The sequence below is a fragment of the Rattus rattus genome, chromosome 2, assembly GCF_011064425.1.
Source record: "Rattus rattus isolate New Zealand chromosome 2, Rrattus_CSIRO_v1, whole genome shotgun sequence".
Taxonomy (NCBI): Eukaryota; Metazoa; Chordata; class Mammalia; order Rodentia; family Muridae; genus Rattus; species Rattus rattus.
Window position 1 is genome coordinate 143171560 of NC_046155.1, and position 288358 is coordinate 143459917.

Sequence of the window (288358 nt, forward strand, 5' to 3'; positions counted from 1 at the left end):
CAGTAGTAGCTGAGAGCTTACATCCCAATTCCAGGCAAGAGGCAGCACTTGAGACCGGGCCTGGCATGAGCTTTCTGAAACCTTAAGTTCCATCCCCAGTGACACACCTTCAATAAGGGTACAATTCCTAATCCTTCCTAAACAGTCCACCACTTGGAAACAAACATTCAACTATGTGAAAGCCTATGGGGGCCATTCTTACTCAAACTACCATTCCGTTATTAATTTAAAAAAAGTATAATGACACGAAAGATTGAAAGATAAATGGGAGAACTCTGTAAAAGAACAGTGTAGATGATGAATATATATTAAATAAAAACAACTATTAATACATAGTCTTTCTAAATGCTATATACCTTAGTAAATGGGAGAAAATGAATACTCCAAAAAGGTAGGGCGCTGGTTAGTTTAGCACCCAAGATAGAGTTATTTTAAAAGAGAGAACCTCAACAGAGAAAAATTCCTCCCATGGGACTGCTTGTGGCAAATTTTAGCCTTGGCTGATGATTGCTGTGGGAGTGCCTAGCTTATTATGGGCAATTCTATCCCACTGCCCCATGTCCACTTCCCTCCTTGGAATAGCCAGGATCATTTCACAGGGAGGTGCACTGGAGGGAGTGAAGTTTTACCAGGAGCAGATGGGTGCAGTGGGAGATCTCGGTTGTCATGAGTGTGCAGGCAAAGAACACACCCAGGAATGGCTTTGGAGATCTGGTCTGTTTATTGGGGATGAGGGATATTTATGTCCCTGGGTAGGTGGTCAGAGTCCCTGGGGTAAGGTTTGTGTGACTGTGTACCACTGGCCAGAGCAGGAGTGTTAGATGGTACGTCATCTACATACTCAGGGGCTGTAGGATGCACAGTGGGGATGGCAGGTAGGGAGTTTATAAGGTCAAACAAAGAACGAACCCTGATAAGTGTCAGGGTAATAAATTCCTGCTAGGGTTGATGGTGAGGGAGGCAGCTTCATGGTGCTAGGTTGTGGGGTTGTGGGGTTGTGGGGGGAAGTAGCCAGCTCCTGCCATCCTCATGTCTGAGATATAAAGGGATGAAGCTCCCTTGACCCTTTCTCCTTATCCCTGGGCCAATATGGTTCTACATTATCCTTGGGTGAGTGGTCATGGGTGCTATACGAAAGCAGATTGAGCAAAACATGGAGAGAAAGCACCACTCCTCCATGGTCTCTGTTTCCATTCTTGCCTCCAGATTCCTGCCCTGCTTGAGTTCCTGCCCTAAGTTCCTTCATTGATGGACTGCGATGCGGAACTATAAGCTGAGTTAAACCCTTCCCTTCCCAAGTTGCTTTAGGTAGTAGTGTTTAATCACAGCAATAAAACCTTATTGAGAAATGGGTACTAGGAGTGGGGCATTGCTCTCAGACCGAAATTGTGTTTCGGGGAGGATTTCAGAGGCACTTGAAACTTGAAGCCAGGAAAGTCGTGGAGTGCTCGGAGCTCAGTGTGCCATTCTGTGGGAGACCTGACGATACGTGCAGATGAGGAAGTCTTGGCTTTTCGAAGTTTCATAATGAAGCAAGAAGTCTATCAGTGGGTTTGAAATAAGAACCATTAAAGTAAGAGCTTTGCTTTTCTGAGACAATCGGTGCTAGACGGCTGGAGCTGAGAAATTAGCAGTGATTAAGAAGGGGCCAGCATCATTGAGAGTGTTTCTGAAGAATCAACACACAGAAGGGGCGGGGAGTACAGCCTCATCTCACACTGACAGCCAAGCTGGGTAACGTAAGAGTCACTCGGGTGATACTGACCTTAAAGGTATGCTGGGGTCCTAGAGAACAGCTGAGGCTTGACATTCTGTGCCAAGCCTGAGGTCCCTGAAGAGAAGCCAAGAGGGAATTGGTGAAGGCAAAGCCTCAGACGCAGTAGAAGGTCCAGGATTGGTCATGAAAAGAAGATGAGGTTTGGCACCATGTGGCAGGATCAGAGGCGTTGAAGAGAGTCAGGAGAAGGAAGCCATTGGTGAAAGTAAAGCCCAGATGCTGCAGGAGACCCCAACATTTCAGAGATGCCAGTACCACGGATGACTGCCACAGACGACAGCTGCTCTGAGTGGAGCTGGCCTGAGCTTGGAGGTGAGCGGTTATGTGCTGAGGATAGCTAGCTAAGCCCTTTGGAGACAGTCGAAAACCCACGAGTCCCTGACGGAGGACTCTGAGCTTTACACTATGGGCTTCAGTTTGGCTTTGACTGGGCGACTGTGCTCTGTCTCTTCCCTCCTGGAATTAGAAAGCAGGAAGCTTATTTCTATTATACAGGGGCCTACAGCTGAGAGACCTGGGAGTTTTGCAGAGATGTCGTAGTTTCAGAGAGACTATGGATATTTTAGAGACCCAGGATATTTTAGAAAGGTGTGAATTTTGATACTTCAGATGTTTTAAAGTGGCAGAACCTATGAAGTGTTTGGATTTTTAAATATCTCAAACGTTTAGGTGTTGGAATATATTATACTACGGTATTAATAGTAACATGCCATCTTGGGTACAAATGAGGAAAGGAAGTTTCTAGTTGAAGAGTGATGTGTTTGTGTGTCAAGTTAACAAGGAACCCATTTTAGAAGAGGGAACCTCAATTGATAAAATCCACCCCAACCCAGACTAACCAAGGGCAGTACTTTGGTACATTTTCTTGATGGGTGGTTGCTGTGGGAGGGTCCAGTTCATTGTGAGTGACACAAACCATGGTCTGTGGTCCTGGGAGCTATAAGAAAGCAGGCGAAGCAAGCCATAGATAGGAAGTCAGTACGCAGCCTTCTTCTATAGCCCCTGCCTCCAGGTTCTTGTTGAGTTCCTGCTTTGAATTCTCTGAATGATTGTCTTAGCTGGAGTTTTGTATTGGTGAAGACCAAGGTAACTCTTATAAAGGCAAACATTTAATTTGGAGCTAATTTACAGTTTCAGAGGTTCTCTTCATTATCATCACGGTAGAAAACATGGTAGGAAGTAGGCAGATATGGTGCCAGAGGAGATCTGAAGTCAACAAGGAGGAGACTGTCTTCTGGAGGCAGCCAAGAGGAGGCTCTGGATCATATATACATATATATATATATATATATATATATATATATATAATCCTCAAAGTCCCACCTCTGCAGTGGCACACTTCCTCTAACAAGATTATACCTCTTCCATAAGGCCACACCTCCTAACAATGCCACTTCCTACGAGCCAAGCATATTTAAACCACCACAATGATGAACTAGAAACTATAAACTGAAATAAGCCCTTTCTTTCCCCAAGTTGTTCTTGGTATGATTATTTTATCACAGCAATAGAAACCAAGGACAGGCAGTGTCTTAGGGTTTTCATTGCTGTGAAGAGAGGCCATGACCATGGCAACTCATAAAAAAAATGACATTTAATTGGGGCTGGCTTACAGTTTTAGAGGTTGAGTTCATTATCATCATTACCAACATGGCAATGTAGAGGCAGACATGGTGCAGGAGAAGCTGAAAGTTCTACATCTTGATCCGAAGGTAGCACAGGAGACTGTGTATCACACTGGGTATAGCTTGAGCATAGGAGACCTCAAAGCCTGCCCCCACGGTGACACACTTCCTTTATCAAGGCACATCTGCTCCAACAAGGCCACTCTCCATGGGCCAAACATCCAAATACACGAGTCTATGGGGGCAGTACCTATTCAAACCACCACAGGCAGTACACTACGAAGTGACTATTTTTTCTCATCCCAAGGAGTCGAATGACGTCATCTAACATTGAAACAGAGTTAAGAGACACAGAACTCCAAACAATATGATTTTACTAACTTTAATTTTAGACATATGATTTAAAAAACATCACCCTACAAGGCAAGTTGAAGCATATTGAATGTGAGAACAGTTTGTTCAAGCCAAAACGATGACGGCCATCCAGTGGAAAAATAATTCTACATGCCCAGTAAAAACAAATAACTTCAATGTTGCATTAAAGGAACACACAAACCAAACTAAAGTAGCTTGACAAGAAAATTCTTTTTGCAAAAAAGCATGCACCAGTACCTGAACCTCTTGGTCAAGAGGTTTCTGCATTTTGTCCCTGATAAAGATGGTAAATTTGTCTCATTCTACTTGTTGGAGCAAGAGTTCACAATCTGGTAGTCTTGGTTAGGGTTTTATTACTGTGAAGAGACACCATGACCATGGCAGCCATTATAAAAGGAAACATTTAATGGCTTATGATGTTAGAGGTTTAGTCCTTTATTGTCATGGCAGGAAACATGGCAGCCTGCAGACAGACATGGTGCTACTGAAAGAGCTATGAGTTCTACATGTTGACCCACGGGCAGCAGCAGGAAACTGTCAGATACACTGAGTGTTGGTTGAGCATAGGAGACCTTAAGGCCTGCCCCCATGGTGACACACTTCCTTTATCAAGGCCACACCTACTCCAACAAGGGTACACCTCCTAATAGTGTCTCTCCTGATTCAAACCACCACAGTGAGATAATTGGTTAATCATGCAGAAAGGTTAGAGAATGATTAAAGAATGTGAGTTCTTGTGGGGCTAACTACCTTTCATAAACAAAATTAAAAATAAAAAGAAAAAAGAAACAATAACAAAACCTGTTAGATTTCCAAGGCAGCATAAAGAAATGGCAGAAAGAGACCAAAAATCTGACTTCACCAGACAGAATTGTATTCATTAGTGCACATAGCAAGGGGCAGCTTCTCTCCTGTGGGCAATGGAGGAATCTGCCAAGGGAAAAAAGCTAATTACAACCTGTTTTAGGGGCAGGCTGACAGGCTTTGTGAAGGAGCAAACTGTTGAAACCACAGCCCACATTTCTCTCCTGTAATGTCTCTTTCCTGAAACTGTTTGCCTAAGGTGAGACGATGAGAGGTGGCTGCTCCTACAGATATTCCTTTCTCTGTTGATGGAATAACAGCTGGTCAAGGTCATCTGTAATCTCTTGGTTTCTTGTTTTTACAACCAAGGCACTGTATCAGTAACCACCATTGAGAGAGAAAAAGTACCTACCTTTCATGCATTATACAGCAAAAGTTTCCAAAATGACCTCAAAGTCTGGTTTATAGATGAAAAACAAGCACTATGAAGCAAGAAAACCCCAAGGAGATTATTGGAAATGGGTTATTCCAATTACATCGATTAACAGGAATTGCACAGGATGTTGATTGGTTGTCACGAACACATTTTAAGACAATAAATAGGGCAAGGTGCTAGAGCAATAAAGGACTTCAAAGGTTCAAGAACATTTTTTTTAAAAAAAATATGTCTTAGTTATCCTTCTACTGCTGTGACAAAACTCAATGATGACCAAGACAACCTAAGTGTTTAGTTGGGCTTACAGCTTCAGAGGGTTAGAGTCCATGATTTCAGCACAAACATCTTGATCCACAAGTAGGAGGCAGAGAGAATGACAAGAGCTAACTGGGAATGGCCAGTGCCTTCTGAGACCTCAGAGCCCACCACCAATGACACACCTCCTCCAACAAGGCCACACCTCCAAATCCTGAACATTTCTACCAACTGGGACCAGCATGTGAGCCTATAGGGGCCACTCTCATTCAGATCACCACCTTTCACTTCCTGCTGTTCCGGTACCTTCCTTTGCTCAAATTACCCAAGGGAGTTATTGCTTATCTCAAAACTGTTTTCTTTTCTGTGCTGTGCTAGGAATAAAACCTAGAGCCCAGTCAAGTACTTTGATATTAAGCTACATCCCCAGATCCTTTTTGAGACAGTCTCAATGTCCTAAAACTTTAAATCTTCTCTTTGTCCCCTGAGTCCTGGAATTATACTACTACCCTTGTCTTAAAATAATTTTAAAAAACAATAAGCTTAAATAGTGGTACCTTTTGACCATTGTGAATGAAGCTACAATGAATGCTGGTGTGAACGTTTTTTATGGTTATCTGTTTTTTTAAAAAATATTATTTTCACTTTTGACTACACATCTACACGTCTGTCTGTGTGGATCATATGCACTTGAGTGGCCAAAAATAAGCCTCAAGATATTACAAATAACAACAGGCTGAAGAGATCCCTTATCAGTTAAGAGTCTGCATTGGTCTTGCAGAAGACCTGAGTTTAGTTCCCAGCATCTATGGTAGCTCACAATAGCCTGTAACTCCAGGTCCAGGAGATCCAAACAGCCTCTGCAGGTGTCTGCATTCAAGGACATATGATCCACACATGTACACATGCACATATATATAATTGCTAGGAAAAATAAACATTTTTTTAAAAAAGCAAACACTTCATATAAACATTCACACCAGTCTTCATTGAATCTTAAATCACAGTGGTTAAAAGCTACAAGCAGGAGCTGAGAGACGGCTCAGCTGTAAAGAGTACTTGCTGCTCCTGCAGAGGACCTGGGTTTAGTTTTCAGCACTCAAGTGGCAGTTCACAGCCATCTTTAACTCCAGTTCCTGGGGAACCAAGGCCCTCTTTTGGCTTCTACAAGTATCAGGAACACAACTGGTACACACGCATACATGCAGGCAAACATACAGGTAAAAAAAAAAATTTAAAAAGAGATGAAAACAACCCAGGTCTTTTAGCAAATAAATTAACAAAATGCTGCACATGAATATGACTGAATGCTACTCAGGCATAAAAAGGAATGATATTCTTAAACGTAGTACAGTGTGTGTCAACGTTGAGTGTATTCTCCCAAGAAATAAGCTAGTCCCAAGGGACATTCATTATATGATCCCGCTTATGAGAAATAGCCAGAATAGGCAAATTCACAGGCACAATTAGCTAATTAGAGTCCATCTTGGCTTGGGGTGAGGGAGAAATGAAATTGATGGAAAAGTTTTCAAAGAGCACTGTGGCCATACCTACTGCCACTGCAGTGCACATCTAAAAATGGTTAAAATTGTTAGGTCACAAAGCAAGCCTATGTCATTGCTGCTGGCAATATCCTAAGTCAACAGCTTAAACCAGGCCAGATTCTTACTCTGTAAACGGAAAGGTTATTATTGAGTACACAGGAACCTAGACTCAGCATTCCTTAATTTCTCGTCAGAAATTTCCTTTCTCTTTCCTAACTGGTCAAGTACCTCAGGGAAAGATCATCTGGTTTCTGATCATCTCAGTCTGCAACAGATCCCTACACTAACTCCCAGGCGGTCTGGCCAGCAGGTCTCCTCCCCATAAAACCGACAAGGCTCATTGAGCAGGATGCCATTCTCCAGTCTCTGAGTCAGCCTGGCAATTTGTCCCAAAAATTTCTGACTACCCTAGTTCAGTGGTTTCATTTGCCTCGCTTACAAAAATAGTGATTTTTACGAGTAAACTATCGGTAGAAATTAACGGTAAAAATCGGAAGAAAATAACGGTAGACCCTGAAGAAAATAACGGTAGACGCATTTAGTAGGGTGGTGGTGGTGGTGGTGGTTTTTGAAGACGGGGTTTCTCTCTGTATCTTTAGTTGTCTTGGGACTCGCTCTGAAGAGCAGCCTGGACTAGAACTCACAGAGATCTGTCTGCCTTTGCCTCCTGGGTGCTGGGATTGAAAGCATGCACCACCACTACCCCGCTAATCATTCAGTAGTTTCGATGCATAAATAGTCCAATTCTATATTGCTTCAGAAATAATGCTGCTTTATAGAGTTTCAGAAAGACAGGTATACTTCCTAAACAAAGAATTTTTTAAATTACATTTTCATTATAGCATGATTATAGAATAGAAAAAGACAAACACTCGAAGCAGCCTAACAACCAACAAACTGATGGATGGTTTGATACATTATATTTTCATAGACACTACACAGTTATTAAAACAATAATTGTGTGATAACATGGAAAGAGATTGCAACTTAACACTCAATAAAAGAAAAAAAAATGTGCATTGCTTTTGAAAACGTGGGAATTGCCCACAATACTTAGGTGAGAGTTGGCGGAGTCAAAATAACTTTCTCCTATAATCTTGATAAACTTTATTAAGAATTAAAATGAAACGCTACAGTATGATCACAAGGTCAATGATCCAGAGTGAAGGCAGCGGACCTCCCAGGGAGCAGAGCTGCGAGAGGAAAGCATCTCTTAGGTAGAACAGATCAGAGTTCCTAGAGGACCTTAGCTCTTCTGGGGACAGCTTGACCATCTCCACCAGACACCCTAGAGCTCTTAGTACTGCAGAGCTTTCTGCCCCAGGCGCTGCACCAGCACGCTCTATCGAATTATCTCTCAGCTTCCACACCGACCTTTCGGCCCCTCCTCTGTCCCCACCGCATGCTTCCCATCCACCCTCTAACCCGACTCTCACCCCACTGTCTTACTTCGCAGTCCGACCTCGAACTCCAGCTCCCTCTCCGCCCCGCCCCGCGCCGCTCTTCTCCTAGCCGGTGGGGCGCGGTGCGCGCACGCGCAGCGGAGGGCGGCGCGGGCGGCATGGGGACTGCGGCGGCGGCTGCGGCGGCCGGGGAGGGGGCGCGCGGCCCGAGCCCCGCCGCCGTGTCGCTCGGCCTGGGCGTGGCTGTGGTGTCGAGCCTAGTGAACGGGTCCACGTTCGTGCTGCAGAAGAAGGGCATTGTGCGCGCTAAAAGGCGAGGTAGGCCGGGCGGGGGTCCGCGCCACGCTGCTGCGGGAGCCTGTGCGCAGAGCACGGGCGGGCTCCCCCCGCTGCCCCGCAAGCATCAGCTCCGCATCCTACGCGGTCTCTCCCTGCCTTTTCTCAGAGACCGGGGAGGCCTTATTCACTCTTTCAGGAGCCCTTCACCGGACTTCTTGCCCCGTTCCTATACCTGTCCTGTCCTCCAACCCCTACCCCGCAGCAGAGCATCGAGACAGGTGCTTAGCTTGGAGCCCTGTTGCCCAGAGGCCCTCACTCACCTTCTGTCAGGCAGAGCTTCCTATTCTTAGGATCCAGAGGTGGGTGGAGCCAGGCCTGCCTTTCACTTGGACTGGGCCTGGGGTGCTCTTGGGAGAGCACTTGGTGTTGTGGAGAAATAAGGGTGTGTGGTGGGTCCGAAGAATTTAGTCTCCACTGAGGTGCCCACTCTCACCTTCAGTGCAAGGTCTGTACTTCCCAGCGGCTTCTGCCCTAGGGTCCTTAGATGAGTTACCTGTGTTTGTCATTTCAACCGTCTCAAGTGTCTGAAGCGGGAAGAAAACATAAAACAGGCGTGCAAACGGGCCCGCAGAGGATGCCCTGGGTCAACCGGTCAGCAGATACCACTCCTTAGTGATACAGAAGTGGGATGAGGCACAGAGACCTTCTTTGTCTGTGCCATGTCATTGTGTTGAGAGGCCTGTGACAGGCACTGCATGTAAGAGGCAGAATACTTTGAAGGGGAAAGTAAACACTGCTTTCAGAGAAACCAAGAAAGGCTTGTGGTTGCAGCCACAACCTCAAGAGCTCTAGGGGTAACGACCTGGCTGCCAGTGTATAAGAAGTAAATACACTTAATAGTTTCAATTTCAGAACACATTTGAAAGTTGGACTAAGCCGTCTGAGGAGCCAGGAACCTTTGGAAAAGAAAGAACTGACAATATCGAGTGAAAGTACAAAACCGGTAATGTTTATTTAAATAAATTAATTTCAAAATGAAAGCGTTGCAATCCTAATATAAAACCCAAGTCAAACCGGATAGGATCTCCCAAGCCTGTAGATAATGTCTGTAATGTACAAGCACATCTGGTACACATCTGGCAACTACAGTTAGGGACCATTTGCAATTTGTACAGGTACCAATATTGGGCAAAAGTGTTCGTTTTGACTAAAAAATAAAAAATACATGTGCCTTTTATATCATTGAGTGAGATGGGTACTTGTGAAGTATTCTTGCAAATCCCACAATTCCAGAATAACCTTGAGAGAAACATGACACAAAACACACAGACAGCTGAGGGACATCATACAAAATACTTGACTGGTCTTAGAACCAAGGCCATGAAATCTGAGGAATTCTCATAGCCAGAAGGAATCAGAGGACACATACCATCAAATATAAGACATTAGAGGGAAACAATAGGAGTTGAGTACAGAATTTAGTTAGGAAAAAATACATTAGTAGGATAAACCACTTGACTAGCAAGAGAAAGTGTGTATTTTAGCTCAGTTTTTGTGTTCCGGGGGACTGTTCAATTAGAAAACAAAGACTAACTTAGAATCGTCTTTGAGGTCCTGGGTTCAGTCTTAAGTACCATAAACCAAAAACCAATTGTGGATGCTTTTTATTTATACCTACATACTGTGTATTATATTGTATGTATGTGTGTATGTATGTGTGTATGAATGTGTGTATGTACTTGAGGAAATAGTCTCTCACTGTGTAGCTCGGTCTCAAATTCTCCATCTTCCTGCTTCAACATCCTGAGTAGCTAGGATTACAGGTATGTGCTACCACACATGGCTCCATACTATGCCTTTAAATTAGTAAAGGGAAAATGTAATCTTCATTATTTTTTTTTTATTTCTTCACCTTCCACCTAAAAGGTGGTGGTGGAAGGCACCTCTTGCTTTTGTTGAACAGATAATTTTGAAACTCTTATGCTGTATACTATTACAGATAACTGAAGCCACAGCGGTTTTAAAATCTATTCTCAGGCCAGATAGATGGAGTGTGCCTATAATCCCAGCCTGAGCTTCTAAGCTCCCATACAATAAAGTAAAACCAGCTTCCCATAATCTTTTGTCAGATCTACTTAATGACCAACAGAATTGATAACCATCACATAACAGAAATGGAAGAGGAGAGAAAAAGGTGATTTGTAAGAACTGGAAGGTTAAGTTCTTAGATTAAAGGAGACTAAACCTTACCGTTTCTTCTACTGTAACTAACTATGCTTCCTTAGAAGACTATACCTTTATAATCGACAGGTGGTAGCATTTCTAGAAAGTCCAAGCTTCAGGGAAGCCAAATTCTAGTTGTAGATCTTTGACGGAGCAGTTTGGGGACCAGCTGGCTTTGAGTTTCCCCTTTAAAGGACCTTCTCAATAAATGGGCCCACTAGAACCCTTAAGGGCTGGGGAGTGTCCTCTGAGAACACAGGCTCAGGATTCAACTACCTGGCTTCTTTATTGTACCTTTGAATGAGGTAAACAGGACCTGGGTCGCACTCTGTTTCACAGGACATTTGTTCAGCACCCCAGAAGAGACCACAACTTAATATGCTCAACTCCCTTGCTTTATTCTTTATATGGTATGGTATTTGCACATAACTTATGACATCATGTTTGTATTTTTTTTAACTTATATTTATACTTCCAATGATCTGTTAGTAACTTGTAAAACTTTAAATGTCATGTAAATAGTTGTTACACTTTATTGTTTAAGGGACTAATGTCAAGAAGAAGTTCAAATACGTTCAGTGCGGGCTTTCTGTTCGTTTTTTGAGACAGATTACCATGTGTGCCAGGCTGTCTGCCTTGCACTTCTGCGCCTCCTGCCTCCACTTCCCACGTGCTAACGTTACAATTCTGCGCTCCAGTGCCCGGTTTAAGCAGTGTTGGGGGCTCAAATTGAGGTTTTATGCATGCTCGACAGCCCTCTACCAGCTGAGCTATATCCCTGTCTCCTCAGATGTATTCTTCAAAAGCCTTGTTTGAGTCCTTCCCTTTATGGGAAGTGGGGTTGCCTGCAGAAGAACAGGTAACCTGCGGGTGGGAAGGTATGTGTGTTACCAGCGTTTGTTAGCTTGTTGCTGCTGTGGAAATAGCAGAGAGAAACAAAGTTTATTTTAACTCACAGTTTCAGAAGTTTCTGTTTGTTGCTTTTGGCCTGTGGCAAATAGCATACTATGGGTATTGGGACATGTAGTGACTGAAGCCTTAGGTGATTGTTGACTCAGGCAGCCAGGAAACAGAGGAAGAAGAGTGAGTGCCACGGCCTCTCTAAAGGCGTGTACCAAGTAATCCAACTTCCTTTCACTAAGTCCCTTCTCCTAAAGGTTGTATTTTCTTCCAGTTGCAGGATGAGCTCGTAACCAAACTTTCGCATATGATCCTTTTGTGGACATTTAAGAGCTAAAAAGTATCTAAAAGCATAAAAGTATCTAAATAGTAACCAGATATTCCCCCAAAATAAGGTTTTTTATTTCTGGCTGTTAAAGAACATTGGGACTGGACATGCCATAGTAAACCCCCAAAATATTCAAGGAGATGTGAGGCAAGGGGTGGGCGGTTTAAGGCAGAAAGGGAAAATTTACATATAGTACAGACTTCATTGGTCTTGGAAACTTGGGCAAGTGTCTATGTCATCTCATTGGTAGAGGGGCTCTTGCTGGCAGTGCCCTGCCTGGAGAATCTTCTCTGAATTGAGGTGGTCTTAAAGAATGTTGAAAATAAACTATACTGACTGTGTGTGGTGGCACATGCTTGTAATCCTATCACATAGGAGGCTGGGCCAGAGGGATTATTTGAAGCCAGCCAGGGCTACATAGTTCATGGGTTTAGACTGGGCTGTGTAGCATGACCTATATCAAAAGGCCAAATACATAAGTGATTAAGAAAAGAAGTATTATCACCCAAGTTTGTGAGGAAGAATCTCTGGTGGGACTTTGGAAAGTCTTTGAGAAAGCACTTACCTCAAGCAGGTAGGCATGAGCCAGCTCCAGCTTTCTTTCTGAATCTGATAAGAACAAATTCTTTTTGGTATCCATAGCTTTCGTAGTGATAGCCACTTAGAGGAGGGGCCGAGACTGGTTGTTGCTGAGAGGCTGTTCATGGATGGTAATAGGGAGGGACCAGGGCTGCCTGGAGACCAGGCTCAGAAAAGTTGGTTATTCAGAACTGGTTGAGGGTGTTTCCTAATTAGTTACTGAACTCTATGCTTGATGCTGTCGACCAGGAAGAATTGGCTAACATTTCAAATTTCCTTTTCAGAAATAAGCCCAAGATAAGATTCTACCTTACATTCACAGGGATAACTGTCAATGAGGAAACATAAAGCAAGCACTGGCGGAGAGTTAGGGAACTTAAAACCCTTCTGTAGTGCTAGAGGGGATGTAAAACGATACAGCTGTTTTGGAAAGTAGCATGTTTGTTCCTCAAAGTGTTAAATATAGAATTACCAGCTGACCCAGAAGTTCGACTTCTTGGATTATGCAAAGGCCTGAAATATTGCAGCCATACCTAAATGATGTGGGAGCAGGGGGATCGAGGGATTATGCATTTTTAGTTTTAAAAGCATTGTCCACAGAGCCAACAGATGGGAGTGACTCGATCCATTAACTGATGATGGTGTGCTAGTGAGTTTTCTGCTTCTGTAACAAATACCTGTGATGATTTCATAAGAAAATGTTTACCTTGACTCATACTTTTAGAAGTTTCATTTCAAGTACCTTAAGCAGTAGCTTGGAAGAGAAAGATGGAGGAAAGAAGGACTCAGAATTCCAAGGTCTCTTTTAAGTACATGACTGAATGATTTAAGATCGTCTGTTAGCCCTGGGTGTTACAGGTTCTGCTACCTCCCAGCTGTGACGAGCTGGGGACTAAGCCTTGAGCATGTGGCTCTTTGAAAAATATTCTAGATCCGAACTTTAGCAGATGGCAAAACATGCCTTTTTAAGGCTGAGTAGCATTCAGTCCCTAATAGGAAGGAAATTTTGATATGTTAAAACATAGATGAAGGGGTTGGAGATTTAGCTCAGAGATAGAGCGCTTACCTAGCAAGCACAAGGCCCTGGGTTCGGTCCCCAGCTCCGAAAAAAAGAAAAAAAAAAACAAAAACAAAAACAAAAAAACATAGATGAATCTGAGAACATGCTGCTAAGTGAAATAAGCCTGTCCTGAAAGGCCACTACCACGCGATGCCCTTTATTCGAGGTCCTCAGAGCAGCTCAAATGGGTGGGCAGATGGAGAGTGTGTTAATGGTTACCTGCTAGAGCAGAGTAAGAGAGGAATGGAGAATAGTGTTTTACAGGCGCAGAGCTGAACCTTTCCGGGACAGCAGCATTTTAGTGACGAGTTATTATCATTGCCTTTCTTATTACTGTGAGCATCTGTCTGGCAGGAAGCACCATGAGGGAGGATGGCTTCATCTGGGCCCACGGTTTAAGGAGATGTAGTCTGTTGTCCCAGGGAGGGCAGAGACAGAGGGAGGTGGCTGTTTAACTTTGGGAGTGTGTATCAGCTGTGTTGTAGTTTATGTGAGATGTCCCCCTGTGGTCACATGTGTTCATTTGGTTGCCTGATGGTGGTAGCACAGGGAAGGTTTCAGACCCTTTAGAAGGTGGAGTCTCTCTGGAGGAAGTAAGCCACTGGAGGGCAAGCCGTGAGATTTTATAGTAGAGCCTACTTTCTGTTTCTTCTCTGCTTGCGATCTTGGATGAGATGTGACCAGCTGGCCTTCTGCTCTTCGTAGTGTTCCCTGTTGGAGGGACAGCGTCCCATTGAACTATAACCGCAGGCCAAGATAAACTTTTCCTCCCTTAAGTTGCTTCTTGTCAGGTGTGTATTCACGGTAATGAGACAGGAAACCAAGCTCCTTGCTGCTGCGATTCCCACTGTGATGAGCTGTACCCACAAACTGAGCTAAAATAAGCCCTTTCTCCCTTAAGTTGCATTTATTAGGGTATTTTATCACAGTAATTAGAAAAGGAACCCAAAAAACCGGTACTGAAGTGGAGCTGTTTGCAGTGTGCAGAGTGCATCGCAACTATAAGCAGTCCTGTAGTCTTTTTTTTTTTTTTTTAATGGCTTTTGAGACAGCCAAGGTCTCCAGGCTTGCCTACAGACCAATCTGGGAGGGCATTTTCTTTTTTGAGGTTCCATCTTCCTCAGTTGCTCTAGCTTGCGTGGAGTTGACATAAAACAAGCTTGCACAATGACCGCTTCTCAACCTGATGCTCCAAACACATCATCAATAAGCCATAACCTTTTCTTTCAGGTTCCCAAGATATTATAGTGATATCCGTATAACAATATAGAACATATTTCAAACTTTAAAAGTTCCACAGTCTTTAAAGTACAGTCTCTTTACAACATTCAGAGTCAGCTGGGGTTGGGGGTGGTGGCACGTGGCAGGTGGCACGAGTACACCTTTAATCTCAGCCTTCCTTTGGTAGGCAGAGACAGGTGGATTTCTTGGGTTTGAGGCCAGTCTGCTCTACAGAACAAGTTCTAGGACAGCCAGGGCTGCACAGAGAAACTCTGTTTTGAAAAACAAAATAAACAAACACCAAAACATTTAGAGTCACTTTCAACATTCAAAGCTACTCCAAAATATTTGTAGTTTCTCTGGAATATCCAAAGTCCCTCTAAGACACCCAGAGTCTCTTAATCGTGGACTCACAAAAACAAACAAAATTAAATACATTCTACTCTAGGAGCAAATAACCATGGCACAGCCACATTCAAACCAAGCAAAACCAAACTCCAACAATGTAAATAGTTCATTGTTCAATATCTGGGCTTCATTCGGGACCTTCTGGGCTCCTCCAAAAGGCTTGGGCCACTTCTCTCTCTCCATCCTCTGCAGCAAGGGCAGCTTGTCCCCTAAGCTCATGCCAGCTCCACTCACAGCTGCTGCTGTCCTTGGCCGTCATACAATGGACGTTCTCTTTTTAAAAAGCTTATTTTATTTATTTTTATGTACATCGATGTTTTTGCTTGGCCGTATCTCTGTGTAAGGGTGTCAGATTCTTTGGAACAGCAGTTATAGACATCCGTGAGCTGCCATGTGGGTCTGGGAATTGTACCCAGATCCTCTGGAAAAAACAACAATGCTCTTAACCACTGAGCCATCTCTCCAGCCCTGGTACTGTCATTTTCGAAATGCTGGGGTCTCCTGCTGCAGATAGGCCACACTTCTTCCCACAGCTCCTCCTGGGAGTCTCCTTCAGAGACTCTGCCTCTGCCTCCTGGTGCCAAGTCTCAGCCACTGTCCATAACCCTTTCATGCCTTCAAAACCACTTGGATGACTCTTATATGTTACCAGGCTTGACTGTCAGCATGAAATGCAGTCTTGGCTCCCTCTGGACCACAGCTTCTGTGTGCTGGCCCGTAGGAAACATTCCTAGACTTAATTATCCTCAGTGGCGCTGGTGTCTTCTTAACCACAGCTGGTTCTTCAGTCCCAACTGAATAGAACTCCAGATTCTTAATTCAGAATATCACATGAATGGCCTGGAGAGAGAGTCTTTGCTTCCTTCTGAAACTTCAAAAGCCAGGCATCAATCATGTGCATCTCTTTCAACATTTCTATCTTTCAAGCTCCCACCCATTAAGGGCTGAATGGCCCTCTCAGCCCGAAGTTACAAATTCTATCCACTATCCTTCCAAAACCAACATGGTCATAGGACTGGCACAGCAGAAAAGCTGGAGACAGGAACGGAGGCAGACGCCACTGAAGAAGGCTCAGCTTTTGTTCTTAGACAGCGTGGGACCACCTCTGCCCAGAAGTGGCACCATCCACAACGGACTGGGCTTTCCCCTTTCAGTCATCCATCAAGAACGTGCCCTACAGACTTGCCTTCAAGCAATGGGATGGAGGTATTTGTCTCATTTGAGATGCCTCTTCCCAGATGATGCCATCTTGTGTCCAGTTGACAAACAAACAAACAAACAGCACCTAGGACAACTGCTACTGGAACAAACAGAAAATTCCAAAATTTCTGTGTCTTCCTATCCTTGTCCTGGTCAGAGAATCTGTACAGTGATAGAGGATAAGACTCACCTCGGAAGAGGAATGTGGGTAAGGCTTGAAGAAGTAATTCTGAGGGTGTGACTCTTATTGTGACCAGGAGCTTTAGGAACAGTTACATTTGAGGGTGAAACTGAAGGAATCTGGTAGTTTTAGAACAAGACAGGGAGTGCAGGCCCCCTGTGGCCTTCAATGAAGGAGGAGGAAGGAATTTGGGTAGTGACTTAGAAGGGAACCAAGCACAGATGGGTGGATGTACAAAACTGTGCATACATTTCACTCTTCTCTGGGATATGGGCTTTACCAGCCGTGAGAATGGGACGTGTGGGATGCAGAGGAGTTCATACTCAGGGAAAGTTTGTCATCAGGCTCATGTGAAGAAAAGGCATGTAAATATGATATTGGCTTAAAAGGTGAGAATGACCTAAATTCCAGTTTAAGCTCCAACTGAGACAAATAAGCAGAAAGGCTTGGAATGCTGGCAATTTAGTAGAACCCTTTGTTACAGGCAGCAAAAGCCTGTTACTGACTTATTTCTAGGTACTTGGCATCCCAGTTTTCTCCCTACTTCGGTAATAGCACCATTTTTGAATCATCGTTAACAGCATTTACTCTCTGAAGGTCACTGATGTTGAGAATACCATTGTAGAGAAAAGGGAGAGCCCAGGGAACCATTGCCCTGGCCACTGACAACACTGGACCAGTTCTCATTATAGAAAGATCTTATGGTTTGAGTGTTAAGTGTCCCTCCCCCATCAGCTCATATGTTTGGATACCCGGTCACCAGCTTTTGATGCTGTTTTGGGATATTCTGAAACCTTTAGGAAGTGGGCCCTTGCTGGCAGGGGCTACTGGGGGTAGGTCTTGTGTTTTGTAGCCTGGTCCCACTTCTGCCCACTCCCTGCTTTCTGTGCAGGCACAATGTGACCAGCTAGCTTAAACTACAGCTGCTATGCTTTCCTACTTATGTGAACTGTGTTCCTCCCTAAACGGAGAGTCAGATTAAAGCTTTCCTCAGTTTGTGTCTGTTTCAGTGATAAACAGGACCATTCGGTTCTTAGTCTTGCAGAACTGATTTGCGTGTGGAATGTCAAGGACCTTGAGTCTGCAGACCAGTGACTCTCTAGAATGCAATAGATCAAACTCAACAGGTCATTTTTGTTAGACCTATCAGATAGGTTAGAAGCCCAGGATACTCAAAGAAAAATATACATAGACACCTAGCTCCTCAACTTTCAGAGGGGACTATATTCTCCTGGGAACTGAGCTAGAAATAATTTGTGTTACATTCAGGCAAAGAAACTGGAAACATTCTACCCATGTCCTAAGAATTTGAGTGTGGCTGAATTAAAAAATAATGGCATAACTTGTTTGGCCGAGGAAATTAAAGCTATTTAGGCTGTAATGGTTACCGATGAGTGTTCTTTTCCAGGTCTAGAGCGAGCAAATAGAGCAGAAGATTATGTGTAGTGAATGGGTATGTGCTAGGTTTATGTGCTAGGAAAGGAGTAAGAGTTTAAAGTCAAGGTGAATTTAAAAGCATCTGTGGTTGAGTTAACTACATTGGAGTTTAGCATCATTAAAGAGGAACTGGCTACTACACACCAGGATAATAAGAAGAGGCTCTCAGAGGGCAAACTCTACTTATAGAAGACTGATTTGGCTCTTTTTAGGAGGAGACCTGGGAGCCTCAAAAGCTCAGAGAGTTTAGGATTTAAATAGTATTTTGGTCTGAGCTTTCCCTAAGGACTATATGTTAAAACATTATCCACACACTGTACAGTGACTCCTTGTAGCCAAATTGCATCCCAGTGATCTTTTTCTAGTCCTATAGTGGAGATATGGTGGCTGTCCCTGAGTTTTTGAGGGATGGCAGGGTAATTCAGCTACTTCTACCCTTCTGTTAATGATTGCTTACTGAGTATATTCGTATATTCAGTATATATAGAATATATACTTACTCTTTGCCAGTTGGTAGGCTTCTAAAGGGCAATTGTTTCTAGTGGGACAAAATCAGAAATCAGAGGAGCTGATGAGGCTGGCACCTTATTTAAAGTGCAAACTAGTAGGTGGCTTATTTCTCTAGAAAGGAGAGCAAGAGCATACAAGCTCTTAAGCGTTGGTTTGGGGTCATGATTCTTATAGACAGAGAATAGGGGCGTGTCAGAAAGTCTGAGTGAATAGTCATCAAGGTGTTACTTATCTTTGTTCTTTGAAGAAAGTTTGAGATATTTGATCGGCTCCAGGTCTTCATATGGGACTTCTTGGTTGAGGTTACTTATTTTTTCCTGGAGACACTGATCCTAGCTGTTGATTTCTAGAAATTTGACAGCCACAAGAGTACTTAAGACCACTTGGCAAGGTCCCTTCTATTAAAGACCCAATAATTTCATTAGTTCTTTTTCCCAGGTTCTATGGAGGATCTGGTCCTCTTGGGTTACAGTTTTTGTGGCTGGGTTCTTAGAGCTGGCAATAATTTTGTTTCCACTTTCCTGTAGGCCCTTTTAGCCCTAGGCTTATTTTTGAGTATCTGATTGACCTCAGAATATAAGACAAGGTCTAATTATGAGGAAGTCCTTCCCTGTCACTCATAGGAACTGAGCCTCATGTTAAGAGTTTGGAGCTGTTCTGAGTCTCATGAGGGCAGTGAACAATCGCTTTAGTAATATTTTAGAGGTATCTTGGTAAAGCTTTATTAGGATCAATTTAATATTAGGACCTTTTAAATTTGCCAGAGAACTGTAGCCTTTAAGATAGTTTTCTGTTCTCAGGGAATTCAATATAGATTGGGTCTTCACTGATGTGAAAGACAGTCCATTGTGCTCTGTAATTAGTATGAAGGCAAAATTTTTGGTAATTGCTTTGAGGAGGGTGTCTTAGTTAGGGCTCTATTACTGTGAAGAGACAACATGACTATGGTAACTCTTATAAAGGAAAACATTTGATTAGAGCTGGCTTACTGTTTCAGAGGTTGAGTCCACTATCATAATGGGTGGGAAGCATGGCAGTGGGCAGGCAGATATGGTACTGGAGAAGGAGCTAAGAGTACTACATCTTGATCAGAAGACAGCAGGAGACTGTGTGTCACACTGGGTGTAGCTTGATCATATATGGCCTCCCACCTGGCTCCACAGTGACACACTTCCTCTAACAAGGACACGCCTCCTAATAGTGCCACTCTCTATGTTCAACCATTCAAACATATGAGTGTGTGGGGGCCATACCTCTTCAAACCACCACAGAGACCTTTTGCCAATTAAGTAGCCTTTTCAGTCCTAGTCGGGGACCTGGGTCCTTGACAGGTGATGGTGTCTGTAATCACCAATATTCTAAAAGCTGGGGCAAGAAGGCACATCTGGTTTTTAGTCCTTAACCTGTGTAAGTGCTTCACATGTAGATTGGCTCAAGGAGTCCAGAGGACACAGATAGCTAAAATTGTTCTGTATGCAGACAGTGTGGGCTTCACACACAATGATGGCCAGTCCTTGTCTTTGGAACAGTTAAGTTACCATGTCTAAAGTGACATCTCTCCCTGAATCATGTAGTCCCTAAATTAGTTTCCACTGTAGGTAGGGCCTGGGGTCTTAGTATCTTATTCCCCAGAGAGTCATGATTCCTTTTGGCGGTTCCCTTTTAGAGGCCATTCCAACTCCTGCACATCAGTGTTTGGAAGGAACAGTGTTAATTCTTGGGGGATCTGTAAGGTTACCTTTGCATCTCTTTTCCTTGGGCATCATTAAACATGTTCTTCCGATGGCTCTTGTCCATAAATGCCATTTGTTTAATAGGAGTTGGATGGTGTCCAATAGATTTAACATCTATGGTTCAGTCTGGACAGAACCAGTGGAGCTGTTAACAGTCTCCACGCTCTCCAAACACAGCATTGACATATAAGGTTATGAAGGTATACTTTGAATCGCTGTAGATATCATTTCTCTTTTCCTTTCCTTTTCTCTTTCCCCAGAGAACACTGAGGTCTCTGTGTTAGGGCTATTATTTCTGTCTTTGGGGCTTGAGTGGAAGGTGGTTACAGGAAGGCATCAATTACTCCTCTCTAGCTGACCACTGCATATCCTGTCTTTTTTTTTTTTAAGATTTATTTATTTATTATATATGAGTACACTGTAGCTGTTTTCGGACACACCAGAAGAGGGCATCAGATCTCATTATAGATGGTTGTGAGCCACCATGTGGTTGCTGGGATTGAACTCAGGACCTCTGGAAGAGCAGTCAGTGCTCTTAACCACTGAGCCATCTCTCCAGTCTGCATATCCTGTCTTAAACTCTCCACTGAAACATAACATATCTATATCTCTTCTGGACTGTCCAGCAGCTGGTCATTCAGTTGAATCTAGTTGGCCCAGGTGAGGTCGTTTCAATACGTAGGTGTGCCAAATCAGAAGGGGTTTTAGGCTGCCTTCATTTCAGTAGTTACCTCTGGGTTGCCAAGGACAGTTGCCTGAAATTAAGTTTACTTCTGGCCCCTTTAGTTCTAAGACATTCTTTTCCTGTTGGGTCATGAGAACGTCTAGTGATTGCCACAAAGACCGTGTAGACGATCTCCAACCAATAGTGCTGCAGTTACCATAGCTTTCAGATGGGGTTCTAATGCTCAGATGTCTAGTTTCTTCAAAAATTAGGCCACATGTCTCAGTTCTGTCCTATACACTTAATCAATACCACAAGATTGCTTTTCTGCCACAAATATCAGAGAGGGCTTATGGAGATCAAGCATGCCTAGTGAGAGCCTACTTTATCTGATTAAAAAATTGCTTTGATTGAACATCTTGTTTGAAGGGCTCAGAGTCTAGACCCTTGCATAGAGAGGTTTTGTCATTAATCCAAAGTTGGAAATCCTAATCTGACAAAATCGAGCCATGTTCAAGAAACTATCTTGTTCTTGGTTGAAGTAGTTCAATTATCCCTAACTTGATGTGATGTAGCATGGTGTTCTCTCTCTCTCTCTCTTCTCTTTCTCTTTCAGAAAGTTTATGACTTTGATGGTATTTTGGTCTGAGCTTTCTCTAGTAGACATTGAAACATCGCCTACATGTTGGAGAATGGCTCCTTGTGTCAAAACTAGGTCCTAAGATCTGTTTCTAATGATGCAGCAAAATATGGTGCCTTTTCCTGAACCCTTGTGGGAAGGTTGTCCACATACACTGTTGGAAAGCTCCAGTGATTGGGTCTTTTCATCCAAAACCAAACCATACCAAACCAAACCAAACCAAACCAAACCATACCAAACCAAAACCAAACTATGGTTCAAGGTATAAAGGAATACAAAGAAGAAAGGTGTCTTTTGGCTCTACCACTCCTCTATTAATTGCCTTCTTACTCTGAAAAAAATAAGTCTCGGGCTAGTCATCTTTCTTCAGTTGCCTTATGTACGAGGTGAATTAGGGTTTTACAGGGAAAATGACAGAGGACCAGAAAGATATATTGTAGAAAAGTTTTCATAATACATTGTATTTCTAATTCAACTTCCCTCTTTAATGGGCCTGTCTTCATTAGATAACTTATCCCAGGTTTTGAATAGATTTTTACTGGAGCAAGATGTTTTAGCTTATCCAGGGGTTCTTGTACCCCAAACAGTCAGATTCATTTTTGTGGGTTACTTTCTTGGGGGTCTTTTGGAGGCTGGGGTCTAGAGCCCCTAGAGTATTACAAGATTGCTCTAGGTAGCACAAGTCTCTTTCCAAAATGGGAGGTTATTGAGCGACTGTCAGGAATACATAATTAAAAGCCTGGTCTTCAACTTGATAGATGCCTGAGGTAGTAAAGTAGTATCTTGTAGGGGATTCCTTCTACCCACCACTGTGTCTGTAGACCAGGAAGATAGGTTTCCAGGGAAAGGTAAGGACCAGGTAAGTGGCTTCACTATCTATAACAGATTAGTTTTCTTACCCGATACTTCAAGGATAATTCAAGGTACTTCAGCAAGGAACAGGAGGTTAGCCTATTTCCTGGGCACCCTCACCTATAAGGTAGCCATGATGCTGAGGTAGGGGTTATGTTCTTTTTTTCCTCTGAGACAGCATCCATCCACATTTCAGTGTTAGATTTCCAGGTCCTTTCATGTTGAATTTTCCAGGATGGGGAAGTAGTGGTTGGTGCTCTCACGTGCCTAATGTTGCGACCCACCCCCCTCTTTCTTTTAAATCTCTGGGGCTTATGTGGATCTTTTGGATAGGTCTAGCCAATGCCTTCAAGGGCAAATGTAATCATCTCTGTTCCTTTTGGTCTTCCTCTAGATCTTGGCTGTTAAACACAAAGAGAAGGGTGTGCAACAGCTAAGTGTGTGGGTTCTGGGGTCGACTCTTTAGTTCCCGATGTGTTCTTTCATCTCTAATGCTGACTGGATAATAAAATGTTGACCCAGAAGAGCTTATACTTTGGCGAATGTAGGATCCATATCAGTGAATTAATGAAAGCCTCAATTAGCCTGTTGGGAAATAGGGCGGAGTTTTCTTCCTTTTTGCAAGTATCTTCTCCAGTGTTGTCATAGTTACTTAAGTATAGTTTTTTATTCTTGCAATAAGGCTTTCTATCATCTGCTTATACCTATGAGTCCCTGACAAGGATTTAGAATCCTATTAGTGGTTTCCTGATCTGAGAGATTGTCATTACAGCTTTACCAAATAAATTGTTTGTTTGGATTCTTAAAGTATCCTCCAAGATTCTCTCTTTTCTTCCAGGGATGTAGCAAGTAAACAGGCAGGAATGTAGGTCTTTCCTTGTGAGGTCATAAGCCAAAGTTAAGGTTCAGAAATAACTGGTAAATGTGATGTTCCTCAGAAATGTTCCTAGTGTCTTGTATTATTGAAGATTTGTGATTGAAAAGGACTCAATTGTCACCACCAGTCTAGGCACTTCTCTTAAGGGGAGTGCCATAGACAGAGAAGACAATGGAAGCTCCCCTCTTTGTGTGGCCTGCAGGGCTGGGTTCCATTTTGCTGTTATCTTGGGGTAAGTAGGAGAATATGGAGGCAGGGTGGGCCTCAATTGAATGGAAGAAGATATTAACCTGCGGCCTGTTGCCCACTGTTTTTGTTTTTGAGACAAGATCTCTATGTATTCCATGATGTTCTTCTTTTAAAAGCAGGGTTTGGACACAAGCAGGGATCCTCTCTTGCTTTTGCATTACATAGTCTCCTTTCTAGAGAATTTTGAAAGCCTGAATTTATGATATTTCAGACCATTTCCCTTGATTCTTAAAACATAGATTTTGCAGAATGTTGTTGTAGTTACAACATCCTTTGGCTGAATTTCCCCATCACTGGAGCTTGTTTTGAGGCTTATGATGCACAATAAAATATTAGCTTCTTTTTCTTTCGGTTCTCCAGATCAAACTTATTTCACTTATTGAAGGTGTGTTGTAATGTCCAAGGGAAATGAAAACAGGTTTCCCGTAAAGATCCTGGGGAGGGAGAGACAAGTACCAATGCCCCTGGAATGGATAAATAATGTCCATTTTGTCTACTTAGTCCTCAAGGAGATCTGGTGGGTTAGAGTGTCCTCTTTCCCATCATTTGGACCCAGACATCTCTGGATCAGAGTGACCATAGTTTCAGTGCAGTTAGAAACATCAGTTTTAACATCCAGTTCTTCTGGCTTTACTCTTTCCTCTGGCACAGGGTTGAACCACTTGGTTAAATTGTTTCTCCGTCTTGGGATTAAGTCTTGCAATGTCTCTGCCTAGATGGATTACTCCCTGCCTCTTGAGTTACTAGGTGACTAGTTTTAGAGAAAAAGCTTGCTTGAATGCATGACTATGGCTTTTGCTTTTAGACTGCCATTTAATGCAATGGTGTTAATGTTTTCCTTAGACCTCATCCTTAAGGTGATGTCTTATTATCTCCTAAAATGGGGAGCAGAGTCAGTTAGGAGTTACAGATGGTGTCTGCATGTGAAGCACGCAGGTAGGTGTTGAGAACCCAGGTGCAGGGTTGGAAGTGGATCCTGGAGAATTATCTCAAGAGGAGGGTGCAGGTGAGAGCTGCTGTGGTCTGGCTAAGAGTCCAGTATGAGTCTGCCATACCATGTCATTCCCAGTAGGCCTCCAGGAAGCTGGAAGGAATAGTAGGTATGAACTGAATGCCAGTGGTGGAAGAGAAAGTCTGTGGCTACAACATTATGCCTCACCCATAAGTGTTGCCACCTTGGCTGGCATGTGACATCACCATCTTTGTTGGCCATGTGACCAGCTAGTTGCCTATGGATGATAGGCAGCTTCATGTGTTCATGTCTTTGGGAGGGTATCTTTTTTTTTTTTTTTGGTTCTTTTTTTCGGAGCTGGGGACCGAACCCAGGGCCTTGTGCTTCCAAGGCAAGCGCTCTACCACTGAGCTAAATCCCCAACCCCTTGGGAGGGTATCTTATAGGTTGGCTGGGGCTCATGTGGATTCCTGTGAACTTCCAAGTTTAAAGATGGATTCTCCCAGATAAACATTTATCAGTTTAGTCTTAGAAAGTGCTTCTATCTGATTGACCTGTAAGCACATCTGTGGAACATTTTCTTGATTGATGCTTGGTGTGGGATGGCCCAGTCCACCATGGAGGTGCCATCTCTGGGCAAGTGGTCCTGAGCTGTATAAGAAAGCAGGCTGATAAGCAATGAAGAGTAAACCAGTAAGCAGTGTTCCTCCTTCTGCTGCAGTTCCTACCTTCAGGTTCCTGCTTTGACTCTTTTCAGTGATAAACTGTGTATGATTGGAAATGTAAGCCCAAACAGCTTTCCTTTCATGTTGGTTTTGGTCATGGTCTTTATTATATCATTAGGAACCAATCCTGGGCATCCGGAAAAGAAGGATTAAAAAAGAGTGTTTGAGTATGGATTTCCCAGGCTTTGGTCAGCATTCCATGGGAACTTGCTATCATGTTGTGGTAGGTATCCTTGTTAGGATGAGAGCACTTGAAAGCCTTTCCTGCTTCCTTCTCATAGCTGCCTGATTGACAGTGGTTATAGGTACACATCTGAGTTCAGAGCACAGCTGCTAAAATTGGCAGGTTCCAGTGTCTGCAAACAGTGATTTGGACAAAGACACATGGGATGGGGAAAGATAGTTCATTAGATGAGAGAAACAAACGAACTTAGAAATACAGCAGGGCTTTCTGAGGTCTAGGTCCCAGAAGAGATCAAGATTGGGCCCCTGTTACCATTAATTTACATATTGTGCATCTTTTCTGATGATGTGGTTTTCATTACATATGTACCCAGTGTTCAGGAAAGTTTCCAGTTTTCCCTTAATATCGGCTGCTTTCACGTGTTTGTCCTGGTGCCTTTGGAATCTGATCCCACCCTCTGTCATACATCTTGTTAATTCACAGGATTCCTGCTGTGGGGCAACCATTGCACTGTGGGTGATCCTTGCTATTAGTTCCTTTGCTACTGATGTCACCAAATTTCTTTCAAGAAACAACTTAATGGAGAGTTTATTTCATAAGCCTTAGAGATTTAGAGGGAATCCAGTCCCTTATGTTACAAAAGACAAGGCTGCAGGTGCATGAGGCAGCTGCTCACACTGTCTGCAGACCTGGGTTTAATCTGGAATTTATGATGAGAGGAGATAACTGACTTCTAGAAGTTGTCTACTGACATTTTTTACAGGTACATAAGCAAGCGCGCGCGCGCGCGCACACACACACACACACACACACACACACACACACACAGACACACACACACACACACACACACAGACACATTTCCTTCTTGCTCAGGGATCTGTAGTTTCCCGACATCTGCCGGCTGACACAGCCAGGCGACCCTTAACTAAACTGACTCCCACCTCTGAGCCTGTAGACTTTATTTACCTTTGTTGTGTTGTACATTACCTTTCTCAAATTTCCCCGACCACTTACTGTAGATAGCACATGAACCTAAGGATATGGAGATAATTTCCGAGCTGATAAGGCATCGCTATATAAACTGGCAACATGACCACTCACTGGTACGATTAGAGGCAGAGTTTTTATCGTAGACAGAACAGCTGGAGGCATCTGGAAGAATCCAGAGAAGGGAAAGAGAGCAGAAGATTGAACATGGCCGGCAGACGGGGCCTGGTCCGAGACAAGCGAGCAAAGGCAGAGCAGAGAGGCAGAGTAGGAGTGAGGAGTCTGAGAGAGGAGGCCTAGCACAGACAAAAGTAGGAGCACAGCCAAAAAAGCCTGGCAATGAGGAGAATGAATACCTGGGAGGTGGGGGTGGGGAGCAGGCATGAGCTGGGGAAGAGTAGGATGGGGAAGGGGAGAGAAGATCTTTCCTAGTGGACTCTGAAATGCATATTAGGCACTTGTGATACCGAGTGAGCCTGGAGGTCAGCATGCATTTGTTATGCTGATAAACACCACGGAGAGCTATTTGTCCTCCTGCTACTGATGAGGGAAATGGTTCTTTTTGGTAGCTTGGGAGCAGTCTTCAAAGTTCCTGAGGAATGTTGGCTTTTGCCTAATCACTAGAATTTGAGGGAATAGAGTTTCCTCTGGACTCGATTGTCACCTTAAAGTTGGGGTCTAAGGAAAAAAATAACCCTGCATTCACATAGCAATACTAAAAAGAATTTAAAAATTAAAAGTCCCCATGAGGCAGAATAGGATGGAAAGTCCCAAGAATATGTTTTAGGTCGTGACTTATTTAGCCAACGAACCAATCTATGAGCAAGTTGTTTGTCTTCTGGGTCAGCATGGGTTGGTTGAAAAAGAGCAAAACAACCCACCCAAACCCAAGTTTACTGCGTTTAGTGGCTTCTCCCCCACGGATAGACTAAAGATTACTTAGGAGCTGAATAAGCGAGATAACACTTTCTTTTTTGTTTAGTTTTTATATGAAGGGTTCTCTTATAAGTGTCATTGTGAATCTCCTTCTTGGTAATGTATATAACTTTTTTTTAGAGGTTGAAAAGTTTTAATTACACACTGTAAGGCTCCATAATTTGCCGGAGAATGATACCCAGGACTCAAATAGTATGTAAACGCAGAGTGTTTTATCCTGCAGAAGTCCAGCATGCTGACTTCCCATTACCAAGATAGAGAGACATCGAAGTGTGCTCAGAGGCCTGATTTAAAGCACATTAGGGCATTCCAGGGTAGGCGACCCTTATCTTACTCACTGGGGAGTGGGGGCTGGAAACTTTCTGAGGAAGTGGCTGAGGAAGTCTGGAAACTGCTGCTGACCCATTGTCCCTGCCTTCTTAGGCCAGGTGGCCCGGCAGCTTCTGAGGCCTGTGCTTACCTAGAGTTGCCCAATTCTTGGGAACAGAGGTTTAGGCCTAGTCTTCTTACCGGCCAATTTGAAGCCGGGCATGGAATCGGCCTAGCCTTCTCATGTGTGTGGGTGGTGGTGATATGTCATGTACATGTGTCTGCAGAGGCCGGACTGGAGTTACAGTTGTGAACTTCCTGGTGTGGGCGTTAGCGATTGAACTTGGGTCTTCTGCACCAGTAGTAAGCACTCTTAATTTCTGGGCCGTCTCTCCAGTACCTATATATGGTTTATATACCTTCTTCCTGTGGCTGGGGACATTCCTCAGTTGGTAGGAATTCTTGCTGTACGATTGCTGAGACTCTGAATTCATATCTTAGCACCCATGTAGAAAAGCAGAAATGCATCTGAGTATCTGTAACTCCAGAGCACAGATAAACCAGCCCAACAAGTCCCTATGGACATGTGTGCATACATCATACAGGCACACGCAGGTACACACACACACACACACACACACACACACACACACACACCCCACTAATAAGCCTGCTTTTCTGATATTCTTCTCACTTTTTTTATAGGTACTTCCTACTTAACAGACATCGTGTGGTGGGCTGGCACCATTGCAAGTAAGTGGTTTGTGTAGTAGATTACCATCTTCTTACTTTTTTCTGAAGTCATCACATGGGTAAGGATGGAGAGGGCAGATGAGCGTGGCTTTGAAGGTCCTCCCATACTTCTACTCTCTGCACTTCAGATTCACTCTCTTTTCCTGTTGGCCTTCCCTTTGCTGAAAGAGAGTAGATGGGAAAGTGTGGTGTGCTGACCTGGGACAAGGAGGCAGGGGCTCCGGCTGCAGATCAGAGATCACGTGCTCTAACTTAAATAAAATAAACTATGACTTTTAAAAAAATCATGTAGTTTGTCCTATATTGCCTTTAAAGCAAAATGCTACCTTGCTGAGGCTGATGACACTCATTGGGGAACCCCCTTTTGAGCTCTGTTTGAGTACACACCTCGGCGTCCTGTACCACCCAGCTCTGGACGTCTTCTCACACTGGAGCAGGCCCGGGTCGTTTGAAGGCTGTTGTGAAGCTCTGCCCAACCTGTTGAGAAAAGATTGGTCATTGGGTACCAAGTGGCAGTCAAAAGCAGTATGGTACCTTGGTGTACTACTATAGCAGGCATGGCATGATATGAACTACCGTGTATATCATAAAAATAGTTTAAAGTATTTTGAGTGTTGGTACTGTAAAACAATGAAAAATGTTTGAGCACATGCATATGCGCAAGCATTACTTGGTACCCATGCACTACTTTTATGTGATATCTTGACCATTAAATAAATAAATAAATAAATAAGTTTAAAATGTAAAAGTTAAAATATTTTAAGATAGAATTCAAAGAGTGAGGATATATTCAGTGTTGTACTTGTTACTGTGGTAATGCTGGCCATTTCCAGAGAGTTGAGACTACTTCCCAGACCAGTGATGTTCTGCCATGGGGATCTGTGAGCACGCAGATTTGAGTCCTCAGAAGTGGTGCAAAAGAAGCCCTTTCAGAACAGAATCTTGCAAAACCTCGATTGGTGATAAAAAGGGAACTTTGTAAAGGCAAGCAGTATCCTTGTGATTCTCTTGACAGTGGCTGTTGGCCAGATTGGAAACTTCCTAGCTTACACTGCGGTCCCTACGGTCCTGGTGACTCCTTTAGGTGCCCTTGGAGTGCCGTTTGGGTGAGAACTGACATTCTGTTTTGATATTTAATAATCGGTTTGCATAGGAAAAAACCCTTTCATTATAAATGTTTCTGTTTAAAGAGTAAAGTTGATGAAAATAGATTTGTTTTGTACTTAGAATTCATATTATCACTTTAACCCTATCAATGCATTTCTGTGTGTTACTGATACTTCTCTCAGAACTCACTTTATTGTGTTTCTGGTTCGAGTTTATTCATAGTTATCAGTGTATCCACTGCTGTTCACCCTTCTGGGCTTTGCTCCGGAAAACTTCTGAGAACCTAGAGTCTTCATCTTGCCACTGTATGTTACTCTCAGAACTCTTTCTGTAAAATGTCAGTTTGTGTTGTTGTGTTTGTGTGTTTCGTGAGGATGGTTAGCATCCTCTGCTAGACAGGCGGTCTCCCATCTCATTCCAGTAAGCTACTGAAGCTGGGTGCACGGCAGGTGGGCGTCAGTGCATGTGGACGAGGGTATGTCATCACGGTCCTGCAAACGGACACTGAGTGATGAGAGCTCTGGGCTTTACTCTGTCAGGCTGATCCAATCCAAACAGGAACTGGCATACTCAAGTTGGAGTTTCATGGATTGAAATATCTGCCTGTCACAAGGGATCAGGGCTCCAGGGACCAGGCATATAAGCAAGGTTACTCTCCCATTACCTAGAATAGGAGAGGAGTAAAGATTTAGAGTGACAACTGTCAAAAGTCGCCCTCTTTATTCTTTATTAGCTTGGTCACCTAGGTCATTTTCTTTTGCTGCAACAACATGGTTAGGAGTGGATAATATTTTTTTTTAAGGAACAAGGTTTTAATTTTGGTTCATAATTCTAGAAGCTACAAAGTAAAAGACTGGGCAGCCCCCTCCTCTTTTTCTTTCTTTTTTTCTTTTGAGATGTAGCCCTAGCTGGCCTGGAGCTCGTTATATAGACTACACTGTTCTTGAGGTGGTCTGTTTCTACCTCGCGGATGCTAAGATTAAAGTTATATAGCAGCACATCTGAATAAAGATTTATTTTATTTTATTCGGTTTTTTAAATAATTATTTTTATTTTTAATTATGTATAGATAGATAGATAGATAGATAGATAGATAGATAGATAGATAGATAGATAGATAGATAGATAGATAGATATGTGTATGGGTATGTGTACACGTAAGTGCAGGTACCCTGGAACTCAGAAGAGGACATTGGATCTCCTGGAGTTATAGGCTGTTGTGAACTGCCTGATGTCAGTCAGTGCTGATGTCAGAACACAGAAGTGAACTTGTGTTCTCTGGACAAACTGCATGGGCTCTTACCAACTGAGCTGTGTCTCTCCAGCCCCAGACAACCCCATTTGTGGGCTCACAAACTATGCCAAACACCCCGAAGAGAACTCCCACATTATAACAGTTGATTTAGTGGCAACAAATGCAGTCCTACGAGAGCTGCATTATCTCAAGCTTTCCCTTCTTGTTTCCCTCCCTCCCTCCTCCCTTGCCCCCTTTTTCTCTGTGCAGCTCTGGCTGTCCAAGAACTTGCCCTGTAGACCAAGTTCACCTTAAACTCACAGAGACCCTCCTGCCTTTGCCTCCCAAATGCTGGGAGTAAAGGCTTGTGCCACGCCAACCTGGTTCAGTAATTGCTTTTAATGATGTGATCACCTTTTAAAACTGCAAATCAAATTTCAAAATTAGTATTTGTAGGGATAAACCACATCCAAACACTTGGCTTACTGGAAAATGTTTTTTATGAGAGCTCCACTGACTCTATCAACATAGCCTGCTACAAGGATATTGGTGCTCTGTTGTACCTTTGAAGATGCTAAAATAGACAGACAAGGATAGAAGAGAAGAACTCTTTCATCTCATGCGTATGTTGGCTGCAGCCTTATTCCAGACAGACCTTACAGAGAAGAGTGTGATAAATGTATTTCTTTACCTTAAATTCACTTTAAAATTCTGTGGTCTAGGGCTGGAGAGGTGGCTCAGCAGTTAAGAGCACTACTCACCATTTCAGAGTATTCGAATTCAGTTCTGAGCAACACAACGACATTACGGCTCAGAGCCACCGGTAACCCCAGTTTCACGGTACCTTTAGCCCTGTTGTGCTGTCTGATGACACGGCACTCACACGGTGTATAGGCATGCATTCAGGCAAACATTCATACACATAAAATAAAAATAAAGTCTCAAAAAAAAAGATTATGTAGTCTAAAAACCTCAACTCTTTTTTTCATATCTAACTTTGAAATTAGGTTTTTTACCCCACTGCTCTTACCCAAACGTATGCTTGGTATTAATATTGCTTGAGGTCACTTTGTATTTTGGGTGCTCCTGAAAGTCTGATGGGGGCAGGAATGGGGCTTATGCTTGGAATCACTCAGCTTTCCCAGTGGTTCCCATGCAACATAAGCTGATTTCGTGATCTTCAGACATGGCACATGTAATACGTAAGTCAATCCTCATGCCTTTATAGTTAAGTAACCCACCGATCCAATTTTGCAAGAGCTGCTATTCACCTAGTGATGTATAGGATTTTTTTTCTTGCTGTGGTTTTAAGGATCAAACAGAGAACTATGTGCATGCTTCAAGCAACACACTTTGAGCTTTAAAAAAAATAGGTAAATCAAGGTAAATTAGAGAAAAGCAGAGATGGCAAAGTATGTATATGTATGGTTTCTAAGAAGTTCTGTTGATAATGAGCAAATTGCTGAATTCATAAAGAATAGGAAAGAATATGGCACTGGAAAGAATATCAGTCTATATTTCTGACAGAGAGCCCCGTCAAATAGGCCCATTTTGATACAAAACAGTCTAATATATTCAAAGTAATCATCGCAATATACTTTAATAGAGGTTTTAAAAAGTTATTTGGAAATAATTTCCAAATTATGGAAAGGGTATAAGATTAATTATCATATTAATTAGTGCCCAAGGACCTCACCCAGACATACTCTTTGAACTTTTTAGCTTACTTTCTCTTTCCTTGACTTTCTTGAATCAGGCTCTCTTAATCTTGGCAAGATTGCCATTTGAGGTCAGATATTTCTTTGTTGGATGAATTGAAGAAAGCTGTTGTGTATACTGTGGTTGTTTAGCAGTGTCCCTGGCCTCTGCTGACTCCATGCCATTAACATTGATCCCCTTCCTAAGTATCTCTAGACATACACAAAGCAATTCATATGTTCAACAGAAAAAACAGGTGGATGTAGGAGGACACAGGTCCTGTTGAAAGAACTCGCCACAAAGCCAAATGACATGTATGCCCTCTCCATAAAATATTTTTAAATAAAAATTAAGACATAATATGTTATGAAATAATAGCTATGAGTATGTTAGAAAAGCAATCTACCAGACAAAGCAGATTGTACGACAACAACAACAAAATGTTACCGAAGGACATTTTATGCTAAAATGGTCACTTCTTCTGGAAAATATAAACAGTTAAATGCGCACAAAACAACTTCAGAATACATGTGTCCAAATTTAATAGGGGAAAAGGCGAGAGATAATAGAGATGGCTCCATGGTTGAGGGCACTGGCTGCTCTTCCAGAAGACTCTGTTTGGTTCCCAGCAACCACATGGAAACCCATAGCTGTCCACATTCTGCTTTCAGGGCCTCACAGCCACTGGGCATGCACGTGATACACAGACATACATGCAGGCATAAACCCATGTACACAAAAACAAACAGGTAAAAAATACTTCATGTCTGTGACGGTGACCGAGGGTGTGAATGTGATGAAAGCACGTGACGTAGATGAGGTCAGGAGGGTGGTTTGGATGACTGCATCAGTAGCTTTTTAAGAAGGAAAGACCTGAGCTCACGCTTTTGCTTCACCCTGCCCCATGATCGCCACTCGGCCATGTGAGTCAGGTGCTAAGCAGATCCAGTGCTAAGCCCTTACATCCTCAGCCTGTAGAACTGATCTAAATAAGCCCCTGTTCTCTGTAAATTACCCAGTTTGGGATACTTACTTATAGCAGAAATTGACTGAGACAATACTGTAATCACTAAAACCAGAAATAAAGTAGGGACATTTCTACAACTATATAGAAGTGAAAATAATTATATGGCATCAGATTAGGTAATTTAGGAGAAACGGACACATTCCTAGAGAAGCTACTAATACTGTTTCAGGAAAAAATACAAATTTCTAATTCTTAATTAAAAAAATTAGCTCCAAAAAAGAAAAGGCAAGGAACAAAAATATTTACTGATTATTTCTATTGTTTGGGAATTTTATGTATGCATATAATGCATCTGATCAGATCTCTCCTTCCCTTCCCCCCTCTCTAGTTTCTCTCCTATCCCTCCCAATATTTTCCTTCAATCTATATGCATATACTTTAGAAAGGCCCACCAAGTCCACATAATGCTGCCTGTCTGTTCCCAGATGTAGTACCATCTCCTGGAACACGCCTCCCTGGAGCATCATCCCTGAAGAAAACTGACTCCTGTTTCTGGATGAGACTTTATGAGCCCCTCCTCCATCCATGTTGGGATTTTGTGTGGCTTGATTTTGTGCAGTCACAACCACTGGAGTTCATACATGCTATTAACATAACTCTTAAGGCAGGTAAAACCAGTTTCCGTACAGACACCCAACCCCTCTGGCTCTTAGAACCTTTTTGCTTATCCCCTCATCTGCAATGATCTCTGAAGGAAGGGGTATGATACATGTGTAATGTTCCACTTAGAACTGAGCATTCCACAGTCTTGTGATCTCCGCACATTGATCAGTTGTGGGCCTCTGTATTAATCACCGTCCACTGTAAAAAGAAGCTTCCCTTACTCATTTATGGTTAGAAAGCCAAGAACTTCGGAGGTAGTTTATTAATATGTCCATTTAGCGGAACGATAGTACTAGGTTTTAGCCACACACAGGGTTTTGGTTGGTTGGTTTGGGGTTAATTCTTCTAGGTGTGGGTTCCATCTTGTGGTACATAAAGTGGTTGGTTAGTCCCATACCATCTTTTCCACTCTTATTCCAGCAGGCTTATCCTGCCAAGGTCAACCATTCTTGGAGCTCAAGGGTTCACATCTGGGTAAAACTATTATTTCTCTTTCCCTATAGAATTCATAGCATGTTCCGATACTGATGGATACTGGGAAGAGTGGAATCACTTTTCTTCAGAGATACTGGCCCTGAGAGACTGTTCCATGCAGACAGTCTCATACTGTGGTCATATAGACAGTGTTAAATGTATTCAGTTGGTATTAAATTAAAGGGAGGGGAGGAAAGGAGGAGGTGTGTAAAAGGAAAAATGAAAACGTGACAATGGGAGAGAAAAGTAGGGGGAATGGGAAGGAATTAGAGAAAAGGGAATAGAATCCAGTTTATGGAGTCCAAAAACACATGTGTGGGCTAAATAAAAAAAATATTTAATAAAAGTTAAAGTTTCATATCTAGTAGAACCAAAGTAAATGAAATAGGAATAAATTTCACAAAAAAAGGGCAGTCATACTTTGAAAACTATGAAAGTCTTTCACAGTCTGAAAGCAGGTGCTAATGCCAAGAGATATTCCTGAGTGTATTTAAAAGAGATGTAGTAATGGCCCATATTTACAGACCAGAAAAAAATATTACCATGGTAGTGCTCTCATTAATCTGTAGGTTGGGCAAAATTCTATCAAAATCCCATCTGAATTCTTCATAGAATTGGCACACTGTTCCTAAAATTTATATGCAGATGGAGAAAACTTTAAATAGATGAACAATCTTGAAAATATAGAGGAAGCTGGAGGAATGATACTTTCTAATTTCAAGGCTTCTTTCAAAACATAGTAATCAAGCTGGGTGCTGTGGTGTATGCCTGTAAGCCCAGCATTTGAAAGGCCGATGCAAGGGGACTTCATGATTGAGATGAGACTGGGATTCATACTGAGCCCTCATCTCAAATAAACACTACAGTAATCAAAACCTAATAACTGGCTTAGGTCAGGCATACAAATCTATGAAAATACGATTGGGATTTCAGAGATACACTTACAGTCTTACACGTATTTCTTACTAGAAATACTGAACTAACTCTATAAGAAAGACTAGGCTTTCAAAACATAGAGCTGAAGGGCTGGGGCTGGAGCTCACCTGTATTTACCTTTGCCATGTCTACTCAGCATTGTTCTGAGCACATGCAAGGTCCTAAGCTTAATCCCAGCAGTGCCAGAATGAAGAAACAACCCGTATGGTGCCAACAAACAGGACACTGGCATGCAGATATTCAAAGGTATTGCCTCCCTTCCCACACAAAAAGGAACTCAAATCCGTCTGAGAACTAAAACTAGCAGACTCCTAGAAGAAAACAGTTTAAGTCACTATAATTTTTAAATCAGGCAATGGGTTATTTAAGTATGATACCAAAATCACATGAAGAAAGAAATAAACCAGATACCAAAATTAAAACCTCTATTCTGCAGAAAAATGATGCTTGGAGGGAGACTTGTTTGAGATGTCCACAGTGAGTGTAAGCATGGAGTTGAGGTAGACACAATCAAGATGCATTGTATCATGTATGAAATTGGTAAAAAGAATAAATTTAAAATAAGTAGTGATCTAGTGAGAAGACTTAGCAGGTAAAAACAAACTTGATCTTTACCAAGCTTACTGTCAAATCTGATGGATGGATGACCTCAGTTCAGTCCTGTAGGCCACATTAAGTAAATAGACTCTTATAAATTGTCTTCTGACCACCAAATACATACTATAGAATGTTTGTGCACACACACACACACACACACACACACACACACACACACATTTTAAAACCATGTTCCAGAAATTGCCATCGAGAAAGAAAATTCACAATTTCTCAAATTACGTATACGATAAGGAACTTGTACTTCCATATATAAAACTCTTATAAGTCATCAATACCAACCTTCACATGTGGCCATTGCATTCTGGTCCTTTGCACTGGGGTGGGAGGTGATGTGGCCTTGTGGTGCAGGCTCATTGTCTTGCTGCATTTGTTCATGGCGGGCCCTTCCAACCATGGCACAGTCCGACAGCTGTCCCAGGTGAACCCAGTTCTGCTTTTTGTTCTATGACCCTCCCCCTTCTGCCCCTGATTCTTTATTACTTTATTACTTTTCTATTGCTGCGACATACAGCTTCAGAGAGTGAGAGTCCAGAATGGCAGAGCAGAGGGACAGCTGAGGGCTCATCTGTTGATCCATAAGCGGGAGGCAGACACAGCACTGGGGATGGTTCCACCTTTTGAAACCTCAAAGCCTTCCTCCAGCAAGGTCACACCCCCTAATCCCTTTGCAAACAGTTCCACCAACTAGGGATCATGTAGATAAAAATATGAGCCTCTGGGTGCCATTTAAACCATCCCAGCCCTAATTTAAAATACAGGCATGTTTTGGCATGGTTTTCTTATTATGTCAGCAATGCAGTTTATTTTCCAAACTGGACTACTAGGCCTCCTTTAGGACAAAACTGTAGGTACAGTATAGTATTTATGCTGTTTGCATTACAGAAAGTAGCATTATAAGGCAGGAGGTGGACACTTCAGAAAGTGATAGTCCCAAGTGTGGTGTGTTGACCGTGTGAGCCTTTTCCAACTCAGGTCTCTTACCCATGCTTTCTTGCCCCTGGTCTGTCCAGTCATCTTTAATTCTTTTTATTTAACAAAGTACAAGTTAAGGATTTCTCAGTTCACTTATATGGCCGAATACATTTCTTCCCAAATAAATCTAGTTTTAACTGGATGCCCTGCTCTCCGCCCCAGTATCTGAATAACTAGGAAAGGAGAGCCGCTGAGCGCGAGAGTCTAAAGAGTCGAAGCTCACCATCGCCTTACCGGACCCCTGTCCGTCTGCTTTTCTAAGGGCATCTGAACAGATGAACTGGTTCTCTGCAAAAGACAGGTTTTTTTTTGTCCCTCACTTACTGTGACGCGAGGCTACCTCCTCCCAGAGCTGAGAGGAGCCCTGTCCAGTCACTTCTTCAGGTCTTCGCCTGCAGCCACATACCACTCTCTCTCACTCCTCGGAGAAGGCAACGTTTACTTTCTAACCATTTGGCCTTAATTTTACTTTAATTTTTTTCTGGGTTTTGTTCACAGGTATTTTTAATTCATTTTGTAATTGAGACCCCCAAGTGATGGGTTTCATTATAACCCTTCTTCATGCACGGATTTTGATCTTTCTCCAGGCCACATTCTGCTTGCTGGTCGCTCGCTCACACCAAGGCAGCCCTCCCTTCTGCCCTTTTGTCATATTCTATTCTATTCCATCTCCATTTCCTTCTTCCCTCACTTGAGACCTCTGCCTTCCCTTTCCGATGACTTAATTTCCCAGTAGCACTGCGGGCTGGAAACTGCTTTCATGCCTAGCCATTGACGGACATTTATGATGTGAACTGCCTAAGTGTAGAGGTTCATGGGAGACTAAAGCACTGCCATGGGTTCCAGGCCAGCTGGGGCTACACAGTGACGTTCTGTCTCATTGTCTTCGTGTCCCTAAAATATACAAATGGTAATACACACTAAATGATTTTGGGTACTTTTTTCCCTGTCAACTGTCTATCGTCAGTTAATATCAGCAAGACTAAGGGACATTTCTCCTGCTTCTTCATTAGCTTATAGCCTTACCTTCTATGTGGATCCTGTCTGGGGACTGTTTCCCAAAGAAAGTAGTCCAGGATAACCATGAACCCGTTGCACCCTGTTCCTGGATGGTCATGTCCTCTGAGTATCTTCGGTATTAATAACAGCAAAACAGGAATGACCTGGAAGAAGCCCATTTTTTCCCATTCAGGTTGTATCCTGATGTTATAAAGGGAAATAGGAGATGAACACATCGATATTTTATGAATTTATACTTGTATATGAAATTTACTTGTATATGAAAAAAAAGTAGTGCTATGTGTTTTTTAAAGTTTGGAATGTTATATAAAGTAACTACTCACATTCCGTCTTCTGTACTTTAGTTGCTGTTCGCATCTCTGTATTTATTTGTTTTGTTTTTTTATTTTGTGTTTGTCTCTGTTATTTGCTTTTTGTAAGTTAAGGAAGGAATATTTCTATTTTTGGTCAATCATAAAACTTCTCATATATTTTATATCTGTAAGGTAACTTAAGATATTAATACAGTGATATGATTTAAGATGTTATAAACTACATATTGGTTATGCATGAAAATGATACAAAAACCCAATTGTGCTGAAAAACAAATGTCAGTGAATATCTAATGGGAAAGTTAGTTTTTCTGTTTGTAAAAAATAAATGATGGGCTGGGTGTACGTGTAGCTCAGTGTTTAAGCAGATGCGGGGCCATGGATTTGATTCCCAGTGCCAAAATACTGATAAAAAACATTTTTTAAAAAGTCAACAAAGATAAGATACGCCTATAAAGAAAGTATGAATCTTTTAGGTAAAGTGTCTTCAACCTGTGGAAACAAGTTTGACTTAAATTGTGATGATTTCTTTCATTTAATTGAAGGTCCATTTTAGCTTCTTACCTTCTGAAGGAGAAGCTCAACATCTTGGGCAAGTTGGGGTGTCTGCTAAGCTGCGCAGGGTCTGTCGTGCTGATCATTCATTCCCCCAAGTCCGAGAGCGTGACCACTCAGGCTGAGCTGGAGGAGAAGCTGACCAATCCAGGTAACTCCTTTTTAGCAGGGTGGCCAAGTGCGTTTCCCGAGGAAGCCAGACATCTGGTACTACCACTCTGTCCGGACGCTTTACGACAGGGCAGGCATACAATGTCTGCTCTGATTTTTCACCACAGACCTTGATTGGCTGTCCATTTTCTGTGTGTACATCAGGCTGTGAGTACAAGCCTAACCCAGTTTTCAGAGGTCCTCTAAGTTTGGTTTGATTGCCTGGAGAACTCATTGACGTTAGCTAAGACTTTATTTCCCTTCGGTATTTTAGGCCTGTTGCCTTTCTGTTGCTGCAGCAAAACACCATGGACATGACAGCTTTTGAAACAAAGCATTTAATTGAGCTTATGGTTTCAGAGGGTTAAGAGTCCATGATGATGGAGCAAAGGACTGTTGACCGCTGAGAGCTCACGCCTTGACCCACAGGCAGGAGGCAGAGAGACAGCGCTGGGACCACCATGGGTTTTTTGACTCCTCAAAGCATGCCCCCAGTGACACAGCTCCTCCAACAAGGCCGCACCTCCTCACACTTCCCAGATAATCCCACCAATTGGTGATCAAGTATTGAAGTATGCAAACCTGTGGGGGCATTTTCATTCAAACCACCATCTCTGCAAACACTTCACATTCTACTATTTCCTCATTCTCATAAAATGCAAAGTATTTTCTGAGCATGAGTATAAAGACAGAGGCATTAAAAAGTTGACAACTCTATGCACTAGGAAGGGTGCCCTGAAGGGTTCATACGATTTCCAGAGGAGCATATCCGTAGGTTACTTTTCCCCAAGCCAGAAATGGAACTTCGGCCTATGCAGGCTAAATAAGCATTGTGCCTCTAAGCCGTATTTCTGTTTCCCTTACTTTTGATGAGTCTGCCATGTTCATATTCCCACTTACTTACACATTTGTAACTTATATATATATATAAATATGTTATATTATTTTATTTTTAAATGGCTCTGTACACAGGAGTACAGGTGCCCTTGGAGGCCAGTGGTGTCACACTGTCCTAGAACTGCAGCTTCACTCAGTTGTGAGCTGCTCCAATTTTGTACTGGGACAAACTTGGGTCCTCTGCAAAGGCAGGATGAGCTTTTAACTACTGGTCTATCTCTCCAGCCTTATGTATAATTAAATCATGAAAATATTAAGAAAATGTAAAAAATAAAATCACACGATTCTGACGACATTCTTAAGTAAAATAATAATAATAATAATAATAATAATAATAATAATAATAATAATAATAACTCCTTTTTCCTCCTTCCACCTCCTCCTGTTCTTCTTTCTTAGCCAAAGTCACAATGTGTAGCTTGGCTGGCCTGGTGCTTGCTATATAGCATAGGTTAGCCCCAAACTTGTTGCAGCCCTCCTCCCTCAGCCTTTTAATTGTTCGGATTACAGGCATGGGACACCATATCCAGCTTTGTTTTGTTGTTGTTGATTTGAAGATGTCTTTAAATATACTGATTGGTTGAGAATGTCATAATATATATACAGTGTAATTTGATGGGCTGGAGAGATGGCTCAGAGGCTAAGAGCATTTGTTGCTCTTTCAGAGGAGTGAGTTTTGATTCCTGGCATCCATGTGGTAGTTCACAATCATCTGTAACTCCAGTCATAGAGGGTCTGTTGCCCTCTTCTGACCTCCTCAGGCATCAGGCATGCAAGTAGTACATAGATATACACGCAGGTAAAATATCCATATATATATATTTTAAAAACTCTAAAAAAGAAACAATGTACTTTGATAAAATCCTGTCCACATTCCTTTCCTCCAGCTGCTCCCATACTCTACCCTCTCAGCTATATGTATTTTTCTTTAACCTATAGATTCCACTCAGCACTGCTAGTACATGCATGGCACAGCTCTCATGCTCTCTGTGTGTCTCTCTGCCTCTGTGTGTGTCTCTGTCTCTGTCTTTCTCTGTCTCTCTCTGTGTCTCTGTTCTCTCTCTCTCTCTCTCTCTCTCTCTCACACACACACACACACACACACACACACACACACACACACACACACACACACATCTAAAGGTACAAACAGCACAATTAACTTTTGCCCTAGAGGAAATTTAAACCACCACTTAATTATATTTCCAACCTCCCTAATATATGATGCCTAACACCCAAAGACAGAAAATGTTTGTAAAGGTATTTAGAGAGCGCATGGTGGGACTGGGGCGTATATGACAGTGTTAGAATGTTGAGACCCTGGCTAAGATGCACAGCTCCGCAGAAAGAGAAGGCGATACTCAGTGCTGTGATGTGCACATTTCTCAGTGCTTGTAGCCTCACCTCAGAAAGCAAAAGCCTATGTTTGAGGGGAAACATACACACTGTTTTAATGTATGAAGGACAGATTTAGAGGCCATATCTGAATAGACAGACAGTACACCCACGATGTAAGTTTCATGAGGTTAGGTGACTGAAGAGAAAGGGTGTAAACTAGTTCCTTTAAAGAACACCCTGATGAGAAACGTGCTTGACAGACAGATTGAAAAGTCACGCATCTGGGGGCATCTGAGAAATGAGAAACTCAGGCCGAGCACAGGAAAATAGAGAGGATTTTCTGCTTGTGAATTCTTCATTCTCACACATAGCTACTGAGGCTGCTGTCCTTGTCCCTTTATCGGGTTAACCAGGAAGCCTTCACCTGCTTCACCTCTACTGCCCTCATTGATGAGACCTGATTTATCAGTCTCCTCTACCCTTTACTTCCAGTTCCTACCACACCAGCCTTTTTGATTTTATAGGCCCTTATGAAATGTCATCTGATGTTGTCCCTTCCAGCTTTAAGATCCTTTGTACCCACCTTTCCATGAGCACAAGCCCAGCCAGATCCACATTCACTCCCTGCTGCTGATCCTATGTCTGTGCTCGGGCTGCTTCTGGTTTTATACCCATATCCTCCAAACCTGGCCCACACTGGGGTAGCCTTTTGCGTTTGCACGCACCACTCTCTCTGCCTTCCACTGCCAGTCTGCCGGTTTGTAGGTGAAGCTCTCAGACAGCTTTTAACAGTCCTTCCATTGACTCTTTTCCCGAGGCTGCCTCCGATACAGGGTTAGATAGTATTTTCTCAGTCCCGAGGGCTGGAGCTCCCACTGCCTGCCTGCTTGCTTGCATGTGCACACTTGATGCTGTGCATGTCTACATGACTGATGTGCATAGCCACTGATTTCTAGATCTGTGAAGTCCAGCGTGTGAAATCAACCTGGCACATGGAACGTCAGGGCTTTTAATATAAGCTGTATAAAGAAGCCATAGCAGGATTCTACCTTCTGATGTAAATGCTCAAATACAACTACAGGAGAAGTTGGCAAAATGTGTGAGTGCTGAAAAAATTTGGTTGATGTAGATGTAAACCGACATGAGATACCATGTTCATGACTTAGTCTGAGCATATGCCATCAGCATGAGCAGTTACATCAGCAGTATGACTCTGAAATGGAGGATGATCTTGAAGTTTCAGTCAGAGAAAGAATAACCACCCTTTAGCCTACATGGAAGATGTATTTGTAAAAATTTTAATGTTTATGAAATATACATACAGACTACTCATATAATCTTTAGCTCTGATAATTTATAATTAAATAATGAGCTATTTCAACTAGACGTCCAAGGAGACACTCAGAAGTTGTGACAAATTTAGGATAATTTAGGGTTATGTATGCTCTTTATACCCCAACCACACTTGTCCTATGCATCCCCTAGAGCAGTGCTCAACCTTCCTAAGGCTGCACCCCTTTAATACAGTTCCTCATGTTGTGGTGACCCCAGTCTTAAAATTATCTTCATTGCTACCTCATAACTGTAATTATGTTATTGTTATGAACCATAATGTCAGTATCTGTGTTTTCTGATAATCCAAGCGACTCCCGTGAGAGGGTCATTTGACCTTTCAAAGAGATTGAGACCCACAGGTTGAGAACCACTGAAGTAAAGGTTGAATTAGGCCTAAACACCGCCGCAGTTTAAAAGTATCTTTACTTTAGCTTACACCCCGTTACGCCCTTAGTATCATTCATTTGTGGGAGGGATTCCGTAAACATTTGTTGAAATTAACTCAGAAGGAAGAAAATTTATCTTGTGGTGGGATGCAGTAGTGCCTTGTACCTACAGTCTCAGCTTCTAAAAAGGCTGAGTTGGGAGGATCCTTTGCACTTAGGTGTCCCAGACCAGTCAGTAAGAAAAAAATAAAGTCCACCTTGTGACTAACTTTGGGTTGCTTTTTTAAAAAAAACAACAAATATTTATTTTATGTATATGAATACAGTGTACCTATCATCAGACCCACCAGAAGAGGGCATTGGATTGATCCCATTACAGATGGTTGTGAGCCACCATGTGGTTGCTGGGAATTGAGCTCAGAACCTCTGGAAGAGCAGCCAGTGCTCTTAGCCACTGAGCCATCTCTCCAGTTGCCACTTTGTATTTTTTTTTGTGGTTGGTGGTTTTTGTTTGTTTGATCTCAGGTTTTTAAACCTGTTTTTGTTGTTTTTAATGGTACTGATGGAGTAGATCATATAAACATTAGCAGTTATGACACTTTAGGGCAGAATCTCACATCTCTGTTGGGAGCCATGAGGGGCTTCCTGTAAATGAAGGTGGTTACAGTTTCTTTAGCTACTCCAGACTTGGCCCTGGGAGTCCTGGGAATGGCTTTCTTTTTTCCTTAGAGCATGTTCCATCCATTTAGAGGAGCAGTTGGTAGTTGTGGCCTGGTTAAATAGGGTTGTATCCAACCAGAGGCAGAATTATAATGAGGCCTTTGATGGTAAAGGACACAAGGCAAAGACTCCTAGGCATGGGCATTCCGGACAAGGCAACAACTGTGACCTAACATTATCCTTGTGGGTACAGTAGCTTGGGGCTACACATTTTTGTTTTACCATGCTTGGTTTCAAACCCAGGGCCTTGAGTATGTTGGGCAAGTGCTCTACCACTGAGCTACATAACTGTATGATCGTTTTTGTTTGTTTGTGGAATGGACTTAGGTGTAATAGATTCAAGTTAGAGCTGTTGAGTCCTCTCTTAGATCTCCCTTCCCCAGGTTAAAGGTGTGGCTGGAAAGGGATCAGGCACTGGTTCAGCTCTGCCCTCTGGGTGGTCTTTGGTGGGACGGCTTCCTTGGTCACTATGTGCCTCCTGTCTTGCAGTGTTTGTGGGCTACCTGTGCATTGTGCTGCTCATGCTGCTGCTGTTGATCTTCTGGATTGCACCAGCCCACGGGCCCACCAACATCATGGTCTACATCAGCATCTGCTCCTTGCTGGGGAGTTTCACTGTGCCTTCCACCAAGGGCATTGGGTTGGCAGCCCAAGACATCTTGCACAACAATCCGTCCAGTCAGAGAGCCCTCTGCCTGTGCCTGGTGCTCCTGGCTGTCCTGGGCTGCAGCATCATTGTCCAATTCAGGTACATCAACAAGGCCCTGGAGTGCTTCGACTCCTCTGTGTTTGGGGCCATCTACTACGTTGTGTTTACCACGCTGGTCCTGCTGGCTTCAGCCATCCTCTTCCGGGAGTGGAGCAATGTGGGCCTGGTGGACTTCTTGGGCATGGCCTGTGGATTTACAACTGTCTCCGTGGGAATTGTCCTTATACAAGTGTTCAAAGAATTCAACTTCAACCTTGGGGAGATGAACAAATCCAATATGAAAACAGACTAAGATGCACCAACAGGTGGGGGCTTGAGGAACAGGCATTGCAGGGCTCTGTGGTTCTTACTATGTATGTCAAGTAGAAGAGACTCTCGGCGAGAGTTGCCTATATACTAATAGTGGACAATAGGCTTTGCAACAGGGTGAGGTCCAGACCTCTGCAGCACAGAGCTCCCAATGGTTGTTTGGGTGTAAACTCTCTCTGATGAGACAAATTCTGTTTTCATTTCCATTAACCTAGAAGCTTTTATTAATTACTTGTTTAAAACATTTTAACATGATTTACCAGAAAATAAGGATGAGGTCTTTCTAGTTAGTCTTTGTAGAGGAGATGTTCTTAGAGTACCTTGGAAAAGGAAGTGAAATCTGGCTCTGTAAAGTAAACGTGAGTGACCTTCGTACTTGTGTTAAGCATGTGTAGCATTCAGGTATTTTACTCAAATAAGTGGTATGTGAATCAAATTGTTTGTAGTCCTTTAACAACCTGACTCTCCTACACGTACCCCAAAGCCGAGGGAAGCAGAGAGAGAAGAGTTCATGACAGTGATGCAGAGTTCTATAGACAGGGTGACTTTCCGATAGCTCAAATCAATTTTAGTGCCTTTATGATTTGAATTATTCACTTAATTTAACTATTACTGTGTATATGTTAACTGTTCTAAAAAATACTATGTTCAGTGGAAGATAGTGAAAAGTAAAGATACAGAAAACTTTGAAAAGTGACCCATTTGTATATTGTCCAATTAAGGACAACTAATTAAGAAAGAAGAGATATTTAATTTCCATTTAACCTCTGTTACTTGGATCCATTATGAAAAACATCTGCTTTCTGTTTCAGGCAGTATTGTGTCCATTCAAAAGAAATAAACTATTTAACTTGACACTAAAATTGTTACATTAGAGAATGTCTCTTTAGTGCACACTACAGGAGTTTAGTAAAAGCACCTCAATATGAGAACACAACTTAGGACTGTTTCTAAGAAGTGTGATGTGTACTTTCTAAGACAGTCTCTAGCAAAGATGAAAACAATTTAGCTTTCTCATTTAAAATGATAGAACTTTCTAAACTTTCTTACTGAGCCTCTTACTAAACCATTTGACTGTATGCAAGGCCCTGAACTTGATAACCAGCATCAAAAAGAAACAACAAAACAAAACAATCTACTTATATGGAAAACAGTTGTTAATCATGCACTATTTTAGATCAGAAATGATCCTTCTATCCATAGTAACCCTCCTGTGCATTAAAATTGGAGCAAGATACAAGGTGACACAATATAGTTTCATATTATGATATACCATATTTTGATGTTATATGTTTTAACCTGCTTTGTTTTATCTGAATAGAATAGGTCAAGTTAAAAAAAATGGGGTTGGATAAATAAGTTATGTGAGGTAGAACATGAATTTTAATAATACCCAATTAAACTTCTCACTAGGACAAAATTGTGCTTTTCCAGATAGAAAGGTCATTTTTAAAGTAAAGACCCAAAGAATAGCCGGATGTTGGTGGCATATGCTTTTAATCTCCAGAGGCATACAAGCCTCTGAGTTTGAGACCAGCATGGTTTACAGAACAAGTTCTAGGACAGCCAGGACTACACAGAGAAACCCTGTCTCAAACCTGCCCTCTGCCCCCAAAGACCCAAATATAGTTCACTGAACTTTAGAAAAAAACAGTAAGTAAAATACTAGTTTAGCATAAAGGAATCTAGTTTTCTGGCCATTTGTCAGACTCAATAAATTAAAAGTATGAATGATAATCTTGGTGTATGGGTCAGTAATTTATGAAGAACAGAAACAAGGTGACTTAAACAACTGAAAACCTTGCATAAAGCAGTAGTTAGTAAATGTTCAAGTTCATTCTTCTTTGTATCAGCTCTTGAATTTTTTTAATCATTAGTATCTTTATGACTATAAAACTTAATTTATTGACTAGAACGTAAGTGGAAAGTGTTATGCAACCAGATCAGTATCATTTTAATGCAAAGGTCTCTGAGTTAAGGATATAGCTATACTAGTACAGTGAAGAAATTTATAATGTGCAAATTACCTCGTTCATTTTTGCTACTTACCATGGAGCTTAGTTTAAATGCACAATTACACCATGAGTATCCAAAGGCTAATATTTTGTGTATCAAACAAAATTTTATAGTATTAATACTTCTCCTAACATTCTGGAACAGCCAGATCACCCAGATTTACATATGGTCAGCAGATTGCTTCAGTAGGTTTCATGCTTTTGTTCTGGAAGAACAAGTTATCACTCACTGTTAACTTCCAAATAACAATCGTGAATAGGGCCTAATTTTCAATGTAGTGCACGTGGATGTATTCTTACTTTTACTAATTCAGTTTTCACAATTCACATGGAAATGCAAAAGAAATTAAAAATTCCCAAGTCAGAGCTCTGGGGGAAAACCTAGAATGCAAAAGAATCTCTTAGTGTTCTCTCTAAAAGTGAGTGCATAAAGAAACACTTTCATTATGATATAGTTTGGGTTTCCCTTCTGATAAAACTTAAGAAAACGTGCCTATTATGTACTTCTCCCCAAGTCTTTAAAATCATCAAAATAAAAAATTTTGGAACAACTTAGGAAACTACACTTGGAAGACATTTAGAACATTTCTCTCCTTTTCTTCTTGGACGGAAAATATCTTACTCAGTAAATATCTTTATATTTGAAAAGGCTGTTTCCTGTTGTTAAGTATTGATTAAGTATAAGATCAGTTAGGGATTCCTGCTGGAACCCAGATCCAGGATACCATGTGGAACACTATTCTGGTCTGCATAAAGGGTGTGTGTGTGTGTGGGGTGGTTCTAGAGGAGGAAGAGAGGAGGAAGACATAACTGCCCACACTGGGACCTTTGGAGAGGAACTGCTTTTCCAGCGTCCCTGCCGATCACTGAGACCATCAGTATAGTCTTTTATATTAGGATATCAATAAAATATACTTTGCTGCTCTTTGTTCAACTATTAGATTCTATTTCTACTGTTTAAGCCATTTTGTTCTGCTTAATTTTATTTAGTAAATAATCACAGAAATAATATATTGATATTTTCTTTCATTGAGTTTCACATATGTTTTCTTATTTCTTTTCGTGGTTCTAAGGAATTCAAATGTGGCCATTATACACGATAGGCAAGAGTGTCTACTTTTGATAGAACCATGCGCAACCCTGCAGTCATAGATCCTCTTTCTTTGTTCCTGACAGTCCAGTTCTTGGTCAGTGCTGTGCTGAACTTCTAGAAACTGGTCTCTAGGTGTCTATAAAGTACTCAGAAGTAGTGACTTTTAGATGTAGGAAAACAGATGGTCTGTTGAAACAAGTGTTACTGGGCATAGACTACTGCTGCCCACTGTGTAATTTTTTCCCTTTATCCCCTTAAAAGGGTCTTATTGTGTGTCCTAGAGTGGTCTTGGACTCGTATTTCCTCAACCTCTCCAGTGCTGAGATTACAGGCATATGTCATTACACTGGACTTCCTGCATATTCAAATTTTTTGTTAGCTGCGAAACTTTTATTCCAGACTTATCTAGGAGAGCAGTACTCCTCTCTGATACCTACTAGGTCTTGGTCAGTATTTCTGTGATCTTTAAAAGACCTCATGTCTATATGGATTAGATCTAAAGAAGTATTCTCAGTGTGACACAAAGGACTAAGCCTTCTCAGGGACCAAAACTGTATTATCAGATCCTTAGCACAGACTTTCTAAGGACATAGCCACATTTTTCCTGTGTTTTATGTGTATTCACTGCTAGATTCTGTAGTTGTTAAAAGGCTCCTTGACACACCAGTCACATCATAAGCCAGTTTACCACATAGAAGGCCTAAATTGTTTGTATTTCTCATTTACACATGACAGTTGTCACTGTTGAATTTTAAGGGTCTGTTATTTAGCTCATAAGTGATTTGTCACATCTGGCAAGATTCGTAAACTGTTTTATCGATTGAAGAAGATTAAGAGTTATAAGAATAGTAATGAGCATTTGACCCAATATCACTACTCATTTTTTATCATACACATTTCTCATATACAATTAAATGCAGCAAAAGAATATTTTTAAAAGTAACAGCTGTTGTATCAAAAGATAGCTATTTAAAAATTGATATTATGTAGAAAAATGATCATGTAAATAAACATCTGTTTCAAATGTACCCAAAAATAATTTAAGAGCATAGTCATAGGCCCATGCAGTCAGGAAGGATTTATTTATTTGTTTGTATTTAAAGGTTTATATTTATTTCATGTCATACGGGCGTTTTTCTGCATATATGTATGTGTACCACCCGCATGCAGTGCCCACCAAGGCTGGAAGAGGTGGAAAGATCCCTTGGAGCTGGAGCTTCTGCCGTTGTGCTCCACCAAGAGGGCCCTGGGAACCCAACCTGAGCCCTCGGCGAAGCAGCACGTGCTTTTAAGCACTGAGCCACCTCTCCAGTCCCAGAGGACTTTCATTTTTCCCAATTTTCTCCTGATTTGTGAAAATGTATGTGAGTTTTTTTTAACCTTTCTGTGCCTCGGTTTTTCTACCTCGAAAGTTGTAGGAAGGTTCTCCAAAATGGATTCTAAACCGAGGATACATTCAGTAACACTCTGGGAACTGAAGGGAGGAGCACCATGCTCAGAACTGCTCTGGAAGGTTGCAGACATTGGAGTCTGATCAAGACTGTGCTGTAGAGCATGTAACCTTGAACACCAAACAAGTAAGGGGAATGCTGGGCATAAAGTTTGCATGATTCCGTAAGATGTTAACTTTGTTTTAAGGGTTTACATATTTTGTTGGAGAAGGAGGAAATAAAACATGGACTTCAAAAAAAATAATGGAAAGACCGGATGGCATGACGAGTTCCTGTGTTGGGCTGCGTTGGGCTGTGTGCTGTATATGTAACCTGTGTGTCCCATCAACTCTGTTTCCTTGAATTTCTCATGAGACATGCTGAGCTTCCTGCTCACCGGGCACCTTAGCCCTCAGACTCAACTATCTGATGCCAGGCAAATGTCAGGAACTCCCGAAACACTAATGCCAAAGAGTCACCTTGACAAATTCAGAATGCTTCTTTTGTCATAATACCATGCATTTCACCTCATCAGTGTTTTTGCACTTTACAAAAGTTTAAAGGTGTGGCATTTCGGTTGTAATCCTGGTTTTGCTTTTTAAAAGGATAATTATTACTTCGTCATGAAATGAACATAATGAGAGAAACAGATTAAAAAGAATGCCAAATGTTGGTTGCGTGAAAGCTATTTTCACATAAATGTAGTAGGGGAAAATGTTTCCAGTTAGTACACACACATATTTATCAGTGTCTAGGACTTGCTTATATTTTGCTTCATAGAAGTAGTCATAGCATGTTATAAATGCCTTATGTAGATAAAAAGGCTCTTAAGTTTTACAATAATATTTATTATTCTGTATATGTTTTAAAATAAAGTAACATTTCTAGCTGAGTATGTGTTGAATTTTTCCCAATGCTTGGAGTTCTTATGTACTCTTGGGTTCTAAATCATTCCAACACTTTTGTTGTTTTATTTATGTGCAAGCTGGGTATGGTGGTGCATGCCTTTAATTCTAGCACTCAAGGAGGCAGAGAGAGATTTCTGAGTTCAAGACCAGCCTGGTCTCCACAGTGAGTTCCAGGACAGTCAGAACTATATAAAAAGAACTTGTCTCCAAAAAATTATGTACGTGTGCGTGTGCTTAAGTATACTTACATGTGACATATGCATTCAGTGCCCACGGAGACTAGAAGGTGGCATTGGATCTCTTGGAGCTGCAGCTTTAGGCAGGGATGAACTGTCCATTGTAGGTGCTGAGATTCAAACCTTGGCTCCCTGCAAGAGCAGCAGCCCGTAATACAGCAGATTGTAGTGTATAAACTGACAACATGGCTGCTCCATGGTATAACCACAGCAGAAGGTTCTTGTTGTGCATGTGAGAGAGAACAGCCAGAGAGATGTGGAAGGTCCAGAGCAGAGAGAGAAAGTAATAGACTGAACATGGCCGGCGGACTAGCCTTGGGGAGGGGTGCAAGTGAAGAAAAGAAGAAGACGACAAGACCCAGAGAGAGAGAGAGAGGAACTAAAGAGAGCACCTAGCTGTAATAGCAGGGTTACAGGGAGAAATGAGTAGCTGGAGGAGGGAAACTCCTGGGCTGGAGAAGGTTTATGATAGGAGAGGAGGTGAGAAGAGATGGGTACTTGTGAAACGGAGGGAGCTTGGAGCCAGCACGCTCTCTGCGATGCTAACAGACACCACAGGTTTCCATATATCCCTTCTGCCCGAGGTAAGGGCAATGGCTCTTTTATAGAGGGGAAGCAGCTTCACAAGTTCCCTGGGAATGCTGGCTTTTGTCTTGCCACCTTAATTTGGGGAAAAGGAATTTCCTTTGGACTTGACATTTGTTAGTTTACTTGTGTATCTGGCTTAGGGGATGTATTTGTTACTTTTATAAAATACATTTACCTTAAGGACCAGTAAGTTTAATTAATTTTGGTATAGAGTCCCAGAGAGATAAGAGAGCCTAGGGAGCTGGTTGATCACATTTTAAAATCTGTATGTAGGAAGCAGGGAGAACATGCAGGAAGTAAGGCAAGGCTATAAACTCTCAAAGCCTGCCCCCTGTGACATACTTCCTTTTCAGCAAGGTTCTATCTCTGAAAAGTTCCATACCTTACCCAAACAGTATCCCCATGTGTGGAACAAAGTTCAACTACATGAGCCTACAGGGGACACTTCTTATTCATACCTCCACAGTTGGCCTCTGGACCACATACATTCATGGCCATCTCATGATGCAAAACTGTAGTCCAACTTCAAAAGTCCCCATAGCCTTTTAACAGTTTAACACATCAAAAGTCCAAAGTCTCTTCTGAGACTCAAAGCAACCTCTTACCTGTGACTCCAATAAAATAAAGAAATAAAATAAAATAAAAATGAATTACATAGTTTAAATATTAAAAGGCACAAAATATACATTCCCATTACAAAAGGAAGGAATGGGGACATAGTGGGGAAAGATTAGATCAAAGCTAGTCTGAAAGCCCACAGGGCAAACACCAAATCCTGTAGCTGTGTGTCAAGTATCTGGGTCTTTAGTTCCAAAAAGCTTAGATGCTCTACTCTCCAGCTTTGTTTTCCAAAACACAATTTTTTCTCTTAGGCTGGTTGTATCCTTGTATGTAGCTGCTCCTCCTCCTCCTCCTCCTCCTCCTCCTCCTCCTCCTCCTCCTCCTCCTCCTCCTCCTCCTCCTCCTCTTGTTCTTGTTCTTCTTGTTCTTCTTGTTCTTCTTGTTCTTGTTCTTCTTGTTCTTCTTGTTCTTGTTCTTCTTCTTCTTCTTCTTCTTCTTCTTCTTCTTCTTCTTCTTCTTCTTCTTCTTCTTCTTCTTCTTCTTCTTCTTCTTCTTCTTAGTCTTAGTCTTCGTCTTCGTCTTAGTCTTCCTTCATCTTCGCCCTCCTCCCCCCTTCTCCTCCTTCTCCTCCTCCTCCTTCTCCTCCTCCTCCTCCTCCTCCTCCTCCTCCTCCTCCTCCTTCTTCTTTTCTTTTTTTTACTTTTCATGTCTCCGGACCAGTCAGTACCATGTGGACAACACTACTAGATTTGATTACTGGTAAACCTTTGAGTCATGAGGAGAAAGGACCAAATCCATGACTGTCCAATAAAGTAAGCTATATTTTGGTAAGCACCTGTGATTAGCCAGCCAGCTGTCTTACCCTAAACTAGGCTTTAAGAGAGCAGTGCCTGTTGGCCACTTGAAGTCCCTTTTATAGAAGAGATAAGATGTTCACAGGGGTAAGAAAGTTGGCTGTTGTACAGCCCAAGAAAGATGAGAGACTTGAGAGATGGCTCAGTGGTTTAGAGCATTGGCTGTTCTTCCAGAGGATCCAGGTTCAATCCTCAGCCCCTACATGACAAACTCACAACTGTCTGTAATCCAGCTCCAAGTGATTTGACACCTTCATACAGTCTTATGTGCAAGCAATATACCAATGCATATGACATAAAATAAATCATTAAAAAATATATAAAAAGGAAGGAACAAGGGAAAGGATGTACTCCATTTGATGGGGTTGCAAAGCTGTTTATATCAGGTCTAAGAAAGAGGAACTTATTTCTAATTACAAATAGAAACCTTAAATTGTAAGGACTTAACACAAGCATAAACAGGAACTTATTTTTAAACTGCAAACAGAAACCTTAACCTGCACAGGACAAGCAGGAACAACTCTTCCTCTTCTTCCTCCTCCTCTTCCTCCTCCTCCTCGGTCTCCTCTTCCTTCTCTTCTTTTCTAGAGACAGGGATTCTCTATGTAGTCCTGTATTTAATTACAGATAGAAACCCTTACTTACAAAGACTTAGCATAGGGCAAACAGGAACTTAGTCTTAACTGTCCTAACCATAAACCTAACCCTTAACCTACAAGGTTTATTCCTGTTTCGGTGGCAAGTTACCAGTTTAGGATGCAACCTTCCCTGCCTTGTTCCAGGGTAACAGAAGTTGTGTATGCTGTTGCTTTTTAGGAGAAACCCATTAGGCCTTCTTCCACAATTGGAAGCTTAGCTGGGTGAGGTCTTGCACTTCTTATTCTAATGGTGAGTAGCAGGCTTCTCTCTAAAGGCACCGCTCTCTGTGATAGACACCTTTTCACCACAGGGCTTGGTTGTAGCTTTAAGCTTCCCAGCTCTCTTTTCCTCTCCAAGCTACACATGTTTCACCTCATTCTACTCTGCTAGTCGCTCCTTTTCAAAGTAGATGTGCATAAGAGTGTTAGGAATTAGGTTGGAGTTGTCAAAGGACTGCAACTGAAGCGCCCCCATACAGGAGAGCTTTATTCTTGATTAAGTAAGAGTACACTGGGAAGAGGAAGCATACCGTGGCAGGAAGCGCACTTGGGTTTTATTCTAAAGCAAGAGGTCACTGTCTTTTCCCCTCATCAGGAGGGCCAACCACACTCTCTTGAGATTGGTTAGCTCAGAAAGAATTTGCACAAAAGAAATGAAGGAAATGGAGATGAGCCTGAGGCTTTTGCACAGCCGATGGTTTGTCCCAGGGGATTAAAACAATTGAGTAAAAGCCTTACAAGGTGGGAGAGAGACAAAAGTCTGAATCTTAAATACAAATGTTAGTGTTTGACAGGAAAGAGTTTTCTTTCCAAGAAGTTAGCAATAAACCATATCCCAGACACAATGTTATATTGTCTGGAAATACAATTTCTTAATTTATCCTCATCACGAAAATCCTCCGGAAACAGGCAGAACATAGTCAATCAGACTCTATCACAAAAATGGCCTCAGGCCAATTGCTACAGTCCTTGATCTTCTCACACACCTGGTGAGCTCTCCCTCCATTTTCTGCATTACTCTTAGAATTGCTGTATTGCAGAATTCAAGGACAGTGGTTGAACTCCATTAGGTTCTGCTTTCATGAGAAAGTTCTGTTTTCTAGTCCAATGTTCCAAAGTCTTCCACACTCCCCTCAAAATTAACACAGGTTCTTCACAGCAATAACCCCTGCCTTCCTCACCCAAACTTCTGTGTCCGTTACTTTTCTGTTGCTATGATAGATAAAATACCCTGACCAAAAACAATTTAAAGGAGAAAGAGTACTTTGGCTTTCGGTTTCAGAGCAATAGAGACTCCATCACGGTGGGGAAGACAGGGCACAGCAGTAGGAGAAAGATGCTGGCTGATGACATTTTATAATCTATGCACATAAAGCAGAGTGGAAGCAGGTCACCAGTTAATGCATTTTCAGCAGGCTCTGTCTCCTAAAGCTTCCATAGCTTATCCAACCACACTGCCACCAACTCCAGCTAAGTGTTCAAACCTGAGTTGGTAGAGGACACTTCTCATTCAAACCACAGCAGGAGGCACATTTTCATTTTCTTATTTTCACATTTTCATATTTTGAGTTGTATATTTTATATTTTAAGCTCAGAAAAATTACAGTACCTTAGCATGTTTTTAGTACTTTAAGCATCTAAGTACTAGGAATCTTGCCATTAAAACCTTTCTTACTGTCTCCTATATGAATTTTGCTTTTTTGTTGTTGTCTCTGCAGATAGAATCAATCCTTTTACACACAAAGCAATTCTTTTTACTAGTGTTCTTCCCTCCAACCTGTTAGTTTAGTTAAGGAGGAAAAGAAACATCTATTCCTTTCTATGAGGAGGATGCAGACAGACCAAGCAAAGATTCCAGCAAGTTTGGTAAAGTAAACATGGATGACTGCATGGCATGGAGCATTTCCGTCACCCAACAGTTACAATCTCACGCACACGAAGCTGTGTTATGTGGCTGTAAGTTTACAGCTGAGTAAATATAAACCTGCATTCAGAGCACTATCCAGTGTCAAAGGCGGTAAAGACACACTACAATAACTTAAAGGATAAGCAAAACCAGACTTTGTGCCGATCAGGAATTCCGTTGGTCTTGGAAAACACTGTCCAACTTTGGGAAGAACAGCTTGTGTTGATGCAGGGTGGTACATACAGAGCTTTAAGATGGAGTAACTGTGGCCAGGATTTGAAGAGTCCCTCTAGAGAACACAAGGCCTTGCACGTGAGACCATCCTTCTACCATGGAACTGTACACTGAGCCTAGTGTTTTTTGAACCTTGGATGTTAAGTTTCAGGAGGGGCTTTTTAGTTGGAAAAGTGGAGAGAAGAGTCAAGAAACAGTTTGAAACTGGATGCATTCCTGTTGAATGTCTTTGGGTCTATTCATTCCATTAGGTCTCCACTCAGAAACTAGGCCATGGTCCTGCGCACCAGGAGCAGACCATGAAACTAGGCCATAAGTCATCTGCTCCCGCAGCAGACCCCCAAAGGCCAGGAACAAGACAATAAAATCCCCCACCTGAGGAACAGCCTGAAGATAGCCACGTGAATGGGAGATCCTTATCTCAGGATAGGCCATCTGTGCTGCGGAGCCCATCCTGTGATTAAGCATTCATGATGCAGGAAAGCAGTCCATCTGGGGCATCCTGGCACCCACTAAAGAGGTTTTAGATTATCTAACCCTAATATAGTGGCCAATCAAATTGTACTAATATCAGGGTTTTGGCTCCCACCAATCACATTAGAGTTTATCTGATCCTTCTGGAAAATTCCCCCAATTCCCTATAAAAGAGGCCGAATGTCATTGTCTGGGTCTCCGTTTTGATGCGGTGGTGACATCTGCATGCTGGTTGTTTCTACAGAATAAACACTCTTTGTTCTTGCACACTATTTGAGTCCGGGGTCTTCTTCAGTGATTCCTGAACCCTACACTGTCATCAGAGCACTCAGAAGGCACAAACAGAAGGATCAGTTTAGAGTTACTTTCAGCAGGCTGAGTTCGAGGCCAGCCTAGGGTAGAGATTCTGTCTACACCATTAAAAAAAAACCCAATCTTTCTTTGTATTTCCAAGAGAGAGATTTTCAGTCAAGGAAATAAATGGGGTTCAGAGTGGAAGTGGACTATGTTAGTAGATGGTGAGGCAACTAAGTAACAAAATACCACCACTCCAGGTAAATAGATGAAATGGTGAACCAGAGGGAGAGAAAGGATCCAACTAACTTACCTGTATATAATATCACAGCCCTGATATTAGTATATACCTTTTTTACAGTTACTTAAGATCTCTGGGGCTCTTGGTATCTTCTCTTCCTCCAAATTTTGACATAGTTTGACTATTTTCAATTATCACAGATTTTAGGGGTTATAGTGACATAGATTGGTCCATGCTCTGGAACTGAAAGTCCAATTCGGTCCTTTCAAAGCCCCCTCTTATGTTTTAGAGTATGCATGCATTGTTATTCCTGCTTCTTTCCTAATTTTTTAAAAGTTTCATTTAATGTGTTTGAGTGCTCTGTCTGCATGTATACCTACATGTCAGAAGAGGGCATCAGATCATATTATAGATGGTTATGAGCCACCATGTAGTTGCTGGGAATTGAACTCAGGACCTTTGGAAGAACAGCAAGTTCTCTTAACCACTGAACCATCTCTCCAGGCCCTACTGCTTTCCTTTATCTGTGACCATCCTCCCACTGTCATAGAATATTACCTAACTTTTGGGATTCTTACCCTACTCTTAGACATTCAAGGTCATCTATTGCTTTAAGTAAACTAATATTAACTGAAAAGCACTTATATAGTAGTTCAATATATAATATTTAATATAAATAATTTTAAATACTGATGAGGCCCAGAGTTCACCTCTCCCAAGCTCTCAATGTCCCCCCAAAAAACAAGTTAGAGAAAGGGCAACTCTAGTGCTAGGTGTTGCTTGTGGAAAATAGGATTTGTTCTGAAGTTCTGTGCTTTTGTAATAACATAACCAAAACTTACACAAAAAACTATGTATTAGCCACAGTTTTAAAAACTATAAAAAATATAAAGGCCAGATGTTGTGGTGCAGGCTTTTAATCATTCATGAGGCAGAGGCAAGTGGATCTCTGTGAGTTCAAGGCCAGCCTGGTCTACAGAGCAAGTTCTAAGACAGGGCTACACAGAGAAACCCTGTCTTGAAAAACAAAACAAAAAATACTATTTGCCAGGTATGGTGGTGCATGCCTTTAATTCCAGAGCTGGGGAAGCAGCCGCAGGTAGATTTCTGTGAGTTCAAGGCCTGGTGAGCTCTAGGATAGCTAGAGTTACCTAGTGAGAATCGGTCTCAAAAAACAAACAAAGAAACAACTATAGTAAATCTTGACTGTTTTTAGAGCAGTAACAAATAGGATTTAATTGCTTTGAGGTATAATTGGCACATAATAGGTTATAATTATATAGTGTGCTGTCTTAGGATTTCATTGCTATGAAGAGGCACCATGAATAAAGCAACTCATAAAGGACAACTTTAATTGGTGCTGGCTTACAGTTTCAGAGGTTCAGTCCATTATCATCATGGCAGGAAACACGGCATTGTCTAGGCAGACATGGTGCTAGAGAAGGAGCTGAGAGACAGGAAGGAGACTCTGTGCACTGGGTGGAGCTTGTATACCTGACCTCAAACCCCACCACCACAGTGACACCTACCTTCTCCATCAAGGCCACACCTCCCACTTCCCCTGGGCCAAGCACATTCAAACCACCACAAGCATATATGGTGTATATGATGAAAGTAACATCATGAGCAAAACTGAACACAGTCATCATCTCAGTTTCCTTTTGGTACTTGAAACCTTCTGCTTTTCTTGCCTCTCCACACCCAAATAATCACTTTATGCTACTATGTGCTACTCCCCGTTCCCTAGACTTTTTCTTAAGATTTATTTCTATGTGCATTGATATTTTTGCCTGCATGTTTGTCTGTGTAAGGATGCCAGATCCTCCGGAACTAGAGTTACAGACAGTTGTGAGCTGCCATGTGGGTTCTGGGAATTGAATCCTGCTCTTCTGGAAGAGCAGCCAGTGCTCTTACCTGCTGAGCCATCTCTCTAAACCTCCATTTCCTTTTATTTATTTGCCAGATATTTTATGTACAAGGAAAGGCTGGCTTTCACTTCTCAGAGACTCAGTCATTTTAAAGCATCTATCAGTAGTTAGTTCCATTTTATTAATTACTGGTTAGTTTTCCATCATATCGATATAATGCTGTTTATTGACTTATTCACATTAGGCCATTTGAGATGTGTCCCAGTGTGTTTGTTGTAATTGCAAATATAACTGCCATAGAATGTCTATTTACAATATCTCTCATGTTTATATGTATGCTTTCATGTCTTTTTGATAGACACCTTAAACTATTGGGTCATATGGTTGGAGTATGTTTAACTTTTTTATTTTTTTTTTTTGAGACATGGTCTTTCTGTGTAGCCCTAACTGTCCTGGAACTTCCTCTGTAGACCACACTGGGTTGAACTCTCCCTTCTGAGTCCTGGTATTAAAAGTATCTAATACCACGCCTAACTATATTTAACTTCTGTAGAAACTGTCAGCCAATTTTCCAAGGTCGTGCTATTTTAAACTCCATCAAGAACACACAATTTTATTTAATTTTTCTTTTGCTTTGTTTTCCTTTAGAGACAAGGTCTCACACTGTAGCCAAGCTCCCCTGAAAATGTGTATGTAGCTCAGGATAATCTTGAATTTGTGGCAATCCTGCTGTTTCTGTCTCCTAAGGGCCTAGAAAAATTAGATTTTAAAACTTTAAAGAAACCCATGATCACTGCCTGAACCAGTCACAAAATATTAGATATGGAATGTTATGCATTAGAAAAATTATTTGGGCATTTAAAGAGCCTGCCTTCGTACTAAATAGGCACAGCACACATGTGCTGATCCCACATACACCTGTTCTAATAAACAGTGCTTTTATGATCAACAGGTCTTTGGAGGTGCCTGTTGTCATCTTTATCAGTTATTCCTGCCTATCAATTCAAACCAAAATGAGATGGCAATCACTTATTCTTTCTCATATGTCTATGGGTCAGTGGGGCAGTTTTGCTGATGTGCACCAACCTGACCCTTGCCAGCAATTACGAGTTAGCCAGGAAGTCAGGAGGGTGGCTTTGTTCCTTGTCTACATTGTTCTACATTGTTCCCTCCTGCCCACCAGTCCAGGCTTCTTATCAAGTTTCATTTAGATAACTGGCAGTTTTCTTTGCTTAACACCATTCCCGGGTCAATGCAGATTCAGGGAGAGTGGAAATGCAGGTACTGTAAAATGTGTAGACACAAGGAAAGGCGGAGAAAACAGAGTCATTCTTCATTTATCTACCAGACCATCAAAGTCCCACTTGTCAGTCATTATTCTCCACCTTATATGTCATCTAGGAGTTCGCTGAACCTAAGTATTGAGCAAAATAAGTCCCCAGAGCCAGTTTTAAGACACTTGGGTTATCTGGTTGTCAAGTTCACAGCAGAGTGGCTTTTAAATTAGATACTTAGCCACTCCTGTAATATTTTAGGCCATCACTTCAAAAGCATTAGAATAGGGAATAGGAAAACTACACTGCTGTTTTTATGTTTCGATAAATATATAGTTCATTTTACAAGGATTCCCCCACTCCCCCCTTCCATCACCACCACAATGTTCTCGAGATTAGTCACATCCCGGAGTAACATATTCAAAGACCTTTACGCCTGTAACCAAGGATTTTCAGTAGCCCTCGATGGATTATCCAAACTAGAAGCTGCTGAGGAAATGCTGGACTGTGTTTCCTGTGCATCTCTTGGAAAAGAACGCTTGCCCAAGGCCGGATTCTTACCAAATCACAAGGTCTTCCCCAAGCTTTACCGCCTCTTTCCTGGAAACCTGTCTTCTTGCCCTGCCCACTTCCGCCCTTTGCGGTCAAACCCACGCCTTCATTCCCAAAGGTCTCACAGGAAGACTCCCAGAAATTCGGATTTTAAATAAGGAGCTCACAGGGCTTGATTTTTTAAAATCAGGACTTGATTTTTTTTTTATCAGTTGGTGAGCAAAGACCATCTTAGAAGACACCACTCCTAGCCCTCAGGGGCGAACGAAGAGCCTTGAGGGGGCAGGGCCTGAGCTGAGCCCGCCCAGTGCGTACGCGGTTTTACGTCACTACTCTGCGTCCAGGTTTCCCGGCAGGTTCGCGGCGGCCCCGCTGGTGCTGGCCGCGGTGCGGCCGAAGGCTGTCCGAGGTAGGCTCCTCTCGGCTCTCCTATGGAGAAGGCGGCGCTCACTGCAGTCCCGGATGCACGAACTTCCCGCGGGACGTCGCCGGAGACGGTGGCTGTGTGCGCGCAGGAGCGAGCTGCCTGCGTGGGGGTCTGAGCGGGCACTCGGGTCGCGTCCCGGAGGGAGCCGCGTCGCCCGCCGGCCTGCGACGGCCCTAAGGTAGCTACTTCCTGTAAGCAAGCACCAGGGCTGGGCTGCGGGCTGTCTCGGCCGCCTGAGGTCTGAGAAGGGTTCCAGGGGCGACTTTCTTTTTCGCATGTTCTGAGGTGGACGCAGCTTCCCTTGTGATCCGCAGTGAGGAAGTCCGTGGTGAGTCGGATGATTGCCATTCAGTCTGGCGGAAGTCTGGCTGGTTGGCCCTGTCCGATCGCGTACTTGATAAGTTCTGTATATCAGTTTTATTTGCCTTCACGAGTTTTCAGAAGATGGTTTCAGCTCGCTGTAAGGTTTTGAGCATGCTTGCCTCAATTCCCTAGCACTTAATAGGGTCGACGAATCTTCCTTTTCATGCAGTTACACAAAACGCAGTGTTTTGGGTTCATGCTTCTTTGATTTTACTACTATAATGTCAAGGCATTTAGTTTAGCAGTGAGTCTTGAGTTCTGTTTCTTGGGATTCTGTAGCAAGTGCCCATTTGATACAATATTATTTATTTTTAAATTAAAAGAGGAAGTCCGGGAGCAGAGACCTTTCATTCCAGTAAGCTGTATGTAGAAGCTCACTTGACTGGTTCTTACAGTACTTACTAAGTGAAAGAACATGGAAGCCAGTAACTATATTTCTAAAAGTATCTATTAATTTTCTGTCCTTTCACCTACTTCCATATTTTCTTCTTTCCAGGGTGGAACTACTCTGCCATGGTTAAATACTTTAAATGGGAATAAAGGATAGCATTTCCAAGAAAATGAGAATGAATAAATCATCTCTGTTTTTTAAAAGAAAGACCATATTAAACTTACATGTAAGTTAAAACTTTAATTTCTAACAGTTTTGCTGAGGTAGGTCAGAGATTAGTTTCAGTAGTATTTCAAGTGTGGGTTTAAAATTATTAGCCAAGAAACTGGGGAGATGGCTCAGTTGGTAAAATGCTTATCTCTTAATCACCCTCATGAACATCTAGGCATGTAGCAGCCCACCTCTGTCTAACTAGTCTTGTTGAGTCAGTAAGCTTCAAACTGATTGAGAGACCCTATCTGGAAAAATAAGGTGGAGAGTGTCCGATACTGCTGTTTTCTTTAGTTTTCTGCAGATGTGATCTCACATGAGGAAACCCCACTATTTCTACTTGCTGGTTGGTGTGCACACACAAGAAAAATTAGCTAAACATGAAGTTGAGCATGCTAAAAGCTTTAGATAGCAGTAAAAACTATGTAGAAGTAAACTTGAGAACTGAACTTTTAGTTCACCATACTTCATAGGTATGGTGGTACAAGCCTGTAATTCCAGCACTCAGGAGACCGGGACGGAATGATTTCAAGATCAAGGCCAGCCTGGACTACATAAGGAGAGCCTTCAGCTCTAACATTTTAAGATGGTATGGCAGTCAGGATTAGTAGAGCCAATCTATTTTCTGAGTGACCCCCTCATGAGTGCCTACATTGTGAGATGGGTTTTCTGTAGCTGTAAAGGAGAACTATTTTCTGACATTGTGTGAGGCAGTAGCCTTTTGTTATTAGATGTAAGAGAAGCAAGTCTACTTGTTTTGAAGCTCTGTGAAGATATAAAATGATTCACACATGACTACATAGTACCCATTTTTTTCTATAGAAAAAGTAAAAAGCTTCACCTAAACTCTGATTTATTTATCGATGTTTGTTGTGGTGTACACAGGAACTCCATAGAGTGGCATGGTGATGGTGGAGTAAAAGAGAGACGTGCTTGCATCAAAGGATGCAAAGTAACAAGTATGTAGAGTAAGTTGTGAGAGTTAATGTATAACATGAAGTTTAAAGTTAGTAAAAATTGTATTAGAGACTTTAAAACTCCTTACTTGATAAACTAAACAGAGTTCTACATACTTCTGTATTGAAGAACTAAGCACATATCTCAGATTAAAAAGTTCCCAGGTATAACACTTTGTATATATCTAATTGTATTAATTTTGTGTAGATAAATTTGAAATTAACACTTGTCTAAAGTTTTTCGATGACTATAGGTAAAAATAAATGGATTGCAAGTGTGTTTATGTCTTTTGGCTTTGTGTCTTGCTTATAGGGGCTCCTGTGTGGTCTGACATGTGATGTTATTTGACTGTGGTATCTCACATATCTTTACTCACTTAGGATCAACCATAGTAATCTTTCCTTTTCCAGAAAACAGCATACCTGCTCTTAAGTAGAACCTGAATTTATATTGCTGCTTTGTTCTTTTTCCATCCCTTTCAAGTGTGCTCAATGTTACCTCATCAAGGCCTCCTCCCTTAGCGCCTTAATGTGCATTAGTTTTCATCGCAGCATTTACCACATTGCAGTGTCCTTTTATTTATTGCTTTACTCTGCCTCCAACTGGGAGGTAACTTTCATGAAGACCAGAGTTTTGATCTGTTTTTTTTTTTCTTCATGGCTCTATCCCCTGTTCATAAATACATTATGTACTCAGAACATCTTTGTTAGTTTAAGTAAATGTGATTGATAGACAAGCCAGTTCTTCACTGAGTGCCACAGTGAAGGAGGTTATGATCTATTTAAGTAGCCTTAATACAGATTAGAAAATTCAGAATGGAACAAGCAGAAGACTAGGGAGTCCATGAATCATGGTAATTACTTTGGCTCCTGGAATTCAAGCAGGACTTGGTTACAGGAGTGCTTTTTGATTGCGTCCTTTACAATGAAGACAGTAAACAATTAGGAGTAGGTTAAAGTGGCAGCCATGGGAAGAACACAAGGTATGTGAAATACGGTATTAGGAAATACGATTTAAAAGTTAGGTGTGGAATAAAGGAAGGGTCTCAGTTATTGGTCTTAATTAAAATATTAAGACTTTGGTAAATAGTGGGTAATCATTCTAAGGTTTTTTGTTTGTTTGTTTTTGCTTTTTAATTTTTGCTCATGTTAACTATACTACATCCTAACTCCTAAGTTTTTAAGCAGGGGAATAAGATCGGCAGAGATGTTCTCTACCCCAGTTGACATTATATGGTTTAAATTGGCTTAGGGCCGGGAGGCATGGAGACACCGATCTGATTAGGTAGAGCAGATGCAAGGTCATGTTCTAAAGGTAGAATACGTATGACACTGTTGGCTCTTTTGTACACTTCTGAGGAATACTACTGGGGCGGAGAAGGTGACTACATTGGGACCCTGCTTTAGTTGCAGGTTACCTGCTGTGATTAGGAGACATCCTTTGAGAAAAGGAGAGAACAAAGGATGGAACCTGGGTTGAGTCCTGGTTCTGCTTCCTGCTGGTGCATAACAAGTTGTTTAATGTCTCTGCCCGTTTTCTCATTCCTAGCTTCTTCCACTTAAAGATGTTAAATGTCCTGCTTTGTTGATCTCTATCTTACTACCTTGATACAGGGTCTCTCACTGAACCTGTGGCTGAGCTGGCGAGAAGCAAGCCTGAGCAGTCCTATTCTCTGCTTTCTCCCCTGTTCCTAGTGCTGCCATTAGAGGTACTGCTGAGACCATACCCAGCTTTTTTAAACTTAGGGTGCAGGATTTTGAACTTGGGTCTTCATATCTGCTTAGCTATCTTCCATGTCCTCTATGTTTTTCTCATTCAGCTGTCTTTAAGCTTGCCTGTCTTATAGAAAATATCCGTGCAGCATATGCTCAGCTGTGTTTGACCTTCCCAGGTCACCTTCACCTTCACAGAGAGTAAGAACTGGGTATGACCAGATCAGAGACTATCAAATCAACTCATTTCTTTCAGGACATTCCCACATTTAGCCTATTAGTAAACTATAAGTCCAAATGAGGTAATTAATTTTCATAGTTTAATGGCTTATAGCTGCCTTAGAATTTGAAGACAAGCCTACACTCCTCCCCACCTGGTATTATTTCCAGAAGTAAACAGACTGAAAAGTCAACCTTAATTCTAGAAAAGCATTCATATAAAATTTGCTGCCACAAATGAGTGCTTTTGTAGGAAACCACCATAGATAGCCAAAGTAATTTTCTTTAAGGAACTTAGAGAGTTCGAAGATGAAGAGTTTTTCTTCAGGGAGCTGAAGACTTGGCTCTTGTTGCTCTTGGAGATAACCAGCACTCACAGCCATCTGTAACTCTGTTCCTGGAGACTGGCCTTCATGAGCACCAGTGGCACACATCAGTACATGCACATATGGAAATCACTTCTACATACAATACTTATTTAAAGTTTTTTTCCCATCTTTATTAACTTGAGTATTTCTTATTTACATTTTGATTGTTATTCCCCTTCCTGGTTTCCGGGCCAACATCCCGTAACCCCTCCTCCTCCCCTTCTCTATGGGTGTTCCCCTCCCCATCCTTCCCCCATTACTGCCCTCCCCCCAACAATCCCATTCACTGGGGGTTCAGTCTTGGCAGGACCAAGGGCTTCCCCTTCCACTGGTGCTCTTACTAGGATATTCATTGCTACCTATGACGTTGGAGCCCAGGGTCAGTCCATGTATAGTCTTTGGGTAGTGGCTTAGTCCCTGGAAGCTCTGGTTGCTTGGCATTGTTGTTCATAAGGGGTCTCGAGCCCCTTCAAGCTCTTCCAGTCCTTTCTCTGATTCCTTCAACGGGGGTCCCATTCTCAGTTCACTGGTTTAATGATGGCATTTGCCTATGTATTTGCCACATTCTGGCTGTGTCTCTCAGGAGAGATCTACATCCGGTTCCTGTCGGCCTGCACTTCTTTGCTTCATCCATCTTGTCTAATTGGGTGGCTGTATATGTATGGGCCACATGTGGGGCAGGCTCTGAATGGGTGTTCTTTCTGCCTCTGTTCTAAACTTTGCCTCCCTATTCCCTCCGTTATTTAAAGTTTTTTAAAGTTTCTCTTCAAAGACAGAACAGTAATTGATAATTTCTAAAACCACATGTACATGATTGAGGTGACTTGCTCCCAAAGCCCTTTCAACTTTATATGTTTGGATAGTATGTTAAGTAAAAAGAAAAAGAAAAAAAGAGATTTTAAACAGTGTCATGGAACTTTAAATTGTGAAGGAAATTCTTAAATAAGGCATAATAAAAGTAGGAGCAATTAACTTTCATTGACCTTAGAATAAAATGAATGGCTTTCTAGGATTAAGGTTGCTTTTTCAGTCTGTTTACTTCTGGAAATATACCAGTTGGGGAGGAGTTCAGGCTTGTCTTCAAATTCAAAGGCAACCACCAAACTATGAAATTGAACGCCTTTATGTGAACTTAAGTACATAAAATAAATGCACTATTTTAATCACCCCTTTACCTTATTGATAGGGGAGAGGGTGATCAGTTCTCACTTCACGACCCTGGTGTGTAAGGTAGACAGCAGTTTCTTAGTTTCCTGTACTTAAACCAGAGAACCAAACACTGAACACACCATGCAGAGCCTCCTGGGTGTGGTATTCAGATTAGATTAATGAACTGTAGGAAGCAGGCTTTTTAATCAGAGGAGTAGCTTGTAGCTCCTGAGGGAGATGTGATTTCTTGACTTGATAATTTCTTAGTCTGGGAGAATACCAACACCCAAAACATGGTATTAACAAAACAGTGCCTGGTTTCTGTGATAATGTTAGTTTGACTTTAGATTTTTTTTCTTTTTAAATCAACAGAAGTATGGAGGGGAATTTGTAGTGAAGCAGTTCATGGTTTTCCTAGATGTATTAGATGTCATGGCAGCAAATAATATTGATGTTTTTGTTGTTAGCTTTAATTTTTTTGTCATACCATGCTGGCTAATTTTATGTCAACTTCTCACAAACTAGTGTCACTTTGGACTCAGGAACCTCAGTTGAGAAAATGCCCATACTAGACTGGCCAGTGGGCAAGCTAGTGATGCGCTTTCTTGAGTGATGATAGATACGGGAGTGCCCAGCTCTCTGTGGGCCATTCATCCGTGGGGCTGGTGGTCCTATAAAAAAGCAGGCTGAGCAAGCTAGTTGTTAGAGCACAGCACTCCTCCCAGCCTCTGCATCAGTTTCTCCTCAAAGTTCCTGCCCTGAGTTTGATGATGGACTGTGATGTGGAACTGCTAACAAAATAAACCCTTTCCTTCCCAAGATCTTGGCTATGGTGTTTTATCACAGCCTGAGAAACTCTAAGATAAATGTAATATATTTTGATCATATTCTTTCCCCTCCTATTATGTCTCTTAGACAACACCCCTCCCAATTTCATGTTCCCATTCTCTCTTAAAACAGATAGATAGATAGATAGATAGATAGATAGATAGATAGATAGATAGATAGATAGATAGATAGATAGATGGATAGATGGATGGATGGTAGGAAGGAAAGAAAGAGAAGAAAAGAAAAGAAAAGGAAGAAAAGCAGTAAGACAAAAAAAAATAACAAAGCAAAAACATGGAGTCCCTTTTGTGTTGGCTAACTGGAGTGTGGGTGATATATCCAGTATCACTCCATTGGAGAAAACTGACTTTTCCTTTTCCAGTAGGGATTGATTGGTTATAAATTGCTTTTGGGGTAGGAATGAGACTTTGTGTCTACTTCCCCTTCTCCGTGCTGGGATTTTTGTGGTGTCACAGACTCCATGAGCTCATATTCCAGTTTGTACCAACCTTGTTAGTCTAAAATGCTGTTTCTTTGGGGTCAGCCAACACTTGTGGCTCTTAGAAGTCTTTGTGCCAAGCAGGGCAGTAGTGGCGTCCACCTTTAGTCCCAGCACTTGGGTGGCAGAGTCAGGTGGCTCTCTTGAGTTCTAGGATAGCTAATGCTGTATGACACATTTTTTTCTCTCCATTGATTTGTTGGTAGGCATCAGCCATTGGTATTTTGTACTGTGAACAGAGCTATAGTACACATGTATATGAAGATGATTTTTGTGGCATGCCAGCAGTTTTTTCAGGTACAGGGCCATAAATGGTATAGTTATATCATATCTTCTGTTTTTAGTTTTTGGAAGTGTTTTCATACAAATAAATAGGCTGTACTCATTTACACCTCCGTTCATGTTTCCTTATTCCACCCCCCTCTATTGTTTTCTTGATAGTCATTCTGACTGAGTTGAGATGGAATCGAAGTTCAATTTTGATTTACATTTTCCTGATAGCTAAGGATGTTGGTTATTTATTGGTCAAAATAAATGTTATTAACATTTTTTGGTTATTTATTGGTCACTTGTAGAGGAAAACATTTGTGTGTGAGAGTGTATTTGGGGTGTGTGATTGTGTTCTTTGATGCATATATGAAGATTAAAGGACAATCTCAGTTGTGAGTCTTCACCTTCTACTTTGTTATGAGACAGGAGTATTTGTGTACTTAGTTTTTGTTTTGGTTTCTGGTTTGGTTTTGGTTTTTTTGAGGCAGGATTTTTCTGTGTAGCCCTGGCTCTCATGGAACTCATTTTGGAGACCATGCTGGTCTAGAACTCAAGAGATTGACCTGCCTCTGTTTCCCAAGTGTTGGAATTAAAGGTGCACGCCACCACCGGCTGGCTGCTAGTTAGGTTTTTTATTTATCCTTTTCCCAGGCTGTGAGCATTGTCATTGCATTTTACTTAATGTCTAGTGTTATTACTTCCTATTGTACTTTGATAGTTTTCAGTTCTGGCTCTGGCAGTTTGGTTGTATATTACAATGCTGATCTAGATGATGAAGCTATTTATTACATATTAATGACCACTCCAGAATAGGCAGCTTTATTTTTTAGGGTCAATTAACATTCATTCTCTTCATCTGTATTGATTTAGAAAACATGAAGCATACTTTGGAGCTGCCACAAAGCTGTGATCTTACAAGGCCAATAATTTGCTTAGCGCTTAGGTGATGACTTGCCTATAAACAAGTAACCAGGCGTGTAGAGTGTGATAGGAACAGTGTAGGCAGAATTCTTTCTTATGAGTGTTATACTGATGCTGCTGTTTGACCTGTTTCTCCTTCACACGATGAACATTAGCTTAGACTGTTGGGGCAACTTTGCTTTTGGAACTTGGTTGTGATTTCTGCCCTGAGATTCCTGCAGCTTTTCAGCATTTTGAAGGTGTGTTTAAAACCTTTCATGTGGAATCGCTAAGTCAAACACAAAAGTTTTTTTTTTTTTTTTTTTTTTTTTTCTTTTTTTTTTTTGGAGCTGGGGACCAACCCAGGCCTTGCGCTTCCTAGGTAAGCCTACCACTGAGCTAAATCCCCAGCCCCCACAAAAGTTTTTACATACAAATCCTTAGTTTTCAGAAGTCAGATGAAAACTGGGCATGATGGCTTACTCATACCTTGCTATCCCAATATTTGAATACTTGTTTATAAACAAGTAACCTGAGCTCTAAGCAAATTATTGGCCTTGTAAGACCACAGCTTTCTGGCAGCTCTGAAGAATGCAGAAAACATAGGTCTTTACAACTAAGACATATGTTTGACTCCCATGTTGGAAATTTTATACTTACTGTACAGTCTGTTGAACTGTTTAACTTAGTCATCTAAGGGATATATATATCATCATATGGATAAACATCATTATGTTCATAGTTTTGAGTCAGCCAGTCAGCTGTGATAATTCTGTATGTTTCCTTGTGTTGCGATCAATGGGTTCTGTAGAATATGCTCTTCACTAGATGTATTAGTCAGTATTATCTAAAAGAACAGAGCTGATTGAAAGATCATATATATTAAAAGAGGCTTAACTTTTTTATGGGTTTGAGTGTTTCACCTGTATATATATGCACTGCATTTTCCTCTGGTGCCCATGGAAGTCAGAAGAGGATGTATGAGTTACAGATGGTTGTAAGCGACGATATCTGTGCTTAGAATCAAACCTGAGTTCTCTGCAAGAGGACCTCATTTTGAGAGGGAGTATGATATGGAAGGACCTGGAGGGAAGAAAGGGAAGTTTAGAGAAGTGATATCCTTAGATTTTAGTTTAAAAATAAATTAAGAGAGGGAAAAGGCCAGTTGAGGTGGTGCATGCCTTTAATCCCACACTTGGGAGGGAGAGGCAGGTAGATCTCTTGAGTTCGAGGCCAGCCTGTTCTATAGAGCTAGATTCAGGACAGCCAGGGGTACACAAAGAAACTCTGTCTCAAAGCAAACAAACAAAAATCTACACACAGAGAGAAACAAAATCAGCTGGTTCGAATATCAGTGAGGGCATACCAGCACCCAAATATATGAACTTGCCAGAAGGAGTGAAGAAGGCAGGCTGATAAAAAGCAGTTTCCTTCTTCCATGTTCATTTACCTAGGCTGCCATTATATGATGCCTCATTTAGGGTGGGCCTTCCTGCTTCAGGTAGTCTGATCGAAGAAACCCCTTACAGGAGAGCCTGGAAGCTTGCATTTACTTGATTCTAGATGTAGTAAAGTTGGCAACCAAGATTAACCATTACATGTGGTGATGGCAGGGTATAAAGGAATAACCAAAGTGTGGGTGACTTTTGATCCAGATGCTAAACTGGCAATCTGCCACATTCAGTTTCTTTGCCATTTATCAGAGCAGACCTGATAGCCAAGTCCCAAATCTGTAGGATGAGAACGATCTCATTGAAGTGTATGGGAGTCATAATGAAACTACTGGTTTTCCCTGTTTGAAGTGCTACTAACTCAGTGTGGTAGTGTTTATTGCTGCTATAGTACTATCTTTCTTGTCTGCCTCCCTATTAAAGACTAAAAGTTACCATGTTTGTTTTGTATGTACATCTGCATGGATGGGTGTGTCTGCTCCTGGGAAATCAAATCTAAGGCTTTGTGCGTGTTAGGCATGTACTTGGCCACTGAGTTACTTAGCCAAAAAACAAAAAAACAAAAAAAAATAAAAACTATATCATTTTATTTAAAGGATTAAAATAATATTTAGTGCTTGTAGCATGCATCTAATAAATACTATTTGATCAGAGACATTATGGGCCAAGTATGGTGTCAGTGATCTGTAACCTTGTATTCAGGAGGCTGAGGAAGAGTATTTTTACTTCAGGCCTAATCGGGGATGCTGAAAGCTGGAAAAAAGTATGTTTATTTTTTTCCCCTCTGCTTTGTACACCTTAGTTTTAACACCAGTGAGGTTCATGAGTTGGTTCGTTTGGAAATGGACCATCTTGTCAGCTGTGGATTGAACTTTCTGGTCCTTAGTTCTCTAAAGACCAACAATATTACAGTCTGTATACCAATAGATATGTTTGTTAAAATTGTCATCCTTTGCTAACAAAATAGTGCTAAAACTGCCCCTTTCAGCATGTTTCCCGATAGGATAAATAGATTATCATATACTTTTATGTCCTTATAGTTTCCTTTCCCTTGGCCATCTAGGGGCTCCCTATGTTGCTTAAGCTGGCCTTAAACTCCAATTCCCTGTGCATCTGCCTACTGAGTGCGAGGATTGCAGGTGTGTATTACCACACCTAGCCCCATTCATATTTCTAAAAGAATAATATATGCGTAACAAAAACATTTTCTCTATGTGGAGATAAATATATCGCATGTAGATAAATATATTGATAACCTAGATTCATGTATTGTTATGTTTTACTTTTCTTTTAGTGCTAAGTTTAGATAGTGTATGTATTTCTAATCTATTATTAGTCAGATACTAGTTTTGTAATGAGAAAAATAAGTTATCAAAAGCATTTAACTACTTCTTTCTAGAGTTACTGACAAAATACGAATAAGACCAGTACCAAAGTAGTTTCTTTTTTCCTTTATGAGGAGAGAAATGAAGTAAATGTTTGAATTGGATATGAGCTGTCCTGATCGTTTCGTAAAAACTCACCTTATTTCATATCATTTAGGTTTGAAGACTGCATCATCCTGCCTCCAGTACAAGCAGTTTCTCTGTTCGGTGATCAATGTCACTCACAGGAACTTAAGTAACTAACGAAATGAGCCTGGGGCGTGGAAAATATGACTTTTATATTGGTCTCGGATTGGCTATGACCTCCAGCATTTTCATTGGAGGGAGTTTCATTTTGAAAAAAAAAGGCCTTCTGCGACTTGCCAGAAAAGGCTCCATGAGAGCAGGTAAGCTATGCCCTTTAGGTATTAAAAAGTACACATATACTCATACACTCAGGTTCCTGAGTCTAGAGCACTGTCTTCATCCTTTGTGATTATATTTAAATATTTGAACTGTTCAAGGGATTTCTAAATATTTAATAGATAGTCAGATACCACTTTTGTAATGAGAAAAATAAGTTGCCAGAAGTAGTAAACTGTTTCCTTCTATAGTTACTGTCAAAATAGGAATGGGACTGGTGCCAAAGTAGTTTCCAAGGTTTAAATTTCACTATGTCTGTGCGGGAAGAAATGTGATCCACGAATAGAACCAGGTTTTTATTGTAGACTGGGATATTTTGTACGTGATAGAACTTGTGACTTCTACCTTAGATGTTTTTCTTGATGTAAAATTTCACAAAGGAAAGAATGGTCTTGCCTGGTTTGCATTTTCTACTAATTGACCTGAATGGTGTGTGTTGTTTTCCCCCAATTTACAGATATGTTACAGTACGCTGGAGGATACACAGTATAATTGAACTTTAGTTCAATCCATGGACATCCATTATAGTTCCCTTCATTATGAGATATTAATGCTTATGTTCCATCTTCCTGGTTGTACTTCATTTTAGACCTTATTGGACCTTATGAATAGACCATCTTTGTGGCCAGATCTAATTCAGCAATGTTAAAACATAAAACAGAGGCTCTTAGGATTTAATGGACAAAGGAGGAAATACTAGCATCTCAGCTATTTTCTATAGCCGTCTAACCTTGGTCTTAAGGCATCCCTGTTATTATTCCTAAATTATATATAGGCTTGTAAAATTCACTTTTTTTTCCTCATGGACAATGGCTGAAGTACCAATTGCTTTTCAACTTAATATGGTTAAGGAAAAAGTAGATCGTCTCCTGGCAACCTAGTTTGTGAGCATTTCTCAGTCTTTGTAGGACCATAGTGTCTTCTAAGTGGGGCTACATATGTCTCAATAGCTTTCCTCTTTGCTGACTAACTCATTTGAAGTTTATCTATTTCTGCAACCCTCCTCCCTCCAGAAAGGATCTCATTCTAGTTCAGGCTGTCCTGGAACTTAGGCTGTATTCCAGGCTGCCTTCTGACTTGTAGGACTCATCTAGCTTGAGACTTCCAAGTGCTGGGATAGCAGGTGTGCACCACTTGCCCAGCTTTGTTACTTTTTGTTGGTTCATCTTTCTTACTCATTAAAGGTGCCTTTTAAAAGGGCACTAAGTACAAGGCTTAAGTTACTTCTTTAACTCCAGAGTATAGTACAAAGATGAATATTTTTAAGAATCACGATCCTCATATCTCTTTTCTAAAGCAATCTTGAAATATCCAAGAAATCTCATATCAGACATTTTAAAATTTGTGATTAATCCTTTTTACACATTTTACAAGAGAATGATAATCTTCCAACAAAATAAAATATTTCTTTATTCACAGGTCAAGGAGGCCATGCATATCTTAAGGAATGGTTATGGTGGGCTGGACTGCTGTCAAGTATGTATAGAGAACATTTCAAGAAAGCAATATATGTTAAATACTTTACATCTTGTTATAGCTCATATTAGCAAAATTTTAAAACATTTTGTTTGTATAAGTTATATTTAAAAATAGATTGAAGCCTATAAAAGTAGCTTAGTTAATTGCTTATTTATTTCAAATAATAAGATCTTTATAAAAACTAACCTGATTAAAGCATTTTTGATATGTCTTTGCCTTTAAAAACGTTTACTGGATAAGTAGGTTAAAAGGTGTATGTGTGCTGGGGCAGGGAGGAATAGAGCACATGCCTAACATGTAAAACACCCAGGATTTGATTCCCTAGCACTTTACAAAAGAAAAGAAAAAAATTGGCAAATGAAAGTTAGTAGAAAAAAAATGTGATTTTTTTTATTTTATTTTTTCTTCTATTATTTCTCTAGACTGTTCATTTTTATTTTGGTTACTATCTTTATGATGGTAAATGAAGGGGGCTGGAAAGATGGCTCAGTAGTTAAAAGCACATGTTGCTCTTATAGGTGACCTGGGTTCTATTCCCAAAACCCATACAGTTGTTCACAACCGTCTTTAACTCCAGTTCTGCAATATCCAACACCCTTTTCTAACCTCCGTGGGCACCAAGAATGCTCATACTGCACATACATGCATTCAGATAAAACTCTGAGACACAAAATTAATCTTTAGATATTTATTTATTTTGTATATAAGTACACTGTAGCTGTCTTCAGACACACCAGAAGAGGGCATCGGATCCCATTACAGATGGTTGTGAGCCACCATGTGGTTGCTGGGATTTGAACTCAGGACCTCTGGAAGAGCAGTCGGTGCTCCTAACCACTGAGCCATCTCTCCAGCCCCCCACAAAATTAATCTTAATGGGAGCTGGAGATAGCTTAGTGGTTAAGAACACTGGCTGCTTTTCCAAAGGACCCAGGTTCAAATCCTAGCATCTACATGGCAGTTCACAATTTGAGTTCCAGTTCCAGGCTGTCTGACACCCTCACACAGACATACACAGGCAGAATACCAATGTAAATAAGACTTATAATGTAAATAAAACTTACTTAAAATGTTTTTAAATGTGAAATAAATTGTCCTTAAGACACTTGAGACATGAGCTGTACAGTGGTGGCACACACCTTTCTTTAATCCCAGCACTTGGGGGACAGGCAAATCTCTGTGAATTTGAGGCCAGTCTGGTCTACAGAATGTGTTTCAGGATAGCCAGGACTACACAGAGAAAACCTGTCTCAAAAAAAAGAAAAGAAAAGATACCCAAGACTTGACATTTAATAGATGCTTATCTGTTGATCATCTCTTATATCCCGCCTGACACATTGTTATTGGTGCTGAAGACATAGTAGAAAAAGGAAAAAAAGTATCTCCTCCCCCCCAAAAAATGCCCACTTGCAAAAAAGCTTACATTTTAAGTAGGGCAGACAGTAAGAATGATAATGATAGGTTAAAGGGTGTGTGTGTGTGTGTATGTGTGTGTGTGTGTGTGTGTGTAGAGGGAAGAAACAGAGCTAGAAGGAGGATATGAACTGGAGAGTAAGTAGACTTTTAGATAGAAGACTAGGAAGGTTAAACCTTACTGAAAAGGTAATATTTGAGTAATAGACAATTGAGGATTTGAGGGATCTGGCCATATAAGGAAAAAACATTTGAAATGAAGGAAATAGTAACTAAAGACTTTGGCTAAGGAATGGGACTAGCCTGTGAATGGGATAGCCTTTTCTTTGATGCCCCCAGTTGTTCTTGCCTCCTGATATTCATACCTTTAAGTAGTCCTCTCTTGCATAGAATTAGTGCTGGCCCGCTGTGGTCACAGAATCCAGGCAGTTTGATGTATGACTTCTAAGGCTACATCATAAATGGAAGATCAGCTTTTCCCTTTTTTCTTGGATTGTTCGTTTTTAGAGAAGCCAGTTGCTGTGCCGTGAAGACTTTCAAACGGTCTTTACAGGGATCCCCAAACAGCAGCCAGTCATACCAGTGCCTGGAATATGGTTCTGACCTACAGATACTACAGCCTTGGTTTACATCTGACTGGGGCTCTTAAAAGATACTGACCATTTCCTAAAGTCTCGGTCAGCAAACCATGTCAGTAAAGTGCTAGTTTTAGACTGACATACTTTAGAGTGATTTGCTCCATAGCTAGTGCTAGAGTATTAAAACTTCAGGAAGCATTAAAGAAAGTTCAGTAGTAAGGGAGCAAGGGAAATAAGGACAGTAGGAAATAGGGGCAGAGAAACGAGGGCATTTATTAAGCAATGTTGGACTTTTTAGGTCACAGAAAGGATTTTGAATTTGTTAGATTGACAGCCATTGGAGAGCTTCAATAAAATGTGTGGTATAATTTCTTTGGCTGCTTTGTTTTAAGGCATAGACTGAATATATAAAGAAGAGGTGACAGCATGAACCAGGGAGTATAGTTAAACAAATTCTGAATGTTTTCAATGTAGAACTGACAAAATGTGTGTATTCTCTTACTGACCAAAATGTATGGTATGAAAGGACATTAAAGACTTGGCCACAGGGGCTGGAGAGATGGCTCAGGGGTTAAGAGCACTGACTGCTCTTTCAGAGGTCCTGAGTTCAATTCCCAGCAACCACATGGTGGCCCACAACCATCTTTAATGGGATCTGATGCCCTCTTCTGGTGTGTCTGAAAACAGCTACAGTGTACTTATAAATAAATGTTAAAAAAAAAAAAAAAAAAAAAAAAGACTTGGCCACAGTCAATAGAAACGACTATTTTGATGCTAAAGATATAGAAAGGACCTGAGCAGATCAGGTAGGAAGAGATCAGGAGTTTGTTCTGAGTGCATTAATGTTAAAAGTTTATATTAAATAAAGCAGATAAAGAGATTGGCAGTTAGACAGCTCTGGACTTTTACAAGGTCATTCAGGCTAGTGACAAAACATTGGGAGTTGCTATCTCTTTAAAGCCAAAAGATTGCAGGATATCATTAGGAAATGAGAATATATAGAAGTCCGAGTATCAGATACTCAAAATACAGAGTAGGTAGATTTAGAGTTCAGAGTAGAGACTGGAACTAAGCTTCAAAATAATAAGGAGAGACCAAGTAAGCCTTCTGTCTTTAGAGCCAAGTGATAGGGTTTGGGGAAAGAGTTTTGGTTGGTATCAGATGATGTTGATACAATGTAAGTACAGTGAGGATTGATCATTGACTACTGGATTCAGCAATATGTAAATCCTTAGTGACCATAAGCAGCAGTTTTAATATTAAAAACTTTTGAGTAAAACTTTCTTTTTTGAAAGATAGGAACTCACAAGAGTATGATTGCTCACACCTTTAATGCCAGTAGAAGCAGACAGGTCTCTGAGTTTGAAACCAGCCTGGTCTACATAGCTACTAGTTCAAAGTCAGCCTGAGCTACATAGTGAGAACATTTCTCACTAATTAGCTAGTTTGTTAATTAAAGGACATGGTTTTTACATAGCCGAGGCTAGACTTAAACTGCTAAGGTAGTAGCAAATGATCTTGAACTTTTGACCCTGCTGCTTCTACGTTCCAAGTGTTGGGTTACATACATGTCCTCTCACTTAGTTTTACAGAGAACTTTTTTGAATATTAAAAAGAAGATGGATATAATGGTATAGTGCTTGAGCTAGACACAGTGATACTTAAAAAAACAGTCACTTTAAAAACCTTTTTTCCTCGCGTTTCCCTGTGTAGCATCTAGAGACTAGGCTCGCCTCAAACTCGAGATATACATGGCTCTGCCTCTGAAGTGCTGGGATTAAAGGCATGAGCCACCGTGCCCAGCACCCTAGTTATTCTTTAGGTAAGGCAGGAAATATCAGGACAATACAAGAAGACTTAAAATACAAATACCACACCCCTACAGTCCCCTTTGACAGTGTTATGTAAGCAGAGAACAGACTGTGGTCAGTGACGCGTTGATTAGTTTTGGTCCATTTCACACAATCTAGAGACACCTGGGAAGAGGAAACTTGAGTGAAGGAATTGCCTCCATCACACTGCCCTGAGGGCTTATCTGTGGAGCATTTTCTTAATGATTGATAGGAGAGGGCCAAGCTCACTGTGGGCAATATCAACCTGGGCGGGTGATACTGAGTTATATTAAAAAGCAGACCTGGGGGGCGGGGGGGCTGGCTAGACATGGCTCAGCAGTAAAGAGCACTTGTTGTTCCTGAGAAAACCCACATCCATCTGTAACTTCAGTTCCAGGGGAGCTCAAGTCCTCCTTTGATTTACTTGGATACCATGCACACATGTAGTATACATGTATACAGGCAAACAAAAACATTCAGATACATAAAAATACATATAAAAATTAAAAAAAGAAAGCCAGTAAACAGCAGAATGATGGATAACACTAGCCTATCTATGATCCTAGTACTTAAGAGGCTAATAATGAAGAACGATCAAGAGTTTTAGGCCAGGAGCTGGAGCAATGGCTTAGTAATTAAGAGCACTGGATGCTCACAACTGTCTCTAACTAGTTCCAAAATATGTACTATCCTCTCTGGCCTCATGCAAAGGGTACACAGATATATATGTAGACAAAACACTCATGGACACAAAATAAAAAAAATTAAAAAGTGTGAGGCCAATCCAGGTTACATAATGAGAACTGATTTCAAAAACAAAACAACCTAAAGAAGGGAAAAAGTACCTTCTCACCACTACTAGAAAAAACCAGTCAAATAGAAAGCATGAGTCCGCGTTAGGGTCGGCCTGGGTAACATAATGAGACTCTGTCTCTAAGAAAGAGAGAAGCAAAGGAGAGAAAAGGACAAAGGAGTAGGGAAGAAGGAAACAAGATGACTGAGTGTGCAGTTGAACTGGCAAGACACAATCTCAAAAGGTAAAAATAAAAAAAGTTGGCTTTTCTTTTCTTTTTTTTTTTTTCCGGAACTGGGGACCGAACCCAGGGCCTTGCGCTTGCTAGGCAAGCGCTCTACCGCTGAGCTAAATCCCCAGCCAAAAGTTGGCTTTTCAATGTCAGCTTCTTTTAATTAGATTTGTTGTCCTAGTTTTACAAATATATTAATACCCTTATACATAAATTATATGTTTTAAATTAAAATTATTGATTTTAATTAAATTTACTGACTTGGATTGTTGGTGCCAGATGTTGGTAATTTACAGCACTCATACCTAGATGAGAGAAGATATGGAAGTTATGAACAACAATATAGTTGAAATAATAGGTATGTGTTGCATAAAATACAGACATCTTCATATTGAGTCCATTCCTGTCTGAGATGGGTTTTTATTGTTCCTCTCTTCAGTGGGAGCTGGTGAAGTGGCCAATTTTGCTGCATATGCATTTGCTCCGGCCACACTGGTGACTCCACTAGGTGCACTCAGCGTCCTTGTAAGGTAAGAATGTATTTCACATGAGAGATGGTATTTCAGTCCGTAAAATACTGAGGTGCTGATTATGTCAATATATTTGAACACCCTTGAGGATTTTTAAATAATCCCTAGTAGTGTTTTTTCAGTTACCTTCTTTGCATAGTTAACTATTGATTTGTGGGACAAAACCACTTTATCTTTGCACTTCTATCTAGGACCAGCATGTTAGTGATTTCAACTTTAGAAAAGTTGCTACTTGTCTAACATTTACCATTCAAGTAAACATACACTGTTGTAGGTAAAATTTATTAACTATTATAGAACATCAAGTCTCGGGTGAGGCGTTGGGGAGGTTGTATACTGCTAAAGACTGGCGTGAGGTACTTGCTTTGCAAGACCAACTTAAAACCTGTCCTGCTTTGTTACTGTAATGATTAATTCAAATAGCTAAGCTTATTTGAAGTCTGGGTTTTTATTACTATTTTGAAAATTGATAACTATTGTTGCTGTTTCTAATAAGTTATATATAAAATATGATTATTTTACGTTTTTATCCTTAACTTTCCTTTATTATACTGTGATCTTATTTGCTTATTCTGTACTTTCTTTTTAGGTTTGAATAAAACTAATATGTTATAAAAACTTTGCAGTTTATAGGCAAATTAAAAATGAAATGTTCTCAGGTTATAGTTTATTGACTCTGTATTTCTGAGTAATTTAGGATGATTGTAGGCAAATCATACACAAATCAATATATAAGGGCCGGCAAGATGGTTTAGCAGGTAAAAGCACTTACTGCCAAGTTTGGTGGAAGGGAGACAGCCTACTTATGCAAGTCATCTTCTCATCTTCACACAGATAGAGAGAGCCAGAAAAGAGACAGAGATGGGGGTGAGGGGAAATAATAAATGTAATTTTAAAAAAGAAGGTAAATGTTAGTACATTGAAGTTTTGTAAACTTGAAGCATTGTTGGATACAGATTTTTTTATTAAGAACTCGGCTGTGTAAAGTACAGCCTTGATTATTTATACGGAGTATTACAGTAAGAAGATGATAAATGCACAGTTTCAGTGTATGTGAAGGGGTGGTTCATTTTGTCCCAGGTGTTTTAGGGCAATAGTTCTGGTGGTCCTAGACTAGACTCTGTGGCTCACACAGAAATGCCAGTCTAAGAGAGAAGCAGTAGAGAAGACAAGGGAGGAAGCATAATAAGTATGCTGCTAAGACAAGGGGGCAGCACTCTATTACAGCATCTTCTGGAGTACTGACATGAGCTCCCAGTAGATACAGAGAGAGGGAGCCACAGTATTCACAGCCAAGCAGTCTCAGTCAGTCTGGTCAGGCTAATTGATTAGGAGGAGGGTGATTGCAGAATAAGCAAAGGAGACAGGTGCAGAATGGAAGCAGAGGCCACGTTTTTCTCCTGCTAGTTGATGCTCACAAATTCAGGTAAAGAGACAGTGCTTTCTAGCTAAACAAACTTTAAGACTTTGTTAAAGTTTTATGATCGATTGTACATTTTCTTTGTCAAAAAACTAGAAATATTTTTGTGTGACTTTGGTAATCTTACTAATTTTAAAAGTTTGAAAAAAGCTAATTTAAGTGTTCAATCTTTATTCTTCCTTTTAGTGCCATTCTGTCTTCATACTTCCTAAATGAAAGACTTAATCTTCATGGGAAAATTGGGTGTTTACTAAGTATTCTAGGATCTACAGTTATGGTCATTCATGCTCCAAAGGAAGAGGAGATTGAGACCTTAAATGAAATGTCACATAAGTTAGGTGACCCAGGTAAGAAAAGCTTAATTAGTACTACTGTACTTAAATTTTATTTTTATTTTAATCTAGATTTTTGTATGTACATAGATGAGTTGTTTTGCACAGGTTATAAGAAATGGTTTTCATGTGTCCCTAGCCTCTTGTCTTTTTTGTTTAATTATGTTTTAATTTCCAAATATATGCTTATATCACTATTTCCTTGATCATAGTCATTATCTGGTACCTATTACATTTACATAGGCTTACTATATTTCTTTATATTCCTCTTACAATAAAACTTTTATTCTTAAGCATTGTGATTACTCCCTTCTTTCTCTCTTCTTTTACTTTCAGTCTCTCACTTTATAGCCCAGGCTGGCCACCAGCACATGGTGCGCGCCTCAGTGTCTCAGGTGCTAAAATTTTAGGTGCATCACTCTACCAGCTTCTTGGAGTTTTCCTGTAGATCTTGAAATTTACCTCAGGATCATTATCTTACTTGGTTAGGCATTCCTAATTATCCCAAAGAAATCCCCACTTCCTCTCAGAACTCTTCTCCATTGTCCGGTTCTATCTAAAGCACATCAGGCAGCCTGGGTGGACTTCGCACCAGTTATCTGGTTCCCTCACCTTTATACTGCTCCACAGTGGATGTGAGTGTTCTGTGCTACTGAGGCACATTCTGAACTGACAGGTAGAATGAACTTGCTTTTCAGACATAGTCTCACCATGTAACTTTGGCTTGTTTGGAACTCTTGTATACACTAAGGTGGCTTCAAACTAACAGAGATCCACTTGCCTCTGCCTTTCAAGTGTGTGCCACCATGCCCAGTTCAGGATTCAGTTTTCTCAGATTTACTGTAGTAGTTGAGTTACCCAGTACTTTTGATACACTCAGAAATATATCTATTACTGTCTTTCTTTCCTTGTTTCTGTCTGCTTTAAATAGCTCGTTGTTTGTGGTGTTTGAAGGAGTAAAGTGGCTTTTCTCGGTCTTGGTTTGTTTCCTGATTGTTTTTATATTTTTCTTCTTTCTGACAAAGTCTCATTATGTAGTCTAGGCCAGTTTTCAACTTTTGATATAGCCAGAGATAATCATGAGTTCCACATGCTTCTACCTCTACTTCCAGAGTGCTAGGGTTACTGGCATGTGCTCCCCATCCCTCCCCTCCCCCCCTTTTCATCTTCAGATGCAGAAGGTCATTTATGTACTATCTGCAGTAGAGAACTTCTGAGAATCACAGAGAACTGTGGCTGGCCCACATAATTGTCACATAATTGTCAGCTATGATGCATACTGCTATTCTCCATACTCAACCAGGACCCCAACAGTTTTTAGGTTCACTTGCTGCTTATCCTGATATTTGATCTATTTCCAGATGTGTCCCTTTTAGGAAAACAACTCATAACTACTGATTTTTATATTTCTTTTTTCTTTCTTTCTTCTTTTTTTGTTTTGTTTTGTTTTGTTTTGTTTTGTTTTTTGAGACAGGTTTCCACTGTGTGGCCCGAGCTGTGCTAGAACTCACTCTGTAGACCAAGCTGGCTTTGAACTCAGAGAGCTGACTGCCTGTTCCTCCCGAGTGCTGGGATTTAAGGTGTACATCACCACCACCTGGCTATAACTTCTGATTTCTGCAGATGGAGATGAACATTCAAGGGCACTTCCTGAACTTAGTCTGCACTAGCATCTCCTTCCCCTGCTCTGATTATCATTTCCCCTGCCGTGTGATTTAGAATACTTTAAAAGTGTTAGTGGTGTAGCCACACTCTCTTATTCCTACTCAAGTGGCAGAGAACAACCTGGTCCACATACAGATCGAGTTCCAGGACAAACTGGGTATGCAGAGAAGTCCTGTCTTGAAAAACCAATAAAAATAAAAATGTTAGTGGTCTAATTTTTTTATGCTATTTTAAAAAGCTATTTTAAATTAAAAGCTTATTTTAATTTTAGACTGTACATTCAAAGTGGTACTGAGGATTGAATTCAGGGCTTTGTATATTCCAGGTGAGTGCTCTGCCAGCTGCACTGTCTCCAGCCCTCCAGTGTGTACTTCTGATGTATTTGTGTGTGATTTTGCTAGAGGAGTAAGGGAAAACTAATTTTTGTTCTAGGTGACAAGTCACCACCTGAGAATTATTTTCTTACAGTCACGTGTCCCTTCGTGTGAATAGGAGTTACCTTCAGTTAGTAACTTACAAATTCTTTAAGATTTCAAAATGAATCCATCAAGTAGTTTTATAGGCAAGACAAATCTGAGGATGCAGTACTGGGAGATACATAAACCTTTCCTGTTGCGTTTGTGTATACATTGTTTCAATATAGCTTTTCTTTGCTTCCTCTAGGTTTTGTGGTCTTTGCAACATTTGTGGTCATTGTGGCCTTGATATTCATCTTTGTGGTGGGACCTCGACATGGACAGACAAACATTCTTGTGTACATAACAATCTGCTCTGTGATTGGAGCATTTTCAGTCTCCTGCGTGAAGGGTTTGGGTATCACTATAAAAGAGTTGTTGGCTGGAAAGCCTGTTCTGCAGCACCCCCTCGCCTGGATTCTGCTGCTTAGCCTTGTGGTCTGTGTGAGCACACAAATTAATTACCTAAACCGGGCTCTGGACATTTTCAACACTTCCATTGTGACTCCAATATATTATGTGTTCTTTACAACTTCAGTTTTGACGTGTTCAGCTATTCTTTTTAAAGAATGGCAAGATATGCCTGTTGATGATGTCATTGGGACTTTGAGTGGCTTCTTCACAATCATTGTGGGGATATTTTTGTTGCATGCCTTTAAAGATGTCAGTTTTAGTCTAGCAAGTCTGCCTGTAACTTTTCGAAAAGATGAAAAGGCAGTGAATGGCAATCTTTCTAATATGTATGAAGTTCTTAATAATAATGAAGAAGACTTACCATGTGGGATTGAACACACTGGTGAAAATATCTCCCGTAGAAATGGAAATCTGACATCTTTTTAAGGATATGTTTGAAAAGTTAACCTATAATTCTGTTATAAAAGTGATTTTTGAGTGTCAGAATGTTATCTGAAAAAAATTGTCCTCAAATAATGTCCTCTAAAGACAATCTTTTTTTTTAAGTTTTCACTAATTTGGATCAAGAAATTACTTTTCTTATATTTAAACAATGGTAGCTCACTAAAATGACCTCAGTACATGGCTAATTTCTAATAACATTGTATTATTGTAAAGGTATTTTACATTTTTATTCATACTCCAGAAATCTAAATGCACTAATGATAAATTTTAAGCCTATAAAAATGTTTTATTTTTTCCATCGGTGATGAACATTAAAATGTACATTTGTGATCCCCATTTCATCAATACCTCATCACACCAAGGCTTCTTGATTATAAAGATATGTGTGTGATTCCAAGAAAATAAGTCTCAGGTGGTGATTTGTCACCCAAACACCTGGTTTCTCACACACATCTGCTGGCCTCCTTTTGGAAAAACCCACTGTGCTATCAGTCAGTACTTGCTGCTTCCATAGTGACTGGATCTGTGTCATCTTATGTGAGCTCTTGGACCTTTTAGTGTGTGTGTTCAGAATGGATTACATTGTCATTCAGCCCTTAACAACTCTGGGATGTCAACAGAGACTTGTGGTTTCTTAAATTTAGAAACTCATGCTTGCATAAAATGACAAGTTGGAACAAAGTTCTTTCTGAATATTCTGATTCCAAATGCTTAGATTTAAAATATTTGTAGAATACATCTCTTTGAACCAAGTGGTTTATTTTGCTTCAGAGTTTGAACCTTTTTTTTTTTTTTTTTTAGAAACTGTGAAAAAAATGTTTATAGAAAAATGCAAATAGGTACAAAAAGGTTAGGCCAATGTAAGGAACACTCTCCAGCTTCAGACCTGCCCACTTCAAAGTCATGTATTAGCCTAAAAAAATTCACCCTCCTCCATGCTACCCCCATTAACAGGAAGAACTGAGGTTTGGGCCTGTGCCTGTTTCCTGTTTCCTCCCCATAGTTGTATAGTGACTTAGATTTTGTGAAGAATTTTTTTTGGAGTGGGGGTTAGCTTTGTTCTACTATTGGCACTCGTAAGGATACATACCTTGTGGGCCATACTGGGTGTAGTCACAGTCCACAAATGTTGTAAAACTGAGCTACATTTCCAGAATTCCTATGTAACTTAAATACCAGAGAGAACAGGTTTCCCCTGCACCCTCACCGATATACTTTGTCTGTTTTATGTACTGTATCTATGTCTTATTTTGCACATAAAAAATAGCCAATGTTCATTCCTTTGGGGGTGAAAAGTTTCCTCATTGAGAATGTGCGTGTTGTATATACAACACTTTATATATATGTAATCTTGTACACAAGCATTTTAATTGGCCTATCACTTGGTAATATGGTTGTTAACTTTTAAAATCTATACTTCATAGGGTCAGTACAGATGCCGTTACAGCTATTCATATCAACAAAAAATATTTTAGGTAACTTTTTGATAAATAGGCTTGTTTAAAATGTAACTCAGGTTTACAGTACAACCGAATAGTACCTGTGTTTTATTTTCTGTGTAAAATAAAGCTCAAAGCTTTTGGATTTTGGTGTTTCCCAGCCCAATGATGTTTCTCTATTTATGTTTGTTTTTAAGACAGGGATCTTACTATGTTCCTTAAGCTGTCCTTGAACTCCCAGCCTCCAGTGATCTTTATTCCTCAGCTTCCCAAGTAGCTGGGACTTGAGTGGCATATCACAGTACCAGATTCTCAATTTCTCTCCTCTTTCTCTACTTTTAGAGCAAAGTTGGGTTCTTGTTTTTCACTGGGCAAGCCCCATAGTGAGATAATTACCCTAGCAATGGAGAAGGTATGTATGCTGAGAGCTGTTAGGGTCAGGTTCCCTCTTCCCTGCCTCCCTGTCCCTTTTTTGCAGTGTCCACTGTCCCATGTCATGCTGTCCTCCCTCCCCCAACTGTTGGCCTTAAAGAGTAGATGCACATACCATAGAAGTTCTCATGTTCCTTTCATGGACAATGCAATTGTTGTATTACATCTCATGTTTCATTTCATCCCTACCCAGACCTTAATGTTAAGTTCTACTTGTGTTTGAAAGATGCCATGATCTGAACACATCCTGTGAAATGTGGGTATGTACAGGGACAGACTATCTTGCTCATGCCAATGAACAAACACAAATAGATTCCATTGATTTTTATTTCTCTAATTGTTAAGTCATATCTCACGAATCAGACTCACTGTTTGATTTACTTGAACAGGGGAAACAATTTCACTATCTTGGCATAAAAGGGAACAATGACTTAGAAAAGATTTCCTAAAAGGCCATCAGAAAAATCCCTAAACAAAGCTACTCATTAAATTTAAAGTAATTGGCAGGGTTTTTTTTTTTTTTAAATACAATTAGTTGGTATTATGCTCTTATAGGATAATGAGTGAATTTCGCATTTTATAACTAGCTACTGGAATATTTAGCATGAAAATATTTGTTAAGACCATAATGGCAACAACTAGTAACCATATTCTCAGACTTCCCAATTCCAAAAGCATATACAATTTTAGTATAGAAAAATATGTAAGTTTTATAAAGTTAAGCTTTCAGATCAAAAAGTATCCCCTTAATTAGGTTTAGACATAATGGAAAATAGCCCCTAAAAATTTCAGTATAGTTTACATAAAGACAAACATGCCATCAGTTACTGGGATGCGATGAGCTTAGCCCTCAGCTGCTGGCTAGGGACTGGTGGATGGGTGGCTGGAAGCAGCGTACGTGTTCCACAGGTGTGCTCTCCCCATCTCCAGATTTCAAGTACTTGTCCAGGATAGTGATGATCTCATCATTGAGAATCTGGAACTTGCGAATCCTCTCCACCATCTTCTTTAATGGCTAAAATTAGATCAGACTGTTAGATTTATTGTACTTTAAAATTCAACAACTCTACTTCAGAAAAATTATAGAAAATTAAATTGACCCCTACCATGTTTCTAACACCATAGTTGGAGTAATGAATACATTTACAATTTAAATTCACCTTGTAATTTTGGTATTGCTAAGTATAGACCTATAAAACTTGAAAACACATTCATTCGATTATCAGTTATCTATTGGCCAGGAGAGGTGGCCTATGTCAATATTATACTACTCAAGATGAAACAGGTTTACTTTGAGTTCAAGGACAGCCTGGACACATGGTAAGTTCCAGGTCACGCTGGATGACCCTTTCTTCCAAAACCCAAAAGCAAACAAAGAAAAAGAACCTATGAGCCAAAATCTGGAATAATAATATATATTATATAATAAAGTGTTCAGTATGCAAATAGTGTAAATTAATTAATTAATAAGATGTAAGTTGTATATATTTCCAGTGTAACAGTTCTGTGGAGAAGATACACTGAGTCTCCTAAGTCTGGATAAAGAGCAGAAACAGAACTTGGAAACATTGCTGGTTTTGCCCACATAGGAGGTGAATGTGAGAAGAGAGGACTGGAATGAAGAGACAGCCTGTATTATACCTGTAAACTCCATGCGAAGCTCTAATAACCCAGGGTGCTAACAATTGACAGTGAACTAAAGCAAATCATCAATGGAGACATTTAAATCGGGTTAAACAAAACAGAAGCTTGTCATGTAACACAAGCATGCCGGTCTTAAATGTCTGACTCCAAGGCCTTCAATTATCAGAATATAAAAGATATATTTTATATATAATATGTTATATACATTAATAAGACATTACAATTTGAATATACCTGCCAAGATTTGAAGAACCAAATTAAAACAAAGAATTTTGAAAGTAAAAATTCTGGTTAATTTAACCTGAAATGAATAGGTTACCTCAAAGGCACAGCAGAAGAAAATATGCTGGTTATATTCCAGAGAGCCAATAAAGGAGGAATGGAAACTAGACTAACCATTCACACAAGCCCACACTAAATTTCTTTGCACCTTTTGAGCGACTTCAAGAGAACTCATGGATTGTCTGGACAGACCCAGACCCAGTCTAATAATCTAAGCAGAAAAGTTTCCTAAGTTATTCACAGGAAAGATATGGCAAAAGTGGTGGTCCCCTGTCATTTGGAGGGGGAGGAGCTGAGCTGGCAGCAGGAAATGGACCTTTTTTTCTACAGTTAGAAGAAACAGGATTCAGCTGGTGACTAAAAGGAGACTGAAAACACATTCATTCTTCAAGGCCTCCAGGGAAAACACCCCTTTCAGCTTTGTGAAACTAAACAGGGGAATCAGCTGAACTACGTAGATGTTTAAAAGTGATATAATCAATGGTGGTATTCTGTCATTAAGCCTCTTAGTTCTGGGAGCAACTGAAGAGTAAGTTATATGGAAAGCAGAAGAAAGTTTAACAATAGTGTTCTAAAAGGGGACAGTTGTGGGAAACTAAATAGACAACAAAAGTAATAAAAGCAAAAGTTTAAAAACCACATGGTTTGGAAGCTAGAAGACTAGAATAGTGTGTCAACAATCTGAAAATGCAGGTAAGATAAGTAGATCTTACCTGAAAAAGGAAATAGAAAATATTAAACTTTCTGGAGTTTGCATAATAGAGTGCATTATGTTTACGCTTCAATTTTATGTTAGGATAATAAGCATTCTTCACCTAGACAGATGTGTAAAAGATGTCTACATACCACATTTTTGATGATCTCATCCTTGCCATCATGTTTCTGAACTTTGAGAAGATGATAGCAGAAATCCAACACAGCAAAGCGCCGCTGCTGTCCCAGAAGTACAATGATCATGCAGCCAGCCCAGTGGAGCCCATCGCCAAAACACTGCCTAGAAGTACCAAACAGTAAGGAGAATGAACCAATCGGTGGACTCATGAGGGTCTCCAAAGGTCACATCAGGTTGTATTAGTTCCTTTGTCCACAGTTTCTCAGATAAAAGAAAGATAAGCACAAGAAATTTTCTAATTTTTAATAATGCCAATTTTGGGCTCCTCTAGCATTTGATAGGTCACAGACCTGCAGAGAATAACTTTATGGATCTACCACCCAGAGATAGGAATGTTTTAATTTACTTTCAGTTGCTTTAGATTCAAATGATTCCCAGATACTCCTGCTAAGTTCTTTCTTTGGCATCAAAGAAGGAACCACACACCTCAATGGTATTAAACCAGTAATGTTGTGTACTTTCTAAAAGAATTTTGTCATCTGCACTGACTTCACACTCCTTTCAGCAACCTCCTCCCTTGCCAGTTCACCCACTCTTCTAAAGAGTCACAGAACACACACACACACACACACACACTTACTCCACTGTAAACTCGTGTGTCCCTACAGGAATGCAGTAAACAAACTGCATGGCACTCCATAGTCTGTGAAACTCCACACACTCATCCACATGCATGACCCCATTGCTGGGCAGGGGCCCACGCCAGATGGGATCATCCAGAAAGGTCCGGATCCGTGTGAGGATGACTTCAAACATGGACAGACCACAACAGAGCCGCTCCTTGGTCAGCAAGTCCCCCTCTCTTGCGATTGCAATTTGCTGCAAAAAGTACATGTAGTATTACAAGCCATGGTAGAATACTAAAGGGCTAAAACCAAACTACCACCAGTCCGCTTATTCCTTAGTAGATAGAAAATGCTAAGTTGGCAGAACAGAGTTTTGCAGCATCAAGAAGTTATGTCAGCAATTACCTATATTCTAAAAATTAAAATACTAAAGTCTAGAAGAGTGAAATATAGCCATTTGTAACTGCAAGCAACTTTGCCTCTAGGTCACATGGCAATTTCCAAAGATATTTCAACTAGCATCTTGTGTGTAGAAGCCAGCAATGCCACTGCACACAGTTCACAAAACAACCTCAAACAAACAAACAAAAACAAAACAAAACAAAAAACCCGGGTTCAAAATGGCAGTGGTCTAAACAGTTATGTTTGCCAGATCTAGGGTAAACTTCATTCTGATACCTTGCCTTTTGTCACAATTTCTTGTAACAAGAAACCCTATTTAAAAAGCTTTGGGGTGGTGCACACTATATTAATCCCAGCTCTTGGGAGGCAGAGGCAGATGGATCACTATGAGTTTAAGGCCAGCCTAGTCTACAGAGCAAGTTCCAGGACATAAGGCTACACAGAAACCCTATCTCAAAAAGGAAAGGGTGGAGTGTGACAACAGGCAACATCCAAGCATGTCTTTGTTCCTCAGATGGAAGTTAAACTCTCTCTACTTACCATCCCTAATCCCAACTCCTGCAACAGTCTTTTGACCTCACAATAACTTCTGGCTGCTTCCAACCCCTCTACTGGCCTGACAGGAATTTCTACCCAGTGTACAATCCCTAACAACCACAGCATCCCTTACCTGTGGGGTCCCCAGCCTTTCAATCAGCGGAACAAGATGCAGTGGAGCATACTTGGATTCTAGTCTTTTCATTTTGGCATCAACTCTCTCCCCCTCTGTATTGGGAAATATATTATTATGCTCTGTCCTTATTTAAGATTTAAAAATTGCCCAAGTTTAATTTTTAGCAGAAATTTAAAGATTCATTTAACTCCATGGATGCAGGTTCTCTTTGTATTTAATATACTGTATATAATATATAGTATATTAAAACAGCTTTATAATTTTAATTCAAGCTAACAGATTTACTTATGCAATGTAACTATTTAAAGTTTGCTTTCAGCTTGGACTAGTGTAACTTTTTCATGCAGTTATCAACAGAATGGGGGAACATGGAAGAGTTTATATTTAATGAGTAGTTTTGAAAATTCTAAACATGATCTAAAGCAAAATAGTACAATGACCCTCTTAACACATGAACCACTGTGATAACTATCAACTTGGTGGCCATTTTTTTTTATTATATCCACTTACCTGTTTCTGTGTTATTTTGAAACATCCTAGATACCATTATAGTTAGAAATACTTGAGTTAATGAATTCTAACCAGGTTAGACACTCCCCACAGAGACTCCCTAGGTACCAACATAACTGAATGTTGGTCTTTTCTCTGGCTGCACAGTGTAATGTGCAATGTGCAATGTGAACTCTGGTTTATGATGCAGACTCACCTTTTACGTGGACTCGAGGCAGGATATTCTGGAAAGGAGCTGCATGCAACAGGTCACAGACTTCTTCTAAAGACTAAAACAGAGTAGAAAAAGTCATACCAGGAAGGGCATCTCATAGTGAAAAGATTATAAATGTCTGGTGCAGAAAGACATTCAAATTTCCAAGTTAGAATGAAATAAACACCAAATTGTCCACAGCATTTCCTGGAATAGTGTTAATGTTCTATTGGGTTACTTTTCTGGTCCACTGGGAAAACACTCTTTAAGCAAACATTATATTCTTGTTTCCTAAATGTAGGGAACCAATAAACAGCTGAGAAAAAGATGATGATCCTTTACTACATTGGCCACCTCACACCTTTACTAAAGAGGGGTGCGGAGAGCATAAAAGAAAAAGGAAAAAAAAAAAAAAAAAAAGGGAAGAAAACTTATTTGTCACCAGCAGTGAAAACTTTGGCCCAGCTAGGGTGGGCTGAACTGAGAACTCACCAGGCTTTGCTCAATGAGCAGGCAGAAGAGAACAGCATTTCCCACCTCCCGCAGGTTCTGGAAGCATACTGTTTTCAGCTCTGCATACTCCACAATGTCCTTCAGCTGGTGGTGGAAGAACTCTAGGATGCCTATGGCAGCAGAAGTTAGTGTCAGGGTTTCAGGATAGCACTAGCACCTGCCATTCTGACACTGCCTGATTATGGAGATTGCCACATGCTTCCAACAACAATGGTTTATATCACCTGGCACATCCTTAACAGACCATAGGGCCTAGCCTCTGACGCCCTGCTCGGTCAACTCCATTTGTTCAGAGAAGGCGGTTATGACAGAGAACACCAGTGTACCAGAAGAATAAAGGAGAGTCCAGAGCATCATTTCTAGTGGATTCAGATAAAGCATTTGATAAACTCAGTGGAACTCTAACAGGCATAGAAAGTATCTAATTTGATAGAGTATAAAAACCCTGCAGCTTATTTCATGTTGGTGGGAAAACCTGGCATACTTTTCCTGTGAGTTCCCACAGTATTTAAGTCATCTTTGCCAATGCCTGGACACCATAGGATGGCCCAAGAACACAGAAACCAACATGGCTAACTTGAGTCATACATACAATGCCAACCTGGGCAAGAATGGACAGGTAACTAAGACAAACCTAGTAAAAGCCCAAACTGCCCGAAGAACAAAGTTGGATTTAATACACTTCAATTTAACCACATAAGATGGAGGTTGGCCTAAATGTCTTCCTAAGGATTCACCCTCCTGCTCACCTCAGAGAGCCCAAGCCTTCTGTTCCTGCTATCTCCCACTTGTCAGTACAACTACGTAGCTACCCAGTGTAGTGGAGACCCATTCACCGGGGTTATCCCTCAACAAGCATGAAGAAAGATAGTGCTATGGTTTGTGCTCTACCAAGACTCACCTGACCTAATGGCTTTCTCTTCAGCATCTTATTACCTTAAAATTACTTATCTGCTTTCTTTCAATGAACTGAAATATGATTCTTCTAAGCCAGGTCTGTGCTGATGGTTATTTTCTTTTATGATGGCACAGTAGCTCCCTCAAATGCCAACTGTATCTGGGGAGCTCAGCCACAAGAGCAGGCTAGTCATGAGGATGGCAACATGAGTTACTCATGTGTAGCCTCAATACATTCACAAGGCTAGAGGAGCACATGGGGAATGGTAGTGAAGCACACCTCTATGGGTATGTGGTGTTTTCAGATGACTAGATTATGTTGTAATGAACAAATCCATCTCTTCATAATGGCATTACTAGGAGGTAAGGTAAGACAGAAGCCAGTCACTGGGAACATAGGTGCTATCCATTTTGCCCTGGACTCTTCTATAAGCCCTTTCTCCACTTGTTTGTCAGAAGCAAGCAGCCTCTTTAATGTGCTGTCATGATGATGTGCCTTGAAACACAGAGCCAAGTGTTCATGAACAGAACCCTCTGAAACTGCAAATCACTCTTTCTTGCCCTAAGTTGCTTTTCAGAGGCATTTGGTCAGAGTGATACAGAATGAACGAACAGATGATATCTTTGGAGAGAATACTATCAGGTAAGAGTTTATAAAAGGCATTCTCCCCCAGCCTCCCCCAACCCCTCTCCCTTGACAGGGTTTCTCTGGGTAGCACTGCTTGTCCTGGAACTTGTTATTTAGGCAAGACTGGCGTGGAACTCTGAGATCCAGCTGCCTCTGCCTCCCAAGTGCTGGGTTTAAAGGTGTGTACCATCACTGCCCAGGTATAAAAGGCACTTTTAAATGACAAAGGTTTATAGAGCTGAGATTAATTCTAAAGCAACACTGAGATCATTATGGATATTGATTTGGATGACTAGCCTGCAGCAAGTCATCGAGGTTGATCTAGAAGTACACATCCACAGACTTGGGGTGAAGTTCTTATAGCCTGTGAGCCAAGTAAGGCAGAATGTTTTACAGACCAACAAGACTATCTAAAGAGTAAGAGGCCAGAGGGAGGGTACAGGAAGTAGAGCCTTGTGGCTGCTTTGAATGCTTTTCCCCAATAAGAGGGCAATAGGATCTGGTAGTTAAGCTCCCTCTGCTTTTCTTGATAGGTGATTATTTTCAGGATCTGTGATAACAATATGTTCAATACCCCGTTATCAAAATCCTTGCTAGATGGCAAGCTGGGTCCCTTGGTTCTTTAACAACAAATAATGACCCCAAAGTCCTACCTACTGGCCTGATACCCAGTTGTAAGGTGTGTTTGTTTGTTCTACTCTAAACAGGCAAATTCTGGTTTGGGCTTCTTTCAAATTTGATTCTTCTCAATAGCTTCCAACTTGATTCCCTCCTCATGAGGGATGTACTCATGAAGGGTACTCCAGACACCTTTGCTCACCAGGAGAGCCGTACTCATGTCGGGGAAGGCGGCAGATCTTAGGCATCACTTCCATCAGAGTTTTCACATACTGCAGGATTGTGCCTTGAAGCTGCAAGAGACAAAGGCTGTTAGCTCTCACCCTCCATTCTCATGGAAGGCCCTGGTAAGTGTGTGCTCTGAAAACTGGTCCATGAGCAAAAAACAGTTATGATTAAGACTGTAGAATCAGTTTGTCTAGGGAATGAAATCCCACCTGTGAAAAGAGAGCAACATCTATTGGGTGTCTATAGAGATAACTAATATTCACCCTCTAAAATATAGCCCCCTTTCTAAGACATGAAATAGTCAGGAAATAGAGCAGAAGAGATCACATTCCCCTGTAGCTTCCATGCTGACCCACGGTCAACACCAAGAGTGCCAGCAGCTCCAGGAGCAATAGCCCTTATAAGATAGTTTCTATTTCTTCTGACAGGCTTAGGATGTCACCTTTGTCACCTTTGTGTCTAGCCATATGAAGTCTGCATTCCTGATTTTCTTCCCTAACTTTCAAGTATTTCAGGGCAGATCAGTCCATAAAGCTTGAGTGGTTCCCAAGATCATAGATGTGTAAATGACCAAACTCTTCTACATTCTAGTTAAGTGTGTTGGTTTGGATGAAAATTGTTCCTATAGACTCATCTATTTGAATAGTCACCAGGGAATTGGAAAATCTGAAAAAGATTAGAAAGATTAGGAGGTGTGGCCTTGTTGGAGGAAGTGTGTTGCTGGGCATTAGGCTTTGGGTGTCAAAAGTCCATGCCAAGCCCAGTGTTCCCGTTTCTGCCTGCTGCCTGACTATCGAGTTCTCAGGTAGTTTTCTAGCACCATGCCTGGCCATTGGGCTGCTTCCTTCCCCGCTGTGATAATAGTGAACTAACCCTGTGAAGCTGTAAGCAATTAAATGCTTTATTTTATGAGTTGCCTTAGTCATTCATGGTGTATCTTCACAATAGAACAGTAACTAAATCGTTGCATTATTACTATGTTGTAACTCTACAACTTCTCAGAGTTGTTAATCTTTGCTATGTCTTAAGTTCATGTCATGTCTTTGATGGACTGAGGTTGTACTCAGGTGGCCACAAATTCAGATTCAAACAATATTTTCACTTAGTAGGCTGTATAGCATAGTTTGATGTCAACTTAAAACAAGCTAGAGTCATTTAGGAAGCTGGACTCAATTGACAATGCTTCCATTAAGACTGGCCTGTAGGCAAGTCTATACAGTATTTTCTTGATTGATGATTGATGTGGGAGGACCCAGCTCACTGTTGACAGTGCCACCCTCTGGCACTCTGTATCACTTCCTTGCAACAGATTCCTGCCTTGAGTTCTTGCCCCAACTCCCTTCAATGATGGACTGTGACTGAATCATGAAAGTTGAAATAAACCATTTCTTCCTAGTTGCTTCTGGTCATAGTGTTTAATCGCAGAAATAGAAACCCTAACTAGAGCAGGAGCCCTGCCTGAGACACTGCCGGAACCTGAAGGAAACAGACCGGGTAAACAGTTCTCTGCACCCAAATCCCGTGGGAGGGAGAGCTAAACCTTCAGAGAAGCAGACACGCCTGCGAAACCAGAAGAGACTGCTCTCTACACACATTGCTGATTCCAGAGGAAAACACCGGAGGCCATCTGGAACCCTGGTGCACGGAGGCTCCCGGAAGAGGCGGGCGAGATCTTCCTGGTCGCTGCCACCGCTGAGAGCCTGGGCAGAACCCCATGAGCGAACTCGAGCCTCGGGGCCACAGGTAAGACTAACTTATCTGCTGCAAGTGACTTGCCTGGTGGAATCGGGACAACAGAGGCAGAATCCCTCTAGGACCAGGCACGTCCTGTGTTTACCGGAAGTCCCACACCCGCGGATCCCGGCCCGCAGCAGCTCTCTGCTCCCAGAACCCGTGGGAGAGATACCTTACTGCCTGGTCGGGTGGGCACTCCTGAGGCTGCAGAGCGGAAGAGACCACCAACACTGCCCACCCCTGCCCACATCCCTGGCCCAAGAGGAAACTGTACAAGGCCTCTGGGTTCCTGTGGGGGAGGGCCCAGGAGCAGCAGGAGCCCTGCCTGAGACACCGCCGGAACCTGAAGGAAACAGACCGGGTAAACAGTTCTCTGCATCCAAATCCCGTGGGAGGGAGAGCTAAACCTTCAGAGAGGCAGACACGCCTGCGAAACCAGAAGAGACTGCTCTCTGCACACATTACTGATTCCAGAGGAAAACACCGGAGGCCATCTGGAACCCTGGTGCACGGAGGCTCCCGGAAGAGGCGGCGCAGATCTTCCTGGTCGCTGCCACCGCGGAGAGCCCGTGGGCAGAACCCCGCGAGCGAACTTGAGCCTCGGGGCCACAGGTAAGACCAACTTTTCTGCTGCAAGTGACCTGCCTGGTGAACTCAAGGCACAGGTCCACAGGAACAGCTGAAGACCTGTAGAAAGGAAAAACTACACGCCCGAAAGCAGAACACTCTGTCCCCATAACTGACTGAAAGAGAGGAAAACAGGTCTACAGCACTCCTGACACACAGGCCTATAGGACAGTTTAGCCACTGTCAGAAATAGCAGAACAAAGAAACCCTAACTAAAACATGGACAGATCACAGAAAACATGAAAATCTGTACCTAAAGAAATACTTTCCCAAAAAGATAAATTAGAGAATAGGTTACAACTCAATGATGGAACACATGTGTCAGACTCTTAACTTCAACTCTCATCACCACACATAAAAAACAAACAAGCAAACAAATGTAAAGGGAAACCACTGAAGATTTAAAAAGTGTCTTCAGTGAATGATAAATTATGAGGGATGAGAGGATAACTCAATCCATAACATGTTTGTCATGCAAGAATAAAGACCTAGGGGTTGGGGATTTAGCTCAGTGGTAGAGCGCTTGCCTAGGAAGCGCAAGGCCCTGGGTTCGGTCCCCAGCTCCGAAAAAAAGAACCAGAAAAAAAAATAAAATAAAAAAAAATAAAGACCTAAGTTCAAGCCCCAAAACATACATTAAAAAATAAAAATAACAATAAAAAGGGAACACTGCAGCACATTTGTAATCTTAGCACTGGTAAGACAGGGAGAGGTGGTTCCCTGGGGTTTGTTGGTCATCCAGTCTAGCCTTCTTGATTAGTTCCAATTCAGTGCAACACTCTGCCTCATAAAACAAAGTGGGAACAAAGGAGATGGCTTGTGGGTAAGAGTGCTTGCTTTAAAAGTATAAAAATCTGAGATCATATAGCCTCTACATGGAGACGTGGGGGGAGGGGGAGTGGTGTTGAGATTGATTGATTATGAATAAAACCAAAAGCCCACCATGGCCTACTTTTCCCTTTTCACAGACATGTACTATAAGGAGGGTTGGTACTGACCAATTTTATGTTTACTTGATACAAGCTGGAGAATAGGAAGCCTCAACTGAGAAAATGCCTCAATGGGGTGGGGCTATAGGCATACAGGCAAGCCCGCAGAGTATTTTCTGGATCAGTGATTGATGTAGGAGGGCCCATCCTACTGTGGGTGGGGCTACCCCTGAGCAAGAGTTCTGAGTTCTATGGGAGAGCAGGCTGAGTAAGCCATGAGGAACAAGCCAGTAAACAGCACCCCTCCATGGCTCCTACATCAGCTTTTGCCTCCAGTTTCCTGTCATGCTTCAGTTTCTGACTTCTTTGATGATGAACAGTGCTGTGGAAGTACAAGCTTTGGGTTATGGTGTTTATCATAGCAATAGTAACATAAGACAAGCTTCTGTGCAGATGGCGATGTGTACAACTCTGACCTCACTCTGAGGTTACACGTATGCATCCATTCTAAGCCCTTTACTCACCTGCAAGTTAAGCCTCACTAACTATGCAGCTCGCTTTCATCTGTCAGGAGCCTTCTCACTGGAGCACTTGTGAAGAATGACCCCACAGCTGAAGTATCCCTAGAGTGGCTGTCCCTGCCTATCATGAATGCCTGAGCGTCTGTAGACTTAAAGCTCCCATGACCAGTATGATCTCCATTTACCTCCATACCATGTTTCCTAGAGATCTGTGTTTTATGAAAACCCATACTTTACAAATAAAAACAAAGAATATCTACAGAATTATGGGCTGGAGAGATGGCTCAGTGATTAAGAACACTTGCTCATTTGGGTCAGAGGAACATTATTTGGCTCTCATCATCCATATATCTACCATAGACAATAACCAACAGAAACAAACTGGAGAAAGCAGACTGTGGCAAGCATCTTTTGACTGGGATTTTGTCTTCTACTTTTTCAACCCCCTCAAGTCTTGGGTAACAGTAATGGTCTTTGGTAAGACAGGAATCACTTCTGCATAGAAGAAGCAACAGTCTCTTATAATAAACAGTATTTTGATTATTAAATGTTCCTGAAGCCTGGTGTAGTAGTACAAATCTATAATACTAGCAATCTAGAGGCCAAGGTAGGATGACTGATGAATGAGGTCAGCTTACACTAAATATAGTGAGACTATATCTCGGACAGGCAGAAACAACAAAAAATTATAAATCAGTCCTATAACTTCAGTCTTTCCTTTTGGGAGACTGGGGGTGTTATTTGTAAGAGACGGATTGGATCCTGTTAAGTTCTCTAGGCTGTCCTGCCTCAGTCTCCTGAGAACCAGGCAGTACAGTGACATTCTTTTATATCCAGAGCCATTCTCTTTAGTTAGGAGAAACGTCTAAAGCTAACTTGAAGCATTTTTCTGTTTGAGCCGCACATCCCAGACAGAAAGAGAAAGACCCCATGGCTGACCTTGTCTACCCCAGTGAATCCATGCTACAGGGAAAACATTGCAGGAAAACTCACCAGGCTCTTGACAACCTTCAGCAGTTCTTCCATGACGACTGCAATGCCCTGGTAGCCAAGCAGCCGGCAGATGACCTGGAAGTGAGGAGGCCCCACAAAGTTCCGGTAGCTGCCATAAATGCTTGAGTAGGCTAGGTTCAAAGCCTGGGGGAAAGAGGAGAGTGTTCAACATGGTTCTCACACATTCATGCAGATGGCATTTGGAGGTGTGTTCAACTTTTAGCACATCTTAAGAGAAGGAGCGACTTCCCTTGTAACTTAGACTGACTGCCCTTACTGATGCAGAGGCTTTCACCTTTTAAAAGAGCAAACTGTAAACAAAGAAACTAATGGGACAGTGAAAGCTGTCCTGAGGGAGGCAGAAGGTATTCAGGAGCTGACAGGAGCAGTTCCCAGGGGTAGGTGATGGAAGATTTTCATGCAGGAAGGGTCTCTAACCTTGTGGAAGGATCAGGTATGGAGACAGGGAGATGCCGAATTAAAGGATTTCATTTCCTTTGATGTGTCTTCTAAATTTCCCTTACCACTTCTCTGATGTGATGGCTTCTGCCCTCACCCTGCACTGTGGTGATGGCCCCTCTAATCCCATGTTATAACAGGGGTTCTGGGGACTTGAACTCAGGTCCTCATGTTTGCACAGGAAGCTCTCTTCACCCACAGAGGCACTTCCACAGCCTGTCTTAACTTTAAAAATCAGTTTCTAGTTTGAGTTTGCTGTGTCTATGATTTCAGCTCCAGAATTTTCTTTAGTTTATTTTGCTGCCCAGAATATGGTGTAGCCTGGTAAATGTCCATGGCCATTCACGGCGCATCCTGATGGTATGTTTGCTGAGGCTCAGTTCTTCATCACAGCTTGTTCTGTTTCAACACATCCACCAGTTACTGAGAGGAGAGTTGAAGTCCTCGTGTATACCCTGTGGAGTGTCTCATTTCTTCTCTTAGAAATGAGTCTTAGTTTCTGTGTAGAAGCTCTCATTGGCATATAAACGTGCAGAACTGCCATACCCTAAGTATTCCCCCTAGTAATGTCCTTTGCTCTGACGCCTAGCGTAACTTGTATTAATATAGCCACATCTGCTTGGTTCTGACTAATACTTTTATCACACAGCTTTTCCTATACTCACCTTTACCTTTCATAAACTGAAACCAAGCCAAGCTGAGCACATACTTGAGCTACGATTTGTGTTTGTTTTCATCCCGAGAATCAAACTCAAGACCTCTTACACACCAAGCACATATCTACCACAGGATACACACTGGTCCCAGTCGTCTTTTAATGCATTCTGCCAATCTCTTGTCTTCTGAATGTACTTAGGCTGTTTATAGGTAACACCTTTCCACACTGGTATTGTGAGGTGTAAGCCTATTGTTCTCATTTTCTGCTTGTCCTTTATTTCTTATTTTTCTGTTTCAGTCTTCCTACATTCTGTCTCAGTTTCTTATCAACTTGACACAGCCTAGAGTTATCTGGGAAGGGGAACCTCAACTAAGAAGCCAAGTCTGTGGGGTGTTTTTGTGATTAAAGGTTAATATGGGAAGGCCCAGCTCATTGAGGCCAGTACCCTGAGCAGGGAGACCTGGATGCTAGTTATAAGGAAGCAGGCTGAGCAAGCCAGTAAGCGCGTGTCTCTGTGTCCTTTCCTTCAGTTCCTGCCTCCAGTTTCTTGCTCTGACTTCCCTTTGGGATGGACTACAACTGTAAGCTGAAATAGACACTTTCCCTCAGGGTTTTGGACAGCAATAGAAATCTATCATTACATAAGCAGAAACAACCCACCTTGGAGCCGTGCAAATATTGGGGCTGTGCATTAGGTTGTTTGTCTCGTTGAAATTCCTGAGAAAATGGTAATACTGTCCGAACAAACCTAAACGAGAAAGATACAAGGGGAAAGAAAGAACACCAAATTTAATAGCGGTTCTTTAGTGTCAAACGTTTTATTATGTATCTTAACTCTTTCTCATAGGTAACTGGTAACGTCAAATAGGAAAATTCTAGTAAATCAACACCCACAAAGTTAAAGATCTACAAATAATAGTAAGTCCAAGCCAGAGTAGGAACCTCTGTTGTCCTCCTACCTATAAACAGGTCTTCTAGTTCACAAAGGTTCTGGCCTACTAGCACTGAGACTATCTCGACGCTGATGCAATACTTGATATCTGTAATGAACACATTCTTGGCTTTGCTGCGTCAGAAATGGGAAGACAGGACTCTACAACATTAGCAGTGACATCCTGGGTACTTAGAGCCCTAGTTCTGGACTACTAGTTAAGGAGCCAAATAAAATATGTTTAACGCAACTCAGTCAAGACTCTGCATCTAGGTAGTGTATCCAGCCCATTTAAAACGAGAATAAATTTCAAGCAAAAACTTTCAAAATTGCTGCTGAAACAGAGCTGGAGAGATGGCTCAGCAGTTAAGAGCACTGGCTGCTCTTACAGAAGGCTGGGTTCGGTTCTCTGCACTCATATATGGTGGCTCACAATCGTCTGTAACTTTGGTTTCATGGGACCAATGTCCTCTTCTGATTCTACATGAACTAGGCACACATGTGACACCAACCCAAACATACAGGCAAATGTTTGCACATAGAAAACACACAAAGTTTTCCGATTATATACATCTGTGAACTTGGTGAACTCATGTTGTAGTAAAGGAAATTAAATGGAAGTTCCTTTCAATAGTTAGCAGAGAAAGCATGTGCACCTGAGAGTCCAGGAACCTGCAAGGCCAAGTGTTTCACAGACAGAATGCAGTTAAGGGGCCAGATTCTCGCCTACTGAAGGGCAGGTGTCAGACCCTAGTAATTATGGGCTGCAAATCGTCCCAATTTGTACTCAGGAAAACAAACAAAACGAAACACTTTTTTATGTAATCTTTCAAAAGGACAATGTGTTGTACTGAGGTGTGTTGATATCAGAAAAGTCCCACATACCCTCAGGCACTTGAACATTAGGTCCCCAGTCGATGGCACTATTAGGGCAGGTACTAAGGTCGGGACTTCGGTGTTTCACAGTCTGGTTCACGTCTCAGTATGTAAGTCCTCATTTTGCTGCTCCAGCTGCCTGCCTGCCTGCTGGCATCCATTCCCACCATGGGGTGATGGGCTCTTAATCCTCTGGAAGTCTAAGCCCTTTTGTTAAGTTGCCTTGGCCATGATGTCTTATCACAGCAGTATAAGAGTAGTATATGTACCCGACATACACAGTACTGATGGCCTCTTGGATCACACCTGAGTCTACACCAAAGAGAAACCCTTAGAATGGGACTGGCATGATAGAATGACCAACCATGTGACACGTGACCAGAGAGTGAGGATGTAGGCTGGGTGACAGCAGACAACAATTCATGAGGGCAGTTGCTGGAGTTTAGTTAGCATGGTCACATGGTAATCTTCCAGTCCATCTCACATGCTTCAGTACTAGGAGGGTAACACATCTCCAGGGCGGAAACCAGCCCAGTCATTTCCACCAGGAATCTCATGAAGATCTACTACCTGGGCAGAGATTTTCTGAATCTAGCCAGCTGGTCAGAAGTGAAGAGTAGATCATAGGACCCAAATCACTAGTACTGAAATGAAAGCAGCCTTGTGAAATGCTATGCCTTCAGATACTAGAGTTCAGCAGAATTGTCAAAATCCCTGAATAGGGAAATTGTTCAGTACCAACCCCCACAGCTGTAACTCCACACTAACTTGAAAGTCAAGTCTCAGCACTTAATTATCCCATTTTGAGCTGAGGCAGCAGTTCCCTCCCTATGTCTGACTTGATAAGCTCTGTGAGCTTCCTCAGTTACATCTGCACAGTTACAGTATTTACTACACTTGCAAATTTGGGAGTATTAACTTAAATATTCTTTCCACTCCAATGCTAAGCTCTTACTAGAGTTACAACTATAAGGACGTGTAACATCATGCCAGTTTGCAGAAGCTATTCAAATTCACTGGCTTTCTGCAAAACAGAATCTAACATTTAGCTAAGCAAATGGAATTTTCACTTCCGGTACTGTGTTTACAGTATTAATTCAATCCATTCTCTTCTGTAAACCATTATCTCTCTGTCTTAGTTAGGGTTTTACTGCTGTGAACAGACACCATGACCAAGGCAATTCTTATAAGGACATTATTTAATTTGGACTGCCTTACAGGTTCAGAGGTTCAGTCCATTATCATCAAGGCTGGAGCATGGCAACATCCAGGCAGGTATGGTGCAGGAGGAGCTGAGAGTTCTACATCTTCATCCGTAAGAAGCCAAGAACAGACTGAACATCCTCAGGCAGCTAGGAGGAGGTCTCCGAGCCCACCCCACAGTGACACACTTCCTTCAGCAAGGCCACACCTTCTAATAGTGCACTCCCAGGGTCAAGCAAATGTAAACCATCACGTTCTCTTACGTTCGACTTTCTTAAATCTTTACTAATACTTAAAATGGCTAACACTCTTGCCTTCTGACCACATTGGCACTGTCATCCCTGTTGCTTGTGTTTTATGAACTGATTTTTCTCCTCATTATATGTCACCTTTTTCAGATACTGAGCATACCTAATTCCAGACTGGATGCTGGACACTGAGATATCTTATTAAGTCTTGTTTTCTGTTAGTGTTGATTTTTGAGGCAGCAGGGAGCTAAGTTTATCTGCATATCAAGCAGATAATGGTATGTTTATGGTATTTCTATGGAAAGGCAAGTAGTTTAGAATTAAGACCTACTACGAAGGCAATAGACTTCTACCGAATCTATGAAGTATCTGGGTGCTGAGTAAGTTTCTAAATTTGTGCTGACAAGGAGAGCAAATGGTCAATACTGCTGCGAGCTCTGTGAATTACTGACTATAGCTCCCCAACACCGTGGAGCCCATGCTGGTTTCAGGAGCTGTTTTTTGTTTTTTTGGTTTTTTGGTTTTTTTTTCTGAGAGTTCCACCTCTTCCATATTTAACTTTATAAATTCCAGCTGTGTGAGCTTCCCCACGTTCTACTGTGTTTCTTCCTGCAAGCAGGATTCCCAAGCTCTACACCAACTGCCCTCTGTTCTTTGTTCAGAATGTGTTTCTAGACAGAATGGTAGGACAGTCAAAAGACACTTCTCATGTTTCCTTTAAGCAGAAGACTAGTATTAGAAAATAGGGATGTATGTGTTTTGTCCAGTTGTCCTCTTATTTAAAGAAAGATAGACTGTTCCTCCATCACGCACAAAACTTTAACACAGTATTGCCTGCATACTTTCATCTACAGCCAAAATAACAAAAACAAATGCTGAACTATAGTGGGAATGTTTGTTTCACAGCAATCAGAACCAGCAATTCTTAAAGTAGTTTGCTTTTTGTCTAATTGAACAAGCCAATATCATAATGAGCAAAGGCATCTTTTCCATTTTTGAGGAAGTCCAAAAACACTGAGTGATGAGTCAAATGAATATTGTGGCACTGAAATGAAACTGGAGATATCAGAATGTTTTAATTTATAGATAACTGTATAAGAAAAAAAACACAAGTATTCATAAATACTACGAGTTAAAATGTGACCATCCAAAAGATATCTGAGTACTCCTTCTCTGTAGCACAGGAGATAGAAACAGGGTCATTACACATGTTCTCGGTGATAAGATCAGGAGCTGAGAGTAAGGCCCCGATCTATATGGCTGTTGTCCTTACAAGGAGGGTGGGTGGAGAGAGATTCAGAAGAATACTGTTTCCTGGTAAATGCAAAGCCTGGAATGATACTGCTACAAGCCACGGAGTGTCAGAAACAGACAGCTGCTCCACAAGCTAGCGAGAGGCAAGCAGAGAGTCCACCCAGAGTCTAAAGGGGAAGTGTGGTTTGCTGACACCTCATTTTGGACTGTAAGAGAACACTTCTCTTTTAACAGCAGCCATAGAAACCTAAAATAGCAAGCCTGTGAGTACTCCCTACTGTTGTCACGAAATGGCTCTAGAACACTGACATCCTAGTACAGGTGAGCACACCAATTACCCAGACGCTCCATCTTGTGGTAGAAGATAAAGTGGTACTTATAAAACAGTGGGAATACACACATACCACTGTAATAGGTGTTCACAGTGCTGATTACAGAAATCAACTGAAGATACAAACGCTAAGACAGAGTCCCTGATTATACTTATAATCATTACCAAAGAGAAGAATGTTCACTTGTAGAATGCTGATTAACATTTTCAGAGGAATGAAGAGATTAGAAACTCACTCTTCAACCGCGCCAAACCCCCTAACCTCCCCTATATAAACCCCCGAGTTTGGAGGCTCGGGGTCGATTCCTCTGTCTCCTATGTGAGATACGTGTCGACCCGGGATCCCGCTAAGACCTGGGATCTCGTTAATAAAGGTACCCCATGCTTTTAAAAAAAAAAAAAAAAAAAAAAAAAGAAACTCACTCTTCAACCATCCAGGGACAAATAAGAGCAAGCTAAGCATTTGTCACAGATGCTGACACCAGTGGGTTAGATGCCAACAAAGTATGGCTATTACGTAGTCTCAGTTGAGTTACTTACTCAGTTACACATTACTTACAAAAGTTAAACAGAAAAGTAGTGACTAGACAGTGGAGAAACTTGGGAGCAACAACCTTAATCAGACACAGAAGTCAACTTGACCAGTGGTGGAACCTATCATCTTAAGAGAATACCCTGTTCCTGGTAATCTTTTCACAAAGAGACCACACTGGTCCTGAGGAGATTCTACTCTGATGACCGGTGTAAGAGTTACCATTCAACCATTCTACCACCAAACTTTACTCTCATTAACACAACAGCAAGATGGTAAGTGGGAAGAAAGACATTACCACACTCTCACTTTGACCCTCAACACTTCAGAAGAAACCTGAAAAGTAGAATCGCCTGCCACATTCTGCCATAAGGGAGACTTAAAGTAGGCAGTACAGTTCCAGCAGCCATTCCATGGCACAGGAGAGTCTGTCTATAGTGACAACTAAGTGTGTTGGCAGAACCTTGGCTCTCCTGCCTCAAGTGCTGGCCTTCTGCCAGTATTCTATTTCTACAGGTAAAGTGATGACCATCTGCCCAAGTGCTGGCCCAGGGCTAGCCTTGTAAACGGAAGGAACAAGGAAGGCCTGAGAGAGACCAGAACATGAGAATCATGAGGGCAGAAGGAGGGCAGAGTTAAAGGGGGAAGTATGCAGATGGTCAGGGCTGAAGATCACTGGCTGTAGATGCATCTGAACTGGGATATCCAAACATGTCTGTGACGCTAATGGCATGCTTACCGGTTGGTGGAGCCATTATAGCAGTAGTTGGGCAAGAAGTCATAGTTTAGCTCCCAGAAGACATGGAGGGTGATTCTTCCATAAGGTGCAGACACGTTGTGGTTGGCTTCCCGGAACATGGCATCAAAGCTGTCTAGTGTGAGGTACCTGCTCAGCAGCTTGTGCGTCATACGGTTGATTTCTAAGAGCCCATCTAGCTCCTACAAGATCATAGAGACAAGGATATGAGAGGGGAGATGGGCCATCCAGGAAGGAGGTATTTACCTGCAGACTGCAATCCCCACCTAGGCTATGTGGTCCCTAGGAGGACTAGCACATGGGGAGATACAAACAGGAGAAGGCTGCAATGAGGTGGCCAACAAGATGTGGGCCAGAACCATATGAAATTGGGACTTTTATAGGTAACCAGAGTTTGGTACTCAATTTAAGTTCCTTACTCTACAGTCACATCCACTGGGCCTTAGTCTTTTTTCCTCTACTATGGTCACTTTCACATATCCACTACTGCCCTCAAGTCACCGCCTACCTTGGGCAAAGGCAATTTGGACAAATCACTACTTAATATTACTACCTGTCAATGTACCATCTAAGTCCTAAGTCTTATCCACTACCACTTGTATATAATCCAACTGGTGATGGCCACTTTGGGTCAGTTTTCCCAAGCAATAAATTCCATATAGACAAACCTAAGTAACACACTCCCTGACTTACAATGGAAATATTTCATGATAAAGCAATTGTAAGCAGATATATCAGTAGGTGGTGGGTGAATTTACTATACTTTAATCTTTGCAATATTATCATTACTTAGGCCAGTGTTACCTTCAACATGCTCAGAACAACTACATTAGCCTATAGTTGGGACAAAATCATCTCCCACAAACTTTTATAAAAAAATAAATAACCACTTCTTTTCAATCCTTTCTATTTCATCTTTCTCTGTAATGGAGTTTATAGATTTTTATCTTTGTCCTCAGTAGGTGTAACTTATTTAAGATCAGGATTACTTTCTCTTTTAAGTTAATATAAATTACAAATATTAAGAGTAGGTAGTAACATGGTACTTGACATAGTCGAAGATCCATTAGTTACCATCTCTTATCATCTATTCAAGAACTGACCTACTATTAGTTCAACTTATCAATAGAAAGGGAAAAAAACAGTTCTAGTACTTACGACTACTGATGTTAAATCTTCACTTTCAAATCGTCCAATTGCCAGTTCTAGAGATTTGTACATGGCTGCTGAAACACGCTGTGTAATCAGACGATTGAGATCGATGGATCTCCCGAGCAGCTAGAGGAAGAGAAAGGCCAAGGGATAGCAAGGTAAAGAATCAACATAAGACCTGGTGAATGCATCAGTAGGGACAGGCACTTATGGCCAAGTCTGACGTCCTCAGTTCAATCCTTGGGACCCAAATAAGACAATAAAATAAAAGACACATGAAAGTTGTCCTCTGATCTATGCACACACTCCACAAAGACCTCACTAAATACAAACAAATATTTTAAGTAAACAAAGATCTTAAAAAACAACAAAAACAAACAAGCGGCAACACCCAAGACACCTATATCAAAAGAAAATACTTGTGTGCATGTACGTGAGAATATATGTGCGTATTCACTCACATGCATACACATAAGCGATGCTGAAGCTGGTACCCAAGTCTACATAGATGCTAGGCAAAGACTCTACCATTGAGCTGGATCCTCAAGCCAAGTAATGTCAAGAGTACTACTGTATTTGAAGTTTGAAGTGAAACAAAACGTTAGTACATTACTATTATGACCTGTTTTCATTACTATTTTCTTTAGGACCTGGGCCTGTTCTAGAAGCCAATCAGGGTTCAGAGACCTGCAATTTCACCCCTGCAGTTAAGGTTGTCTAATATAAAATATAACCTTCTTCTACGGGGTACAAGTATAAGCCTATAATTTCAGGCTAAGGTGAGAAGCCCAGTAGGGTAAGCTGAGCCTGGGCACATACGAAGCTGTTTGTCAGGATTGTCCAAGTGACTCCCAAAACATCCCAAGCAATTACTATTGCCCTTGTGACCTGAAGTGGTGGAAGCTAAGTCCCTATTGCTGAAGACACCATGCACTTCAAACACAAGGCCCAGAAGACCTGAGATGGATCTGATCCAAAGCCTTCCTCCCTAAGAACTAACTTCCATAGTACCAGAAGATACCTTGGAAGTTTCCCAAAGAGGGAAACACCCAAAAGTCCTACCTAACATTCACTTATAAACCACACCATGGCATAATAACCCTCAGGATACAATAGTGGCACACATACCTTGGTGGTAAACAATAGATAACTAATTGTACTTAAGACCCACCCAATGAGAGGTAAATTATGCTGGGTACTGGAAACCTAGGCAACTACCCAGAGCTAGTGAAGTCATGGATCTTAAAGGAGAACCTACAACTGCCAGTTTAATAAGCCAATATATTCCCTAACTAAATTCTAAATATGACCACAGATAAGTGGCGTTCTTACACCTTACCAAGAAAACTTCTCAGGGCTGGAGAGATAGCTCAGTGGTTAAGAGCACTGTCTTTCTTCCAGAGGTCCTGAGTTCAATTCCTAGCAACCACATGCTAGCTCAAAACCATGTGTAATGGGATCTGATGCCCTCTTCTGGTGTGTAAATGTACGTGCAGAGAGGGCACTCATATTCATAAAATAAATAAATGAATCTTTAAAAAAAGAGAGAAAACTTCTCTTTGCAACAGACAAGAAACCATCACAGAAAAACAGAACCAATGAGAACACAGAGTTATGAAGCCTAGTCCCAACTGATAACTATAACACAATCCCTGAACATGAGGGTCAAGAATCATCGTGGAAGAGTAATCAGAATGATTGTTAAGAGCCAGGACAGGGAGTTTGCTGTGAGGCTGTGTCTCCTATAAATGTCAGAGAACATACCCACAAACATCTCACCAACATGGCTGCCTGAATGTGACCTGAACAGGGATGACACAAATAGACACGCTAACATGGATAAGGACAAAGGTCATGAGGCCTGACCCCTACAAACTAAGGAATGCTGAGAATGGAAGAAATAGTTTTCCCAGGGAAGAGCACACGAATTGGTTATCTAGTATCAAATGGTCAGCCCTGAAAAATACAAAATTTAAAGAAAAAGGAAATGAATTTGAATTTGAAAGAGCAAAGGGAGGGCTATCAGGGAGGCTTTGGAGAGAGGACTTGGAAGAGGGAATTGACGAAAGTATATTATAATCTGTGGTAGTTTGAATGATAATGCCCCCCATAGGTTCACATGCTTGAATACTTGGTTCCCAGTTGGTGGAACTGTTTGGGAAGGACTGGGTATGGCTTTGTTAGAAGAAGTGTATCAGTGGGGGAAAGCTCTGAGGTGAGGTTTCTTCTCTATGTAGCAATAGAAAAGTCTTTAAGATATAATCTCAAAAAAAAAAAAAAAAAAAAAAAAAAAAAAGACTAGCCTGGGCAACCCCGAGATCTCAGATAGGAAGTGGGTACGGAAGGAAAACCACAAAACACATTAACACTTTGTTACGACAGTCACATGCCACAATACCTGTAAGAGTGGTCAGCTCTAAGGCAAGCCCGTCATTTCCAAGACACTTTAGTAGAGTCACTTAGCTCACCTGCACGTGCCTTTGCTTCAGCAACGTCTCATAGCGGTTAGACGGTGGGAGGTGGATCGTGGCTCCCTGATTTTTGCACTCTGATCGTAACCGTTTGTCAAGAAGCAAACTGGTGCAGAAGAGAGGCAGGATATTTGTTATACGTTGTTAATTTTAATAGAAATATCAGACCAAATCGCCCAAGATTCTGCATGGGAATCACAAATCATACACTTACCTTCCTGCCATAACCTTGTAATATGCAAATATCTGGTCTGCCAGTTTATAAACAAATTGGTCAAAACACAGATTCACCTGGCAAAAAGCAAACCACATTAGATCTTAACTCCTGAAACCAACATCAAATAACAACTCAAGAACAAATGTTTCTGCTTTTTCCTCGCCTGCTTATTTTGTTGTTGCTTTAAGCAAGCATTGATTCATTATGTGGTGCAAGCATTGATTCATTATGTGGTGCACGCTAACTCTGAACTCAAGTCCTCTAGGCTCAGCTTTTTGCATCCTGGGATTACAGGCATTATGCGCCACTATTCCTAGCTTCAAACTCTTGAGTCAACACAAGCTGAGGTTCTTGGTTTGGTTTCGTTTTTTGAGACAGGATTTCTCTGTGTAGCCCTGGCTGTCTTGGAACTTGCTCTGTAGACCGGGCTGGCCTCAAACTCAGAGATCCAGTTGTTTCTGCCTCTCAGATACTGGGATTAAAGGTATGTACTGCCACTATTTGGCTGAGGCTCTTATTAGAAAACAAAGTAGAGATGATCTTACTGTCAGCAGAGCATATAAAGTGCGCTGTGACCCGGGATGACCACCATGCCAGCATAGAAAATTAGATTGGAACACTACTGAAAAAAGTCCAGGTAGGGTGGCACATTTCTGTCATCATAGCACCTATAAAGCTGAAGAGGATCAGAAGTTCAAAGCTGAAGTTGATGTTCAAAGTACATGATATACTTGAGAAAATTATCCTTGTAAAGTCCAGCATAACCTGCACTATCTCAATAAAACCGATCAGACACTGAAGATGGCGGCTGCTGCAGGAAGGTTGCTCTTTCCTTGGTTGCTCAGGATATGAGTGCTATTTCCAGGGGTATTTCTGCTTTCCAATTCTTAGGCCTGTTGCTTCTAGAAGAACCTGCTTGACAGATATACAGTGGGTCTGCCTCTGCCCAAGCAAAGTCTGACTTTAGCATCAGTTGCTGATTCCACACCCCAGCTGTCACACAGCATGTGCCCTGTTTTAAGGGTACCATGGTTGTCAATGGAGAGCTCAAAGAGCTGAATCTTGAAGATTTTAATGGGAAATATTTGATGTCTTTTTTCCAGCCTTTGGATTTCACATTTGTGTGTCCTACTGAAATCCTTGCTTTCAGCGGCAAAGCCAGTGACTTTCATGACTGTCAAGTAGTTTCAGTTGATTTCCACTTTAGCCATCTTGCCCAAAGAAGGATAGTGGATCAATACCCAAAGGAAGAATGGTGGTCTGGGCCAAATGAATATCACGCTGTTGCCAAATCTAACTAAGCGAACAGCCTGAGCGGCAGGGTACTGCTGAAGATGTTGGTACTGCATTTAGAGGCCTCTTCATTATTGACCCTGATGGGGTCATCAAGCACTTGAGTATCAACCATCTCCTGGTAGGAGCATCATGGAAGAAACCCTCAGTTGGTGAAGGCATTCCAGTTTGTGGAAATCCATGGAGAAGTCTGTCCGCACAGGGATACCAGAATCCCATACGATCAAGCCAAGTCCAACAGCTTCCAAAGAATCCATCAGTAGGTCATCCCATGTTTGGTGTTCAATAGTAGCTTCTCATGCCTGAAAAGTGCCACACCTTGAATCCTTTCAATACCCTGAGGGTTATTTAGGGATGGTGAAACTGCATCATGTCTATGACTATAAGTACTGCTCCATAGGCTCTTGTTTTATAAGGCAGGCTCAGGCTCTCTACAGGTAGCTAGCTGTTTCCACTGCTGTCCTTACTAAGGCCTTCTTCATGGCTAACCAGTTCCCACAGAATGCTTGGTGTCCCATTTCTTAGATTGTAACTTCAAAGGATAAATAGTTTTCTCCTTAGCCTACCTTGAACCTTGGTCTACAATGAAGTAGCATATAAGCCCCAGCACAGAAAGAATCTGACTAAGGTCCTAAAGTTTCCTCTTAAATTTCTGTGATCAAACTGAATTTTCCCATCATTTTTTTATTGTATTCATTATCTCATGGTGTCCCTGTGTATTCTGAGGTATTTACAAGGTATAATCAATCATGAAAGGCTTTGTCTAATCCAGTGGTTGCATTCTTAAAACACCATAATCATTTTTCCTTCAAGTGGGAATGCAAAGTATAGTATAAAAATAAACAATAAAATATTTGCATTTCTAACATAAAAAACAAAACAACAAAACCAAAAACTGATTATATTAGAGAGACAGAGAGAGAGGGAGGGAGGGAGAGAGAGAGAGAAGAAGGAGGAAGGAGAGGAGGAAGAAGAGGAAGAAGAGGAGGAGGAGGAGGAGGCGGCGGAGGAGGCAGCCGCAGCGGCGGCAGCAGCCAATCAAATGGTGATGCATGCCTTTAATGCCAGAACCTGGGAGGCAGACAGATCTTCAAGTTCAAGGCCAGCCTGGTCTACATAGGGAGTTCCAGGACTTCCAAGATTACATAGAGAAACCATCTCTCAAAAAACAGATACAAAGACAAACAAAAAAAAAGGAAGAATAAAAAAGTCTACAGCTAGCCCAGGCTACATAGTGATCTAAGAACAGTTGGTGTTCTACAAGATCCTGCCTCAAAACAACAGCAAATAACAAGATAAAAAGAATCTTACAGAGGGATCATAAAACGCTTGTCTTCTTAAATTCAAAGGAGTAAGAAAAAGTCCCTCCATCTGCTCAGTGGACAGTAATGAACATCATGACTAAACTCAAAATAACGTTTTAGTAGCCATTGTCTGAGAGGGCATCCCATGTCCTTCCTGAAGCTAAGATAGGTCACTTGGCGTGAGGTTGTCAAAAAACCACCCTGGAAGCAATAACCTCAGATGCAGAGAGGGTTAGCACCATTGCTCAGATTCACAAGTAGAATGCATATCTTCAGAGGCAGAGAGACCCAGAACTGCAGACAGAACCAGGAGGGCAAGCCTTGCCTGAAAATCATGACGTCGTCCCTGAAGAAAGACTGAAATGTCTGTGAGGAGGTGGGGCTGCCCAGACACAGAAAATGATCTCTTGAGGTTGAGCTCTCTTACACCTTATGCTAAAGAGCAAGAGATATTCCCTCAGTGGTGCGCGTGTGCTAACCTGACACTGTTACTTATGAGAATGTGTACTGGCTGGTTTTGTGTGTCAACTTGACACAATCTGGAATTATTATCATGGAGAAAAGAGCCTCAGTTGAGGAAATGCCTCCATGAGATCCAGCTCTAAGGCATTTTCTCAATTAGTGATCAAGTAGGGAGGCCCCCTGTGGGCAGTACCATCCCTGGGCTGGTGGTCTTGGGTTCTGTAAGAAAGCAAGCTGAGCAAGCCAGGGGAAGCAAGCCAGTAAGTAACATCCCTCCATGGCCTCTGCATCAGCTCCTGCTTCCTGACCTGCTTGAGTTCCAGTCCTGACTTCCTTTGGCGATGAACAGCAACGTGAATGTGTAAGCTGAATAAACCCTTTCCTCCCTAACTTGCTTCTTGGTCATGACGTTTGTACAGGAATAGAAACCCTGACTAAGACAGAATGTGTCCTTAAGAAGTCACAGTCAGGTATGATGGCTACTCCCAGTACTCAGAAAGTTGAAGCAGGAAGTCTATGGATTGCCTGGGCTCCAGGCAATGAAAATGGGTGGGGTGGGGGTTTGGGGGGACTACACACAAGAGTGCACCCGACAATTAGAAAAAAAAGTGTGTGTACCAAGAAGTTCAGCAAAGGACTGTTTTATTACCTCTAAATTTTAAAAACCCAATGACATTTTCTTTTAAAAAGGGTTGGTTCAGTGAATCAAGCACCCACCTAACAAAAACAGAAAGTGATACAGAAACTGTTTACTGTTTAGTGGAAAAGCAGAGCCTACCATTTTCCAATGTATAAACAGAAGAAGTCAGAAGGACTTAGACCAAAAAGTATATTTTACCACAAAAGTACATGTCACCATTTAAACCATTCTGCATTTAAAGAAGTTTAATTCTTTGAATACTCAGAAAAAAAGTTTAAAAGGTATTTAATAAAAGAAACTAAACATGGTCCCTTACCTCTGCTTCAATTTCATCATAGAGAAACTGCTTATTGAACTTGGTGAGCGCATAGTGAGCACTGTCATTGTACAGGTCCAAGGAGTAGAGGACGTACCTGCAGAGGGGGGGATACCAGTCACTTCCCAGCCAGCTAAGCCAATGACTTGTGGGCCTCACAGCTGCCTACTTTGGAGAAATTTAACTGTCAAATAAAGAAAACCAATTTCTTACTTCCCATGGTAAATGGTGTTCTTGTACAAAGCTGAATGATATTATAAGTCTACTACATATCATGAGAGTAGGGAAAACCAGGTGACTTATCCTGTATGAAGGACACACAAAAACTTCCCAAAGGCTTCTGTGACTTGATCATCTCCACATTGTAGTTTAAAGTGTGCTAGCAATATCAGTACTCAGTATTTCTTTTTCTATTTTAATCCTGAATGAATGTGTGAGGGTACATGCATGTGAGTGCCAAGGCCTCAGAGGTAGACCCGTAGGACACTCACTCCATCATTGATGCCTCCTTGGTCTCTAGGATGTGGTCAGTCAGAATCCAGGGCATAGACATCTCGATGGGGAACTGGATCCTCCTGCCCATGGTCAGCTCCAGGAAGAACTCTCGGAACCACAGCTGGGAAAGGTCACAGCACTGCTGCAGTGTTTCTTGAAGGGTTCAAATGACACCAGGTTATTGTTCACGAACAGGAAGTGATTCAATACAGGGGAAACAAGAGGTGTTGCACACAGGATGTGACTCCTCGATGCTTAGCTCCCAGCCATGCAGCATGGATGCAAGCAGGAAGGGGTCACTAGACATTTCACATGAGGGACAAGACAAACATGGGTGTGCTATAAGTACAGGTGAGGACCCTACACCTTCCAAGCAGCTAGTGCTGTCCTGCCCTCAGGGACCTTAGGAGCCCTTGTTGGCAGGAACAAGGGCTGGCAACCTTTTGAAAAGGAGATGTGAAACTAGGACCACAGGTTTAACATCCCTAATCTGAAAACCAGAAATCTGAAATGCTCTGAAATCTCGAACTGCTGACGTACGATGTGACGTCCTGAGTGAAACATTGCATAGCCCGTCTCACGTAATGGGCTGAAATCCAAATGCACACACAGAGTATGATACGGTAATGCAGTGTCTTAGTGATGGGGTCACACTCTGAGGCAGTGTGGCAACAGTGTGCTCGGGTGCGGACACAAATGGAGATGAGTGTAATGGCACTAGGCAGCATCTACACGTCACAGAAACGCGGTTATTCAATATGACTCGTCAATCCTCAGACTGTGTGTGAGGTGTATAGACATCAGTGTATTAGACTTGCATCCCATCCCCCAAATTTGTCATTATACATAGTGAACCACACCCCTCCCCCAAGACTCATAATCTGAAGCATTTCTGGTCCCAACTATTTCAGATGAGGGATACTCAACCTGGATTTCCCGTTATGTAGGAAAAGGTTATGTGCACATTCGGGAATGGTTTATCCAATACAAAACTAGAAATGGAATTAAACAATCAAGATTTGTTTTATGTTCTCAGAGCTAACAACAGCAGTGCTACTATTTACTTCATGACCTGTAATACCCCAGGCAAGGCATGACCTCCTGCTCTAAGCAGAAGACATGAATAGCTGGATGAGGCCACGGGCAGACACAGAGGGTAGAAAGCATCCACCAGTGCCAGGTCAAAGTGGCTGGGTATTACCGAAATGGTGGCTAGCCTGTCTCAGAGCACTGTTGCTACCTGGGCAGTGGGACCAGCGGGGCCATGTCTTCTATGTCTCAACGCCTGGATTGTGATCCAGGTAAGAGGTTCCATTTCCATGTTTTGTGATTCTGATTTTGTGTTCACATAGCAGGGGCAACCAAAGCCCTACTGTCCTTGTCCTGTTAAGGGCTATGTCCTACAGAGGCCATGACAGAGGCCAGGGATGTCAAGGGACTTGGGGGGTGGATCTCCAGGATGTCTGGCCACCACCACAAAGGTTAGGACGTGGCACCATGTGGGTGCGTGAAGAGATGGGCAGGAGAATGGTGAGGTAGGCAGAAGCGTCCCAGGTGGTGTTAGCAGGGTTAGAGCATGCCAGGCCGGATATTCTGGTCAGCACTGTCTCTTACCACTGAAATTTATCAAGTGAGTGTAGAAGAATGATTCTCGATGAAATTTTTCTATGTCCAATATGGTGGGCCCCTCAAGGCTACTTCTCAAGGTTTTCTTGGAACCACTTTTGTCTGCAATGAGGGACTCTAGCATAGTTCTCACCATGTAAAGCTGTATTATCCAAGGAGATATTTGTAGGGAAAAAAATATAAATGGTACATTAGTTACATCAAATGGGAAGATCTATAGAAGAAGAACTGCTCCACTACACGCTGACTAAGTCCCACGCCCACAATCAGCCTGACACAGACAGGCTGTCCAGAGGGCCTGGGTATCCACATAGCCAAGACGCTGCCTCTTAGGATGAGCTATGTGTAGAGGAGCAGCTCACCTCCGTGCCATAAGCATCAACAAGAAAAACAAACGATGTCTTACCACCAAAGGTTAAAAGAGGTGGATAGTTGTACGACTGCCTCAGAAACGCGTTTACCACATGCAAGAGCCTTTCCATGCCCAGAGACTTGAGCTGCCTCAGCAGCTCGGCAGAGCTCAAGGACTCAGCCATAGTGCGCACCAGGTAGAGCTAGACACAGACAGACAGGGAAGGAGAAGCGGGAGAGAGCCGTTAGTCACACGATGCACAGGTCTGAGTGGGGGGACACAGGGACAGGCAAATGGAATGGAAGAACGGAGGGCAGTGATATGCCTCACACAGACCCCAAGAATGGCCAAGAGCCTTCCTCCTGATCTTCAAGAGGTTCTACATAGACCCAGCCATGTGCTTTGCTGGCACCTTCCTACAGGAGTGATAGAGATTATGAGGCCTCTGAGAGAGACGTGTAAGAAGGACAGGTCCCAAAGCAGAGGGGCACATAAACCAAGTGTGAGTCAGTGAGAAGCACCTCAAGGGAGGCCTCCGTACGTCAGAAGAGAAAGCAGCAACGCTGGCTTCAGACCACGACACGTGAAAGCAACCGTTCCTTTTTAGGGAACACTCGATTTATAGAGTCGACGTGAAAATTACAGTCATACATTTAAACACTGAGAGGGAAACACAGACGTGCTGGCACATGCCCGCAATGCTAGGAGGCCGAAACAGAGGACTGCTGAGTTTGAAGCTAACCCTGAGCTATGTAGAGTGAGTACCAGGCCAGCCGAGGCTGTAAGACCCTGTCTTTAAAAATACAAAAATGGTGCTGAGCGTGGGAGGAGCCTCCAATAACCCAGCACTCAGGAGGTGGAGGCAGAGCTGGAGGCTAGCCTAGGATACATGAGACCCTGTCTCCACAAAGCAAAAAAGGAAACAGCATAAATAGAAAAAAAAAATGTAGGCATCTATTTCACAGACAGAGGTAGAAATGGCATTAGATGACTTCTGCAGTTAAATGAACCAACCAGATACTCACAGGACTGTCTCAGGCAAGGTTTCAAATTGAGTTGGACAGGGCATAGGAGAAGAGAAGAGAAGCCTCAGGCAGAAGAGGAGGGCCCCGAGCAGATCCAGCAACCACTATTTCAACCCTGTCCCATCCTCCCCCACCCTTAGCCCAGTTCCAGGATAAAGATGATGAGAACCTGTGTGCTGGAGGGTCCCACAGCACGGCGTGGCACCTTGATGTCAAAGCCGCTCTTAGGGTCCTTCTCTCCCCGCAGAGCTGGGTCGTTAAAGGGTTCATGCCCAGTCTCCCAGTCACACACAGTCTTCCTGATGGCCTGTAGGACACTGAACAACGCCACTGAGTCATCAGACACAGATTTCTACCATCACAGCGTCTCCTCACCCAATGAACACCCACTGCACAAAAGTAAAAAGGAATAATCCCTCCCTCTGGTTGAGGCAGCAAGCTAAGAGTCTCGTTCATGTCAAAGCTCACAAGAGCAGAGAGCATCCTTTAGAGCTACTACTGTCCCTGGAAGACTTAGCTGTCATTTGCACCAATTGGCCAGGTTTAACTTCCTGAACACAAGCCAGGTGGCCAAGTCAGGGCAGGGAAAACAACTCTCACCCAGACAGCAGAGCTCCCCCTGGCTGTGGCCAATCGTTCTGTGTGAGGAACGGGAAGTCATCACACAACTCAGGGGACATGGGCCTTAACTCACTGGAGATGTAACCTCACGGCTAATGGACTATAGTAATGAAGCACTACCCAAGGACTGGAGACATCTCATGTTGACTCTGGCCACCTCTTGCGGGAAGTTCTCGATAAAACCCAGAGTATGGTGTGCATTCTATAGACTGTCTGGCTAGTGGAACAGGTCTGCTTTCATCAAGGGCAAGTACTTCTCTATCTAATATGCCTCCAACAAAAGTGTCTTAACTGAAAGGTTGGAACAAGGAGGATTTCGAACTTCACATCTGTTTGGGGCTGGGAATATTTGAATATAAGTAAATTTTCTCAGGGGACAAGACACAAGTCTAAATAGGGAAATAATTTTTATATATAAATTATACATATATCTAGATGGCCATTTTATATACATTTAAATAATTTTGCGTATAAAATTATCTAATAGGATGCAATTTTCTACTGTGTCATCACAGTGTCATTACAAAGTTTCGGGTTTATAAGATCCAGTAGTAGAATATGTCTAGTATATGCAAAGATTTAAGCTGATCCTTAATACTACATACATGTAAATGTACATACATGTAAGAGCGCTCTCTCTCTCTCTCTCTCTCTCTCTCTCTCTCTCTCAGACTTTTGGAGCATTACAATGTACACACAGTATAGGATTTTGTTTACACTGCAAGCCAATATCAACACTATACATTCCTAAACTCTAGTAGGTTTCATTCACACATTTCTTTAGAAGTCAACGTATATAAAAATTCACATTTAAAACTCTCAAGGTCTCTTAAGTTTTACCATATCTAGGTCATTTTTGCCAGACTTGTAGGAAAGTCTAAAAGAAACCTGCCAGAGATGATATGTCTGGGTGAGAGAGAAGAATGTGGGGCCTCATATCCCTGAATACCTGGTGCCTGGAATCATCTCTTGATCCTAGGTTGCCAAACTCCTTAATTTCAGTAGTAAACTAATTACTGTTGTTCAGGATATTAATTGGACTCACTACATTTTATATAGATGTAATCATCAAAAAATATGACTAGGAGTTAAGGATAAATGTACTGAGCCTACTTATGAAAATGTGACACTCCATCTGTCTGAACTTAGGCTCCATCCATTGCTTTGGGGCTGGGAGGGAGGGCTGTGGAAGGCTGACCTCTGGATGACATTCTTTTTCTTCTTGATGGCCTGTCGCAGTGGTTCCCTGAGGGTCACCTGGGAGAAGTCCTGAAGTGCAGCATAAACTGTGTGTCTGATGGCGTGATTGAACACACTCTCCATCCTGCCCATCAGCACCTGCAGGCCTTTGATCATGGCAATCACCTGTAAGGACACAGCTTTCAGTGGCTGCACAGGGACAGGGGTCAGCCCTTGCCTGGGAAGTCTCTTTCTCACTCACAGATCTTTCCTTGATTTCCCTCCTTTCTACTACAAAGCTACCTTGTCCCACTGTCATCTTCCGCAGAGCAGAAGACCCGGTGTGCTCGGTGCCTGCCTGGAACTGAACTCACCTCATCTCCCCATGAGTACCCTGAGGGCACCTGTACATCTGACTCAAGGACACCCTGCCCATCTCGTCCATCCTTGACGGACTTCAAATGCAGAAATAAACATTCAAAACGAAAATATGGAAGTACTCAGAAAAGAAAAAAATGTTGCAAGAGTTTGCATATTAAATCACACTTGTTAAACAACAGTGGGACATTGACTTAAACATGTGGAAAAGACCTAGGAAGAAAATGAAGCCAACTTCTTGAATTCTGACTTTGTGGTAGGTGTCACTACACAGCTCCCCTAAGTCACATGTAGGGTTTCCATGTGTTCATGATGGAGAACTATTATTTTTAAGATTTATTTATTTAGGTATATGAGTGCTCTATTTGCATGTATGCCTGCATGACAGAAGAAGGCATCAGATTCCATTATAGATGGTTGTGATCCACCATGGGAATTGAACTCAGGACCTCTGGAAGAGCAAGAAAGTCAGTGCTCTTAAACCCCGAGCCATCTCTCCAACCCCCACTAGAAAACTATTTGATGAATTTATATTGTTTTTCTGTTTAAAACAGAAGAAACGTTTACTTTTAAAAAGTGCACAGGATAGAGGTTAGAGACATGGCTCAAGAGTTAAGAGCACTGAATGCTTTTCCAGAGAACCTGTGTTCAATTCCCAGCACTCATATAGTGACTCGGAATCATCTATAACTCCAGTTCTAAGTCCAATGCTCTCTTCTGGCCTCCCTGGGCAACAGACACACAAGTGGTGCACAGATATGCATGTAGGCAAAGCACCCATACACATAAAATAAGTAAAATAAATCAAAGGGCACATGGGAACTATATCTGAATAAAAATGAAAGCACTATGTACTTGAACTCGAAGAAGCAGAAGAAGGCTGAAAGGTGAAGCCAAGCTCTGAATATGAACATTAGAAGTGCACAGATTGAAGGTGATAGTCATGCAACGGTTATCATGATTTTACAGAAAGGATAGCAAAGTATACCACTAAACGTATATGGGGAGGAATATTTACTTGTGTGCTTGTGTTTCAATCTTTATGAACAACACAGAAAAAAAGATAATAAAGCAGCAGAGAAATCCAAACAGTGATCAACAGAGACAAAAGTTGCTTAGTAAACAATAAATACTGGCCAGCCGGACTGGCAAAGGAAAAAGAAATAAGATATAGATGATCAGATTGAGAATAAAAAGGTAGATATTACTATAGGCGATATCAGAAAACTTGAGTGAGCACAGAAGCCAAGACAATAAAAGGTAGCAAGAGGCAGAGGGAGGAGCCCCAGAAAGTGGAAATGTGAAGAAGAGGAGGTGGGGGTGGGGCCAGATGGAAGATACTTTAACTTGGGAGGAGGAGAGCCTTGCAGAGGGATAGATTAAAACCAGGGATTAATAACGGTAAGGATGCCTGCAAGAAGTCAAATCACTTTATGTCACTTTATGTTTCCATGAAATGTAATGGGAAACCATATGGTATATACATCTGTATGCTTCTAACACACACTCACACACACACACACACACACACACACACACACACACACACACACACACACACACACACACACACACACAAATAACAACAAAATTACAGGAATTAATAATCACTGGTCACTGATATCTTTCAATATCAGTGGTCTCAACTCCTTGATAAAAACAAATAGAATGGATGTAAAAACAGAATCTAGCCTTCTGCATTCAAGAAACACACCCCAAAATCAAGGACAGACATTATTTCAGGGGAAAGGGTTGGAAAAAGATGTTCCAAGCAAATGGGCCTAAGAAGCAAGCTAGTATGGTCATTTTAGTAAGTAACGAAACAGACTTCAAACCAGAACTCATCAAAAGAGAGAGGGGAGGACACTACATCCATCAAAGGAGAAATCCACGAAGATGAAGTGTTAATTCTTAGCATCTATGCTCCAAACACAGGGGCACCCAAGTTTCTAAAAGTAACAGTACTCCAGCTTAAATCACACACTGACCCTCACACACTTGGTAAGTGGGAGACTTCAACACAAAACAATATACCTTCTATTCTGCACCTCTCTTAATGGAATACATAAACTAAATTCTTACATGGACAAGCTATTGATTTTCAATGATCACAAGGTGACAAAACAGTTCAGTGGGGAACGATTACCTTTCCATTAAACACTGGGACAACTGGACATTCACATGCCAAATAATAAAGTCGGGCTCCTTTAGAGTAAGAGGTTAGTGTAACAAGCTTGGGATGATCATACCCTTGTGTATTAAGAAAGGACTGTGGCTAGCGAGATGGCTCAGTAGTTAAGAGCACATGGAGATCCTTTAGAGGACCTGCATTTCCAGTTGTCATGTCAAATGCTCACGACCACCTGTAACTGTGGCTACAAGGGAATCAATCCGAAGACCTCTTCTGAGCACACAGAGAACCCCTGTACACACACATTTGACATTCACTCATACAGATATACACACAGAAATAAAAATGTAATGATGATAAATCTTCAAAAAAGGAAGGTCTACCTATTGGTCACTAAGCTAATGAGGTATCTTATAATTTATGAGCAAATATCCTAAGCCGATCATTAGGTAACGTAATCTAGGAATAACGATAAAGAGAACACAGAATAAGTGAGATGAGTAGGTGAAAGAAATGTAATGGTAGTTTAACAGGAATACCTAGAAAAGGAACTAAAGAACTCTTATGATTCAATAATAAATCAATTTACAAAACAGTAAAAGATTCTGAACTTCTCCAAAGAATATATACAAATAGCCAGTGAGGACAAAAAGAAAGAAAAGACAAAAAAAAAAAAATCAAGCTAACACACAATTTATGGGTTTTGTGATTCTATGAGTAGAAAACTACCCCATGCAACAAACAAACAAACAAAAACAAAACAAACAAAAAAAATCTATGAATTCTATAACTAATGAGCTTACACATATTGGTAGGTAGAAAGTATATTTAAAATTTACATTTTAAGTAGTTTATTTGGAAACACTAAAATTACATCACCTTAAAGTTAATACCTGGAAGTAAAACAAACAATTCTAGAATTTTCAGAGATATATGATAGTCATTAAAGAAAAGCCAAACAAATGAAGAGATATATGACATACTAAAAAAAGAAAGAAAGGAAGGAAGGAAGGAAGGAAGGAAGGAAGGAAGGAAGGAAGGAAGGAAGGAAGGAAGGAAGGAGACAGAGATGTACTATTAGAAGTTCATCAATTATCTCTAAAATGATCTAGTAAGTTAGATATATTCTGATGGGGAACTCCAACATATCTCACTGAGATATAAAGGGCTTATTCTAAAATGATTGTGATGGGCCAGTGAGATGACTAAGTGGATGAAAGTGCTTTTTGTGCAGATCTAATGAACCTAAGTTCAATCCCAAAACATGGCAAAAATGAGAACCTCCATGTACATGTGGTGGTACGCACACACACACACACACACACACACACACACACACACACACACATAATAAATAAATAAAACTAGAATTAAGAAACTGTTCTCCACTCACAAGAGGGGCTGGCTACCTACATCTGACAGGCTGCCAACACATACCTGAGCAACGAATAGCCACTCCCTAACAGACACAGTGGGTGCCCACTGTGCAAGCAACAGCATCAAATGTCAAGATGTCTGCTCATGCTTTCCCTTTGCCTTTGAAAGGCAACGCTATCAGTCACACAGGGGACAGGAAGCAGAGATTCTCACCTCCACCAGGGCAAACTTCTCCTCAGTGGTGTAGTTGTAACGCGTGGCACGTTCATACTCCTCAGCGTTGTCTGGGCAGTCCTTGTTGGAGTACTTGTCTGTTGGATGTACAAGTTTCCAGGAATACTGATGCAGTCAAAAGAAAGAAAGAAAGATATTCCACACCGAAAGCAAAACACTTGATTTTGAACAGACAACAAGAGTATGGCTGAGTCCACCAAGAAGTGAGCCTTTAAAACATGTACTGCTTTCTGAATCAATCTCTGTCTCTCTGTCTCTCTGTCTCTCTGTCTCTGTCTCTGTCTCTGTCTCTCTCTCTCTCTCTCTCTCTCTCTCTCTCTCACACACACACACACACACACACACACAGCTCAAAAAATAGCAACCACTCAGTCATAATAAGTCAAGCTTAAGAACTAACCCAGGCAAAATGTCCAAACTATTGTATGCTGAACAAGCCAAACTTTACCAACTTGTTGGCATTTAAAACAAAACTTTGCCTTTTAAACCGCTATGTACTCTGCCAATTACATAATGTTTATCAAAATGTATACAATTTATAGTTAAGTGTTTATTCTACTTAACCTTAAAGATGCTAATGGTTGCAAGTGCAAAGACTGAAACGCTGGTCAAAAGAGAAGACTGAGACCTGGCGAGATGGACACTTGCCACCGAGCCTGATGACCAGAGTTGGATTACTGGTAAATGATCTTGCCATTGCAAGTTGTCCGCCAACCCCCATAGCTTTATTTATACCTGAAAATGTAAAACCCTTAATATGACATTGCCAAGGTCTGGAGTAAAAGCACTTCTAAGCAACTAGGAGTGACTGCATGGTCACTCCAACGTCCACACACGTGACGAATGCTGTGCCTACCACTTCCATCACATGTGCGCTCCACTGCGACAGAAGCTGCAGGCCCTGCAGTGCCAGGTCAAAGAGCTTCCGGTACTCAGCATCTGTCTTCTGGGCCTCCTGCCGGCCAGACCCTGTGACTACCTAGGACACAGAGGCAAAGGCATTAAGAGAAGCCACCCATTCCCTCAAGACTCATTGCTATGGCTCGCCCTCCAGAAGAACTCTTGAATTCTCTCAGGAGACCTATCAACATTCATGAGTGTGGAAAGCTCACTGGAGGACCTGCTCCTCTCCTCCAGTGTGTAAGCAGTTAATGGCTGTTGGGTTCAGTCCTATGTAACTATCTGTAAACTGTCCATGTTACTGCAATAGCCTAGTTAACCTCATTAGTTCATGAGACTAGACTTGGATAAAACTGGCTCTACTACAAAACTATGGTTTGCCATCAGTGCACTACCTGGAATCCGTTCATCTCCCCCAGGAAAGTTCACGTAGCATCCAGAAATCCTACTCTAGAAATCGATTTCGAAGTTGCATAAACCAAACAAAACAAAACCAAAAAAGAGCAGAGTCTGAACATACTCCCCTTTCTGCTCCATAGCTAAAACTGAAGTGAACTCACTGCTGATCGATCTACATCTGCTTTCTCAGTGCTGGGGTTACAAGTAGGTACCACTTTCAGTTTTGGTCAATGTTTTGTTTTAACTATGGTGCTAGAGATGGACCTCACACATGCTGGATGCTCTATTGTGTTGATCTATGAGTTCAGTCCCATGAACAGACCTTTGTACAAAAGAGATGTACAACTGCTCAGTGAGTACATGAAAAGATGCTCAACAATACTAGTCAGGGGATAGCTTAACTCCAAACCTGCTGAGAGTTGGCTGTGGTCTGGTCTAAGTCACATCACAATGTTAGAAACTGTTTTGTCAGGATGTGCCTTGCCCTAAGAAACTTCATTTTGCAAGCAGCATTTGCCTCTGGACTCAGATAGTTGGTGGACACATAAGTCTGTAGAGCCATGCTCATATAGATACGTAACTACGCCATGGGGTAGCCTGCTCAGACCTGTCACCTGACCATCCAGTATGTGTGTCAAGAGATGGACAGAAAGCCCAAGTATCCCAGGGCTTCACTCAGTTCCGTCCCCATGGTTACCACAGCCTACTCATCTGTCCCTCCACATATCTGTCCATCTGCTGCCTCTTTATCAATCTGGACTTTCCTGTCCTCTGCTTCTGCATCCTCCATGGTCCTGAATCTTGCTTCTACAGCTTCACCCAACCCTCAGGCTCAGTGCAAACCTGCGGCCCACCAGGACAAACTGTAGAACTGCCTCTAGGTCATTGTCCAAGCCCACAGTGAGCCCTTTGCATTTCTATCGGCCATAGGCTTGCCTCCAGTCAAGCTTCCTTTCTTGAAACTACTTGAACTTGGCTTCAGCCTCCTTTATCCTCCGTGGTTACCACTATAACCTACATTGATACATACATGTCTATTGACATACAATGACTATGTGATTTTTGTAATGTGTGACCTGGGAGTTAATGTTAGCAAACTAAGATCCAAATAAAAGGACCTCTTTTTGCCTCAGCTCTCAAGGGCTTTAGAACTTCAAAGCAAAATGCTTTTAATGAATGACAGCACTTGGGAGGCAAAGGCAGGTGGATCTCTGTGGGTTTGAGGCCAGCCTGGTCTACAGGGCGATCAGAGTTAAGTTCTTGGACAGCCAATGCTACACTGAGAAGCTCTTGCCTCGAAAAACAAAAACAAGAACAAACAAAAAACTTTCAAAGAAACCAGCAATTTGAGAATGTATCATTATTCAGTAAGTTCTAACACTGAATAAAGACGCATGCATGTTCTTGTAAGCTCCGGACGTAACACACTCACAGCTAAACCACAACCAGAAACCACTTCAGACTCACCACAAGTCAGGGTCAAAAATAGAAAGACGAGTGTGGTGGTGCATGCAGGAATCACAACACTCACTGGGCTGAGGGTTCATGGTTACCCACAAACAAAACCCTTACCATCTTCTTGTAAAGAGACTAAGGTGGCAGTGCAAGCCACCTGGGAGCAGCTTTAGTCCCAGCACTAAGGAGGCAAAGACAGGTGGAGCTCTGTGAGCCTGAGGCCAGCCTGGTCTAGGACAGCCAGGGCTACACAGAGAAGCCCTGTCTCAAAAGACCAAAGGGAGGCAGGGCAAATACCTATCACAGACTCTAGGGACAAGACAGGTAACGAATGCTGCTGCAAAATGCATTTAACTGGAGATCTCGACTCTTCCAGATGTTCATACTGTTTAAGAGTTTCCTATTAACTCATTCTACAAGCACAGCCTGAAGTCCCATGGAGCTGGGATCCACTATTATTTCTACACCACAGGCTGGACTAGCCGCAGGAATAGTGGTCTGGGGGTACTCTTCACTGGGGAACTACCCCACTTAGATAGGTATATCCTGGGAACAGCAGACAACCTGAGACATTTGGAGAAGCAAAATGTTTCAAATCTTGCAATATGTATGGCCAGAAAGCAGAGGTGTTCTCCACTTGTGTTAACTGTCTTCCTATAAATCTGGAGAACCAACTCGTTCTCAAAACCAGACTAAGACCGACATTCCTCCTAGTTGATCTCACATAAATACAAGGTATGACTGCACTGTGACCTTCACATCACTGCCTGCTCACTGCCATCACTGCCTGCTCACTGCCATCACTGCCTGCTCACTGCCATCACTGCCTGCTCACTGCCATCACTGCCTGCTCACTGACATCACTGCCCGCTCACCGACATCACCGCCTGCTCACCGCCATCACCGCCTGCACTGCCATCACTGCCTGCTCACCGCCATCACTGCCTGCATTGCCATCACTGCCTGCTCACTGCCATCACTGCCTGCTCACTGCCATCACTGCCTGCTCACCGACATCACCGCCTGCTCACCGGACATCACCGCCTGCTCACCGACATCACCGCCTGCTCACCGCCATCACCGCCTGCACCGACATCACCGCCTGCTCGCTGCCATCACTGCCTGCTCGCTGCCATCACTGCCTGCTCGCTGCCATCACTGCCTGCACCGCCATCACCGCCTGCTCGCTCGCCATCACTGCCTGCTCGCTGCCATCACTGCCTGCTCACTGCCTGCTCGCTGCCATCACTGCCTGCTCGCTGCCATCACTGCCTGGTCACTGCCATCACTGCCTGCTCGCTGCCATCACTGCCTGCTCACTGACATCACTGCCTGCACTGACATCACTGCCTGCTCGCTGCCATCACTGCCTGCACTGACATCACTGCCTGCTCGCTGCCATCACTGCCTGCACTGCCATCACTGCCTGCTCACTGCCATCACTGCCTGCTCACTGACATCACTGCCTGCTCGCTGCCATCACTGCCTGCACTGCCATCACTGCCTGCTCACTGCCATCACTGCCATCACTGCCTGCTCACTGACATCAGAAGTAGCTTCCATGCTCCTCCTGGCTAGATCCTCCCAAAGGCTATAACTACCCTCTTGCTTATGCCACAAGCCTGGTAGCCATGCTGGATAGGTAAAATAAAGTGAGTGTCAAAAAAAGAAAAAGAAAAGTAATGGCAACCTGACTACAGAATGGTAAGAAATTAATTATAAAGACCCCATTTCTGTGGGACCTCTCTTCCTAACTCAACTCTAGGTCCAAACTTCCCAGACAGCACCTACTAAGGAACGAGGAGTTAAACATCCCTGAGAGCCTAATAAAGGTACCACAGATGGATAATAAAGGTCATAACCGTCCCCCTTGGTGCTCAGCTTCCTAAGGATGCTGAAGATGAAGACCTGGCAGGGAGACAAAGGCCCGACAGGCGTTTTATCCACCAGTAGAGCCCCTACAGGCAGACCAGTCCAACAAGTTCGAGGCTAGAGCAGACACATTTAGCCAAAGTTATGGCTGTATCACCTTCCCTTTATGTAAAATGACCAACCCAAAATAGGGGAAGAAGATTGCTCCCATTCCAGGATCCCGAGACCCCTTCTGAGTCCACCCTCTGCCTTTCAGGGAATCTTTCTGTGGGCCTTGCTGGTGTGTATGCTCATTTATAATGGAAGTGTTTTGCACTGGTTGACTATGTCTGAGATTTCCCCTGATGCTACCTACCTATTGGGCTTGATTTTTCCTGACTTTTAATTCTTTAACTGGCAGAGAAAATGAACCCAATCCAGATCCACAGAGGCTATCCCTGTACCGACCTAGAGGCTTCGGTTACTTGGGACTGATATCCTTTCTACACATGACAAGGCCCATAGACCAGAAGACAACTTCTTTCCCCTGATAGTCTCCCTCTCCATCCAGTTCCTATGGCTCCATCCTGTCCTTAGTTTTCTTTTAGTTTCTCCTTCTTTGTCTTTTTTTTCCCCCGTCTCCTGCCCCTGCCCCTTCCCCCCTTCCTCCCTCTCATTCACAACCCCCTATGCACTGGGGCTTACACTTAACAGTCTTATATGCGCTAGGCAAGTGTTCTACCCGTTCCAGTCCTCCCAGTGCAAACCTGTGTTTTATACATCCGAGCAGATACAGACAAGGCTAACTGCATTGATCCATCAATTCTGAGGGGTCTGTTTTTAAGTATTTAGGTTTGGGCTTGGGGGGCCTTCCCTTATTTAGTTTTGGTCAATTTTTAAAAAATTAATTTTTTTAAACTGAGATTTTTCAAAACAGTTAATGAAAATATTCGCCCACAAAAGAATAGAATCAACCCTTGAGTGTCTCTGTGGCTCTGCAGGCCGAACGGAGCCGTGGGTGTGTACCTCGCTATTGCTGTAGCGTGCGAGCTCAGAGATGAAACGCATGTGGTCCTCACGGATCTGGATCATCTGCTCACAGATGTTGTACTGTGGGCTGCTGCTCGAGGACGTGCAGGTCCACCTGTGCATGGAGAGAAAGCCCTGTATGACCGGAGGCACCAGCACAGTGCCTAGATACAGCATTAGCAGCAGCAGGGGATGGCATTGTGGTGCTAGGAGCATTCGACAAGTTTTACGTTTACAATACAGTTGTTAGAGGAATATCTGACAAAAACCATCTGGGGCCTATAAAACCTGAAGTATGTTACTACATAGCTTTCACTAGGAGAGGTTGGCTGGCTCCCTGAAGGAGAAATACAATGCTTAAATCACAGCTAAGTGGTGAATACAGGCTGGTTACTGGTATGAGCGTCCAACAAATCAGTAGAAACACCTGAGAAACTCAATGGGCTATCGCAACATGCAGTTAGATCGTACGCATACAGTAAGCTGTAACGGTAAGCTACAGAACCTTGACAGCTCAGACTACTCTCTGCATAGAGACAGAGTCTGTGCTTCAGGACCTGGGGACCACAGTGTCTGCCACATCTGTTACAGTCATCACACACACACACACACACACACACACACACACACACACACACACACAAGCCTTTTTTTTTTTTTTTTAAACCATTTCCATTAAAAAAACATTTAAGATCAGGCTCAGTTCAAGGGACCTTACAAACACAGGCCTGAACTGGTTTAGCTCTCAGGTGACAATTTTGTAAACTCTGTTAATATGCATGGATAGCCCCTGCTCCTCTCCAGGGTTGACTGACAAGCGTCTCTGGGTCCAGAAAAGTATTTTTATATTCTCAATTAGCACTGTATAATAGAAATCTTTACAATAATAAAAATATTTTAAGTCATTGCCACCCACATGCTTATCACTGGCCACTGAACATTCAAACTGTGGTTTGCTTTACTAAAGAAATTAAAATATTTAGCGCTTTTATCAATGAATTTAAACATAAACAGCCACATTTGGCAATGGCTACCATATGGGACATTTGCTCCCACACTTGTGAGAGTGTCAAAGTAACTACTTTAGATAATAAATGCATGTATGGAGGTGCCCAGGGAGTCCTGCAAGCTCTAGGGAGCGGCTCTTCCTACCGGGACTTATTCTCCTCGTAGTGTGCGCTGGTCTTGATGTATCTTGCCAGTTCTATCTGCATATCTCCAAAGAGTGGAACCACCTGCAGCTGCTGTATTCACAAAGGAAAAGGAAGAATGTCACAAAGTACATCCGGTCACCAAATGAACAATCATGAGGAACAAAGCTAATGCTATTAGAGTTGAGCACAGTTGTAAATCATTCAATATACAGATATCAACTTTGAAGAGAACAAAATACAATTTAAGAAACAGCACATGAATATGTTTAAAGACTTAACTTACCGTGGTACTATAGCCACAGCTGCATTTCTGTACATTTGTAACAAACACTTGGGAGATAAAAATTTATAGACAAACAGTATACAATATAGCTACACACTCATGAACGAAAGTTGTGTTAGATGTCAAAGCAAAAATTCTACCCTTAAAAAATCCTAGAGAAAACTCTCAATGAATGGAATATGATGTTCATGTATTAGAAGGCCCAATATTTATTTACGTATTTATTTATTGTTGTATAAATGGATTATATGATTGTTCCATGGTATGGTTAAGGGGAAGGTTTTTGTTGTAGATATGAGAGAGAGAGAGAGAGAGAGAGAGAGAGAGAGAGAGAGAGAGAGAGAGACAGAGAGACAGAGAGAGACAGAGAGAGACAGAGAGAGACAGAGACAGAGACAGAGAGAGACAGAGACAGAGACAGAGACAGAGAGAGGGACTAGGCAGCGGCACCGGGAAGAATCCAGAGCAGAAAGAGAAAGAAGTAGACTGAACATGGCCAGCAGACTGTACATGGCCGGACTATCTGCAAAAGAGGGGTGAATAGCAGTGGATAGGGAACAAAGAAAAGAGTGAGAAGTAGCAGCAGAGAGGACACAGAGAAGGGGACAGCAAAGCAGGAGCTCACACATATCAAAACCAGTGGGGTTATAAGGAGTGTGAGTAGCTCGGGGGAGGGAAACCCCGGAGCTGGAGGGGAGGAAGTGAGAAGAGTCCGGAGGCCAGCATGTAACAGCATGTAACATGTTTGAATTGTAACAGGTACGTGTAATAGGGAAAGACCCTGCAGGCCAGCATGGGCTTTAGCATGCTGACAGGAACCACAGCTCGACACGTTTCCCTTCTGCCTTTTGGAATTTGGGAAATGGAGTTTCCTTTGGACCTGATAGTTTTCGTTAAGTTTCTTCTTTGTTGTTATTGCTGGGAATCAAATTCCAGGATCATGTACAAATCAAGTGTAAGCACTTCTACTCCAGGCTATACTCCCAGGCCCCACCAATATTTATGGAATCCCAATCAATATTTCAGTAGGAAAATGCTTTTGTTTGTAAACCAGCAAACCAATTCTAAAATGTATGTTGAAAAACATGCACACATACACACCCATAACCTTTAAAAGGTCTCTCTCAACATCTGAACATCAAGGATCTCTCCCACTCCCCTCCCCCCCTTCCTGTCTCTCTCATGTCCCCACTCCAAGATAGCCTCTCATTCTTGTTCCTCCCCCAATAAACCTCTTGCATTAGACCTGTCACGCGGCATGATCTTTACAGCATACCTTGGCCTGGACCCACCAAGGTACCCTTTGCTGCCTAATCCTAATAGTATCTAAGATTATCGTAAAGAATAAAACTGGAAGAGATAAATTCACGTGGAAGAATTAACTGTGTCCCCACATCAAGAAAGGACGCCAGGATTCAAGACAGAGACCCAGGTCAGACTCACAGACTAATTTATGAGCTGGAGAGACTGGGGAGTGATGGAGACATAAATGTCTCAGTAACAAATAAGCAGGGTAAACTGAATAACCATCGTAGGAAAAAAAATCCCAAGAATGTCAGCTCTCACCCCCGCCCCAACACACACACACACACAAATAAATATGGAGCCATTTCCAGAGAGGGCTTATAGATCTAGATGCAAAAGGAAACAGTGCTTCTTCACAAAGGTAACTTAGAAGACGATTTTTGGGATGCCTTAAAGTGTATATGAAAGGAAAGACCGGCTATCAAGGACATAATTAAATCAAGAACTTCTGTTGATTGAATGATGCCACAAAGCGAGTAGGGGGCTGAGAACAAAGCTCTCGCAGATCAATGACAGAGCCAAATGCTTAGCCTGGATGGGACCTTGGGTTCAGTCCCCCAGCAGCAAAAGGAAACAAAGGACCTGGATAAATGCAAGGGAAAGGGGAGATGAAGCCTAAGGGCATAAAGTTTCGGCACTGGAGCAGGATCTAAGGCTGACAACACTAACAATCTTACATGGCTTGAATTCACTCCCAGAATACATTTAAAGGCTCTCTGCATGAAAAGTAAGTATGAACTCAGTTGGTTCACAGTGGATACATGTATTAAGACATCACATTATACACCATAAATATAAACTGGATTTACTGGTCAACTGGCTTTTTAAAGCTGAGGGGGAGAGTTGAGACACAAAACGGGGGTGCACTATTGCAGGGCCGGGTGGGGTGGGAGGCATCCCTGCAGATTTCACCCCAAGCAGGGCAACTGCAAAGAAGTGAGTGAATGAAAACTCGGTTACAGCCAGACTTGGTCAGCCAGACTGGATCAAAACTTCAGGGTCTGATCCTCTGGTTTAATTTCTTTTACACATTTAAACATAGTCAAACCTTAGGGAAAGTCTCCATGTGCAATTCCCATAACAAAGTTTCAGAGACAGCTGCACTGAGAGTCCTTTGTAAAGTAGCAAAGTAACCTGTGACCTTTACGGGAAGAATAAGTTCTAGTGGCTGATAAACAGAGCTCAGGGTAAGGCTTAAGGATGAATGATTTATAATAAGCAAAAGCATAGATTCTATTGGTGGGGCATTTTTCATAAGGGTGGGTTCTAGGCACTGAGAGACAAGGCTCAGGATTAGGGCCTCAACAACGCCCAGGATTGTAGGATTCAGGAGGCTGGCTCCACAGAAAAGCAAAAGATCACCAGACTGTCGGACAACATCACTCTACCCTCTTCCAGGTAAAAAAGCATCATTTCCTTCCTTCCATTGAAGAAATAAAAAGTCATCATGTTTAACAATTCTACTTCTTCTAATACTTCCTACACTGCAAGTATTCTTAAAACATATATCCAATAAAAGACTACAACATACAGACAACTACAAATCAATAGAAAAAGAGCAGAAAGGAAACACACAAAGGCTAATGATATAAAAAGCACCAGGGATGCATCAGGAAATAGCAGCCAATAAGAACACGGTGCGGTTGACGTCAGTGAGCATACGCTTGTCATGCTAGCTTTAGTCCCTGAGCTCATTTCCCCAGAACCCATGGAGGGCATGCGTGGATCTCTAAAGCTCAATGGCTGGCCAATCCGGGGAAATCAATGAGCTCTTGGTTCAGGGAGAGGCCCTATCTCAAAATGTAAGTTAAAGAGACAGAAGGAAACATCTGACATCACCCATGTACATCCACATGCACACACCTACTTCAACACGTACATATCCCACACATGTATACACACAAATAAAAGAAACACATGCTACACAGACATACATGCAGGCAAATTATCCATACACATAACATAATGGTAAATCATAAAGAGGACAAATTAATGACTTCACGATGCAAGCCAAAATTTTGGAAAACCAAGAAATAAAAAAAACAAAACAAACAAAAAAACCCTATCTCAAACCACCTAAACAGCAAGAATTAGTAAAAATCAGAGAAGTTAATGAAATAGAAACAAGGGAAACAATACAAAGAATCAACAAACCTCTGTGCTGGTTCTGTAAGATAAACAAGATCACCAGTCCTTTATCCAACTAATCAGAAGAAAGAATGAATGCAAATTAACAGAACCACCAGTGAATAGAAAGCATTACGACGACAAACATCAAAGAAATTCAGAATTTTAAGGGAATTCTTTAGACACCTGTGCTCCACTACAATAACGTAAAAGTCATGGATGAATTATCAAGTTAAGCGAAACTGTCAAAATTAAAGCTGGAATTCTGTGACCTGCATGGCTTAGCGAGGGACTGACCTAGCAAGTACAGAAAAGAGAATTGGGAGGCCTTGCACTCTGTTCCAGGATACTGCACAAATTCAGCATATTTATTTTAAACTTCTGAATCAAGGGAGAGGGTTTATTGCAGACAGCTGAATGAGGTGAGCCTACAAACCATTGACACAAAATTTGCCCTGCCTACAAGACATGCGGAGATAAAGATGAGATAGACTGGGGTAATGGCCAACGAATGACTGGACAACTTGAGACCCATCCCACAGGAGCCAACCCCTGACGTTGCTGATGATACTTTGCTGTGCTTGCAGACAGGAGCCTAGCATAACTGTCATCTGAGAGATTTCATCCAGTAGCTGATGGAAACAGGCAGAGGCCCACAGCAAACAACAGGCAGAGCTCGAGGAATCTTGTGGAAAAGTTGGGAAAAGTGCTGAGGGAGCCAAAGGGGTCAAGGTTACCACAGGACCTACAGAGTCAGCTAACCTGGGCCCATGGGGGCTCTCAGAGACTGAACCACCAACCAAAGAGCATGCAGGGGCTGGACCTAGGCCCCCTACACTAATGGAGCAGATGTGCAGCTTGGTCTTCATGTGGGTCCCCTAACAATTGGAGCAGGGGCTGTCTCAGACTCAGACTCTTGCCTTCCTTTGGATCCCTTCCCCCCAGCTGGGTTGCCGGGTCTGCCTCAGTGAGAGACTGCACTTAGTCCTGATGTGCCCAGGCAGGTTGGTACCCATGGGTACCTCAGAGAAGGGGAGGGAGAAAACAAGGGGAGAGGGGTATGAACTGGGAAGAGAGGAGGGCTCAGGATGGTAGCTGAATAAATTAATGAAAAAATCAGGAATAAGGTTATTATATACAGCTGAACAGAAGGCAAAAATATTATATACAGCTAGACAAGGAAGCAGGCTGTCCAAACCCAAGTGGTAGATATTTGTGCAAAATGGACACAATAGGTTGTATATGTGAGCATGCGTGTGTGTGTGTGTGTGTGTGTGTGTGTGTGTGTGTGTGTGTTATAATAAAGACATCATGAATTCGCAAGGGAGGCGAGAGAAAAGTTAGAGGAGGTAGAAGTGACACAGTGCTCATATATAAAGTTCTCAAACACTGTAATTAAAAAAAAAAAAATCAAAAAGCTAAATGTCACCACCAACAGCAGCATTAAGCTGCAAGGAAAAGTGAGACCCTGTCTAAAAAAGACATCATGTGAGTGGAAGGTGAGTTCCCCTGTGTCCTTCTGGAGCACAACTCCCACCTCTACGCTGCCACATCCCTTGTCTCCTCCAATACACAAAGGTCTTACCCTTTACCTCTATTTAAGCCTCATGCCAGTCATATGTCTGGCTCAATTTCCTGTTTGAGGGCCATGAACTGTATCACCATCGTCATGATCACCGTGCATTATGTAATTGCTACACAGCAACCACGTAGAAGCCAGAGGAAAACCCTCAGGGGTCAGTCACAGTTGGGTCTCTGTTTCTTCTTGTCACAGTTACTTCTCGGTTGCTATGATAAAACACCAGGACTTATGAAGGAAGGAGTTTTATTTTAGATTACATTATAGTTCCAGAGAGAGATTCATGATGGCCCGGGAGGCCCTGCAGCAGATGGCTGAAGCAGAATGCTGAGAGAGCACATCTTCACGCAGATGAAGAAAGTAAAAAAGGCTGAGCTGGAAGTGGGGTGAAGATATAAACTCTCAAAGCCCACCCTGGGATTCCTTCCAGAGAGGCAGCACCATCTCCCTCAACAGCACCAACCACCAACTGGGGACCAAGTGTTCAAAGGGGCTCAAGGGGACACTTCTCATTCAAACCACCACAGAGCTGTTCCACCTTAACTGGCTTCTGGGCCTTCGGATAATTCTCTTGTCTCCGCTTTCCCATCTTGCTATAGGAGTGGTGGGATTATAGATGCTCAGCACCACGTCTGGCTTCTTATGTGGGTTCTGGGGACCAAACCCTGGTCACAAAGCTTGCAAGAAGATGCCTTTAACCTTGCTAAGCCATCTCCCAGCCCTGGAGGGAGGATCTTATATGAACCCTCTGCTTCAGCACCTTCCTGGACCAGGGGTCCAACAGTTACTAACCTGCCCAGTCAGCCCCCAGCTTCTCTTTCCACCCAGGCAAACTTGGGTCTTAATGGATGCTGCTTGCTTTATAAGGACCAAACTGCCTCCTGGAAGCTTACCTGCAATACCAACTGCTTGGGTTATAAAGATCGGACATTCTTGTGGGGAATTCAGGTTTATGAAGCCCTGTAGGATCTTTTTGTGGATATTCTTTAAATCCTCTGGGCAAGACATCTAGGTTTAGTCAGATATTGGCTAAAAAAAGATGCGGTAACTATCAGATTCCTCCCGTCAGAGCTCCACAAAAGGAGGAAATGGGAAGGGTCTTAGAGGTGGCCTTAACAACCACCACCAAAAAAAATGGTTAGAGCAACCTACTTCCGATGCCGTTGTTTTAGATAATCAACGATCCACTGTCTTAACCAATCCTCCGCCAACTCTTCAGAATGGACAGTGCTTCAAGCACATTCAAGCTGCATGATCTACTGGCTGCTGGCACTGAAAAACCATTCAGAGCCAAGTGAATTGTGTACCTGTCCTACGAGCGCTACTTTATTTAAAAATTAATATTCATGGAAAGAAAAAGGAGGACAGGAAATATACAAGGTATATCTGTATAAAAACTTAAAAGAAATATAAAAATGTTAGTTAGTGGTTAATGTGTGGTTTAAAGGAAAAGTTATGTGAGTCTAATCTAAATTACATATCTACAGGTTTTTATTAGAGTTAGACTAATCATGATCTCCTGGTTCTGCGTGCAACCCTGACGTCCATCCTGACAGGGGCTCTTCTGTAACTAAACGCATCATGATTCTATGGAAGATTTAGAGCAAACGATTACTGAGAAGCATTGCGATTTCCTAGTCAAACGTTTCTAGAGCAGAAGAACACGAGGAGAAGCAAAGGAACACTAATTTATCAGTAATTTAGTTATTATGCCAGGCAGTAAAGAATCACACTGGCCAAATACACAGGAGAACTTTGAAACTGAGCTAGATCATTGCTCTCTGTGCTTATAGGTCTTACCGGAAGACATACAGGCATAAACCTTTTGCTTCCTGGATCTTGCAGGTATATTTCATTCTACTAGCATGGTTCTAGCACAAAATAGAATAAAAATAAGCAAACCTACAAGCTCTCCCCACAGGCTCCCATGGGGATTCTTTTTGCAAACTGAAGCTTGGGCACACACAGCCAGAGGCAAGAGAAAAAATTGGATGATTCCATTTCTACACTATTCAACGCAGGAAAAACCAAGGCAAGGAGCAGGAAGGGGGGACAGCAATCACCTTTTCAGAAGAGAGATTAAGTCATGTCATGTGTGTCACAATCACTCACAGATTCACGTGGCAAAAATTTAATGCATGTATATCCATAAAGACATTCATCATCAATGCTCAGAACTAAGCAAAAGCCTTTGTCAGATTTTCATGTATGTATAGATGACATAGATCAGATATATATATATATATGTGTGTGTGTGTGTGTGTGTGTGTGTGTGTGTGTGTGTATATGTATGCTTTTATACACATACACATATAACACACGTATATGTACATTTGAAACTCACCTTGAAATACTTGTCTATTTTGGATAAATTTATTCTTTTCTTGGCATCTAGTTTGTAGATGTTACTCACACTCCCATCCATCAAATACAGACCAAATCCCATGACCTGCGAAGCCACAAAATGGTACAAGATTAGACACAGACCTGTGAACTGACCCACACAGATGCACACTGCCAGAGCTGGTAACTCTGAAATCACGAATCACCCTTCCTCCAATGGTGCTATGAAATACAGAGCTTCCCTCTCAGATGAATCCTTCTCCCTCGCACATGTCATCTCCTGTGGCTACTTCAGCTTCCTCCCTAGACACGCGGGAGCCAATGCCTGCTGAGCAGAGGACAGTGCCTCAGTAGTACATGCAGGCAACTGCACAGGAATCATGAGACGGTTCCTCAAGAACGCCACACATTTCATTCTAGCCCACTAAACCCAAGTGCTAGAATTAAAATAGTCCCTGGAGCATCAGGAACAAGGGTGGGTAACCACACGATCAAGAATACTTGCTCGTTTTCCTCTCTCTCTCATTCCTCTCCCTTACAACCTCTCCATGTGGAAGGGGAAAAAGAATACTTAACGTCTGACATAACTCAGTCAGACTTGGTAGTTACCCAGCTCACAGCGACTGTGACGGTGTGTGTTAAGCTGTGTATTTTTTTATTGTGATTTAAGACCTTCTATTCCCAGTCTGTATGCATCTCTTTTTTCCACTGAAATTGGGTTACAAAGGGTAATTTTGTTTCCAGGCTACTTGCTAAAAACCAAGCAGCACTGACTAGCCTAACCTGACTAACAAGGCTCCGTAGACCTGCACTATCTCTGACACAGCCACGCATTACTACTAAACTTTCAGTGCCTGTATGCACTAATAAATTTAATCTGGCAATGGTCAGCTGCACAATCCCAATGTGTCCTGGGAACATGATGAGAGCTTCTGCGTTAGCTGGCACAGTCACAGTCATGATGTGTCTATCATAGACCCCCATCAGATGCTCTCCTGAGAAGGATGTGTCACAAGTTGGAGCAGCAGGCATTTTCAGCAGACAGTGCCCCAGACCAATTGTGTGCCGAGCAAAGGGAATGTGTGTATACTCAAGAGATGCCATCTACATACATGACAACATGAGAACGAAAAAAAGGTTGGAAAAGATTCTAGATTAAGCACAGCCTTTTGTACAGCCGTGCTTTATCCCTGAGAGAGGCTGTACCCTCTCCTCTACACACGTACTTTGAGAAGCATGTGTTTTTCGCTGGGCGTCAAGTACATTCTGTTCTCATAGTAATCCACACACAGATTCACGATGTCTGCCAGGAGTTCTTCATAGCCAGAAATGACCTCAAGCTGTTGCTGCAGAGACTGAGGCACAAGGAAAGATATTAGCTACCGCCCATTCCAGCCTTGCCGGCAACATGTCAACGGTGCGCAGGGACATGGGCCTTACTTGTGTAATCTTGTTGTGGTTGGCCAGGAACATGGACAAATTCTGTGACTCCTGGATGGATTGTGGATCTGCCATTTTACGTAAAAACTGAGCAGCCCTAAAAAGAAAAGAATTGATTCCAAAACATATCTACAAATTGATTGGGGGGAGGGAGGTGAGGAGGCCCCACAGGGAACTTGGGGGAAAAAAAAATCACTATTCTTCTCCTCTCCCTGAAGATATTTGCAGAAATGTGTGTTGCAGGAGCTGTTTATGGTTTGAGCCTCTTGCAGCATCTCTGACCTTGACTTTAGGGGAAGCTTTGGCCAATTCAGATGTATGTCACACAGTTTCAGAAAGCTTTTGTGCTCTAATGTCCATGGCCAATGGATGTCATCAACAGACATCTATAGGTCTGGACATAGGTGAATGTCTACCTTTATCTGTGGATCGAAGCATCAGAGATCTTGTTTACGCATATTCTGACTCCAAAAAGCCCTGAAATGCTTTGTTAGGGATCTTTCCAAAAACCTCTCTGGGTCACCACTATTTCCAACAAGAAGTAAGTGCCCCTCCCCAGTTATGCTGTTTTAGTCCATTAGTACCAGAACTTCCCAGAGTCCTAGATTTGCCAACTATTCAGCTGCACAATGTGAGGCAAACAAAAGGGCTTGCACACTAAAATTCTCGATGGCACATGTTGAGTCTGTGTGGAGAAACTGTAAGAAATCTTTACATGTAACAGAAATTGCCCATAAGGCTCTATCCGTGCCACTCTGAATCTTAAACTTTTACAGTTCCGCAAGGAAGGATCATATCCACAATGAACTTACTTCCTTTCTTCCTCATGATCAGCCTGAACTTAAGAAAGGACAACGTGTCTGTCTCCCTTGCAGTGGCTGTGGCCAGGTAACCAAGGGGTGGGCCATGAAATATGATGCAAAAGACTGTCAGGAACTTGAATGTTTGCTTCTAAGAAAGAGTATGGCTTTATGTTCTCTTTCCTCTCTGTTCACAAGATGCAAATTGAGGGTAGAACTCAAGCAGCCGTACTGGACAATGAGCAACATATGATAACCGTGGGACAATAACTCCCTAATTAAAATAATTAAATCAAAATTTAAAAAATTAGTACTTTAAAAACTTGTATATAGTTCAATCATATCACTGATACAGTAACACTCTATCTTTTAATGTATTCATGTTATTGATTCCAGTAGAAGCTAGGGTAGAAGACACGGCAACCAAGGAAGGAATAAATTGAGGACACTGTTTTGTTTTGTTTTTGTTTTTTAGTCAAGGCTTAGCATAACTGTGTGGGTTATTTTTACATTTTACTCAGAATATGTACTGAAAGTTATCACTTGGGCACCAATAAATGATTTTGAATGAGGGGGGGGGTGAATATGAGGCTATAAAGGTAGTGTGATTGCTAATCTGACTGTAAACTTGACTACATCTAGAATCAAGTAAAACCCAAGTAGCTTGGTATTCCTATGAAGGATTTTCTTGATCCTAAACCTTGATCATTTAAGGTCAGAAGACTTACCCTAAATCTGTACCTTGGATATTTCATCACAGCAACATCAAAATCTGATTAATACACCCCTGCTGGCCTCTTTCCAGAGTTCTCTGCCTCAAAAGAAGGAAGCTGAAGTTGCCATAGAAAAGAGCTAGCTGTCCGGAGGCCCTGGAATGCTCAGTGTGATTCTAAGACACCTGCCAACTGTGCCTAGGGCAAGATCGTACAACCTCATGTCTGCAATGAAGTGCCAGGGTCCCTCAGCACACAAGGGACAAACAAGGGAGATGACAACTTCTCGGAGGACTGCACCTTAGTATCCTTGGATGAGAAGCCCACGTTCCCCACAATAAGAAGTTCCCTAGGGCAAGCACCTCTGCACAGTGAACAGAGATAGAAGTATACGTTTATTATCTCAAGGGAACTAAGCACCCAGATTCCCCCGAAACCATCTGAAGCTCTTCTGAAAGCTCCAGGCTGCTCAAGATGTGTAAAACTACCAGACACCCTTAAACTGTCAGCTACTCCTGCACCTTATTCTTGGCATCATGTAGTCAGTCCCAAAACTGATAAACAGCTGCTATCAATAAAGATGATGGGCTGGAGAGATGGCTCAGTGATTAAGAACACTGACTGCTTTTCCAGAAGTCCTGAGTTCAATTCCCAGCAAGCACATGGTGGCTCACAACCATCTGTGATGGGATCCGATGTCCTCTTCTGGTGTGTCTGAAGACAGCTACAGTGTACTCATATAAAATAAACAAGTAAATAAATTTTTGTAAAAAAAAAAAATGATGATTTTAGCATATAGGAGATATGCACCTGCTAACTGTGGGTGAAGACAGGCCCTCTCTGGGTAGACCCACCACACGCTGGAAGTCTGAGCTCACCTCTTATACGCCGAGTGGTCATTCTTCACACTGCACTTCATGTTCTTCAGCTCATCCAACACAGCAAACATGTTGATAAACTTGCCCAAGGTGATCAAGTAGGCTTCAGACACGAAGTCCTTTCTCCTCTCAGCATGACACAGGCGTCTCACCTCCCCACAGAAACGCTCGATGGCATTTCTCTGAGCACACAAAGGGGAAGGCAGAAGAGCCCCAGTGAGCAGCTTATCAAATCCACGTCCAAGCTTCAAGGACGGTCCCTCATTCACTGTTTCTCTCTGAGGCTCTAGGATCACCTTCCATCTCACATAGAGACCCTGGTCTGAGCAATTTCCATGCCTTTGCTCTGTGAAAGCCATTGCTTATTTTGCAGTTTATTTTGCTGATTAATCCAGGGAAACTACTATGACGGTAACCATTACTGCTGATTGTCAAGTGACAGGATCTAGAATCTCCTGGGAGATGGGTTTCCGAGCCTGCCTACTGGGGATCACCTTGATTACACTAATTGCAGTAGAAAGACTCGCGTGATATAGTTGATGGCATTCTCTGGCTGGGATCCTGGGCTGTAGAAGTAGAGAAAGGCGCTGGGACACAGGTATGCGTTCTTATCTCTGTGTCATGATTCTGGCAGTGAGGTGACCAGTTGGTTAAAGTTCCTACTGCCTTGAGTCCCCTACTATGATAGACTCTACTCTTGAACTGTGAGCAAAACAAACCCTTTCTCCTGTAAGCGGCTTCACTGGGGTATTTTGTTATAGTAACAGCAAACAAAGAGAGTTAATGAGCAAAGTGCTCCAATACGACATCCATAATACTGATGCAGACTGTAGAGGGGATTCTTCTTGGTAACTTTTAAAATCAAACAGCAACAAAATTCAAGGAAAGCTACAGTTAAAACCAGTTTAGATATCCCCACTGCTTTAAAGGGCCAGCAAGTCTCTTCCATGTGGCCTTTCCCACCACAAATGAAGAGTCAAAGGAGGTCAAGCATAGGGTAGCAAGTACCAGGAAGACAAGGAAATAGCTGAAGAACTAGACATATACTGCACTTGGAAGCGATGAACTCGAGCTTTTGTGCAGGATAAAAATCTACGCTGAAAGAGAGGTGAAATACAAAGAACTCTGAAGACTGTTGAGGCCTTAGTCCTTTCCCTGATGGCAGTCATTTTGCCGTAGACCACACTGTCCTTACTCTCTATCTAATTATTTTAATGTTTTACCTGGAAGTACATAAAATTCATCAGTTTTGTGACCTCGGGTTCAAGGACTTCCACAGTTTTCTCATAAATTTCAACCCTATTAGGCTGCTCGTTGCACTTCACCTGAGCATAAAGAAAGAAACTCAAGGTCAGGTTTTTATCAGGCTGAATGAAGCAGGCATTCCACAACCGCACAAGGGGTGAGAGACGATGCGGCCGGGCAGGACTTGGGACAGGTGTGGCAGATAAGGCACCTGAGGGATGGCACGGGAGCAGCTCCTCCAGGTATACAGCATGACAGCATACTCTTGGCCTTCCTCTAGCATCTCGTTCTGCAAAATACACGGGACAAATCACACACAAGCAGAGGAACAAGCACAAAGGGAGATCAAACTGCTGGTAGTCCTACAAAGCACCCTTCCTGCCCGTTTGAGGGTTGGTAGCCTGACAAGAGGCCCACTGTGCATGACAGACCACCATAATTACTGTAAACATCCCCTTTAGCCTCAGTAGGCTGCAAAGGATTCTGGGTGACAATGCAGTCATTTCTGAGGGGAGCGGCCACAGAGGTGGCCCCACTCAACCCTAAGTAACTACCTGTAATGCAGACTGGAAATGAAGGGTGTGAAAGCCTGGGCAAGACAGCACCCTCAAAGCTTCTCTTCCAGTCACACGAAGCTTCCTGGTTCAGACAGGATCCAGTAGCAGGGCTGCTAGCCCAGGATATACAGGAGCAAAAGGCAGAATACTTCCTACAGCACTAGAAGTTCAAGGATGGTGTCCACAGGAAGAGGGCTACCATCATTTTTAAAATCTGCTGTTTGATGTTCTGTCCCATTACTTCCATATCATTTGCTTTGGTAAAAATGGTGAAAGCCAGGGGTGTTCTTTAAGATGTGACTAGAAATCTGGCAATGAAAAGTACTGCTGCTTTTCTTGTTATAACTTCCTCCATTTTTACAAATATTTAGGGATATATTCATCACTGTATTCTTTATTACACAAAAGGGGAAATAGAGTAGATGCAGAAAAATAGTCAACCGTGGACACTGCAAAATGGGTTATGCAGACATTAAAGGTATTTTCTCTGGTAAGTGCCATGCTTTCAAAATGTTCACAAAACCATTAAAATACATAATTACAATAGCAGAATTCATTTAGAAAACCCAAGTCCCATGTGAGTTTACATGTAACATATGTAAGTACAGACACGGAGAAAGACAGATCTCTAGCCGAAAGAGGCACCCTTGCGGTGCTGGCAAAGAGTTTCTCTGGGCCAGAGAAATTTTTGTTTGGGTGGTTTTTGTTGTTGTTTTTCAAGACAGAGTTTCTCTGTGTAACCCTAGGTGTCCTGGAACTCACTCTATAGGTCAGGGCTGGCCTCAAACTCAAGAGATCTGCCTGCCTCTGCCTGTGTATCACTGGGATTAGACATGTGTGCCACCAACACCCAGCTTGAGATTACATTTTTTAAGAGTATGCACTGTTTTTATAATAAAAAGCAAAGACTTCCCTAAAACTATAAGACTTTTTTTATTTTTTTCTCTACCTAGTCTATCAGGAAATATATAGTTTGCTTGCTGCTCAAATATGACTCTTGCAAGACAGAACCAAAGAAACAGACAGCATTACCATGCTAGAGTGGACAGTTGCTTGTTCAATGTATCTTGCAATGCCAGTGACAAACGCATTTCGGTCTTCAAAGTTGGTGTTGAAATTTGGCTGAAGGGAAATAGAAAAACAAACAAACAAACCATTATGGTGAGGTCAGAGCAGCCAGCCGTATCACCTCTGCCCCAATACCAACCTGATAGAGCAGCGAGGAAGGTGGGGGCTCAATGCAGGGCTGCTGGTCAGGAAGAGGCAGCTCTTCCAGGAGGTCCACATTGGACAGTGCGTCCTCTAGTGTCACTTGGGCAGCCATCCTGCAACCGAACAAAGCACAGAGACACCAGTGAGGAAAGATGTGGTCTGGAATACACAACAAGCTATCTCTTCCCTTTCTTTCAAGGGCAGTGGAGATGACCAGAGCACAAGGGCCTAGGACTGTCCTTGGGAGCCTTTGCTTCCTCCAGGCTTATTTGGAAGGCTCTCTTGACCTTCAGAGTTACCCTGGGGTGGTGGTTTGAATAGAAATGCCTCCCACAGACTCTTGTGTTTGAATGCTTGGCCTATGAGGAGTGGCACGATTAGGAGGTACTGCCTTGGTGAAATAGGTGTGGCTTGCAGGAGAAAGTGTGCCACTGTGCTGGTGTACTTTGAAGGTCTCCCATGCTCAAGATACACCCACGATGGCACACATTTGCTTCTGCCGACTATGGATCAAGATGTAGAACTCTCAGCTCCTCCAACACCATGTTTTCCTCCATATTACCTTACCTTCAAAACTGTAAGCCAGTCCCAGTTAAACGTTTTCTTTTATATGAGTTTCATGGTGTCTCATCACAGCAATAGAGACCCTAAGTGAGATACCTGGTTACTATATTCTGGTTACTATGTTTACCATCACTTCCCACACCCTTTCTACACTGGCGCTAGCTCCAGTCCTAGTTGCTGGTGCTTAGGGTCCTCCAGAGTGCCCTCTATGCTAACCCTTCATATGGCTGGAAGAGGGCAACATCTCCTGCATGGTTATTCCAAATCCATAAGGGACAGATGTAGGTCACAGAGCACTGCCCTTGGCCACCAGCAGTATAGCTACACAGGCAGGCTGGAATCCCAAAGACGCTACTAGAGAAGTGTGTCCGAGGTGAACTACGGAGATGGCTGTTAGAAAATCATAAACATCATGGCTAGTACGGATATGCAGAGAAGTGCAGGTATAGAAGCCATCTATGCCAGATACAAAATGCAGAAGAAGCACACGTACCCTCCCTCCCACTGAAAGTGTGCTGACCCTAGCAGGATGGGTGGTGGGGTACAAAGATAGTCCATTCTCCTAGAGGGGACATTTGAAGACCTGGGCTCTCTCCACAGAGGGAGCCACAGGACAGGTTGTGTTCTAAGAAGTAGCACAAATGAGCCAAAAGGAACACTAAATAGAGGCCTCCGTAAAAGAGACCCGCAGGCCCTGGCATGCTGCCCTCGTGTCCTCTCGAGGAGAAGAGAGTCCTCAGAACTGCTCTTCAAACCCCAGCCTGACCTCAAACAGCACAAGCATTGATCTAAGACTCTGCATACTTATGAGGCAAAGTAAGGTCTACATAGCCATTGAACCACACAGAGGAAGGTCTAAGTGGCATAGCAGAAGCTGAGACGTAGGACTGGTGTGGAACCACAGCCCAGAGAACACAGGCTGTTCACCTAATAAAAGTAAAAAGCAGCAACTCCTTCCAGGGGTTTTGGTAAGACCAAAGTCTCATATCACAATATCCACAATGTCCAGTCTCCATTCAAGTTATCCGGCACATAAAGAACTCCTAGCCAACTTCCTGGGGCTACGGAGGCCATGGCTCTTAGAAGAAAATTCACTACTGACACTTTGCCAGTCCAGCATAATCCGTAACTGCATTGCAAATCTTATCGTTATACCCCAAAGCAAACGTAGTATCGCCCTTCATTAAAGAACCTTCTTTTTAGAGCAAACAGAGACCATTACATGAAAGTACAAATGGACACAATGCAGAGATCAATGGATCTTGGAGACCTGAAGGCTATACATTTACATCACAGAGCCTGCATCTACATTTTGGATTCTAAGAGCCCAAACACCAGGGTATCTGCTGGGAAAGAGTCTCTTTTAGAAAAGGTTGCATAAATAAGACTTGAACAATGGCAGTATCAAACATGCTAAGGCAGGAGGGGGTTGTCTTAGGGTTTTATTGCTGTGAAGAGACCCCGTGAGCACAGCAACTCTTACAAGGAAAGCATTTAATTGGGGCTGGCTTACAGTTCCAGAGGTTTAGCCCATTACCATCATGGTGGGAAGCACTGTAGGGCACAGTAGACATGGAGAAGGGGCTGAGAGTTCTACATCCAGATTAGCAGGCAGCAGGAGAACACTTGAACCATTAAGCCTGGCTTGAGTTCCTTAAACCTCAAAGTTCATGACTAATAACACACTTCCTCCGACAAAGCCACACCTCCTAATAACAACACTCCCTATGGACCCATGGGGGCCATTTTTATTCACCATTTACCACAGGGGTAAAATCTCAAAGGGCCTTTGAGGGGGTCCCTGCAAATGCTATCTATGGCTGACAGTGGTGAACCTTGAGTGGTTTATTTTTGACATATTTAAGCACAATCCAACTTTGAAGAAAAGTTTCAAAGTTGTGATAATTATTACAGCAAAGCTTAAGGCGTGACCACACTGAAACTCCTTTGTAAAGTACATTGTTTGCAGGTTCTATGGACCGAGAAGTGCTGTCTCGGTATGAAGGGTGAGTAACATGAATAGCTGTCTAGATAGGAAAGGTGTGTAACAAGAATAGTAAACTCTTTGCCAAGTACACGGGACCTTTCCTAAGAATTGGTTCTAATGACTGGGAAATAATGCTCAGGAATCTGGGGGATTCAGGTGAGGCCCAGCTCTACAGAACGGCAAAGATCACCAGACCACTAACAATATCCACTCCCAGCCGTCTGGGTGGAAAGCAGGTGTAAATCCCTTTAAGTCTTTGCGAGTAGAGCATTCCTGGTTTCTCCAGTGCTACCTGTGAGGATGAGGATCCTGGGCTCTTTTACAGGTCCCACCCCTAGACAACTGCTAAGAGAGGGAGAATCAGTCTCTCCTAGGGATAAGCCTTCTCATGGGTTATCTCAAGCCATCAGCCCATAGACAGACTCATCAGGTTGTATTGATATATTTAGGAGAACATATATCTACACGTAACAGTGATAATCAAGAGTTAGAGGGGTTAGCTGAGGCGGGCTGGAGGATCAAAAGGGGGAAATCAATGTAATTGTATTTTCATTCATATACACGATATGAATATATAATCGGCAACAAAAAGTCACAGCTCCTACCTCTGGCTTCAAAGCATCAACTGTGAGAAATCCCGACAGTCCTAACAGTCTCCAGTCAAATGAAAAAGCTAAGGATGAACAAGAAGCAATCAAGCAAGCCAAAGTAAAGAGAACATGATGCAGATTTTTTAGAACTGAAAGATGAAAGGCTGAAAACTTGACACAGGCAGCCAGAGGGAACAGGACAGGGACTTTTCTATTTGCTGCTGGGCTCCATTCCCAGGAACTCACATATGCTGAGTGTCTCCAGCCTACACTATCCCCCTCAGCCCAGCAACAGGACTTTTAAAGTCTGAAATCGGTATCTGTCAGAATCCTCAATCAAAGTCCGAACGATCATTCTCAAAGGAGAATGGAGAACTAAAGAATACAAGGATGCTACAGGAAGTTCCTCAAACTGAAAAGAAATGATACAGGAGACAAGCTGAGACACGAAAAATGGAATCAATGCAAAGAAATGTAAAGAAAGAGTGTTATTTCCTCTCCAACTCTTAAATATGTCTAGCTGAAGAGATAGATGGCTTCACAGTTAAACAGACTGGCTGTTCCTCCAAAGGAGCAGAGTTCGACTCCTAACAAGTCGCAAGTGTTTACAATTTCAGTTCTAGGGGACCATATGCCTTCTTCTGGCCTCCACAGCACCACATATGCATGAGTGTATAAACATATATGTAGGCAAAAACACCCATACCATAAATTACAAAATTACCTGACATTTGTAGAGGGAAAGCCAAAACGGAGCTAGTCTTCTCTTAAGAGTATTCTCACAGGCGAAGCCCAGAGATCCAAATCGCTAGCCTTAGAATGCTAGCACATTTCAGTTTCAGCCCCATTTTCTGCGGCCCAGGTCATAGATCATGAACTTAACTTTAACCAACCAGGACTGCTCTAATGTACACAGCCATGATTACTGTATGTCAGAAAGTGCGTAACTGTGCCCAATTGTCAAGCCTGACCCCTCAAGACTGCACACAATCTATTTTCTTTCATCCTGTACAAATCACACGACAGGAAATAGCACACAAAGCTCAGCGCACCTATATTCAGTATCACCCCCCAAGCGAAGAGCACCCTAACCCTAACCCTTCACCATGGGCAACATTCCAGCTCCTAGGCAGCCCGCTGCCCTCTTCCAGTGCACTCAGTATCCTATGATTCCTACTTCTGTCTGAAAAATAATTCACTCACAGCCTGCCATTCTAGTGTGACAGAAACTGATATCCACCCAATCTACTACAACATTCAGTAATATTATTCCTGGGAAGGAGCTCTGCCTACAAAGGCCGACTGCCTGACTGAGTCCTCAATGGTGTGGGCAGGTTGAGCTGCTGTAGCTCTAGAGCTCAATTACAATTTATCTCGGGCGATCGTAGCCGACTGAATACCCTTTCCAGGCCCCACTACTGCATCAGACCTTCCCTTAAGAGTGATGACTGCAGACTCATAACTGAGAAAGAGACATCGAAGGCTTCTATGACCTTGCCCTCCCCATCCCACCCCACCCCAACCCCTCAAAAACAGTCCAGGCAGAAAGCTACTGAAGAGAGCCCTTAACATTTGTGATAAAGATGCTGAAGTGTCCGTCTTCACAGCTGATGGCTTGTGGAGCATGGCGGGGGAGTGAGGGGGAGGGGGAGGGAAGACATGACACAACTGACGTGGGACAGACAGGACACCTCAGCTTTCTTTAAATGCCTGGCCACTGGGAGTTTGACCCGTGAGTGTATGGGACTTGGTGGGGGTTTTATGGGGGAGGGGGGTTAACAGGGTGGGAAAGTGAACCTGGGAGGAATGGGAAGCTAGTGTGATGGGGTGCACTGTATGAAAATCCTAAATAACTATTACGTTGTAGAAAAGAATTTTTAAAAGTTACTCCAACTGCTGGGCATGGTAGCACACAGCTTTAAGCCCAGCACTCAGGAGACACAGGCCGGCAGATTTCTGTAGTTCAAGACCAGTAGAGAGAGAAAAAAGCCTTGCCTGCCCTCAGTTAAGAGGTTGTGCCTAGCCTTGCAGTGACTTGATGTGCCCTGAGGGGGCAAGGAGTGCATTCCACCCTCTCACAGGAAAAGGGGAGGGGGAAGGGAGGGACTGTGTGAAGGGGGAGACTGGGAACGGGCATTGATCAGATAGATAGATAGATAGATAGATAGATAGATAGATAGATAGATAGATAGATAGATAGATAGATAATCCAACTAGACTTGTCAATTACCTGGCCAGATTACCTGATTAGCTAACTCACCATGCTGAGGACATGAGAAACATGATCATTCCCTCAATGAATTAAAGTACTTATATAACCCAGAAGCTCCCCTTCAGGGTAGTTGCTTGCAGATCTTCTGTGCTAAGGGTGCCCATCTTTTGAGTTGTAACTTCCTTTTCTCCCGTCTATTTCTTCTTTGAACACCAGCCAAAACCCTACACTGGCTTTCTTTCACAGCTGTTACAAACATTCATTGCTGGTCCTAACTCAAAGAGCATTTTTCCATCTCCCTTCTCTCCGACAACTGCCAAGATTTCCAGCTTGCCCACCCTGTTGTTCTTTCCAAAAACTCTAATAAAATAGTTCTCAAGCAGCCTTCTAATTCTGTTTTTTTTTTTTAATTACTTTACCGAGATTACAAAAGCACAAAATGGAACTCCAAAAAGCAAACCTACGTGGTAGTAAGATTTCCACATTCTCTAATCCTAAAAGATTAGGAAAAGTTAACAGGCAAGTACTAGGTAATCTTTACAGCACCCACTTAAACAACAACAACAACAACAAAAAAAAAAACAGTGTTAAAAAAAGTAACCATTGGGGTTGGGGATTTAGCTCAGTGGTAGAGCGCTTGCCTAGCTGAGTAGCAGACTGTTTTTCTCAAATGCACAAGGCCCTAGGTTTAACCTACCATCACCACTCCCAAAGAGATAATGGGGGTAGAGAAGAGTGAAAAATGACTATTAAATAGAATAGTAATATAGGATAAATTAAAATAGAATACTTCAAAATGCTCAGATTCTAGAAGAAGGTAGAAAAAGGGCTGACAGTGTAGCTCAGTGGCAAAGACTGCTTAGCATGCTTAAAGTCCTGCACTCAATTCTAGGCACCAAAACAAACAAACGGATACAAAGCAAGAAAAAAAGAATAAAGATAAAAAGAATTAATAACAACACACATAACGACAACAATAATAAAGAATATCCAAACATATCAATAATTACATTAACTATAAATAATCTAAAGAGATTAAAGATGAGTAGATGGATCTGTCAGTGAATGCAGAAGAGAAATAAGCAAACAGGTAAGAGCTAGTCAAATGGAAGGTGGTGGGTCTGGGCACTAACCTTCAGAGAAAGAAGGTTGCTGTAGCTAAACAATGGCCTTACATTGTAACAGAAGCAATGGCCCAAACTTTAGCTCTGTCTGCATCTAGCCCCAAAAACCTTCAAACGTCTCCAAACTGGAGACTGACAGCAGGTCAGCTACTAGAAGGCTGGGAGGCAGCTTGTTTCCCTGGTAACACACTAGATTCAAGGAAGGAGGAAATATCAAAACTACTCCTCCTCAGAATTTGAAATGGCATGTAAAAGTACCACAGCTGTCCCTCAAAACTGAAAATGCCATTTGAAAAGGTAGAGTCCCATCAAGGAAAAGCTGTCTCCTCCTGGCAAAGCAAAATGTTTTTCCCCCTATCAATGGCACATGTACTTACCTAGTGACAGAAGCCCAGTCTTTAATGGTTACAGTCCCTCACTGCTAAGCCTGCCTGAAGCAGAACTCTCTGTTCCCTCTACCTCCCTTCTACGAACACTGGCCAAAATTAAGCCAGTCTGCAGGACTACCCAGAGCACTCACTCCCACGCTCTCTGAATGAGCCATCTTCCCATCATACCCCTGCCATGTACGAAATCCCAGGTCTCCAGCAGAGCTTGTCTGCTTTCTTGAACTTTAGAAAGCATGGGTTTCTCTCCTCTTCTCATCAGTCTAGAAGCTGCTGAGATCTCCATTTTGCTCGTCCTGTTTATTTTCCTCTAACTCTAATAAAATGTCTCTCATTTCCTTCTGAAAGAGAGCAGCTTCCTTCTACGCCCTTTACATAGGTAGACAGTAGAAGGTGGGGCCCAGATTAAGGGTGAGTCTTCCAACCTCAAACCAAAGATTAGAAGTAGGTCTTCCCACTTTAAACAATTTAATTAATAAAAAAATCCCTCTGGCTCAGCACTTAAGAGCACTGGCTGTTCCTCTAGAGGACAAGGACTCAATTCCCAGGACCCCTATGGCTGCTCATGCCTGCCTGTATTTCTAGTTCCCCAGAGATCCACTGCAGCAGGCATGCATGTAGTGCACACAACTGTGCATGCAGTCAAAATGCCCATACACATAAAATAAAATAAATAAATCTTTAAGAAAAAAGTGCCCAGCCGCTTGGGCCAAGTTGACAACCAAGAACAGTTCACCCCTGTAAACTTGACACACAATCTTATCTCATGTTATGTTTAATCTCTAAATGAAAACAATACCCAAGTCATAATTACTGTAAACACGATATAACAGGGGTTTGGGGATTTAGCTCAGCGGTAGAGCACTTGCCTAGCAAGCGCAAGGCCCTGGGTTTGGTCCCCAGCTCCGAAAAAAAGAAAAAAAAGAAAAAAAAAAAAACACGATATAACTATCTCTCGTACAATGGCAAACACTTTAGAAATTTTGTAGGAGTGGCAATGTCTCTTGAGGAACATTTTTTAGTATCTCAAACTTAAATGTGATAACCACTGATAGTCTCTTAACTGTTGTTACATTACATGATAAAGAAATCGAGGAAAGAAAGAACAAAAACTGTACAAACACATTCTTTGTTTCCATTTTTTATTAGATATATTTCTTTGCTTACATTTTAAATGTTCTCCTTCCAGGTTTCCTGTCCATAAGTTCCCCTCCCCTCCCCTCCATTCCCCCCACACATCCCCCTTACTACCCTGCCATATTCCCCTGCATTGAGGGTCCAACCTTGGCAGGGCCAAGGGCTTCCCCTTCCCCTGGTGCCCCAACAAGTCTATTCTCTGCTACATATGCAGTTGGAGCCCTGGGTCAGTCCATGGATAGTCTTTTGGTAGTGGTTTAGTCCCTAGACGCTCTGGTTGTTTGGCATTGTTGTTCTTATGGGGTTGCAAGCTCCTTCAACTCTTTCAATCCTTCCTCTAATTTCCCCCAAGGGGGTCCTGTTCTCAGTTCAGTGGTTTGCTGTTAGCATTGACCTCTGTATTGGACATGCCCTGGATGTGTCTCTCAGGAGAGATCTATATCCAGTCCCTGTCAGCATGCATTTTTTAGTTTCATCAATCTTATCTAGTTTTGGTGGCTGTGTATGTATATGTGTGTGTGTGTGTGTGTGTGTGTGTGTGTGTGTGTGTGTGTGTGTGTGTGTATGGGTCACATGTGGGGCAGGCTCTGAATAGCCGTTTCTTGAGTCACTGCTCTAAATTTTGCTTCCATATCCCCTCCTATGGATACTCCCCCCCCCTTTTTTTTTTTTGTTCTTTTGTTATTTTTTCCCCTTTTTAAGGAGTGGGAGCATCTACATTTTGGTCATGCTTCTTCTTGAGCTTCCTGTGGTCTGTGGATTGCATCTTGTGTAATTTGAGCTTTTGGGCTAATATCCACTTATCAATGAGTACATACCAAGTGTGTTTTTCTGTGATTGAGTTACCTCACTCAGAATGATATTTTCTAGTTCATTCCATTTGCCTATGAATTTCATGAAGTCATTGTTTTTGATAGCTGAGTAGTACTCCATTGTGTAGATATACCACATTTTTTTAATCCATTCCTCTGTTGAAGGGCATCTGGGTTTTTTCCAGCTTCTGGCTATTATAAATAAGGAAGCTATGAACATAGTGGAGCATGTGTCTTTGTTGTATGTTGGAGCATCTTTTAGGTATATGCCCAGGAGAGGTATAGCTGGGTCCTCAGGTAGTGGAATGTTCAGTTTTCTGAGGAGCCTCCAGACTGATTTCCAGAGTGGTTGTACCAGTTTGCAATCCCACCAACAATGGAGGAGTGTTCCTCTTTCTCCACATCCTTGCCAGCATCTGCTGTCACCTGAGTTTTTGATGCCATTCTGAGTGGTGTGAGGTGGAATCTCAGGGTTGTTTTGATTTGCATTTCCCTGATGACTAAGGATGTTGAACATTTCTTTAGGTGCTTTTTGGTCATTCAATAATCCTCAGTTGAGAATGTTTTGTTTAGCTCTGTACCCCATTTTTAGATAGGGTTATTTGGCTCTCTGGAGTCTAACTTCTTGAGTTCTTCGTATATTTTGGATATTAGCCCTCTATCAGATGTAGGATTGGTAAAAATCTTTTCCCAATGTGTTGTTGCTGTTTTGTCCTAATGACAGTGTCCTTTGCTTTACAGTTTTATGAGGTCCCATTTGTTGATTCTTGATCTTAGAGCATAAGCCATTGGTGTTTTGTTCAGGAAATTTTCCCCAGTGCCCAACTTTCCAATCACGCTCTTTTCAAGTCTCTGACCATCTAGAAATACATACAGCCCATGAACCAGTAAACACTCATACATCTGGCCATTTTTCCTTCCAAACAAAATGTACAACCATGTGCACTGCCTGAAGTGGTACCCACTGTAAAGATTTCTCTTCACTGTTATATTTCAGGGCATCCTGAAATACATATACCAGCATCCTTTCATGCTCTTATGCGTTGAGGCAGAAAAGGGGTTTTAATGCTACTTTGGGGTGGATCATGTATATACCACTTTCCGTAAACCATACCCTGGTCTTCTCTTCCTCATACAACCAGTCATAGAGTACACCTCATGAAGCTACGGGTACATCCTTGGTAGAAGACTGCATGATAGTAATGGCAGTAGAGGGGTTGGGGATTGAGCTTAGTGGTAGAGCGCTTGCCTAACAACCACAAGGCCCTGGGTTCGGTCCCCAGCTCCGAAAAAAAAAAAGAACCCAAAAAAAAAAAAAAAGTAATGGCAGTAGAAACCATAGGCATTTGGGAAGCTTCTTCACATAAATTGCTTGTGCCTTCAGGACCAATCATTCATATATATAATATATATACCACTTCTGTCTGATAATGGATTGCTGCTCTGCAATAACTTCGTGGATCAGATAACGCCCAGCTCATGATGGGCAGCTCAGGTTGCATAGTAACTTGGTGGTTCAGTTTCCACTAAGGCCCAATAGCAGAGCAAGAGATATGGGAGAATAACTGTCTGCAGATGGTGATGGAGCCTTGTTCCAAAATCCCAAATGTCTTCTCTGTGAATCACCTATAGGAGTCTGCCAAAGGCTCTAAAAAGCATTCCCTATCTGCCACTGACACCCCAAGGACCATCAGGTCTGCTGGATCACACGATCTAAGTGGTAGAGCAGCCTGCACAGCAGCCTGGACCTGTTGAGGAGTCTTTTCCTGTTCTAGGCTCCACTCGAAGCTAGCAGCTTTTTAAGTCATGTAGTATATGGGCCAGAGTAACAGCCCAAGTTAAGAAATGTTCGCTCTCCAGGATCCAAATAGGCCAACTAAATATTGTGCTTCTTGGTGGTAGGAGGGGCCGGGTACGATGACTTATCCTTCATCTTAAAGGGAATGTCTCTGCATGACTCACCCCACCAAACTCCTAAAAATTTCACTGACATAGAAGGCCTCTGAATTTTGGTTGGATTTATTTCCCATCCTTTGATGTACACAGGTGTTACCAACAAGTCCAAAGTGGTTGCTACCTCCTGCTCACGTGGTCCAATCAGAAAATGTCAACAATATGGTGCACCAATGTAATATTTTGTGGCACAGACTGATGATCAAGATCCCTTCTAACTTACTCATGACACAGGGCTGGGGCATTAATATATCCTTAAGTTAGAACTGTAAAGTTATACTGCTGGCCTTGCCAACTGAAAGCAAATTGCTTCTCATGATCCTTGTGGCCAAGTGCTGAGAAAAAGGCATTTGCTAGATCGATAGCTGGATATCATGTACCAGATGTGTTAGTCTGTTCAATAAGGACACCATATCTGGTACAACAGTTGCAATCAGAGGCAGACCTTGATTGAGTTTTCAATATTCAACTGTAATTCTCCATGATCCATCTGTCTTCTGCACTGGCAGTAGAACAGTTAAAGGGAGATGGGATGGGAACCCCTCTACACACCCTGCGTACATCTTTCAGGTCCTTGATGGTGGCACTAATTTCTGCAGTTCCTCCAGGGATGCGATACTGGTTTTGATTCACTATTTTCCTTGGCGGAGGCAGCTCTAAAGGTTCCCATTTGGTCTTTCCAACCATAATAGCTCTCACTCCACAGGCCAGGGAACCAATGTGGGAATTCTTTCAATTTCTAAATATATCTATTACAATTATACATTCTAGGACTAGAAATAACCACTGGATGAGTTTAGAAACCCCCCTGGACTAACTGTGGGTCAGACTTCAGCCAAAACTCCACTAGTCACCCGGCCCCCATCACCCCCTATTTCAACAGGAGGGCCACAATGTTTCTTAGGAGTTCCTGGACTCAGTATCAATTCAGAACCAGGATCTAATAGACCCGGAAAAGTCTGATTGTTTCCTTTCCATAATATAATTACTCTTTTAAAAGAAGCCATAGGTCCCTCTGGGGAAGAAATGGAGAAAGGCTAATAAACTTTGAAGGTATTTTATCAAATTCCTTCCTCAGAGGAGCCTGGCCACTCCTTAATTCAAGGGGGTCTATAAACTGGCTCAAGTCTGGAAACTGTTCACAGGTTGAGATTCCGATCCAACAGGCCAGTGAGAACATGTTCCACTGGCTTGCTTATTATAGCTTCATCTTACAGAGGCAATTTCTCTGTCGAAGTTTTCTCCTTTCAGATGACATAAAACTAGCCAGCACAGATACCACAATATGAACGTCTCACAGTAAAATTTAAATCACATATTTGAATTAATTCTTACTCCTGTTGGTGTTACCAATAAGCAATTGACAGTTTTTTGACATAAGAATACACACAGATGTCCACCCCTTGCATCTGGTCAGAATAGCACATCATGTGTGAGCAGAGAGACTAAGAGAGGTCATGTTAGGACAGTGCAAGACAAAACCAGTCCTCCTACTACCTTGACCTTGGACTTCTAGCCTCCAGAACTGTGAGCACATAAGTTCCCATTGATCTGTGGTATTGTGTGTATCAGGCCTCACACACAGAGAGAGAGAATCAGTCAGGCAGGGTCCAGATGCCCTTGAGCTGTCAGATTAAAAAAAAAAAAAAAGTGTGCACTGGCATTTTGATAGCTAGGAAAACAATACATGCATAATGTATACTCAAAGGTATCCTCCTGTAGCAAACAACTGCCTGCTCAAGCATGTCCTGTAAAGCCTGGTATTCTACATGTCCAAGCTATAGATGCTGTACCCTCCTCGGGCCTGGCACTGACCCACAAATAACAGGTTTGTGGTTTAGATGATTAAGCAGTATAAAGGATGCAGCAGCTCAATGTTCACATTTGTTTCTAGATCATACACTTCCTCGGTTACAAAAATTAACCGAAATCTAGTATCGGACCTGGTATTTTAACACGCCATCAACTCATTTTTGTTATAGAGTGCTCTAAAATATCTTTTCAAGTGATTTCCCAAGTCAATCACCAAGTATCTTTCTTTATGGCTCAGGAGTCTTGCTCTGGGAGGCTAGATCATAAGTTGCATAGAACAAGTGTTCAGTATACAGTGAGAGACCCAGTCTGAGCTTGGAGCTGCACATCACATGTTTACTTCACTGCTTGATAAAGGGACCACAGGTGAGTACCACAAGGCACCAGAGTACCATAGATAGAGGAGGCTGAGCGTCTCTGTGCCCACAGAAAAGGAAGTGTTTATCAGCTTGGAAGTGGCAGGGCTTCTGAACCCTCCACATGTCACTCACTGACTACTCACCCCTTCTATTCTTGATCCTCAGTAAGTCCTTCTCATAGCCACTCTCATGGTGGGGTCATCCCAGTATACTAATATGATAAGCAGAATGATGCTCAAAGGCCCTCGGCTCAACTGAGAACGCTAGGCATAAAGCAACACATACACACACACACACACACACACTAAAACACACACACACACACACTAAAACACACACACACACACACTAAAACACACACACACACACACACACACACACACACACACACCTAGTCCTGAATAATGTATGTCCATTATCCAGTGATGAACAACTAGATTGGTGGGGTCAAGGCCAGGGCTAGCAGACAAAACTGGCTCAGATCTGAGAAAAACTTGCTCAGGAAAGAGACAGTGTAAGGCTGGCCTAAACAGATCCATAGGAGTTGCCAGCAGCAGAAGAGTAATTGCCCCACCTTTCTTCTGCATTCTGGCCCCAATGAGTCCTACAGATGCTATCAGGCTGTGAGTGAAGCAGGCCTGGTGGATAAACACAGCCATGTGCTAAACATGATGTCTCATGAGAGAACTCGTGCCAACCTACAAAATGCAGCTTGAGACAGTTCCATCCAGTCCTCATGCTACACACTGTGCTCCAAGGCCAGCATTTGCCATATTCCTGTTTTCAAACTCACCAGTTCTGGGAACCCCAGCGGGGGTCCATAACGTCAGCACCCAAGGAAAAAATGAAATGACTATTGCAAAACTATGGTTAGACAAGCTGACAGTCAACAAGTTTGAAACAAAGAACAGCAAATAATTAAACTATTGTTTCTCTACAAAACTGATGGTAACTCGATAATTTTCCCCATCGCTGGGCAACTTCAGGCAGATAGCTGAGAACAGCTGCTCTCAGGCTTAGACAAGCCATCCTTGGAAAATTCGGGCTCACAGAAGCTCACGGCACAAGTCCGTAAGCCAAACTCCTGGACTAAGGCAGGTAGGTAACAAGTTCAAGCCCTGCATGGGCTACAGAAAATTTCAGAGCCAGCCAGGTGATTTGTTAATCCTAAGGTTCACTGAAGAGAAACCAGTTCCACATTCTGGGCCAAATTTAAAGGAAGCTTTATTAAATACTGACCAAGATGGACTCTGGTCAGGGCCACTACCTGGAATTCCCAGCTGTAGGGAACTCCTAGGTTGTAGAGGCTTTTACAGACAAAACCATAGGACACCATACTTTCCCGTGAGGCTCTGTTATTTTCCAAGAACTACAACTGCCAGCATCCCAGGAGCTTATAGGTTAATTTTGGGTATTACAAACTTAGCAAGACACTGTCTCAAAAATTAAAGTAAGAAAGAAAGAAAGAAAGAAAGAAAGAAAGAAAGAAAGAAAGAAAGAAAGAAAGAAAGAAAGAAAGAAAGAAAGAAAAAGAGAAAGAAAGAAAGGGAAAGCAAAGGAAAAAATAAAGAAAAGTATGAGTTCCTGGGCTGTAAGCTGCACAAGAGTGAAAATCAGAACCCAGGACTGAGCTTCAATCTGTTTGCAGGCACAAAACGCTAGGAGACTAAGAAGGACAAAAGAGAACAGTGACTCTGATATATCCTCAGTTGGACAGCAACCTCAGGGGACACAGGCTCCCATCAAGAGAACCAGCCAGAGACTATATTTTAAGGGTGACCAGACAGGCATTAGTTCAGGTCTTCTGGCCTTCAGGGGCACGGTACTTACCGTGATGTATTTACATATATGCAGGCAAAACAGTCATGCACATAAAACAAAAGGTTCATTTTTTTAAAAAAAGGCCATGCACATATATGGGTCTAAGTATGAGGACAGGCTATGAAACTAGGAGACCACAGGAAGGGAAAAGAGGTGTTTCTAAGGAAGCAGGGAGGCCAATAAGACACAGGGGACAGAAGCTGAAAAGAGACTATGAGGATGCTACAAAGAGAGAGTAGGACAGAAGGAATGGGAAGATCAACAAAATCAAACTGTGTTTGAATGCCATGATGAAACCTAGTACTTCATTTAGTAATTTATAAAACAAAAAGGAAGAAGTGAGTTTGCCTAACTACAGAACTCACAGAAAGATAAACGATGATGTGTTCCTGTCAACATATGCAAAGTGTCCGCTTCTCTTCCTCTTCTATATGCAAATGAAAGCCCTCCTCAGAAAGGCGGAAATATCCAGTTTCAAACTGTTCCAACTCATAAGAAATCACTTCTAAAGCCTGTCTAATTAAATTGTTCCTTTTTCTCCCATGTGTTAAAATGGCTAAACACGGAACTAAGTCAGATTAAGCAAGTCTTAATCTGTCGCCATTTTTATCATAGATGTAACTGCTATGACAGAGTGGGTAAGATGCTTATAACTAAAAACCATCAGGCCAAGTGTGGCGGTGCACTCAGGAGGCAGGCAGATCTAAATTCTAGGTCAGCCAGGGCTACTAGATGGAGACTCTGTCCCAAAATAACCCACTAATAAGCAAGCAAGCAAGCAAGAAAACAAAGGAACTGGAGAAATGGCTCCACGGTTAACAGCACTTGCTGCTCTTACAGAGGACTCAGGTTCAGTTCACATGAGAACTCGCAATGGTTATAACTTCAGCCCCAGGGCATCTGATAACCTCCTCTGGCTTCAGCAAACACTGCACACATATACATGCAGACAATACTCATATACATAGAATAAAAGTAAATAAAATTTTAAGAACCAAACAGCAGACCCTCACCTAGTGCTACTAAAGAAGAAATTCACTTTTAATACCCAAAAGTACAATTTTCAAGTTTCAATTTCAAAAGCAGCAACTCAAAAGTTCAAAAGAACAGCTCCGACAACGAATAAATCAATCTGGCTTGCAATACTACAAGGATGAGGCAATGAAATTGGAAATGCAGGATGCACAGCAATTTTCAGTCTTCTAGAGTGCGTGCCCACATACACACGCACTGGCCCTCTTCCTCAGTTGGCAGCCACTCCAGCCACTCCCATGACCCAGTGGTCTCTGCCCCGCCCCACCCCATACTGTACACTAGGCTTCATGACAATGCCCCAAGCAGCCTGGGCACTAAGAAGTCTGGGTCACTCCAAACTGCCATTGTTCCTTTTTATCTTAACTGAGTAAAGCAGACTTCTGATCATGTCCCTCTCCAGTTGTCCCTCCAACAGCTTTCTCTGTCCATACTTGTGTTGTCTAATCCCTGTTCTATGGAATTCTGGTATGTCTTCCATTGCAACAAGTACAAATCTCCATTTGTCTATTTCATTCATCCACCCATCCATCCATCCATCCATCCATCCATCCATCCATCCATCCATCCAGTGTGAGTGCACACGTGTCCATGTGCATGTGTGAGACAAATGTAGAAATCAGAAAACAACTTCCCGAGTCCATGTTCACCTTCCACTTTGCTGATGCTGTCTCTCTTGTTTCTGTCGCTGCACTGCTAACGCCACAGTGGCTGGCTCACCAGTTTCCAGCTGAGTCTCTTGGATCCACCTCCATCTTGCCTCCCATCTCCAAGTAGGAAGGATGGGATTCCGTAAGCCACCCGTACCCTACCTACCCCATATCTGGCTTTTGACACCCAGGGATCTTAGGAGGCTTAGAAAACAAATACTTTTACCCACTGAGCCACTCCTGAGCCGCTGCTCAGTATATTTTATATACCAGGACTGATGCCAAGATTTATATGAAAAAGTACTTTTTAAAAGAGAGAAAAGGCCAGGTGGTGGTGGTGGTGGTGGTGGTGGTGAATGCCTTTAATTCCAGCACTTGGAAGGCAGAGAGCAACCTGGTCTATAGAGCAAGTTAAAGACAGACAGACAGACAGACACACACACACATACACACAGAGAGACAAATAGAAACACACACACACACACACACACACACACACACACACGGGTCGGGGTGGTTGGGGGGGAGACTACCCAATATTCCACAGGATAGTTAAATCTTTCACGTAACAAACAATCCAGGGTCGTCTTTGGCTACCTCCAGTGGCCTTCCTTTTGTTCCTCCATGACAGACACAGCAGTAAGGGAATTTCTAAGCTATGTCTCAGAAAGAAAACACTAGCAAAACTCCAGTGGCTGACCGATTTGACGATGCTTGGATGACTGGCATGGGTCTCCCTTGTGGGGACAGGGGTGGGCTTCTTATCATTAGAGCGGTTCCTCCGTTGGTGTCTCTTATACTTAGGAGAACAGTCACACCCCAGATGTGGGGGTTGCCAGTGTCCAGGATAGACTGCTGGGGAGTCTTCACTTACAAAAAGCAGAAGCTGAGCCTTGAGGTGTCAAGTAGATTGCTACAGCCACCCACTGAGCAGCTCCGAGGCCAGCACGGGTTTCTAGAGTTCCCTTTCACCCACGGACCACCTCCACAACCCTGACTCAGGCCTGTGTCGGCCTGAATGCTCAGACAGAACTGTAGTGTACCTGCTCCACTTAGAAGAGCAGGTCTACAGAGAGCATAACCTGCAGTGCTCATCGCTGCGGCCAGAAGTTATGTTTTCTCCAGAAAGGAACTGCCTGTTGCCTATCACTAACAGGCTATGTATCTATCTGCAAGCTCCTACACTTACGAGTGTACAGCTAAGGATGCCATCCTGCACACCACCAATACTCCCCAGTCCCCACGTCTCCCTTGCTACCCCCTCTGCTCCCCCAGAGCAGCAAACTACAGGTTTTGGTACATAGCAACCACTTGATTCATGTTCTAGTTAGCTTCTTGCCAACTTGGCACAGCTAGGGTCATCGATGAAGAGGAACCTCAGCTGAGATGTCTCCATCAGACTGCCTGTAGGCAAGCCTGCGGGGCATTTTCTTGATTACTGATTGATGTAGAAGGGTCCAACCCTCCGACTGTGGTATCCCTCCTGGGCAGGTGGTCTTGAGTGGTATTAGAAAGCAGTGGATCTCTGTGAGTTCAAGGCCAGTCTACTCTACTTAGTTATTTCCCAGTACAGCCAGAACTATAACTGCCTCAAAAAGAAAAGAAAAGAAAAGAAAGGAAAAGGAAAGAAAAGAAAAAGTAGTCTATACAAGCCACGGGAAGCAAGCTGTAAGTAGCATTTCTCCCTGGCTTTTGCTTCAGTTTTTGCCCCTCCATATTCCTGCCTTGAGTTTCCTGCCCTGACTGCCCTCAATGATAGACTGTAGCAGGAAATGTAAGCCAAATAAACCCCTCCTCCCAGACTGTTTTTAGTTATGGTGTTTTATCACAGGCCTAGAAAGCAAGACAGTAAAGTCGTCTGGCCCTGGCAATCACACTGCCGATACATTCCCTTTTTGTCTCCTTCTTCCTCTTACCCAGAAAGGGCATGGCTCTATTGCACAGTCCAGCCTTTTACCATCCACAGCCAGTCTCTTCTCTCTAAGCACAGCTGCAAGGAGCATCAGCCCTCCATGGTCCTGGGCCAGCTTCCGCCCAGATTTCCTAAGCTCGTCAGTAACCTGTATGTGATCCAATAAAAGGTCCCAGAAACCCCGTCTACTCCACACTCAACTCCCAAATACTTACCAAGGTTCCTGCCCTCGGCTATTCGGGTTGAAAATGCCCATTAGCCTTAACATCTCCCTCTTCCAGACACCAAGAGATTCCACGGTCCTCACAGGGCAGAGAGGCGTATATCCTCTCTCACAAGAGACTGTCCCAGAGATGCCAAAGCTACAACTACCATAGTACACCTCCCCCAACAATGACCCAAAAGGAGGGGACCTAGAAGGTTTTGTTGATATTTCTGCAGTTGTTTGGGTTGTAGGTGAATCATGATTCTAATCACCCAGCTGGCTCCCTACTGGCTTTCACAAGGACTGTTCCCAGGTATTTCACCATCTATAAGCAAGATAAAAGAAGAGAACACTTCGTTCACAAAGTTCATGGGAATCATCACCATTAAAATACCTGCACAGAGCAACACCTAAGAAAGAGCCGCCTCACGGGAAAGTCTCAGCTGCGTCCTGCATTTTCAGGCCATTTTTGACACCCACCGCATAGGAAGGATGCATAGGTCACATGACTACCTTTAAAGCGAAGTTGAATCCGGGGCAGGTGTACTCTCACTGGGACCAGGAGGCAAGGAAGACACAGATCACTGTCATGCTTATGATTCAAGAAGCGGAGTAGCATCTAACGAAAGAAAGCACTGTAAGCTATGTACCTGACGAGCGGTTAATAAAGACTATAAGGGACTCGGGCAATGTAACAACAGAAAAGCAAAGCATTCCATTTTGAGATGCACAAAGGACATTTACACAAAGGGCACACAGGCATTTCTCAAAAGAAGTTATAGGAACAGCGTCACTAATCACCAAGGAAATATGAATCAAAACCACAATGAGGGATCCCTACTTCCCAAGGGAATGACCATTATTAAAAGGAAAAACGCTGGTGAGGATATAGAGACATGAGAATCCTTAGACGACAGTGAGCTAGTACAGCTGCCATGAAAAAGTAAAAGGTTCCTCAAAAAGTTAAAAATAGGTCTACCATAATGTCCAACAATTCCACTACTATTTATCCAAGCAATTAAAATACTTTGTCAAAAAGGCAAATAGAATACTATCTATTTTCATCACTGCCTGTAATAACTGTACTTCAATTTGCATTTCTCTTACTGGCTCTGACTGGCACATCCCCAGACGTTCCTATACAGTAGCCAATGTGTGCCCTGCAGCCCCGCCCCTTTTTAATGCCTCGCTGGTGAGAGCTGGCTGCTGCTTTGCTTTGAATCCTCTTCTTCACCCACTGATGAAGTCATTCCCTACATTTCTGACAGCTCTGGCAAAACTGAGGCAAACTTGTCTCCAGGTCAAGCTACTTGCTTTTCCATTTTGCTTGCTTTTTTTCAGAAACTTGACTTCTGTTTTCTTGTGGGGCTGGAGAGTGAACTAAGGAGACATACTGCAAGATCTAATGTTTTCACCGTGCCAAATGCTTCAGTCTTCCACTCTGGAATTTCCTCTTTCATTTCTAAATTTACCAAACAGTGCCAGCGCTGGGCCAGGGGAGGAAGTGGTTTCGGATAGTCCGCAACTCAGCAAACTGTTGATGTCACTCCCAGAAGCCAAAAGAACCTCTCATGTCAGACACGGCTAAGACGATGAGTAATACCAGAGAATTAATTTAAAAGTAACATTTGGACCTACTAACTTCAATAAATTGATGATGAGTTTTTTTTTTTTTTTAAGGCTGCTTTTCAATAAACGATACTGGCAAAACTGGATAGCCACCTGCAGTAGAACGATATTAGGCCCCTATTGTCCCTTTGTACAAAAAGCAGTTCAAACTGGATCAAAGACCTTAATTTAAAATCAGAACTATAAGCCAGGTGTGGGGGCGCACGCCTTTAATCCCAGCAATTGGGAGGAAGAGGCAGGTGGATCTCGAGTTCGAGGCCAGCCTGGTCTACAAATTGAATTTCAGGAGAGTCAGGGCAAACAAACAAAGTCTTGGGGGAAGAGTAGACAGTGAGAAGGGACACAGAACTATGGAAATCAGAGAAAATGGTCAAGATAAAAGTATAGCTCCAAGAATTAACAAGTTAAAAGTTTTCTGCACAAAAGTAATGATGAGAGTGAATAGTCAACCTACAGAATGGGAGAAAAATCTTTGTTAGCTACATCTCATTATTACCTACAATATTATACATACATATATGTGTGTGTGTGTGTGTGTATATATATATATATTTAGATATTCTAGAATATATGTGTTGTCCTAGTATGATTTCTACTGCTGTGGTAAACACCATAACTAAATTAACCTAGGAGGAAAGGGTTTACATAAGTTCCAGGTTCCAGTCACTAGCAGAGGTCAAGGCAGGACTCAAGCAGGGTGGGACTCTGGAGACAGGAACTAATGCGGAGACTGTGGGGGAATTCCACTTACTGGTTTGTTCCCTGCCAATTACTCAGCCTGATATCTTACGTAGCCCTGAAAGCCCAGGGATGGCCCCTCAGTGGACCAATTAGTCATTAGTCAATGCTCAAGAAAACGTCCCGTAGACATATCCACAGGCCAATACAATGGAGGCAACTCCTCGACAAAGACTCCCTCTCCACGGATATGTTCAAGCTTGACAGTCAAGCTAAAAGAAGCCAGGGCGCACAACTGTAAAAAGTTAAACGCACACAAAAACTCTACCTATTAAACGGACAAATAAAACGGAGGCAGTTCTCCAAGGAAGTACAAATGGTCAATAAATATGTTTAAAACAATTGAATGTCTTCACCCATCAGAAAAATGCCGTATTAAAGCTACTTTGAAATTCCATCTCAGTCCGGTCAGGTTGACTACCATCAAGGAAAAAAAGATGAGGGGCTCCAGAGATGACTCAGTGGATAAACACACACACACACACACACACACACACACACACACACACACGCTGCTCCTACAGAAGAGCCAAGTTCCATCCCAAACACCCATGCCGGGCAACGACAGCCACCAACTACAGCTCTAGGGGATCCAACACCTTCTTCTGGCCTCTCTAGGCACCTCTAGTCGGGTGTATATAGCATAATTAAAAATCAGTGAAACTTGAAAAAGGACAACAAATGCCATTGAGGATGGAGGGAAAGAACCCGTCTCTACAGCCGATGGTAGTACCCAACTGTTAGAGCCACTACCCGATTCTGTATCCTACGAGAGACGCTTGCACATCCATCTTTACTGCGACTCTTTTCACAACAGCAAGGGGATAGAATTAGCCCAGATAGCATCCATTTACAGAGTAAAAGATAATAAAAAAAGGGCTGGAGAGATGGCTCAGCGGTTAAGAGCACCCGACTGCTCTTCCAGAGGTCATGAGTTCAATTCCCAGCAACCACATGGTGGCTCACAACCATCTGTAAAAAGATCTGATGCCCTCTTCTGGTGTATCTGAAGACAGCTACAGTGTACTTATATATAATAAAAATAAAATAAATCTTAAAAAAAAAAAAAAAAAAGATAATAAAAAAAAAATGTGGACATATCAGGAGTCACACACCCCCTTTTTTTAATTAATTTATTTTCTGTATACGAGTACACTGTAGCTGTCTTAGTCACACCAGATCCCATTACAGATGGTTGTGAGCCACCATGTGGTTGCTGGGAATTGAACTCAGGACCTCTGGAAGAGCAGTCAGTGCTCTAAACCACTGAGCCATCTCTCCAGCCTCCAGGAGTAACACCCTTAAAGCAAAATGGTTTTCCCGCAGAATCCACCAACCAGCCCTAATTCCTCAGTGATGAGTAGAGGCTTGTGAACCCGTCACTCTGTACTAGAATGTTGACTGGCTTGATCTTGTCCAGGCCTTGTGCAGGCAACCACAGTTACTATGAACAAGCATAAGGCCTTAGATTACGTTAGGTAACCCAGGCTCAGAAACACAAATACCACGTGATCTCTCGAATATCCTAGCTTCTAAAGGCTGTATGTGTGGGCAGGCTACGGTGGCACAAGCACATCTTTAATGCCAGCACTTGGGAGGAAGAGACAGGTGGATCTTTGAGGCGTTCAAGGCCAGCCTGGTCTACAAAGCGAGTTCCAGGAATGCCAAGGCTACACAGAGAAACCTTGGGGGGGTGGGGGTGTAGGAGAGAATAAGTGTAAGGAGAACTCAAGTACACAAGTAACTAGAAAGGGGCTCACAAGACAATACTAAAGAAGTGACCAGGGTGCTGAGAGCAACAGAACACATGAGCTATGGAAGGGGAAGAGGGGATGACTGGGGAAGACGGGTACAGCAGGAAAAGTGGGACAGGAAGTGGGGGTTTACAGCTTCTCATAGCTTGTGCATGCATGAGTACTACAGTTTCTTCTCAGCTAGATTCCAGAAGACAAGCAACTCGGTGTACCCCCACAAGAGGAACACTGGCCCGATCTCTGTAGGAGATGTCCGTTCTTTAAGACACAAGTTATTAAAATACCAAGAATCATCCCTGTGACAACTATCTAGGAAGTGTATGGTCAAAGTCTAGTCTAGACATAGTCGCGATGCTAATCTCTAAATGAGATAAATATTAAAGTCAGTCAGCTTTAAGCAAGGCAGACTACCCCAGTTTAGATGGATCTCATCCAATGAGCTAAAAGTCTTAGGAGAAAAGAACACCGACAGCCCCCAAGAAAGAGGGAATTTTGCTTTTGCGTGACCTTTGGTCTCAGAATGCACGCGGCACTTTAAAGTATTCCGTGAGGTTCCAGCCTAGTCTGCTCTGCAAAATCTGAACTTGCCTGTCTCCACAGCTGCGCGAAGCAACTCCTTAAAGTGGATCTCGCGGATTCTGCCTGCCTCCCCCGCCCCACGTGCATACCCTATTTATTCTGTTTTACCGGAGAACCCTAGCTATGGCGCTGATTACCACCCCCGACTCCTGCAATCAAAGCAAACAAAAAACACAAACTGGTCTGAATAAAATCCTTCGGAGTCTGGTGTGTGGGACAGAAACGAAGCTGAATTTGGACAGCCTCTGAGATTCGAGTACAGTGTGCTTACAGTCAATGATCTCTGAAGGGAGCAGACCCCAGGGAGCCAAGAGGAGAAGTGGCTTTCCAGCTCCCTGCTTCTGTACAGGCTGCTGCATGGCCTGTGGGTGGTAAACAAAAGACCAGGCTTTAAAACAGAGGAGCTCTAGGCTGGAGCGCAGCTTAGTGCAGCAACGGCAGCGCCAAGTAAAGCTCCGGGTTTGTGGTTCCGAGGCAGGGCAGAAAGGCAGGTTAAATAACGGGTGCACAAAAAACGGAGACCCTCACTCCAGAGTTACCAGCTGAAACTCGAGAATTCTAGCACAGTGCACATTTGCTGTGAAGGTTATGGAAATAGAGATAAGGCTTCTTTTATATAGAGAGAATAGTAAAATAGCCACAAACCAGGCTTAATGGGCATGACCTTCAACAGATGCTCTAAATTCATTTATCTTGCTAGGACAAATGCACTGACCAAAAGCAACTTAGGGAAGAAGTTTATCTGGCTTACAATTCCAGATTACAGTCTATTGTTTCTGGGAAATCAAGTCAAGAACTGAAAGCATCACATCTATAGTCAGGAACAGAGACAATACCAGAATTACCCAAGATGCAATCCACAGACCACATGAAACTCAAGAAGAAGGATGACCAAAAGGCGGATGCTTCACTCCTTCTTAAAAAGGGGAACAAAAGTATCCATAAGAGGGGATAGGGACGCAATGTTTAGAGCAGAAACTGAAGGAACGGCCATTCAGAGCCTGCCCCACATGTGGCCCATACATATACAGCCACCAAAACTAGATAAGATGGATGAAGCTAAGAAGTGCAGGCCGACAGGAACTGGATATAGATCTCTCCTGAGAGACACAACCAGAGCATGTCAAATACAGAGGCAAATGCTAGCAGCAAACCACTGAACTGAGAATGGGACCCCCGTGGGAGGATTTAGAGAAAGGATTGAAAGAGCTGAAGGGGCTTGAGACCCCATATGAACAACAATGCCAACCAACTAGAGCTTCCAGGGACTAAACCACTAACCAAAGACTATACATGGACTGACCCATGGCTCCAACTGCATTTTTAGCAGAGGATGGCCTTGCTGGGCACCAATGGAAGGAAAAGCCCTTGGTCCTGCCAAGGTTGGACCCCAGTGTAGGGGATTGTTGGGGGTGGGGTGGTAAAGGAGGGTGGATGGGGAAGGGAACACCCTTATAGAAGGGGAGGGGGAAGGATTAGGGGGCTTATGGATAGGAAACTGGGAAAGAGAATAGCATTTGAAAAGTAAATAAGAAATACCCAATTTTATATATATATATATATATATAATAAACAGAGACAATAAATGACCCTTGCTTCCTCTCTCGGTTAGCTTTCTCTATTTTCCTGTGTAGGAATGGTGCCACCCATAACAGCATAACAGGCTAGGTCTTCCAGCATCAATTGACAATTAATACAGTCCTCTGCAGACCTGCCCACAGCTTGAACCTCTTTCACTGGGACTCCCTTTCTCAGGTGACTCCAGGTTAGTCAGGTTGACAAACCAACCAGCACAGAAGGGCCTCACTCCTATCCTGGGTACTGTCTGGGAATCACACTAAAAAAAAAAAAAAAAAAAAAAAAAGACTATTAATTTTGATCACAGTACAGATATTCTAACCCTCCACATCTCACGTGGCTATTGTAAGGGCAATTAAGCACACCTCTCTTTACTCTTGAGCTAAATATCTATTTAAATTTTTTTCTTTTAATAAATTGTAACCTCTGCTTCATACTGGCCAGTCTTGATATTTTGGCAAGGATCTGGCTTTACTTGAGTCAAGAGCCCCAAAATATTAAGGGGATTCAGTGTGGAGCTGTGCCTTAACTTGCGTTCCCACTGACAATTCTTCAGACCAAAGTCTTCCTTCCCTGAGTGGCTTTAAGAAGAAATCTGATATCCATACCAACTGTCCTAGCCCCTGAACAAGGACTGAGAAGCAATCACATTCAGGAATGGAAACCAGTGCTTTCTGACTATCGGGTTTTCTTCTCTGTGGAACAAAATCCCTGCATGAGCCTGGGGAATGCAAAGTAAAGAGCTTGATGAGTTTGGCCGGGAGAACAGCTGTGACGTGAATACGAATCACAAGCATCCTGGATTCAGGGTTGTTATAGCTACCACTGTCCATCCGTTTCATTCATAACTAAAAACCTTAGAAGCTGAACTTCATCGTCCACCAGTTCTGCCTCCACTGACAGGCATGAAGAAGCAATCATATTAAAGTTGGCTGGGGAGCAAGAACTTGGGAAGAACTATCTAAGAGTTTGTGCTAGGCTCACCCATTCCTTCCCCTTGCCACCTTCCCAGAAGCTGAAGGACAACATGGTTTCTTTGGGACCATCTACTCAGAAGCTGTTAATGAAAATCTTGATAAATCTTACAAATAAAAATGTGTTTAAAAATATTCTGGAAGCCTTATAGATTAGATAGTTTACAACCGGGCCAACACCTGTGTTACAAAGGCTACTGGTGACCATCAGTCCAGTTCTCTGGATACACAGGACAAAGAGTAAAATAGCTAAAATAAATCATAGTATTAACTAATTTGCATTACATGTAAATAGACAAGATGTTCACATTTAAAGACAGAGATATACAAAATGGTTTAAAACATCCAAAGGAGCCAACTACTTACTGTCCAGGAAAGAAACACATTCTCAAGACACAAAGGAAGAGAAACAAAAGAATGGAAAAGGATACACGAAGCAAGCATGGTGCAGTAAGCCTTTAACCTTGGACTGAGGAAGCAGAAGCAAGTGGATCTCCGTGAGTTCAAAGCCGGACTGATCTACAAAGCAAGTGCCAAAGCAGCCAAAGTTACACAGTAAGATCCTGTCAAGAGAATAGCAAAGATACAAAATGAAAAGCAAGACCAAAAAATAATGACTTGAAAATAAAAAAAATAATAAATTATTACTGAAATGTAGCCATGCACAGGGACACTTGCTGGGCACCTCATCATTCAGAAGGCTGAAGCAAGAGGATGACTGTATGTCCGAGACTATCCTGGACTACATAATGATACCAGACTAGCCAGAGGTAGGGACGAGGAGGCATGATAAAAGTCAATCACAACCCAGCCTTGAGATATAATAATTACAAGCATACAGGTACCTTACAACCCAGTCAATACATGCAGCTACAGACGACAAGGAGAAGAGCCTTGGTTACATAAAACAGTTATAAAAAGAATTCTCAACGGAGTTGCTCAATGTAAAACATTATAAAAAATTAGCATGCAAACAGTTACTACTGAACTATATGGTTCCTAAATCACAAGCCAATCTAATAAATCTGTATATACTGTAGAAGACCAGAACCCTAATTTATCCCTAGCAGTTGCTACTAAGTGAAGCAGATCAAAAGCCATGATTGAGACACTAAGGGCATGATGGACTGAGATGCTAGCTACCGTCAGGAAGGCACCCTGTTGTAATACTGATTCAACAGATGCCGGGGGCCTAACATTTGGAGGACAGTGTTTTGTACCTTTTTTTCTAATTTGTAAACTTGGAAACTTAAAAGATCTGATGACTGAACTCAACACCTGGCTTTTTGTAGAATCTTGGACTCCTACTTCATGTATCAATTTTTCATCCAGCTGCATCTATTTCGAGGATGTGCAAGTAATATGTGAACTGAGAAGTCAGCAAACTACAGGATATTGTCTTTTTACGTAAATAATTTTACTGGCAGACAGCCATACCCACTCATTTTCCATGGGGCTCTAATGCATAAACAACAAGGCCCACAGAACCAAGACTGTTCATGATCTGCACCTTTACAGGAAAAGGAACACTGGCTGACACTGATGCCCCAAACACAGAATGTAATAAAAAAGTGAGCACAGCTTCCCTTCCATGGTGGTTTGAATAAGAATGGTCGCCAGAGGCTTATCCATTTGAATGCTCAGTCATTAGGGGGTGGTGCTATTTGAGAAGGATTAGAACAGTGGTTCTCAACCTTCCTAATGCTGTGACCCTTTAATAAGGTTCCCCATGTTGTAGTGACTGACCTCCAACCTGAAAATTATTTTTTGTCATACTTCCTAACTGCAATTTTTGCTACTGTTAAGAATCCTAATGTAAATATTTCTACTGGTCTTAGGTAACCCCTGTGAAAGGGTCATTCAATCCCCAAAGGGATCTCAATGTACAGGCTGAGAACTGCTGTATTTGAAGGACTATGAAGTGTTGCCATGCTGGAGGAAATGTGTCACTGGGGCTGGGCTGGGAGATTTTAAAAGCCCATGCCAGACCCAATCAATCAAATCTCTCTCTCTCTCTCTCTCTCTCTCTCTCTCTCTCTCTCTCTCTCTCTCTCTCTGTGTGTGTGTGTGTGTGTGTGTGTGTGTGTGTGTGTGTCCACCATCAGGATGTAGCTCTCAGCTAATGCTCCAGTGCCACGCCTACCACAGTGTTCCCGCCATCATCATGGACTAAACCTCTCTGACACTTGTAAGCAAGCCCACAATTAAATGTTTTCCTTTGTAAGAGTTGCCTTTGCCATGCCGTCTCTGCATACCAATACAACAGTGAGACGTCTTCAGAACAATGAACCTGAGCACATACTCAAGGATATAGATCAACTGGAACAAGATCAACCGGAGTAGAGATAAGTGTTAAAACACAATGTCGGGTGCTGAAGAGATGGCTCAACAATTAAGAGCACTGACTCCAGAGGACCCAGGTTCAATTCCGAGCACCCACATGGCAGCTCATAATCCTCTACGATTCCTGTCCAGGGAATCCAATGTCATTTTCTGGCACCAGGTGCACATGTGGTGCACAGACACTCGTGTCAGAAAAATACCCAGAAGACTTATCAAATACATTATAACACACCCACACTAAAGACTACAGTTGTACACTGCCTACCAATGTTTTAGTTGGTGACCACAGCACTCCTAGAACTGTACGATGTAATTAATATCTGGACCTATTTTGATTTGTCTAAACTCTGATGCAGTGATAGAATTGTGTATATATACATTAGAGTTATCACTATAGTTTGGGCAACACATGACTGTATTATACAGCAATAGAATTTTTGTACTCTCTGTATATAGAAACGTTTAAGAAACTCCAGGATTGTTACCCAGATGAGCACCAGTAAGTGAAAATGTGTAACACATGGAATTCGGTCAGTGTTACAGAAACTCCTATTCAAACAAAAGAGGCTAGAGTCAGAGCAGAATCACTTTCAGTACATACAGTTGTATAAGTTCTGAACTATTAAAAAATTGAGATGGAGGTTGTAAATTTTCTCACCTTTAAAAATACTACTTCAGGCTAGGTTGTATCTTATTTCTATAATGTCAGCACTCACAGAGCTGAGAATAGAGAGGACGGGTGATGTTCACACCTCCAATCTCAGCACTCAGAAGGTGGAGGCAGGAGAATCAGGAGTTCAAGCCCCACCGGGACCTTCATGAGACCCAGTCTCAAGCCCTTCCGCTCCCTATACACAAAAAGACTAATGTAGAAGGGCCATGAATTCAAGGCTGTCTGGACCACATAATGAAACCGTGCTGGATGGAGATGGTTCTTCAATTACAAGCTTTTCAAGAGGACCTAGGTTCAGTTCCCAGCACCCACACGGAAGCTCACAACAGCCTTTAACTCCTGTTCCAAGAGATCCAATACTGTCTTCTGGTCTCCACAGAATCCTGCATGGATGTGGTGCACACAACCTCATGCAGGCCACAACAAATACAAGTCAAGTAGATATTTAAAGTGCTTTTTTGGAAATGGTAAGAAAAAGGGAAAGAGAAAAGAAACTGCATTTTAGTCTTTCTTCCAGGTTATATCCAGAATGACATGTTTTCCTTTTAAAGAGTACTTATTTATTATTTGTGTATGGTGTGTGTTCATGGGGGAAAGCGGGGTATGTATTTGGGCACAAATTACCATGTCCTTGTGGACATCAGAGGGTAATTTTCAGGAGTTAGTCTTCTCCCACTGTGGGTTATAATTCAGGTTGTCAGACCTGTCTGCCACCTATACCCACTGTGTGTCACCTATACCCACTGTGTGCCACCTATACCCACTGTCTGCCACCTATACCCACTTGTGCCACCTATACCCACTGTGTGCCACCTATACCCACTAAGCTACTCCACCTTCCCAAGGCTCTACTTTCCAAAGTATTGGCCTTACTTCTTACAGACATTTGAGTAACGTTTTTGTAACACAAATAATATTACATATATTATCATACATTTCTCACTTAACGATGTTTGGCTGTTAAAATATCTTGGATGGCCTTAAATGTAGCAACCCCCTCCCCAACGCCCCCAAATGTTTCACTGAGGGCATAGAACCATCTTAAAATGAGGACTCCAAGATTACCACAGAACTTTCTGGAGGAAGCAAAATACCACTGAGAATATCAATGGTTGCCAAGAGTTGAAGGTAGGAACCAGCTAACTCCAAGGGACAAAGGAAAGAAAATCTCGGGGTGATAGGAACCGGTTTTACACCTTAATTACAGTGGCAGTCAACACCCCAAAGCATGAATTTGACTATATGTAAAGGTAAAAATCCGCTCCCGTGACAGGGAGATGGCTCAGTGGCTAGCCATCTGCCGCACAAACATGAGTACAGTTCAGTTCAGATCTCCAGAACCCACAGAAATGTCAATGGGCATGGCAACCTCCCTGAAGTCCCAGTGCTCCCAAGGTGGAGACAGGACATCTCCGGAGCAAACTGGCTAGCAAGACTACTCCAATCAGTGAACTCTGGGTTCAGCTGAGAGACCCTGTATCAAAGAATAAGGTGGAAAACTCCAAATCAGTCTTGGGCCTCTGCACACACATGCAAACACATTCACACCTGAGCACCCACATAGAAGAACACACAAACCACATACACACATATACAGTGTTTATTTTTAAAAAAGCCTTAATGCACACTTCCTCAAATACACAAACACTTAGTCTAATGGCTGTATTTCTTAGAGGAACCTTTCAACTGAAGCAATTTATCAATGTGCTTCAACTTCCAACCAATGAACTTGGCGAGGGTCTAGGAACAATACCCCCACCTTGGCAAGCACAGACCTCAGTAACAGTACCTGCAGGAGTACCCTGGTATCAGTGGTGCTTCAAACACGACTCAACGAAGCGATCGGTTAGCAGACAACCAAGAGAAATCTCGAGGATCACCCTTGTACTGTCCCGTGTAAACACACAGATTGCCCGATGCTTCCCTCTGCCTAGCCCCCTCACCAATCCCCAGCTGCAAATCTCTTCCTTCTTTCCTCACACTCACGAAATGTTGCAAATTACGCAGATGCTTTAGGCTTAAAGTACAAAATTCGGTATGAATGTGCGGCGGCGCACTACTGCTCCGGAACAATCCCGTTTCCTTAACAAAGCCCAAAATGCCTCTCTCCAAGAATCTTGAGAACCGACTTCCCTAGACTACACTCTCCTTCCTTTCCTCTGAAGGCAGAACCATGGTGGACTCGGGTTTGTTTTGCCACTTTAGTGCAACATTAACTATCCGTCGATCCTTACTTTTCAACAGTAAAATACTAAGCATTAACGTTGTCTCTTCCTCTTTGGAGCTAAACCTCGTGCCGGAAGCTCGAGATCTGGGATCCTCTGGGATCCAAGGATCCAGGATGAGTCGGGGCAGGGGTTTGGGGGTTCGGGACGCGGGGGCCGGGCCACCGGAGTGCAGGTTGCGCACCGCTGAGGGAACAGGGATTTAGCACTGGGGAGCCCACGGCCCGGGGATTCTGGAATGGGATTCCCGGGAGGGAGCCGTGGAGCCGCCGAGCTGGGCCGGGAGTCCCGGGCTCGGGAGCTGCCATGCAGACACCCGGAGACTCCAGAGCCCAGAAGGCAATCCCGGGAGGCCGTGCGGTCCCGGAGGCTGTGCAGAGACCGTCTGCAGGCTCGCCCCACCAGACTACGAGTAGAGCAAGGACCCCGAGGCCAGGCGACCGCCCTTACCTGGTCTGAGCCGCCTTCGGTTGTCCAGGGCGGCCCGGGAGCTTTCCTACCCCAGTGAGTCACTCGGGCGGGTCGGGAATGCACCAGGAAACACCCGGCCTCCTCCCCTTCCTCCGGGGCGGCGCTCCGCGGCTCGGCCTCTTCCTCCCGGCGCTCCTCCCTCCTCCCGCTGGCCGCCTTGGGACCGGCTCCTCCAGGCAGGCCCGGTCGGCCCCCAAGTCTCTCCGAGTCTCCCGTACCGTAGCCCCGCCTGCCGCCTGCCGCCTGCTGCTCAGATCACCGCAGCAAAGCAAGCCGGGATTTGCTTGGTGGACTCCACCCGTCAAGCCAGCTGGGAGAGGATGGAGACTCAGCTCCACACCGCCTGGCTCACCAGCCTCCCGAGTTTTCCGTGATTTGGGGGACCTCTGCTGAGACTAAGGCCCATCATCCTGGAAAGAATTTCAGGACTAGCCAGTATAGAGCTGGAAATTTCACTAAGGATACTTTTTTTTCAAAGTTCATTTTATTTTGAGTATGAACGTTTGTTTGGCTTACTTGTGTGTATGTGCACCACGAGAGTCCCTGGAGCCCGCAAAGGTCCGAAAAGGGCGCTGGATCCCCCAGCAAGTGAGCCGATTACATGGGTTATGGGAATCCAACCTCGATTTTTCTGCAAGAACAACGTGGTGGTTCATTTTACTATAACTTGTCATCAGTGCTGGTAAGAAGCCTCAGTAAATCCATAAGTGATGAGTTTATCTTCCTCCCCAAGTTTTCACTGCCCTTCTGTCCTGCCTCTGGTTAAACTTAGAAAGAGACACAGAAGGTACAACCGTGACAGAGAAGGGGGCGCCTATATGTGTTAAACGGTGGGAGCAAGGCTGGAGGAGCATGTATATACTCCAGACCCAAGTAAGTATCCCCTGAAATAACAGTGCTACCTACCATCTCATCTGCCTTCTGAGCACCGGCAAACACAAGTTCACACTCCCAGGAATGGCTGACAAATGAAAACATGACTTGAATTTGCCCTCCCTTGACCCCAGGAAAAAGAGGGAAAGGTTAAGTAATATATATGGTATTGCTGAACTTAGGGAGACAACTAACTCCAAACGACCTACCCTTCTCCACTCCTGACGACCCTCCTTACTGCCAAGAATTTTAACATTTTGTCTGTTGTTGGGGTCTGACAGTAACTAATGTAACCCAGGCTAGTGATGAAATTACAGGCATTCACCATCATACCCGTCTTCCCCAACTAAACAAAAATAAATCTTTTTTAAGTAACTTATGTAATTTTATTTACAGCAGATACATATCAGTGTTTTAACCACGTTAGGTTTATTACAAAATATGAGATGTTAAACTTATTTAAATGTATAATCCTTATAGCCTCTCTACATATTCGTAACAAGAGGATAAAAATCAACAAAAACTAAACCATAATAATAATACAAATGTAACATGTTGATTCCATGGTACAGCAAAATACAAAACACAGGCTTCCACTTCCTCCACTTCTATAAGACCATAGCCTAGGGATTAAGTTTCAATACTGGCCTTTAACTATCCTGCAAGCAATCTGAATTATATGATTGATTATATGCTGTAGAAAGAATCTAAGTATCACCTGTCACTAAAAATGCCTATGGCCATTGAGCTGAGGCAGGAAATAGGAGGTGGGACACTGGCAAGAAGAGAGAGGATTCTGGGAAACAGTGAGAGTATAAAAGGAGCCCGTAGGGAGAGTCTGCGAAGAAAAGATTCAAGTAAGTTTCTGAGGGAGAGAAGCTGAGGAGACACTAAAGAAGAAGCGGGCTGGGACTGAAGGAGAGGTAGTTAACCATGTGTGAGAGGCATAGACTAGTTTAAATGGGTTAAATATTATTTCTGATCCACCTTTGATTGAATTCTCCAAGAGACGAAGGTCAATGTAGCAGACTTTTCTCATTATAACCAGTGATCTAGTAAATGCATATGAACCTAATTACCCAAAAGTAATCAGACTGTCTTAAAAGTTACTTGCAGGGCTGGGGATTTAGCTCAGTGGTAGAGCGCTTACCTAGGAAGCTAAGGCCCTGGGTTCGGTCCCCAGCTCCAAAAAAAAAAAAAAAAAAAAAAAAAAAAAAAAAGTTACTTGCAATCCTGCAGACCTGGGCATAAATTGTACTATAGAAACCAAACGAACCTGCTTTGTCAAACCCAGCAGTGTAAAGAAGACAGCTTTGGAAGTGTTAGTAATCAGCAATGTCAGGTATCAACTGTATCAACTCTTAAGTTACCCTGTATCAACCCATTGTCTGTAATCCCAGACTATACGTTTGGCTTAGAGGGCTTTGTCCTGGTTATTTATTCTTTGATCAACCTGACACAAGCTAGGGTCATCTGAAAAGAGGGAACCTTAATGAGGAAATGCCTCTATCAAATTGCCTGTAAGCAAGTCCGAGGGGACATTTTCTTAATTAATGATTGATGGGGGAGGCCCAGCCATTCTGATGGTTCCATCCCTAGGCAGGTGGTCCTGGGCACTGTGAGAAAGCAAACTGAGCAAGCCAGGAGGAGCAAGTCAATCAGTAGAGTTATTTCACAGTCTCTGGTTCAGTTCCTGACACCCAGTTCCTCCTTCACTTCCCTCAATGGACTATGACATGAAAGCCAAGTAAACCCTTTCCTCTCAGAACAGTAGAAAACAAATGAAGACATTCCCAGAGCCTTTCATCACCTAGCCAAACAGAACCCCAGCTCCAGCAATTCTTACAGAAGCTATGTAGGAGTCTACAGGATGGTATTAATAATTCAAATCGAATTAATAGACAGGAGGCTACTTAGGTGAAAGAGCAGAGGAAGTCCTGAGTAAAGTAAAGATGGACCAGTAAATACCAAAACTAGCAATGGCAGTTTATTCCTTCAGAATCTTTACCGTCTGATGCTAATGACCAACAGAAATCTGAGGAAGACTAGCCAAATGTTATGTGATGGACTTTTCCTGGGAAGATGCAACACACATCAACTCCTCCCAGACAGGGAGTCTACACAGGTCAAAGGACCAATACCACCAAAGTCCAACTTGGTGAGCCAATGAGGTTTATTGAGATTACTTCCAGGAATACAGGTGATGGATTTCTACTAGAGCAGAAATGACTCAAGGACAGCTGCATCAACATGAGTGACAGCTCACAAAAGCTGGAACCTGTAGTGCACTACGCAGCCAGCAGGCATGTCGACAGGCTGGAGAATGTCATTTGTAAGTGACACTGTTGATCCAAACCTCTTCAAAGTTGCTGGGCTGGTTTCTGCTTCTTCCAGATAGCTGGTCAGCTCTCAGAGTTTTCTTTGCAGCTGGGCTTGTCTGAGAGTGACTCTCCATAACCTTTATTGCATTTGTTTGGGAGGAAGGGCTTAGTGAATCCTGTCAGTTTCAGGGGCTTCCTGGAGCTATCTTGAGTGGATTACCTTCTGCCTTAAGAAAATTCCCTATAGGATAGAATGTTCTTTTTTTTTTTTTTCTAAATTACTTATCTTAATTTTATGTGTGTTGGTGTTTTGCCTGCATGTATGTCTGTGTGTGGGTGTTAGATCCCCTGGAACTGTCTTTGAGTCTCAGACAGTTCTGAGCTGCCATGTGAATATTGAGCATTGAAGCTGGGTCCTCTGGACAAGCAGCCAGTGCTCTTAACCGCTGAACCAGCAGAGAATGTGTCAAACTTGGAACTACACTGCCACACAACACCAACTCCACCCCTTGTGCTGTACATAATGAACTTGCTGAGGTTCCCAGGTACAGCAGCAGTAGGTATGGCTGTCAGAGTGAGAGCACAACCCTACTGAGCCCAGCCTGTCAGTACATATATCTGGGTATCTTTCCTTTCTTCATTCCCTTGCTACCCCTAGCCAAGCCTCCAGACCCCATCCGCACTCAGATTTAGCATTACTGTCTTAGTTACCTTCTATTGCTGTGAAGATACACCATGACCAAGGCAACTTACAGATAGAAGAGTTTATCAGGGCTTGATGGCAGTTTCAGTGGGTTAGTCCATGCCTGTCATGTTGGAAAGCATGGCAGGAGGCAGCCAGGTATGGCACTGGTGCAGCAGCTTATATGTCATCCACAAGCATGGGGCAGAGAGAAAGAGAGATGAGACCTGGCTTGGGCTTTTGAACCCCGAAAGAAAGCTTACCTATCCCCAGACTTGTCTCTGACCTGCAAACCACCCAATAATGATACAGAGACAATTATTATTTATTAGAGCTCAGGCCTTAGTTTAGGCTGTTTCCCAGCTACCTCATATAACTTAAGTAACTCATCTATTCTAATGTAAGTTCTGCCACATGGCCCGTTAGCTACTTTTTTCTCGGTATGGGCACCCGTTTCTTCTTCTGCACCTGGCTGGTGAACACCTTTCTCTTTCCCAGAGTTCCTATCTCTGGCAGGAAGTCCGCCTATCCTCTCCTGCTCTGCTATAGGCAGTTCAGCTCTCTATTAAACAATTAAAAGGTAGTGGAGAAGATGTTTACAAAACACTGAACAGGGGATGCTTCACAAAAAAACAAATGTACTCAAATCTCTGCTGGTACTGAAATCATCATTTCAATAATACAAAGACAGTCTTTACACGGTGCAGAGATTCTCCCAACATCTCCTTTCAGTCCAATAAAAGGCTCCTTCTCTGGCTCGAGACCCCATATGTACAACAATGCCAAGCAACCAGAGCTTCCAGGGACTAAGCCACTACCTAAAGACTATACATGGACTGACCCTGGACTCTGACCTCATAGATAGCAATGAATATCCTAGTAAGAGCACCAGTGGAAGGGGAAGCCCTGGGTCCTGCTAAGACTGAACCCCCAGTGAACTAGACTGTTGGGGGAGGGCGGCAATGGGGGGAGGTGGGGGAGGGAACACCCATAAGGAAGGGAGGGGGGAGGGATGTTTGCCGGAAACCGGGAAAGGAATAACACTCAAATGTATATAAGAAATACTCAAGTTAATAAAAACAAAAAAAAACAAAAAACAAAGAAAAAAAAAGATTAAGTTCAGGGGCTGGGGAGATGGCTCAGAGGTTAAGAGCACTGACTGCTCTTCCACAAGTTCTGAGTTCAATTCCCAGCAACCACATGGTGACTCACAACCATTTGTAATGGGGTCTGATGCCCTCCTCCGATGTATCTGAGGACAGTGACAGTGTATGCATATACATAAAATAAATAAATCTTTTTTTAAAAAAAAAGGCTCCTTCTCTAACTTCGGTAAACTATATATAATAAGAACAATTATAAGAACTATCAGGTAAGAATTGCATTCACAACATCCAGTCCACTGGGTATTTGACAACCTTGGAGAAAACCCTCTACTATCTATCCTACCCTGGTGAGTTCAATGCTCTGTACCTAAATCACCTTCTATCATAACTTGCACTTATCAACCTAAAATCATCTTCTTTTTTTTTTTTTTTTTTTTTTTTTTTGCTTCTGCTCATTTCTCTTCCTTCCTTCCTTTCTTTCTTTCTTTTTATTAACTTGAGTATTTCTTATTTACTTTTCGAGTGTTATTCCCTTTCCCGGTTTACGGGCCAACATCCCCTAGCCCCTCCCCTCCCCTTCTTTATGGGTGTTCCTCCCCATCCTTCCCCATTGCCGCCCCCAACAATCACGTTCACTGGGGTTCAGTCTTAGCAGGACCCAGGGCTTCCCTTACACTGGTGATCTTACTAGGATATTCTTTTTTTTTTTTCAGAGCTGGGGACCGAACCCAGGGCCTTGCGCTTCCTAGGCAAGCGCTCTACCACTGAGCTAAATCCCCAACCCCTTACTAGGATATTCAATGCTACCTATGAGGTCAGAGTCCAGGGTCAGTCCATGTATAGTCTTTAGGTAGTGACTTAATCCCTGGAAGCTCTGGTTGCTTGGCATTGTTGTTCATATGGGGTCTCGAGCCCCTTCAAGCTCTTCCAGTTCTTTCTCTGATTCCTTCAACGGGGGTCCTGTTCTCAGTTCAGTGGTTTGCTGCTGGCATTCGCCTCTGTATTTGCTGTATTCTGGCTGTGTCTCTCAGGAGAGATCTACATCCGGCTCCTGTCTGTCTGCACTTCTTTGCTTCATCCATCTTGTCTAATTGGGTGGCTGTATATGTATGGGCCACATGTGGGGCAGGCTCTGAATAGGTGTTCCTTCTTTGTCTGTTTTAATCTTTGCCTCTCTCTTCCCTGCCAAGGGTATTCTTGTTCCCCTTTTAAAGAAGGAGTGAAGCATTCACATTTTGATCATCTGTCTTGAGTTTCATTTGTTCTAGGCATCTAGGGTAATTCAAGCATTTGGGCTAATAGCCACTTATCAATGAGTGCATACCATGTGTGTTTTTCTGTGATTGGGTTACCTCACTCAGGATGATATTTTCCAGTTCCAACCATTTGTCTATGAATTTCATAAAGGCATTGTTTTTGATAGCTGAGTAATATTCCATTGTGTAGATGTACCACATTTTCTGTATCCATTCCTCTGTTGAAGGGCATCTGGGTTCTTTCCAGCTTCTGGCTATTATAAATAAGGCTGCTATGAACATAGTGGAGCACGTTTCTTTTTTATATGTTGGGGCATCTTTTGGATATATGCCCAAGAGAGGTATAGCTGGATCCTCAGGCAGTTCAATGTCCAATTTTCTGAGGAACCTCCAGACTGATTTCCAGAATGGTTGTACCAGTCTGCAATCCCACCAACAATGGAGGAGTGTTCCTCTTTCTCCACATCCTCGCCAGCATTTGCTGTCACCTGAGTTTTTGATCTTAGCCATTCTCACTGGTATGAGGTGAAATCTCAGGGTTGTTTTGATTTGCATTTCCCTTATGACTAAAGATGTTGAATATTTCTTTAGGTGTTTCTCAGCCATTTGGCATTCCTAAGCTGTGAATTCTTTGTTTAGCTCTGAACCCCATTTTTTAATAGGGTTATTTGTCTCCCTGTGGTCTAACTTCTTGAGTTCTTTGTATATTTTGGATATAAGACCTCTATCTGTTGTAGGATTGGTAAAGATCTTTTCCCAATCTGTTGGTTGCCGTTTTGTCCTAACCACAGTGTCTTTTGCCTTACAGAAGCTTTGCAGTTTTATGAGATCCCATTTGTCGATTCTTGATCTTATAAAAACATCTTCTTAGACCTTAAAACATTTTCCTAAATCAGACAACTTAAGCTTATATGTGAGACTGTAACTAACTCGTCTTTAATCTCATCAGAGACCTAAGATGGATAAATATTAGCTGAGTAAACATGAAGTACACAGCAAGCAGCTTACAAAACTACAGTAATGACAGAGACTGATGGCAGACTGGACAGTCCCCCAAGGTTCCTCTGCAATGTTGGAACATCCATTTTCAGCCTTCTGACTTAGAATATCTGACAGACTTACTTGTGAGGCAGGAATTATGAAGGACTGGCCTACCTTGACTCTATAAAGTTGGTCAAGTGACTTCCTCTGTGTACTGCCTGTCCATATTCGAACTATGCATAGTGTCAGCAGTTGAAGCAAGGCCAGTCCTTTGCCTGGTGGCAGCTTTACCACACAGGAGCAAACTTCACATGGAGGTTCTTTGATGCCCATCAACTTCTTACAAATAGAGTGGGGGTGCTGCCAGGGGCAGACATGTCTCACGGTCATAAAAAGCCGTATGTTAATAAAATATCTTAAATGTTATTGTCTGTAGATCTCTGAAGTATTTGAAGACCTTCTATCTACCTAAAGTACATCTGAATAGGTAACTGTTGCTTGTTTCTAGCTCTTTACTATTTGTGTAACTTGGAAAACATTTACAGACAAATAAAGCTTATTTCTGTAGTTAACTAAACTAATGTCTGTCAGGACCACAAGTTTGATTGACTGACTACGAGCTTGCATTTCTTAATTGTCCTGAAAACAGTTGCAATAGTAGCTTTCAAGGACTAGAACTTTACATTTTTAAATGAGGTGCATAGGTACAATATCTTAAACAAGAGTTTGAAGCATATATACAGAATGGTGTAACAAAAATAATGTTGATTTTCTATTACTATACAAGCATCCATACTAATGTGAAAATATTTGTCTCGTTGCTGCTTTCTAAGCTAAAAGTAGACTCAATGATCTACCCTTTTATTCTATCATTTCTATATCTTCCCTTTTTTCTTTCATCCCCTTTCTTTACTCTTCTTCCCCCAAACACTGGATAGGAGAGAAAGAAGGATACAGGAAAGAGAAAGAGAAAGAGATCCCAAGTCTCCTTTACTCTTTTCTCCTTTCCTCCTAATCTCCTTTATTTTGTTTCCTCCCTGACCAAGACCATTAACAACCTGTAACCAATTCTTCTTAAACAATGACAAGTGTCTATCATCCATTGAAAAACCAAAACCTACCAACCCACCTCTCAAGAATAGGGGCATTGTTCTCTTAAAATTTTGTCCTGCTGTCTGGGGGTGAAGGCATCCTTGGAGGCCGTAAGAAAATTGGGATATCAAATTCCAGGAGAGCTATCAGCATTTGCTGTTCAGTCTCTGTCTAATGGGAAAGTTTGGGCCTTAGCTGAAGTTCTGGCTGGAACAGTTTTTGACGCTGGACCGACTGAGCTAGCACTTTGAAGTTGTCCTGGATCCAGAGTTTTGAGGAAACAGCTCCTGAAGCAGTCTGTGAGGCTGGATCTCCTAGGCTACTTGTCTTGTCTTCACTGGTATTTGGTCCTGTTGTGTCTGAAAACACATAAAACTTTTAAGGTAACATACACATATGCATTAACACATGTATGGAATGTGCAGTGTGCAGAAATCAGCCAAAGATGATTCTCTGCTCTTCATTTGAGCAGGTGAAAGGCATCAAACTTACGTAAGTCCATTTGGACTATACAGCAAAACTGTGCTGTATCTCCATCCATGTCATAAGAAAGGTGGCATGTAATAATAATAAGTTTCGAAGACTCTGCAGCCAACTAGATATATTGGCTATAGAGAGACATGTCTCAGCCAGTCTCAGAGCTGCTCCCTTGTAGAAGGATTAGCATTCATGTTACCTGTTTTGTTGTTCTGCTTGGCTTCTTACTTCACGTCCACAGTCAAGATTTTCAGGAGGTCTCTCCGAGTCAAATTTGATCTTTATTAATTTTGAACAATCCACAGCTTTATTTCCCATTGAAACAAAGACATAATCTCTCCCCAAATGCAACACATTTTCTGACTTGCATTCTGAAGTTAACATATCCTTAAAAATAGTTTAATTTATATGTTAATTATATACAAATATATTTAAATATATGCTAAATATAGATATATAATATATAGTATATAATTATATATGAAAATATATTAATTACATATAAATATAGTTCAATAACCTAATAAAATATATAGGTTTAGTTCAGCAGTTCTTTTAAAAATACAGTTTTCCAGCAGCTGTGCTACCTGTCTCGTTGACATTTAAAACATTATAAAAAAATAAAGCATTATTCAATCTATCTCTGGGAGACCTTATACCCCTCTTTAATTTAATGAGCATTTCCTTTAAAGTCCTGTTAGATCTCTCCACAATTGTGGTCCTGTAGGATTTTATGGTATGCTAATAATATACTTTGATCTAATATGTAAATGATTATTTCATTTTACAGGAAATATATACACACCCAAACATTATCAGTTTTAATTCATTTTCAAAATCTCAATTTGATTTTTTAATTATTTCTATAACCTTATTAAGTTTCTCTCTCTCTGGTTTTTAATTTTTTGGTTTGTTTGCTTTTGAGACAGGGTTTCATTGTGTAGCCCTGGCTCTTCTAGAACTTATTCTGTAGACCAGGCTGGCATATAACTTACAGAGATCTGCTTGTCTCTGCCTCCTGAGTGCTGGGATCGAAGTCGCGTGACACTACTGCCTGGCCCATATTGTCTTTCTTATTTCATTCAGTTTTATTATTTTTTAAATTCATTTCAAAGTTAATTTGTATTGTCTTTAATTTCATTAAGCATTCTTATAATTATACTTTTGAATTTTCCATCTGGAATTTCATGTAACTCAAACTTAGTGAGTTCTTTTTTTTCTAGACAGGTCATACTGCCTTATTTTTTCTTGATCACTATATTTGTGTATTAGGACTTGTTCATCTGAGAGTTTTTTAATTACATATTTTTTTGTTTCTGTGTTTGTTTTTTGTTGTTGTATGTTTTTTGTTTTGTGTTGTTTTTTTTTTTTTTAAGGCAGAGGTTCTCTGTGTAATAGGCCTGGCTGTCTTGAGAGACACTCTGTAGACCCGGCTGGCCTCAAAATCAGAGATTTGCCTGCCTTTGCTTTCCAAGCACTGGGAGTAAAGGTGTGTGCCACCACTGCCCAGCTATTACCAGGTTCTTTTTTTAAAACTAGTTATTTATTCTTTCAGTTCAAGTATATGCAATGTTCAAGTGTGACCGGCTTGTAGGAGAGTTGTAGGGCATGGTTCTGTATCTAAAACTTGATTGTACATGCTCTGGCAGTGACTGTAATTCCCTACACTACTCAAGAGCAGTCAGACTGCAGAAGAAACTGTCTGATAGGCTCACTATGCAAATATTTGGATGCTTGATAAAAAGTTATAGCTTTAACTTCAATAACCATTAGGGGTGTGTATTGCCTACGTCACTAATGCTGAGAGTAGAAGGTAAGTAGGCTGAGGAACCCTGAGGCTATTAACAGAGTGGATGAAAAAATTAAGGAGAAAAAGTGATTGGAGAGAGAATTGGGATATCTTTAAATACGATTAAAGCTATGAAAGGTTATAGTAAAGAAGCAAAAGAAAAAGGTATGGGAAAGGCAGAGAAATGAGGCAGGGATGACGCCAAGAGTGTGAGCTACGTAGAAGAAAATTACCGTATACATAGTATATAACAATATAGAACAGAAATGTTAAGAAGGATCACAAAAGGTAATGAAGCAATTGGAAAATATGAAGGGATGACTGTTGGAACAGGTCCAGGAATGGAGAAGTCATGAGAAGAGAATTCTGAACGCGTATGAGAACACTACACACACACACACACACACACACACACACACACACACACACACACACACACACACGAGCTTAGTGATCTCAGTTTCTTCAAAACACAGAATTGTTGGAATGTGTTTCTATGCTCCACCCAGCTGTACAGATTGGAGTCAGTTTACTTCAGATTATTCATGATTGCTTGATGTTGTTATTCAATTATGCCTCTATTGAAAAACATGTTTTCGACGTGTTCAGCTTGTCCTTGTGATCATGTGACCTTTCTTAACCCTCAAAAGAAAAATTGTCTGGGGCTCTGAATAAAGTTGACTTTCTTTAGTCCACCTCATTTATCTGCTCCATTCTCTCAGGTCTCACCACTTCTGGAGTGGTGACACGTGACCATTAAGAGATTTTAAAAAGTTATTTGCTGTCTTAGTTAGGGTTTCTATTGCTTTGACAAAACACCATGACAAAAAAGCAAGTTGGGAAGAAAAGGGTTTATTTGGCTTATACGTCCATATTGCTGTTCATTATTGAAGGAAGTCAGGACAGGAATGCAAACAGGACAGGATCCTGGAGGCAGGAACTAATATGGAAACCATAGAGAGGTACTGTTTACTGATTTGCTTCCCCTGGCTTGTTCAGCCTGCTTTTTAATAGAATCTAGCACCACCAACCTGAGATGGCACCACACACAATGTTCTGGGTCCTGCCAAAATTGATCACTAATTGAGAAAATACCTTACAGCTGGATCTCGTGTCGGTATTTCCTCAGCTGAGATTCCTTCCTCTCTGATGACTCTAGCTTGTGTCAAATTGACATGTACAGTCAGTCAATGGTAACCAGTTAGTACATATGGTAACCTAGCCTTCTACAATACACACCTACACATTTATAAAAGTTAAATGGAGTTATCCTATTATGGGGATACAATGTTCCTACTAGATATTACACAGACCAACAAAAAAATGTAGAGGCAGTGAGGTCCAGCAGATGTCTCAATTACAGGTTATTGCCAATGTTCTTGATTATCCTCTACAACTTCAAGGCAAACCTGTCTTGCTCAAGACACCACATACTTGAGGCATAGAACACAGAGAAGTTAGGCTGGTACTTCCATAGGCACCTCATCCCTGCTGACTAGCTCTCATGGGGCTGGAAGGTTCTATCTACAGTGCTGAAAGAGAAAACTAATCACCAATTTTGCCCATTTGTGAACCCTGTGAGGTACAACAATGGGCCTTATAAAACATGGCCACTGGTGTGATTGTGGTATAAATATCATAGGAGTAAACAGCCACTTCCTGATTGTGTTTGAGGCCTGTTTAATAAGTTGAAACCCATATCTGGAACCAATATTGAGGCAAAGAGCCCATGCCTAGACATGTCATAGGCCCTGTGGGAGAACCTACTAATAGTACTCTCACAAATGGGCCTAGTATTAAGCCAAAGCCTAATGATTTATTACCATACCCATAGATGAGTGCATCTCCCAACGCTCATCAGAGAAGCGTTTTATTTGTTTGTTATTTTGTTTTTCCTCATCAGCAAAACATCAAGGCCCACAACTGGTCAAGATGTAGAGAATGAGACTGGAATGCACAGCTTTAGATGGGTTATCCTTCTCTCAAGACTCAGGGATCATTTTGGAAGAAAGAGTAGAAAGACATAAGAGACAAAGGTGATGGATGACTATAGCAATGTGTTGTCAGACACAGTTGGGCAGTTGCACATATTAATTTATAGCACATTGAAAGAGCACACTCAAGACTTGCCTGAGCTCAAGCCAGACAAAAATTCCATTATAGAGAGAGGAAGTAGGTCTCCCTAGAGAAGAACATATTGCCAATTGATAGCTACTGGGAAAAAAAGAATCAGTTTTCTTTAAGGTTGTGGTCCCTAATGGGTTGAACCATGTTCCAGGGGAAAGTTACATATTCAAGACAGCACCAACTATACTTGATTTTCTTAAAGGACAGAGTTGAATGGGTAGAGGCTGGGGTGGTGGTGCTATGTTGCTCTAAAAGGCACCAGGGAAGGGATGAATATGATTAAAATATATCATATGAAATCTCAAAGAAATAAGAATAAGAAAAATGTTCTTGAATAAAGGCACTTATTTAATTATCTCTCTACAGATACATGCGCACCTGAACCCATACACACACACACCCCATACACACACACACACACCCCATATACATACACACACACTCCATACACACACACACAAACACACACACACACAAACCCCATACACACACACATACCCCATACACAGACACCCCATACACACACACACACACACACACACACACACACACACACACACACACACACACACACACACACACTACAGAAAAGGATATATTTGCACAGGAGTGGAAATAAAGAGTAAACACAGTCTTTGGTCTTGGTTACAAAAGCATGATGATGAAGGACACATAACTATTTGGAAAGTGTGACAATACGACACTCATGTAGGCCACTGCTGTGACCCCAAATATCAGCAGTTGCCAGTTCAGTGTGAGAATTCCAATAAGTAGTCATATAGTAAATGTTCTGGTTTTGACAGCTGAATAAATAAAAAGTTTTTTTTTAAAGGCAACAAAATAAAGAATCCTCACCAAGCCCAAACAACAAAAAGATAAAGTGAAGTAAAATCTAGAATAAAAAAAGTCACATCTGTGTTGTGGTAGAAATTAATTGTGGGTTTCTACCCCACCTTTGATCACTTAGTTCCCAGATAAAAGACACAATATATTTATAATAATTTTTTATTTATATTTGTCTTTATAATAAGCCATAATAACACTAGAGCTGGCCTGATGCTAACTCTCTATTTTGTCTACTTCCCAGTCAAATAACTCCGAGATATGACTTGCCGTGTTTTCTCCCGGCTGCTCTTACTCTGGCCAGCCCACGTGGCCTGTTCTCAGGATCCCTTATCCCATGGCGTCTTCCTTTCTCTTCCCTCTCTGGTCTTCTCATGGTCTCTGTCTCTGACCTCAGGCCCAGCATACCTCTCCCCTACTTAGTTACAGGCTGTAGGCATCTTTATTAACCAATCAGGGATAACTTGGGGAATAAGTTTACATAGCATCATTTGGCAACCAAACCCTGGGTGGGGGGTGGGATGGGGTGGGGGTGGGGTGCAGTATTTAGCAGTACAAATATATAGCAAAAGACCAAACCTCAACACACCTTTATTTTTTTCTTTGGTGTGTTGGATTTTGAATATCTTCCTTTTCTGTGGTGTTTCCTGTACCACACTGCCACTGTGGTTTGAAATAGAAGACAGGCTTCTGTGTTTGCACAGTAGGGCCTCTTGATACTGCTTCGGAAGCACACGCACAAGAGTCTACTGTAGACTCTGCAGAATCGTTGAGGCAGAGCCTTGTCAGAAGAAACGTTTCTGGGTGGGTTCTGTGGTTACACCTGAGCTCACTTCATGCTTTCTCTGCTGTCTGACTCCAAGAGCTCCATGGCTTTTGCTAGCATGCTGCCACAATGATGGACCATTTCCCCTCTCCAACTAAGTTGCTTTTGGTCATAGCATTTTATCACAGCAAAAGAAAGTAACAAATACAGAAATCAACAGAGGTATGGCTGGCAATTAAGGTTGAAATCTTATATAACCAGATTTGGGGTATACTTTGCCACCATGGAGTTTAAACAAATAATCTTTCAGATTTCACTTCTGGTGTTGTTATGCCCACATTGCAGGGACTCCAAAGACTACTGATGAGCCAATTCTGATGCAAACACATAAGGGTTTTTATGAGCTGTCTAGCAAGGACTCTCACTATCACTGTCATAGCTGGTCAGAGGTGAGAGCCCCAAGCCTAGGGGTGCAGGGTAGTTATTGTAGTTAGAGCGAGCTCTGGACATTTCTGGCCAGTAAATTAATATTTTAAAATTTGCATTTATGGTGTAATCTGAAGAAACCAAATATGGGGGCAAAAACAACCTGACAAACAGGATGGCTAGGTTATTTTCTCTAGGATGTCTTAGGCTATCTATACGTACCTTGACCCTGCTGTTGTAGTCTGTCTGTTGCTAAGGGGAGTTGACATATGTCAAGTGAACTCTGTGCACGCTCAAAAGCAGAGTTGGTAGGACTTTACAGTGCAGCCGCGCTGCCATCAAGAGTGTAGTTCTGCTTCCACGTTGTTGCCTTCCAAGGCAGTCATGGGATCTGCAGTGTGTCCTGAGGTGACAATTCTCCCATACCCATGGCTACCATATCATCAGTATATGCCGTCCTGGTCCTGTCTCCCTAGCTTCTGCCTGAGGGTTTTATTGATTTGAACAGACACCATGACCAAGGCAAATCCTATAAAGGACAGAGTTTAACTGGGTTCAGAAGTTCAGTTCAGTATCATCAAGGCAGGAACATGGCAGCATCCAGGCAGGCAGAGCGGAGAGTTCCACATATTCATTTGAAGGCTGCTAGCTGAATATTGACTTCTAGGCAGCTAGGAATAGGGTCTTAAAGCCCACGCCCACAGTGACACACTTACTCCAACAAGACCTTCTAATAGTGCCACTCCCTGGGTCAAGCATATACAAACCATCACAGCTTCTCTCTCTCTCCCTGGTTGTTAGTGCATACTGACGAAGGAAGTGGAGGGTAGGAGTCCTTGCAGGTGTTTTGTGTTGAATTCAGTGGGGCCACTAGGAAACTCTGCCTTAGGCCGGCAGTGTCACACAAGGCTTCTGAGCTTGAACTGACCTTGGTTCTCTGCACGACCCCTCCCCCATTTTCCATTGTACAAGCCTCACCCATTGCATTTGGTGTGTGCGTAGACAGGAAAGTTCTTGTTTAGCAGTTCTAATTGCTCTCAGCTGGTGTTCTGTACACACTCCATTTTAAGTTATTCAGCTGTTGGCTTCACCACCGTTCCAATGACGTGTGCAGTCCTTCCTTGGTCTAGCTAACTGCTTCTACAGCTTCAGGGTGTGTATACAGGTAGCATTCCAACCCCTCCCCCCACACAGGTCATTACAATTTATCTTAGCCTGGGCAGGAGCCATGTGGTGTAGCTGCTTCAGTCTGCTTCAGCATGGAGGTCTTTTCTTTTTGGTTTTTCTAGTTCAGGTTTCTCTGTGAAGCCTTGGCTGTACTGGGAACTCACTCTGTAGACACCAGTATGGGTTTGACCTCAGAGATCCTCCTGCCTCTGACTCTTGAGTGCTGAGATTAAAGATGTGCTTGCGGGCTGGAGAGATGGCTCAGTGGTTAAAAGCACCCGACTGCTCTTCCAGAGGTCATGAGTTCAATTCCCAGCAACCACATGCCAGAGATGGTTGATGGGCAGTGAGACACACACGTACACACACCTGCTCACTCCAGAAAGGGAACCCAGTCAGCAAAGTAATAAATACACCAGAGTCAAACCTGGTGAGCCCATGAGCACACACTGGGGTTATTGATAAGAGTGCGGATGGTCGGTCACTTAGAAGACCAAGAATAGGGCTGGAGAGAGCTCAGTGGTTAAGACTATTGATTGCTCTTCTAGAAGTCCTGAGTTCAAATCCCAGCAACCACATGGTGGCTCACAACCATCTGTAAAGAGATCCGATGCCCTCTTCTGGTGTATCTGAAGACAGCTACAGTGTACATATATAATAAATAAATAAATCTTAAAAAAAATTATTTAAAAAAAAAAAAGATGTGCTTGCACACTAGCACACATGTGCACACATACTGCCAGGGTGGAGATCTCAGCTGTCTAAAGAAATTAGTTTTCAGTAAGCAGAGTCTAATGATTATGGTTTTCTTTCACCAGGTCGTACCTGGTTGCTTATCAAGGAGTCTCATTGTACCTATTTTTAAATGGTCATTTTTGGTATTTTTTTTTTTTTTTTGGCCTCCTGAATGTTTGACTCATTTAAAAAAAGGTTGTTTACTGATTTTAAGAGTGTTCATATGAATCTGAATACATATCTCAAACGTGGATGTTATAGATTGCATTCCTGCAAAATTGGAATTTTCCAATGTAATATTTAATTATTTATTTCAATTTGCTGAAGTACAATAATGGCCCAATTAACATAGGTCACCGGCAGTGCTTGGAAAGCATGCCTGAAGTCTTAGCTGCCTGCTAGTTTCCAGCCAAAGAAAGGCTAAAATAACTTTGTAGTGAACCAGGCATACCTATTCACTAGGCTCTATAAACCAGGTATGACTTCCTGTGTATGCCAAGTTCTTCTGAATTGCAACACTTCCTCCAGTTGGAAACACTTACCAGGGAAGGAGAGGATGATGGCTCATAAGCCTCAGGTGGAAAACTGGGATAGAAGCTTGGAGGATTCTTGAGGGCCCCCCAAAACAGAATAAAATGGATCTAAACAGGTGTAGTCTCTGGTCAGCCGAGCTGTGAAGAGATGCTGGGGCTGTGCAAGCTGTCTGTCAGCTGGGTAGAGCTTCAGGGTCCCAGTTTTGGGGTATGGCCACCCGTGTTGGGGTGAGCTTTCTGGTGATGCGGTTGCTTTGAGTTACCTCTGTTTCTTACTTAGTAAAACTGTTCACCTAGACTTGTTTGTAACTTCAATTTAAGAAACTCACTGGGGGTCTGGGCATGGTGCCACATGCCTTTAATCCTAGCATTTTTGAGGCAGAAGTTCATGCATATCTGTGAGTTCCAGGCCAGCCAGGCTGTCTTAGTTAAGGTTCTATTGCTGTGAAGAGACACCATGACCAAGGCAACTCTTTTTTTTTAAACATCTCTAACAGATTTATTTTAAAGGAATGACCTAAGGGAGAAAAAAAATGGAGGTACAGAAGTATGGACTAGAAAATAAATACAAATGTAAGCTGTTTTACTAATTTTATAACCACAAACGTGTACAGAGAATGGTGCCCTGTACAAAACAACAGATTCAAACGAGGTGTTCCCTTAGCAAGGCTGAAGACTCAGTCTCTGGTATTTGGAGTTTAGGATGCAGTCCTTGTCTTTGGATGGATCACTGGTGTTTGGTGCAGTCCACGCTATTAACCAGATTTGAGCAGAAGCATGGCCACCTGACCCATGTAGAAGTAGATGGAGTGTTTGGTCTCATGTGTCACGTAGCTACCGAAGTTCCGGCCCACAATGCAGTGCAGGTGGGGTTGTACTTCTTGTCAGACTCCTTCTTGATATGGGCCGTGATATCCTTCTCTATGTTGTACTTCTCCAACGCCTGAGCAGTGCCCTCCACCGAGTCCTGTTGCATCTTCCGACACGTCTGCATTTTTGATCACCGCCTTCCGGTCGCACAGGGTTACCGTGGAGCAGGGGCCAGCCGGCTGCTGCGAGCTCCTAGGGAAGGTGCTGGCGCTGCTCAAGCAGCAGTGGACAGCCGGTCGCTACCGAAGCCGTGGCACATCTCCCAAGGCGACTCTTATAAAGGCAAACATTTCATTGGGGCTGGCTTACAGTTTCAGAGGTTTAGTCCATCATCATCATAGCAGGAAGCATGGTATCGTGTGAGCAGAAATGGTGCTGGAGAAGGAGCTGAGCGTTGAGAAGGAGCTGGAGAGGCAGCCAAGAGGAAACGGTCTTCCACACCGGGCGGAGCCTGAGCAGAGATGTCAGAGCCCACCCACACAGTGACACACTTCTTCCAACAAAGTCACACCGGGCCAAGCATTCAAACACAGGAGTTTATGGGGGCCAAACCTATTCAAACCATCACAAAGAGCTATGTAGAGACCTTGGCTCAAAATGACACCAAAACCAACAAAAAAATCCAAAATTAATCACTAAATTTGACATTGGTGCAGTTGTTACTTCGGTCTTTAGTGAGCTCCCTTTCTGGGGTGATTAGACCCGGATGTGTTGTTTTTCTTCCCCAAATTTGTCACACAACACTAATTTATACATACTTAAAAAGTTTTGATTTGCAATTACTGCTACAATATAGGCAAAAGTGGGAATAATAAACATATTACCAAGGATCTACTGAACTTGATTAGGAAATATTGTTTTACAAGATAGAATTTAAAGGAGCACTCTAGTCCTCCTATCAGAGAGTTTAATTCTGTCAGGCAGACAGGATGAACTTGGTTAAAAGCTATGGTAATATTTTACATGGTAAACATCACCATTTGTTCAAACAACCAAACTTTAGAATTTCTGTCTATATGAAACATGCTAATTGCTCAAAATGCAGATAGATTTCTGCTTATGGTTAGTTCCCTTTTGTGCAATAGCCAGAAGGCATATTCCATTTCACATATAAAACCATGTAATTTATGAATAGTTCACTTATTTTCCAAACTGATTATTTTTTGTTATGCAACATGTAGTATTTCCGGTGTAATACTGAATAGAAATGTTGAATCAAGTAGACATTTCTCTTATTCCCCACCCTAGGAATAAAGCAGTCTTTCACATTTAAGTAACATTTAAAAAATCTGATTTTTTAGTCCTTTAGATTGAAGAAATACTTTCCTACTCTAATGTTTTGGTAGCTTTCATAGCTACATGTAAATTTAATACCTCAACAGCTAACAGGGCTATCTATAGTGGTCTGGAAGTGGGTGGAATGCATTCTACAAGGACTTAATGTGTTTGGAGCCTGATCTCCAGTGGTGAGGAATGTCTAATCCTCCTTTTCTTGAGTGTTGGGTTTACAGGCATATGCTAACAAGCCCAGTGAACTCAGTGTCTGGACCAAAGCCAGGGCCTGGATTATGCTAGGCAAGTACTGTAGTGACTGAGTCACCTCCCACAATGGTCCAACAAGTTCTTTCCTTGGAGGCTGATTTACCAGTTATTTTGTGAATGCATTGTGTCTATAATGCTGTTTGGAGCTTTTTCCAAACTCTATCAACTTTTGTGATAGTTCCAAAGATGCTTCCATGTCTTAAAGAGCTCCACTGCTAGTACCATTCTCTGTTTTTCTGTGTTAGTCAGTTTGTTGTAGAGGATGAAGCTCAGTGGTAGACTGTCTACCTAGCATGTGCAGGACCCTAGGTTCAATCCCCAGCAGTACCAAAAAGAAGCACGCACTGTTAGTAACAGTAGTTTGTATTGCTATAATGGAAAGCCGAACTGCTAAGTTTTAGAACTTCAGCATCCAAGACTGGAAATTCAAGATGAGAGAGCCCCAAATGTTTGACCTCTGGTAAATAACAAGAATGCCAAGACAGTACAAATGAAAACGAGGTCAAAGGGAGTTATTTGGCCATATTCTTAAAGAGTCTGAGGGTCCAATAATGCCATCCTTAAGGGCAGCTGCTCTATTTGAAAAATCCAGTTTGTGTAGACAGCAGCAAAGGAAAAAACGTTGACAAGTACATACTTGCAAAAGGAATAAACAGGAACACTGATCTCCTGAACTGGGAAAAGAACTCAAGGGGATCTCAGAAACTTTTTACAATCTCTTATTTGTGAATGTCTGTATGAGTATAAGCCTTATGTGTGTGAATGGCCATTGAGGTCACAGTTATCAGATTACTTGGACCAGGAGTTACAGGTGGTCATAGCTGTCTTTGTGGGTGCAGGGGCCGAAACCTGAGTTTTCTAGAAAGTTACAGGTGTCCTTTGCTGCTGAGCCTCCAGCTCCTTATCTCAGAAATGTCTGAGGCTGATTCTCCTACCGCAAGGTCAGAAACATTAAAAGGCAGAATCATTTCATGGGGACACAAGAGTTGTTGTCTATAGACGTTCAGATACAGGACCATTCTGGGATCCATCAACTTTAACCAGGAAGTAAACTTACTAAAAAGAAAAGCTTAAGGTCTGATCTCCTTACTGGTGAATTTTTACCAAATATTCAAAAACATAAAAATCTTCAAGGAAACATTAGCAAATTGATCCCAACAGCACATACACTATGAGCTCATTGGATTTATTCTAGGATGAAAAAGGTTTGTTCAATATGTAAAAACCAATGAAATAAAACCAATAGACCCATAGAACAAGGGAGACAATCAAAACAAAGAAAAAAAAAGACAAAACAAAACAAAAAAACACCAAAAGTTGTAGTCACTAGGTGTTGTTCCTAGGGAGCCAACCACTTTTTAAAATAGAGAATTTTGTTATTACATTTATTGTGTGAATGTTCTGCCTGCAAGCGTGTCTGTGTCATACGTATGTGCCGGGTGCCTGTGGAGGCCAGGTGACCCACTGGGACTATAGCCACAGTGGGTTGTCAGTTGCCGTCGAGTACTGGGAATCTAACCCAGTCTCTGGACTTTGGAAGAACAGCCAGTGCTCTTAACTGCTGAGTCCACCTCTCCAGCTCTCAACTTCTGTTTTTATAATGATGATGATGATGAAGAAAATTGCTATTCTATGTGTGGGCACACATATGCTATAACATGAGTGGGGAGGCCAGGGGACATCTCTGCGGTGTCAGTTTACATAGGTTCTGGAAACCACAGTTAGGTTATCAGCTTTGTGTTACAAAGACTTAACGAGCCATCTGTGGGCCTTGCCATACCATGTTTTGAGACTGGGGCCCTGAGCCTGCAGATTGGGATAAGCTGACTGTCCAGAGAGCCCCAGTGCTAGAATCACAAGTATATGTCGCCATGTCTGGCTTTTATGTGGGTGCTGGAAATCAAACTCAGGTCCTCTCATGCTTGCTGACTGAGCCACTTCTAGGCCCTAGGACTATACTCACTGATGACATGATCAGACGCACACACACAAGCATAAAGGAAACGTATCAGCAAGTTGCAGGATATAAGACTGATATAAATCACTCACGTTTATATATTAACAATTACTAATTGAAAAAGAAAGCATCTACAATATTATATATAAGAAAATACTCTGGGATAAAGTGAACAAAAGTGTAAAACTTACACTGAAAAACAACACTGCTGAGAGAACTGTGGACTAAATACTGAGCAAAGCACTCAGGTTTCTGAGTCAGAAGTATTGACAGCACACTCTACACCAGTCTGGAGACTCAATGGACTTTCTACCTAGATCCCAACGTCTGGAGGCTCAACATGCTCACCTCACTGGGCTCACATCTAGATCCCAACGTCTGGAAGCTCACTGTGCTCACTGTCTGGATACCAATGGTCTTTTTGATATCTAAAAAAGCTGATCCTAATGCAAAGGGTCTAGTGTAGACAAATAACCTAGGTAAAAAAATGAATAATTACATGACAATAGTCACATGACTCAAATGTAGATTTAAAAACATACAAGTCTTCAGCATACTACCCTGAATGTGCTTGATTTTTGTCTGATCTGGGAAGATAAGGATAGACACATGAAAGAAAGGAGAATAGAGTAAGTACATAGAAATAAATTCACACATCTATGATTAGTAGATTTAAAAAATTCAATGGAGAAAGAAGTCTTTCAAATACATTATCCTGGAGAATCTTGGGTTACTTATATGAATGAAAAGAGTGAACTCAGAACCCATTTCTAATATGTATTGTAAGAACTAAATTTTCATTTTTAGATATATAAATTATTTTTTTGTAAACTGAGACAATGGCTTATTCAGTCAATTATACCTCTAGTGCCTTCCCACAGCTTCTGGGCCACATCTGACGGAGACTCACAAAGATACCAGGCTCTGTGAGCAGGTACCAGAGCAGCACCTAGAGCAAGACTTGGTTTGGAGTTCCTGCCAGAGACCGAGGGCTGAGTTCAGCAGAACCCTGTAAGTACACTGCTCCAGGGGTGCTCTGATACTTTAGTTCCACAGGGACTTATTTATTGCCCTTCTGTGGATCTCCTGCTCCTACCACTGGCCCACCTGGCTAATTTCCTTATGGGATGGTCCATCTGGTCTTGGACAGTCCATATGATCTTCAGTCTAAGTGATTTGAACTTCTCTGTCAGCCACAAAATTATCCTTACCCAAGTGATTCTTTATAGCAGCGGTTCTCAACCTGTGGGTTGCAACTCCTTTAGATGTCAATCAACCCTTTTACAGGGGTTGACTAAGATCATTGGAAAACATGTATTTACATTACAGTTCATAACAGTAGCAAAATTATAGTTATGAAGAAACAACAAAAATAATTTAATGATTGGAGTTACCACATGAGGAACTATATTACAAGGTCATAGCATTAAGAAGGTTGAAATCCATTGCTCTATGGGATCTTGAACTAAGTACTATATAATTAATATAAAACCTGATTCCTATTGCTTTTGTTCATTTATTTTACTTGTGATTGGAGATTTTTTAATGTGATTTCTGTTCCTAAAACAAAACAAAACAAAAAAACCAGAAGTATGCTGGCTAATTTTATATCAACTTCACACAAGCTGGAGTTATCTGAGGGGGGAGGAACCTCAGCTGAGAAAATGACTAAGATCAGGCTGCAGGCAAGCCTGTAGGGCATTTTCAAAATTACTAACTGATGAGGCACAACCTAGACCACTGTGGGTGATGCCATCCCTTGGCTGGTGGTCCTGGGGTCTATCAGAAAGAAAGGCTGAGTAAGCCATGAACAAGCCAGCACACAGCACCCCTCCATGGCTTCTCCATCAGCTCCTGCCTGCAAGCTCTTGCTTGAGTTCCTGTCCTGATGTCCTCCAATGAACAGAGCTGTGAAAGTACAAGCCAAATAAACCCACATGCCAGGTATGTTTGTGCAGGCCTATAATTTTATTTACTGAGGCAGGAGGATTCTGAGTTTAGGGCAAGCCTTGGCTAAAGAGTGAGACTGTTTCAAGAAGTCGAAAACAGATTGGTGATGCACGCCTTTAATCATAGTGCTCTGGAGGCAGAGACAGGAGGATCTCTGAGGTTTGCCTGGTCTACAGAGCAAGTTCTAGGACATCCAGGACTATTGCACAGAGAAACTGTCTCTGAAAACCAACCAGACAACCAAATAAAAACCCCAAGAAACCAAACCAAACCAAACCAAACTAAAACAAACAGGTTAAGTATGTTTCATGCACAGAGTATACAAACTATCTCAGTGAATGTTATTACATAAGCTTAGGAATGTATATTCTATTATGGTTGGATGAGGTTTGACCCAGTTGGCTACAGTTAGGTTCTGCTATTTCCTTACTGTATTTATCTGCTTACATTATCCATCTGTTTTTATACAGTGCCTACTAAGAATTACACATAAAATATGTGGGAAAAGTGAACGATATACATACTTTTATTTGAGATATTACTGGTTAGCTAATAAATGCCAAAAATTGATATATAACAGCTGGCCTTAAGTAAAGTACAGTTTATACATTGACATTTTTCTTTTGGGATTTTCTATGCACATAAAAATGCTTCAGGGATGTCAAATCTAAGACACCTTTTAGGGAGGAGGTATCTGACACCCTTTTATTGCCTCTGAGCACCGGGTATGCACATATGTACAAGCAGGCAAAATACTCATATACATTAAATAAGTCAATCTTTTAGAAGAAAAGAAATATATACAACACATATATTTTGCAATTAGATATACAACATTATATACATAACTCTACATTCTTGATAATAACCTTCAGAAAAATACCTACAATCCATTTATCTAGACAAGTTTAACAATAAAAATAAAAAGGTTCTTATTTCTCAGCTGTAAACAGTGACTATGTACATGGATGATGATGAGGTCTAAGGTACTTGTTAAATTAGAGAAATTTAACTTTGCTCCATGCCAGCCATGAGTGACAATGCGAGAGATTCCACTGTGGGAAGAAATAAAACAAGGTGAAAAATTAGTTCTAAATATGTTTAAATGTTTGAATAAGATTGCAGTGAATTAAAAACTTAAAAGTATTTAAAGATATATTATTTTTAATTAAAATATCAGTATTTTAATATATAATAAAGAGGACATTTGTTAATATAAATAGAAAAGGTTGATAACATTTTTATCTCAGGTCTTCTAATCTTTAAAAAAAAAAGCCTTTCACTGAACAGAGCATTTACTCTACATGGTGTAAATCCTGGGTTAGCTCACAATACTGCTAATATACTCTAATGTATGGATGGCATCTGTTTCTATAACCCTGGCCTGGTGTAAACATAGACAAATGCACCAATGTTACTGCTTAGACAGACAATTGCAATACTTTTGTCACATCTGGCTGGCTATGCTTAGTAAGTGTTTAACAGTCAGAAAATATACAAATGGAGACGAGATTAGCATTATTATTGGTTATTTTATTTATTGTTTTTTTTTTGAGACAGACTTTCTCTGTGTAGCCCTGGCTATCCTGGAACTCACTCTGTAGACCAGGCTGGTCTCGAACTTAGAGCTCAACCTGCCTCTCCCTCCTGAGTGCTGGGATTAAAGGTGTGAGCCACCACTACCACCTGGCTTGAAAAAATTATATATATAATCTTTACATTCAAAGGAGGACTGGGCAGAGATAGCATTTAGTCTAGACAAAAACCTCCTCAATAATTCACTTCACAAACCTCTTATCTCCTTCTCACCCTATGTTCTGAACTGTAAAAATCCACATTTCTTTCTAATGAGAGGCAGTTTTGGAAGTTCTGAAATTTCTAAAAGTCTGTGTCATTTAGAAAGGCATAGTTACAAAGGACTCATATGATAGTCAAGAATGAGAGAGCAGGGTTGGGGATTTAGCTCAGTGGTAGAGCGCTTGCCTACCAAGCGCAAGGCCCTGGGTTCGGGCCCCAGCTCCAAAAAAAAAAAAAAAAAAAAAAAAAAGAATGAGAGAGCAACTCTCCAAGCCATTACATCTCAGTTTTAGAAATCCACTGGAATAAAAGGCACAGGACTCAGCGAGATCTTTAGTTTTAGTGATACCCATACGATATTTACCCATCCTGTCATAACTCTGCAGAACCAATTAAATCACGACTTGGTATTTTCTAGTTATGAAATGAAAAAGCCTCACTCTCCATGTGAGTACTAGCAAATGTTGGCACACACACTCAGTTACAATCAGTTACAATGAAACTGGAAGGCTGTGACAGGTAAGAAGATGTACTCACGGTGGGGAAAAGATCCTCTACAGACAGCTTTATTTAAAATGGTTACCAGAAACATGTGGCAGTTTTTAAAGTCAGATTCCATTTTCTCTATAGATTCCATTCTAAGAAAGAAAGAAAACAAATTTCAATTTATATTAAGGAACTAGTAATAGGCAGGCTGTAAAATTCGCATTGGAATAACTTCTAAAATCCTATAGGCTAACATAATGACCATAAAATATGAAACACTGCTTTACATTAATTTACATTATTTTTCATAGACAGATGACCTCATATTGGCTAGGACTGATACGAAAGTAATGTGCTTAGGCTCCAAGTATCTGGACTCACATCCTACAGCCCTTCCTCCCCATCCCTGGCACACGGGGTTTCTCAGTATACCCCTGGTTGTCCTGGAATTCACTCTGTAGACCAGGCTGGCCTTGAACTCACAGAGATCAAAAACACATAGGAAAACACTTTATAATATGTTTATATGTACAGGGATCTTCTCCAAATTGACACATTCCTTGTTATCACCGCCTACCCATAGCTTGCAGAAGAGAGGGGACTCATGAAGTAAGGTAGCTTTTTTTTTTTTTTTTTTTGGTAAAGATTGATTTATTTAATGCATATGAGTACACTGTCACTATCTTCAGACACACCAGAAGAACACCCTCATAGAAGCAGGGGGAGGGGGTATGGCATAGGAGGTTTATAGACGGGAAACTAGGAAAGAGGATAACATTTGAAATGTAAATAAAAAAAAAGAATGCAATAAAAAAAGTAAAAATCAGAAAGAAAAAAAAAAAACCCAAAACAAAAAAACAAACAATACAGATGGTTGTGAGTCACCATGTGGTTGCTGGGATTTGAACTCAGGACCTCTGGAAGAGCAGCCAGTGCTCTTCACCACTGAGCCATCTTTCCAGTCCACACTAGGAAGCTTCTTGATGTCCCTCCCCACCTTTATAGACGGCAGGAAGTGCTGGGGGAGGAGACTCTGCCCAGAGGACTGGACAGAGAAGAGACTCTGTCAAGCTAGCTGATGATCCTTCAGAGAGCTCCTAAAATGGGAGTGGCTTTGATGAATCATCGCCCAATCCTGGCGACCCTTTTGCTGGCATAGCTGATATATTTTTGATTATTCTTGGTCTTTTTTTCTTTTTAAAGATTTATTTATTATGTATAACTACACTGTAGCTGTCTTCAGATACACCAGAAGAGGGCATCGGATCTCATTACAGATGGTTGTGAGCCACCATGTGGTTGCTGGGATTTGAACTCAGGACTTCTAGAAGAGCAATCAATAGTCTTAACCACTGAGCTCTCTCCAGCCCTATTCTTGGTCTTCTAAGTGACCGACCATCCGCACTCTTATCAATAACTCCAGTGTGTGCTCATGGGCTCACCAGGTTTGACTCTGGTGTATTTATTACTTTGCTGACTGGGTTCCCTTTCTGGAGTGAGCAGGTGTGTGTACGTGTGTGTCTCACTGCCCATCAACCATCTCTGGCAGTTATCAACCTAGAGTCAACAACCCCCCTGAGCCTTATCATAGTACTTACTTAGAAACAAATTTCATATATCACAAACCTTCCCTAAATATTGGTATGCACAGAGCCTTTAACTCATGATCTTACAGCCTCCACTTTCTAAGTAGGCTAAAATTTATGTCCCCATACCAGCTCTGAATTGCTTAACGTCCTCATCCCTGCTTTTTTCTGACAATTTGTTGTAGAAATGAAAACAGTTCAAATTCAGTAAAGCATCTGGAATAGTGATCCCCTGATCTGGTTAAATGTTTCAGAAAAATGTAGTTGTGCATAGTTGGAGAGGATGAATCAAGTCAGGAAGGTATGTGTTTTCTTGTTTTGTGTGTGAGGAACAGAACTCAGGACACAAGCCATCCTAGGCAAGTGCTTCAGCACAGAGCTACATTCCTGGCCTCTGGTTCCTTTTCCTTGTATCTACTATTACTGTACATTTCTGTGAGCAATGTGTGTGCTCACGTGTGTGCCACTACAAGCATATAAGTTCTTTCTCCACCTTTCTGTGGGTTTTGAGGCTTGAATTCAGCTGTCAAGCTTGTGTGGCAAACGCTTTTATGTGCTGAGTCATCTCACCAGCCCACGCTAGTGTTTTTAAACCTTCACTTATGAATGTCCTCACCATCACAAGGCTCCAGTTTAAAGTTCTGAATGACAGCAGCACTGAGGGGAACTCTTTCCCTCTTTTATTAACACAGACTAAATACAGACTGTTGTAAAACCTGCTCAGGGGTTGGAAAGGAAGCTCAGTGGTTAAGAGTATTTGCTGTGCAGCCATGAGGCCCAGAATTTGGATCTCAGCATCCACATAACCTCTCATATGCCTGGAACCACAGTTTTGAGGAGGGAGGAGACAAAAAGGTTGCTGAGGCTTACTGGCTTCCAATTTGGTCGAGAAAAGTGCCAGGTTCAGGGTGAAATTGTGACTCAGAAATGTGTGGAGAATGACGGAGGAAGATACCTAGACACCCTCTTCTGGCCTCCTTGTGCAAAGGGACATTCATCCTCACATACTGATGTGAATATACTCCTTATACAGGCACAAGCACACAACTAAAACCTCCAAGCCACAAGGCATGCAGTTTTACTTCATCAAATTATCATTGCATATAATTCATAAAGGAGATAGAGGCTAAGCACTGAGCTACATATTCAAATTGACAGAAGATAGCTGGGCTGGTAGTGTAGCCCAGTAGTAAAGCATTCACATTACACATGTGAGTAAGGTCCTGAGTTCAAACCCTTGCATAGAAACAAACAAACAAACAAACAAACAAACAAACAACAAAAACTGGAGATGTTCCTGCTAGACTGGGCTCTCTTCTGCTTATTGACTTTAAGTCGCTTGCCTTTCTAAATGACACAGTGAAAAATACTCTATAAATAATATCTTTCAGAGCTTACAAACATGGAAATTTGGAGAGTAACCAGCATGATATCCATAAATGTTTCAGCAAGTGTGAAGTGGTAGGGTCCTCCTCAGAATCTGCTGTGGGGAGTCACACGGGTATGTTATGCTGCCCTTTATACTTCTCCGTGTTTGAAGGTGTATATAGTTAAGAAATTGAGCCATGCAGATTTTCTAAGAATGTTTGCTTATTTTTATTAAACGACCTTAGTTTTTTAAAACTGTTTGTGCCTTATAAAAAAAATGACTTTCCTGATGCTATCTAGTTTAACTAAGTTATATTTATTGTTGGTACATAGGATTGAACTTCAGGTCTTGGGGTGAAAAGACTCCTCAAATGAAGCTAGTTAGAAATGGTTACAATACAGGTTACAGATAGCATGCATATACTTACTGCCAAGCCCCTAGGCCTGCCTGCCAACCTTCTGCAAACATGAGCGCCAAGTTCAACACTTTCATAATGGCTTCTTTCACGAAGCTGACCTAAAGATCAATGTTTGAGATAAAAGATAGGCTTTGTAACTATGTAACAACGACACCAATACTTCTGCCTAACTTGGGTCACAGAGAAAGCACACATTACAATGACTATCTTTTATGTCTGAGAAGGGTGTGAGGCTCTGGCCTGACCCACACGGAATGTAAACTTGCATTTCAGGATGGCAGACTTTCACTCTTTTTTATTTATTAATTTTGACATCACACAGACTTTCACTCTTAAGTGCCATTCAGATTCATCAGTGCACCTGAGGCACCAGTCCCAATGGTTGTAAAACTATTCAGTTCCACATATTCATAACGAATCGGTGGATACACGTTCATTGTCTGACTGCAGACTTAACTTTCCAGTTCTGTATACTTATATTTTTCTTAAATGTAATTGCTGGTAGTGGGGCACATGTTTATAACCCCATCTAACTTAGTTTTTCCTAAAAAGAGATTGTGCATGACAGTAGTTTTAGAATTCAAAATTCCACAGTAGGAAGACATTCCCATGTGCCTAAATTCCTTTTCTCCCCACTGATTGTATTTGAGATGGTAATTTACATACCTTTTCTCTCAGCAGACATCGATCATGGATGGTTGACAGATACCTGTAGTGGATTTTAATCAACTGATCTAAATCCTTGGCTTCCTCAACTTGATGCTGAAACTCCAGCCCGGTACTGTGAAGAATCTTGAATAAGAAGACAAAAAAAGACAAGAAGCTCAATTAGCACCCATCTGTTTGTGCAGGTTACATGGCCAGCAAGCCCTAAGATCCTCTTGTTTCTGCCTCCTTCCCTAGGTCTGTGCAATGACATGTGTTTTGTTTTGTAAAGACAGGGTTTCTCTGTGCAGTTCTTGCTGTTCTAGAACTCACTTTGTAGACCACAATGTCCTCAAACTCAGAGAACTGCCTGCCTCTGCCTCCCGAGTGCTGGAATTAAAGGCATGCACTACTAGCTTCACATGTGGATTATGTGGGTTCTGGGGATCCAAACTCAGTAATTAATGGTTTTTTGGCAAGCAATTTGCCAACTGAGCTATCTCACTCAGTGCTGGAAAGAGAACCCTAGGCTTCATATATGTTAAACAAATATTCTAGTGCTGAGCTATAGCATATTTACGACCCCTAATACCCTGCCTTAAAAGCTTGTTTTTCTGAGCCCTAGACAATGGCGGGACCAGACCCTGGGATAGCCACTTGGACACAAAACAAATACCTTCCCTTAGAATAGACTTCCTAAAGGGAAGAAAGAAGTTCAACAACCAAACCAAACAAACAAAAAACACTGAAAAGTGTAAACACAGTATGGCATTTGTGACATTATGACATTATGACATTTTTACAATACAAACAACTTCAATGAATTTTGATAAGTTTTCACAATACAGTGTTGGTCTTTCTCTAAGAGAAACCTAACTGTAAATAGAAAAGTAAGTAAAAAATGAAGCTCCTACTTATTCCTTTATACAGTTAAGGGCTTTAAGCTGGCTCTGTGAAGACTGCTGGTTGCAATCAGGTATTCAGCACAACTCAGTCACATTCTCACACTGGGTTTAAAGTCACTGCAGCCCAACAAGACGAGTTTAGAGCTGACAAGCTTTGGGGCACAATGGAAGGTCCTTTGTGGACTTGATAACTAAAATGCTCTGTGCTCAATGATTGGTCCTTAATGCTTCCAAAGTTAGTGTTTCTGAGAGCTGCATCTGGAACTGAGTTTTAGGTGACTGAGAAATGCAGTGTACTTGCTTTATGGAGAACATTTTTCACATGGACTTGTGAGTAGTGAGTATGCTTGTGCACATGTATGCAGGCCGAAGGTCGATATTAGCCTTCACTTTATTTTCTGAGGCAGGCCTCTTTGCTCTCTTGAGCTGGAATTACAAGCAGGTTACCAACACACTAACTAGCAGGGGTTTTGTGCTCTAGAGAGCTGCACACCAGTCTTCATAAGTATTCAGTAAGCGCCTTATCCACTGAGCTGTCTCCTTAGCCCATTCCTTCATAGAAAAAAAAAGTATATAATCCAGTTGAACCTCTTCCTTATAAAATATCACCCTTACCAAGGATTTGGGTTATTACTAAATATTGATGCCATTTTCCAGAGACAGTGATGAAATTTAGTGGGTGCCTGAGCAAGTTCTAAAGGTCATTCCAAAAGAGGAGCTATGGTGTGCCCATTCTTACGGATGTGGACAAGAACTAGTCTCTGGACACAAGGCTTGTTTGTAGAAGGGTTCACACACAAATGGGGCATTTACATTATAGCCCCTGAGCCCCTGCTAAGACAGGCACCATCATGGGAGAGGTGGGGGAAAGACTGAGACCAGGTGATCAGGGAGGACAGAGCCAAAGAGTGTCTCATGGACATGACAGGATCACTGCACTTAGGAGGCACACAGCAGCTGTGGGACCTCCATAAGATCAAGCCAGTCAACATTCTAGCACAGTGCTAAGGGATTCATGAGCTCCCAACTATAACTGTTGATGACTTTTGGGAAAGGGAGACTCAGTTTTCTTTAGAGGTATGGCTCCTAGAAGATCAACCATGCTCCCATGGATGGGGCATCCACTCAGTATACGGACTAAACAAACTGGAGTGTCTGGGTTAATTAAAAAAAAAAAAATATAAAATAAAATAAGGGAAGTGGATCTAAGAGGAGTTAGAGAGGAGGTACTCAGGTAAATATGATCAAAATATATGAAATTCTCAAAGAATAAAAGTATTTGTAAAACATACTACCTCTCACTGACATGCTATTTTATGATGAAATTGTTTATCTTTTTCCCCCATAATCTCTAAGTGTTCTGTGACCCTTGTGTAGCTATAAACACATGATGAGTGTTGTCTCTGAACCACCACCTACACAGGACAAAAGAACAGAGAAGATAGACAGACAAATACCAACCCTGGTCATGATGTAGTTGTGTAAACTATTTACAAAGTGCATGAGCTTCACTCTTAAGAGAAACATTCGATGAATCTGCTGTCTTAATGACTCTTTTGGTGGTCCAAACTGGGCGGGTGTATCCTGGTCACGCAGAACGTCTTCCTTTGCTTGGGATCTTTCAGCAGCATTAGCCAGTTCTACAAAGACAAAATGAGCACAAAGAGATTTAATTGAAAGCCACTGTTCCCTAACATGAGATGAGACACGAGGCATCAGCATGGCTGTGAACCTAACAAGGGCATGTCTATGCCTTGGGAAGATGAATACCAAGTTTCATGAGACTGGAGCTGGAGCTCAGTTGCCTCATACTCGAGGCCCTGGGTTAACTTCCCAGCACTGAATAAACCAGTTATAACACACATCTCTTAATCCTAGCACTGGGGAGACACAAGGAAGACAGATAAATAATAAATACATTTTTGTTATCACCACTGAGATAGAAAAATACCTGTCAAACCCTCACTAAACTTTTTCATGACACAAGAATATTGAGTCATTTCCTAAAACGTTATTACATTTAAGATCAACCCTATGAGTTCCTAATACCTCATTATTTTTGTATATGTGAGAATAGATGTTGCATGATATATTTTTTGTGTGTGCACTGTGCATTGCAGAGGCTAGAAGAGGATGGTCTGATATTTTGGACCTGGTGTCAGAAGTAGTTGTGAGCTGCCCAAAGTGGATCTTCTGGAAGATCAGCCAGTACTCTTTACTGCTGAGGTATCCCTTCCAGCCCCAAACTTCATTCTTGTCGTTGGGGATTGTTAACACTGCTGTTATAGATCTATGCCAGTTTGATGTTTGTTTACATATAAAAAATAATAAAAACCTATGGGTTGGTTTGAATAAAAATGGCCCCCATAGATTTATGTGTAAATGCTTGGCCATAGGGAGTGGCCATAGGAGGTGTGGCCTTGTTGGAGGAAGTGTATCACTGGGGTGGGCTTTTAGTTCTCATAAGCTCAAGTCGGGCCAGTGACAGAGTCTCCTTCTGGTGCCATTGGCTTAAGATGTAAATCTCTGAAACTGTAAGCTGGCCCCAATTATAAGAGTTGAATGTGGTCATAGTGTCTCCTTACAGCAATAAAGCCCTGACTAAGGCAACCTAAAAAAAAACTTTCCAGGACCAAAATCAAATTAGGTAATTTACTGAAATCAAGTCTTACCACCAAATAGTAGAACATCCAGGCTGTATTTTGCCCATTTTATTTGCAGTAGAAGAAGGAACACCTGATTATAGATTTTTTGACATTCTACACTTATAACAATGTCCACAGGCCATGGGACCTACAAAAACCAAACCAAAATAAAAAAGTCAAAATACAATATCACTTACATACCTTAGTTTTACTAAAAATCAATTTTTATATAAAAAAAATGATTAGTGCTTACCTTGTAGCTTAGGGTAAGACCATCTAAGATATGAACGGGTAGTTTCTTCTTAGTTGTATCAACATTTTCAAAAGATATAGATAAACTGAATGAAGAAATTTCCATTTTAGTTGAGTGATAATACTATGTGCATATAAAAATACTCTTACAAAAGGGTTCATGGGCAGGGAGCGCTCCTCAGGGGTACAACACTTAGGTACTGTGACTGAGGTCCTGACAACAGTAGCACCACACAACCATCCACCCACCCTGTAACATCCTCGAATTAAAATATGCTAATTAACTTACATTTGCTGGCTTATACCTCAGAACAGGAACTTGCTTTTAGAAATAAGTGGCAGTTGTTTTTGATCCCCCTCATCCCTGCCCCAACCTTTTGAGACAGGGTCTCACAGTACAGCCCAGATTTGCCTTAAATATATGGCAATCCTTCTCCCCCCCCCAGCATTCTTAGTGTTACTATTACAGATATAAGGTACCCCAACCAGCAATTTTGTTTTTTGAGACAAGGTTTTGGTACGTAGATGACATGGAAATGACTGTGCCAACAAGTCTGGTTTCTGAGGTAGTCTCTCACTAGGTATTGTAGACTGGCTTTAAACTTGAGATCTTCATGATTCTACCTTTGTAGTGCTGGGATTATAGCTATGTGTGCCCCAACATCAATTAGTTTTAAAATAATGAGTTTTGTTATTACAAATACTCAACAATGTTAGAAGGGAACTGGAATTAAAAACAAACTTTGAGAATAGGCTGGGAACTTAATTCTGGTGAAGGTCAGGCTAAAAGACTGAACTTTACATTTAGGCACTGTGGGCAAGGACTAGAACTGCTCTGGTGTGCCTCCACAGGCTTAGTGCAATGGGGTCTGCTTTGTTGCAGGTGCTGTGTGTACTGCTCTATCTATGCACTCCTTTACGAAGAAAGGAAGCAAACCAGAACACGGAAATATCCACGTGCCAGCAACTGTCCTTTTCTCATATGATTTACAGATCCTGACCGCGATCTTGCTACTGTTAGAGATACTAGCTGATAACCTGGATGTAAACTATGGAAGATTTAAAATAAGGCATCCAGGGAAATAAGAGGTAAGGGCAGAGCATGAGTTATATGAACTATCCAACTCATTGCCGTGGCACTAGATAAAGCTATTTTAGTTTTTAGCAGTTTGTAACATCAACATTCACCAAGTGCTTAATATGCAGAAGACAGAGTTCTATTCTCCTGCTCCCAGGGCAGATCCATAGAGCTGCTTTCACGGCACAGAAAACACAAGGCACACTAACGAGCAGACAAATTGAGTGTTAGGTCATGAGCGGGGAGAGCACACCACTGGAGGAGGCCTGGGGCTGAGGAAGAACAGCACTTGGGGAAGTAAAAAAAATGGTGTGGATATCTGTGATGTGAAATGCAGCAGAAGAGGAGAGCACATGGCGTGGGAGTGTGATAGACACATGGCAGGAAAAATGAAGCCTGGAAGTGAAAAGCTCCTTTTCTGTCTGGTGTGAGGCACACAGGAGTGCTTGAGTCTGAGCGATGGGTATCATCCTGAGGGTTAAGTCCCTTGTGGTGGAAGAGAGCAAGGCTGAGTCACTAGGAGAACCTGGCCTGCTGGAGAGGCTATGGATATCTTCAAGGAGGCAGAGCTAATAAAAGTTAGCAATACTAATGTGTAGGAACTTGAAACCAGAACCATCATAGAAGCCATCCTACTCAACAGGCTGGTTGGTCTCGACCCCCTGATCTCCCTCAGAAGTTTTACTATTTACATTTCCAGCCACGGACTTAACTTACCCCCTCCCCTTCTTTCTTTTTTGGTGGGTAGGAGGTACATATGTGTGTAGTGTGTGCAATGTGTTCGTGTATTTTTGTGTGTCTCTGTATAAGTCAGAGGTTAACACTTTTCACTTGATTCATTGAGGCTGGGCTCTCACTGACAAGTGAGATAAGACAAGTTTGATAAGACAGCTTGTAGCAGTCACAGCCCCACCACCTGATACCTCACAAGGGCTAGGATTACAGATGGACTGTCATGCCCATATGCTTTTTTTTATATGGGTGCTGGAGATCCAAACTCTGGTCCTCATGCTTGTGTGGCAAGTTCTTTATCCACTGAACCACCTCCTTAGCCTTTCTTTGTGTTATGCCTAGAGATAAAGGCTGGCCTCAAAACCGCAGACGCAGATGGGCTCCTTGTCTCAGACCTTAAACACCAGGCATCACAAGAATAGGCCACCATACCTCAGCTTTGACTTTCGTTTTTTTTTTTCTTTTTTTTTTGAGACAGGGTTTCTCTATGTAGCCCTGGTTGTCCTGGAACACTTTGTAGTGCAGGCTGGACTTGACTCAGAGATCTACTTGCCTCTGCCTTCCAAGTGCTGGGATCAAAAGTGTGCACCACCACTGCCTGGCTCAGCTTTCATTTTCTAATTTGCAAAACAATTTGTAGGGTTAATGTGAATACGATGACATATGTGGTGTGGTCTGAGTATGTACCATCTTCCATATATACATGACTTGAATGGTAGAGCTATTTTGGGAGGTTCTGAAAACCTATGAGGTGGGCTAAGCTGGAACAAGCAGTTTTCTATAGTGCCCTCGGGAGTGTTATTCCTGGTGCTGTTTCCTATCCTACTTCCTACTGCATTACCATATACTCTCTCTGACACGGTGTTAACTGCTCTGCCTAACTATATCCTCCCTGCTAGGACATACACAAGTCTTCCAGTCTGTAAGCCAAAATATACCTACCTTGATGTAGCCTCTATTAGGTATTTTGGTAACAAAGACAAAAAGTAACTAATAATCATATGTAACAGTTCATAGATGATTTCGTGGTATATGGCTTATTTACCGTAAACTATCTTCAGGATAGCGTTGTCCTACTGCTTCTTGGAGCTGGACATTTAGAAAAGACACATTTTGCCAGGTTTCCTTTTCTCTTATTTTATCAAAAATTGAAGTATAGAAGTCATACATGGTGTCTCCACCTTCCATCAAGAAAAAATTCCTCATGGCCTGCAAGTATTCCACTAGCCTTGAAAAAGAGAAGACATGTAAGTGACATAAGACATCTTATGCCTGTACTGTGGAATTCTAGAAAAACACCAGGTTTATACACCAACAGTCATTTGTCAGATACGTGTGTGTAAAAACACTGACTAGAATTATTAATATTCATTCTTCTCAAAAATTTGAGAAGGCAAGTTTTGAGAGGCAAATCACAAAAATGAAACAAAATGAATTAAAATTCTACCATATAAAGATTTAGTTACTATAAGGAATATTTCATTTTAGTCTTCTGCTATGCATTAGGGAAAAGAGAGATCCTACCATATTAAATATCCTGCTTATTAACCTCTGTATTTAACCCAATATGCTGTTAGTTTTTCACAACTTGACACACCTTGGGTCATCTGGAATAGGAAACCTCAGTTAGAAAAACCCCTCTATCAGATTGGCCAGTAGGCAAGTCTGTGAAGTTTTTTGTTTTTGTTTTTTTTGATTCATAATTGATAAGGGGGGCCCAGCCCACTGTGAATGATGCCACCCGAAAGGGCTGGTGGTCCTGGGTTATATAAGAAAGTAGGCTGAGCTAGCCAAGGGGAGCAAGCCATTCAAGAAGCGCTACTCTGATCTCTGCTTCAGCTCCTGCCTCCAGGTTCCTCCTTTGGTTTCCATCAATGATGAAATGTGAGCTGTAGGCCAAATATATCCTTTCCCTCCAAGTCGCTTCTGGTCAGTGTTTTATCATAGCAATCGAAAGCAATTTTATGAACTTATGGAGACTACGCATGGACACGAATAAGCCAGAGTTAGAACTAGTTATCTACTACCAAATAACATATTTTTCTTCTCAGAGAACACTGCATATTTTGAGAGTTTCTTTCTTTTGGTATGCCTTTTGACAGAGATCTTTAGATAATTAAATACACAATATACTTAAATCTTGACAGTTAACAGATCTTTTCAAAAGATTGTCAACAAATACATATCCATTTTCAAATTAAAGTTTGCCTGAAATACAGACTTCCAAAATTATTGTACAGAAGGTTCTACATTTGACTGTCAGTACCCAAAACACATAGACACAAAACCAAAAGAGAATGAAAGAAGAAGAAAAGGAAAAGGAGGAAAGAAAAATCCGTTGGTTACTAACAAGTTATTACTTCCAGAGTTAAACCGCCCCCTCCCCCCACAACCCCTTTACCTGAAATCTCGCTTTAAGGTTTGCATGAGGTTTCCACAGCAATGTAGATACTGTTTATCAATGTGAGGATAGAGGCAAGACCTCAGCGTTAATTCAAAAGTCTGGCAGGTCACAGATTCTGATGATCTGTCCACACATATGTCACCACCAGCAAACTTCTCATGAAAGTCACTCTGCTCCAAATACAACCTTCAATATTAAAATGTGAGTGTTCATTTTTATGAGTTGTTGACAGAATTCTAATAAACCACAACCTAGAGTCCCAGTTTTACCTTTAGCTTCAAATTATCAATCACTACAGAAAGAAACCTTTTCCCCAGAGTATCCTTTGTGAATCACTGCTGCCATTAGGGTCAGTGTTGGAATTATTCCTTCATTAGTGCTATACACAGTGAATGGTATTAATGAAGGGCATTAATGCTTATTCCACTGGAGTGAAGTTCCTCACAGCATTCTAAGACCCAAACACATGTAACACAGAGGGAGGCAGTACAGAGCCTGTCTGGACCTTTTAGAAGCATATTCTAGGTGAGCAAATATTCCTAGGGTGCTAGGGTACAAGAGAGATGTTAGCTGAGTCACATCTGTATGCTTTCACAAACGAGGGAGCACAACTATACACCTGACACAAGTGAACATAATATCTTGTTGTGGTCCATCTGTTAGAAAGAAAAAAGATTGTTTTTAAGGAGGGAAAAATCTATCTGGAAGAAACAACTACCAAGTATTACATAGATACTGTTAGCTCAGTCACTGAAAATGTGGTGTATGTTATCACCTTGCAAAGTTGATGGCCAACAGTGGGTCGTGAATGTCATCTAGCTCAAGGTGCCTTTCAGCAATGGACTGCATCTTTATTAGGTTTTCTTTGGTTGCTTGTTCTTCATTAAGAATGTGTGTAGTAGAATCTTCTCCATGTTGAAGGCGTAACTGTATAGATTCCAGAAAGAGGGTATATAAGCTTTTTCTCTCTGCATCTGAAATACAAATATGTATAATGAATTCTGTTCCCCAAGCTACTAGTTCCCCAGTAAGTTTCACAGGCTGGAGGGAGAGAAGCAGCGCAGCATTCCCTCTGCTCTTCCAGAGGACCAGACTTTGGTTCCCAGTGCCCACATTAGGAAGCTCACGACTTCAGTTAACTTCAGTTGCAGAGGATCTAATGCCTTCTGGTCTCCATCGTCATCCTTACATATGGCATATACTCACACAGACATAATATATTTTAAAAAAGGTTGACTGCGTTGGGGTGGGGAGGAAGCTTTGACTCAGCAGCTAAGAAAGCATACTGTCTCTGCAGAGGACCCTAGTTTCATTTTCAGCACCCACTTCAAGTGGCCTGCAACTGCATGTAACTCCAGCTTTGAGAAATCAAATGCTGAGCTGGAGCGATTGTTCATCACTTAAGAGCATTGGCTGCTCTTCCAGAGGTCCTGAGTTCAATTCCCAGCAACTGCAGGGTGGCTCACAACCATCTGTAATGAGATCTGATGCCCTCTTCTGACATGCAAGTGTACATGCAGAGAGTACTCATAGATATAAAATAAACAAATCATTAAAAAAAAAAAAAAGGGGGAAAGGAATCCAATACTCTCCAATGCCCTCTCTGGCCTTCTCAGGCATACACATACATAGACGACATACAAAATACAGACACACACAGAGAGAGACACATACCACATGCATGCATGTGGAAATAAAAAATAAATGTTAAAAAGTTGTTGTTGTTTTTAAAGATATATTTATTTTATTTATATGAGTACACTGTAGCTGTCCTCAGACACACCAGAAGAGGGCATCGGATCCCATTACAGATGGTTGTGAGCCACCATGTGGTTGCTGGGGATTGAACTCAGGACCTCTGGAAGAGCAGTCAGTGCTCTTAACCGCTGAGCCATCTCTCCAGCCCTAAAAAGTTTTAAGAATGAATTTCATCTTTACAGAGCTTGATAGTTTTCTATTATCTATAAAGACCTATTGCTATTTTTGTTTTATCTTTACAGTATATCAAAACCACTTTTTACTCTCAGTTAAACAGAACATTTCCGATTAACTATCATGGTGTATAGGCTAATTTTATTGTGAACAAAATAATCTTTGAAACAGAAAACTCAAAGTTAAGTTATTACCATCCTGTATAAGAGCACAGTAAGACTTACAGGAGTCAATTTCACTGGAAAAGACACTATCAACACTGGCCCATTATAGTTTGTTAAAAAAGGAAATCTTTTATGAGGCAAAATTATTAAGGTAGATACGTCAGAATAAAATAACAAAGTATTGCGGTCATTTAAAACCCAAACAATGTTGGCCTCATTCAAGTCTTTTCAGCTTATAAACCTTAAAAAAATTAATTATATCCCCAAAAAGGTTAAAAAGAGAAAAAATCCTCTGAGGATTGTCTGAACTGAAGTAACAAGTTCAAACTTGCAAAGGTCCATTCAAAAGTGAAACAGTGTACCACATTAAAAATGCCAGAGGCTGGGTCCTCTGTCAGGTGCTAGCTCTATCTTAGACCAACCAGAAAGAGAAGAGAGAAACCAGAAAAGAAACTGTAGGACCATGACCAATTCATTGTATCAACCATAGACCAGGTATGTTGGAGTTCAAGCACAAGACCATCAGGAAATTTGGAGGCTGGAGAGATGGCTCATTGGTTAAGAATACTTGTACTTACAAAGGACCCAGGTTCAATTCCCAGAACCTTCATTGCAACTTAAAATTTCAGGAAATCCAACACCCATTTCTGACCTCTGTGGGTACCAGACATACATGTAGTACAGACATACATACACGCAAGCAAAACAGTAGTACACATAAAATAAAGGACATAGTAGAGGCCACTGCCATCAGGGACAGTTCCAAAGCAAATGTCTGGACTCTGAATACTGCAAACCCAACCTGTCAGGAAAGACGCGCACAATGGTACAATAGTTGCATAGAATTTGTGTGGTTAATCTGCTGCTTTTGGGTTGGATCTATAGGAAGGAATTCATGTCGGTACTGAAAACTTGGTCAAAGACCCATGGCTTACTCAGATGGTTATAAACCCTATGGGGGAACCTAGTATTTGTTTTGCTAAATGGTCATGTTGTCAAACTGCCTTCTAAACATTTTAACTAATATTCTGTACTATTTAGTAATACTTAGTATTTAGTAATGAGTAGTATTTATTAATATTAAATCAATAAATATATCTTGGTTAGGGTTTCTATTGATGTGTTAAATACCATGACCAAAAGCAACTTGGAAACAAAAGGGTTTATTTAGCTTACAGTTGTACTCCATTATGAAGGGAACTCAAGGCAGGAACTGAAAGAGAAGCCACAGAGGAACTCTGCTTACTGGTTTGTTCCCATGGCTTCCACAGCCTGATTTCTTACAAAACTCAAGACTATCTGCTCAGGGTTAGCACCACCCACAGTGGGCTATGCTCTCCCATATCAACTTGTCTATAGACAATCTTATGAATACATGTTCTCTATATAGAGTTGCACTTCTCAAATGACTTAGATAGTGTTCAGCTGACAAAACCCTGACCATAGATCTCATCGGTCAAATAAGTTTCTTTCTTTGGAGGTTAATGCAGAAACCCTTAACTTTTCAAAGTGACGAGACAAAGTGACTAAGTGTTCAGGCTCTAATGGGACATCTGCATCAATCTCATCTCCCTGCCTGCATGGCTCAGAGAACATCCAGGAAGAGGGGGTGGAGAAAATATAAGTGCTAAAGGTCAGAGTGCTGTGAAATGCTGCCTTATGGACAAGATGTGGCCATTGTACTTACCAAGTCACAGCAATAGTGGTCACCTGCACAAAACCAAGCCAGCTGAAAATGAGGGAGAGGCTCCCAAGGCCACACTCCACACTCTATAATAGTGGAGGAGCTATTTTAGGTTATTGGCTACTGAGGGAGAGTAACCTTGCCTGGGGGTGTGGCCATGTTAGGTTGCCCACACCATGTACCTATAAGTAGAGTTAATTGGACTCAGTGGGTTACTAAAACATAATGCTAAGAAGAAATAAAATTGGGAGGGAGTTATGCAGGGGGAAGCTTGGGAAGAGATGGACAAGGAAAGACTCAGAGGTATCAAAATCTATTGTATACATGTAACAAATTTTAAAAGAAAAAATATTAAATAAACCAGAGTGATGTATACCTTTAATCCCAGTATTCAGGAAGCAGAGGAAAGAAGATCTCTGAGTTTAAGACCAGCCTGGTCTACACAGTGAGCTTTAGGATAGCCATGGCTATGTAGAAAAATGCTGTCACAAAAAAACTGAACCAACCAAACAAACAAAAAGCACAGTGCTAATTTCTACTGACATAAACAGCTGTGGCCACTTTGTTTTTGAGGATGACAACAGTGAATGGAAAAGCTAAACCAGACCAGAGAAGTCATGCATAGAAGAAACAGGCTACCTCTGGCTGCTGCCTGACATGCAGAGCCCTCTGCACAGTTGAGGTTCTTCAGCAGCTGCATTGACTTGCCAGCCATTATGATCTGCTTCAGGACAGGCTTGAGGAAGGACACCATGGTGTGCTGTCGGCTGGAGGGCCCCTGGTCACTGCCAGAGCTGGCACTGGCACTGTCACTCACTTTGTCTTCATTCTCCGTCTTCTCTGACACGCTATAGAGTGTGTATGTTGCGTACCAGAAGTCTCTGTGATTTACCGGAACATTTTTATTCCTAAGAAGATTCAAAGAAATTCTAAATGTTAATTTCTGTTCCCTTAAGCAACAGCATACTTTGTTTTAGTTTAGTTGTCCAGACATTCTATACCACAGGAATATGAACTGCTAGCGAAACAATCTTCAATATGGAATAGTTTTTATCTATCCTCATTCAGTTTAATGTGCAAAGGTAAGTACTCTCAATTTAATTAAAATTTAAATGAAATATTTTCCTGAATTGGAATTAAACTGAATATGATTACTTCAAATTATTACAAATAGTTTTCCATTACAGTTTATGAGTTTGCTCAGAAAAGTCAATTAACTAATGGGAAATTGTTGTAAATGGATTAATATTTTTATTTTCTTTATTAAATATTACATTAAGAAGAAAATCTGCAGTTTATTTTAGGAAATAAATGGCCCAAAGTCATACTCTATACTATTGTCATATCTTATTGATAACTTACAGTGTCAGTAGGTTGTAATATGTAATGTCATCTTGCTTCATTTCATAGGAAGCATTTAAATACCATTAAAAAATATGAATTGCTATGTAAAGATGTGAACTGACAGAAAACTCAAGGTATTTTTAACTGGTTGGGACCTGCCATCTCCTTATAAAGAAGCAGCAGGACACGTCTATGCTATCACCAACCCACCCTCGCAGTTCCATGTACAACTTAGCGCACCCAGCATCCCCTGAACTCTATGCACAGCCTCACCTCTGTATGATAAACTCCCTTGCACCATCCCACAGGTGTCCATGGACGATCCATTCATCTACAGTCTGTAGGTAGGGCCTCACTGTTTCCACCCAGAGAGAGAACAGGAGGGAGACCTAAGGATGAGATCTTGCCTGGTTAGTCTTCAGAGCTCCTCTCACTAGGCTAAGTAAGATCAAGTTTAAGCATTTCTAAATAACTTTAAAAAGTGACTGTCTTCCTACACATTTTGAAACGAAGAAACTGAAATTCTCAAAATGTAAACTGTAAGACCTTTATTTGGATGTCCATCTAGCTGAGGGATAAATATAACATTCATCACTCGTACAAGAGCCCTCCTGCACTGATTTGTTTAGGTCAACACAAGCTAGAGTCATCTGGAAAGACGGGACCTCAGCTGAGAAAATTTGTCCCTCAGACTGACCTGCAGGCAAGTCCGTGGAGGGTTTTCTGAATTAATGATTGATGTGGAGGGCCCAGTCTATTAATGATAGTAGTGCCATTCTTAGGCAGGTGGTCCTGGGTTATACAAAAAGCAAGCTAAGCAAGCCGTGAGGAGCAAACCAGTAAGCGGCATTCCTCCAAGCCTCCTGCCTCTGCCTTGCTCCTGCCTGGACTTTCTGTCTTGGATGATGTACAGTATGTAACATGGATGTATAAGCCAAACTCTTTCCCTCCAAGTTGCCTTTCGTCATGGTGTTTATCACAGCAAGAGAAAACAATTTAACACAGAAGTTGTACCAGAGAGTAGACTATTGTATATGTGACGTGACTGTTGTTTTGGGGAAGACTGGAAGGACTTGGGAACTTTGGTATGAAAAAGTCACTGAGTACTGAGTACTGAAGAGTTTAATGCTTACAACCATCTTAGCCATTCAATATGTAAGTTCAGTAGTATTAAATACACATATTAAAATTTCCACCCCAGGTCCTAGAAGTCTGTTACATACTGTGACAAGTTTAGACACTCCTTCTCATAGACTTGTAACCTTTTTCCTTTTTAGAAAGAGTATCACTATGTAGCCCTTGGTGTAACTTTCTTATACAGACCAGGCTGGCCTTCCACTCAATAAACCTGCCTACTATTCCTTCCTGAGTGCAAGGATTAAAAGTGTGTGCCACTATTCCTAGCCGTGTTTTATGTAAAAAAAGAGTTTTTTGATAATTGTCTATATAAGCCACATAGGTATTTTTCACTTCTTGCTTTTCTTTTGCTTCATTCTTCTGGTTCTTTTGGTAATTAACACTAGTAAGCCAGCCATAAATTTGGAAGCTGTAAAATTTTGAACAACTGTCTGGCATACCATGACTTCATCATTTAACAAGGAATTACAACAGGTTATCCTTTATCCTTTCATAATGCACTTTAGTTCATCCACAAGTCCAACATACAGTTTGTTCAGAGGCTTCTCCAACATTGTCATATTCAAGAATGGCCTTGTACAGGGTGTTAAGCAGGTGAGATGCCCGGACGACATTGCGAGTATCAGGTGGAACTTCTGCCACTCCAGTGCTAAACACTTTGTCCAGGACCTTTAGCTGCGCCAATCGAGGTGCCAACTTGTTCACCACTATTGCAAGTGTTATTGTTGTATCTGTTAAGTATCAACAAATCAAACTGAATAGCAAGGAAAGACATCTGTGACCAACATATAATACTGATACTGATAATGTTATTCTTTGACATAAGGAAAGGTATAGCCGGATGGAGGGTGGAATGTTTTAATATCATATCTTTTTTAAAGTACTGTTTTTTAAAGATTTATTTACTATTATGTATACAACATTCTGCCTGTATGCATGACTATAGACCAGAAGAGGGCACCAGATCTCATAGTTATGAGCCACCATGTGGTTGCTGGAAATTGAACTTATGACCTCTGGAAGAGCAGCCAGTGCTCTTAAACTCTGAGCTATCTCTCCAGACCCCTTAATATCATATTTTAATACCATTATCTTTAATATCATATCTTCCTTAAAGAAGGAACTTCCATAAGTCAGGAAGAAAAAGGTAATTCAGACAAAAATAATGTATATGGGAACTGATAAGAATCAGAAAAGAAAGACAAGTGGTCATTAATGTAATAGAAGGGCACTAAACTTCATTTAAAGAGCACAAACTAAAATTACACATGGTAAAGCTACAAAGAGGCAGCTCAACCAAGTTCTCGAGTGGCAGTGACACAGCTCCTTATCCTGAACATCACGGTTGCATAGTTCTGTACATGTGGTAGACTGGCACATCGCACAGATGCTATGCCTCCCCATTACGCTGGTCCAGCGACCGTGCTGCAGTGACATGGTAGTTTCCCAGCTGACTCTGTTATAATTAAGGAAACAAGCACACATGGGCCCTCTCTGTGCTACTCTGGCCTTAGTTAACAAGACCCTCCTGGCAAGAGCATAAACTCATCTATATTAAATTGTACAGAAATATAGAAAAATCTAGCAAAAGTCACTTTTTATATACGCTCTGATGTATCAGTTCTACTCTGCACGTGTGTAAGGGGTAATCACCGCAGGTACCGCTAACAGTACAGTGGGGACAGTCCAAATGTCCACCACAGCATGAACAAAACAACTTTTTCACAAAAAGAAATGGGGGCACTCTCATATGCATACATAGTACTCTCTAAAAGAATGTACAGGAGCTGCCTGTCTTGGGAGAGGAAGTGGAACAAGAAAAAGTGAGTACTGTAAACTGCGGCATTTTTTGGATTTTTACAGACAAATGGCTTAAAAATAGAAATTTAAGGTAGCTTCAAAGTTATTTAACATTTTATTACATTTACTAATGTGTGTGTTTCTGTGTGTGCATGCATATATGGGTGGTGGTGGAGGGAGATGTGTGTCCACAGTGCACATGTGGAGGTAGAGGATAACTTGAAGGAACTGGTTTTCTCCTCTATCATGCAGGTCCTACAGATTAAACTCAGGCTGTAAGGCTTGGTGGCAAGTGCCTTTATCTGCCATGCTTATCCATCTCTCCAGCCCTAAAATCACTTTAAAAACGAATATATTCATGAAAATTACTTATTTGCCATGTAATTTTTAAATGTCTTATCAATAACTGAGTAACTTTAATAGTATTCAAAATGAGTTAGGTAGTTTATAAATAGAAAAAAAAAGACCTACCACTACTGATAACACTCTTCTCAATCTCTGTAAGCTCCTCCTTGAAGTTAATGAAGTATTTGTAGAGGGCCCACATGAACGCCTGGTAGGTCCTAAAGGGAGCGTCAGGTGTCTTCTTAGGTATGGGACCATTTCCTGGTGATGGACTTTCAGAGCTGTGCCCCATGACTTCATCGATGAACTCCTGGAGCCGAAACACAACCTGGCCATATGCTGCTATCTGTTCCAGCACAGATCGTAAACAGCTCTACAACAGAAGTCAAGTGTAAGTGTTTAAAGCTGGCCTTTCACAAATGTTCAAACTGTAAAAGACACTGTGTGATACATGACAAAGTAATAGAACGAGTCCAGTGAAACAGTGAACAATCAATTTGTACATACTACAGAATTATGGCTTATACTTTTAAAAAACACACATAAAGTACAGAAAAAAAATCATTACATATCCTGCTTTCTCAATACAGAATATAAGATAAAATAAAAATTAAAATTAAATGTCACAAATATTTAAGAATTGGTTAAGCTCTGTAATGATGCACAACTCAATTTTACTTTTTAGAGTTTTTACTCTCTTCAATAAATCTGATAATGTAAAATGCTCTAAAGGTCTATTACCAACATTTAAAAGACTTCTGTTTAATTTTAAATTTAATTTTTAAGCAACAATAAACATAGATACTTACGTGTGTCAAATGAGTTACGATAATATTGTCTCTCACAGTTACCTTCCCATCTATCAACTGAAATATAAACAGCTTTTTTACCCCTGAAAGTAACCTGAAATGAAATAAGAAAAGATCAAGATCAATATATTTGAAGTTTACTAAAATAATCACTAATGTATAGCTGAGAAATTTATTTTGGAAATTCAGAATTGGGGGACAAAATAGGTCAATTGCACAAAAATGGGAAGATTGTCAAACTTCACAGGATTAAGACTCAAGATATTTCAGCATCATTTTATAAGTTCAACCACCCCTACACACACACACACACACACACACACACACAGACACACACACACACAAACATACACACACACACACACACACACACAGACATACACACACACACAGACACACACACAGACACACACACGCACACACACACACACACACACAGACATACACACACACACAGACACACACACACACAGACACATACACACACACACAGACACACACACACACACACACGCACACACACACACACACGCACAGACACAGAAACCACTAAAACTTCTGAAGATACAAAAAACCACTGCGCGTGTAACACTGTCAGATGTGGATAGAATGTTAGCACCATCTGGACCCAGGGGCTCATCAGAGGTTGCAAGAGACTCACAGTGTTGGGTCTAGCACAGACAACCCTCACAGACACATTTTAAGTATAAGCAGTCAGCAGCAAACCTTGCTTTAAACTCAGGTATTCAAAAAGATGGTCTAACACAATCCCAAATTATTTAAAATAGGAAAGAATATATCAAAATTACACAATCTTCACAGTAAAATTTATCTAAAGTCTGAAATTCATCCCTAAGGCCTGTTTCTAGCCTCCCAGTAAAATTTCTTGGGTATATTTCTTAAAAACAAAACAAAACAATTTTACTTCTCAACAGTACAATCTCCGAGGCTGATGCTTCTTACCATAGGGTTTCCCGAATGACCTGTGTCTCAGTAACTACCACCCTGTCATCTGGAACATAGAGCGGGTCACTGCTGTACAGGTGTTGGTCCCTATTAAAGAGCAAACATCAAAGGTCAACAGAAAAGTTTTAAGTAAAATTACTTGCCTCAATGAATATATGCAGCTTTATACTCAGCAATTAAAAAATAAACACAATAAATGTCTTAAGTTCACTCCATATTCATTTTTCAGATTCACTGAAATCTTTTTAGTGAAGCATGTTCAGAGCAATTACAATTGCTTTATCATTCTATTAATTGCTTAAAACTATGCAATTTTTAAAAAATTAGTGTTTTTATAGTAAGTACATTAAAACAGAAATTAAATACTGGCTAGCATATATCAAGCTACTTAAATGGAAGATAAACATAGTGCCATTAGTAATTTCATGATATTAAATATTAATTAGAAATTGCTAAAGGGAGGTAAGGTTCAACTCAGCAAAACAGTGCTGTGTTATGTGTCTAAGGCCTTCGGTTCCTCCCCAGCATGATGTTATGTTTACTGTCGCATACATTCCACTACACTTGTTTAAAACCAACAAGTTTACAATTTATGATTTAAGTCACGAACCAAAGTTATATGCTTAACCATCAAAGTTTGTTCTGTCATTATATTAAATAAGAAGTTCTGCTTACCAGACAGCAGCTAAATTGGAGTGCAAATGTGAACTGTGTGGAATCCGGGAGCGCCTGGTTGTCCAGTACTGATGGACTACATGCTGTTCCAGCCAGCTCCGGCTATCTGGCTCATCTGCCACAAAAAGCGAAACACATATCAATATTTATAGTGACCAGGAACTTTTATCTCTTCATAACGAAAAGTGTAGCTCCCTCAGGATAAAAGCCTATGAGGGCCCTCCATGGCCACTGTCTAGTCTGTGAGAGGGATGACCTAGAGTTACTCAAATTGTCATAAAGATAGAAGATTTAAGAATTAGAAGGACCAGGTGGTGCAGTGCATGCCTTTAAAGCCAGCGCTTGAGAGGGAGAAGCAGGCAGATCTCTGAGTTTGAGGCCAGTTTGGTCTATAGTGAGTTAAGATTTAAGAATTAGAAGGACCAGGTGGTGCAGTGCATGCCTTTAAAGCCAGCGCTTGAGAGGGAGAAGCAGGCAGATCTCTGAGTTTGAGGCCAGTTTGGTCTATAGTGAGTTCCAGGGTAGCCAAGACTACACAGAGAAACCCTGTCTTGAAAAACGAAAAGAACTAGAAAGAGGGGATAAAACTGTTAATGCCTACAAATTAATACTAATCATTTGCATAAAAACCCAAAGAAACCAACAAACTACCAAATTTACAATGAAGATTCACCAAGAATGCCTAACATAGACAAACCACAGAAACTACACCTACGTAAACAAAGTAAAACAAATTGTTCAAGATTCACAATGAAAATGTGAACAGACACAGAAACCACTGGATGAATACTTGAGAATATAAAAAAGAACCTCACCAATAAACAAACAACTCACAAATCTTAATAGGATTGGGGGTATGCTCAGTGGCAAAGCATTAACGAGCACTCATAAGGCTGTGTTTACATCCATGTAAGGTCTAACATAATACAAGATAATTGGAAAACAATGGAGGTCCTGTCAGCTACTTCAAGTTAAAACTACAAACTTACCAAAACCCTAATAAAAATCCAGTTGGAATTATTTGTCACACTGCTTCTAAAATGTCCATGGAAGAGTACAGGTTCACAAAGAGATAAGGCAATTTTGAAAAGGATAGGATATCCTTTCCATACATTAAGAGAGAAAACCACAAGCTACAAAAACATAAAGTCAAAAAAAAAAAAAGCAAAAACAAAACAAAACAAAACAAAACATAAAGTCTGTCCCTGGTAGGCAAACACTAAAGTAACAGAAGATGTGTAAAAAAGTACAAAGGAGAACTTGATGCATAATCAAGATAAAACCATCAAACAAGGATGTTACTAGGAAACTGTCTCATGAGATGGTAGAAAAAGAAACTGGACCCTTTAATCTCATGGCATATAAAAATATGGAGACATCTAATGATCCAAATGAGACTCTATTTAGAGTCCAGTCAGGTAAGTGTAGTCTTCATCTCTCTTTAAGGAAAGCTCTCTTTGCAACAGATGGAAACAAGTAGAGAAAATGATAACCAACCAAAATGCAGATCTGTAGAGCCCAATCCCAACTGATGCATCTGCAAGACTCCTGCACCTAAGGCTCAGAAACCAGTGCAGAACAGCATGCAGAAAGCCTAGAATAATAGGGAGTTTGCTTTGAGGTTCTGTCTCCTAGGATGTCAGTAAACCTCGTCATAAAGTCTCACCGACACTGCTGCCTGAACATGACTCGAACAACAGACAACTACTGTGGATTTGAGAAAGTTCACAAGACGGAAACCCTACACAAAGAACTACACGCAACCAAGGAATGCTGAGAGCTGGGGTGGGGGAAGCCTTCCCCAGGAGAGAACACACCAACTGGATGTCAATACTAAATGTAAATGGTCAGCCCTGAAAACATACATACAGTCTGAGTAAGTTGTATTCATGTATGAAACAAGAAAAAAGCTATGAATTTGAAAGAGAACAAAAGGAGGAGTCATTTGGGAGGGTTTGGAGCAAGGAAAGGAGAAATGATGTAATTGTATTATAATCTCAAAAAAATAAAAGAGAAGAAGTTCCTCCCCAAATGCAACAATAATAAAACAAGCACTCACAAAAATACAGGGAAATGTTGGTTTTCAGCAGAAATCTCAAGACAAACACTGACCATCTGAAAAATTGTTGTTTAAGAATTTAAAATTTCGGGGCTGGAGAGATGGCTCAGTGGTTAAGAGCACTGACTGCTCTTCCAGAGGTCCTGAGTTCAAATCCCAGCAACCACATGGTGGCTCACAACCATCTGTAATGGGATCTGATGCCCTCTTCTGGTGTGTCTGAAGAGAGCAACAGTGTACTCACATACATAAAAATAAATAAATCTTTAAAAAAAAAAAAAAGAATTTAAAATTTCTATTTATGTGTATGAGTATGTGTGTGCATGCAGTACCCAGAGAAGCTAGAAGAGGGTGCTGTCACCCTGTGGAGCTGGGTTACAGGAGGTTCTGAGCAGCTCACCTGGAAGCTTAGAACTGAATTCTGCTCCTTGGAGAGCAGCAAGTTCTCTTAAGTGCTCAGCCACTTCTTCAGAGGCTCAACTTCACAGGTTTGATTGAAAAATATGAGGAACAGAGATTATTTTTGATTTAAGCAAGATGATTAAAAGTTATCTGCAAAATGCTGACCTTAAAAACTGGAGCAGAGAAGGCAATAGATACAAAAACCAAATGAAGCTGGACATGATGGTAAACTTCTCTAATTCCTTCACTCAGGAGTTAGAGGGAGAACGGATTCAAAGAGACCCTGTCTGGAAACAACCCAAACTCCAGGGGAACAAGTAAATAGATGATAGCGGTCATCAAGAAATACACAGAAGAGGCAAGTCAACAAATACGTGAAGTCCTTAAAGAAGCAATCAGTTAAGTACAAACAGATAATTCCCTAGAGCTAACTGGATCCTTAGGAGATTTGAAGGCAGGAACTGGTATCAAAGTCAAACTCTCACAAGAGTGCAGATGGTGCAGGGAACGTGGGGTAGCCGAGGTAAGCTGGGGTCTATCATCAAGGGAAAATGTGTTGGAAACAGAATTGCAAACTCCAGACTTCAATGACAGTTTAAGAACAGAGGAGGAGACATTCCCATGCTAATAGGGACAGAACTTAGGATCAAGTTCTAAGGAAAGGAAGGAAGATTTACATATAAATGCCAGTTATATAACTTAACATACCAGTTAGCACAATGTTTGTAATGCAGAACAGTGACTGATAAAAATTAGAACGAGTATTTAAAACTCGCCAACAGGAAAGGTGTATTAAGACTGGGATTCAGAAATAAAAGTGGACAAAATATCGTCTTTATCTATATTCTAGTATTTTCTAAAATGTCTACCAATCCTAGTTGCTCACTGTTCGGTGAAAAGATGAGCATTCAAGTCAAAACAAACCCTGCAATCTTTCTCCATTTACTAAATTCAGAAAGGTTAATTCTTCTACAACAACAAAGAACACATTTAGGACCAAGTTATCAGAACTACTATAGAAAAACTACATTCTAGGACTGGCGAGATGGCTCGATGGTTAACAACATTGGATGGTCTTGAAGAGGACTCAACTGTGATCCCAAGCACCCACATGGTGGTTCATAACCATCTCTAACTCCAATTCTAGGGGATCTGATGCCCTCTTCTATCTTTGTGGGTATAAGGCATGTACATGGTATAAACAAAAACATAGCATCCTCCCTACACATAAAATAGCAATTAAAATATTAGCGTATTAGTGCTTTGTTTCCTTTTTGAACTGACAGAAAGGATAAAAGCTAGAGTGGTACTTCTTAGGCACACATTCAATCTACTAGCCCAGCAGTTCTCAACCTGAGGGCCACATCAGACACCCATAGCATAGCAAATATTATTATGGTTCATGACAGTAGCAAAATTACAGTTAGGAAGTAACAATGAAAAAATGTTATGGTTGTGGGTCAGCACAGCCCGAGGAGCTGCATTTAAGGGTTGCAGCATTAGGAATGCTCAGAACCACTGTACTAGGAATGTCAGAGCTCACAATATGCTCAGCAATGCCGCTGATCTGAATCCTGCCACTTGAGCCCTCTTGTGAGAAAACACCAGCACTGAACCATGTAGAATACCTTCCCAGCAGACTTGAAGGCCTCCTTTTCTGTTGTGGTCTTGTTCTTCTAATGGAGTCCTGTCTACCTGTATCCCAGAGTCTTCTCTGCTTAAGGGCTGCTGGGTATCTTCATCGTCACTGTCTTCAGACCAATTCTGATTTAAGGAGAAAAACGATCACACTCTTGAGGCTGTAACCATTAGAGTGACTTAGGCCTAAAAATGAAGAACATTTCTGAAGAGAAGCAAAAGCCAAATAAAAGCTTCTTTGTCGCATAAGTTTCCACAATGGACCTGTCTGATTTGAGGTGATAACAATCCGAAGACTGAACATCTAGTCCACGATGTCTACATGCATGGGAATAATGTAGATAAAGGCTAAGTGTAGGAAGGAGACCGGGAGAGGGGAAAGGTGACGAGGAAGGACAGAGTGCAGACAGAAGTTTCTGAGTCATGAGGAGCTATAGAAAACTAATTTGTTTTTAGTTTCACTTCAGTCAGTTTTACTTGTGGTGAAAATGTGAATTCAGCTTTCTTTGAATAGAAGTAGCAAGAACCACTTCTGAATTCCAAAAGAATCCCACATGTACTATTGCTTTGAGTTAGTGACTGAGAATAATGCATGCTTTTTAATATCCTTGATTTATAGTACAATAGGAACTAAATATAATTAATTACTTAGTATATTTATTATACTGACCTATTTGAAAATAATCATTTTGGGGAGGGGTATTGTAATTTGAAAAAAAATTTCCCTTTTCCTTCTGTTTAAAACAACACCAAATAATTATAATATAGTATTATTTAATATGTAAATTACATTAATATACATTCACTTAACCCAGAATATTAACAAATCTTCCATACTCCACAGCTTAAAAAGTTAATGTTTCCATTCTACTTAGAGAGTGTACATATGCACACACACGATGTTCACCCATGGCTCACATGGGTAGATCAGAGGACAACTTGCAGGAGTTCCTTCTTTTCATGCAAGTCTGCTGTTTGGGTCTGGCAGCAAGCACCTTTACCTGAGGAGCGGACTCCCTGGCTTAGTGTGGCGATCATGTTAAACAGTATGCTTTGTGGCAGAAGGACACACCAGGACTACTGCTGCCACGTGGGCAGGCACTTACATTTGTATGAGCAGAACAACCACCACTCACCGGTGTGTCCATATCTGGACCAAGGCCAACTTCTTCACCTTCCATCAAGTATTTTCCCCAGTCAAAATCATCCTTCTTTTCTAAAATTGAACAAAAGGACCTCATCAGCTTTATCATAAGTATCTGGGAGAAAAAAAACCCCCAACAACCCTAAAACCCATAAAGCTACATAGTAAAGAAGCCCACATAAAACTCAAAGTACATCCAAGGAACTAAGTTTGAAAACATCAAGGCAGTTGGAAGTGGGAGGTAGACGATGTTTGCCCAGCATGCATGGAGCTGAAGGTCAGCTCTGTAACACTGGGAAACTGGGCAATGGGGCGCACGCCTGAGATCCTTGACCTTAAGAGAGTTCAAGGCTATTGAGTGTGAAGCCAGCCTGGGTACATGAAACCTTGTCTTAAAAAAAGAGAAAGTGAGCAAGGGAGAGACACTTAATAAATCTGAATTCCAATATATCTTTTATCACTTGAATTAATTCACCCTCAAGTGTTGAGTTTTCTCTTCATAAAATAAAAGTCTAACTTTACAGGGTTTTGGTTTGTTTTGTTAAGACAGGGTTTCTCTGTGTAGCCTTGGCTATGATTTTGCAGCTTTTAATAAAAATCCCAATTATTATAGGTAATAAATTTGTATCTGGTAACATACCCACTTCTTTCTCTCTCGGTGTTTCCACATAATTGCTGTTTGAAGGAGAATCAGACAGACACAGAAGGAGTGACAGTATGGAATAATGTGTATCTGTCTTTAAAACAAACACAAAAAAGAGTGAGTCAGCCTGAGGGTGGTGAGTACTGCCGAAACCAGACTGAGTAATGAAAGAGCTACACAACAGCTGTTTACACACCTACTTTGTTCATTTTAGGAAATACGAGTTATCATAAATAAATCGTAGTCTCCAACCTTCTTCTACAATTCAAATGTTTTCATATAAGGAGTCTAAGTCACATGAGATTTGGTTCTCTATTTCTAACAAAGTAAGACATTTACATTTGACTGGGCTAAAGGAACTGTAATACAATTCTTTAGAACATGATATTATGGCTAAAAGTGAAGTTCCTGTCCAGTAGCAATATGCATCCTGAAGATTAAACATATCTAGCAGTTTGACTATCTGACCTCTATAAGAATCACATTAACACTCAGCACAAATACTGCACAGAGTACAAATGTACCTGTTTGCTAAACTCAGACAAGTGAAAGATGCTCTTGGTCTTTATTTTTAAGGATTTATTTTTTTATTTTATGTGTATGGGTACTTTGCATGCAGCACTCTCATAGACCAGAAGAGGGCGCTGGATCCCCTGGAACTGGATTTACAGGCATTTGTGAGTGGTGCTGGAACTGAACCTAGGTCCTCTGGCTAAGTAGTAGTTGCTCCTAACTGCTGAGTTATTTCTCCAGCCATTGGTGTTAAGTTTGCATTTATCTTATGGAGGGGTCAGCACTTAAAAAACAAACAAACAAACAAACAAACAAAACCAAGTCTTTTGATTTTCCTTTACTAGAAACCATATTGTCAGAACTTTTTCAAGTCTCAATATATCTGTTATGATTCTCACAACCAATCAAATTTACCCAATGGAAATTTACCTTTCTGCATGTTAGCCTATGACCCAAAGTTCTGTGCTGTGTCTTTCCTTGTTCACTGATGTCTAAACTGCAGTGTTAGCTATGCAGAAAACAGTTAATGGAGGTCCAAGTAGTCAAAGCTTCAAACATTCTCCAGAAGGGTTTGTTTTTATGCATGGCTCGCAGCCAACTACTACTTAACAGGCCTTAGAATTTATAACTGGTCAGTAATAGGAAAGCTCATGTCTAGAATCACAGTGTCCTATTTTTTCTTAAAATACTTTTTTTGAACAATTATGTTTTTTTCTTTAGGAAATCTGGAATTTCAGTAAATGTAGCCAGTAAATACTTTGCTTTAGGCAAGGTCGTGGTATGTAGATGGCCTTGAACTTGCAACCCTCTGGTTCTCTTTCCTCACACTAAGACAACAAGTACAAGATTCAGAGCTAACCCTCACACTGAAAGCATGTGATCTCCCCCTTCCTGGGTCTTGGTGATCTCAGCCAGAATGCCTGTTTCCATCTCTATTTGTCTGTGAATTTCCTAATCTCATTTTTCTTAAGGGCTGACTAACATTCCACTGTACAAATACGCTACATTTGTATCCATTCGTCAGCTGACAGACTAGTAGGCTGTTTCCACTTCTTGGCTTTGTGGAAGCAGTGAATGGACGAGCAGGAACCTCAATAGGAGGATATAGAGTCCTTTGGGTGTAGATTTATTTGTAGTTTATGAGGCAGAAACCGTTCTCTGTCCACAATAGGGCAGGTATACAAGGCCACATACCCATGACTACAGAGGCAGCACAAATGAAGATTTTATGCATTAAAATAAAAAAGGACACAAAATTGGGTGGGTAGGAAGGAGGGATGGGTCTGAGAGGAGCTGGAGTGGTGGTGAATACAGACAAAATTCACTGTATGAAATTCTCAAAAGACCCAAAACACCACCACCACCAAAATAGAGCACGGATGTGCACATATACAAACCTTCATTCTAGTACACAGCGAATGATGTAATCTCCATTTAATTTTTACCACACGTCACTTAACATTTTGAGAAGTAGGCAGTTTTACCCTTGTGTGAGTGAATCTCACAGATTACACTTAGATAAACCTAAGGGTACAGCCTATCACATATGTATGTGCTTAGTTTCTGTTTTATTCATCCCTTTCCTGACTGTCATCTACACTAGTTAATGGTAATAAACCATAGCAATGATGATATCAGACTAAGAAGATACCAGTGCTGAGAATTCTTGTGGCAAGGGTGGCCTTGGAGCCCCTGACATAATATAAAAGCACATTTTGGATCTAGAATACAGTTGCTATTTGAGAAATTCAAGGTAACCAAACAGGGCTGATTCCCATAACCATGGTCAATTCCAAGTGAGAGGAGCAAAGAAGAGCATGTTGCTCATTTCATAACAAACCCGAGGCAACAGTTAACTCATTCTCAAGGAGGCCCTGCTCCAGCCAGGGACATTACTAAATAGACTGTGTATGAAGAGATAACACATTGATGATAATTATACCGCAAAGAGTGAATACAAAAGCCTGGCAGTATTAATAGCTGTGGCACCTGCTTTTAATCCCAGCATTCTGGAAGCAAAGACAGCCGGATCTCGGATCTCGACAGCAGCTTGGTCTACAAGGTCCAGAATATTCAGGGCTTCACAGAAAACCCTGTCTCAGAACAACAAAGTAGCAGCAACAACAAGAACAAGAAGAGCCAATACAAATGGAAAACTCACAACTGAAGGCTTACCTTTATTTTCTCTGTGCTGGGAAGAGCTACATTTAGAAACTCCTTAGTTAATCTCTTCCAACTAGCAGCTTTGCTGAGATCAGAATGAATGGTGAGTTTCTCATAAATTCTGAAATATTAAAAGAATCAGTTGATACCAAAATAATTTAAGAAAACACATCGATGAATACATATAGATATACAGAGAAACGACATACCCTTCTATTGTTTTTTCTACTTTGTGACTGTTGACATCCAAGAAACGATGAAATCTGGTAAAGATAAAATACAGTTTTAATGCCAATACTGTATAACAATATTTAACATCATATAGCTCTCCATATCCCTGCATATGTCTGATACTTCTTCTACAATCTGTCCTCTGGCTCCTTTGTCTTTTCATAGGTCCCACAGTTATGTTCACTATAACATATTTTCCTAGGGTTTTTGCAAAATCTAGTGGCTCCGAACTCACTAGGAGGCTAAGGATAGCCTTCAACTCGCAGCAATCCTCCTGCCTGAGCTACTCAAGTGGGTCTAATTTTTAGCACAAAATCCTGATGTGATCATGGGGGTTGGGGATTTGGCTCAGTGGTAGAGCGCTTGCCTAGGAAGCGCAAGGTCCTGGGTTCAGTCCCCAGCCCCGGAAAAAAAAAAAAAAAAAACCCTACTTCAAAATCCTGATGTGATTACAGGCATACATCATTGTGACTGGATGTTCTTTGTTTTTTTTTTTTTTTTTTTTTTTTTTTTTTTTAGGAGCTGGGGATCTAACCCAGGGCCTTGCGCTTCCTAGGCAGCGCTCTACCACTGAGCTAAATCCCCAACCCCATTTGTCTTTTTAATGTAAGAGAGGCCCAGTGAAATCTTAACATTCGCCCTGAGTAATTTTGCTAAAGGTGCAAAATAAAACACAAAGAAAAGCATAGTCAAGTACAATTACCACATATTAGAAAGCTTTGGGAAGGGTCTGGAGAGATGGCTTAGGGGTTAAGACTCCTTGCCTTTGTTCCAGGACCCCAGGTTCTATTCACAGAACACATAAACTATAACCAGAGTTCCAGGTGATCAGCTGTTTGGGTACCAGGCACATACGCACATGTATACAGAGGCAAATCACTCACACGTAAACAACAGTGGGACCAAACGCTCGTTAATGTAATAACAAACAACATTTGGAAATAAGGCAGCTGTAATACAATGTGAATGTTACATGTTTTCTACTGGTGACAGAGTGATAGCTATGCTTTTACTACTGCTGTTATAGTATGCAACATCTTATGTTTCTCCTAACTCTAAAGTGATTATCACCTGCCTCAAGCCTGCCACTAGAAAAATTACTTGTGCTACAATTGCTTTTTGAGTTATTTAGCTTATTTGAATCATTGCTCTTTTTACAGATCATAATTAGAAATCGCTCTCGTTGTTTTGGATAGTTGGCATGCTATGAACCCGAGAGGTCTGTATTCTCACGACCTAGGCACGCACTCATGTCTGCGTTTAGAATCAGGATCGTAGAGCTTGACAAATTGTTCACTGTTTAAGGTGATTTCTACTAGGCATGCTACGTGTGGCTCAGTAGTAGAACTTGAATTTGTTTTATGCAAAAAGAGGACACAGAAGCAGGGAAATCTGCAAGTGGCCGGAGCAAGAGTAGGGGGGAGTTGGTGATGTGATCAGAATTTCGCGCTAAAAATGTACTTTTCCAGCCATTAAATGACTTCTGACGTGCAAAGTACTGCGTGAGGGAGAGCAGAGTCAACAGCTCTCTAGGATGTACCGCTGCAACTGCGTGTTTCTCGTAAGGGCACTTAGGGGAAACCAAGGCACAGCAGCAGCCGGCGGTTTCCAGGAGGCCGCACTCCTGACCCGGATCCGCCCGCCAGCCCGCCCGGCGTTAGCTCGCAGCCGCGCTCCCACACCTGAAGTTGGACCAGGCGAAGTCCAGGGCCATTTGGAAGTTGGAATCCGCCTCATCCTGCAGGCCAGTGACCTGCCGGACGAGCTCACGCACATCGTGTTCCAGTTGTCTGTCCATCCGGCTCCCGGACGGCTTAGGCCGGGCCATACCCACGACCTACCTATCAGAGGTCCCCGCTAAGCGGCGACTGTTCTCGCGAGAGTTCTGCTTGTCGCGGCACTGGGCTTTCGAGATTTGGAGACTGTTTCCGGGAGCGTTCAGGCAGCCCCGGTGCTGTGCCTGGAGGAGGTGCTCACGGGCTTGGTGTTTAGTTGTTGGATGCCGTTTGTCTGTGTATGGGAAAGAGATGTGCTCTTTCCGCTTGCACGTTAGGAAATCTGAGTGTTTTCAGAGAGCTAGCCATTATTTATGATTAGTCGTTGTTAATAATGGACTCTCGATAGCCTCGATTAATGGTTTAGATTCGTATGCATTTTGAGGCAATCACTTTTCCCGTTCAGGGTATAGTTTACGACGTTTTCCAACCTGACTACTTTGTTAATGCTGCCTGATGCATTATCGTTGTGGTGGTTTGAATAGGTTTAATCCCGATAGATTCATGTTTGAATGCTTGACCATAGGGAGTGGCACTGTTAGGAGGTGTGACCTTGCTAGAGGAAGTGTGTCACTGTGGGGGTGGGCTTTGAGCTCTCTCAAGCTCAAGCTATGCCCAGTGAATTAGTCTCCTCCTGCCTTCTCTAGCACCATGCACCGTGCACCCTGCCATGCTTTCCACCATGACAATAGACCAAACCTCTGAAACTGTAAGCCAGCTCCAGTTAGATGGTTGCCTTTGTAAAAGTTGCCTTGGTCATGGTGTCTCTTCAGAGCAATAAAACCCAAACTAAGACAAAAATTTTGTAAAATTTGTGTCTTCTCAGACACACACATGACAGTTTTCACCCATGGCTCCAGCTGCATATGTAGTAGAGGATGGCCTTATCTGGCATCAATGGGAGAAGAGGCCCTTGGTCCTATGGAGGCTTGATGCCCCAGTGTAGGGGAATGCTAGGGTGATGAAGTGGGAGTGGGTGGGTGGGAGAGCACCTGCATAGAAGCAGGGGGAGGGGAGATAGGATCGGAGGTTTGTGGAGGGAAACCGGGAAAGGGAATATCATTGGAAATGTAATAAAATAAAATATTCAATTAAAAAAGATTAAATAATTTTTTTAAAAAGAGGCTTAGAAGGATCCAAAGACTGACTGAATAGGCTTGAATTTCTTATAGTAGTTGGCTGGAATTAGCATGGTAGGGATTTTGGTTTGAAAACTGTCATGGTGTTCTATTCTTGGGGGACCTAGAGTGGAGACTTCTCTGCTGGGAATGTCCCATGCTGGCCACTAACAGAGCTAGCAGTCAATTTCTGCTGTTACTGAGGGAAATATTTTTCAACTGTGTAGGTACTGGCTGTGGACTTCTGTGAATGGGTCAGCAGCCATAGTGCCACGAGAATGGATTTATTGCAAAGTCTCCATGCTGCTCAAGATCCTCTCCACTGCCTTTTGCTTTTTAATTTACACTCCATAAACATTAGATTTAGCGCATATGCTCCATCAGGTTTAAATTTGTGTGAAAATAGCAAACAGCTCCCCAGGCGACTACACGTTTGCATTCCCACTCTGCATTGAACTCTGTATGTGCCACACCCAGTCTAGCATCTGGAATTATGACTGTACTTAAACATTCATCCTATTCATTCTTCACTTTTAGTCATTCTAGTCATGTGCGAGCATCTCACTCCGGTTTTCACTTGTAATTTCCTACCAGCAAACTATGTTAAATGTATTTGCATGTGTCATTGATTATTAATTCTTTTTTGACAAGCCAACACCAATGCATTTGGGGCCTTTACCTTAGCTTAACATGGTAACATTTGCATTAGAAATTTACCATATTTTTCATTTAAACTTATCAGTATATGACTCAAAGCACATTCAGAAGTAGCCTACAGGACCAGCCATCTCCACAACTCCTTTGATCTTTCCAAGATGGAACGTTGTGTTTCTAGAGAGAAGTCTCTAAAATGTGATAGATAGTACATACCTAAGAGTCTAGCCCTTGGGAGGCAGAGGCAGGAGGATTGCGGGTTCAAGGCAGTCTGAGTAACACCGTGAGGACTTGTCTCAAAAAATTAAGGACTTGGGGCTGGGGATGGCTCAGAAGACTTACGGCACGTGTTGCCCTTGCAGAGGACCTAAGTACAGTGCCCAGCACCCAAGCTGGTATCTCACAACCACCTGCAGTTCCAACTTAGGGAGATTCAGTGTCTTTTTCTGGACTCAGTGGGTGTTGGAACATGCTCTAAGAATGGGGTCATGCGAGGAGACAAGTGCTTGTGAGAAGACAAGAGACCTCTGTGATCTTAGTTTCCTCAGAACACAGAACTGTTCTTGGATTACGCTTTTGTGACACTCGCAGGTGTAGCAGATAGGAATAAGTTTACTTCAGATTGTTAACTACAACTTGATATTGTTATTTCTTTATTTGCTTCTGTGGAAAACCATGTTTTGCTGAGTGTAGCCTGCCTGCCATGTACAGCTGGTGTGTCACGGGCAGCTTGTTTGCCATGTATGACTTGATTGTCATGTATGGTTTCTCCTTGTGATTATACATACTCACGGGCCCTCATAGTATAAATTGTCTGGTGCAGAGGATAAAGTTGGCTATCGAGTGAGACTGTTGTCTGCTTCACTTATCAGCTCCATTCTCCCAGGTCCCACCACCTCTACAGTAACAAGCACGTGACCACTGTGATCATGTGATCGTCACCCCTCACATACACATGATTTAAAATAAATCATTTTTTTAAAAAAACTGAGGGTTTAGAGGGTCTTGAGAGATGGCTCAGCGCTTAAAAACACTCATAGCCTTTACAGAGGGTCGGGGTTTTGTTCCTAGAACCCACATGGTGGCTCACAACCATCTGTAATGTCAGTTCCAGGAATTCAACTTCTTCTAGCACCTGAGGGCACTGTACACATGTGGTGCATATTCATATATACAGACAAAACATCCATACATGTAAAACACTTTTCTTTTTTCTTAAAGGCTTATTTATTATATTTAAGCACACTGTAGCTGTTTTCAGACACACAAGAAGAGGGCATCAGATCTCATTACAGGTTGTTTGTGAGCCACCATGTGGTTGCTGGGATTTGAATTCAGGATGTCTGGAAGAGCGGTAGTGCTCTTAACCACTGAGCCATCTCTCCAGCCCCACTTTTCTGTTTTTAATTAAAGATATTTTTATACAATGTATTCTGATTATGATTTCTCCTTTCCTAGCTCCTCCCATATTCTCCACACTGCCCCACTCACCCAAATCTATATTCTTTCTTGTCTCTCTCATTAGAAAGCAAACAGGAATCAAAAAATATGATATGATATGATAAAAAAAAACCAGAATAGAACTAAACACACATACACACACACACACACACACACACACACACACACACACACACACACACACAAAGACCTAAAAAAACATACAAATGCAGAGACACAAACTTTGGCACATATACAAAACCCATAAAAACAAAATCAGAAAGCATAATATATAAACAAAAGATCTATAAAATTAAAAGAAAAAGCTTAGACAAACTATTGTGAGACCAAATATCCCTCCAAAAATACCATAGAGTTAATTTTGTGTTGACCATCTACTGCTGGGCATAGGGTCTGGCTTTAAGAGAGGTTTGTATACACAAGTGAGACTCAGTTAAATTTTCTTTTGCAAGTAGTTATAAACTAGTAATAACTTCTGGGTTAGGGATGGGGCTGTGTCCACTTTCTCTCTCAGGGCTATTTTGCTTATCTGTGACTCTACCAGTCACCTCCTGGGAGTGGAGTGAACTCATGCCATTCCTGTCCCATTTGAGTGCTGGCTTCACTGAATGATGCAGTCCAGGCCTCTGTTTGTCACAGACATGTTGAATAATGTTCCCTTGTGTATGCCTCGCTGCTCTGTGGTGGATACCCAATGCTGCTCCTTGCTGAGAGCTGTAGTGATTACATTGAAATGACCATGGACCATGGAAGTTCCCTCAAGACTCTGGTCTCAGCCCTGAGAAGGCGCAGTCAGATGTGGAACCACTGGATCAGCTCCTCGTGTCTGTGTCTGTTTGGGGTTTCACCATGGAGCTGTCTGCAGCAGCTGTATCCTGTCACATTCTCGACAGAAGTACCCTGGAGTTCCAGTTTCTTTGTCCCCTTCAGCACCAGTCACTTCCCATTTTCAATAGTTATTCTTAAAATGGGCATGAAGTGGTTTTTGATTGTGGTTGTAAGTTATTATTGGCATACGCTCATTTTGAGGGGACATGTTGGCATTTTCATGCATGTGCAGAGTGTGATTTGACCACATTTATCCCTCTACTGTTATCTCTTACACCTCAGTCCCATCCCACCAACCCCTTTCCCCAATATTCCTACATGTCTGTCTTCTATTTTCATGTTCTTGGGTCATGATGGCTAAAGAAACCCCATTTTATGCCTGACGTCCATCTTGGTACCCACTAGCCTTTGTCTCTGACTCCAGTCCCTGGAAGATAAGTCCCCAGCACCCCTGACTCAGTGAATCCCACCCTGAAATGTACAGCTACGACCATCTACTTGTGATGATACGACTAATTGCTTTTTTGGCTCCTATAACCTGCTTATGAAGGACGCAAAGCATTCTTCTGAGTTGCCTTAGCCACTTCACTTGGCAGAACACACTAGTCTTTGGTTGCTTGTGTAGGTATTGAAGATCTTGTGGGCTTCACGTTTAATAATCCTTCCCTCACTCTCTTTCTCATCCCAGCTCAAATTTGGCTCAGAGACTGCTGTTCTGTTATCCTGCTGGCAGTAACTAATCAATGTCTTAACTTTAATTGGATTGAGTCTGTGGTCTTTTCTTAGGGGTCGCAAACTCCACAGCAGTGCCTTTTCTATTCTGCACACAGAAGAAAACATTTCCCACCTGCACTTCTCAGTCTGCCTTACATCACCTAATGCGATGATGTCCATTCCATCTGCCTTCCTGGGGACAATATAACGATGCTGATTTTATTTATGTATTTACACGGGTGTTTATTGTTCTCAGTCTGCCCTGAACTCACTATGTAGCCATCGATGATGTTGCACTTCTCATCTGTTAGGATTTCTATGGCTGTGAAGAGACGCTGAGATCACAGAACTCTTACAAAGAGAAGCATTTAATTGAGGCATGCTTGCAGTATCAGAGGTTTAGTCTATTGTCATGGAGGAAAGCATGCTGGCATGCCATTAGACATGGTGCTGGAGAAATAGATGAGGATTCTACATCCTGATCCACAGGCAGCAAGGAGAGAAAGTCACTGGACCTGACTGGGGCTTCTGAAAAATCTCAAAGCCCACCTCCTGTAACCCTCTTCCTCCAATAAGGCAGCACCTCCTTATTCTTTCAAATAATGCCATTCCCTGGTGACCAAACATTCCAGTTGATGAGCCTATGGGGGCCATTGTCATCTAAACTACCACAGCCACCATGCTGGTTTTATATGATGCTGGACAAGCTCTCTTTCCACTGAAATGCATTTCCGGCCTCTTGTTTGAGGATCTGACTTGCATTTCAATTTTTTTTTTTTATTAACTTGAGTATTTCTTATATACATTTCGAGTGTTATTCCCTTTCCTGACTTGCATTTCAAATGGCTGGTTATGTTGAGCATTTTGTCATGTGTGTGCTGACTATGTATGTGCCTGGCTTTGGAGAGATGTCCGCCCATATCTCTGCACTATTTTTAATTGCAATTACTCTTCCTTTATTGCCAAGCTGCTGCTTTCTTTTTTTTTCGGGGTGGGGGAGGAAAGGGTTTATTCAGCTTACACTTCCATGTTGCTGTTCATCACCAAAGGAAGTCAGGACTGGAACTCAAGCGGGGCAGGAAGCAGGAGCTGATGCAGAGGCCACGGAGGGATGTTTCTTACTGGGTTGCTTCCCCTGGCTTGCTCAGCTTGCTCTCTTATAGAACCCCAGACCACCAGTCCAGGCATGGTACCACTCACAATGGACTGGGTCCTCCCACCTTGATCACTAGTTGAGAAAATGCCTTACAGCTGGGTCTCCTGGAGGCATTTCCTCAAGGGAGGCTCCTTTCTCTGTGCTAACTCCAGCTTGTGTCAACTTGACACACAAAACTAGCCAGTACACTAGTGTTATGCTGATTTTCCAAATTTCATCATGCTTTCTCTCTCTTGGATTGTTGAATGGCTCTGCTCTTCTGTAGCTAAATCTATAGTCCTTTATCTACATGGCTGACAATGTCCTCCCTGATCTAGTCCTTTCTATTCCACTAACTTCCTCCCCTACAGCGCTGGAAGCTTCTGGAGCCTGTTCTCTCCTTCTCTTCGTAGTTTCACTGTTGAACAAAGTTCTGGAAACCCAATAAAGCTTTCTTGAACAAATGGGCAGGACACAAAATTTGAAATAAGTGTTTAAGACCAGGCTCGATGACAGAGATAGACCACTTAGTCTGATTCTCAAGCATGTGTTAGGCCATTGCATCGAACTTGTTGATAAGAGAGCACCCTCATGATCTGCACTGTATTAACTAGTAAGCTAACTCCTGGTCCAATGGACTCAGTCAAACAAAGATTTCTTTAGGAAAATGTAATGTCCAACTAATTTGAGCATAATGAACTTATGGGGAAAAGAGACGAAAAGCTTATTTGTGAAGTGACAAATGTCCTAGAAACCGGAGCAAATAGCCCAGCCTTCAAGGCTCAAATCTTAAAGCACAGAATGTGGATTGGTTGCAAAGGACACCTGTCTGCCTGAGGCCCGAGGCTCCAGCATTAGCCATATCAACTGTGTCCAACTCTGAGCAAAGCCCTGCTGAGACAAGGTGTGGTCAAGCGGCTCTGAGGTCTGACAAATTCCCCAGCAAGGCGTTAGCTCTTTAAAATAAGATTCCATAGGTGTGGGGATTCCCACTTTCAGCAAATAAACTCTTCTTCTTACTGTTGGGATAGATTAACGACACCGTTGTTTTTTTTTGTTTGTTTTTTTTTTTTTGTTTTGTTTTGTTTTTTACTGATACTGTGATTCAGAATTCAGCATTTTACAAGGTCCTGGGGAACTTGTTTGCAAACTTGTTGGCTTTAAGAAAAGCCAGTCCTGATGAACATGATCTGTCCTCTGAGACCTGTGAGGGAACTTAGCTAAAGCTGCTGCAGCAGTTTCCAGCCCAGGGAATAAAAGCACTGCCCAGTGGCCAGCTGTGCTCACCTGCTGCCTTCTCCACTCCCTGCCCTACTTTCTGAGGGTTCAACTAACCCCAACCTTCCCCAGTCAGATTCCTTCAAGCTTTTGAACAAACTTGGTGGCCAATGATATTGAGTCTTTCACTGTAAGCACAAAACGGTAGGTGGGTTAAAATGTTAGTGGTAAATACTTTGTAATGGATTTTTCCCTCCACCAAGGTGTTTCTCAACCATATTAGTTAAAGAGATTAGAAATTATGAATCTCCCACTGTTAAACCAGACAGCACCTTCTTTTGGATGTGTGTGTGTGTGTGTGTGTGTGTGTGTGTGTGTGTGTGTGTTTGTGTGTGTGTGTGTTTGTGTTTGTGTATGGGTAACTAGGAACTAAACTTAGGACCTCATGAGTACCAAGCATGCACTCTACCAATGAACTACAGTTCAGCCCCTTTGTTTTTTTTTCCCCATCTTTATTAAATTGGGTATTTCTTATTTACATTTCAAATGTTATCCCCTTTCCTGGTTTTCATGCCAACATCCCCTCCCCTTCCCCTACCCATTCTAAATGGGTGTTCCCCTCCCAATCCTCCCCCCATTACCGTCCTCCCCACAAGAATCCTGTTCACTGGGGTCCAGCTTTGGCAGGACTAAGGGCTTCCCCTTTTTCTGGTGCCCTTATAGGCTATTTATTGCTACCTATGAGGTTGGAGCCCAGGGTCAGTTCCTGTATAGTCTTAGGGTAGTGGCTTAGTCCCTGGAAGCTCAGGTTGGTTGGCATTGTTGTTCATATGGGGTCTCAAGCCACCTTCAAGCTCTTTCAGTCCTTTCTCTGATTCCTTCAATGGGGGTCCCATTCTCAGTTCAGTGGTTTGCTGCTGGCATTCGCCTATATATTTGCTGTATTCTGGCTGTGTCTCTCAGGAGAGATCTACATCCGGTTCCTATCAGCCTGTACTTCTTTGGTTCATCCATCTTATCTAGTTTGGTGGCTGTATATGGGTCACATGTGGGGCAGGCTCTGAATGGGTGTTCCTTCTGCCTCTGTTCTAAACTTTGCCTCCCTATTCCCTCCCAAGGGTATTCTTGTTTCCCTTTTAAAGAAGGAGTGAAGCACTCACATTTTGGTCATCCTTCTTGAGTTTCATGTGTTCTGTGCATGTAGGGTAATTTGAGCATTTGGGCTAATAGCCACTTATAAATGAGTGCATACCATGTGTGTTTTTCTGTGATTGAGTTACCTCACTCAGGATGATATTTTCCAGTTCCAACCATTTGTCTATGAATTTCATAAAGGCATTGTTTTTGATAGCTGAGTAGTATTCCATTGTGTAGATGTACCACATTTTCTGTATCCATTCCTCTGTTGAAGGGCATCTGGGTTCTTTCCAGCTTCTGGCTATTATAAATAAGGCTGCTATGAACATAGTGGAGCACCTGTCTTTGTTATATGTTGGGGCATCTTTTGGGTATATGCCCAAGAGAGGTATAGCTGGGTCCTCAGGTAGTTCAATGTCCAATTTTCTGAGGAACCTCCATACTGATTTCCAGGATGGTTGTACCAGTCTGCAACTCCACCAACAATGGAGGAGTGTTCCTCTTTCTCCACATCCTCGCCAGCATTTGCTGTCACCTGAGTTTTTGATCTTAGCCATTCTCACTGGTGTGAGGTGAAATCTCAGGGTTGTTTTGATTTGCATTTCCCTTATACTAAAGATGTTGAACATTTCTTTAGGTGTTTCTCAGCCATTTGGCATTCCTAAGCTGTTAATTCTTTGTTTAGCTCTGAACCCCATTTTTAAATAGGGTTATTTGTCTCCCTGCAGTCTAACTTCATCAGTTCTCTATATATTTTGGATATAAGCCTTATACAGTTGTAGGATTGGTAAAGATCTTTCCCCAATCTGTTGGTTGCTGTTTTGTCCTAACAACAGTGTCTTTTGCCTTACAGAAGCTTTCTAGTTTTATGAGATCCCAATTGTCAATTCTTGATCTTAGAGCATAAGCCACTGGTGTTTTGTTCAGGAAATTTTCTCCAGTACCTATGTGTTCCAGATTCTTCCCCACTTTTTTCTTCTATTAGTTTGAGTGTATCTTGTTTGATGTGGAGGTCCTTGATCCACTTGGACTTTGTATAGGGTGATAAGAATGGATCGATCTGCATTCTTCTACATGTTGACCTCCAGTTGAACCAGCACCATTTGCTGAAAATGCTATCTTTTTTCCCATTGCATGGTTTTGGGTCCTTTGTCAAAAATCAAGTGACCATAAGTGTGTGGGTTCATTTTTGGGTCTTCAATTCTATTCCACTGGTCTATCTGTCTGTCTCTGTACCAATACTGTACAGTTTTTTTTTTTTTTATCACTATTGCTCTGTAATACTTCTTGAGTTCAGGGTAGTGATTCCCCCGGAAGTCCTTTTATTGTTGAGGATAGTTTTAGCTATCCTGGGTTTTTTGTTATTCCAGATGAATTTCCAAATTGTTCTGTCTAACTCTCTGAAGAATTGGATTAGTATTTTGATGGGGATAGCATTGAATCTGTAGATTGCTTTTGGTAAAACAGCCATTTTTACTATATTAACCTGCCAATCCATGAGCATGGGAGATCGTTCTGTCTTCTGACATTTTCTTCAATATCTTTCTTCAGAGGCTTGAAGTTCTTATCATACAGGTCTTTCACTTGCTTGGTTAAAGTCACACTGAGGTATTTTATATTATTTGGGACTATTATGAAGGGTGTCATTTCCCTAATTTCTTTCTCAGCTTGTTTCTTTTCTGTGGAGATGAAGGCTGCTGATTTATTTGAGTTAATTTTATACCCAGCCACTTTGCTGAAGGTGTTTATCAGCTTTAGTAGTTCTCTGGTGGAACTTTTGGGATCACTTAAATATGCTATCATATCATCTGCAAATAGTGATATTTTGATTTCTTCCTTTCCAATCTGTATCCCTTTGATCTCTCTTTGTTGTCTGATTGTTCTGGCTAGGACTTCAAGAACTATAATGAATAAGTAGGGAGAGAGTGGGCAGCCTTGTCTAGTCCCTGATTTTAGTGGGATTGCTTCAAGTTTCTCTCCTTTTGGTTTAATGTTAGCTACTGGTTTGCTGCATATGGCTTTTTACTATGTTTAGATATGGGCCTTGAATTCCTGTTCTTTCCAGGACTTTTATCATGAAGGGTGTTGAATTTTGTCAAATGCTTTCTCAGCATCTAATGAAATGATCATGTGGTTTTGTTCTTTCAGTTTGCTTATATAGTGGATTACGTTGATGTTTTTCCATGTATTAAACCATCCCTGGAAAGAAGCCTACTTGATCATGATGGATGATTGTCTTGATGTGTTCTTGCATTCGGTTTGCAAGAATTTTATGGAGTATGTTTGCATCGATATTCATAAGGGAAATTGGTCTGAAGTTCTCTTTCTCTGTTGGGTCTTTGTGTGGTTTAGGTACAAGAGTAATTGTGGCTTCATAGAAGGATTTTGGTAGCGCTCCATCTGTTTCAATTATGTGGAATAGTTTGGATAATATTGGTATGAGGTCTTCTATGAAGGTCTGATAGAATTCTGCACTAACCCCGTCTGGACCTGGGCTCTTTTTGGTTGGGAGACCTTTAATGACTGCTTCTATTTCCTTAGGAGTTATGGGGTTGTTTAACTGGTTTATCTGTTCCTGATTTAACTTCCGGTTTACCTGGTGTCTGTCTAGGAAATTGTCCATTTCCTGCAGATTTTCAAGTTTTGTTGAATATAGGCTTTTGTAGTAGGATCTGATGATTTTTGCAATTTCCTTTGATTCTGTTGTTATGGCTCCCTTTTCATTTCTGATTTTGTTAATTTGGACACACTCTCTGTGTCCTCGTTAGTCTGCTAAGGGTTTATCTATCTTGTTGATTTTCTCAAAGAACCAGCTTTTGGTTCTGTTGATTCTTTGTGTCATCCTTTTTGTTTCTTCTTGGTTGATTCCAGCTCTGAGTTTGATTATTTCCTGCCTTCTACTCCTCCTGGATGTATTTGCTTCTTTTTGTTCTAGAGCTTTTAGGTGTGCTGTCAAGCTGCTGACATATGCTCTCTCCTGTTTCTTTCTGCAGGCACTCAGAGCTATGAGTTCTCCTCTTAGCACAGGAGTACTGTGTCCCATAAGTTTGGGTATATTGTACCTTCATTTTCATTAAATTCTAAGAAGTCTTTAATTTTTTCCTTTATTTCTTCCTTGACAAGGTTATCATTGAGTATGTTCAACTTCCATGTATATGTGGGCATTCTTCCCTTATTGTTATTGAAGACCAGCTTTAGCCCGTGGTGGTCTGATAGGACGCATGGGATTATTTCTATCTTTCTGTATCTGTTGAGGCCTGTTTTATTACCGACTATATGGTCAATTTTGGGAAAGTACCATGAGGTGGTGAGAAGAAGGTATATCCTTTTGTTTTAGGATAGAATGTTCTATAAATATCTGTTAAGTCCATTTGGCTCATGACTTCTCTTAGTCTGTCTACGTCTCTGTTTAATTTCTGTTTCCATGATCTGTCCATTGATGAGAGTGGGTGTGTTGAAATCGCCTACTATTATTGTGTGAGGTGCAATGTGTGCTTTGAGCTTTAGTAAGGTTTCTTTTATGTATGTAGGTGCCCTTGTATTTGGAGCATAGATATTAGGAATAAGAGTTCATCTTGGTGGATTTTTCCTTTGATAAATATGAAGTATCCTTCTTTATCTTTTTTGATGACTTTTAGTTGAAAATCGATTTTATTCGATATTAGAATGGCTACTCCAGCTTGCTTCTTCAGATCATTTGCTTGGAAAGTTTTTTTCCAGCCTTTCACTCTGATGCTGTCTTTGTCTCTGAGGTGTGTTTCCGGTAGGCAGCAAAAAGTTGGGTCCTCATTACATATGCAGTTTGTTAATCTGTGTCTTTTTATTGGGGAATTGAGTCCATTGATGTTGAGAGATATTAAGGATTAGTGATTGTTGCTTCCTGCTATATTCGTATTTGGAGGTGAGATTATGTTTGTGTGCTTGTCTTCTCTTTGTTTTGTTGCAAAACGATTAGTTTCTTGCATTTTCTAGGGAGTAGCTTGCCTCCTTGTGTTGGGCTTCACCATTTATTATCCTTTGTAGGGCTGGATTTGTAGAAACATATTGTGTAAATTTGGTTTTGTCATGGAAGATTCTGGTTTTTCCATCTATGTTAATTGAGAGTTTTGCTGGATACAGTAACCTGGGCTGGCATTTGTGTTCTCTTAGGGTCTGTATGACATCTGTCCCAGATCTTCTGGCCTTCATAGTCTCTGGTAAGATGTCTGGTGTAATTCTGATAAGTCTGCCTTTATATGTTATTTGACTTTTTTCATTACTGCTTTTAATATTCTTTCTTTGTTTTGTGCATTTGGTGTTTTGACTATTATGTGACAGGAGGAGTTTCTTTTCTGGTCCAATCTATTTGGAGTTCTGTAGGCTTCTTGTATGTTTATGGGTATCTCTTTTTTTTAGGTTAGGGAAGTTTTCTTCTATGATTTTGTTGAAGATATTTACTCGTCCTTTGAGTTGGGAGTCTTCACCGTCTTCTTTACCTGCTATCCTTAGGTTTGATCTTCTCATTGCGTCTGGATTTCCTGTATGTTTTGGGCCAGTATCTTTTTCCATTTTACATTATCTTTGACCACTGTGTCGATGATTTCTATGGAATCTTCTATTCCTGAGATTCTCTCTTCTATCTCTTGTATTCTATTGGTGGTGCTTGTATCTATGGCTCCTTGTCTCTTCCTTTGGTTTTCTGTATCCAAGGTTGTTTCCCTTTCTACTTTCTTTATTGCTTCTATTTCCATTCTCAATTCCTTCACCTGTTTGATTGTGTTTTCCTGTAATTCTTTCAGGGATTTTTGTGTTTCCTCTCTAATGGCTTCTACTTGTTCACGCGTGTTTTCCTGCATTTCTCTAAAGGAGTTCTTTATATCTTTCTTAAAGTCCTCCATCATTATGATCAAATGTGATTTTAAATCTAGATCTTGCTTTTCTGGTGTGTTTGGATATTCAGCATTTGCTTTGGTGGGAGAATTGGGCTCCGATGATGCCATGTAGTCTTGGTTTCTGTTGTTTGGGTTCCTGTGCTTGTCTCTTGACATCAGGTTGTCTCTGGTGTTACCTTGTTCTGCTATTTCTAGGAGTGGCTTGACCGTCCCATAGGCCTGTGTGTCAGGATTGCTGTAGACCTGTTTTCCTGTTTTCTTTCAGCCAGGTATGGGAACAGAGTGGTTTGCTTTCAGGCATGTAGTTGTTCCTGTCTACTGGCTTTCAGGTTTTCCTGTGGGCGTGTTTACTGATTCCACCAGGCAAGTCACTTGGAGCAGAAAAGTTGGTCTTACCTCTGGTCTTGGGCCTGATGTTGCTCCTATTGGCTGGGTTTTAGCTCTCTGTGAGGGCACCAACCAGAAGGGCCTGCCCCTCCTTCTCTCGGGTTCCTGTGCATAGGGCGCCTAGATGGTGCTAGGTGTTTTTCTCTAGATTCAGAAATGTGGGAATACCCAACATATAAAAAAGACACGTGCTCCACTATGTTCATCGCAGCCTTATTTATAATAGCCAGAAGCTGGAAAGAACCCAGATGCCCTTCAACAGAGGAATGGATACAGAAAATGTGGTACATCTACACAATGGAATACTACTCAGCTATCAAAAACAATGCCTTTATGAAATTCATAGACAAATGGTTGGAACTGGAAAATATCATCCTGAGTGAGGTAACCCAATCACAGAAAAACACACATGGTATGCACTCATTGATAAGTGGCTATTAGCCCAAATGCTTAAATTACCCTAGATGCATAGAACACATGAAACTCAAGATGGATGATCAAAATGTGAATGCTTCACTCCTTCTTTAAAAGGGGGAACAAGAATACCCTTGACAGGGAATAGAGAGGCAAAGATTAAAACAGAGACAGAAGGAACACCCATTCAGAGCCTGCCCCACATATGGCCCATACATATACAGCCACCCAATTAGACAAGATGGATGAAGCAAAGAAGTGCAGGCCGACAGGAGCTGGATGTAGATCTCTCCTGAGAGACACAGCCAGAATACAGCAAATACAGAGGCAAATGCCAGCAGCAAACCACTGAACTGAGAATAGGACCCCCGTTGAAGGAATCAGAGAAAGAACTGGAAGAGCTTGAAGGGGCTCGAGACCCCTTATGAACAACAATGCCAAGCAACTAGAGCTTCTAGGGACTAAGACACTACCTAAAGACTATACATGGACTGACCCTGGACTCTGACCTCATAGGTAGCAATGAATATCCTAGTAAGATCACCAGTGGAAGGGGAAGCCCTTGGTCCTGCTAAGACGGAACCCCCAGTGAACGTGATTGTTGGGGGGACAGCGGCAATGGGGGGAGGATGGGGAGGGGAACACCGATGAAGAAGGGAGGGGAGGGATTAGGGATGTTTGCCCGGAAACCGGAAAGGGAATAACACTAAATGTAAATAAGAAATACTCAAGTAATAAAAAAAAAAAAAAAAACCAGGAAAAAAAAAATGTGGGCATACAGTAGTCTCCTCTGGTTTCCCAGGCCCGTCTGCCCCTCTGAAGGTCTAGCTCTCCCTCCCACAGGGTTTGGGTGCAGGGAGCTGTTTGACCAGGTCCCTTCAGGTCCGGGCACAGTCTAGATCTCAGGGCTCTTGCAGCTTGAGTGCCCCTGTCTTCTTGTTCCCAGAGGCCCTATACAGTTTCCTCTTGGGCCAGCGATGTGGGCAAAGGTGGCAGAATTGGTGGTCTCTCCTGCCCTGCAGTCTCAGGAGTGACCACACGTCTGGGCGATGAGCTCTCTCTCTCCCATGGGGTTTGGGAGTAGGGAGCTGTGGGCCGGGATCAGGAGGTTTGGGTACCAGCTAAAAACCGGAAGTGTCTGGTCCCAGAGGAATTTTGCCTTTGTGTGTCCTGAGTCCACCAGGCAGATCACTTGGAGCAGAAAAATTGGTCTTACCTCTGGTCTCCTGCCTGAAGTTGCTCCACAGGGCTAGGTTTCAGCTCTCCATGAGGGCTGCAACCAGAAGGCCAAGCTGCTGCTTTCAAAAGCAAATAAAACAAACTATTTCTACTCATTTACTGGTTTCTTTAGGACAGGGTTGCGTGCAGCTCAGAGTGACCTTGAACTAGTTTTGGAGCTACGGATGAGCTTGAAGCCCTGACCATTCTACCTCTACCTCCCAAGTTCTAGGGCAACAGGCATGAAACACCACACTTAGTTTCAGCAGTGTTGGGGACAAAACCCAGGGTTCAGTGCATGCCGGTCAAGCACCAAGGGACTACATAAAGGATCTTGCAGAGTGGGGACAATCCTCCATTACACAGTTGGTCCTCACATCCAATTTCAATTGTCTCTATGAGAGAAACAGAGGGAGATGTGTTGCAGATGCAAGGGAAAGTTCATGTGACTCCAGAAGCAGAAACAAGACTCACAGGGCAGGAAGTCAGCATGCCAATGGCCTCCACGACCTAGAGAAGTGAGAGGTGAACATTCCCTGGCTCTCTGGGGGAGGGGGGTGGTGGTGGCAGCTACCCAGGTGCCACTGATTTCACCACAAGGCATCCAACCTCAGATTCTGGCCTGCTGAACGGAAAGAGGAAACATCTGTGATTTAGACACCTGTTGTGTGTGACACTGTCAAAGGCCATCAGCGGCTAATGAGGGAGGCATCCTTCCAACAACCCTGGCAGACCCAGAGAAGAAAGAAGACAGAGGATCTTCACTGTGGCAGCTGCCTTTTTTTTTCTTTTGTTTTAAATTGTATTTATTAGTGAGTGTTTGGTCTGCAAAGGAATGGTTTAACAATCTTTCAGTCCAAAACACCAAACGTTTTACTCATAAACATTATCATTATCTGCTTCTATCTTCCTTGCCCCTTCTTTCTCTGTCCCCTACCTCCTTTTATAATGTGAGTGTGTGTGTACATAAAGGAACCTACATTCCATGTATGACAGACAGCATAGCACTTATGTATTTCTAGTCTAACTTACTCTGATTAGCATATTGATCTCTGATTCTGCTCATTTCCCTCCCCCCAAATGACATCATTTTGTGCTTTATCTCATTACACTTCTCAAAAGGCTGCCTGTACTCCCCCAATCCAATTTTGCTGACCTTTCTCCAACTAAGTCTCACATCCACTCTCATGGCTCCATGAGAACATCCCTTGTGAGTGGTCTTGGGGTATATAGCTCAACAGCTTAGAAGGGATAAAAGTGTGAAACGTGGGTCTTGTGCCAGCCAATACTGTGAGAAACCTGGACTTCTACTTCATAATAGCAAGAACAGGAGACCTAACAAGATGAAGCCAGGCAGTTTATGACCATCCTGTTTATATGAAAGCTTATTGCGACCTTGTCACATCTGTAGGCAATAAGCAGGTTTGGCTGTTAGCAACTCCCTGTTCTCGTCTTAATTTGGGTTGGGGTGAATAGACTAACAAAATCTAGTAGGAGCCCAGTCTATAGATAGACTTAAGCTGCCTCAAAGCAGTTTCACTTTGAAAATGGACCACCACCACCACCACCACCACCACCACCACCACCATCGTTGTCGTCGTCGTCGTCGTCATCATCATCATCATCATCATCATCATCATCATCATCATCATCCCTACAAATATCACTCCCGCAGGCAGGGGAGCTGTCCCCCACCTTTTTCTGGGCCCATTGCCTGGGTAAAGTAGAAGAGGTCTGGTCCTAGTGGTGCAGTGTAAGAGAACAAGTAGGCTAAGCAATTCAGCTACTACTCAGACCCAGATCCAGGGCTTTGAGTCAGCCCACTCCAACATATACCCCACCAATGAACTGCTGGAGTACACGAAGGGGCTGGTCCTCCAGATCCAAAGCAGCAGGATCTCCATGATACAGGGCAACCACAGGATATCCAAGAGGAGTCCCAATGAGGATCCAGGATTGATAGTGTAGCAGAAGCCAGAGGTCTGGAACCAGAGCAATGACTCACTGCAATGATCATTGCAAGCAAAGCTGCGTGACACACTATATGACACACCACACCACAGCTTCCACAGAGAGATGTTTGTAGTTTTGTTGTTTTCTTATGGAAGGGAGGTTGCAAGGATGGAGGGCAGAAATGGAATGACAGGGAGATGAGTGGGCATGGGATGCATGATGTCAAATTCACAAAGAATCAGTTAAAAGAAATAAAACCACTGGAGATCTGTGGTGCAGGCTTTGGACCTTGGATCTGTGAAACTATACATACTTGAATATGGCACCCCATCCCAAGAACAGGAGGCAAAAGCTAAAGTACAAAACTGGGCTTGGATCAAAATGCAAAATTGCTCAGCAAAGCCAAGTGAGCCCCCTGCCTCCACCCCACACATCTAAAACCCCCAGTAACCTGACTGTCCAAATGCATCGAACACATGTCCTCATAGGACCTGCTTGGTTCAAGCAACCGTCACCTCCTTTAGGATGTAGTAGCCCTTTCCCCTTAAATACAATCCAAGCATGGAATGCCCCTCACCCAGTCTCCTAGTGAAAATATCGGTCCTCAGTTGATAGTGCTACACAAGTGTGATGGACCATGTAGGAGGCAGAGCCTTGTAGAAGACAGTTAGGACATTAGAGCTGTGCATCTGAAATGGTTACTGGGACCCTGACACATTCTCTGGCCTCATCTCCCCTCCCAAATGCCATGAGGTAGACAGGCCTCCCTCAGTGTGCATTTGCTCCATGATGTCCACAGTCACCAGAGGCCAATAGCAGCAAGAGTCAAATAGTAGTGTGAACTTGAACCTTGATTTCGACTAAACCTCTCCTCCCTCGGAATTGTTTGTTTCAGGTATTTCCCCACAGTGATGAAAAGCTTAAAAACACACCATTCCCTTCGCAGCTCTAGGATCTGCCTGCCCTGTCCTGTTTAATCAGGGCAGTCATGGAATCCTGTTACTGTGAAAATCCATACAGCTTTGCTTTCCTCAAAGACTCAGTGTTCTTGCTTGACTCTCAAGGTCTCTTGTTTGGCATCCTGCCATTCTCTGCTCTAAATCACCATCTCTTTCTCTGGGTGACATGACATGAGACACAGGTCCCCAAATGACCTGCTGGGCAGTCTGTTTCTATCCCTGAACCAATGCACTCTTCATGGGATGCCCGGCCCTCAAATGCACCAGATCTCCTTCCTCCTCATTACCCTATGCCTTCAGACTAAGAGACTGTCCCAAGAGCCACCAGCCCCTCTCCTGTATGATTTATCTAGATGCATATCCCCTGATTTGTTCCAATTAATTTTTTAATTTCTTTTCATTCCAGTTACAATCAGTAGATTGACAATTTCTTCCTGTCAGAAATGGAGGTGCATCTCCAGACCTAGGTCCTGATAGGAGCTTGGAATCAGTCACTACTATGGTCTACACGTAGTGGATGATGTTATTCCTACCCACAGCTCTGTGTGCATCATAAGCATTATCACCCAAAGGGACACACAGGCTAAGCCTGTAGGAGGTTAGAATGAGGATAGGTGAAAAAGGGAATGGACCGGTGTTTGGCAGTGGGACTAGCACATACGCAGTTTCTGGTGAGGGACAGTAGGACAGGCAATGCACCATGCAGGTTGGGAAGGCTCAGTATGCAGACTGCCATGTTCTTCAGTCTATCCATGGTGAGAACACAACTGTGGAGGAAGAAGGTGATGGCTGCATCTACAAATCCATCCTGGGGAGGCATTGAGGCATTGTGGGTTATCTACCAGAGAAGACTGGCCAGACATGGGTGTAAGCCAACAGAAAATCTTTATTAGTCAGCTGGTGACTATACTAAGACGCTGGGTGTTTGGGATGCTAGTGTATCACTGAACCTTCTTCAGGGTGAACTTTTAACATACTTCTACTAACAAGAACAGTTAGCCAGAAGCAGAGCTACAGAAGCCAAAAAGCTAGGTTAGTAACTTTAGAGACTTTCCCAGAACTCTGGACTTTGATGGGTTAGGTCCTTGTTCTCATTTTGGCTGGTGTAACTGTTTATGTGCTGAGTTTTATGGCCTGAATGGTACTTCTGTCACAGAATCAGGAGTGGTAAGGTCTAAAGGCCTACTAAGGTTTGGGACCCTGTTGCATTCCCCACTGTCTTAGTGAATGAGTTAAGTTGTGGACTTACCCTATTTTAGTTTAAGATACAGGGCCCCGATGTTAACCCAATCAGAATGAGACTTAAAGGCCTAGTCAGTGTTGATAGAAGAGTAGCTGGCCAGGGTAACCAAGAAGACAAATACTGATTTTGTGTGATTTTTGTCTTTGTTTCTTCTTGTTTTGAGTTCCTTTGTTTGTTTGTTCCTTCCTCCTTCTTTCTTTTTTACTCTTTCTCCATTTTCTTTTTTCTTTCTTTTCTTTTCTCGTTTTTTCTTTTTTTTGAGACAGAGTTTCTCTGTGTAGCTCTGGCTATCCTGAACCTCACTCTGTAGATTCTCTAGCCTTGAACTCACAGAGATTTGCCTGCCTTTGCCTCCTGAGTACTGAGGTTTATTTGCTTGTTTGTTTTTTTATGACATGTTTTTTAAAAAAGTTTTCTCCTAATTACTCTTGATTAGTTAGCATAGAGATAACAGGTTTCTTCCAAAGCCACGCATAGTTTCATTTATCTCAGGAGAACTAAGTCTAAGCCTCTCCAACTCTGCAAGGGAATTTAACGGTAGTTTTAATTCAGAAATGGAAGCTTTTAATACCTCTAAGTCCTGATCAGTCTGTCTACTTAGTTTGGAAAGCATCAGAAAAGGCACTTTTAATCAAACCATCAGTACATGCTCACCAAGTACTCAGTAGTATTGCTGTTTTCCAGATGAGTTAACCCACAAGGCAGAAGAGTAGGCATCAGAATAAGGGGAAGTGTGTATATGGAAGGTTTTGGGTATTAGACAAATTTTAGTCTCTTGTAAATTCTCTAATCTTAATTTGGGTTGTCACAGTGAGTTTTGTCAGTCAATGGGATGGCAGTTTGGTTTGGTCCTACCCTGTGTAATTTGAGGGCTGGGTGCCTAAGGAGGACCAGCAGTCCTGACTGATTTCTGCTGGGAATGATCAACTCTATCCCTTGATAGACTTTATCCTTTCCTGTGGCATAGAATCTGATTATCCCAGGGTTTCCAAAGGTCAGAATCTTTTAAAAAGAAATTTCAGGAAACTTTGGTCTCCTAATCCCAATTTTTGCAACAAGAACTCTCTTGTTCTTGATAACTAAGGGGCCCAGTCTTAGGCACACAGAATTGTAAACTGTGTATTTCTATCTCAAAAGATAAAGTCCCATATCCTTGCTTTTTTTTTCAATACAACCAAACACTTAAAGTGGAGTTTAAGGTCGACCTCAGGGAGCAGAGGTCAAGATGATTATGGGTTAGTGGTCTATAGACACACTAGTTCATACTTTCCCTGTATCCATCTCCTCAGTTCCTAGTTTCAGGCTTGAGGGCTGTAGGGGTGGGACCATAACCCTATATTCATACCCATAGAATAAAACACAAGGCTTTAGAGAATGCAGAGGGGCAGGGAGAAGAAGGGTCTAGAGTGAGACAAAAATTTAATTTTAATAGACCCATAGTCTGGAGACAGTCCAGTTGGCATCTTCATCCATGGCTTTCTTGACCTGGGTGTGGTGGATCCATGCTATGATGCCAGCTGCCTCCACAGCCTAAGGAATGGAGAGAATCATCTTACAGCGTTCTTTCCAAGTTGATTTCAGTGCCCCTTTAGCTACCGGCTTGACCCAGAGAGTATCTGCAGACTCAAGCAAGGGGAAACTGGTGGTGGGCTTAGAAGTCAGCTTGGATAGCCCAGTGAATGGCCTTTACGGAAGACTGGAGTGTCTATAGTGACTTGAGAAAGAAGTAATTAGAGAGTTCTGCCAACCGCTGATCTCTGAGCCTGAGAAGCAGCAGAGGAGGTTTTCCAAACATAATCTCATGAGGAGTAAATCCCTTCCCGAAGCAAAGGAAAGGAAGAAGGTCCATTCACCTCTCATTAGAGTCCAGCGACAGTTTTTTTTTAAATCTTGTTTAATTTTTCTACCTGCCCAGAAATCTAATGTCTATTCACACAATGAAGTTTTCAACTTATTTCTAAAGCTTTAACTGTTAATGGGGAGGTTTGGTTTGTGAAAACCATGCCATTGTTAAATCCCATTGGCAAGGGGGAGGGCCAATTAGGGGACCAGTTGTTGGAAGAACTTTCAAGCCATTATTTGAGCAGTTTTAGTTCAGGTAGGGACTGATTCTACCCACCTGGAAAAGATGGCTAGTTTCTATAGAAACAAGCAAGCAAAAACAAACTAGCAAGTACTTTTATCCTCCCCTGGCAGGCTGGATATCAATGAAGTCATTTTTCCCACAGTCTGATAGCATCACTCATTCGGACCCCTTTGTAGGTAAGGGTTATTTGTTTTAGATTTACTTGAGCACAAAACTGGTATCTGGCTGAGATATCCTGAGCTAGTGAGATATCCTGAGCTAGTCTAGATGTAACATATATTGGTCTGGGCAATTCTGTTTTGTGGCTCCCAAAGCCTGGTAAAGGTCAGTTACCAGAGTCCTGGCAGATGTTTCTTGGAGAATGATTTTTCCCTCTGATCGTCATCAGCTTGTGGGTTTGAGCTGTCCATTTTTCCTTTACCATGAAGTCTCAGGCAGCACTGGGTTGCCGACATAATATCAATAGGCCCCACTGGTCTTAGGGTGATGAATCAGATAGTGAGGTCATTGGCCCAGGGTAGCAGTTTGTAGGGGAAGATGAATAGCCTCTAGGAGGGCCAAGATTTTGCTTGTTTTTAATATCCTTCCCCAGTGGTGAGAAGCCTTCGTTTTCCACAGATTGTACCATGGACATGCACAGTAGCAAAAATATAGTAACTGTCCTTTCTTTTTTCCCATCTGAGAGACTGGGCCAGATCGATTGGTTCTTCTCTCTGCTCTTAGGTACAAGACTGGAGCCTAAATTATTTAAGTTAAAAGAATAACTGCAGCTCCCACATAACCGGTTTCTTCTTTCATCTCGTGACAGTCCTGGGTGAGCACCTGGGTGTTGTCAAGAGGCAAGAGGACAGCAGGATGATGGTGGCGAGTTTCTTAAACTGGACTCAAGGGTGGGCCAGGAGTAGGGCCTGGTATTAGGTCACACAGGCATTAGACAGCCATTGTTTGGCTGTTCCTGTGCCACGGGATGCTGTGAGTATAAGATCTTGACCCAGAGTTAACTTGTTTGCTTGTTTTTCATTAAACTAACAGTAACCACCACAGCTCTTAGTAACCACCACAGCCCGTAGGCCATCCTGCGGGTATAGGTCCAATTGTTTGGACAAGTTTCAATGGTCCTAAAGTTAAAACCTCTTTTATGGTGTCTTTTGTTTCATGGACAAACAGATGAAAAGGTTTTGAGATGTCTGGAAATGCTAGGGCTGGAGCCAAATCAGAGCTGGTTTTAAAGCCTCAGATATTTGTTCTTTGATTTAGTCTCAGTCCAGAATAAGAGCCCAGGGTCCCCTTTGTGCTGGTGTATGGAGACCCTGCTATTTCCACAAACTCTGATATCTAGAGACAGCAGTACTTAACGTTACTTAGGAACTCTCAAACCCCTCTTTTAGTCTTTGGAGTTGGGATCTGCCTCCCCTCAGCAGGTAGCTAAGACAGACAGCCTCTGATGTACCAAGTTGAGTTTTCTTAGCTGAAATTCTGTAGCTCCAGGTCTGTAATTCTTGCAACAGTCCCTCACTGGTCCCTTTATATTATATTTCCCCAGGAAACCTCCGACAGAAGGGCAGGAGGTCTGCATTTATTGTCTTTAAATCCTTGGAGTAACTTGGTTCACGTATGTTGCCCACTGTAACCCTCTTGGACTGTCCATTTAAAAGCAAACATGGCTGACTCACCTCTGCCAATGGTAGGCTAAAGAATGTGTGTTTCAGGTCTAAGGGAGTGTAGACCTGTTTCTTTGGAAGATTCAGACTCATGAGAATCAGATGTCATGGTTTTCTTCACAGGCAGGAGAAGCATATTCCAGGGTGACTGGCAGTACACAAAGATGCCTATTTCTCCAAGGGAGGCAATCTGGACTACAATTTCCCTTTTTGTTTCCAGGGTCATTGGATATTGTTTAATCTGGGGTAACTGAACCCCTTAGTTGAACAATTATAGGAACTTGGTGGTGGGCCTGTCCTGGGGGATCGGTTTCTGCCCATATCTCCTGAAACCTTTGTCATCAATCTGAGAGATAGTCCAACCGTATTTTGGACTTTGATTGGAGGCAGAACTTTCAGTTAGGAGATATTCTTCCGACAGAGGGGAAAACACCAAAATTTTGCTGGGTATCTGTAAGTCTAACTGTGTCTCATTATTAGAGATGGTGACAGTGGCTTTGAGTTCGTGCAAAAGTTATCGCCCATTCAGTTCTTCGGGGTTAAGCATCTTTTGAGCTACCGCCAGCAACTGGAACCTGTTTATATTTAAATTTTTAAAACTTTTTCACTTTCTTTCTAATATCTGGGTGACAAGGGAAATCTTTTTCTAGCAGCTGTCTTTATAAAGAACCCAGTGGATATTTAAATCTCCTTTTTTAGTGTTGGACAGGAGGTAAAGTACATTCTGTCTATGCTGTATCATGTGGCAGTGACGTCCATGCCTGGCCCAGGGATAGGTTTTCTACTTTTTTTTTTTTAAGAAAATGATGTGTTTTGAGTTTTCCAACTATACGGTCCATTAGTTGAAAATAAGACACGAATCATCAAAGAGAAAGGAGTGGAACTTCCTTTTTCTTTGGGCTCACTCCAGGGCACTTTCCTCCTCCCTTGGGGTTGCTTAGAAAGGGCACAGAGCAGAGGGACTGCTCACCTGGGGGAATTATTCCCCTCTCCCTGTGAGAGGCCCAGCCCCTCCCCACCTTCACACAGGGACCAACTCTGAGTGACACACCAGGCGACTTTTAATTTGTTTTGTTTTGTGATGGAGGTGTCAGACTCTTCTGAAACCTCAGGCAGCAGTTGATAAAAGGGAGTTTTGGGGATCTGGAACTCAGGTTGTGTACCTCAAGGAACTCTTTCCCATTTTGAAGCGCTCTGAGACCCCAAGTGTCTCAAGGTCTGGTCTCTGTGGAATCTTGGTGGAACCTCCAGAGAAGGTGTTGTGAGGTTCCCTCTAGAGAAGACTGCACAGGCATGGGTTTAACTGAATAGAAATATTATATTAACTGGTTGTTAACTCCAGTGGGTGCGTGGGATCCCAATGTAGCAATCAAACCTTTCTCAGCATGAGCCTCTAAGTACAAAAGCACTGTTCTAGTTTGATATACTTCAATTAACATGTACAGTTAGTCAGCAGTAGAACTACACAAGCCAAAAGACCAGGCTAGTACCACTAAAGACTTTCCCAAAACTATGGACTTTGATGGATTAGGTCTTTGTTTTCATTTTGGCTGGTGTAACTATTTATGGCCTGAAATGGTTCTCCTGAATGGAGTCAGTGGTGTTAAGGTCTGGAGGCCTACTAATATCTGGGCCCCTGTTACAGAGCTAGGATGCAAGGGACAGTCAGTGACCATGGAAAGATGAAGTTCAGGGATGATCAAGGTTGGATGAATAAAGGGGTCAGTATGGGTCCTGGGGTGAAGGGTGAAGAGAGGTGACCATAGAGAACCACAGCAAATTCTAGAAAGAGATGGGACCATTGGCTCAGGAGATCATGGAACCCAACAGGGATGTGAACTCATGGGAGGGTAGCAGATTACCAGTGGCCGTGTTAAACCAGACCATACGGGGTCCATCACAGGAAAGAGTCCTGAAGCATGTCAAAAGCCGGGATCCCACATCACTCACCTGAGAGACTAATCCATGACAGTGGCTGAATGATCCACATGTGTTGCTGGCCTCTCCACTCTCTTCTCATGGGGTCTCATGCTGAGTAAGGAGACAGAACCTTCAATGTGGGCATGTAAGAGAGCAGGTGTAGTAGTCACCTCTTGCCCTGAGCCCCAATGGGCTGTAAGGGTGGCAGGGCCAGAGATAGACACACAGACCACTATAGGACTTCCTAGCTGTGGACGCCAGCCTTCTTAGGATGGCTGTTCTCAGTTGTCATTTTGACTTTATTGGAATTAAGCAAAGTACTACTGTGAGGGATTTTTCTTGATTGAATCATTTAAGCTGAGAAGATCTATCCTAAATTTAGATACTTTGAGGTAGGGAGATACACCTTACATCTGGTCCACAGTTTCTGGTGGCAGCTTATATAAAAGTCATGGAAGAAAGAAGCATTTGCTCTTTGCCTGCTTGTTCTCACTCTCTCTGGCAAGTTCATTCCTTCAGTCGTATTAGAGTCTACTTCTTTGAGATTTCAGTGTATACAGGAGACCAGCGGAGACATCCAGTCTTGTGGACTGAACAAATTATTGGGCTCTTGGACTTTCCGTGAGAAGACAGCCCTTGTTGAAATAGTAGGACCATAGGCTTATAACCCATAAGCCACTCTAATAAGTCCAGTGTGTGTGTGTGTGTGTGTGTGTGTGTGTGTGTGTGTGTGCATGTATACATGCATTTTATCAGTTCTGTTTCTCCAAATGGCCACACTTGACACATAGCTCCATCATGGTGAAGAACTGTTGGTAATCACACATTCCCTGCCTAGATCCCAAACTTCAAGACCTCCAACATTGGAGATCTAGGATTTAATCTTTGGCATCTGCCTTCCTCACACCTCTGTCCATCTAAGGAGCAACACTCACCTGAGGAAGAAGAAGCAGATCCCAAGAAGTAGGAATTTGATAGCCGCTTCTCCCATGGCTACTTGTACCACCTCTGCCAGGTGCTCTGTTTTCCCTGAAGAAAGGTGGATGGAGCTGAATATACTTGCTAATCCCAGACAGAGTCCTCCCTCTCACAGTAGCATTTAGATATGGCCCTCCCAACTTCATCCCCAGACCTCAGACTGCCTTAGTTCATGCCTCCATGACTCCCTCATTCATTGTCCAACAATATATCAGAAAAAAATCACTTTCTATCATAATTAGAACCTCTGTCACAGAGGCAGCATGGCTATCTGTGATCCTGCTACTCTGAAGGATGAAGCAATAGGACTATGAGTTCAAAGTCAGTCTGCATTACATAGCAAGATTCTGCGTCAAGCATCAAAACCAACAGTTACAATAGAAAATATCAATAACCTATAGATTTTTGGAACATGTTTGGGTAAGGAGCTGTTGTCAAGAACACAAAAAGAACTATTTTAAAAATATATATTTTTACTTGTCTGCATGTGCACACCTGAGGGTCTAGTGCTCTCTAAAGTCAAAGGAAACTGTTGAATCCCCTAGAAGTGGAGTTACAAACAGCTACAAGTCACCACATGGGTGCTGAGAAATGAATCCAGGTGGTCTCCAAGTATAGCCAGTTCTCTTAATTAGTAAACCATCTCTCCAGCCTCCAGGGAAGAATTTTTACAGTTAAATTTGTAAGGAACTCAAATGCCTTTAATCTCAACCCTCAGGAGACAGAGGCAAGTATATCTCCATGAGTCTGAAGTCAATCTGGTAACACAGTGAGACCCTGCCTCAAAAACAAATTACAAAAAGTTCAACAATGTTGCTCATAATAATCACAGTATTTTATTCTTCTCAGAACATATACAAATTGCCAATGGTCAACTATTCATCTTTTTTTGTTGTTTACATCTAGATAACAGTCTGGTAAGCTAGATTGAATGACCAGTGAGCCTCTCTTTGTCTTCCCAGCAGTGGAATTATAAGCACATGTCACCATACCCAGCTCTCTCTCTCTCTCTCTCTCTCTCTCTCTCTCTCTCTCTCTCTCTCTCTCTCTGTAAAATGTAGATCTGGGGATTGAACTAAGGTTCCTGCAAGGCGAGCTCTTTACTCACTGTGCTCTCTCCATCACTATATTTTCTTTTTATCTGGTCAAAGTACATAAAATCTTTACATCTAGTCAAAGTCCAAAGCTTGCAAAACTTCTGATACTGACAAAGATACAAATGATTCTCATGGACAGGGATATGGGTCAATACTTATCCTAGGATCAGTCCTTAGAACCAAAATTAAAACAAAACAGCAAGTGTTTCATCCATAGTGCCTTGGTGGAAGTACAAACTCTCCTAGCTCCCTTTTGAGAATGTTCCACTGTCCAATGTCCATGAAGAATCATTTGCTCATTATTCTCTATATCAGACAGACACCAGAGTCCACTGTAATTTGCATTTGGGAATTAGTAATTCAGACATATAGACAGGCAGGCAGGCAGACACACACACACATACACACACCTGTGAAAACAGATACAAAACTATTTACTACACATTGATTTTGGCAAAATAACACCAATGTGATGTCTGCCAGAGTGCAAAAGCTGCCCACAGAGCTGGATCCAATCATTGTGTACCAGAGTCATGGGGAACAATGAATGGACAGTAGGCTACTGAATTCTGAGCTCTCTCAGGCCTCATGTGGATAAACCAAAGCTTGGTACTGGATGTAGTCAGTGGTCTTTTCTGAGAAGGGAACTGAATTTATGTGGACAGCTCTCTGTGTTTGCTCTGCATGCTTGCCCATATGGCTGTGTCTCCTGTACAAGCTTTCAGATCAAAGCTGCTGACAGACTGCTGAGGCTGCAGGCAGATTCATAGATGGATTAAAAGTGTGTAGGGTGTGTCATTCTGTCCCGTGAATGATGATCTATCCCTGTACTGGCTCAGGAGTTAAGTGTAGAAGCCCAAAGGATTGAGGAAAATGGGGAGGGAGCTGCTCCAGAACTTGAATGTGCTGTGAATGAGGACGGTCATTACCTTCCCAAGAAGGGGGTCTTTGTGTTCTGGGTAAAAAGGGATGGACCCTGCTCTGGGCTAAAGAGACCCTGTTCCTCCAATCCAAGATGACTCCTCCTACCTGGGCTAGCTCTTCCAGAGACATGGGTTGTGGAGTTCTGTGCAGTATCTTGAAGAAAAAAAAGAAAAGAATTTAACATATCAGGTTTCAGCAACATTTCTCCTAACTGTCCAGAAAGCATAGAATGCAAGAGGGATGAGGTTTGGGTCCATTGTAGCCCCCAATCCAACTATGATCTATGATACAGCTACCATGAATTCCCAGTCTTGGGCTGAACTCACAGGTGACATTGATCTGGACAGTCTTTTGAACAGTCACACCAACTCCAGGGAAGGTCACCTGACAGGTGAGGTAGGTTCCATGGTCCTGGAGCCTGGGAGTGAGGGTCAACACTGAGGAGAAGGTGGTCGTGGGGCCCAGGGATATGGGGGCAGCTGACATCCAGGAGAAGATGGGGGGTGTTCCTCGTTCACAAGCCCAGGGCACAGAGCATATCACATCGGTAGGATGACCAAGCTCCAGTGTCTGTGGGATGCTGATGCTGGGGGTGTGAGTGAGGTCTGTTGAGGAGAGAAAGGCATGTGGGATCAGGAGGGGGGTGATGGACAGCTATTGAGAAGCCAAGATTTTGATTAAACTCTTCTACTTCCCTGCTTCAGTCTATTACCCCTATTCAGTCTCAGGCTGGGGTCCTAACCCTGCCCTGTGAGCTCACTCTGTGACTAACATGGAGTCAGTACTTTACCTGTCACATGCACAGAGATCTTCTCGTCGCAGAAATTCCACATCACACCTTCCTTTTCGAGGCTGAAGAAGTAAGAACCGCTGTCACTCTTCTGTGCATCTCTGATGTCCAAGGAGCAGTCATTGAACCTCAGGTCCCCAGAGAGGTGAAATCGGCTTTGCGTCCCCCGCACAAGTTGATATGGGTTGTTCGTAGCCACCAGAGAATCAAGCCGTGTATTCTTTTCTTCGTGGTACCAGTATCCAAAGACAAGATCCGACAGCATGTTTCTGGGCTTCACAATGAGTGTGCAGGGCACTAGGACACACAGACCCTCCTGCACTGTCACAGAATTTAACTCTAGTTTCAGTGACTGATCTGTATCCCTGAACATTTCAGGGAGAAGAAAGCAGACTCCAGATGCCCACTTAAACACCCAGAGCAAGGGTAGCAGCCGGGACAGCAGCATCCCAGCAGATGGCCTGGGCTCCTGTGACTGAGCAAACTGGACGACTCGCTTATAGGAACTGGGAAAGCAGCAGAGACTCGACAGACTTCAGCTCACAGAAGAGGAACTAGGGACAGCAGGTAGACCAACTCTTCCCTCCTATCTGCAGGGAACACATGTAAGCCTGGTAGTCAGACATCAAAGCGATGGGGCAGGGGAGGGTGGGGGGAGAGGGTGTGATGTGGGGGGGGCGCTGAAGGAGCAGAGAAGGAGGGCTGGGGGAGATAGCTCAGTCTGTAAAGTGCTTGTTGCACGAACATGAGGATCCAAGTTCAGATTCACAACATGTACATAAAAATCTGGGCATGACTGTGAACATCTGTGCTGGGGAGGAGACAGGAGGATCTACAGAGCATGTCGTCCAGCCATTCTACATGAATTGGTTATCTCTAGATTCAGGGAGAGATCCTGTCTCAAAAAATGAGGTGGAGGAATAGGTGAGATGGCTCATTGGTTTAGAACACTTGTTGCTCTTACAGAGGACCTGTGTTCAATTCCCAGCACTCATTTGGTGGCTTTCAGCCATCCATTATTACACACACATAGACACAAGTAGGAAGAGAGGAAGGAAGGAAGGATGGGAGAAGGGAGGGGTCAAGAAGGTTAGAGAACAAGGTCTGAGAGAGAGACTTCCCTACAGTACTAGGGTGGACCTGGGCACAGGTTTGCATGCTTAGAGCTTTTCTTAGTCTAAGGTCTCCTCCTCTTAGGAGGGAGATCACAAACGAACTGAAGCCACTGTCTGTTTACTCACTTATTTATCCAGGAAAGATGTAGGGAACTGTGGGCATCGCAGAGCTAGAAATAAGAAGGGAAACATGGGTCTGATCGCCTCCTGTGCTGCCTGCTGTGTAGGAGCCTCAAACTCTCCATACACTGGTGCTACTGTCTTCAGGGCAGCAGGCACAGGAGAGTTCTCTACCTGCCATTGAGGCATGCATACTAGATACGTTTGGGAAGCATGAGGTGGGAGTTATTTCCCTCACATCCAATGGTGTCAACGACAGTACTGTCATCAATGTGTCACAAAAGGAGGACACGAGCTCTCAACCAGTGCAAGTTACACAGCTGCCCATGATACAGTGTGCATGGCAGCCACATCTAAATCCTCACCTTGCAGATCCACACTTCCTTTTCTGTCTCAGATCTGTCTCACAGCTAGATGTCCATCATAGGGCATTGTTTCGTCAGCTAGCATAAGAGGATCGTTTAGGAAATTTTCAAATTTGATTCAGTTCTTAATGCTTTCTCATGTCATAGAACTTGATGTTTTACACATGACATGCACAAACATGTGCACGCGCACGCACACACACACACACACACACACACACACGCACACACACACTTAAACTTATTTGCTAGATATGATGGTGCACCCTTCTAAGGCCAGCACTTGGAGGCAGAGGCAGGCAGATCTCTGTCTCATTTGAATGAGTCTAGTTTATAGTGAGTTCCAAATCAGTCAGGACTACATAGTGAGAGACTGTCTCAAAAGTATTTTTTAATCTTTGGTAATTTTATACTATGGATTTTGACCAAATCTACTCCATCTCCCCTATCTACCTACCCTTCTGTTCTCATTTTAAGTAACACCCATTAATTCCTGTTCATGCTATCCATACACTCTTGGGTTTGTGAACCGGTAGGGTGTGAATTAACTGGGGTATGACCAATCTACCAGGTTCTTAAAGAAAACCCAATCTCCCTTTCTTAGGAGCTCTTCAACTAGGGTGCAGAATTTCATGTCTAACTCTCCTCTCTATTTTGGGAATTGGCCTGACTTGAGTTTGCACAGGTCTTATACATGCTATCACAACCACTTTGAGTTCATATGTGCAGCTGCCCGGTGTGTACAGAGGATACTGTTAACTTGTGGTCATTCACTGTCTCTGGGTCTGACATTCTTTCCAGCCCCTCTGCAATGATTCCTGAACCTTGGGAGGTGGAGTGTGGTTTAGATGTTGTGTGTGGGGCTAAGCATGCTGTATTTTATTCTTAAAAATTGTATGTGTACTTGTCATCATTGAATAGTGTCTTGTTTTCTGAATTTGGAATGATGTCTTTTGTTTATAAGCTGTTTTATTGATCCATAACATGCCATGGATACAGTCACCTTTTTATTTATTTATTTATTTATTTTATTTTTTTTTTTTATTAACTTGAGTATTTCTTATATACATTTCGAGTGCTATTCCCTTTCCCGGTTTCTGGGCAAACATCCCCCTCCCCTCTCCCCTTCTTTATGGGTGTTCCCCTCCCCATCCTCCCCCCATTGCCGCCCTCCCCCCAACAATCTAGTTCACTGGGGGTTCAGCAGTCACCTATTTTTAGATGTTTTCTCACAGTATGCAATGTTCCACCCTCTTCACAGCCTTTTACTTTTCAGGGCTGCAAGATACTGGTTCCTAAACATTCGTAATATATATAAGGAGACCAAGGACATGCCCAGGATGAAGAAGAAAACAAAGATTATGAAGGAAGCTGGTTCAAGCATCCTGAGGTGATGGCCACAGGGTAGCTAGCTCAGTCCAAAGAGACCCAGTTCCCATGGCCTGAGACCTACAAGCATTTCTCTCCACCTGTGAGTGACCACAGGTAGATGTGACTAAGTAAAGGATTTTGCCCATTGGGGACCACCCTGGATTATCTATGGCATTCAAATGTTTCTCTAAGGGAAAAACATAGGGAGATGGGATGTTAATTTGGAGCTGAGGCCATGTGACCCTGGAGGTAGAGATGGGAGTGATGGCAAAGGGATAAGGATGACAACGGCCTCCATTAAGTGGGAAGCAAGGAGTGGACTGTCCTTACCATCCATTCAGGGACAGCCGCTCATGGAACATGCTGCTTGGCACCCAAGGAACATAACTTTTGATTTATAACCTCTTGAACCACAAGAGAGGAAGCATCTGTGTTTCAGACACCTGCTGGATGTGATTGTGTCTGAGGCTAGCAAAGGCTTATGAGGAGGTAGTCATTGAGTTCTGAGTGACCTCAAAGGAGAAAGTGAGCAAGTCTCTTACCAAATGCCATTCTCTGTTTTTTTGGTGTTTAAAAACTTTCTTGTTTATGTTCAGTCTACAAGTGAAGTGTTTCAGAATTCATTTTCCTTCTGATACATCATGTGTCCACAGCCATACCATTGTGAATGTACTATATCTAAATACAATGTAGCAGTAATTTTTTCATATCTGCTCCTTTCATTATTTTCTACTACCTCTTCTTTTCCCCCGACTATCCCCTGTATTAGTCAGGGTTCTCTACAGTAAAAGAACGTATAGAATCTATCTCTCTATCTCTCTCTCTATCTCTATCTATCTATCTATCTATCTATCTATCTATCTATCTATCTATCTATCTATCTATCTATCTATCTATCATCTACCTAAAAATGGGAATTATCAGAATGACTTACAGTACCATATATTGGATGTTGATTCAAAGCATATGCCACCTTTGGAGAACCCTGCCACAGCTCTCAGTCTCCTAGGTTACTTCACTCAGGATGGTATTTTCTAGTTCCATCCATTTGCCTAAAAATTTCATGAAGTCATTGTTTTTGATAGCTGAATAGTACTCCATTGTGTAGATGCACCACATTTTCCGTATTCATTCCTCTGTTGAAGGGTATCTGGGTTCTTTCCAGCTTCTGACTATTATAAATAAGACTGCTATGAACATAATTGGAGCATGTGTCTTTGTTATATGTTGGGGCATCTTTTTGGGTATATGTCCCAGGGAGGTATAGCTGGGTTCTCAGGTAGTTCAATGTCCAATTTTTTTGAGGAGCCTCCAGACTGATTTCCAGAGTGGTTGTAACAGTTTGCAATCCCACCAACAATGGAGTAGCGTTCCTCTTTCTCCACATCCTCTCCAGCATCTGCTGTCACCTGAACTTTTTTTTTTTTTTTTTGGTTCTTTTTTTTTTTTTTTTTTTTTTCCAGGGTTGGGGGCCGAACCCAGGGCCTTACGCTTCCTAGGCAAGCGCCCTACCCCTGAGCTAAATCCCCAACCCCTACCTGAACTTTTGATCTTAGCTATTCTCTCTGGTGTGAGAATCTGAGGGTTGTTTTGATTTGCATTTCTCTGATGACTAAGGATGTTGAACATTTCTTTAGGTGCTTCTTGGCCATTTTATATTCCTCAGTTGAAAATTCTTTGATTAGCTCTGTACCATATTTTTAATAGGGTTATTTGGCTCTCTGGAGTCTAACTTCTTGAGTTCTTTGTATATATTAGATGGTAGTCTTCTACTGGATGTAGGATTGGTAAAGATCTTTTCCCAATCTGTTGGTTGCCTAATTGTTCTGTCAAGAGTGTCCTTGCCTTACAGAACCTTTGCAATTTTATGAGGTTCCATTTGTTGATTCTTGATCTTAGAGCATTGGTGTTTTGTTCAGGAAAATTTCTTCTGTGCCTATGTGTTTGAGGCTCTTCTCCAATTTCTCTTCTATTAGTTTCACTGTATCTGGTTTTATGTGGAGGTTGTTGATCCACTTGGACTTGAGCTTTGTACTAGGTGATAAGAATGGATTGATCTGCATTCTTCTACATGCTGACTTCCAGATGAACCAGCACCATTTGTTGAAAATTCTGTCTTTTTTCCACTGGATGGTTTTGGCTCCTTTGTCAAAGATGAAGTGATGATAGGTGTGTGAGGTCATTTCTGGGTCTTAGGTTCTATTCCATTGATCTACCTGCCTGTCTCTGTACCAATACCATACAGTTTTTTTTAAAAATCACCATTGCTTTGTAATGCAGATAGAGATTAGGAATGATGATTTCCGAGAAGTTATTTTATTTTTCAGAATAGTTATTACTCTAGTGGGCTTTTTGCTATTCCACATGAATAGGCAAATTGCTCTATCTAACTCTGTGAATAATTGACTTGGGATTTTGATGACTATTGCATTGAATCTGTAGATTGTTTTCAGCAAGATGTCCATTTTTACTATATCAATCCTGCCAATCCATGAGCATGGGAGATCTTTTCATCTTCTGAGATATTCAGTTTCTTTCTTCAGAGACTTGAAATTCTTGTCATACTGATCTTTCACTTGCTTAGTTAGACTCACCACAATATATTTTATATTTGATATTTTATATTATTTGTGGCTATTGTTAAGGGTGTCGTTTCCCTAATTTCCTTCTCATCCTGTTTATCCTTTGAGTAGGAGAAGGCTACTGATTTATTTGAGTTAATTTTATACCCAGTCACTTTGCTGAAGTTGTTTATTAGGCTTAGTAGTTCTCTGGTGGAATTTTTGGGGTCACATAAGTATACTATTATGTCATCTGCAAATTGGGATATTTTGACTTCTTCTTTACCAATATGTATCCCTTGGACCTCTTTTTGTTGTCTAATTGCTCTGGCTAGGACTTCAAGTACTATATTGAATAGGTAGAGAGAGGAGAGAGAGAGAGAGAGAGAGAGAGAGAGAGAGAGAGAGAGAGAGAGAGAGAGAGACCTTGTTTAGTTCCTGATTTTAGTGGGATTGCTTCAAGTTTCTCTCCATTTAGTTTAATGTTAGCTACTGGTTTGCTGTATATTGCTTTTACTATGTTTATGTATGGGCCTCGAATTCTTGATTTTTCCAGAACTTTTATCATGAAGGGTGTTGAATTTTGTCAAATGCTTTCTCAGCATCTAATGAATTGATCATGTGGTTTTTATCTTTCAGTTTGTTTATATAGTGGATTGCATTGATGGATTTCTGTATATTGAACCATCCTTTCCCCTGGGATGAAGCCTACTTGATCGTGAAGGATGATGTATTCTCAATAAAATATTTACAAATCAAATTCAAGCACACATCAAAAAATTATACAGCATTAGCAATTCATCTTAATTACAGGTGTGGTTCATCATATGTAAATTAATAAACATAATCTATCACATAAATAGATTCAAGAGCAGAAACCACATGGTTGTGTTATTAGATTAGAAAATAACTTTGGGAGATTCATAAACCCTTAGCCAGACTAACGAGAGGACACAGAGAGTGTGTCCAAATTAACAGAATCAGAAATGAAAAGGGAGATATAACAACAGAATCAGAGGAAATTAAAAAAATCATCAGATCCTACTACAAAAGCCTATATTCAACAGACCTTGAAAATCTGGAGGAAATGGACAATTTCCTAGACAGATACCAGGTACTGAAGTTAAATCAGGAAGAGATAAACAATTTAAACAACCCCATAACCCCTAAAGAAATAGAAGCAGTCATTAAAAGTCTCCCAAAAAGTGCTCAGGTCCAGATGGGTTCAGTGCAGAATTCTATCAGAACTTCATAGAAGACCTCATACCAATACTATCCAAACTTTTCCACAAAATTGAAACAGATGGAGCGTTACCAAATTCCTTCTATGAAACCACAATTACTCTTATATCTAAACCACAGAAGACCCAACAGAGAAAGAGAACTTCAGACCAATTTCCCTTACGAATATCGACACAAAGATGCTCAATAAAATTCTTGCAAACCGAATCCAAGAGCACATCAAAACAATCATCCATCATGATCAAACAAGCTTCATTCCAGGGATGGTTTAATATATGGAAAAACATCAACATAATCCACTATATAAGCAAACTGAAAGATAAAAACCACATGATCATTTCATTAGATGCTGAGAAAGCATTTGACAAAATTCAACACCCCTTCATGATAAAATTCATGGAAAGAACAGGAATTCAAGGCCCATACCTAAACATAGTAAAAGCCATATACAGCAAACCAGTATCTAATATTAAACTAAATGGAGAGAAACTTGAAGCAATCCCACTAAAATTAGGGACTAGACAAGGCTGCCCACTCTCTCCCTACTTATTCAATATAGTTCTCGAAGTTCTAGCCAGAGCAATCAGACAACAAAAGGAGATCAAGAGGATATAGATTGGAAACAAAGAAGTCAAAATGTCACTATTTGCAGATGATATGATAGTATATTTAAGTGATCCAAAAAGTTACACCAGAGAACAGGGGTATAAAATTAACTCAAATAAATCAGTAGCCTCCTCTACACAAAAGAGAAACAAGCCGAGAAAGAAATTAGGGAAACGACATCCTTCAGAATAGTCCCAAATAATATAAAATACCTCAGTGTGACTTTAAGCAAGCAAGCATATGATAAGAACTTCAATCCTCTGAAGAAAGAAATTGAAGAAGATCTCAGAAGATGGAAAGATCTCCCATGCTCATGGATTGGCAGGATTAATATAGTAAAAATGGCCATCTCACCAAAAGCGATCTACAGATTCAATGCAATCCCCATCAAAATTCCAATCCAATTCTTCAAAAAGTTAGACAGAACAATTTGCAAATTCATCTGGAATAACAAAAAACCCAGGATAGCTAAAACTATCCTCAACAATAAAAGGACTTCAGGGGGAATCACTATCCCTGAACTCAAGCAGTATTACAGAGCAACAGTGATAAAAACTATATGGTATTGGTACAGAGACGGGCAGACCAGTGGAATAGAATTGAAGATCCAGAAATGAACCCACACACTTATGGTCACTTGATTTTTGACAAAGGAGCCAAAACCATCCAATGGAAAAAAGATAGCATTTTCAGCAAATGGTGCTGGTTCAACTGGAGGTCAGCATGTAGAAGAATGCAGATCGATCCATGCTTATCACCCTGTACAAAGCTTAAGTCCAAGTGGATCAAGGACCTCCACATGAAACAAGATACACTCAAACTAATAGAAGAAAAAGTGGGGAAGCATCTCGAACACATGGGCACTGGAGAAAATTTCCTGAACAAAACACCAATGGCTTATGCTCTAAGATCAAGAATTGACAAATGGGATCTCATAAAACTGCAAAGCTTCAGTAAGGCAAAGGACACTGTTGTTAGGACAAAATGGCAACCAACAGATTGGGAAAAGATCTTTACCAATCCTACAACAGATAGAGGCCTTATATCCAAAATATACAAAGAACTCAAGAAGTTAGACTGCAGGGAGACAAATAATCCTATTAAAAATGGGGTTCAGAGCTAAACAAAGAATTCACAGCTGAGGAATGCCGAATGGCTGAGAAACACCTAAAGAAATGTTCAACATCTTTAGTCATAAGGGAAATGCAAATCAAACAACCCTGAGATTCCACCTTATACCAGTCAAGAATGGCTAAAATCAAAAACTCCGTTGACCGTAGATGCTGGAAAGGATGTGGAGAAAGAAGAGCACTCCTCCATTGTTGGGATTGCAGACTGGTACAACCATTCTGGAAATCAGTCTGGAGGTTCCTCAGAATATTGGACATTGTACTACCTGAGTTCCCAGCTATACCTCTCTTGGGCATATACCCAAAAGATGCCCCAACATATAACAAAGACACGTGCTCCACTATGTTCATAGCTGCCTTATTTATAATAGCCAGAAGCTGGAAAGAACCCAGATGACCTTCAATAGAGGAATGGATACATCTACACAATGGAATACTACTCAGCTATCAAAAACAATGACTTTATGAAGTTCATAAGCAAATGGATGGAACTGGAAAATATCCTGAGTGAGATAACCCAATCACAGAAAAACACACATGGTATGCACTCATTGATAAGTGGCTATTAGCCCAAGTGCTTGAATTACCCTAGATGCACAGAACACATGAAACTCAAGAAGGATGACCAAAATCGAATGCTTCACTCCTTCTTTAAAAGGGGAACAAGAATACCCTTCGGAGGGAATAGGGAGGCAAAGTTTAGAAAAGAGGCAGGAGGAACACACATTCAGAGCCTGCCCTACATGTGGCCCATACATATACAGCCACCAAACTAGATTAGATGGATGAACCAAAGAACTGTCAGGCTGACAGGCACTGAATGTAGATCTCTCCTGAGAGACACAGCCAGAATATGGCAAATACATAAGCAAATGCCAGCAGCAAACCACAGAACTGAGATCGGGACCCTCATTGAAGGAATCAGAGAAAGGACTGAAAGAGCTCGAAGGGGCTTGAGACCCCATATGAACAACAATGCCAAGCAACCAGAGCTTCCAGGGACTAAGCCACTACCCAAAGACTATACATGGACTGACCCTGGGCTCCAACTGCATAGGTAGCAATGAATAGCCTAGTAAGGGCTCCAGTGGAAGGGGAAGCCCTTGGTCCTGCCAAAACTGAACCCCCAGAGAACGGGATTTTTTCGGGGAGGGTGGTAACGGGAGGAGCATGGGGAGGGGAACACCCATATGGAAGGGGAGGAGGAGGGGTTGGGGGATGTTTGCCTGAAAACCGGGAAAGGTAATAACAATTGAAATGTAAATAAGAAATACCTAATTTAATAAAGATGAAAAAAATAAGAAAATAACTTTTGCAAAATTCAGTAGTTCTTTATGATACAAGTCCTGGAGAATGTAGGAATACAGCAGACATATCTCAACACGATAAACGCAACATATACCAAGCCATAGCAAGAATCATCCTAAATGAAAAACTTAAAGCATTTCAATTAAAATTAGAAACGAGAAGATGAAGTCCATTCTCCCCACTTTATTCACTATATGACTTGAAGCCTTAGCTAGAGCAGTAAGACAAGGAACGGGAAGGATGTAATTAGGAAAGGAAAACGTTAAAGCACTCTTATTTGGAGTGATATAAATACATATGTAAAGTGCTCTAAGGTCCGTACCCCAAATGTAGAGCTGTTAACATGTTCAACAAAGCAGCAAGACAGCCTATCTTTCTACATATCCTTAGTTGTCCTGGAACTGGCTGTGAATGTATAGAAATTGGCCTTCCTCTGCTTTAAATCCTCTTTAAGATTAAAGGTCTGGCTACCACACTGGGCTGAAAGTCTTTATTTTAGCTAGCTGAGACTACACTCATGTATTCTGGACTTAAGTGTTTTCCCAAGTGTTCAGAGCACAGGGTTTTAAAAGGTGAAACAAGACAAAAACAAAACAAAACAACCCCCTACCCCACCCCCCACATCCCCGCATCTTGCTCAGCAGATGCAAGGTTGAGGTAGGGGGATCTTGGAAGAAGCAAGCAATATAACAGATTAATAAGCAGTTAGCTGGAGGGGGTTCAGGACAAGCAGGGAGTTTAACAGAAGCTAAGTTAAATGGGGCATCTTGAGCTCAGGTTCTTTGAATAGAGTTGGGCAATCGTCTATGGGATTCTTCACCAATGAGGTCAGATTCTAGTTAAACCTGAAATGGCCGCCATGAGAATACAAGGTGGAAAAACCTCTGCACTCTCTGGCCCTATCACACAAGTTCCCAGATGATCATTTTAGGAGCTAGCATACTATCTTCTGTCAGTCAAACCCAGACTGATGGCTTAAAGTACTTTTGTTGGAGCAAGGAGGCATTAACTTGTGATCACATCCATAGTTTCTTCTGTGCTGTACAATGCAGTAACTGTGACAGCAACAGTACGGTTTTTGTATCTTATTTATTGTGTGGCTCTTTCCAAATGTGTACTTATCTTTGCTTTATGCTGTACCCCCTATATTCCATAACAGCAACAGTAGTCATTTTACTTTATAATAGATGTTATTTCCTCAACTTTTAAAGGGCAGAACTTATTTTCTATAAGTTCACTATCTCTTTCATGAGTCCTATTCATCTTGTACCTGATATGAAAAATAGCACTAACAGAGTTTCCATTCCACTCCTATGTATGCACTCCTACACCGTTTTTTATTTGGAAAAGTAAAATTTTGCTTTCAGCAATACAATTGTATCAGTGATAAATCTTTACAGCCAACTCTTTGGTATTTAAATTATTCAACTTAAATTACTTTCCATTCTAACATTGATGAGATCAACTCCTTTTCATTTCCAGGATAGTACCTTAATACTATAAAAACTGATATTGAACAGAGCTGTTTTAAGTACATAAATGTGCTTTTTCTGTTAAGAAAAAGATCTTCAAATTTTCTGTGTAAAGACAAAGAGAGTACATGAGGGAAAAGAAATCAGAGTGTTCTATACTTCATTCCCAAGGCCAACAAAAGAACTATTCAGAAATGAATGTTTGGAATGCTGTTAAAGGAAAGGATTCTACTGTAACTAACTAACACAAATCCACAATAAGCCGTATGAGAAACATTTACAATATACTTGGTATAAAAGACAATTGGTAATATATACATGACACTTTTAAAATAGAGGAAAATAAAACAGACAACAAAAGCCTTCTGAAAAATCAAATAGAAGAACAGAAAAGGTGAAAATAAGTATTAAAATAAACACATCTTGTAAGGAAAATTTCCCCTCAAATTCTTCAAATTGAGGTTTAGAACTATTCAAGTTTCTATTCTTGTTTTAAAGAATAGAAAGCCAAGACACTGCCCTTGTATGACATAAACTTTAATATAACAAGTAAAAATATTTGGAAAATTTGAGTCAAGACATAAAGATATGTTTGACTTCTGAATAATTACACAAAATGTATGTAAACTAACTTATATGTTTTACCTGAATGTGCCAAGAAATACATTTATAAAAGTTGATTTTCTTTTAAAAATTTTTCTTGGGGTTGGGGATTTAGCTCAGTGGTAGAGTGCTTGCCTATCGGTCCTCAGCTCCGAAGGAAAAAAAATTTTTTTTTCTTGTAAATATAACATTGTTAAAATGTTAGCTTATATTTAAAAAAATAAATGGGTTTGAATTTTTCTACATAACTTTAATAAATAATATAATTTTAAACTCTGCAACTATACAATTCTATTTATAAAGCACAGCTGTCTGAAGAAACTTTTAAGTACAGAGCTGATCTCTGGTTCTTCTTTATCCAGTTATTTTTTAACAAACATATCTTTTAAAACACTTCTTCAGATTTAAATGCCCAACTGCCTTAAATCAATTCAGCTTTTAATCAGTTCTTTAACACAGAAAGGAAAGTACATAGGTACAAACAGATCATGGCTGGGTTAAATGGAATAGAGGCTTGGGGCAAAGCTTTTCTGATAACAGAACTATTCCATATTAATGATTGTGACTCTCGAAGAGTCACAGAATGTATGTAATGTCATTCTATATTGAGGGAATTAATTATAGTTCAGCTTTCCGACAATGGTCAACTGTGAATTGGAAGACCAAGGATCTAGCAGTTGCTCAGTCCCACAGGCCTTGTTGTTTCAGTTGGTTGTCTGTAAAAGTAGATTCTAACAGATGTGCTGGCAAGTTAATGCAAGTGGCGAAGAAGAGCCAATATTTCTTCTTCCAATGACCTTATGTAGGTCTCCAGGAGAAGGTGTGGCCCAGATTAAAGGTGTGTACCACCAAGCCTGGATCTGGGACTTGTTTTGTCCCAGGCTGACCTTAACCTCAGAGATTTCCTTGCCTCAGTCTCCTGGGATTAAAGGCATATACTACCTTGTCTGGGCCTAAGATCTCCATGCCAAGATCTAGATAAAAACTTGTGTCTTCCAGCCACAAGATCTAGATCAGAGGCGAGCTCTCAAATTCTAGATTGTAGTTCATTCCATATATAGTCAGGTTGACAGTCAGGAGCAGCCATTACAATGATGATGATAAGATTTTAGAAAAGTGCAGAGGAGTGAATTTCAGTTTAAGTAAATTAAATTAAATTAAGGAAACAGATACTGAGTTTGATTTAAAACTGCAAAATTCTCAAAATCTGCATTCATTAAAGTTGTCACAACTTGTATTAGCTCACCTAACACATGTTATACATTAGAACTTAAGGATGAAGTAAAATTTGTACCCAAATTAAATAAGAATGAATATAAATCATTTATTTTTTATTTTTGACAGACACAAGTGAAGCTATGACTGGCTCCAAAGATAACATAGTGCATAGCATAGTAGAACACCCCAAAGATGCATTTAAATTAGTCTTAAAATGTATTGCAAGTCCTGCCCAGAGAGAACAGACTTCCCAGGAGTGCTGACACACCAAAGATCACAGGCGAGACCACCACTGCTGCTCAAATACTGGGCCCAAGTGGGACATGTCTGGAGACCACAGGACCCAGGAACCTTGGAGCAGCCTAGGACACAATATTTCCAGTTTCCATCTGTGCCTGTGAGCTGATCCTGTGACATAATTATATTCACTCCAGTCCTGCCCGGAGAGACCAGATCTACAAGGAGTGCTTATACCGCTAAGATCACAGACAGAGTTGGTCTCCCAGGAGTACTGACACACCTAACATCACAGCTAACAGTACCCCAATTCCACCTGGAGAGAGCTTGTCTAAGACCACAGGCTCACAGGCTCTCAGGAGGGAAAAGTTCCAGTCAGAGACAGCAAAACCAGCTAACAACAGAGATAACCAGATGGCAAAAGTCAATCCCAAGAACATAAGTAACAGTAACCAAGGCTACTTGGCATCATCAGAACCCAGTTCTCCCACCACAGCAAGCTCTGGATACCACAACACACCTGAAAAGCAAGATTTTGATTTAAAATCACATCTCATGATGATGATAGAGGACTTTATGAAGGACATAGTTAACACCCTTAAAGAACTACAGAAGAACACAGGTAAACAGGTAGAGGTCCTTAAAGAGGAAACACATAAGTCCCTTAAAGAAAAGACAGAAAAACACAACCAATCAGGTGAAGGAATTGAATAAAACCATCCAGAATCTAAAAATGGAAATAGAAACAATAAAGACATCACAAAGGGAGACAACCCTGGAGATAGAAAATCTAGGAAAGAGATCAGGAGTCATAGATGCATGCATCATCAACAGAACACAAGAGATAGAAGAGAGAATCTCAGGTGTAGAAGATACCATAGAAAACATTGACATAACAGTCAAAGATAATGTGAAATGCAAAAAGTTCCTAATCCAAAACACACAATAGGTAATGCCCTTCAGTGTCCAAAACAAATACTACCTCAGAATAAAAGGCTGGAAAAAATTTCAGGCAAATGGTCCTAAGAAACAAGCTGGAGTAGCCATTTTAATATCGAATAAAATCAAATTTCAACCAAACGATAAGGCAGGACACTTCATACTCATCAAAGGAAAAATCTACCAAGATGAACTCTCAATTCTAAACATCTGTGTTCCAAATGCTAGGGAGTCCACAGTCATAAAAGAAACTTTGCTAAAGCTCAAAGTGCACATTGAACCTCACACACTTCTGGGAGACACCACTCTCAGCAATGGACAGATCATGGAAACAGAAAATAAACAGTGACACAGTGAAGCTAACAGAAGTTTTGAACCAAATGGATTTAACAGCTATGTACAGAACATTTCATCCTAAAACAAAAGAATATACTTTCTTCTCAGCATGTCATGGTACCCTCTCCAAAATTGACCACAAAACAAAATTGTCACAAAACAAGCCTTAATAGATACAAGAAGATTGAAATAATCACATGTACCCTATCAGAGCACCATGGATTAAGGCTGGTTTTCAATAACAACAAAAAATAACAGGAAACCCACATACACATGGAAGCTGAATAAGTCTCAACTCAATAATAACTTGGTCAGAGATGAAATAAAGAAATTGAAAACTTTTTAGAATTTAATGAAAAGGAAGGCACAACTTACCCAAACCATGGGACAAAATGAAAGCAGTGCCAAAAGGAAAACTCATAGCTCTGAGTGCCTCCATCAAGAAAATTGAGAGAGCATGTATGAGCAGCTTAACAGCACATCTGAAAGCTCTAGAACAAAAATAAGCAAATACACCCAAAAGGAGTAGGCAAAAAGAAATAATTAATCTCAGGGTTGAAATTGATTTAGGAGAAACAAAAAGAACTATACAAAGAATCAATAAAACCAGGAACTGGTTCTTTGAGAAAATCAACAAGATAGATAAATCCTTAGCCAGACTATCTAGAGGGCACAGAGAGTATATCCAAATTAACAAAATCAAAAATGAAAAGGGAGACATAACAACAGAAACTGAGGAAATTAAAAAAAATTAGATCCTATTACGAAAGCTTATACTCAACAAAACTGGAAAATCTGGATGAAATAGACAATTTTCTAGACAAATACTAGGTACTAAAATTAAATCAGGATCAGATAAACCATCTAAACAGTCCCATAGCCCCTAAAGAAATAGAAGCAGTCATTAAAGGTCTCACAACCAAAAAGAGCCCAGGACTAGATGGGTTTAGTGAATTCTATCAGACCTTCATAGAAGACCTAATACCAATACTGTCCAGACTATTCCACAAAATACAACAGAAGGAACACTACCCAATTTGTTCTATGAAGCCACAATTACGCTTATACCTAAACCACACAAAGATCCAACAAAGAAAGAGAACATCAGAACAATTTCCCTTATGAATATTGATGCAGAATTACTCAATAAAATTCTCACAAACCTAATCCAAAAACAGATCAATGATGAAGCCAAGAAGTGCATGCTGACAGGAGCCTGATATAGCCATTTCCTGAGAGGCTCAGCCAGAGCGTGACAAATACAGAGGTGAATGCTAGCAGCAAACTATTGAACTGAGAATGGGGTCCCCATTGGAGGAGTTAGAGAAAGGATTGAAGGAGCTGAAGGGGCTTGCAACTCCATAAGAACAACAATGCCAACCAACCAGAGCTCCCAGGGACTAAATCACTACCCCACAGACAGACCCATATGTACATCCAGGTGCATATGTAGAAAAGGATGGCCTTGTTGGGCACCAGTGGGAAGAGAAGCCCTTGGTCCTGCCAAGGCTGGACTTCCCAGGGTAGGGGAATGTCAGGGGGTAGAGGGGGAGGTGGGAAGGGGAGTGGTTGAGGAGGGGGAACATCCTTTTTTAAAATATTTTTTTAGTACATATATTTCTTTACTTACATTTCAAATGTTATTCCCCTTCCTGGTTTCTTGTCCATAAGCCCCCATCCCTCCCCCTCCCCCTCCTGCACATGGGTATTCTCCCTATACATCCCCCTTATTGCTCCCCCTCCATATTCCCCTGCACTGGGGGTCCAACCTTGGCAGGACCAAGGTCTTCCCCTTCCCCTGGTGCTCCAATATGGCTATTCTCAGCTACATATGCAGTTGGAGCCCTGGGTCAGTCCATGTATAGTCTTTTGGTAGTGGTTTAGTCCCTGGAAGCTCTGGTTGGTTGGCATTGTTGCTTTTATGGGGTTGCAAGCTCCTTCAACTCTTTCAATCCTTCCTCTGATTCCCCCAAGGGGGTCCTATTCTCAGTTCAGTGGTTTGCTGCTAGCATTGACCTCTGTATTGGACATGCTCTGGATGTGTCTCTCAGGAGAGATCTATATCTGGTCTCTTTCAGCATGCATTTTCTAACTTCATCAATCTTATCTAGTTTTGGTGGCTGTATATATATATATATGGGCCACATGTGGGTCAGGCTTTGAATGGTCATTGCTTGAGTCGCTGCTCTAAACTTTGCTTGTATATCAAGGGGGAACACCCTTATAGATGAAGGGGGGGGGATGGGATAGGGAACTTATGGCCAGGAAACCGGGAAAGGAACAACATTTGAAATGTAAATAAAGAATATTCAATAAAAACATAAAAAAATAGCAAAATGATCATCCACCATGATCAAGTAGGCTTCATCCCAGGGATGCAGGGATGGTTCAATATATGGAAATCTATCAACACAATTCACTATATAAACAAACTCAAGGAAAAAAATCACATGATCATCTCATTAGATGCTGAGAAAGCATTTGACAAATTCAACACCCCTTCATGTTAAAAGTCTTGGAAAGTTTAAGAATTCAAGGCCCATACCTAAACATAGTAAAAGCAATATACAACAAACCAGTAGCCAGCAACAAACTGAATGGAGAGAAACTTGAAGCAATTCCACTAAAATCAGGGTCTAGACAAGGCTGCCACTCTCTTCCTACTTATTTAATATAGTACTGGAAATTCTAACCAGAGCAATTAGACAACAAAAGGAGGCCAAAGGGATACAAATTGGAAAGGAAAAAAGTCAAAATATTACTATTTGCAGATGATATAATAGTATATTTAAGTGACCTCCAAAATTTTATGAGAGAACTCCTTTAGCTGATTAACAACTTCAGCAAAATATCTGGATATAAAATTAACTCAAACAAATCGGTAGCCTTCTTCTACTCAAAGGATAAACAGACTGAGAAAGAAATTAGGGAAATGACAACCTTCACAATAGTCACAAATAACATGAAATACCTACCTGGGTCTGACTCTAACCAAGCAAGTGAAAGATCTGTACAACAAGAACTTCAGGTTTCTGAAGAAAGAAATTAAAGAAGACCTCAGAAATTGGAAAGATCTTCTATGTTCATGGGTCGGCATGAATAACAGTAAAAATGGCCATCTTGACAAAAGCATTCTATAAATTCAATGTAGGGTTGTCTAACTGACAACTGCTTGCCAGGGAAAAATTGTATTTCTCCAGGGGAATCTCATTGTCTATAGAAACAAGTCAAGAGTAGACCCCAGGACTACCAGTAGATGGCCAAGACAAAATGTACTCAATGGTATTTTTCTTTCTTTATTTTATATGTATATGAGCATTCTATTTGTATGTATGCTTGCACGACAAAAGAGAACTTCAGACAGAAGAAGACAGACTCCACTATAGATGGTTGTGAGCTTCCATGTGACTTCTGGGAATTGAACTAAGGACCTATGGAGGAGTAGCCAGTGCTATTAACCATTGAGCCATCTCTTCTATAGAATAATAGTTTTATCTATAGAATAATAAATACATTTATTTACAGAATAAATAATCTTAATCATAATAAATTGTTTTTGAGGTATCAACAGACTGATTTTTTTTCTCCTTGAGACAGAAGCTGACTTGGTGTTTACTATGTAGAGTCCAAGCTGATTGAAAAGTATAGTGATCCTCCGTCTCAGCCTCTGTAGTGTGGGGATTTAGGCATAGCTACCTAAGTCCAGCTCAACAACTTGATTCATCATATAGAGAAGCACTGTGAGAGGTCAGATAAATTCCTCTCCTGAGTAATGCCTGAAGAACTATGACAGGAAAGGAGGGCGTCAAGTCAATCTAGCACATGAGCGCAAGTGGCATCTCAAGGTTCATTTTTATGGTTATGGCTCCCATGCTAACAGTTACAAGTGACAGTTCAGCAAGGAAGCCTGATTCACAGGCCAGCGTGTTCAAGGTTATACAAAGCACAGCAATGCTATTTTTCTTTGGAAAACTGACATCTGGGAACATCGCTTGTCTCAACTATTCTCTGCTAGTTGAAGAAGGCCACAGGCATTCCCATGTTCCCTCCCACATTTGTTGTCACTCCAGAATTAACACTGGATGTTCCTATGCCTAGATCATAAATTCTTTATATCTGCACATAACTTTAATTCAAACCCCAAAGCATGTAGTTATATATAGGAGCAACAAGACTGGGATTTGAACACTGGACACAGGGAAGAAAAGGAAGCAGTAGATAAGGGCTATTTCTATTAAAGAGCCAAGAAATGGGGAGAACCATCCAAACCAGGGTGGCCATACCTGTGATTGTGGGAAATGTCAAACGGTGTCTTCTCATTGTTCCAGTTACATGTTAGTTTATTCAGAATAGTCAGATAAATAATGGCCCGAGAGTGGCTGGCATCCCAGATACTCTTTCAATAAGTGATAATCAAGTGTTGCCCGAAATCAAGTGTTTTGTAATAGAGCTGTTCTCACTTCTAGTTCTCTAATTCTCCTAATATTTGAGCTGTAAGGTAGGCCTTACTAACATCACAAGCCAGTTTGATAATCTCCTGCTGGAGGTCTACAACAAGGACAGGCACAGGCAAAAGAAAATCAGTTGCTGTAGCTGTAGCAGGAACAGACATAGATTTAAATGGTCATCTCAATCAGTGGGGAGATTTCTATTAGAAATAGTTTACTATTAATTGCTCTTAAGCAAGCATACAATGCATTTTTAAAAAAGATTTTTTATTTATGTATATGAGAACCCTGTAGCTCTCTTAAGGCACACCAGGAACATGCAATGGATTCCATTATAGATGGTTGTGAGCCACCATGTGAATGCTGGGAATTGAACTCAGAACCTCTGGAAGAGCAGTCAGTCCTCTTGACCATGGAGACATCTTTCCATCCCCACGATGCCTTTTAATGTTGCTATGTCAGTCTCATTTTCACAGCCACAGAGCCAGCTTGGCTCAGCACAAAGGATTTGGAGGAAACCTTGAAATAAATATGCTTGGGTCTGAAGTGGGCAGGCCAAACCTAAGATCGAGAGCCAGTATTTTAGTGAGCCAAAACCACATGTGATATTTTTAATATTATTCATAGCAAAAAGGCATTTGAGGTAGACATATGAGGAACTCAGAAAGTAGTGCCATATGTGTCTTTATAATTGAAAATTAGAAGCAACAATAAGAGCAATGAGGCTTGATGGGTCAGAAATAAAGACAAACCACAGGCATAGAGCCAGGGAGTCCGCAAACTGAAAGAACATCTTCTCTTTGTTATAGGATGCTTGTTTGGAGATTCAATGTCACTGCAGGCTCCTGTGTAACCTTCTAAATGGCCTTTTGCTCCTCAAATTGGCTGTATAGATCTTGACATTCTCTGATAGCATTGTTAAAGGCTATCATTTCTAATACTTCTTTGAGATCAGATGAGAAATGGCCTGACGGAATTCAGCAGGTTTAAAACAAGTCCTGGCTAGCTTGTCCTAGTCATGGGGTATGGGGCACTCTGTTTCAGCTATCCTCCTATAGTATATGGAGTTGTAGCTCTGCAAGAGGAGAGGACTTGTTTAAAATCCCTAAGTGACGTATAGGGAATCAGCTCATATTCTGTATGTATTTTCCCCTGAGGAAAATGTTGATTCTGGGAAAAAGGGTTAGAAACACTTTTTCCACAAAAACACTTTTCTACTTTTGTACTTTTTGGAGCTACAAAGAGACAAGGTTACATATGCCTCAATATTCCCTTTCATTTGAACTACCTAAATCCTGTGGGGATAGTGCAGAAGCACCAACTTGTAGGAATGTCGAGGAATGGTTAGCAGAGAATTTTTATCCTCTGGATCATAGACAGTGAGAAGATTGGGAAGTAGGAGGAGCCAAAGGCTTAAGGCAAGGTTCATTTCCATATCCTCTTTTCCCTTCTGAAGGGGCTATCTCCAGTGCTTTCTTATCCTATGAATTGGGCAGGAATCCTTTGCAATTACTGAATACTAAGGTGAAAGGATTACAGACGCTATACTTTTACAGGTAAACTTCTTGCAGATGTGCTTTACAAAAGGCTTTCCAAACCTTCTGCTACTCATTAGCTCTCAGGGAGCCTGGTGGAGGGAGCCAGCAACAATGTTTCTTTACACATTTGTATAACATCCTAAAATCTTGCTTAGATGTGCATACTACTTCATGCAGCACAGCACAAAGTAAACATAAATAATCATTCAGTTCGGTTTCATTTTGTAAAGATTTATTTATTTTGTATATAAGTACACTGTAGCTGTCTTCTGACACACCAGAAGAGGGCATCGGATTCCATTACAGATGGTTGTGAGCCACCATGTGGTTGCTGGGATTTGAACTCAGGACCTATGGAAGAGCAGTCGGTGCTCTTAACCACTGAGCCATCTCTCCAGCCCCTTGGTTTCATTTTGTAACATGTTCGTGACCCTTATAGAGCAATTTTCTGGGTTTCTTACACCTCTGACCTTTCAGACATGAGTTGTGGTGCAGTGTAGTGTCACAGGGCCATATGCACATGTGTTCAAAAGAAACTATGCTGCAGTACTGTGCTTCAAGCCATAGGCATGTGTGTTCAAACTCAAGTTGTGCCAAAACAGTGTGCCGTGGTGGAGTGGGTATTAGACCATGAATGAACCTCGACAATGTAACAAAAGAAATGAGAGCACTACCCTGAGCTCAGCAGGAGCAGATGGACCTTTTATTATTATTATTATTATTATTATTATTATTATTATTATTATTATTAACTTGAGTATTTCTTTTTTTTTTTTTTTTTTTTTTTTTTTTTTATTAACTTGAGTATTTCTTATGTACATTTGGCAAACATCCCTTCCTCCCCCCTTCCTTATGGGTGTTCCCCTCCCCACCCTCCCCATTGCTGCCCTCCCCGACAGTCTAGTTCACTGGGGGTTCAGTCTTAGCAGGACCCAGGGCTTCTCCTTCCACTGGTGCTCTTACTAGGATATTCATTGCTACCTATGAGGTCAGAGTCCAGGGTCAGCCCATGTATAGTCTTTAGGTAGTGGCTTAGTCCCTGGAAGCTCTGGTTGCTTGGCATTGTTGTACATATGGAGTCTCAAGCCCCTTCAAGCTCTTCCAGTTCATTCTCTGATTCCTTCAACGGGCGTCCCGTTCTCAGTTCAGTGGTTTGCTGCTGGCATTCGCCTCTGTATTTGCTGTATTCTGGCTGTGTCTCTCAGGTTCGATCTACATCCGGCTCCTGTCGGTCTGCACTTCTTTGCTTCATCCATCTTGTCTAATTGGGTGGCTCTATATGTATGGGCCACATGTGGGGCAGGCTCTGAATGGGTGTTCCTTCAGTCTCTGTTTTAATCTTTGCCTCTCTCTTCCCTGCCACGGGTATTCTTGTTCCCCTTTTAAAGAAGGAGTGAAGCCTTCACGTTTTGATCATCCGTCTTGAGTTTCATTTGTTCTAGGCCACTAGGGTAATTCAAGCATTTGGGCTAATAGCCACTTATCAGTGAGTGCATACCATGTATGTCTTTCTGTGATTGGGTTAGCTCACTCAGAATGATATTTTCCAGTTCCAACCATTTGCCTCTTTAATTTCATAAAGTCGTTGTTTTTTTTGATAGCTGAGTAATATTCCATTGTGTAGATGTACCACATTTTCTGTATCCATTCCTCTGTTGAAGGGCATCTGGGTTCTTTCCAGCTTCTGGCTATTATAAATAAGGCTGCGATGAACATAGTGGAGCACGTGTCTTTTTTATATGTTGGGGCATCTTTTGGGTATATGCCCAGGAGAGGTATAGCTGGATCCTCAGGCAGTTCAATGTCCAATTTTCTGAGGAACCTCCAGACTGATTTCCAGAATGGTTGTACCAGTCTGCAATCCCACCAACAATGGAGGAGTGTTCCCTTTCTCCACATCCTCGCCAGCATTTGCTGTCACCTGAGTTTTGATCTTAGCCATTCTCACTGGTGTGAGGTGAAATCTCAGGGTTGTTTTGATTTGCATTTCCTTATGACTAACGATGTTGAACATTTCTTTAGGTGTTTCTCGCCATTCGCATTCCTCAGCTGTGAATTCTTTGTTTAGCTCTGAACCCCATTTTTTAATAGGGTTATTTGTCTCCCTGCTGTCTAACTTCTTGAGTTCTTTGTATATTTTGGATATAAGCCCTCTATCTGTTGTAGGATTGGTAAAGATCTTTTCCCAATCTGTTGGTTGCCGTTTTGTCCTAACCACAGTGTCCTTTGCCTTACAGAAGCTTTGCAGTTTTATGAGATCCCATTTGTCGATTCTTGATCTTAGAGCATAAGCCATGGGTGTTTTGTTCAGGAAATTTTTTTGAGTGCCCATGTGTTCCAGATGCTTCCCTAGTTTTTCTTCTATTAGTTTGAGTGTGTCTGGTTTGATGTGTAGGTCCTTGATCCACTTGGACTTAAGCTTTGTACAGGGTGATAAGCATGGATCGATCTGCATTCTTCTACATGTTGACCTCCAGTTGAACCAGCACCATTTGCTGAAAATGCTATCTTTTTTCCATTGGATGGTTTTGGCTCCTTTGTCAAAAATCAAGTGCCCATAGGTGTGTGGGTTCATTTCTGGGTCTTCAATTCTGTTCCATTGGTCTATCTGTCTGTCTCTGTACCAATACCATGCAGTTTTTATCACTATTGCTCTGTAATACTGCTTGAGATCTGGGATAGTGATTCCCCCTGAAGTCCTTTTATTGTTGAGGATAGTTTTAGCTATCCTGGGTTTTTTGTTATTCCAGATGAATTTGCAAATTGTTCTGTCTAACTCTTTGAAGAATTGGATTGGTATTTTGATGGGGATTGCATTGAATCTGTAGATCGCTTTTGGTAGAATGGCCATTTTTACTATATTAATCCTGCCAATCCATGAGCATGGGAGATCTTTCCATCTTCTGAGATCTTCTTCAATTTCTTTCTTCAGAGTCTTCAAGTTCTTATTGTACAGATCTTTCCCTTGCTTGGTTAAAAGTCACACCGAGGTACTTTATATTATTTGGATCTATTATGAAGGGTGTCATTTCCCTAATTTCTTTCTCGGCTTGTTTCTCTTTTTTGTAGAGGAAGGCTACTGATTTATTTGAGTTAATTTTATACCCAGCCACTTTGCTGAAGTTGTTTATCAGCTTTAGTAGTTCTCTGGTGGAACTTTTGGGATCACTTAAATATACTATCATATCATCTGCAAATAGTGATATTTTGCCTTCTTCTTTTCCGATCTGTATCCCCTTGACCTCCTTTTGTTGTCTGATTGCTCTGGCTAGAACTTCAAGAACTATATTGAATAAGTAGGGAGAGAGTGGGCAGCCTTGTCTAGACCCTGATTTTAGTGGGATTGCTTCAAGTTTCTCTCCATTTAGTTTAATGTTAGCAACTGGTTTGCTGTATATGGCTTTTACTATGTTTAGGTATGGGCCTTGAATTCCTATTCTTTCCAGGACTTTTATCATGAAGGGGTGTTGAATTTTGTCAAATGCTTTCTCAGCATCTAATGAAATGATCATGTGGTTTTGTTCTTTCAGTTTGTTTATATAATGGATCACGTTGATGGTTTTCCGTATATTAAACCATCCCTGCATGCCTGGGATGAAGCCTACTTGATCATGGTGGATGATTGTTTTGATGTGCTCTTGGATTCGGTTTGCCAGAATTTTATTGAGTATTTTGCATCGATATTCATAAGGGAAATTGGTCTGAAGTTCTCTTTCTTTGTTGGGTCTTTGTGTGGTTTAGGTATAAGAGTAATTGTGGCTTCATAGAAGGAATTCGTAGTGCTCCATCTGTTTCAATTTTGTGGAATAGTTTGGATAATATTGGTACGAGGTCTTTTATGAAGGTCTGATAGAATTCTGCACTAAACCCGTCTGGACCTGGGCTCTTTTTGGTTGGGAGACCTTTAATGACTTCTTCTATTTCCTTAGGAGTTATGGGGTTGTTTAACTGGTTTATCTGTTCCTGATTTAACTTCGTACCTGGTATCTGTCTAGGAAATTGTCCATTTCCTGCAGATTTTCAAGTTTTGTTGAATATAGGCTTTTATAGTAAGATCTGATGATTTTTTGAATTTCCTCTGAATCTGTAGTTATGTCTCCCTTTTCATTTCTGATTTTGTTAATTTGGACACACTCTCTGTGTCCTCTCGTTAGTCTGGCTAAGGGTTTATCTATCTTGTTGATTTTCTCAAAGAACCAACTTTTGGTTCTGTTGATTCTTTCTATAGTCCTTTTTGTTTCTACTTGGTTGATTTCGGCTCTGAGTTTGATTATTTCCTGCCTTCTACCCTCCTGGGTGTATTTGCTTCTTTTTGTTCTAGAGCTTTTAGGTGTGCTGTCAAGCTGCTGACATATGCTCTTTCCTGTTTCTTTCTGCAGGCACTCAGCGCTATGAGTTTTCCTCTTAGCACAGCTTTCATTGTGTCCCATAAGTTTGGGTATGTTGTACCTTCATTTTCATTAAATTCTAAAAAGTTTTAATTTCTTTCTTTATTTCTCCCTTGACCAGGTTATCATTGAGTAGAGCATTGTTCAATTTCCACGTATATGTGGGCATTCTTCCCTTATTGTTATTGAAGACCAGTTTTAGGCCGTGGTGGTCTGATAGCACGCATGGGATTATT

The 288358-nt window shown here is 41.8% G+C and overlaps 5 protein-coding genes and 2 pseudogenes across 14 annotated transcripts; 3 read left to right on the forward strand and 4 right to left on the reverse strand.

Annotated features, from left to right (window-relative positions):
* The first annotated feature begins 8344 nt into the window (after positions 1-8344).
* Positions 8345-47831, forward strand: Nipa1 (NIPA magnesium transporter 1). Its single transcript, XM_032893507.1, has 5 exons — positions 8345-8537; positions 28362-28409; positions 29425-29515; positions 38955-39115; positions 44280-47831. The coding sequence occupies exons 1-5, from the start codon at positions 8378-8380 to the stop codon at positions 44789-44791; spliced, it is 972 nt and encodes a 323-aa protein (XP_032749398.1). The 5' UTR covers positions 8345-8377; the 3' UTR covers positions 44792-47831.
* Positions 47832-60275: 12444 nt separating this feature from the next.
* Positions 60276-86404, forward strand: Nipa2 (NIPA magnesium transporter 2). Of its 8 annotated transcripts, XM_032893515.1 has the most exons (8): positions 60471-60579; positions 61261-61381; positions 62251-62324; positions 71261-71489; positions 72925-72981; positions 78272-78362; positions 79969-80129; positions 82443-84697. In XM_032893515.1, the coding sequence occupies exons 4-8, from the start codon at positions 71351-71353 to the stop codon at positions 83072-83074; spliced, it is 1080 nt and encodes a 359-aa protein (XP_032749406.1). In that variant the 5' UTR covers positions 60471-60579; positions 61261-61381; positions 62251-62324; positions 71261-71350; the 3' UTR covers positions 83075-84697. The 8 variants fall into 8 exon arrangements, with proteins under 8 accessions (XP_032749404.1, XP_032749408.1, XP_032749402.1 ...); XM_032893513.1 differs by lacking the exons at positions 60471-60579; positions 62251-62324 and adding an exon at positions 60276-60383; XM_032893511.1 differs by lacking the exon at positions 62251-62324 and having other exon boundaries at positions 60307-60579.
* On the reverse strand, positions 85273-175231 carry Cyfip1 (cytoplasmic FMR1 interacting protein 1). 3 transcript variants are annotated; one of them, XM_032893508.1, is made up of 31 exons: positions 175105-175231; positions 143601-143718; positions 143426-143515; positions 142048-142125; positions 141815-141916; positions 140592-140773; positions 138201-138297; positions 137987-138115; positions 136762-136866; positions 129122-129213; positions 127967-128084; positions 123192-123314; positions 122315-122440; positions 118235-118401; positions 116585-116732; positions 115027-115180; positions 113409-113565; positions 112918-113014; positions 108900-108976; positions 108683-108791; positions 106221-106340; positions 105045-105244; positions 99591-99678; positions 97814-97957; positions 92984-93074; positions 90618-90748; positions 90129-90201; positions 89420-89514; positions 88362-88600; positions 87736-87883; positions 85273-85978 (listed from the first exon to the last, which is right to left on the reverse strand). In XM_032893508.1, the coding sequence occupies exons 2-31, from the start codon at positions 143715-143717 to the stop codon at positions 85814-85816; spliced, it is 3762 nt and encodes a 1253-aa protein (XP_032749399.1). In that variant the 5' UTR covers position 143718; positions 175105-175231; the 3' UTR covers positions 85273-85813. The 3 variants fall into 3 exon arrangements, with proteins under 3 accessions (XP_032749399.1, XP_032749400.1, XP_032749401.1); XM_032893509.1 differs by lacking the exon at positions 115027-115180 and adding an exon at positions 115445-115592 and having other exon boundaries at positions 85814-85978; XM_032893510.1 differs by lacking the exons at positions 116585-116732; positions 118235-118401; positions 122315-122440; ... (10 more) ...; positions 143601-143718; positions 175105-175231 and adding an exon at positions 115445-115557 and having other exon boundaries at positions 85814-85978.
* LOC116894751 lies at positions 109704-110501 on the forward strand (annotated as a pseudogene).
* Positions 175232-193054: 17823 nt separating the features above from the next.
* Positions 193055-196584, reverse strand: LOC116893264 (annotated as a pseudogene).
* Positions 196585-199115: 2531 nt separating this feature from the next.
* Tubgcp5 (tubulin gamma complex associated protein 5) lies at positions 199116-234530 on the reverse strand. The gene is made up of 23 exons (XM_032893520.1): positions 234267-234530; positions 232563-232616; positions 232366-232474; positions 229675-229771; positions 229027-229106; positions 227881-228016; positions 223792-223906; positions 223114-223203; positions 222151-222244; positions 221468-221714; positions 219725-219927; positions 218333-218448; positions 217355-217623; positions 213711-213909; positions 212933-213121; positions 211577-211759; positions 208723-208807; positions 208497-208617; positions 207286-207464; positions 204941-205066; positions 204284-204372; positions 200953-201053; positions 199116-199673 (listed from the first exon to the last, which is right to left on the reverse strand). Exons 1-23 carry the CDS (start codon positions 234410-234412, stop codon positions 199627-199629), a joined length of 3075 nt encoding a protein of 1024 aa, XP_032749411.1. The 5' UTR covers positions 234413-234530; the 3' UTR covers positions 199116-199626.
* A 20597-nt stretch (positions 234531-255127) lies between these two features.
* Positions 255128-263573, reverse strand: LOC116894308 (myeloid cell surface antigen CD33-like). Its single transcript, XM_032896004.1, has 6 exons — positions 263126-263573; positions 262662-262940; positions 262441-262488; positions 260272-260365; positions 259367-259447; positions 255128-255199 (listed from the first exon to the last, which is right to left on the reverse strand). The coding sequence occupies exons 1-5, from the start codon at positions 263571-263573 to the stop codon at positions 259375-259377; spliced, it is 942 nt and encodes a 313-aa protein (XP_032751895.1). The 3' UTR covers positions 255128-255199; positions 259367-259374.
* Between the last annotated feature and the right edge of the window lie 24785 nt (positions 263574-288358).

What these genes read in the sequence shown, in the direction of transcription:
- Cyfip1 (XM_032893508.1), bottom strand. Translation starts at nt 143,717, where the DNA reads ATGGCTGCCCAAGTGACACTAGAGGACGCACTGTCCAATGTGGACCTC. An exon ending in CTTCCTCGCTGCTCTATCAG is followed by an intron (nt 143,516 to 143,600) that starts GTTGGTATTGGG and finishes ATTTCCCTTCAG; the next exon opens with CCAAATTTCAACACCAACTT. An exon ending in TGCTCATTGAGCAAAGCCTG is followed by an intron (nt 90,202 to 90,617) that starts GTGAGTTCTCAG and finishes ACTCTGTTTTAG; the next exon opens with TCTTTAGAAGAAGTCTGTGA.
- LOC116894308 (XM_032896004.1), bottom strand. Translation starts at nt 263,573, where the DNA reads ATGCTGCTGTCCCGGCTGCTACCCTTGCTCTGGGTGTTTAAGTGGGCA. An exon ending in CTCTGGAAGAGCTAGCCCAG is followed by an intron (nt 260,366 to 262,440) that starts GTAGGAGGAGTC and finishes ACCTTTCTTCAG; the next exon opens with GGAAAACAGAGCACCTGGCA. An exon ending in ATCTGCTTCTTCTTCCTCAG is followed by an intron (nt 259,448 to 260,271) that starts GTGAGTGTTGCT and finishes CTCCTTACTCAG; the next exon opens with CATGAGACCCCATGAGAAGA.
- Tubgcp5 (XM_032893520.1), bottom strand. Translation starts at nt 234,412, where the DNA reads ATGGCCCGGCCTAAGCCGTCCGGGAGCCGGATGGACAGACAACTGGAA. An exon ending in TTGGCCATCAACTTTGCAAG is followed by an intron (nt 213,122 to 213,710) that starts GTGATAACATAC and finishes TTAATATTGAAG; the next exon opens with GTTGTATTTGGAGCAGAGTG. An exon ending in GCAGGCCTAGGGGCTTGGCA is followed by an intron (nt 201,054 to 204,283) that starts GTAAGTATATGC and finishes TTTCTTTCTTAG; the next exon opens with AATGGAATCTATAGAGAAAA.
- Nipa2 (XM_032893513.1), top strand. Translation starts at nt 71,351, where the DNA reads ATGAGCCTGGGGCGTGGAAAATATGACTTTTATATTGGTCTCGGATTG. An exon ending in GTGGGCTGGACTGCTGTCAA is followed by an intron (nt 72,982 to 78,271) that starts GTATGTATAGAG and finishes TCCTCTCTTCAG; the next exon opens with TGGGAGCTGGTGAAGTGGCC. An exon ending in ACATAAGTTAGGTGACCCAG is followed by an intron (nt 80,130 to 82,442) that starts GTAAGAAAAGCT and finishes TGCTTCCTCTAG; the next exon opens with GTTTTGTGGTCTTTGCAACA.
- Nipa1 (XM_032893507.1), top strand. Translation starts at nt 8,378, where the DNA reads ATGGGGACTGCGGCGGCGGCTGCGGCGGCCGGGGAGGGGGCGCGCGGC. An exon ending in TGTGCGCGCTAAAAGGCGAG is followed by an intron (nt 8,538 to 28,361) that starts GTAGGCCGGGCG and finishes CTTTTTTTATAG; the next exon opens with GTACTTCCTACTTAACAGAC. An exon ending in GGAGAAGCTGACCAATCCAG is followed by an intron (nt 39,116 to 44,279) that starts GTAACTCCTTTT and finishes CCTGTCTTGCAG; the next exon opens with TGTTTGTGGGCTACCTGTGC.